This window comes from Scleropages formosus, chromosome 5 (assembly GCF_900964775.1).
Source record: "Scleropages formosus chromosome 5, fSclFor1.1, whole genome shotgun sequence".
Lineage (NCBI taxonomy): Eukaryota > Metazoa > Chordata > Actinopteri > Osteoglossiformes > Osteoglossidae > Scleropages > Scleropages formosus.
Genome location: NC_041810.1, coordinates 11,142,328 through 11,401,264, shown reverse-complemented (window position 1 = coordinate 11,401,264; position 258,937 = coordinate 11,142,328). Strand labels below are relative to the sequence as shown.

General features: G+C 46.9%; 5 protein-coding genes across 16 annotated transcripts; 3 read left to right on the top strand and 2 right to left on the bottom strand.

Annotated features, from left to right (window-relative positions):
- Positions 1–4,138: 4,138 nt before the first annotated feature.
- On the top strand, positions 4,139–11,126 carry tyrp1a (tyrosinase-related protein 1a). Its single transcript, XM_029252276.1, has 7 exons — positions 4,139–4,727; positions 6,522–6,844; positions 7,340–7,544; positions 9,030–9,197; positions 9,287–9,466; positions 10,431–10,577; positions 10,746–11,126. Exons 1-7 carry the CDS (start codon positions 4,367–4,369, stop codon positions 10,952–10,954), a joined length of 1,593 nt encoding a protein of 530 aa, XP_029108109.1. The 5' UTR covers positions 4,139–4,366; the 3' UTR covers positions 10,955–11,126.
- Positions 11,127–11,916: 790 nt separating this feature from the next.
- lurap1l (leucine rich adaptor protein 1 like) lies at positions 11,917–17,138 on the top strand. The gene is made up of 2 exons (XM_018759523.2): positions 11,917–12,898; positions 15,396–17,138. The coding sequence occupies exons 1-2, from the start codon at positions 12,692–12,694 to the stop codon at positions 15,765–15,767; spliced, it is 579 nt and encodes a 192-aa protein (XP_018615039.1). The 5' UTR covers positions 11,917–12,691; the 3' UTR covers positions 15,768–17,138.
- A 17,115-nt stretch (positions 17,139–34,253) lies between these two features.
- Positions 34,254–72,206, bottom strand: mpdz (multiple PDZ domain crumbs cell polarity complex component). 12 transcript variants are annotated; one of them, XM_018759693.2, is made up of 50 exons: positions 71,890–72,206; positions 69,552–69,637; positions 68,105–68,271; positions 66,347–66,508; positions 65,415–65,554; positions 65,043–65,256; positions 64,597–64,728; positions 64,319–64,504; positions 64,015–64,117; positions 63,792–63,880; positions 63,149–63,335; positions 62,438–62,518; positions 62,040–62,119; positions 61,350–61,496; positions 60,110–60,280; positions 59,497–59,652; positions 58,955–59,164; positions 57,609–57,713; positions 57,176–57,337; positions 55,861–56,154; positions 55,058–55,172; positions 53,216–53,414; positions 52,776–52,817; positions 50,700–50,783; positions 49,745–49,837; positions 49,408–49,585; positions 49,198–49,308; positions 46,996–47,091; positions 45,739–45,798; positions 45,569–45,640; positions 44,791–44,953; positions 44,045–44,241; positions 43,837–43,928; positions 43,447–43,504; positions 43,088–43,162; positions 42,686–42,778; positions 42,339–42,413; positions 42,115–42,253; positions 41,723–41,868; positions 41,472–41,555; positions 40,668–40,861; positions 38,589–38,736; positions 38,409–38,495; positions 38,217–38,313; positions 37,875–37,915; positions 37,648–37,770; positions 37,009–37,113; positions 36,725–36,834; positions 35,556–35,679; positions 34,254–35,428 (listed from the first exon to the last, which is right to left on the bottom strand). In XM_018759693.2, the coding sequence occupies exons 2-50, from the start codon at positions 69,565–69,567 to the stop codon at positions 35,282–35,284; spliced, it is 6,150 nt and encodes a 2,049-aa protein (XP_018615209.2). In that variant the 5' UTR covers positions 69,568–69,637; positions 71,890–72,206; the 3' UTR covers positions 34,254–35,281. The 12 variants fall into 12 exon arrangements, with proteins under 12 accessions (XP_018615209.2, XP_018615210.2, XP_018615212.2 ...); XM_018759694.2 differs by having other exon boundaries at positions 43,088–43,159; XM_018759696.2 differs by having other exon boundaries at positions 46,996–47,088.
- Positions 72,207–79,726: 7,520 nt separating this feature from the next.
- LOC108938701 (trans-2,3-enoyl-CoA reductase-like) lies at positions 79,727–100,804 on the top strand. Its single transcript, XM_029251897.1, has 12 exons — positions 79,727–79,882; positions 82,471–82,522; positions 86,624–86,668; positions 89,000–89,103; positions 89,906–90,015; positions 90,706–90,811; positions 93,899–93,971; positions 96,042–96,085; positions 98,945–99,002; positions 99,453–99,538; positions 100,132–100,177; positions 100,265–100,804. The coding sequence occupies exons 1-12, from the start codon at positions 79,727–79,729 to the stop codon at positions 100,390–100,392; spliced, it is 1,008 nt and encodes a 335-aa protein (XP_029107730.1). The 3' UTR covers positions 100,393–100,804.
- Positions 100,805–101,515: 711 nt separating this feature from the next.
- LOC108938700 (ATP-binding cassette sub-family A member 1) lies at positions 101,516–216,905 on the bottom strand. The gene is given in 47 exon segments (XM_029251896.1): positions 101,516–102,483; positions 106,041–106,284; positions 118,275–118,367; positions 118,467–118,570; positions 118,656–118,790; positions 119,421–119,562; positions 120,945–121,051; positions 123,751–123,813; positions 128,228–128,348; positions 128,446–128,575; positions 129,506–129,629; positions 133,270–133,414; positions 133,860–133,975; positions 135,667–135,844; positions 139,770–139,939; positions 141,378–141,452; positions 144,899–145,004; positions 145,567–145,661; positions 151,215–151,404; positions 152,463–152,561; positions 155,102–155,229; positions 162,932–163,071; positions 164,061–164,093; positions 164,157–164,303; positions 164,706–164,754; positions 165,621–165,835; positions 166,677–166,752; positions 168,379–168,620; positions 172,467–172,604; positions 173,409–173,548; positions 174,403–174,534; positions 176,454–176,625; positions 177,458–177,574; positions 178,313–178,517; positions 180,740–180,961; positions 184,386–184,608; positions 189,632–189,808; positions 190,841–191,046; positions 193,600–193,797; positions 196,160–196,276; positions 198,008–198,147; positions 206,196–206,406; positions 209,911–210,035; positions 212,119–212,246; positions 212,718–212,859; positions 213,118–213,211; positions 216,840–216,905. Coding segments are annotated over 47 exon segments (6,540 nt in total). The 3' UTR covers positions 101,516–102,363.
- Positions 216,906–258,937: the final 42,032 nt, after the last annotated feature.

The following is a 258,937-nucleotide window of genomic DNA, read 5'->3' as shown; positions in this document are numbered from 1 at the left end:
TGCTGGTCACGGGACCAAAGTCCTGGTGGCCCGACCCACCGTCCAAGTTCCATTACGGAAAACCAGTTTGCTCTCACTGAGAAACACACACACACACACACACACATTTACAGAACCGCTAGTCCCATACGGGGTCACGGGGAACCGGAGCCTACCCGGCAACACGGGGCGTAAGGCCGGAGGGGGAGGGGACACACCCAGGACGGGACGCCAGTCCGTCGCAAGGCACCCGAAGCGGGACTTGAACCCCAGACCCACCGGAGAGCAGGACCGTGGTTCAACCCACTGTGCCACCGCACCCCCCTGAGAAACACATCATATGCTTGTTTTTCGTTGCCAACGAATTGATCTTCACCATCCTTCATTTAGACTTCTACCAGAGAGCCTAGAAGGGACATTCTCAATTGCTTCTCCTATATTCTGCTATACTGAAACAGTAAACTGCCTACATTAACACAACTTAGAGAAATGTTACAGGGTTAGAGCAGATGGCAAACAGTGACCCGTCTGTCATCTCCATTCATTCTTTGTGACAGAGGGAGCTGCTCATTGGTCCCTAAATGATGCCGCTCACTGACCCGCATTTGGTTTCCTCCAAGCTGTCCCCCCCCGTTCGAGCACATCGCCTCCTACCAGAATGAACGGTAACGTAAACGTGCTTTTTGTAGAAGAGTTGCTTACGGCATCGCGACCGAAGTCCGGCACGTCACCGAGGGAAAGGCCCGCCTTTCCTCTGATGCTCAGTTCCACGAACACATTTGGAATAACGAAGGTGGAATTTGTGAATAAGATCTCTGCTCAGATGTAGAAGCACATGGCCAGTAGGTGGCGTTGCGTTTAGCGGCACCGCCTTGCACTTGAAGGACCCAAATTTGAGCCCCACATCCTGCTGCAGTACCCTCGATCAAGATACTTACCCTGAACTGATAGAGTAAGAATTACCCTGCTGCATAAATGGATAAAGCAGTGTAAGTAGCTTAACGCTGTAAGTCACAAGAGGGGTGTGCTGGGCTCAGGGAGAGAGCAAGAAGAGAACAATTGTGAGAGGATGTGTGGCTCTTTCAAATCGTTCCACTTATTTGGAGAAATCAGACCAAAGAGGAAGTACAGCAGCATCAAGAGAGGCACAAGTCCAACCACAGCCCAAGAGAAGAAAGCAAAGCTAGAACTAACCAGATCCTTGGACGACCTTCGGAGCAGAGACCTCACTTCTCCAAGCCCTCGGCCTCTGAGTCGGCTCTTTCACAGAGTCCTTCATTGGATGATTAGCCAGACGTGACCTTTTACACTAGGTCCTTTCGCCTTTCGGGGCTCTCCGGGACTGCGGTCCAGAGAAAAGAGGGAACAGCATGAGGACAAAATGTATATATACACACACAGACACACACACACACACACACACACACACACTGATCAACAAGCCATTTCCGAGCCGTTGCTGAGAGGATGTTTCACATGTGCTCATTTATCTGACACTTTTCTCCAAAGTGACTTACAGTGTTAAGCAACTTATCGCTTACATTCTCATTTGTACAGCTGAGTAATTTTATTTTACCGAAGCAACTTAGGGTTAGTACATTATTCAAAGGTATGACAGTTGGAGGTGGGATTTAAACCTACAACCATGAGGTGCAAAGGCAACAGCTGTACCCACTACGCTCCCAGCTGCCCCAGAGTTTTCGAGGATTTTCATCATTTATCGCACCTGTGACACTGCTGCATGCGCAAAAAGCTATCGAGTTTCTGCTGCTGACAGTCGCAGCAGCATCCCACTCAGCGGATCCTCTCCGCTCGCTGTTCTCTGTACTCGCAGACCCCCCAGGCACCTGCCTACCTGCCGCTATAAATAGCGGGTGAGGCACGTGACGCTGCTGTGGCTGAGCGCTGTGTCAGTCGGAAAGGAGAGGTGTACCTAATAATGTGGCCATTCTGCATGTCGCACGCATTACAGCGTGTGTGTGTGTGTGTGTGTGTGTGTGTGTGTGCCCAAGACCATCAATTCTTAGGCAGAGAGAGAGAGATGCGAGTATGTGCTCCTGTATAGGGGGCCCGGGGAGATGCTGAGGAGCGGGTGCCATTCAGCACCCAGTCATATGAAGAACGGGGAAGGGTGGGGGGGGGGAGTTGCGCGTTCACACAGCCCAGCGTGTGTTTCCCCAAAGGCAAGGATTAATAAAATTAAGCCAGAGTCACATCTTCTCACATGATCCATAGCTGAGTTCCTCAAGAAAAATTACAGCATTTGCACATGTGGCGCACAGGCGGCGGGTCGGGCTAATGGTTTATAGCACAGCGGTGCGGTGGAATGATGTGGAGGTGACCTGAGGCATCGTGGTCAGATGGTTTGGCGTTCTGTAGTACCGTGACTGGTGGTAGTTGGTCTGCAGCATGGTGGTTTGATGGCACCTGGGCTTCCAGCATGCTAGTATGATGGCACGATGGTCTGTACCACGGTAATGTGATAGCTTGGTGGTCTGTACCATGGTAGTACGATGGCCTGATGGTGTGGTGCTTCGCTGTGTTGTCAGCAGCCCTCGCACCTTGCCACGTGTCACCGAAACAGGCTCAGCGATCAACGCGATGTGTCCGGCTCAACCGACACGTACGAGAAGTCTCCTCAACAGCACTAGGTCACACGGCGGAGCGAATACAGCCTTGCGCCATCGTGTGCTCCGTTTCACCCCCATGAGCCTGCGTGTGTCATTGAGATCCAGCCCCCCTTCATGGGGTCCAGTCCCCTCCGTGTCACTTTTACTCCAGAGCGAAGAGCCCCAGTGATAGGGCGTGCGGACGGACCTTACGCTGGACGGGTCAGCACGTCTGGGGTAGGCGGAAGGATTATTTCTATGAGACAAAAGAACAATTGTGAAACAGCTGAAGATCTTTTTGAAATAAAAAAAAATAAAAAATACTGTCGTTGACAGCGATTAACCTGGAATTAAATATATGACTCAGAGGGTTGTGCAGAGTGAGTGTGAAAGAGGCGTTTTACACAAAGAACCTCGAGCTGCTGGTGAGATAGAAACGCTCTGTGTGTGTGTGTGTGTGTGTGTGTGTGAGAGGATAATGGCACAATCGTATAGCTCTTTTTTAACTGTGGAAGCACAGAACACTTTGTGAGACACATGTGACCGTCGCAAATACCGGGGTAATTATCTTTGCATTAACCTAAGGGATTTGTAACGGGAATAAAATTCAACAATACACAGCTAAAGTGGTAGAAATTACCACTATCACCATCATCTTACTCGCTGCAAAGAGCCCGTCCATGTCTTGAGTTCCCTAACCATATTTTCCCATAGAACCGACGCAGAAAGTTATTTACTGCGTCTCACGTTCCAGCTCTTTCCAGAAGGACGACTTGCTGGCTTTCACTTCACTCTCAGTCCTCTCTCGCTGGCCGCGTTTGACTCCACCGTCACACACAGCGTTGAACCTCAGATCTCATCTCCAGCTCGAGAACATGACGGAGATTTCAAGGGCCTGATAAAACGGAGGGTGGGTGCGCGCACGCGCACACACACACACACACACACACACACACACACACACACACACACAGACCATGGAAGTGAGAGTATTTCTGGCTGTATTCCCCCTCCACGGGTTTCAGAGTGTTTCAAGTCTCCACGTGGGGGGTCTCCTCCTCGCTCCAGGAATATGCTGTGGTCTCACTGTATGTTCCTCAATGACAATTTCGGTTATTCACGTTTATTGAGCTGAGGAGCAGTGATTCAAACCTACAATATTCAAATTAAGAGGCGACAGCCCTAACCACGACGCCACCTGCTGGACTACTACTGGCAGGGCTTTCCTCCAACACAAGTCTGGAGAGGTTTGGAAGGAGTTTGCACTACTTACATCATTTTTACTTATACAACACAGCAGAGAGAGAGAATGCGGCTCGTGATGAGGGGTCCGGTGCACTCTGGTGACCAGTGAAGAAAACCTGTGTGTGTGTGTGTGTGTGTGTGTGTGTGTGTGTGTGTGTGTGTGTGTGTCTCTGCAGGAGCGGAGGAATGCGTTGTGGTCACGAGGAGGTCTGTGACCGCGCCGTCATGTGCTGCTCCTGGCTTATTTAAGGGCCTCCTGGGGCTCGGAGCAGAACTGAAGGTCTGAGGATCTGAGGCGTGGAGAAGAGAAGGTGTGGAGAAGGAGAGGAGAGGAGAGGAGCAGCTGCGCTCAGGACACTTGACTTGACTTGTCCTCCTGAGTAAACCCGTTTGCTGCATTTTGGGGGAAAAGTGGCAAGAAGAAGAAGCAGAAGAGGAAGAAAAGGCAGCAGGAGGAGCAGAAGAAGAAGAAGAAGCAGCGGGAACTTGGGCGCCAGGACCACCCGTCGCGAGCCAGCGCTCGTTGCAGAGCCATGGGGGGCCGCGCGCTGCTCCTCCTGTGCGCGTGGCTCGCGCTCGGCAGCGCGCAGTTCCCGCGCCGGTGCGTCACCCCGGAGGGGCTCCGCAGCGGTCAGTGCTGCCCTTCCCCGAGCGGACTGCCCGGTGACGCCGCCTGCGGCTCGGCCTCCGGGCGCGGGCGGTGCGTGGCCGTGACCGCCGACGAACGCGCCCACGGACCGCAGTACCCGCACGACGGGCGCGACGACCGCGAGCGCTGGCCGCTGCGCTTCTTCAACCGCACGTGCCGCTGCAGCGGCAACTTCAGCGGCTTCGACTGCGGCAGGTGCCGCCACGGCTTCGCGGGGGTCAACTGCGAGCAGCGCGTGCCCGTGGGTGAGTCGCGGGGGGGGCGGCGGGTGGAGTACCGAGAGTGCGGGTGAAATAGTGAAATATCGAGGTGGCGGATGAGAGGCAGAAAAGGTCAGGCACACACACACACACACACACACACACACACACACACACACACACACACACACACACACACACACACACACACACACACACACACGCACCAATCAGCCAAAACATTAAAACCACCTGATGATGGTGCAGGTCCCCCTCTGCCGCCAAAACAGCTCTGACCCCTCGATGTATGAACTCCACACGACCTCTGAAGGTGCCTCTGGTATCCGGCACCAAGACTTCAGCAGCAGATCCTTTAAGTCCCGTAAGTTGCGAGGTGGGGCTTCCGTGGATCGCACTTGTTTTTCCAGCACATCCCACAGGCGCTCGATCGGATTGAGATCTGGGGAGTCGGAGGCCAAGCCGACACCTTGAACTCTTCGTCATGTTCCTCAAACCTGTATGGTCTGCAAAAATCTTTAGGTAGGAAGTATGTGTCGGAGTAACATCCACATGAGTACCAGGACCCAAGATTTCCCAGCAGAACATTTTGCCCATATTGTCCCATTGGCTCCACCAGCTCGCCTTCTTCCCATAGTGCATCCTGCTGCCATCTCTTCCCCAGCTAAATGAGGCACGCGCACCCGGCCGTCCACATGATCTAAAAGAAGACGTTATTCATCAGATCAGGCCACCTTCTTCCATGCTCCACGGTGCAGTTCTGACGCTCGCGTACCCATTGTAGGGCGCTTTCGGCGGCGGACAGCGGTCAGCGTGAGCGCTCTGACCGGTCTGCCGCTACGCAGCCCCATACACAGCAAGCTGCGATGCACCGTGTTCTGACACCTTTCTATCACGGCCAGCATTAAGGTTCTCAGCAATTTGTGCTACAGTAGCTCTTCTGTGGGATCAAACCACACAGATTAGCCTTTGTTCCCCATCAGTGAGCCTTGGGCGCCCATGACCCTGTCGCCAGTTCACCGATTGTCCTTCCGTGGACCACTTTTGGTCAGTACAAAAGCACTGCACACCGGGAACAGCCCACAAGACCTGCCGTTTTGGAGATGCCCTGACCCAGTCATCTACCCATTGCAATTTGGCCCTTGCCAGAGGCACTCAGATCCTTACGTTTGCCCTTTTTTTTTTTTTTCTCTACTCCAACACAACAAACACATCAACACACTGACTGTTCACTTGCTGCCTAATATATCCCACCCCTTGACAGATGCCATTGTACCAAGATAATCAATGTTATTCACTTTACCTGTCAGTGGTTTTAATGTTGTGGCTGATCAGTGTATATAGTGGTAATGGAATAAGGGGTCTTTATAAAAAAAATTAAAAAAAAAAAAAAAAAAAAACTGTGAAATTCGGTATAGTGGTGGAAAATGAGTAGAAAGCAGCGGAAAAACAGCAGCGCAAACAGTGAAACCGCGAAATGCAATTTTCTAATCGTGGCATGGTGGAATAACGATGAAAAAAAGATGGAGAAATAATATTTAAAGTGAAACAGCAGAATAAGGGGGATGTAATAAAACTGAAATAATGGCCAAAAAAAAAAAAAAAAAAAAACCCAACAGTGGGAGAAGTGAAATTGAGATCCAGCAGCGAAACACCGAAATGACACTGAAACAGCGACAAACTGCAACACCGAAAAAGCAAAGCAGTGAAGTAAGAACAAAAAGAATTAAACGGATCATTTGTGCTGTGAGCTCCGAGCCGCGTACCCGCCGGCGGTCGGAAATCAGCGTAAAACCCTGCACGTTTCGCACGAATCCCCAGTGAGGAGGAACGTGATGCTGCTGAGTCCCGAGGAGAAGCGGGCCTTCGTCGACGCCCTGGACCAGGCGAAGCGCACCGTGCACCCTGACCTGGTCATCGCCACGCGCCGCTACCCGGAGCTGTTTGGACCCGACGGGAACGCGACGCAGTTCGAGAACATCAGCATCTACAACTACTTTGTGTGGTCGCACTACTACTCCGTGGGCAAGACCTTCCTGGGGCCGGGGCAGCCCAGCTTCGGGGGCGTGGACTTCTCCCACGAGGGCCCTGCCTTCCTCACCTGGCACAGGTTCCACTTGCTCCAGCTCGAGAGAGACATGCAGGTAGGTGTGTGCGTGTGTGTGTGTGTGATTCTGGGAGCACTACGGACTGCTCTGTTTTAGGTCCCGCTATACTGTGCCTTCACACGTCTCCTGCGCGCCACATCAAAAAAAAAAGAGTACGAGTGTGACACGGACACGGTGTATCGTTCGCGCAGGCTGCTCAGAGCCGACGCTATGCAAATAAGAGCTGAAAGGAATACTGTGGAATAATACGGTAAAATCTCCGGCGTGCAGCGTTTGCTATAAATGTTCCCGGCTCGGCGCCGGACCACCCGAGCTGCTCTTCTGTACTCGTTTTACCCGACCCTTTCCTCCGAGGTCACTCGTAATGTTGCGTTTCTTCACGCCGATTTACCCTTGGGTACAGCAGGGTAATGATTACCGTTTCACTTCAGGGTGAGTAAACCGATCAAGGGTACAAGAGCAGGTTCTCCGAGCGCTCTAACCACTGCGCCCCCGGTGCTTCCAAGCAGCTGTCGGTGTTCCTCCACGCAGGACATGCTGCGGGACCCTTCGTTCGCCCTGCCCTACTGGAACTTCGCCATCGGGGGCAACGCCTGCGACATCTGCACCGACGACCTCATGGGCGCCAGGAGCAACTTTGAGCTCAACTCCATCAGCAGCAACTCCATCTTCTCGCAGTGGAGGGTGATCTGCGAGAGCGTCGACGACTACGACACCCTCGGCACCATCTGCAACAGTAAGGGAGCGTCTTCCTCCCGGAACGTTCGCCTTCGCCTGTCGGACGCTTCTCCCGAAATTACGTCGCGGTGTCGGGTTTGCACGCCGAGCTCCTTACGCCGTTTCGCCCATTTATGCAGCAGGGTCATTTTTAGCGTATCGATTCAGGGTGAGTACTTTGATCGAGGGCACCGAGCAGGAACGGGGATTCAAGCCAGGTCTTTTGACTGCGAGGTCGCAGCCCTAACCACTGCGCCCCCTGCTGTCCCGAAGAAGTATGGAAGTGCGGTAACCATTCGCAACGCTGCAGTCCGTCAGAAGGGAGTCGCTCCACCGTGCAGGATGAAACGTCTTCGCAGCACGGACGCCGACACGCGAGTTCCGGCCGCCTCCCATCCACATCCACACCGGAGAGCCTTTAGATTGTGACGCTAAGAGGGATTTTCAGGAAAAGATATATTTAAAAATAATAATAATAAATATATAGAGCGTGGTTAGGGGGGGCGCGGTGGTGCAGTGGGTTGGACCGGGTCCTGCTCTCCGGTGGGTCTGGGGTTCGAGTCCCGCTTGGGGTGCCTTGCGGCGGACTGGCGTCCCGTCCTGGGTGTGTCCCCTCCCCCTCCGGCCTTGCGCCCTGTGTTGCCGGGTAGGCTCCGGTTCCCCGTGACCCCGTATGGGACAAGCGGTTCTGAAAAAAAAAAATTATTATAGGGGGGCGCAGTGGCGCAGTGGGTTGGACTGGGTCCTGCTCTCCAGTGGGTCTGGGATTCAAGTCCCGCTTGGGGTGCCTTGCGATGGACTGGAGTCCCGTCCTGGGTGTGTCCCCTCCCCCTCCGCCCTTACGCCCTGAGTTGCCGGGTTAGGATCCGGTTCCCCGCGACCCCGTATGGGACAAGCGGCTCAGACGATGTGTGTATTTGTGCGTGTGAGCGTGGTTATGAAGCGTTAGTTCAACGAGGAGAGAGCTCTGTTCGCTGCGGTGCTGTCTGCTATCCACTCCCACATTTTTTTGCTGCGATTAAAAAAATAATTAATTAGAACGAGGAACGGGAGTCTCGTCCTGCCAAACGAAGGAGGGAGCGGAGGCTTAACGTGGACACATGACTGGAATTCCGCTGAGAACGATTTTACGCGCAGCTCTTTCTTTTTCATGTGCAGTTAATCCTCTTACGCGGCAACGATCGCTGGACAAGATGTAGATGGACCCCCTGTGAGCAGCTGCCGAAGGGAAGATTGAAATGTAGAAAAAGTGCGAAAGGGAGCTGTGGGCGGAAGGCGCGTCGGCGCGGTCATCAGCAGGGCGTGGGCTCTGGCGGCAACCACTCGCACAACCGCGGTCCTGTCGACCGCTCCGCAGATGTGGCTTTTTGGAGGGACGTAGTATTTCCCTTAAGGATGCTGGCAAGGCACAAAAATTGAGGTTGCCTGCAGCACCGGGGACACGCGGTCCCATCGCGTTCCTGGAAGACGGACATGTGATGGTCACGCTCTCTATCCCCCCCAGGCACAGAGAGCAGCCCCATCAGGAGGAACCCGGCGGGAAACGTTGCGCGGCCCATGGTGCAAAGGCTGCCCGAGCCGCAGGACGTGGCCGACTGCCTCGAGCTCAAGGCCTTCGACACGCCGCCCTTCTACTCCACCTCTTCCGAGAGCTTCCGCAACACCATCGAGGGTGAGTGTGCTCTCGCGCGCCGCCACCAGGGGGCGGATCGTACGCATATCCCGTGTTGCGCACTACAGCGGTGCGTTCTGATCCGGCAGGATACAGCGCCCCGCAGGGCAACTACGACCCCATCATCCGCAGCTTACACAACCTGGCCCACCTGTTCCTCAACGGGACCGGGGGACAGACCCACCTGTCCCCCAACGACCCCATCTTCGTCCTGCTGCACACCTTCACCGACGCCATCTTCGACGAGTGGCTCAAACGCAACAACCCAGGTAACCCAGAGCGCACCGCTCCCTCCCTACCCCGGTAAATTCATCAAGGGTACAGTGGACTGTACGCTACTGACACTGTACTGGCACTGTACCCTGCAGTGTCACTACACTACCGATGCTGTATTGGTACTATACTGACACTGTACTTGTACTGTACTGATTCTTTACTGTCACTGTACTGACACTATATGTTGACTACACTACCGATACTTTACTGACGCTACACTTCCACGGACTATGCTGCAGAGCAAACATATGGCAGAAAACATACACCGACTCCTCTTGTTATCAACGGTCCCTTTACAAATTTTTGAGATACCAAAAGTGTACCCAGTATATTTTAGGAAACATTTTTTATGTTTTACTGAAATTTCTGCCTGTGGTGGTGTGAAGCTGCATTTACTTGTCTAGCCACTAGGTGACAGTAAAGAGTCTCAAACAAAATAGTGTGGGACCGCCTTCATTCAACTCACTTCCACAGTGTTCACAGCTCCTGTCTGGTGTTGCTCAGTGTCAGCGGTCAGTAACAAAACGAGAAACATCGCACATGTTTACGGGATTAATCGGTCAACAGTCAGCAAGGCGCTTCGAGTAGCTGACGGACTTGCATTTTGAGTCAAGTTAATAAAGGGTTTTTCCATTTATTACAGCTTTTAGTCTGATTTTCACACAACTTAAACCACAAAAAAGTTGTCTGTACTATTCTTTTATATATGAACTAACTGTGTCTTTGTGGAGAAAGTGACTTTGGAGTTACGAACAAAAGCTACAGAGAGACTTGCGGTCACTGCTGTGTTTGTAAGGTGAGGAGTCAGTGTTCATAGCTTAGAGACTGACATGGTCACCTTAGCTGACCGACCCTGCGCTTCAGGTCTACTGTGTTTCAGCTGCGTGTCCTCAGATGCCCCCGGAAGGATGGAAGGCAGGGTCACCCAGCGCTCACAGGGCTGCTTGCTCGTTTCAGATTCCAGCGTTTATCCCGTGCAAAATGCTCCCATTGGACACAACAGGGAGTTCAACATGGTGCCTTTCTGGCCCCCGGTGACCAATGCGGAGATGTTTCTGAGCGCCCAAGAAAACCTGGGCTACGCGTACGAGGCCGAGTGGCCAGGTAGGCGACATCAGCACCGAGGGACGGTCCAGTCCGGTTCCATCAGAACCCGCTGAGCTCAGTAACCTGCCCGTTAACTGGTCCCAGCCGACGTGTTGGGGACCGGAGTACCGCTGCACCGTTGCGTTTACTTTCAGCCACCCTGTTTCTGTTGTGTGTCACCGGCAGCTCGTTCCTACACTCTGACCGAGATCATAACCGTCGCCATCGTGGCCGCCCTCATCGTCGTGGCCGTCATCTTCGCCGCCACCACGTGCGCCGTTCGCGCCCGCGCTCACGGCAAGACGGAGGGCCGCCAGCCTCTGCTGGGCGACCAGTACCAGCGCTACTCGGACGACCGCGACCGGCACCAGGACAAAAGCCAGTCGGTCGTGTGACCGCAGAATCTCCACCGAGGAAACGGTCATGTTTCGTAATCTTTCTCTTTTTTCCCCCTTTTCTTTTTTAATTCACCTGTTTTTACAGCCAAAACACTGCAGCTGAACACGGAATCGTGCGCTTCCCGAGGAGGAGAGAACAAGAGACAGGAAGACTTCACCTTTCACTCAACTACCTTTACTCTTTTTTTTTTTTTTTTTTGGAGAATTACAAATAAAACCTTGAAAAAGTACAAGTGCTGCTGTCGCTTGGCTTTCTGAATGTTTCTCCTGGGAGACAAGAGAAGGTGGAACTGCGAGGTTCTCGTGTAGGATCCGCAGTTGGGTTGCACACTGTCGGGAGAAGCGCTCGATGGCAAAGCCGAAAGACGAGGGCGGCGTCACATTGCGGCCAGCGGTGCTGTTCTTCCCCCAGTCGGCCAGCAGGGGGCGAGAGTAGCCGGCGAATCAGGTCGCGCAATTCGCACTGAAATATTATTATTCGTCAACGTTGTTCGGGACGCGACGCATTGCGGGCAGTCTCGTTAGTGACAAGCAGACATTTTAAAAAAATAAGTAGTTCACCTCAAAGAAAGACCCGAGGACTGATGTTGCTGACCTTCACGCTCTAGTTCAGGAAGCGCATCCCTGAACAGAACGATTAACCAAACATTTTCCTACTTTTCACAACTTAGTTCCACAGGAAAACGTCCATCCACTCAACTAATGATCATTGTAAAAGTTAGCTCGCTACTCCTCATAAATAAACTACTTCAGACCAATAATACGAAGTATCGGTTAATATAATACCGATTGAGAAAGCCAGCTTTTAATGTACCTTTTAATTAACCAGCTTAGTTAATGTACATTTGAATTACAGTTTTTCATGTCTTAACGTACAGTTAACATTTACGAGCATGAATGGCAAACCCAGAAAGAGAGAGACTCATTTGGAAAATAAACATGTTTAACTCATGCGCAGCCTCCACAAGACACAAAAAATAATCTGAACGTATTAAACATATTTAAACAAATGAGGGCAAGCTGCGATCCACCTTCTACGTGTATTACGGTAAAGGGGGAGCTCTTTGATCGACCTGATAAATGGTGCTTTTACATCTTAGGCCAAGAAGACCGGCCCTTGGACGTACCTGTTTATGGGTGCGTCTTGTCTGTGTACTACGGTAAAGCGGACTCCTCCCTGAATGGCTAGGCCAGTAGGCATAGTTTCTGTATGAGTTGCAAAAAGTGGTCGAGAACTACGGTACTATATACATGGCTCCAGAGTATATTTTCCGTGATTTTACCGTAAAGAGGTGTGTCCTCTGTGGGCCACTTGTCCTGCGAACTTTCGACTTTTTTACATTCATTACGGTAAAAGGGTGGGGCTTCGGTGACCCACCTATTTTATGGGTGCGTTTCTTCTTTGTATTACGATAAATGGGGGGCGGGTCCTGTCCGATCCACCTGTGTGCTGGCAGCGGCACGTTGCAGTTCGCAGTTCAGCCTTGGTGTGGGGACGATCTCCAGTGACAGGTGGCGTCCGGCGGCTCGCGCAGCGGAAACTTCCCATTTTATCAGTCTCTCTCAACGCTGCGATTAAAAAAAAAAAAAAGCAGAGCGTCAACTGACACGTGGCTGTTAGCGGCGAGACGGACCCAGAGCTGAGGCTCGCGGAGCTCCTCGTGGTGGTGGACTCCATGTGACGTGTGGACTGGTGGTGGTGGCGCCTGGACTCGGCTTCCTCTTGACTGGACCATGGAGGAGGACCGCGTCCTGCCGGACTTCAGGGACATCGAGACCAAGTTGGGGCGCAAAGTGCCCGAGATTCTGGTCCAGTGTCTGGCTGAAGGTGTCTTCCACAGGGCCTGGGAGGAGAAGAAGCCTGCGGTGACCCTCAGCTCTGCGGGGTCCTCTGACCTCAGGCGCCTCGAGAGCAAAATGCTGTTTCTCAAGCAGGAGATGGTGAGTGTGCGCTGCAGGCTTGTCGTTGGCACCTTCTGTTGAACCTTTAACAAATTTAACATGTGGCACTTCCTACCGAATCCTTGGCTCATTCGGTAGATCCTTTTTCCATTCCGTTCAACCACAACTTTCTTTCGAACCTCAGACACCTGCTGTAGAACCTTAGGCTGTAAGCTTTCTGGGCTGCTGACCCTTCCTCACACCGAAAGTCCCTACAGCCAGAGAGCTTCGTCCTGCTTCTGACAAATACAGGTGTGACCATCTGCTGACGGCCATCAACGACTGGCTTTCTTCTCCTTCTCCCGCCGGAACCACCCGAAGACGCTTGTGTCCAAGTCCAGTATGACCTGGGAAATAAAGGCATTTGTGGAGCAGTATCACCGCTGCCAAATTATTTCGACATTACTCAACCGACTCTTGAACTGCTAAGAAAAGTTCCTGTAGTGATTGATGTAATACGGTAGAGATCAAGGTTATGAAGAAATGCGGTAATGTACTATGCTTACGTCACTGGAGCGGGGTGTGTTCAAATGCAGGGAGTAACTTTCTGAGTAACGATGACTAAATGTGTGATTGTGGTACGAGATCGCCCTTAGTCATCAACTGTATTGATTTGGCTGCTGTTACCAAGCAACCGGAGGCTGGAGCGGGTGAGGCCAGGTGACATCAGTCAGTGCTCTCTGGCGGGTCTGGGGCTGGGGTGCTGCCTGGGCTGCCTTGTGGGGGATTGGTGTCCCCTCCGCGGTCTGTCCCCTCCACCTCCAGCCCTGCAGCCTGTGTTGCTGGGTTAGGCTCCGGGCCGTTGCGAGCCCCCTTGGGACAAACGGTTGTAGACATTGTGTGTGTGTGTGTTTCAGCTGAGGCACCGAGCGGGTCGCGTTTGAATGGACATTCGTTCAAGACATTGGCGGGTGAACCTTCATGATATTGTTGGCCGACGATGTTGAGCAGAAGCTGTGACTCGAGGTCACAGTCAGTTTGAATCCAGATCTAGATGAGTTGGGTTCTCTGTCACGGATGGGATCGGCTCAGCTCAGCTTTGCATGAGTTTTACGCCGCCACTTGTGTTCACGTGTTAGTTCAGTAAAGGGTGTGGAATCGGCGCACGGATACTGAATGTAAAACAGGAAATGATGTAATGGGCAACAGGCAATGTCGCTCAAACCTGTCGCTCTGCAGTCCGATGGACCTGGGTTCAAATCCCCTGTTGGTGGAATACCTTTAATCAAAATCCTTACCCCAGTCTGACAAAGTGAAAATTACTCTTGTGTAAATGGGTTAATCAGCGTAAGTAGCTTAGTGTACAAACCTCACACAAAGTCACCTTGGGCAAACAAGCAAAATACATGATGAATAATGAAGTGGAGAAAAAAAGTTGACGTGTGCATCCTATAATTAATTATAATTATCGTATAATTTTGTTGTATTGAACAGCAGTACAATGAGAGTTCAATTCAATTCTGAAAAAAAAAAATCATTGTAGATTTGAGTTAATATGACAATTAGCCTCCGCTGGCAGCAATGATGATCGATTTTGATGTTGCCGATTGCATACGAGAAAACGAGGAGCCGAAGAGGCAGCGATCATCTGAATTCGGCGCACTTACCACCCTCGCGGACCATGTTTACAGCTGGCAGTACGCCGCCGATTGTGTCCACCTTCTAAGTAGTGTCGCCGACGCGGTACGCGTTTACATGCAGAGCACACGCACGTCACGTGAACCGAGGAGTGTCTTGCTCACCTGCAGGGAAGGTCTGTTTCAGCTGTGGTTATGCTGCCCTTTCCCCTGAGCTTTAGTGCGGTACGTTTATAATATGTAGTGTCAATAAGGGATGCCGGTCTTTCCTTTCCAGTGGGGGGGAAAAAAAAGGAAGTGGCGTTCGGGATCAGCGAGTGTTTGAACAACACCTTGAACATATGTAATAAAGAGTTAAGAGTTAAGATCAACAGCACTGGCTCAATTTTGTCATCAACACAAAGTCACCTGTGTGGTTTGGAAATCTGGACACAAGGACTGATTGTTGTGGGACATATCGACAGACTGAGACCCCACTGTTGTAGGTCTCTGGTCAACATCAGCGGTCACAGGCACAACTCCGCCACCAGCTGAGCGTTCAAGCGATTTCACGTTTCACCCTGGTAGAGAGAGTCAGGTTTCGGTCATTTGCAGCCGATTGTAAACTTAAAGAAAAAAAACGGACACAGCCACTGACTTATTCAACAACGTTTACACAGATTTCGCCTCCGCTGTGCAGAGCTGTAGTTCATGTTACATTTACTCATTTATCAGCTGCTTTTTTCTAAAGCGGCTTAACGCCACGTAATTCTTGAATGCGGAGAAGGATTCAGCAGCTCTGAGGGACAGAGGGCGTTAATCTCACTACATCGTGGACAATACTGTGAACCTACGCACTTGGCAATTTTGGACCCGTACGTGCAGGAAACTTGACCGGCGTCATCATCGCATTCATGCCTACGTTGCCCCTCTCCCCACAGGCACACCTCCGCGCCATCGACGGCAGACTGATGCAGCAGCTGCTGGCCATCAACGAGGGCATAGAATCCATCCGGTGGGCGATGGAGGACAAGAGCGTGGAGGCAAGCCGCGACAGCAGCCTGGCAGGGAGCCTCTACAGCTTGTCGGAGAGTCCCGACACGTCTCCTCGGGGCAGCTGCGACAGCCTCCAGTGCGCCAGCGACGGCCTAGATGGCATCTCCTTGGGGAGCTACCTGGACACGCTGGCCGAGGACCTACCGGGCCACAGCTCTCCCTTGGACGCGGAGCTCCTCTCCGAGGACGTGCTGAAGGAGCACGGGCCTCGCAAGGAGCTTCGAGTCGACGTGGATGAGTACTACTGCTTTGCTTAATCTGCCGGTGACGACCTCGGGGTTAGAGGTCAGAGGATCTCCAAGCTCCCTGGGCTTTCCACTGGAGGAACATCAAACGCTGAAACCGGAGCGAGACTCCGCATCCCTTTCATGCCAAATAACGATCCCGTTGAAGAGGGACGTCGAGGGAGCGCACTGGTTCGAGTCAGCGGACCTTTGCGATACCTCGGCGTACGATGCGGACGTTGAACCAAGCGGACCGTTTCGGGGTTTTCGCATTTGCTTTAACAATCTCCTCTCGAGGGGTGCATTTCCGAGACCGTGCAATATCTCCGCGTGTCCCGAAGAGGCTCATTTCGGCGCGGAATCGGCGTCGCGTCCGAGAGCGCGGGTCACCGTGCCGACGCTGGCCGAACGGAGCCACGCGCACCGCTATTGCGTCGAAGACGCCGCGTCCGTGCGTCGGACCCACGGGATTCGCGCGTGCCTTAATTTCCCACAAAGGGAAACCAGCCACTTTGAATATTTTTGTCCCAGCTTCAATATTTCTTCACGTAGAGGAAAATTGTGAGCGTTGGCTGCATTTCTGTACCGCGCCCACGCTGCTCGAGCGGAAGTCAAAGCAAGAGAAGCAGCAGATGGATGAACAATAACGGGGTACAGAGCCCAGCCCCCAGCGAGCTTTCAGGGACCTGCGTTTTAAGCATTTAATCATTAAATCTGATTTTTTTTTTTTAAAAACCAGAATGTTGCTCTGTATCCTCCAGAGAACGAGAAGTCATTTTTTTTTCCTACTCTAGATAACTTTTTAATCTTCCAAATGGTACGAACCACAGTGCTGAGTCCTGCCACACCTTACAGAGGACAAGTTTCCAGCCTTCCGCACATACATCCAAATGCCTTTTTGTCGGGTCTCGGGAGGATATTAAAGAGGCCCAACATAAAGCTTCGTGAAGAAACGCAGTGGCTGAAAATGATGCTGATCAATGCTGTGCCTTTCGAAGTGTCATCTAATACTAGGCAAGTGAGCGGCGGGAGTTACCCATGACCTGGTTTGTGGTCCGCTGCACTTGGACAAGCGGAGCTGGATGGGCTTTACCTGCCGGAATCTCTGCGGGAAATGTGCTCTTTACCCCATTTATTCCACGATGAACCAAACCAGTGGGTCACCCGTGTGGAAATACTGCTGTCCATCGAGATATACTGCACATTTTAACATGTTCTATGTCCACTTATGTTTTTGTAAACCTGACAGTCTGTGTGTCAGTGCTGCCTCTCTAATGGATCTTATTTATTGTTCGTATTGTTAACTGTTCAATGTTTGGAGGCTAAAAATAGCTGTTGTGAAGAATTAATAATAATATATGTTGATTTTCTAAAATGGCGCATGTCGTTTCTGCATATTAAAAATTCAGAAAACCTGTTTGGGATGTTTTTTTTTTTTAATTCCACACTTGCACTCACATGTGTGGATTCTTTAGTAAGTTAAAGGGCTGAAAACAATCCAGGTGCACTAAATTGGGACCACTGTGGCAAAACGAAACATGTAATTATTACATCGTGTACGTGTACAAACGCACACGCTGTCTGAACCCCTTGTCCCATACGGGGCTGCGGGGAGCCGGAGCCTAACCTGGCAACACAGGGCATAAGGCCAGAGGGGGAGGGGGACACACCCAGGACGTGACGCCAGTCCATCGCAAGGCACCCCAAGCGGGACTCGAACCCTAGACCCACTGGAAAAGAAGACCCGGTCCATCCCACTGTACCCCCGCCCCCCATTGTGTACAGCACAACGTCATTCATATCATCTCATAGCATACTTTATGAACTTGAGACAAAATTTGAAGGCAGGATGGATAGATAATTGCACGAGGCTACACATTTCATATATAACAGGTGACTCTGGAATCACACTGGCAATAAATGAATACACAAGAGAAGTAAAAGCACTCAGAGTAAGAGTTCGCCACCCTGACGCTGAAGACAAGCGCATTGCTCTTTTTTTTTTTTTTTTTTTTAAAAACCGCCTTCGGAGCGTTTGCTGTTGGGAAAGTCTGCGTTTAGCCACCTTCCCAGTTCTCGCAGCCTGGATGCGTCTCAACAGAAGCGAGAACAATGGCGTTCACCGGCCAGGAAATTCGCTCATTTGGCGCTCGGCTGTAAAATTCACAGATTCTTAGAAATGACTCCCATTCGTTCTCGTTTTGAACGCACCGCCTATCAACTGGGGGAGGCACATATTTACTTTGTCCCCATTTTTCACATAGAAAGACGTCTCGTGCGCGGAGCACCGCGGCTCCCTGCAAGCAGCGCTCCTATTTATGGCTCGCAAAAGTGAATTATGTGCCGAGCTGGAAGCGCGGTGGCTGTTTCTGCAGAAAAACGGAGGGCCCAGTTCCAGGCACGCCGAGCCTTTTTTTTTTTTTTTTAAAATCGCGGCATAAATTCACCGCAACTTATGAGAGAAAGGGGAGCCGCTGGATCGCCGGTCACAACGACCGCGTGAGGAGGCCTCTGTTTACACGCTGCATTTACTTATCTGTGCTTCGCAAAATTACATAAAGCGGAGGAATTCCCATCATCTCGCGTGCATAAATATCCGCATGTGGACGCAAAGTTCCCAGAGTTTGATGTGATGCATTGCTAAACGGTCTGCTCTAAAGAAGGGGCTATTTTTATAACAAAAAACAAACAGAAAAAGCACTTGAAATCTGGATTGCAGTGTGGGATTTTTCAAGGGCATACATTAAACTGTCCCGGGGGACGGTGCAGGGTGCATTTTCTCTCCAGCTTCCATGGGGTCACACGCGGGTCACCACCAGACCGACTCCCAGGGCTTCCCCCCACCTCCCCTCCATGGGTGCAATGCACATTTCATCCCCCTCCTTTCTCATGTGACACTGGGTAAATGACAGATTAAACATCGCTCTCCAGCCCCCGTTTACTTATTCACATAATCACCACGCGTTATTATAAACGAAGCAGCTCAGAAACAACACCCCTGACGCCTCAGCATTCCTGCGAGAGAAATTCATGGGCCCCAAGCGGAGCCGCTCCTGATCTCACGCTGGAGATTTATGGGTTATAAACAAGCAGAGATACGGTACATCCGAGGCTACGCAAACCATTTCCTACGGTTCCAGGATCAGACATTCACATTTATTCAATTACCTGACACTTTTCTCCAAAGCCATTTACAGTCTCATGTCTTTACACCACGTTACTTCACACTGATATACTCATTTATATAGTGGGGGGGGGGGGGGGGGTCATTTTTACTGTATCTAGTACCATTGATCAAGGCACTTACCTCAAACTGCTGTAGGTAGTACCGGGGTAAGTACCTTGGAATGGTAATATAGCTGGAAGTGGGATGTGATTGCAGGCTCTTGGGATTGGACATAAACTGCACCATTAACACATATCCGTCACAGAACATTCCTGCAGGTTTCCCATCAGGGTAGCACCTGAAAGTGTGGGCAGTTAGTGAGCACTGGCCCCGTAGGACCCGCTCTGTCCCTGCTGAGTGATGGCAGTGCGGTGTTGAGCAGCTATCCCTCCCTCTGGCTGCAGGAGAGACGCCTGGACTGCCGTGATGGCTCACGACACGTCTGATGACGCGCTTCCAATCCAGGTCAAATTGACACTTACCCACTATATTCGGTGGCGGGCGTGATCACCGTGGGGAACGCGGCTCATATTTTCACATATTCGAACAGCGTCCCCTGTCCATCGGGCTCGCCGCCTGCGACGTACAGTAGCCCCTCTGTACTGCTTGTAGTCAGTACCTTTATTCACTGCAGATCGTTCAGCTAAAAAGTATACGTTCTACTGGAGGTGATCATTTCCGTGACCAGGGGTCTAATATCAGGGCCCCTGCACTGAATCACCAGTCCCTTAACCGCCGTGCTGCTCCTTTTCCCTCCGAACATTGTCGTACCACTGCGGTCCTGCCCAGCATCAGCCCTCGAACCCTGCCTCCTTCACCTGTCAGAGATCCTCCTGCCGTTCTTCTCATCTGACCGGTTTGATCTCATACGAGACCCCCCCCAGCCTGCCACAGTCAAAGGGGGGGATTAAAGGCTGCGGCGATCGGGCCAAAAAAAAAAAAAAAAAAAAACCTTCCTTTTCATCTTTGTTTCAACTCTTCTACACACACACAGTTTCACTGCCCGTATTAGAAACCAAATCCCTCCGTGATCTTTTCTCGACACCGCAGGGCCTCGAGCTTTCCGCACGCGACGACTCATTTACATCTCGCACTCTCCCTCTCGTTCGTTTCCACGCGATGTGCTCGGAAGTGCCTTTTTTGCGTGCCGCGGCCCTGCAAACTCGTTTACGTGCCAGTTGACTAACAGCTGATCCGTGCGCTGCGTCTGCACAAGTTTCTGAAGACGCAGCACACGCTTGGCGGCTCATTGCTGTAGGTTTAGCAGACCATTTGCACCTAACGAGTGTACACGAGACATCATGTATGTGCAACGTGTTAATTTCCATTTATTTGCTTAGGTCATTTGCACGTAACATGCAAAAATGTGGCCAAAAAAATTGTGAAAGAGGCGTGGGTTGGCCTGTCAAGTCCCAGAATTACCTTGTTTTCCAGGTAAAGTTAACAACGGACCAGTGGCTCCATTAGGGTGCCTGGTCAAAGGATCTGGTACTAACTTTTAATTACATATTTACATTATACCCATGTTTTGTTTGACTTCTACTCAATATTACTTTCCACCGTGACCTGGACAAGCAGTTACTGATAGTTGATGGATGATTGGATGGGATCAATACATAATTATTCAAGTTACAGACTAAGTAGACTAGATTTTTTCTGCATTCGCATTAAGAAGTTAATATTGAAAAATATACACCATGAACAGCTGCTAGCTACGTTACTTTGAAGAAATGAGACCTTCAAACCATCGGACTCTGGCAGTCCACATGCAGTATAAACCATGACAGGGCAGTATGGCTGAGGTCATGGTGACTTCAGCTAAATAAATAAAATCTCACTTAGCAGAGCAGCTGGCTGGATGGGCCTTCTGTTGGAAACTATGAATATTTGCAAGCCAAGGGAAATATTTTTAGAGAGCATAATAGACTCTCTCTTGTGATTTTACGGAGGAATTTGCAAAGAAAAATACTTTCATTCCCAGTCAGTCATATTTTTTACAAAGTATTTATTCATAACTATTTTAGTCTGTATTCTAGCAGGATTTTTCTCCATGGGGATGCCTGTATAGGTCCAGATTTATAGGCATCTTTTGCTGTGACGTATAAGGGATGGTTTATTATGATCATTTAAAACCACACATCACATAAAGCGATAGCTGCCCATCTTCACGGCATCGCTCATCTGATCTGGCACCACTTCGGACCACAAGGTAGTGTTTTTGCATAGTTAGCGAAACGGCAGGCCGGCAAAGAAAGGCACCAGGACTCCAAAAATGGAGATGATAGAAAAAGAATGTGAGAAATTCTGCAAAGTATGGTATATTTTTTTTTTTTTTTTTTTTTTTTTTTTTTTTTTAAATATGGAGATATAATGACCCCGTCATTGTCAGAAAACCTGTCTACTCTTTTTAACTCAAAATACAGGGTAAGAATGTGGTTCGGAAAAAAAAAGCAGCAAACAGAGCGGAGACTCGAGACCTCGGAGCCGTATTCTCCGAGTGCTCTCAGCTGCCCTCTCTCAGTCAGTCGGGTCCTTCTCACTGGGAACACGATGTGTAAATTGACCACCGGGAGCCATAGAAACTAGATGTTTGCCGAGGGTAACGGAGTGCGTGCGTTAGGGTGGCATGGTAACATCTCAACTGTGCTTATCGTTCAGTGCAATTTCAACAGGCCTCAGTTATAGCGGTTGGGGCAGAGCCGTAACTCAAAAGCCGGTCCGGATCGGAACCACTTTAATGCTGCAGAGGCAAAGGGGCAGCTGGTGTCTCCCAGCTGCTGCACGGAGAATCATGAGGTCAAACGTTACTGAATAGGAGGGATGCTGAGCAACATACGGATGAACCTCACTGCAGGGTGCGCCACCGCGTCCACGGTAATATACAGGAGCCGCCTTTAGAGTTCACTCTGCCACGCTTCGTGTGCGAGAAACGCGGCGTCTCCCGCTCACCAACCTCACACACACCCCCACAATGGGCCAGCCTTGTAGACCAAAGAACTGCGCCATGGGTCGATAGTGATACATCCCCTAAGGGGATCACCTTTATCTTCCGCCATGTCTCATGCAAATTGTGGCGTCTGATGTAACTGCACTGTGGGAAATGGACCGCATTGTGTCCATGTTCTCTGGCTCCACTGCCCCTCCCTCATGCGCAACAGGAGCTGTAGTAATGAATCCTGATAAATTATCGCCCTGTCTAGGTGAGCACCGCAGAAGTCTGTGGCCATTTAAACCTGTGAAGAAAATCAGTTTTTTTTGAACACATGAAAGGCAAAAACATTGTCTTGTACTGGGATTGATCACGTTCTCTTTATCGCCGTTTACTCCCAGAAGCAGAGCAGAGCACAAAGGCAGCTTGATAAGTCTCTTACACACTTATCCAGTGAGATACTAACCATTCACGTTAGTATCCATTAAAGACTTTAATTCTACCCTAAGAAACATTCCCTCTTGCACAAGTCCACAGAGGTGTAACTCCAGGTACGCTGCTCTTTGGAAGAGTCGATATTAGATTAACAAAAGTAGCAGTGACTTCACCGAAAGGACCAAACAGATACAAGTCATGACTGGAAGGTCAGTTGCTGAGAATGTGGGGAAGATGGCCAGTCCACAGAACTCAGGAGATGACCATGGTTTGCTGAGGCCACAACTGCTTACATGTGGGTGGCACAGTGGCTCAGCAAGTAGCACTGCTGTCTCACAGCGCATGGGTGGGGTTCGATCCCTGCTCAGTCTGTGTGGAGATGCATGTTCTCCCCGTGTCTGTGTGGGTTTCCTCCGGGTGCTCTCGTTTCCTCCTACAGTCCAAAGACATGCTGTTCAGGTTCCCCCATAGTGTGTGAGTGACACAGAGTGTGTGTTCCACTGGTGTATGGATGAGTGTCCCATTCTAAGTAGTATGTCTAGCAGTGTGAGTCACCTTGGTGAATAAGGTGTGCAAGCTAGTAACACTACATAGTTTGCTCTAAGTTGCTTTGGAGAAAAGTGTCTGCTAAGCAAATAAATGTAAATGTATAAACAGGGCTCAGGGTCCCCAAGGAGCAGCTCTTAAATCACTCCATGGGTCTATGGAGGGAGATGGTCTCTAGCAGCTGATGAGTGTGAGCAATACTTGTGATTGATGCTCAGCTGACCATGGAGCCAGCAGACATGGACCTCAGGGGTCAAGAGAGGGCAGACTTGTTGGAGTCAAGTCTAGTGATCCTATATCAATTCATGGAAGAGATTAAATGAAGATTAACTTTAATGATGAATGTGATATGAAGGGCCACATCTGGTCTTGGGAGCAACCAGGTCTGGGACTGCAGCGGGCAGAGCTGCAAAAGGGCCATACTTGCAAAACAAACTAACTCATTGATTGAAAGGAAATTAAACATCCTTTTGACTCCAACACAGCAAAAGCAAGAAAAGACTGGAAGGGGGTTTCATCTGTCAAATCACAAAGCAAAGTCTTCACTTTCAAGTCAAATCTCGTTGGAAAGCTCCAAAGTCAAGCCTCATTGCAGAGATTTTAATTTGGCTTCCCTGGCCACACCTGGTGCTGGTTGTCTCATGACAAGCTTCTTCTCAGGGAGTGGCCTTAATTTGGGATATAGGAGTTCGGCCTGTGCTTCAGCATGCTATAATAAAGAATCCGATGTTTCAAAATTAAAATAATGTCTCTGTAAATTGAAGATACGGTAAACGGTAATGGTAAGGTAATGCACTGAAAAACAATTTAAGTGCACTATGCTATTAATAAATTCATACTTTATGAGATTATATTTTTGATGTTTAAGACCAAGCAAGAATGACTGAAATTATGCTTCATGAATTCCAAAATTGCACAATCCTATGCAGCATATATACAACTTAGTGACAGTTGGCACAGGGAAAAATATCACATTTAGACAAGTGTACGATTGCATACGTAATGGTGATATAAGAAAGTAAATCACATAACGGTATAATCTCACATTCATTGCATTTGCACAGGGAAGCGCAAGTGCTCTGCATAGACACCCTACAGTAGCAGCACTGCAAAGCGAATAAAAAGTCCTGAAACCAAAAGGAACTAATACAAAATCCAGGTGTTTAGTCTGAAGGCGGCATCACAGGAAACAGGAGCCATTAATTATGCACTTTCTTGGATGGGGGAGAGACAGCATGCTATCTGTGGATGTGATTTATCTGAGCACCTGCGTCCTAAAGGCAGAACGACCTGGGCACGGATACGGCTCCAGGACACAGAATGACACAAATCAAAGCCCTCGGTAGCCGAGGCTTTGTTTCCGCACAAGGCTGAGAGTGTGTCTCAGCACAAAGTGCATCATTGTCTCATTGTTGTCCCACGAAAGAATTTCAGGAATGGACCTTTCTCCCACAGTGCCTGTCACAAACAAAGATGACTAGATGCTTGAGAAGACCACTGTCTCTCTCTGACGCCCACACCCACACTTAGCCTCATCGGGTCCATCCATACATACATATCCCACCCAAAAGGGTTTGGAACCGATGGACTTCTCCAGGCGCTCGCCATGTCTAGCGAAGAGCGCTGCTGTCATAAGGACTCATGACATGGGCTGGTAATCCAGTCTTGTGGGAACAGTCCAATGCTGGCAGACGCCACATAGCACGAATTCCACTGCAAACCTTCTTCAGACATTTGAAAGAGGCTTGTCGCCGTCGCTGATGGGCTGGAGGAAATTGCATGCTTTCACTATGTGAATAATGTCATTCTGTTTCACAGCCATTAAAATGAATTGTTTTCTCAACGGCTCTATTTATGGAAGAGGCAACTGTCGCCGCGCAGAAGTATTGCTGAACCCGGGCGACGGGAAGGCCCAAGGGGGCATTCTGCAGCGGAAGTCTTCCACGAAACATTATTCATGTCATTTCCCCAAAAAAGTACTAATAATTTGGTCTCTGTGGCCCAACAATGAGTGAGTACATTGATCTTCAACTCGTGATTTATTGCTGGGTTCTGTTTCAACCATCGTATTTTGGAAGAGAGGGGTTTTTCTACATTGCTGGAGTTTTTAAGCTCACTACTTTCTCCAGGTCCAGGAAGGCCTCCATCCTAATGAAAACTGACCCACCCGGACAGACAGACACCCTTTATGGAGGAGTTGGGGGTCGTGGGTCAGAGCCGAGTATTACACCCACACATGAATAATTGAATAATTAACCTGGTAGGAATTCAAGCGCTGGCCAACATTGCTGGTACCGGCCTGTGGAGAGCAAACTCTTGTCTACACTGTTAACGCTGGAAGTTAGTCTGCGAGCAGGCAAACATGTCTTGTTTGTTTTTAGGCTACTCATTCTATGAGGTGGAGGGAAGGGTTCAGGCAGCTGAACTGGCACAGCGTTTGGGTTCATCCAGCCACGCTGCCGTGTTTACGTAAAACGTACAAATAAGGGGATTTGGTGCCATCTTTCAGCTGCGGAGGAACTCAATAGCGAGATCCGATGTCGATAGCCTCATCTCAAGGACGCTATCTCGACAAAGACTGCGTGTGTAAACGGAGCCCTCCCCTGCAGCGAGCATTGCTGAGCTCAAGCAGGGTTCTGACCTTTCCTTCAAAGCCAACCTTCACACTCCAGGAGCTCCTTGATGTTGGCAGCAGCCGTAGCCAATTAGTGCAACGCCGCGCCGGGTACGGCCGGCAAGTCGAGCTTATCGTTGAATCCCCTACCCCGAGGGGCCTGCGGAGGGGTGGGGGCCCTACTGTGTTTGCGGAAGCTCGGCCAGACTAACGATTTCTTTGCATCACGTATTTAGTTTATCATTAATACGCCACTGTATGTAGATTAGGTCTCGTAACCGGAAAACACCACAGCTGCTACACTAAGATGTCTCGTCTCCCTAACTCCTCGTTTTGTTCAGCTCTTTTTGCAACGCAGATTGTCTGTATGGGACGTACATCCCCCCCATAAATAATTCCTGTGTCCAAGGCATTCTCATGACCATAGGAAATGTCTACCATTTCTTCTTTGCTCTGAAACTGAAATCCATCCTTTGAAAGCAGGATTTCTGGAATGTGGAACACGCATGATCCCATCACACACAGAGGAGAAAGACATTGAGAACACATTTTCAGATGCGCAGCCTTCGTCAGAGAAAGCAACTGTCATTTTCTGTTAAATCAGCGGCCGCACTTTCACACAAAAACATTTCTGTAGGTTTGTAGACTGCTGTATACCATTTAGTGTGACTTCGGTAGATGCAGAAGTTTTTTTGTTAACAGCAAAATGAAAGCTAGTGTGCATAAATGAGGCCTTATACAGCCTATCTGAATTTATATTCAATTACAGTACTGTGGCCTAGTTTAGATTATATATATTTGTATATTGTGCTGGTTCCCTGAACTTACAGAATAGTAAACGGTGCGTAATTAAAAACTGAATGTAATGAAGAACTTGCAAGGGACAAATGTGTATTTCAAGAAGTAAACAAGCAATGTTTTTGAACACAAAAACATTATTTTAAAATTCCACGAGCTCCATAAAGCATTCTGGCCTGGATACTGTCAGAAAGCAAATACCACTGCTTCATAAGCAGACTTGACAACTGCAACCACGACGGCGCATAGCAGCCGCACCAAAAGGCATTCCGCGGGATTCTACGAGTAGCAACAGAGTTCGAGCAAAGAGGCTTAAGTGAAAGACTGCATGTGTATTTCCATGCTGTTATTACACACCCAGCCCATAGTAATTAACACCTGTCACCATCCAAAGCATTTCATGCTCAGTCGAATGACAGTCAGAAAACACTTACCCGGGAAGGAAGCATAAAGGCGTTCTAGCACTTTGTTCAGCCTGCCGAGCCGAACTGCTGGCGAGTGATTAATGGCCTCTAGTTTACAAGTACTTCTACGACTCTAGGCCCTTTTTCATAAATCATACTGTTAGAATGGAAAAATTACAGAACGCCACAGCAGAATGTCCTGGGGAAAAGTTGTGCAATTGAACGGAGAAGTGTAAAACAGAATTTTACATTCTTAATAGAGCTAGTGCATTTTCATAGGACTTTCAGCAGGCTCTAACTACTGATGTTATTTGGAAGGTGGCTGTTCAAGTAAGCTAGCTTTAAGGATATTTAATTGGCACTTATGTAGAATTAACGTATCATAATGCTATCTCTGTCTGCAGGCTTCTCATCTGCATTGCAGAGAGTGGTTGTGATTTTGCTGTTAGTTTCCAGGTATCTTCACATCTGATGCCATGGCATCTTATTGGGCCCACTGACTGAAGTAATGCTACCAACATGCAGGAGCCTCAGTTATACCATATATATGCCATCATATTGCAGTCAGGTGGCCCATTTGGGTTCAGGTAGCACAGTTGGGTGTGCTGATCTCAGGTTGGTGCCAAAGCCAACAACGAGAGACTCTCCACACACCATACTGTCAGATTCCAGTCGAGTCTCAGTTTTTCTGGGAGCTGCGTATTGTATTTCATCTGCTGCCTGCTGGATTTCAGCGACATAAGTGATATGTAGAAAGTGTCTCAGCAGCAAGACTTTAATAGCTGTATCAAAATGGTGACTATCACGGTAGCAGCACAATAAATTGGTAGCTGTCACCACTGACACCTATAAGCCTTGCTGCAAAAACAGGTATTTTTGTCTTTGAATGGCACATCATTTCTTACCGTGGCAATAAGTAGACCCTCATAAAATTTACAAATGTAAGGCTATGCAGTGGATTTTGCCTCTGTTGCTTGAGGCAAACACAACTGTGTCTGACAGATTATTGCAAACACCAGTATTTGAGAAGATAACCATTATTTGGGTATTTCATGGGCTATGATAATATTACTCAGTATGTAGGAACATGAATGAGGCAATCATATTGTGTCAGTTCAAGGCAGGCTTTCTTTAAAGCAAATTTATTATTTGTTTTTCTTTAAAAAAGAAAGTCTCCTTACTTATAACTCATGGTATTTGGGGCAAAGCAAATCCTTCCATTGGATACCAGAAATCAGCAAAAGAATGTCCTTGAATTCAAAGAAAGAGCTCATGACAGATGGACTGCTCATTATAGACATCACTGAGGTTCACTCTGTTCTCATGATAAAAGTTTTCACTCAAAAGTGTGAATGGAAGGCTATTGGGGACTGAATCATGGGCAGTGGATTTTAAATTGTTGACTGAACAATTACACCAACAGATGTAAATGCTGTGGTGATACCTTTTTTTTTTTTTAAACTCCTGAACTTCTAAAGATGAACTTAAACATGCCAAAAGGTGTACACTAATGTAAAAAAAGGACTAAAAAGCATTAAACATGCTCATCAGCCAACACAAATGTTCGAATTACCAAGCCGAAGCAAAAAATGTACAAATACACAATTCAGTCTCAACATCAAATTTTTTTAAATGTTTTGAGCAAAGAAATAATTTTAACAGCTTTTTTTTCCTGTAAATATGAACATGTCATAAGATGTTTTTGTATTGCAATTATGTGGGTTTTGGGAGGGAATATGACATTTGACTGTAAACAAGTGCTCAGAAGTAACAAGAGGTCTACAGTGCTTTTCCAGAATCATGTGGCAGACCTTTAACTGCAGACTTAACACTTCACTTGCCAAAAGTAACACAACAGTGACCAGCACAGGGGCCTAACCCTAACCTGACAGAATAACCACTGGGGTCAAACAGCAATAGTAAAGTACAGTAGGGTCAAGTCTAGTCTAACACAGCATCACCTGCTTTATACCATAGCCCACATGACTGGTTGAAGGTCCCTCACCCTCAGTGAGGTTTTCCAGAAGTAAATTAGTTTAGTTGACCTGAATCAACTTTTTCTTCATTGCAGCAGAACAGTATAATAACCGATTCAGCCCTCATCATAAGTCACAGCACCTCCCTTTAACACAAAGTGATTTTAACATTGTACATAACATGAACCAACAGATTATATACCTGGCAGGAAGCATGAGGAGTCTTGTGATGTCTTGCTTTCTCATCACCAGCTCTACAGAGGCAAGGAGCTTAGGCACGTGTTGCAGCAGCTTGGCAGAGGCCCAGCTTGAGAGAGTGAAAACATCCCTCTCCACTGCCATCAACGGCAAAGGGAATAAGCCCAGCTGTGCACACTTGGCTTGATCAACCATTTAGTGCACAACGAGGAACCTATTAAAGCTTCTCAATGTGCTGTTAGTTGTAATTGTAGGTTGTGGATAATAAAACGAAGAATGCTGGGCTTGACCAATCAGTATCTAACACATTCTATCTCTTCTACGCTGATGAATCATGTTACCTTAAGCAACTAGCTCGGCATAGAGATAGCATATAAAATAAAGACGGCAAAATCGTAGTGTAAAAACCACAGGTGTCTACCTACGCAGGGGTTTCCCCTCGCAGTGTAGGGCCTGTTCTGCAGTCCTGCATTCACCTGCAATTCTGGGGAACTGGTAGTTCCAGACTAGAACCAGTCACAGAGCCCACGGTGCTCATAACAAATGTGCACAATCCTTGCCAACCTTTCGAACCCATCTCCAGGAACAAGAGCCTGTCCTCTGCGCTAATCCCGAAGTCCTGGTTAGTAGCTTCAACTCCGCTTGTTGACCTTTTCCCAGCATGCATTAGCAGCCCCGGCTTTCCAAATGGCCTCGCTGATCTTTGGATAGACGAACATGTAAATATTGTACAGTGACGTGTTTCCATTTCATTAGCTGCCCCTCGGGAACAAATAAACAGATTATGCGAATCCGTACGGCACCGTGAGCTCATTGTGGGTTTTACTGTTGGCCTTTCACACCACACTTTGTTGCTGTAACTCAAGACTGATTTGCCAGGACAGAGTAACCTTACCTGGTATGAGGTTATCCATGCCGGAGTAGTGGCATCACTGAAAAATCTCGCATAGACAAAATGACACAGCAAAATCTATAGATGGATATCGTTGTTACGTTTTAGGCTACCTATAGAGATTAAGGAGTTATAGCTACTATTTTGGAGGAAGGGTGCCAAAATTAATTTATTTCTGAGATTACATTTACAGCAGGTGCCTGTGTGGCACGCGGGGCAGACAGAACACGTATACATATGCAGAACACATGAACATTGCACTATGGAGCACAGCACAAACACCAACACTTACACCTACTAACCACGGTGGTGCCACCCTCACAAATACACCTAGTTATAGTTAACAAATGCCTAGTTGACATGACTACCCTATTAAAGCCCCTGCTTGATGGTGAGGAGAGACTTCCTCTGGAGTGAGAGACAGAGAGGGACTGGAAACCAAGGGTCTGGGAGTTTTGATTCTTATCCCACGATTCCTATTCCACTTCCGGCACAAGAGTTCAGAAATAAAGGCTGACTGAACCCAGGAACCTTGAGTAAGAGTCATCTTTGAAGATGCGAACCAGACTGTTTGTCACAACTGCTCTCTTGGGTACGTCCTCTCATTCTTTATCTTGACTCAATGGATTGTTTCCTTGTGTCTTTTTTTCTGATAGCACATACTTGTTGGGTGACTTGATAAAGATAAAAAAAAGGTCTATGGCATCTCCAAAGTTTTTTTTTTTTTTTTTTTTTGCAAGAAAGAGATTATTTTTATTATTTCAATTATTGTTAGAATTATCATAGTTGTTTTGTTGTTACTGTATATGTAAAATACGAACTGTGTATTTCTTTTAAAGTCTTTTATCTTCATCTTTAGAGTAATTTTAACACTTAAGAGTTCACAGGCTCATTTCCCTGAAAGCAGCAGCCTTCACATATTTCAAGCTTTCATTTTAAAAGTTAATAAGGCATTCTGCAAGAAGAGTTTGACAAAAATCTCTTTTGGAGTTTCTTTTACGTGTTTTTCTAAATTCCAAAAGTAAATGAATGGACAAATAAGAGGGGCGTTGAGGGTAAATCTCAGTCGTGACTCGTCAGCTACCCAGAATCCCTGACACCACGTGTGCAGCACTGCTCCTTTGTGTGAATTTAACAAGAACCATCATGCTTCAAATGACGGCTCCAACATCGCACTGATTGTGCAAACGCCTCGGACCGGTTGGCAAAGCTGTACGACGTGTCAAACGAAATACCCTGCGGAGGCCGGAGGCCTGTGGTCCCGTGACGGGGGAGGGATTCTTTGTGTCCTTCTTTCTGTTCAGATGACGGAGAGGACCGCAAACCTCAGATGTTCCCCAACAACTCCCGAAACACACGTTAGGATTGAATGCTACAACCTTATCTTTGTGAGATAAATCTTATCTGGCGGAACAGTCTCGTCGGGAAAATGCGCTCTTGAAGAAAAAAAAGCACAGCGTGTATTCGTCACTTTTCCACCATGTGTGCATACGGACTGATTGGGATTTCATAGGCCGGTCCCTGGCTGCGATTAACCCACGTGTGAGTCCACACCTGCATGTCCCAAGTCCCTGGTACGAGGGTTCACCCGCAGCATGCAGCGAACGTAACTGGCGTACCTGTTCAAACAGCCTTTTGGAGAGAAGCGTATGTACGAACCGTGTTTGGCCTGACCTCCAGCTCTGACTCGACAAACCGGTTCTCACCACGGTGACCTCACACCACGTATCTTGTAAAGTGAGCTGATCAGTGTGGAGATACCCATGCTTTACACACTGCTCACAGGCCACTAGTTAATCCTAAGAGATTATGTGCTTGTGGGTGATTGTTCTCGGTGTGCTGATCAGTGTGGCATGTGAGCCTCTGCCTCTGGCTCCGCCCACCGTGAGGTCATGGTCCCACCCACTGTGAGGTAATGTCCATTGCCCGGGCAAGTTGTACATCGACCATGCTGAGACTCCACTGCCGGGTTTCCGCCGAACCACACAGCGGCCGACACGGCCAACGGGCTATTAAACAAAGAAACTTAACCGTCTTGCCTGCGTGACGTAACCGTTTGTCACATGTGCCCTTTGCAGGGAGCCCAGCAATTTCTTCTCCTCTGTTTTTCTTTCCAGCTTGAGTTAATTACGTCTCTAATCCTATGTGGTCCAAGTGACTTTTTCAGGCCACATCAAGTCCTGAAAATTACGTATTCTACTGTCTTTCGCCTCAGTAATTTCTACTGATCTTTGTCCATCTCGGCTGAGTCTGACTTACCACCCTGTTCAAATCGTACAAATTATTCAGCCTTAAATTATATATTTTTCCTTTCCCCTGCTGAGACATGCCAGCCAACGCTGTGGGGGCATTACGAATTCTTTGCAGAGCATATTGCCGAAGCTGACAGACCAGGATTCCACACGGTGCAGGACCCCAACGGACCCCTGCTGGACACATTTGTCCTCTGCACTGACCACCTTATCACAGCTGGATTCTTCTCTCAAGATTTTTCACTAGATTTCTTACACTGATTTACCCATTTGATACCTTGATCAAGGGAGCTACAACAACAGTGGAGATTCAGATCGAAAACATCTGACTGCCACACAGTGGCTCCAACCTCTATAGTACACTGTACTACCTGCTCGAACTGTATAAATCTATATGCAGTTTAAAAGAAGTTTCCTTATCCTAAAGCTGTACAGTTTTAGTACCAAGAAAATAATACACTTCCAGCTCTACAAACCTTTAGAGTAAGTAATCATTTGAGGTGTGTGTCTCTAACTGTGAACTGCTGCCGATAAACCTGAGCGCATTTGAATAAAGACCTGAAAGGGCGCACAGCCTTTCGCCTTCTTTGAAACATTGAAATCCAGACAGAAGTTGGCAGGCGAAACGCCCGAAACACGTGCTCCGCATTGACTGTGTGTGAACAGCAGCGATCTCTTTGAAGAGGACAGGTTGGTTTCTGAGGCCTGTGGTAGATCCACTTTGAGCTCATGGACTCTACACATGGACTCTACCATGCGGGGGGGCAGGCAAGGGCGAGGAAGACCCCACGAAAGCTTAAACCCCAGCACCCCCTAGCTGGCCATCACCTCCTATTGGCCTGAAGGTCTAATTGTCCTCCTGGTAAGGGTCATCTGGTTGCCTTTTGGGTCACAGCCATGCAGCACACAAGCGGGAGCTCTGGAGTTTCTGGGTAAAGTCAAGTGCCGGTGGTCTATGTGAGTGACTTCTGTCTCCATAAGGAGACCACAGCTGTTAGCAAACAGCAGATGTTTAGACAAGGGGCCCACGGAGCAACAGGGCAGACGAGCGGTACGAGGGTTCTCCGCAAGGGATGCATCGCTGCATTCATCCTCAAGTGTTCAATGGCGTTTACTCATCTGCCCTGAGTGAAGCGATTAAAGGCTCAACCAGAACCGCTCCATCCCCCATCCAGATGGTCGTGTGATCTGTCCTTTCTCCCGCTCCTCCAATTCCAAGCAAGGCCCCATGGCCCAGAGTCTCTCCCATCCGGCTGCCGTTAGACGATAATCCGGCAGAGAGGCAGAACCCAGCGCACAAGGAAGGCCAGCTGACATGGGGTGTCTGCTACTGAACGGTTTATACGTCATGAAAGACTGTAAGTAAGTGCTAATACCCTGTGCAGTTAGAGCGACAGGTGCCTCAAATCCTTCAGCTGTTTCCGTGTGACAGGTGTCGGGAGCCGTCGCTTTAATGCAGGATTGATGTGAGCAGCTGTTCTGCAGCCCACAGCACAAAGGTGGGGGGGGTGGTCAGCACCAGGCGCCACTAACGCTGCCAGCTGCTTCTGGCCAGTTATTCTCCCCATGCAAAATGGCTATTTATGAAGAAACCTTTTCTCTGAGGAGATAAAACTGCATTTGCGGTTTGGTGCTCAGCAGTAATTGGCTTGCGGTTTGTTTTATGTGAACCTCCGTAGAAGAGGGCTTGCCTGTTCGGCGTGACTTCCCGCAGGCCATGCGTCTGGCTGACGACTGCCGTGGGCACGTCTGGCGGATCGGCTGCGGGCAGCTGGTGACTCCCTCCATCCACTGATCCCGCCACTTAAACCCATATGTCTGCGCAAGGCCAGCACAGCTGGTGCCTCACTGCACCCCCTAATTCTGCCACTTAAACCCCAGTAGCTGCACAGGGTTCATTCAGCTGCAAGGTGTGTGACTTGTGTATCTGTAAGTGTGGAGTAGTGGGCACTGCACACACTGCCCCGTGTGGACTGCTTTAGATTTATAGTTTGTTGGTTCGGATGTAGCGCACTAAATTATATGTGATAGAAGTACATATTTAGGAACACAAACTTCTCCCCGGAGGATTACTGGTGAAAGACCCATCTGCTGCTATTTCAAGGTATTCAGTCTGTATTCATTGACTAAAACACATATCTCTATGAATAGATCAAACAGTGCAAGTTCTGCTTTATGAAAGCATCAGCTAAGTGACAACGCATTTTGTTATGTTTGTTTTGTGAAATGAACAGCAAAAACTGTAGAATCTATGTATTCACTTGCTATTCATTTTGCAATTCAATTCAGACAGCGCATTGTATGATCTAAAAGAAACTACATTTTATAGGGGAATAAAGTACAAAAATGAAATACAAGTATGTTGAAGGTCACTTTCATTTATCCAGCTGGAGAAACACTTAGTTTAATCAGATAAACTGACTAATGAGTAATAAAAGAATGTCTCCCTAAGGATGCGGTAAACATGGGAAATGAACACTGGTGATTGAATACTCTGCAAAAATGAATACTCGGTGATTCACGAAGGTCTCATGCAGCCCTGTGACCCGCTGTGACCCCAACCGCTGGGGAAATGTGGAAGGTACAGGATCCCTTCTAGCCCACAGCCCTGTGCTCCTGCTCATTTCGGCTCAGTAAAAATGGGGTTCGACCCCCTGGCACCTTCCACAGGATCGCCAATATCAGCTCAGAAAGGACAGGACGCCTGGTATCGACCCCCTGCAGATTCTGAGGACCCACCCCCCGCGCTTGCCCTGAATGCCACCACAGGATTGTTTGTGACAGAGGGTGATAAACGTCTTCCTCTCGCCGTGCCATTAGCTGGCAGCTGGTCATTCATTGGTTATCCCTGACACCTCTCACTGAGGTTTGGAGCCTGTCAGAAAAGTCTGGAATACTTTTAATTCCTACATTGATTTCAATACAGTTCAGTCAGTCCTGTACAGAGCAATAGAACTAAATAATTAAGACATTATTAATAGAAGCTATAAAACTACATGGACTTAACAGCAGTTCAGCTCAGCTCAATTCAGTCTGCGTCAGTCTATACTGACCCAAGCGGAGTAAACCGGTAAACTTAAAGGTATGAAGTGTCAGACTGGAGCAGGTACAGTCCTAGCTTAGTCAATGTTAACTGCACCAGGCTGCATCAGTAGTTAGTAACTGTGTGCGGTGAGTGAGTCACACCGTCACTATATACAATTTATCATTAGCAGAACATAAAATTCACACACACACAAAAAAAATCACATTCTTTTTTCCTAGTTATTTAAAAAACAGTTCTGTGTGTGTATGTTTGTATGTGTGTGCTCGCGTGAGAGAGAGTGAACACACAGTTCTAAGAGAGCACAGTGAGAGTGATGGTTCCCTTGGTCCTCTTCAGGATGCCCACTGCTTCCTCATGGGTTACCCCTTCCAGGCTCTGACCGTTCACAGCAATGATCTGGTCTCCTCGCCTCAGTTGCCCATCCTCCGCTGCCGCCCCCTGTAGGAGAAGATGGGCAATACGACAGCAGTCACTCCACGCGTCCACTGGAGGTACAGGGAGATAAAAAGAACGACTCCTGGCGGAAAAGGTTCTTTGGGATTTTTTTCAGGTTCTCTCCCCTCACCTTGCTGAACACAGTCTTCACGTAGATGGGCAGGTCACCGTGGGGACTGCCAAAGCCCCCTACAATGCTGAAACCCAGGCCTTCGGGACCCCTTTCCAGCGTGATGGTCTTGTACTGGGGAGGTCTGCAGTGAGACAGGTGGACCAGCCGACAGTCGGGTCAGAACCTCAGAACCAGTGAGGCTCACAGTCAGCAATGTAAATCTTTTTAGTTAGTGTTTGTTTATTAATGTGTTGTTTTGGAATAAATTATCAATGTATGTATCTTAGTGAGGTGGGGCAAGTTTGGCTGGGTCCTGCTCTCTGGTGGGTCTGGGGTTCGAGTGCCTTGCGACGGCCTGGGGTCTTGCCCTGGGTGTGTCCCCTCTCTCTCCAGCCTTGTGCCCTGTGTTTCCAGGTTAGGCTCTGGCTCGCCGTGACCTCGCTTGGGATAAGCGTTTTCAGACAGTATGTGTGTGTGTGTGTGTGTGTGTGTGTGTGTTTGTAGCTTTGACATAAAAACATTTAATTCCATGGATTTAAACAGTTTTACCTATTATAAAATAATTTTCTGAACTCAAGAATAAAACACTGAAAAATTTTTGCAGTGGTTAAAACAAGCTTTATACTGGTTATCGTGTTTTGCTCATCCAGCCACCAGAGTTTCACAAACTGGTAGTGCTGTGGAGGTTGATGTAAGAAACGATCACTTTTAGTTTGCTGAAAATGACCTGCCAGTACTAATTACGGTTACTGAGAAAGTCACTGCTTTCTGTTATAGGACCTGATTATCCCTTCTTGCTGCCTGGTAGTCCCACTCACAAGAGGTCCACAGTCAGAAGCCAGCTGGTTCTCAGTTTTGTCCCAGATGTGGTGGAATAAGTTCCTTCTGTCCCTCCAAACTGCCAGGTTCCTCCCAGCATTCAAGAAGGGTCTCAACCCCAACTCTTGACAGCTCCATAAATGAGTCCAACACCATCTGCTATGGTTATCTATGTATTTGATATCTGAATGTCATTTCTTTAGGAACTATTTGAGGGATGCGAACCAGCAACATGGAGGTATCAGACACAAGCTGTGTCAAAAATCCTTTGTCTGTTGTTAATGCACAATGTTGTTCCTCACTTTGGAGAAAATGTGATAAATGTAAATGTTACTGCTGTTACAGTTTTCTAGGACGGGCCGTCGTACCCCAGCTCGTCCTGGAAGATGCTGCTCGCTGTCAGGGCTGACAGGGAAAGTCCGACGGCTGCCTGCTCTTGAGGGGGGGCTGTCACGCTAGGATCACCCCCTGATGCCACCTGCAACACGTACATAACTGACTGCAGTATACACATCAACTCAAAATCTGCCAGCAGGAGGTGTGTCCAGGAGCCTAGTCTATTTCTTTACATTTTTTACTGTGAAAGATCTTCAAATGTACAAAAAAAAAATGAATAAAGTGCTAAGTACACAGAAGGAATTTAAGGCTGTACCTGCAGTTGCACAGTACCCGTGGCGTTCTTCAGCAAAGACACGGCCTGGCTGTGACTCATGCCCTCCGTTGGGGTCCCACATATAGCCAGGATCCGATCCCCCATCTGCAGAGAAAATGGGAGGTGCACAGCAGGTCAGTGGGGATTGCTTTCCTGGCAGCATTTTGGCACTGTCGCTGCTTCTTACACACACAGTTCACCAATGGCCGACCCTCAGCTCCACATGAAGTCTGAAGCAATATGAGAAACAACAGAGCACAAGCAGAAAATATCCAGCCAAATCAAGTCGGACCCTGTCAACATGAAGAGCTCCCTACAGAACAAGCAGTCAGCTTTTACTGAAAAAAATTCATCTCTATAACTGCATTTCTGCATTGGCAGCATCATCTTCAGTGTGCAGATTCAGTCAAAGTGGCACTTGGCGACCACAACATCTAGATCCTGGGTGTCATAAAGAACCCCCGGTGAGACCTCAACACTCGATGATGTCATACAGCTGTATGTTTTACTGAAGAGATTCATGTCCAAAACCCTTCTCCAGGGTTCAAGAGCAGGGCCCCTAATGGGAATTAGAAAGCCATGTATATAACGACCATGCTTCCTGCTGCCGCTGCGTGTGTGTGCACGCATGTGTCGCACCCTGATCTGCTGTGTCTGTGCAGCCAGGCCTGTGGGGTGCATCATGGCGATGAAGATGGGCACGTCTCCAAGGGGGCTGCCAACCCCACCAGCGATGCTGATACCCAGAGAGTCCGTCGGTCCCTGGAAAAACACCACACACACACACACACACACATTGGCTCACTACAGTATCATCCCTCTTTCATCATTTCATCAACGTCAAATGATGTGACAAAGAAGCCGACCTTAGTGAACTCAACGGCGCGGATCTCGATACGGTCCAGCACTAAAGGAGAAACAGACGGAAAGCACTGTTACACAACATGACACCAGACGTGTACAGTCACATACTGCAGTGCCACCACACGGCTGTGTAGATCTTTGTTCAGGGTTAGCTACAGCTGTTATCTCTCCTTCCACCACATACCTGTTGCTGAATCTGTATTAAATGTGTCTATTTAGATATTTACTATGAAAACATAGAACACGAAACAAGACACACAAGTATTTCCACAACGACTGAGACGTGCTCAGACAATTCACTTCTCGGCCACACGGGGCAGCAGCGGTTAGTATCAGGCACTCACAGTCGTGGCTTTTCTGCTGGTTCTCCGTGTCTCCCTGAAGGCTCCCAGACCCTGAAAGGCTGTGACACGGCACCCCGTAGCTTCCCGTTTCGCTGACCTGAAAAATCACCATCAGGGATGGAAGAACATCACCTCCACAGCACAGAAACTATGTGTAGCAGCACTGAACAAAGGACCGGCCGAGGGCCCCACCTGACTACTGAGGGAGAATCTCCTCTCCGAATGAAAAGGTCCAGCTTTGAAACGGCCCACCTCCAGGCATATGGGTCCAATGCAGCGCTGCAAAGGAACAGGCACAGACAGAGCCGTTAGCATCATGCTAATGTGGCTCTCTGGGGTCCAACACAAAGGCCACTACAGGACTCGACGTACTTTCAGCAGACCGGCCACCGCCTCCTGGGTGGAGGAGCGGACATCTTCCCCGTTGACCGCCAAGATCTGGTCCCCCTGCATGAGCCGGCCGTCTGCCTCCACCACGCCGCCTTTGACGATATCGGAGACGAAGACACCTGTGTCGTTCCTGCCAGGATGAAGAGACACTCCAGTCTCTATGCTACAAATCCATGTTTATCGGGTATCTTAAACTACTCCACAGTTTCTCATAATCCTGGGAGGGGGGGGGGGAAATCGCTGTTTATAAGACACCTGTATAGACAATTCTTCTGCTTCTCCCACAGAGTTCATTTACCAGGCTACCAAACCCATCGGCACCCCCACGTGATTCTGACCTCCGACCTCCCTCAACTCCTAACACAAACAACGTAACAGACTAAACTAACTGGACATGTGTTCCAAACTCCTGACCCTTGCTGTGCATGCAGCCTTTGGGGGGCAACAAGACTGTTTGCTTAATTTATGTTCATTTCACCAAGATGATCAGCAGATGTTTTAAAACAAGCTAACAGACACTGCAGTCCTGCATGTTATTTTTTCATACTTAATGTCTATTATTATTAACCATTTATCATCATTTAAGATCTTTATGCTAATATTACAAGATGTTTATTTTTACATTGATTTACCCATTTACACCACTGCATAATTTTTACTGTACAAATTTAGAGGAAGTACAGACAAACCTCTACTTACGTAAATTTGACTAACGTAAATCCAGACTTACGGAAAAAAATTTTGTGCAAAACATCTTACATACATTATGCAATAGTTGGCATAGCCAGAAAAGGCAGGAAGCTGCATCTTCCCAGTTCGAAAAGCGAGCGTATTTTGAGCCGTTAACGCATCTCCTCACCTTAGTGTAGTGCTTTTTTGCACATTTTCTACCCTTTTTATTATTTACAATGCTTGGTGGTAAACAGGCGCTTGAAGAAAACGAGAACCGTCTCGCAAGCGTACAGCAATTGATTTGGAGATGAAATTGAAAATAATAAGGAAGTATGAAGGTGAACAAAGATTATCGTCTATAGCATGGGAACAAGGTTTAGCCGTTTCGAATCGTGAAGGATGCTGCATGTGTGAGGGAGCACATGAAAGGAACAGCAAGCACGAAAACAGCAGTAATAACGAAGAAACATCAAGGTCCAATAACAGACGTAAAAATTATAAATTACACGACAGCACCCTCTTGTGTGCCAGCATACTACTAGATATAAGGTAAGCACACACAGTACAATACAGTACAAGTACCGTATGCAGTACATACACACACATCATCTGAAACTGCTCGTCCCTTGCAGGGTCGCAGGGAGCCGGAGACTAGCCCAGCAGCACGGGGCGTAAGGCTGGAGGGGACACACCCAGGGCGGGATGCCAGTCTGTTGCAAGGCACCCCAAGCGGGACTCGAACCCCAAGCCCACCGGAGAGCAGGACCTGGTCAAACCTGCTCTGCCACCGCAACCCCCACCTTAAGCAATAGCCTTTTTTCAAATTAAATTTACGCTTTATAGAAATATAAAAATTTTAATTAACAAAGCCCATGTTTTATTACAGTATTTAATATGTCTGACATTTACTAGAGAATTATACTGTGTAATTTTTTTATACCCGTATTTGCAACAAATGCGAAGGAAATCAGAAGACTTTGCTCTGAAATGGGGGGGGGGATTCGATGGACGTAAACTTCAGCTTACGTAAAGGGCTGAACAACGGCCTATTTGCCTAAGTCGGGGGTGTCCATACCTCGAAGGAGGCGAGATTCAAAGTCTCTCTGGGGTCTCCAAACCTTATATTACATTTGCATTACTTTTAAACCTTGCGTGCTGTAGCAACATAAAGCATTATTCAGTAAAATACATTCTGTTACCCTGCTAAACTATATTCTATAGCATGAGTGGAAATGGCTCTTTGGAAAGGATTCTGATCTCAAGAAACTAGGACATGACATGGACAGAGATGGTAAAAGTTTGATACTTTTGGATGCAACGGTTTTTTTCTATGGATCATTTGCGTGTAAGAGGCTAGTGGGCATGGTCAGATGTAGATGGGGTCAGCACCTTCGTCCCACAATGCTGAGACCCAGGCCCTGGCCAGGCTGCTTCTGAAGCTCCACTTTGAAGGTGTCCCACAGCTCCTCCTCCCGGGGCGGGGTTTCCTCGCGGTACACGGTGAGCCGCACCCGCTGGGGCGTCTGCCGTAGCACATTGATGGCTTCATCGTGCGTGGCGGTCCGTAGATCCACGCCGTTCACCTGCTCCAGAAAGGTGAGGTGTGTGAGTCATTCATTGACAGGAAACAAAAACCTGTTGGATTGAGTCACCCACCATCAAGGTGTTTACACAACCTGCCATCTCCCGAAGGGTGTCAATAACAGGAACTCAACATCTGAGCTAGTGAAAGAGGCTATGATTCAGGAATAGTAACTCAAAGTACACAAGAGCTGGATGGGTGAAAATGACTGCCTTCAAAGAGAGGCTTAACACCATTAAGTAGTTAACTTCACATTAATTAAATAAAAAAAGTATTTTAAGAAGGATCAGAATTCCCTAGTTTGTCAGTGCATATGATTGTTCCATGTTGGGCAGCATTGGTAGTACTCCTGCTTCAGACTTGGTTCTTGTGAGTTGATGCTGTCAGTACTCATGCTTGTGATTGGGCCTTACATATAGTACCTGTCAATATTGCTGCATGTGATTGGTTCTCTAGTATGTTTTGTCACTCGACTAGCTGGTGATTGGTCCTTTAGAATACTGACTGTCAAAAACCATGGCTGGTGATTGTGTATGGTGCCACAGAAAAGAAAGGAGAGTGGCTCATGTGCATGCACACATTGTCTGTCTCCTGTAATAGAAGGAGCTCACCTCCAAGATCTGGTCTCCAGCCCAGAGCCGGCCGTCCTTGGAGGCTGCACCCTCTTCATACACCTCGTGGATGATGATAGCCCCCTAGAAAGGGGTGGAACATGGTTATGACAGTGGAAAGGTGGGGTCAGATGTGTATGATGGGCTTCCGGCAGGGCAGGAACAAGGGTGGGAACAGCAGGAAGTTACCACTCGGATCCTGAGGTGTGTCATGAACGTTCATGCTGTACTAGACAGGGCTCAGTGCTCACCAGCAGTGTATCGCAGCCGCCTACTATGCTCAGCCCGAGCCCTGTGCGACCTTTGGATATCTCTATGGTGGTCTCACAGCCGGGAATTATGGGACAGGTCACAGGGTCGGATGCCATGGTAGCAGGTGTTGATGACCGACTGCTGCCTGTCAGACACACATGACAGCTGCTGCAATTGAGCGATTAACACACACACACACACACACACACACACACACACACACACACAGTTTCCAAAAAAATACCTGGCTATCTATCTATTGAGTTCCTTTTTAATAATTCCTTTAGATAACATGTGGAAACCATAACGTTAACATTAAATGAGAATTAACTTGAGTTAAACAGGAAGTGGAGTCTCTGAATGCTATCATATTTCCCACCCTGACTCTTACTCCTGATTGGCTCTGGATCCAGGTGACACGTGAGCAGCATTCTCGTGTCGGAAGCCTGTGCTGCAGGGCCGAAGGACAAGAGGTCCGAGCAGATGGTTAGTTTCACCGTATTCCTGGATTTCTTCAGCAGAGCAATTACCTGGGGGGGTGGAAAAACCAGGCATCCTCAATATCTGGTCTTTCAGAGAAACCCTGAGCGGTCAAGTTTGAGAAGCTCCTCTCACCTTGTCCACAGGGTGTCCAACGACGGAGTCATCGTCCACAGCCAGGATCTTGTCTCCAACTTTAATTCTGCCATCCTGCAAAGTATGGAGGAGATCTACATGAAGGCTAAAAAAAAACAGGACATGGTTTCATCTGCAAAAACATGATGCATGTCGATCCTCCCTACAAGGACCTATGAACCCCCAACCCCATTTCTGTCTTGAGAAGATCATGGCAAAACCATTCACCATGCAAATCTGGACTATTCCAGAACATCATTTAAGCAGTCATATTTCTAGACGCACAATTCCAACAGCGACAGCAGTGAGTTCCAAACTGTTGACGTGGTTTGGGTCACTCCTCCTACCTTTGCAGCAGCACCACTCTCTGTCAGACTCTTGATCACTACCCCGTTGGCAGTGTCCTCTTCACTAATAGCAATTCCCAGTCCACCCTGGTCCTGTGGTCACAGTACCGGAAACAAAACGGATGTCTTAGTGGAGAAACAAGGTGTGCGGAAGTGGGCGCTCAAGAAGCACACCCAGCTACACTGCAGTCTTCTGCAGAGAAACAGAAAGGCTCTATATGTTCTTCATGCCCTCAGGTGCCCATTCTGTTCTGCTCATCATTGCGTCTTTAGAGGAAGCACCAACGACTACATACCAGAAGTAAAAAAGTAAAAAATAATTAAATAAATAAATAAATAAATAAATAAATAACTAAATAAATAAATAACTAGAAATCTGACACTGTGAACGTATGTACTTACCTTGGAAAGTGTAACGTGCTCGACAGATTTGGACATGTCCACATCGATGGCTGAGGGCGAAGCGCAAACATCCTGCTAATCATGAAAAACAAATTATCTTCAGAACATTGCTAAGTGTGCATACTCATTCAGATATGATCCTGGGTACTGGGACATGCTGGTTTCTATCTAGTAATAATTTACTGATCATAACCTGAAATCACAAACTATTTCTTTGCCCTGTATGAGAGAAGTTTTTAATAAATAAAAAAAATTAAAAAAAAAAAAAGGAGAACGAAGCGATATAGTGGTAAAGGGATGAGGACCGGTGAGGTCCTGCCTTGAGACAGGGTGGACCAACACAGCAACGCCAGGTATACCTCCATCTGTAGGTCCTTCATAGGTCCCACGGCCATCTGGTTCAGGGCTTCTGTGCTCCTGTTCAGAAATGAGATGGCCATCGTGACCCATCCTCAGAGAGCTTTGTGCCTCAATCACCTCTTCATGTGGCCACACGCAACGGTTAACCTATGACCTCAGCAACAGTGTGACGGCCATAGAGCTACTGCTGCACGAGTGTGATTCTGGGGACTTCGATTATGATTCTGGACCTGGAGCAGGTCAGAGGGGAGCCCAGTGAGGACAAGAATTTCTGGGTGTTTGATGTAGGCCTGCGAGCCACAACTCCTTGAATGGAGAGATCAGTTCTGAAAGGCACTATCGCCCTCTGCTGGAGGAAATGTCAATGTCTCCGTCCTCTGTGATCTTACCTGATAAAAATGATTTTGACCTTTGATGGGGCACTTTTGATGATGGAGGAGGCATTTTGGTGGCTGCGGCCATACAGAATTTGCCCATTTATCTGTTTGTAAAGAAAAAAAATTAAGCCAATATCAGTTACGGTAAATACTGTATAAAAAAATCGCAAATAGGACACGCTCAATGGAAATGCGGGCCTCTCGAGAGTACAGCTCTCACCTCCAAGAGCTCGTCCCCGACCACAATGCGACCGTCCTTGCCAGCAGCCCCACTGGGTTCGATACCCACGACAAAGACACTCATGCGTGAGCGGTCCCGGTTGCCTGCCAGACTGAGACCAAGTCCCGCAGCCCCCTTCTCCAGTTCAATCATGTGCAGCTCCCCCGGTAGGCTTCCGTAGCGCTGGACCACCTTCTCTGGGGGACACAAATACACAGTTCCATGTCTTAATAATTTCAGAACATCCAGAGTTACCTAAAAGGACCATTCTAGCAGATACTGCTCTCTCCATAGTCCTGGGTCACTAAAGTACATCAGCTAAGCACTGAAAACACCATTAATTTATATTAATCATGTGCTCATGTAGAACATGCTTGTACCACCAAATTATACACATAAGCAGAAAAATAAGACTTTCATTGTGTAACTCTGTTTAAATCAACTGAAGGCACTTTTAGAGGGCACAACTGAACAGCACCAGCAGATTCTGGATGATATCAAATGTACAGAATAAACAGGCTACTGCAATTATGTAAATGATTGTGTTCTTTAAGTGTGTCTGAAATATATTTCTGTTTACAGATGCAGTTGGGCTGAGTTAGCAGCTACCAGGTGTGTAATAAGTGGTCTGGTGTCGTTATAGTACACTTCTCATAAGGATGGCTAACCCTGAAGGTATCCCTCTATTCCAGCTATATTCCTCCGTCCTCTGTGTCCCCGTGCCCCATGCCCCTTGTGTCACGTACTCCAGCTATAGCCAAACTCATCTTCCTCTTCTTCCTCTTCCTGACCAGGGCGATCTGGGACCTCGGCCAGCGTGTCAGTGTCCGTCTCACCGATGTGAGGCAGAGTGGGTGGGGCCAGGGCAATGCTTGGGGACACCCTCTCTGAGCCTTTGTTGGCCTGAGGCTGTGAGGCAGGCACATGGATCAGTAAGACAACAGCAGTCCTTACTGGTCCAGCAAGCATCAGAGCAGCTTGGCCAAAAGTACCTGGGCACTATGCAAGAGCACAGGTGTGTAGGAGTGCTGAAGGGGGAATGACCGACGAGCATCTTACTACCTGCCAGTTGTACTGATCACTTCATTTTTACTGTGATTTGTGTTAACTGCGCTGATTTATAATTTTACAAACTTTTACAGTTCTACAGCAATTCCCCATTGTTTTTTAAATAAATACCTTTTTCATCTCACATAATACTACACAAAACTTTTAAATAACACTGCTGATGAAAAACCAGGAATTCCAAAATCAGTTTTTAAAATCAAAAACCTTTTGATTGCCAATTTTTCAAACAATTTATATTTCTAACAGAATTATTACTCTCGGTTGCTACTAAAATGATAATTTAATTTAAAAGAATCTCAGGTTTTCTGTGATATTGTGTGGCTGGTGGTGTGTTGGGATTTCAAGCACAGCTGGAGCACAGAGCACGCGTGGGGTGGGGCTTGGTTAATGTCACACGTGCACACGCCGCAAGCCGGGGAGAGTGGGGAGGCACCCGACACAGAGAGACCCACAAACCTTAAACGGAGTAGGAGTGAAAGGGTTAGTTGGGGAGAGGCCGAGGAGGAGTGTTGAGAGACCGGCGCCCCCCTACAGGAACAGAGAGAAGGAGACGCCGTTTGAGACGCGGGGGCAGCAGGACCACGAGGGGCGAGTGAACACACGTATGGCAGAGGGGGGACACCGACCTCATCGCTGCCAGGGACTCCACTGGTCGAGACCTTCCCTCCATTGTCCAGGGCTGGAGGCTGAGAGCAACACCGTGAGAAGGAGACATCAGAGGAGCAGGAAACAAAAGATGGACTAAAATCATAAAAAAGACAGACTAAATTACATTTTCATCTCATTCAACTTGTGCGTCCCTTGCTTTCAGATCTTCACTTGTATGTCACTTTATGACCTTAACGTCTGTCAAAATCAACTTGCGAATAGCTATCTGTGTGATCACATCTGCTGAGACTCATAAGTTTGCACGTTTTGGACAAAACATCTGCTGTATTTTTTGCAGCCAGTTAAGGGGGGTAGTCCAACCAAAGTGCAGTTGCACATTTTTAATTTCAGAGAGATAAAAATCGGCTCCTCATGTTACAAAGGATCAAGTTGCGCATATTCAAAGTTACAAATATATTTTCCAGTTTATTTTTGACTTTTAATGTCACAAGTTTTCCATAAGAGTGAATGACATCTGTATTTACTGTGCAAGCCAACAGATGATAGTAAAAAACCCTAAAAAAAAAAATAGGAGTGTGTGACCACCATAATACAACTCAGATCCACTGTATTTACAGCTTGCATCTGGTGCTCTTCAGTGATCAATAGCAAGATGAACACTGCACATGGACTTTAAGACAACACGTTTATCACAGTCATCTAAAATTAGTTCTACTTTTAATGTAGCTCAAAGTTAATATGAAAAGTGTAACAAAGTATTTTTATTCATAATAGAGATTTTTTTTTTTTTTTTTAAACCAAACCTCACTCATAAACGCATTTATTAATTTTGCAGACTTTTTTCCATAGGAACATACATCTCACCGATATATGGGAATACAGAGTGATACCTATATTAAAGTTTTATTCATTTTGACAGTCATTTTAAATTTCTCATTTTAATATCGCTTGAAATTAATAAAAAGTGACAGTGACTATTGAGTTACAAACAAAATTAATTATGAACAGATTGCTTACGCCAGCAGCGTTTGTAAGCTGTTGACCCAGTCAAGTTACAGCACTTTGAATAAGTTTGACTGTGTGGGAAGGGCAATTGTGAACTTTTAGATTTACCACAGTCCCCAGTGCTTTAACTCTACAAACTAGCAGGTAACGAGATGTCGAAGAGATCAGCCGCACTGTCGGAAAGTGGAGCAAAGAGCCTCAGCCTTGAGTTTTGGCTTGGGCGATGAAAGCAGGCTGGTTGGAGAAGGTGCTACTGCGGGTTTGCTAACCTGGAGGGGGGCAGACGAGGGGCAGGTGGAGGAGTTAGTGGTGCTCGTGTGGGGTCCGCAGGTGGGGTTAAACTGCAGGAAGGGCAAAGGGGCCTTCTAGAAGCAACAGAGGGATTACAATTGAAACAGACACTAAGCTTGATGACTGCACTGGACCAGGCTGTCCAGGCAAAGGGTTTTGGGAAAAAATCTCAGATTGTTAAACTGTCCCTGTCAAGAAATCTGAGATTTATGAACTTTTGCCACAAAGTGGGTGTGTCAAATGCATCGTGGAAAAGTGAAGAAAACAGGGCAGGGCAGAACAGATCTAAATTGGGATCCCCCGCTGATGAGATGTTTCTCCAGCTGCAGACCTCACTGTCCCTCTGAAAGCAGATGACGTCTCTGGACAAGCCAAGGCCAGAAGGAAGCGGAGTCTGCATTTGCACCCAACCAAGAGGGACTCCGCAATCGCCCAGAGAGGAACACAGACCCCGTTACCTGGCAAGACTGTTGGAGCAAAGACTTTAGCGCAGAAGCATCCTTCTGTATAACGGGAGAGGAGGCGGGGCTATACAGAGAGTTGGGCTGCAAACAGATGAGCCACATGCAGATGGGTTGATGGACAGAGCATGCAGATGTGTTAAAGGACAGTGAGTGCAGACTGGCTGGTGAACAGTGCAGGTGAGCTTAGTCATTAGGACTGCACACATGGAGTGTCACACAGAATAAATTGCAAAGAAAACTACAGGAAGATTACATTTTTTTTTCAACATGCATCCAAATTAACTACACACAGTAACATTCGAGTACAAAAAAAAAAAAAAAAAAAAAAAAAACCCCCAACCAATAGAGTAAACACATTCTTCCATGAAATCGCCCCATTAACTGAGCTCTCTGTTTCTTATAAGCAAAAAAGTTGCTTCTCAGACAAAAGAAGTCACCTAGAATTAATTAAAATACAAAGAGAGGGCATTTTTATGCAGGACAATGACACAAATACAGTTTTCATTGCTGTAACAAAATTATTTAGAGCTTGTATTTTAATGTTGTCATTGAGTGAACAAAAATACAACAAGCACATGACCATTGCAGGTTGCTGCAGAGCTTTTCACTATTGCAAGAAAAAGCACACTAATAATGGAGGAAAGTGGTGCCTTCTAATACGCTTATCTTTATATCTTATGTATGTATGACTATGTTGTGAAGAAAGCCGTTTTAACCCGTACCAAGAGAGCTTAAATAATGTGGTTCTCATTCTGAAGAAATGCTCTCTAACTCTTTTTTGGTTATAAACACACTGCTGCTAAAAGGCTCCTTTTCTGCAGCAAGAGCGGAGCACAGCATTTGTGTTACCTGAAATTTAAATGCTCCTTTTTACTCATTTTCAACAAAAAAGTTTTGTACTTCTGGGCAGCTGGTAGTGTAGTGTCTAGAGTTGCTGCCTTTGGACCCTGAAGTCACAGGTTCAATCTCTGGCTGTAGTACCCTTGAGCAAGGTACTTACCCTAAATTGCTCCTGTAAAATGAGCCAGCTGTATAAATGGGTAAATGACTGTTACCTTAACATTGTAAGTCGCTTTGGAGAAAAGTGTCAGCTAACTCAATAAATGTCAACTTGGGGGGGGGGAATATTACAGCAGCCATCTGGGGCAAGTTTGGAGTTTGTCAACTAAAAAAAAAAAAAAAAAAAAAAATTCTGGAAACACTTAGGAAAACACACACATGGAAGCACTGAGATGCTTTTAAATTGTGTACTATACCAGCTGTATATATTTGAAATGACAATAAAGCCTCTCTTGACTCTTGAGATCTCTCACTTTTTATGCTTTAACTTTGTTTTTAAATTGAGCTGTTCTTACACCAGCATGAAAGCAGCGCAGCAACCGCCCTAAACCGGGAACCAATTGTTCCACTGGCTGAAATAACACAGACCAAAGGCCATTGGCATTTTTATATCACCTTCCCCCCCCCCCATCTGCTGTAGGAGCAAAATTATCATGTAGAAAAAATGGCCACTGGACTGAATGACAAGCCTGTTTTATTTAAAAAAAAAGGGGTATTATTTAGATGAGCTGCAGTAGACATTTTTGGTGTACAAGGTCCCAGTATATGAGCACTGAGCGGATTCATATATTTTTTTTTTTTTTTTATAAACACAAAAAAGAAAATCGCAATTTAAAAAAAGCCTCCCCAAGAGGCGTTTCTGCACAGGGGTCTCACCCGGGGTCGTTGGACGATACTCTGCACCAGGAAGACCACAGGGTTACCCGCTCTGCGGATGGCCTCCACCGCTTGCTCATGGCTGGCGTCCCGCAAGTCTACCCCATCTACCTGGGAAGAGCAGAACGCCTCCGTTAGACACCGCACTCACCAGAGGGGGCCCTCCTGTGACGACCACTTCTTTGGTCTACGCCACTTCGCTGGGGTTACCTCGACGATCCTGTCGCCGGTCTTCAGGGTGCCGTTGCGCCCTGCGGGGCTGTCCTCTAGGATGTGTTTGATGAAGATGCCCCTCATGACCTCCCCGTTGCTGAGGCGGCTGCCCATGCCCCGGCCGCCCACGATGCTGATGCCCAAGGACTTGCCTGGCTCTCTGTGCAGTGCCACCCTGTGACGAAACAGCATTATAGGCAGTTATTGTGAGCTTTACACACACACACAGCAGCCCAGTCTCTGATCCTGGGTGCGAAGTGCAACGAGACCACAAGTTCACGTCACGGCCGAGACGCACGTGAACACGGACAGAGGACGGGTAAGGAAGCCTCACCTACGCGGCTGGTTCCAGGTGCTGTACGATGTGCTCTGCAGCTCGCTCTCCTCGCCCTCCCCGTCCTCCCTCTCAGGCAACTCGGGAACCTCTCTGCCGAATGCCACAGAACGCAGGTTGGCTTACACTTTAGCATCACGCACCAAACCACTCGGCTCCACAGCCCCCCCATGACAACGGTGTCGCTTGGATTTCCCCCCCAGGCAACTCGACCAACCACTTGCTGCTGCTCAGATAAGTTGAAAACTGTTCTTTGTATAGGACCTGAGTCCATGACAAGAGTTGCATAAATCCTTTGTGGGCAGCAGATGGAATAGTAATTAAGAGTCATCACCGTGCAATGAAATCCTACCAGGTATTTACCCTGAATTGATGAATAAAAACTACCCTGCGGTATAAATGGGTAAATCACTAAGTGGCTCAGTGTACAAACTGCAAACTAAGTCAACCTCAGAAAAGTGTCAGGTAAATGAAAAAAATAACTTAGGACAAAAGGAGTGTGGATGAATGTACTGGGGAGCTGGAGAACAGATACAAGTTTAAAATAAAGCAAATTAAAGTGTGCGAACCCATCTCATTTCTTTCCTCGCAATATTTGATATTTCACAAGATCTTCAAAGAGCACCTTCACATTACGGGAGGCACGGGACGTTTGTTTCTGGTTGGATGGGCTGGTATAATAAGTACTTTGTAACTGGGGTCATTAGAGCCTAATGCACACAGAGCCACAGGGCTGAGTGAGTCAGAACAACCTCTTTACGCGGTACGATTCATCTGCTGATGCACGTTAAAAATAATGATTGCACAACGTGATGTTCTGTGCCATTACTGCAGGAAAATGTGGTATTAAACTGATGTGTCAGTGAACATGGACGAACATTACATCTGAAGAAGGAAAGGAGTCAAAAGGAATCGGTGACGCAGCCATGATTCGGTCAGGCCAGCAAGGTCGTACCGCAGTAAGAGGTGCGTCTCCTCTGAGGTTTGGCTCAAGCTGGCGCGGTATTCCTCCAGGTACTCCGCCGGCACGTAAGCGATTCTGAAAGAGTAGGGAGCAGCCGTACACGGCAGCATCAACACGGGCCCGACCACATCAATACACACATCATCATCAGCGAATGGGCATGGAATGGACTCTCTCACTCACTCACACACACACACACACACACACACACACACACACACACACACACACACACACACACACGGTGCAGGGTTATATAGCACTGCTTCGTGAAACCATAAATTAAGCTGTCTATGTTAATGTGAATTAGTTTTTTTTTTTTAAGTGACTCGAAACTCCGTTCTGTTAAAATATTCTCTGGCTACTGAACTAAAACACTATAACAGCCGGGAAGTCTGTTTGCAACTCGTTTTGTTTGTACCTTGTACCACCAAGTCACAATCAGCAAAAGGCTGATTATACAGATGTTCCTCACTGTTTGGAAGTTAGGTTCTGTAAACATCTCAAACGCAGCTGTGATAAAAAGTACTTTGGCTGTTACTTTAATAGCGATGAGCTCTACACAGCAGAGACTTTGAAACAAAAATGAGAGCGCTAATAGATAGACGCCTTTTATTACAGCGTTCACCGTCCTGTGATTTTTATGACCTTCAATATCAGTACCTTACGTGAATTATAACTATAAAAGTTACACTGGAGAACGACATATTGCCAAAAAACGTGACGGGCAAGCGGTAGACGTCTCCGATCCAACAGAGGACGGCAGCGCCGAGAGGCCTGCGTTTCGACAAGCGTCTCATTGACATTCTGTCTCCGTCTCCTTCCTTCTCTCCCCTCGTTCCACTGAGCCCGTCTCGCAGCGCGAGTCAATATAAGCACAAAATTCTCCTTATTTCAGATATTCCGCTGCTTGCGGCCCAAGGTGAGCGGGAAATGAATTATTCATACGCATTTCCATATTGTTACAAAAACAGATGGTTCTGGAGCATTCATAAATGTCTGCGTCCAAGTCTGGAAGCATCTTAATCACATTTTACGCAACATGCACATTTTTCCTAAGGACTTATTAAACAACAAATGCCAATTAGACACGTTCCAATTTCAGAAAGTTTTAACTGTTTCTGTTGGACTGAGAAAGGCGCGGCAGGTAAAGAGTGATGACGCACCTACATGCCTTAATGAGTGCGACATATTTGATGAAGCGATAGGAAGATTAATAAGCGTGGTATCTTCTGCATACAGACACAAACAAACAGGTGAGGCTGCACTTCACCTGCAGGTCCCACAATGGCACCTTTGAGCATACAGGGACACATACAGGTGAGGCTGTTGGTGTCTTAGATGAAGGCGTGGCCAGGGAGCACCCAGCAAACTGTTAATGGAGTGGAGGCAGTTAGTGCTCTGTGGAAGGGGGGGGGCACAGTGAGAGGGTCATCCAGACAGAGTGCTCAATGAGCCAACAGCTGGTGTCCGTCTCTGGGAAATCATTAATTCGGTCACAGTTCCCCAGCAGTAGGATGCGTGACACTTCTGTATCGATCTGTATTCAGTTTGTGACTCTATACAAGTGGTTTTCCCCCACAAGAACGTTGCACTCTTTTCACGTATTATGGTAGGGAGATGGTGTAGTGTTTAAACCTTTGGACCCAAAGGATCCAGGTTTGAATCCCACCACCAGTCGCAGTACCTTCGGTGAAACCATTTATTTACCTTGAACTGATTACCTAATTAAAAATTACCCTACTGGATAAACAGGTAAGTCAGCTTAAGTAGCTTATTAGTTGCTTTGGAGGAAAAAAGTCAAATAAAGTCAAATATAAATGTGTTTAAACCCAGAAGCTCGACCGCTGGGTTCCAGCTGTCAGGGATGACAGATGTGAAGAGACTCCGGAGGAGCCTGAAATCCCAGACCACCGTGGCAACACTCAGAACTCAAATCGCAAACATTGATACAAAATCCAGAGGCATCTGGATAAAACTCCCAGGGGGCCCCCCCAACAGGCGAGGTGTGAATGGAGTGAAGTGAGAAAGCGGCTCGCCTTCCGCGTCACAGCCAACAGTACTCACAGGTAAAAGGGGCAGGAGTCGGCGTCTGCCGGGCAAGAAGATCTAGAACACGAGAAGCATTGCAGTGCGATTGGCACGTTTCCCACTGGGGAGCAGCAAACAGTAGGAGGCAAGCAAACCCAACAGCGCCCCCAGATGCTAAACAATAAGGATGACACTGTTCTATTGAAGCACTGTATCTCATGAGTTGCAGCAGTGGAGTCCCAGTGGGGTGTCCAACGGAACCTAGAAGGGTTTGATCTGACCTACATGGCAAAGGAGGATGAAAAGATAGCAGCTTCCATCTGGAGAACACCCTCTGCTCTTCTGCGGTGATGAACATATCAGCAGAATCTTTGGCCCAACTCTTCATACAGTATAAATGTATGCATTGTGTTCGACACTAGCATGGGGCCCAGCAGGATGACCTCCCACCACCTCCAACCTCTGAAGGTTGGTACCTGATGTCCGGCGCAATGAGCGAGTGTCTGCGCAGCATGGCGCGGGCCTGGGCAGTGGTCAGTCCGCTAGCAGGCTCCCCGTTGATGGCCAGGATGCAGTCTCCCACAGCAACCCGGCCGTCTCGGCTGATGGATCCACTGTGGATGATGCTGCGGACGATCATTCCCAAACCATCCTTGGCTGCGCTCACGGTCATCCCTGCAGACACACCATCCACTGTTTTCACTGTGCTGCCATCAGGTTTAACTACAGCACAGTTCGCCAGGTGTACATACGCACCGAGACACTGCAAGAATGTACCGCAGCATTTACATCTAAGTGAACGGAGGCACCAGCGTTCAACTACTGCGCACTTGTACCCTTTCCTATTGGGACCTCAGTATAATTCATCTCTTTGTTAACATTTCCCACAGCCCTGTTTTTTTAAAATGAGAACAATACGTTCCCGGGAGTCGTGTTCAGCAGATTAAATATTTGACAATCCAGTCTCTCTCTAAGGTTTGCGTGCTGAGCACATGCCTCGACCCTCCGCCTGGAACATACAAATGGGGAGATTTAAGGAAAGACTGGAAATCAGAAGATTAAAAGGACGATCAAGGGCTTTCCAAGAATATTGCTATATATTACATTTTATCATTATACTTCTAAAAATATACACTGATGAAACTTTGCATTCAAGTGAAGGTGGCAGAGAGGTTTAGAGTTGAATCAGATCGAATACCTCAAACCACGTGACCGGGTGAAGAGCGTCTCCGTCCGACACCTCCTCTTAATGACAGCCTTTTTTTTGGGAGGTGCCATGTGTCTGGTCTTTCCAGACAATTCCGCTGTGTCCTTTTATTATGATTGAGATTTATTCATGTGTCAGACTTTTCTCCACGGTAAACTACAGCATTTAGTTTCTACAGTAAGATACCCTACTGTATAAATTAGTGTAATTTTTTACTGTAGCAATGCAGGGCAAGTACCTTGATCAAAGACACTAAAACAGGACTGGGGATTTGAATCCAGACTCTTTGACTGTAAAGTGACAACTCCAACCACTAAAATTTGCTGCCCTAAAAAGTCTCCACTTCAAGTCAACCCTTTCCCACCAACAGTAATATTTTAGATTATTTTGTCATTATCCTCAAGTTTTATCCCCCCTCCACTAGTGACACTGCATTCAGTTATAGCTTTGGAGACCCTTAATAAGACACGTATTCAGAAATTAGGAACAACAAGACAAATATGAATTCCGTGGAAGAACTGTTTATAAAGAATAGAGGGAGGGTGCGCTATCCTCATTACTGTGCTACAGACTGGCATCTTTCCCTCAGATCTTCTCAGCACCCAGAGCACAGCGCCCCCCGCTGAGTTCCAGCGCAGCAGCCCGGCATACATCATCTGACGCAACTCGAGTGTAACTCCCGCGGCACAGCAGCTCCAGGAGCGTTGCCTCCATTTCTTTCTTTCTCCTCACTGCCGCATTATAGCCACAATTGAAGTGATCTCAAAAACTCTTCCAGAGCCGTCTCAACCTCTTATTAAGTTATAAATCACTGTTTTTGGTGCTGTAAAGCTAAATATGAATATTTAATTATGCTGAATTGATTGCTCTCATTATTCATGTACTACAGAAAATTTGTGTATTAAGTTTACTATATACCCTCAATTTTGTGTCATAAGAGTTACCAACTTTAGATGCCATTAAATAATGAATATGAAAACATAAATAGTATTTTGTTGGAGTAACTCTCATCCTAAGCCTGTTATTTCATATTTCATGTTTTCCAGCACTGCAGAACCCCTCACCGTGCGCATGAACAAAGAAGAAAGGGCTGTGAAACATGGGGACATACCAAGGCTGGAGTTGCCCTTGACGACAGAGATTGTCCTCTCAAAACTGCTTCCAGAAGTGACGGCTTTCCTGTCGAGCCCCTCCATAGCGCCGGTGTCCACGTACGCGTCTTCCTCCTGAAGAGCGGTGGCACCGACAGCAGCCCCATCACTCACACCACCACTGTACTCAGGTTCGGTGTAATTACACGTCTGCAAGCTCAAAACTATCATGAAGATCTGCGGCATTTGTCTGAACTCATCATGGTGGGTGGTGGTTAGCCTGGGACTGGAGGGGGTTCTCTCTCTCTCTCACACACACACACACACACACACACACACACACACACACACACACACACACACACACACAAAGGATCCCGCTCCGGCAGCTCACACTCCACAAGCTACTATTACACAAACACTTTGACCACGAAATATAAAAACAAAATCATGAGAAACGTGTGCACGTTTGGGTCAGTTGCACCAGGTTTGTTTGCAAAGTTGAAGGCTGTGGATATAAACACCAAAGTTGGCTTGACACCATATTTGTGTCTCCAGGGAGGGAGACAGCGAGGCCCTCCAAACCTTTTAGAAGAAGGGGGGGGGGGAGCAAAAAAAAAAAAAAAAAAAAAAAAAAAAAAAAACACCCAAAAGTCATTTGGAAATCATGCAGATGAGGTCTTGAATGCGCTGCATACAAACCACAGCAGCGGTTGGTTGTTAGCCATCACTCGCTACTCCTTGAAAGGGGAAGGAGTTAGTGGTCTGAGAAAGCACCGCATGCAGATGGACGGAGGCGAGGTTGTTAGTGAGAACTCTTTACCTCTCCGATTGGGGAGGAGTTAGCGCTGCTGTCCTCACCACCAGTCTCTGGAGAGGCTCCGCCACTGCGGGCTGGCCGATACTCGGCACAGCCACCCACTTCCAGGATGGCCTCTCCCACAGAGAATTCCACCTCCGAACCTGAGAACCATGTCAGCGATGGACTCGAGCTAACAGCTAGGGGCAGCGGTGACCCCGTGGACATCTGGCAGGGGGATAGGGGCTCCTCCTTGAGATCATGTCCCGACATGGGTGCGAGGGGAAGCTCAGAAACCAGGCCCTCCTGATCGCTCCGCTGGGTAGAAACAAGCCATAGTGCGCCACAGGGTCATGGTCAATTGCAATTATGATCATCCATGACTGGTAATTAGCACATCGCATTGGTCCTTCTGAGCTCCCTTTTGTGATGAAGGAGCCTCCATTTCCTGTCTAACTCATTGCCTGGAGTGCCAAGCTATTTAGGGAAACAATGCAGCCCATTGTGTTCCCACACCTGATGCTCTGTGGGAATCCCTGCAGATGATGACAGCAATCGGCCCGCTGTCCTGGAGCAATAGTGGGACCCAGGAGGAACCTGGTGCGTTGGGGACGCCAGCTGCGTGTGGGGTATGAACACGCTGCATAATAGTACACAAGCTGGATGTGTGTTTGCAACACAAGCCTCAGCCCAACTCTGCTGAACAGCCAAACAGCGCAGCCATTATGAAATTCCCATTTTTATTATGATTTTTTCCCCCCCTGTATTTAATATATCATATTATCCTAACTACTGTTTGTCCATTATTTGCTTTCTCCTATATACCCCTTTATTTTTCTAAATCTCCCACTATGTTGCTGACTTTATAAAGTCCTTGTCCAAAAATACTCAGGTAGTGTTACTAGTGATTTTTTTTCTCTCTCTCTCATAATTGTTTTGTTTTCTTCAGGGTTTATAATTTCAACGTGGTTATGGGTAATGGGTGGGTCAGTTTCTTCAAGGTGTGAATCGGTTTCCGCTACACTCACCAAAAGTACGTCTATCATTAAACACTATTAAATAAAAGGAATTAATGTTAAAAAGAAATTAAAAACAGACTACGAGAAGGCACTGACACACTGGGGGAAACCCACCCATGGAAACACCGGCGTACATAATAATCTAGTATCTTGCACACGCTATCCTCACATGCACCTGAGGCTGATGGGAAGAGGAGCTTGCAGCCCTAAAACACAAGGAATTTGCTCATTATAACTGACGTACAAGCACATGAGTGACAGGAGCATGATGCTGACCAGCCTACACAGAGAACATTTGTGCGCAACCGCGATTCCCCCACCTTGGGCGTGGAGGACTGCAGTGACATCTGGTAGTCAAGGTCGGCGCTGCAGGTGCTACCCCGTAGCGCAATCATCGACGCTTGGAACGTGTCCTCCTCTTTCCCCGAGTCCCGGCGTTCAAACCCCTTCTCGTCCAACAGGTCTGTATCATTGGAGTCGATCTGCAGGTTGAAGAGAGCCACGGTCAGTCAGAAACTGAGGAAACGGGACCTGTCGCAGGTCCAGAAACAGCTGCCAAGAACCAAAGCCCATAAATGTCAAGACGTAGCTGCAGGTTACAAAACACATGAATGGCCTGTTGATGAGGTTATTCAACAATAGCCGGAATATGAAAATGGATCTGGAAGTGACTGCATGTCACAACCTGCATGTTAATGTGCTCCGGAGAAGAAGCGATTCTGCCCGTTCCCCTGACCTCAGGGTGCAACTGACCAGTGCTAGCTCTGCACGGAACACGCTGGCCTTGGCGAGATCCTCCAGGTCAAAGTGCACAAGGGGCCAATCCCTCAGGGAAGAGAGGCCCTCCTCGAGGTCCAGCTGCAGAGACAGTTGGGTTGGGGGAGTGAGAGCGATCCAAACGGACCCCCAGGCTGCTGGGACTCACTCCTACACACCTTGACGCACTCCCGTGCTCTCATTCTATCGGGGTTACGCTCCCTGGACGACGAGAGCCTAGCAGCATAACATGCACGCTAGCAGAGTATATTTCCTTAACAATTAACACGTGGGCAAAATCCAAAATCCTTAACAATTAGCACTTTATTAGAGCCGGAATTATTCACCATTAGCATCTGAGTAGAGTTTAATTCCTTCACAATTAGCATGTTAGCAGAGCACGAATCCTTCACAATTAGCACGTTAGCAGAGCCTGACTCGGTAACAATTAGCGCGTTAGCAGAATGCAAGTCGTTAACAATCAGCAAGTTAGACTAGCCCATCTGACTAATTAGCATGTTAACCAGACTCATTAACAATTAACATCTTAGCCAGACTTGTTAGCGATTACCATTTTACTAGAGCCAGGCTCATTCACAATTAGCATGTTAATAAAGCTCGACTCATTAATTAGCATGCTAACATCACTTCTGAACAATTAGCACGTTAACTGCGCTTATTAGGAAGTTATTGTCTGATTTTGACGCAAGGCAAGCACGCCTCTGTACTATGGGATTAACCGATTTTTATTGGGCTGCACAGACTTTAATGTTTGATTTTCTGGAGAATTTTCAGACGGTGTCGCTGATGGGTTTTTTTGAAGGGTAACATGGGATTTTTCTGCATTTTTTTTCTATTTCGGAAAAATGGTAAAATCAGCATAGAAAGCATAAAAAAAAATCAACCCTCAACAGCGTGCAGCAGGGTATAAAAATTTTCATCAAATTGTTAATCCACAGAGACTTCAAGGTCAATGGAAAATCAGGTGCTCGGGCAGAAAAGCGTAAATGTGGAGCCAGGCAGGAAGCTGTGAGCGAACTATGCAGAACGTGTAACGTAACACACGGTGGAGTGGTACAGTAACACACAGCGTAGGAATGTAACAGAACACACAGTGGAACACACAGGCTATATAGGCTAATGGTGTCATAACACACAGGGCAGTAGTGTAACCGTGCTTCATCTCACTTCAAAGGGCTTAATATGATAAACGTATTAAATAAAACATTTAAATAAAGCAAAGGACTTAAGACACTGAAATTGTGTTTCACTGGTATCTATTTTGACGGTGAGATGTATGTCTCTCCAGGCCGTCTGTCCATCCCCCGTGCCCCTGTGCTTACGGGCAGCGGCTTGGCAACGCCGATGCGGACCCTCCCGACGGGAGCCCCCTTCAGCGCTTGCACCGCATCCTCCAGCGTGGCGTCCTCCAGGTTCGTGTCGTTGACAAACATGAGACGGTCCCCGGGCAGCAGTCGGCCGTCCAGGTCGGCCACCCCTTCTGGAACCAGGGAGCGGATCACTATCACAGTCTTCATTGGGTCCACGGGGTCCTGTAAGACAGGCGTGTCTCAGCCACTCGGTGGACTGCTCTGTCTGCATGCGTGTTTCTACCTCTGTGTCCATATTTCTGAGGGGGCTTTATCCACTGCTGGCTCTAGAACCAAGTGGTAAAATAGCTCCCTTAAAGGTAAAGCTGCTTAAATCAGCAGACAAGCGTGTCAGAGGCGCACTAAAGCATACTGTAACTGCATGTTCTCAAATGAGGCCTGTGCCAGGCCACCCAGACACTGGATACACATAGGAGTGTGGTCCCTGCAGATGGCGTCTGAACCTGTGAGGAACCCATGTCCAGCACTGCCAACAGCACCACACACTTGCTCACCTGGTAGTCCAAAATGCTGAACCCAAGGCCAGCTTCTCCCTTCTCAAGCTCAATGTCCTGGACCTGAGTCTCCCACATGGCCAGAGCAGATCCTGGAGCCCCCTCCTTCACGTCCTCCCGCGCTGAGTCCTCAAAGCCATCGAGATCTCCCTGAACCTCAAGGAGAGCATCACACACCTCAGCGTCAGTGTCCCGTCACATTGTATTCTCCCCGGTAAACAGCGTCTGACTGCTGCCCTTCCTCTTGTTTCATTGCTTTTCAGATGAACGCGCAAATAGTGGCGCTTCAACGCCTTCTCCCAACGTTTTCAAGGCTCCACGGAACGATCTCATGGGCAGCTGCTGTGCCGCGTTGCTGATCACTCCAGTTTGCATTGAGGAGGACTTGATGTACTTTATGCGGATTGACAATTATAAAGAGCCACATGCCATTATTGTCCTAATCCTAATCCTCATCACAGGAGATCCCAGGCCAGGCAACTCATTGGACAATGAAGCAATCAGGGTGGATGCATGAAGAAAATACTAGTATATTCGCAGTACGCATCTATCTATGCATTTTTGTTCTACAACTGGGGAAAAAATGTTCAAATTTATGAAATATGGATCCTACCTGAGAAATAGCCTCAGGGAATACTTTCTCCACACCTGACTGGCCAGCTTCACTGTCGCCCTGCAGCAGGGGGGCGGGACGACAGCACACCATGTACACACACACTGGAAGCTCCTTGAGAATGCTCACTACCTCCTTGTGTGTCTCGCCGATCAGGGGTATCCCATTAACCTGCAGGACAAACAAGGGCTCTCACTAATGCTAAATCAGTGCCTTTTCCAGGAGTCAAACTTGATCTCTTTTCTAATCATCTGTGTTTTTCTATACTGGCAAGTTTCGCTTTCCAGCACCTACAAGATCTGATCGCTCCCTGAAGATCAGCAGATCGGCACTGCTCTCCTACACCTCTGGCCACTTAGTGGTTCCATCCATAAGGGGTCCAAAACAAGCCTGTAGGTTCTCAGTTTTTGCCCCAGTGTGGTGGATTGAAATCCCTTCCAGCATTCAAGAAGGGTCTCAAACCCATGACTTTCAGAGCCACTTGTCTCCTGATCTCCTGAGAGCTCCATAAATGAGCCCAACACTGTCTGTAATGATTATCTATGTATTTCATATTTCACTGTCATTTCTGACATTTACCGTTATTTGCACTACATCTCTTAACTGCAGTCCTCTCTGCACACTGCTGTATGTTATTTGCACCACCGTTTGCGTCTGTAGTCCTGTTGTCGTTTATTTACTTCTTGCACATGGTGACTGTTTTTTGTATGTCGTTATTGTCTTGTCCTTAACTGTGTTGTATATAAGGCGGCTACTTGAGGGATGCGAACCAGCAACATGAAGGTGTCAGACAAACAAGCTGTGCATCAGTAATTCTGTGCCTGCTTTCTGCTTGTTGGTTGCTTTGCAAATGATGTAGAAGCAGTAATCACACGTGTATCTGTAATAATCTACAGTTTTGTTGTTATTATTATTTATGATTTATTAATTCGTTTGACATCTCTCCAAGTACACTTTGTGAGGTTTGTACACTCCGCTATTCGCACTGGTTTATCTACATACAGCATTGTCTAAAACTCTTTGTCTGTGGTTGATGCACTTCTGTTTACCCTGAGTTGTACCTCATTATGAAGGAAAGTGTCTGAAAATTCATACATGCAGATTAAATTTTTATTTTCCCTGGAAAGTCACCTGCAATGCATGTTGTTACAGTAACCATGTTTAGAAAATTGTACTCCAGAGATTTGAGAGCATCTTGTACTATCACAATGACAGAACGCGTCCGGAGACCTCTGCTCACCTCCAGCAGCTCGTCCCCACTGAAGAACTTGGCACTGCGGCCCACCGGACCCTCGGGCAGCACTGAGCAGATGTAGTGGTGTCCGCCGTCAGCCTCCAGGCTGATACCCAGCCCACTGCTCTCACTGAACTTCTCCACCTGCGCCACCTGACCCCATAACACACACACACACACCTTTCAGACACTTCTTTTGTTTAGAACCAAGGCAAACACGACTCGGGTCCTCCGTTTCTTTACTGCAGTAATCCGGTGACTCCAGTGATGACACCACTGCGGTGAATTATTCCAGACTGAAGAGGCAAATCAGCATGGTTCACAAAGTGTGTCATTATGCAGTATTTCACCAAAGCGTTTGCTACAAAGAAAAATACACACACACACACACACACACACACACACACACACACACACACACACTGCCCGAACCACTTGTCCCACTTGGGGATGCAGGGAGCTGGAGCCTAACCCAGCAACACAGGGCGTGAGGGGACACACCCAGGACAGGACACCAGTCCATCACAAGGCACTCCAAGCAGGACTCGAACCCTAGACCGACCAGAGAGCAGAACCCAGTCCAACTCACTGCGCCCCACCAAAAGAAGAATAAAACTCTATTAATTAGTAATAAATTGCAGTGCTACCAGCTGAATGGTACCGTGCTACTGGGGTATTTTCTTTTCCTTCACGTACCACAACTTCATTGCTGAGTCCCACAGCCGCCTGCCACTTGTTCCTCAGTTCCTCTTCTTCGGCTGCAGTCAGTTTAACCCCTAAAAAAGTTAACATTTTAAGATTTCAAAATAAATTCATTGCTGTTTAATAAAGGACTCAAAACAATGCACTGAAACAAACAAATGTTGGTATTACTAAAATGTCTTCGTGAAATAAATCATGAACAAATAAGATAATTATGGCGTGAAGTCAAAAAAGGGCTGAAATTTTGGACGAGAAACTCTTAATTACGGATCACCCTCACCAAAATTTCGAAGACTTTTTAATTTTAACAATAATTTCTGCGAACACATATTTCATCATTGGACACCTGATACTAGCTTTTCCACGCTTGTTCTGAACTTTGCACCCCTCACCTCCTCCTGCCTCTGCTGGGACTTCATCCTCGCTGGCAGCTGCTTCGACAGTTCGACAGTCTGACTCCTGCTGGTTTTCTTCTTGATTAGAAATGTGCACATTATTGAACATCGAATCCAAGCACCCATATATGATACGTCCCTAAAAACCCAGGCGCAGCAAGCGGTGTAGAGCTTCGAGCTCCTTCCTTCAAATCCAAAAGTCGCAGGTTTGAATCCTATCTGCTGCAGTAGTATCCTTGATCGAAGTACTTACCCTAAATTGCTCCAGTGAAAAAACTACCCAGCGGTATAAACGGGTAAATAATTCTAAGTACCTTAATGCTGAAAGTCGCTTTGGAGAAACGTGTCGGATAAATGAACAGGTGTGAATTTAAACCCACCACCGTGTACAGATTGTCCTGGTGGTTCATCTCCACGTTTGAGCTACAAATATATCATCATGACACACAGTGTTTCAAATTACAGGTCTTTATTGCCACCGGGCGGATCATTACTGTACATCCTAAAAATGGCTCCCGAACTGTGGAGAGGGAACTAAACATCATCCAAAATGGAGCTTAGCCCTTGCTAAGGAGCTTTCGGTGTTCCAGAGTGGCCGTAGCCTCTGGCCACGCGTAACTCTGCCTCTCTCCACTCGCAAGCTGTGTTTGATTCCACTTGTGGATGTGCGCTACCAGTGTTTAACACCTTAACAGTTGGAGGCGCTACCTGGTGCTCTGTCCACAGGGAGATCTCTAACCGTGATGGACAACCTTCCCGACTCCGGGGCATCCGGGGGTCCCTCCTCCGGCCGGAATCCCCGCCTCACGAGCTTCAGGCGGACAGTCTGGCCCGTGTGTCTAAGCACCTCCACGGCCTGCTGGTTGGTATAGCCCTGGATGTTGAGGCCATCCACCTGCAGAGCCAACCATACGCGCGCGCGCACGCACACGCACACACACACACACGAGTGGGTGTTCCAAACCAGCAAATCAGTTCAATATTCATAGACAATACTGACACTCTGTTTTCAATTAAGCACCAGATCCTATTTACGCCCCCACCCACACAATAAAATCTAATTCACTGTTCAACTTCTCTAAAGCTCAAGTGACATTCAAAAAAGTTTCATCTCACTGATACAAATGGCAACACTTGACTGGAAAGAAAAACAACCAGCGAAAGCTGCCATATTTTTAATTAGCCATTGTTGTGTTACTTCTACACCGTAAACAGTGACAGTATGTCAACTGCTGTTCAGCAATGCAAAAACAAGGGGGGGGGAAACGTGCAGTTTAAAGAAAAGCAACGCAGTAAATACATTCAGCAGCAACCGAATAATTATGTTGTTATTGGAAAGTGGCAAACTCACCGCTATTATCTGGTCGCCGACATGGATGCGACCGTCCTGCTCGACAGCGCTGTCTTTCGTTATGCTTTTCACAAAAATCCCAGACGGTTCTGCAGCAGGAAGTTAAAGGTACCACTTGAAAACAGCCAAAACGAATATGTATTAAAACGATCACGTTCTCTTACAATGAGTGTGTGAATATTAATTACTGATGATTCTGAGCATCGCAGCGTTTGGCCCATACCAAGGTTCTTGTCTCCGACGTAGCCGGCTATGGTGATGCCGAGGCCCTGCGCATTTTTAGTGAGCTCAACGTCGAAGGCATCCTGACCTTCACTCTCACATCCCTGTTGGAGGGTCACAGGAGGCTAAGTGTGGTGCGTCTGATGAGCTGAAAGGCTTTTCATAGCAGAAAGTGGCACACAGATTTGCTGAAAAAGTGTCGCTCTCCGTGCCAAAAGGTCCCCGGGGGTAACCTGGTTACGTTACCAATTGTTTTACTCCTTTACCCAAGTGTCCATCAGTGATCACGCTACTTCTCCACTCGCCTGTTGCTCGGCAACCGTTGGCAGGACCACAGAAGCGGCGGGCTCGTCCGTGTTGCCGCGGGCGATGACGAGCCGCACTCGGTTGCCACACTGCCGCAGAACATGGGCCACCTGCTCGCTGCCCATGCCGTACAACTCCGTATCACCGATCTTCAGGATCTGGTCCCCACTGTGCAGACGCCCATCCTGGGATGTGGAAACAAACACAGAGGTCAGGCAGAGGTCTTGCCCCGTGCGACACGTATTTCGTCCCCAGCACGTGTGGAAACCCGCCGTACCTGGTCCGCTATGCCGCCGGGGAGGATGGTCTTCACGATGACACCGGTGCTCCTCCCGCCCACGATGCCGAAGCCGAGACCCGTTCCATCATTCACCAGCTCTACGACTTCCACGTGCTGCTGCCTCTGCACCTGTTCAGGGTCTCCGGTCCCTTCAGTCGGCTCATCCACCGTCATGGCTCATTTGTCATGGTTCATTTGTCATTCGTCTATCATTCATCTCATCTACATTTATCGCATATATGGTTTTGTACTTTGTGGTTTCCCATTCGGCCTTTTGTGGTATTTTAAGGTACAAACCCAAATGACAGGAACTAAAATGTGGAAATGCTCATTTTATCGCTGTCAGAAATGGAGGAAGGGCTATGTGGAAGGATTTTATTAGTAAATGGTGTTGTTGAACTGGAATGTCTCTTCAGTGAAGCCACGAGGTGGTCGGTTCTCACCGCGCTGGAGTGGGCCGACAGGGTGCTGGCAGCCGAGGGCGTCCGGGACACCACAGGGCTGGAGAGCTGTGGGACAGGACCCCTGGCCACCACGAGGCGCACCCGCTCCAAGGCCTTTTGCAGGAGGGCCACCGCCTGCTGGTGCGTGACTGTGTGGTCCAGCGGACGCCCGTCGATGGCCAGGATCTGGTCTGCCTCCCGGAGCCTCCCGTCTCTGGGACGGAGAAGCGGGGTCACGGGAACCACAACTACCGTGCCTGAGTTATCGCTCTCTCTCATACACAAACGCATGTGCACGCATCCCTGAATACACAAAAATTATAATAGGCACATTATCCCGCGACACACTGATCGGGTTCTTTCATGACGTACCGATGGGCGACGCTGCCAGCCTGGATCTCCTGTACGAAGATGCCCAGCTCACCCTGGCTATCGCTGCGCAGACCTACCACGCTGAACCCCAGGCCTCCCGCGGACGGCTTGAGCAGCTCAATGTGTGTCACGTATCGGCCCTGCAGGGGTACAACCGCCACAATGACAAGTGCAACGGCTCGAGTATAGTACTCCAGTACCGCACCCCCCTTCATATTAATATATTATATGATTAATATTAATCATTTAAAAATGCTTTCCCACCTGCAAATGGTTAAGTTGCACAGGGATTTGCAAAGAATTACAAGAGGTGCTATCGCTACATTTATTGACTTATTGGATGCTTTTCTCTAAAGTGACTTATAAGGTTAAACTACTTAGAATTATTTACTCATTCATACAGCAGGATAATTTTTATTGGCCCAATTTAGGGTAAATACATTGCTCACAGCTAAAGGTGAGATTTGAACCTACACCCTCTCACTCTAAAGGGAGCACGCCTAACCACTACGCTACCAGCTGTGCCCTTCCAACTCACTCATAAAGCAATGTTTCACCTGAAGGTCCAGCACTAGGCCTGTTCCACCACCTTCCTTGAACCTGACTAAAGGGATGCGAAGCAGGTGCTAAAGTGCCATTTAATTCTTTCCAAACAATGGGTTCAAACCAGTGATGACAGAAATGAAAGCACTGTCCTTGTGGTACCACTCCTAACCAAAATCCTCCACATTTATTAGCACAAGCATTTGTCTTTTTTTGCACATATCACACAAGAGCAATCAAAAGTTTTACGGTTGTCATCCCTGTTCTTTGCTGATATTAAATGAGGTTACAGAGTCACACGAGGGTCAATGATGCCAGTTTAGATGCTAATATCCAACAAGAAGATCAAACGGGTTTGGTTCATCCCTGCTTTGCACAGTATTTCATACCTGGGCCATGGAGCGAATCTTATGCTCTAGTTCATCGGAAGAGAGTGTCCCATTGGCCAAGGGGGGGTCCAGCAGAGGCGACTGCCCACCATTTGGCTGTGCGGGTCCATGAGCATCGCTGACGTCACCGATTCCTGGCAGTGAGGGTGCAGTAGAGCCCCCCTGAAACCAACATCACACTGGTGAACACTGGGGCATTGTGACTGGCGCTCGCTGTCATGCTGAACTCTCACGTGCTCATCATTTCAAATCAGCCGAGCCGCAGCATGGTTCGAGGCATATTAAAAATTATGTTTTCGTAAAAGTTTTACAGCAGCTGAGCTCTCAATCTATGTATATTTTTCTGACAATAATATCACTTTTAATGGCCGTAAAATAAGAACGGAAAACAGAATTTTACTCGAACTGCAGAACAGCAAATTCCAGTTTTACAGTAACAAATTTTGTTCATGTTCACATGGCCTGCAGTACCTGAATGAAGGTAATTAGTAATCTAATATTACTTATTTCATTTCTTGCAGCTTAATCCTTTACCGAAAAGACTTCAAACATTTACTCATTAGCAGAAATATTAACCCTTCACTCTCTGTGTGTGTGCGGGTGTGTGTGAGTGAGTCATGCTCTCAGCACACTGTGTAATTGCATGTTTTGGTCCGACTCTTTCCCAAGCTGACACAACTATCCGCGAACGACTCGGCCATATGCGCCCGCAAGAGGCCGTTGTTCACGTGAGCTTTGTCAGTTAGCCCGGCATAAGCCGATTAAAGTTCCAGTTCAGTTCTTGCACATTGAAGAAATTGTTTCTGCCCCACTACACACGGCGCCGCCTCTCTTCCGTCATGCCGAGCATAATCCTGTTGCCATAGCGACCCCCCCCTCCCCACAGGAGGAGCTAGCCAAGCTCTTAGGCCGGGAAACAAGCGAGAACAGTTGCTCCAGGACGCATTCGGTGCGAATCGGACTCCACGGTTTCCACGGCTACGTGGCGTTCACATACCTGTTGCACGTTCAGTTCCTGCAACTTCAGCGCTCAGTTAGCCTTTATATTTGTTTTGGTTGTTTTTTCTTAGACTTGTTGAATCTCCTCCCATGCCCCATTAAGGTAACAGTCTGCGAGCGTGTGCTCAGATTTGCAATACAAACAAATAATATGCCGTGCAAGGCATTAACTGCGCATTCAAGTGTCACAACACTGACTGTCACTTGTGTAAACGCTTCACTCACTCTGCATGCAAAAGCCAGCGGGGATTCTGACAGTGATGCCTTCCAGAGACCTTTTAAAGCTGCCTCCTACGGCATTTCTCGCATACTTTTCCTCTTCTGCAGCAACATCAGTAGCTGTCTAGCACACCCGTACTGACGTAACAAGGTCACCTCAACGGTTCAATGGTCAGAAAGAAGACCAAGGGGGAGGCATGCCTCTGTTTTTTAAAATGCGTCAGGATATAATCTTCATGTAAATGCAAAGTCAGACAGAAGGCGCTTTGAAGGGCTGTGAAGACCTAAATGAGCCCGAGAATCTAAGAAATGCTGTAAACACGGCACGTTGCATTTACTTTGCATACCATTTGGATTGTAAGGGTCCCCTACATGCATTCATCTCTGAACCAGGGCAACAGAGCAGGTTGAGAGTTTGGGCTGCAAAGGTAAAGGACTAATCCTTCTCTCAACAAGCAACAGAATCCGAGTTCAGGCCGTAATGAGATCAGCACTGCATCCGGTCTGTACAGGGGCACCCTGTGTCTGTTCTGCTCTTACCTGATCTTTGAGGTGCTGGAGAGACCTCTGCAGGGTCAAGATCTGGTGGAAGAGGGGGCTCTGGAGAACAGACTTCAGAAGGCTGAGCTTCTCCTCGGCAGGCACGTCCCCTCTCTCCTTTAGCTTGGCCTGGAGCCTCTCCACAGCCTGCAGGGCATGCTGGGTGTCTGCAAAGGGTCGCATACTTAACTGAGAGCTCAGGCAGAGAGCATCACTGACGGAGAGCAGGTACACCAACAGAATGTCACACTGAGACAACCTGCTAAACCAGCACGCCACTCTGGCTTCACCAGACAATGCTCAGAGTTTCTTTCTTAAGCAGTCTTCCATCCTCTACTCGGAACTTTCTGTTTTGATTGATGCATTCAAAATAGAAAGCGGCGTGCGTTGTTTGGCTTTGAAAATATAAAATTATGAGGAATGCAACTGCCTCAGTGGTTGTTCTCTTATGCACTCTGCACAAAGAGACGTCAACCATGAATGTGAATGTGTTAAGGACAATGTAAATGATTTACGGAGTGAAACCCAAAGAGCTGCCACTGCTCACAGATGTTAAATTGAGGCGAGGGCAGCAGAAGAATGTGGCTCTATGCTACACCTGTAGACCCCAAAAAATCCAATTCAGTGTTTTGTTTGTCGGAATAACAATAATTCCGCTGCTTTCACTCCACACACACACGGAGGTCTAAAAACAGCAGAAAAAATCTTCTGACGGTTTGCCAGCTGAACCCCCTTCAAACCCCAGGGCTCACTGAGCGGGGCTGCAGTCCTTTGAGTGCTTGTTAGGAGGAATTGGCCTGGATTCTGTCAAACCGTACCCGGCCATCTCGGTGCCCACAAAGTGCGCCTAAAACTTTCAGAATGTGTCTGAGCTCTGCAATGTGCCTTTACACAGGGCATCTCAGGAGATCATGGAAAAACCGTGGACGGTCAAATAACACAGGACACTTCGCTCATATTTATATTTCTGCTGATTCTAAGCACAGAAGAACTTTTTCAGTTCAGGCAGCATTTTAAGGTGCAGGTTGAGCTTCACTACGAGCTGATGTTATGTCAACATTTCTCCAAATACCAATATTTCTATCATACTAATAGCTACAGGCAGGTACGGTGGTGGTTAGGAGCCATCACATTGCCGTAGGAAGTTTCAACCCCACCTCGTCTGTACTTTCATGGAACAAAGAACTTACCCTGAGCTGACAGTATAAATTACAATGCTGTATATAGATCAACCAGTGCAAATAGTGGAGTGTAGAAACCTCACAAAGTGTACTTGGAGAGATGTCAAATGAATGAATAAATCATAAATAATAACAATAAAACTGTAGATTATTATGGATACAAGTGTGATTACTATGTCTACATCATTTGCAAAGCAACCAACAAGCAGAAAGCACATGATTACAAATACACAGTTCAGTTATGTGTCAGTTTTAAAATAACTCACCCATTGTTTCAATCATCCTTTGTCTCTATAAAGATGCAAAAACTGCCCATTCACTTAACAGTATAATTTTTCTCTTCTCTCAAGACCTGCAGAACACAGTAATAGACATGTCTGTTTGCATAATCACATTAAGTATAAAGACAGTGTGCAGTAATGACCAGCTGGTTATTAAAAACATATTCAGAATGACAATAATCAGTCATCATCGCTGTAGTCCCATTCGCTGCTTCTCTGCACATAGATTATTTCTGCTTTGGTTTTAAAGAAGAAAAACCCTTTTCTTCCATCACTGCGAGGGAAGCACACGGAAATGACATCAGATGATCATTCATTCATTCATACATTCAGTCATTCATACATCAGCTTCATTCATGTACCCATTTTCATTAACTTCCAAAAAGAGTTGCAATGCTGGTAACCTGGGGTCAAAGCGGGGTACCCTCTGCATGGGACACCCATCTATCAGAGGGAAATTACACATACAGAGCATAATAAAGTCTTTGGACTGTAGGAGGAAGCTGGAGCCCCGGGAGGAAAAGTATGGGGACACGGGGACACTTTCGAACTCACAACCAAAGACTGATTCAAACCCATAATGTGTCCAAGCTACTTGCATCTGAGATTTTGCATCATTTTCTTTTAATATAGAATGCACAATCTTTGCAATCTGGTACATTTTTATTCTGCAAACAAAATATTATTTTGCACCAATTGTTAATAATGCATTTCTGTATTACTCAAAGAGTTTGTGCAGATATGTGCTGTTGACTGCTGTTCTGATATAAGGATTAATATGTTGAAACTGCTTTTTCGTCCACTGATATACGGCCTTAAGTCAGTTCGGTGTTTCACCTCAAGCTGCAGTACATTTACATGGGCTTTCAAAGGGCTACATGTCAAACTGGCTCAATAACAACCTTTAAAGCTTGTTTGTGAACAACACTAAATTCACAGAGAAAATCCACTCTTTATTGTTTTTCCCTTTTATAAGTTATTATGAACTCATGTTTTTTGACACACGGGGGCCCGGTGGGGCAGCAGGCTTGGCCTGTGTCTGCTGTCTGGTTGGTATGGGGTCCAAGTCCCGCTTGGGGTGCCCTGTGACGGACTGGTGCCCCGCCCTGGGTGTGTCCCCCCAAGGTGTGCCCCCCCCCCCCAGCCCTGTAGCACCGGGTTAGGCTCTGGCTTGCCACAACCCTGCTCAGGATAAGTGACTTCAGCCAGTGTGTGTGTGTGTGTTTGACACCCAGGCGCTCAGATTGTAGTTAATATCAGAAACTTTTCAATCTTTTAAGTTTTTCAGTGATTCCTGAATCTGCCTGCATAGCCGAACAGACATGCAAGTTCACCAGTTATTTACATCTGTCTTTTACTACATGCACAGTGGGATGCGTTCAGAACCCAGGGAGATTTACACAGCCCCATGGTGGGATGGGTTTGGAACCTATATGTGTAATCAGTCCCATGGTGGAACGGGTTTGGAACCCATAGAGATACACAGTGCCACGCGGTGGGATGGGTTTGGAACCTATAAGTACTATCAGTCCCACAGCGGGACAGGTTTGGAACCCAGAGATACATACTATAGTCCCCCACTGGGATGGGTTTGGAACATAAGTATAATCAGTCCCACGGCGGGACAGGTTTGGAACCCAGAGATACATAGTCCCCCACTGGGATGGGTTTGGAACATAAGTATAATCAGTCCCACGGTGGGACAGGTTTGGAACCCACAGAAATACACAGTCCCGGATGGGTTCCCGCTCATCTCCTCCGGCCGAGACCCCGGACTCGGACCCGAACCGTCAGCGATAGAGAGCGAGAGAACATTCTGTTCGTAAGTCTGTGGGCGGAACGAGCTCGAGTCCATCACTCTTTCGTTCCCACTTGTTGTTCAGTTTCATTATATTTTACACGTATTATTAATTATTTGCTTTCCGGACGAACGGAAATGTCCAACAAACAGGCGTCCCAGCGACTCCGTGTCCGACACAAAAAGACACACACACACACACACACACACGGAGAGATCATAGTCTAGAGAGCTCCCTGTGCGCGAACACACACACTGACTCACGACCCGTTCACACACACACACACACAGTCCCGGCGTGTAACGGTTCGTTGCCAATATTATAGCTATATTATAACATAGGTCCACAACGGAGCTCGGCATCGAATCGGCGGGGCGAAAACACACACACATTAAAATTAAACAGCGCGTTACACCCGTTCCCTCCACACTCTCTCACACACACACACACACACACACACACACACATACACGTAGAACACAGCGCGCACGGAAGAGAGCAAGAAAGAGAAGGAGAAAACTCACGGTGTACGTGTGTGTGTCCGAGTGTTTCCACCGCGGAGTCTCAGCCGATTACAGAGGAGAGACGGAGAGAAACACAGTAACAACAGGGTAACAACACGGCGGTAACAGTGTAACCCGACGCTGACACACACCGATACACACACATCGGGCAGCGCCGTCGTCGACGTGGTGGGAGGTCTCAAGCGCCGCGCGCAGGACAGAGAGAACAGTTACATTGTATCAAAGACGGTGACACAGTGATTACACAGCTGTACAATGATACGTTGAACACACTGCGATTACTGCGCTTGTACAGTGATTTTACAGTGCTCTACTGGTACGGCGACGCAATGTAGACCAGTTTCACAGTGCAGTGATACACTGAGTACATGCAGTAACTATACAGTTATTTTGTAGCTGATATTATATTATTAATAGAGAGTGATGCTCTGATTATATTTATACAGTGCTTGTAAGGGGTGTATATAGGTCTACTGGTCCAGTGGTACACTGGTTATACAGTAGTTATACAGTGTTTGTGCAGTGCAGACACACTGCACATAAGGACACGACGGAATCGCCGAATCTCCTTATGTCTTAGTGGTTCACAGTTCATATTTTGAAATGTGATGCCACTTCGATCAAATCATCGCTTTGTCCGCTCTCGTCACCATATTGATTTTACACCTGCGATGGTGTTCCCACTGTCCCACAGCATCTCTGCTTTTGTGTTGGGCTGTGTCCCGGTACCAGGAGAAGGCCCAGCTCCACAAGGCAGTGGGGGTCCTGCTGCCCTGAAGGTGACAACTGTCTGCAGGAGCTGACTTTAGAGTCATAAGTGCAGAAGGATGAGGTATGTCATTGCCAGAAAATCCCAGTGTAAGTGTCAATTCTGTTTCATACTTAAAGATGCTTATGAAGTGTTGAGTTTTGGAGGAAAAAAACTTCAAAATAAATTAGTGAGATGCTGGGGTCACAGTTCCTTGTCTGTCCACTGGATGGCACTGTGGCGATTCACACGCACCTCCAAGACTGATGGCCCTCTTGTCCCTCCCCCTCCTCCACCCCCCCAACCTCTTTCCCCTCCCCCCCAGCATGGCTCTGTTCTGTCCCATTGTTACTCTTACACACACACACACACACACACACAACTACAGCCACTTAAACACAGATAACATCCTTCTGTTCTCAGGAAATCCATGAGATGCAACACCAGCTTTTTGTTTATTCATGGAGTGCATCAGCATAACACTGTGTGTGTGTGAGAGAGAAAGAGAGTGTACATCAATAAAGTGTCTCAGGATAAAGAACTTGATCTAAAAAGGACACAAGGCCTTTAAATTAAGCGTCCTTTCAGTTCATTTCTAATGTGATCTCACATTACATTATTCATTTATCTGACACTTTTCTCCAAAGCGACTTACAAAATTAATCTCCTTACAATTATGTACCCATATGTACAACTTGGTAATTGTACTGGAGCAATTTAGGGTAAGTACCTTGCTTAAGGTTACTACAGCTGTAGGTGGGCTGTGAACCCGTGACCTTTTGGGTCTAGAGGCACCCGCTCTAAGTACTATGCTACCAGCTGCCCTATTCATAATATATCACAATACAGTGTAAATTTCAGATAATAATGCCAGGCTTATAAAATTAAGTATACACAGAACTCTTACACCCGATCGTTATCTCATAAATGGTCAAATTACCCATTTGATACAACAATGAAGATACAAACATTTTCCAGTTTATTTATTATTCTTAATTACACTTCTTCCACCTTCCAAATCTCATGTTACAAACTTCTCTTTGTTTCAAAGTAAATGCCACCTGTGTTTATCCTCCAAGTGAACACACTCACTGTCTGAAACCGCTTGTCCTGAGCGGGGTCGCTGCAAACCGGAGCCTAGCCCTGCAACGGAGGGCGCGAGGCCGGAGGGGGAGGGGACACACCCTGGACGGGATACCAGTCTGTCACAAGGCACCCCAAGCGGGACTCGAACCCCAGACCTGCCTCCGAGTGAACAGATGGCAGTAAAGGACACCCAAGGAGAATGTAAATGTGGGGTTGCCTTAATTCCTCTCACTTCCACAGTGTTTACAAGTCATGTCTTGTGTTCCTCAGTGTTGGTGATCAATAACTAATTCTTCACATAGGTTGAACTGGCCAACAATTGAACAGGAGTGGAAAAGCGTATTTTTATTTAGAATCATTATCATTTCATTTTAGCTTTAATTTTGCTCAAAGTTTTAAAAGTGTTAGTCTTACAGAGAATTATTTATTGTGTTATCATAGTTATATCCAAAATTTTTGCGGAGCCTAAAACATTTATTCATTTAGCAGATGTTTTTCCCCAAAGCGACTTCCAACGAACTCTGTGTAGTGTTATGAGCCCGCACACCTTATTCACCAAGGTGACTTACACTACTAGATACACTGCTTACAATGGGTCACTCATCCATACATCAGTGGAACACACTCTCTCTGTCTCTCTCACACACACACACACACACACTATGGGTGACTTCAGAGTCACCAAGTCTCACAAACTGAGAGACGTCTGCGTTATTAACCTTTTATTAACTGTGAATTAGGTGCAGAAGTGACTTTCTACTTATAATCAAACCACATTACAAAAAAGCCTCAGGAGCCACTGTGCTAATTTTTACTAGTGTTAAGGAAATGCTTCTCACTCACTCCATTTCGGTTACTGCGTATCCTAGTCTCCATCTCAGAGGATCTGGAATCCTTCCTGGAATCCCTGAGCATAATGCACCCCGGATGGGACGGTAGCGATACGCACACTCATACAACGAGTCACGCATTATGGGCAATTTAGACTGTCCAAGTCACATGAAACACACGTCTTTGGACTGCGGGAGGAAACCCAGAAAGAACACGCAAACTTCGCAGAGACTGAGAAGGAATTGAACCTATACCCCAACAGCCTCAGGCGCTGTGAAGCTGCAGCACTACCAGCCATGCCAGTGTACTGCCGTGAGGAAAAAAACACAAAGCTCACAAAGCTGAAAGACTGTCAAAGTGATAATGCAAAATATGCACTGGTGTCCAAATACTTTGAAAAATAATGATGTGAACGGTCCACTGTTTGACCGACACAGTGCGCAGGGCCCTGATATGGAGCTGAGAAAAGAGTGCCCATATTTTATTAGGCTGGGGCTCTTTCCCAAAGAGCGCTTTGCAGGAGAGAGCTGAACCGTGGCCTGCGGCAGGCGGGCCGAGGAGCCCAAGCCGGTCATTAGAAAGACAGGAGGCAGCGAAGTAAATCGGAGGGATTAAATGAGGTGCAAACGCGGAAATGCCAGAATGGCTATTGCTGATGGATTGTGTAAAATGAGAGGAAACGGTAACGGACAGCGGCCTTGCCGTTGTTCTCTCGCTGGGCGGCAGCTTGTTACTCGGCTCAGGAGCGGTGGAGACGGAGCCCGGAAGCCCGAGCTCGCCGAGCATCTCGGGGGCCGCGCAGCCGACGAGCAGCTGACGGACGGAACGCGCGAAACGTGGAACGTGACGGCGGCTGCTCAAATGCCAACTCCCTGCCGGCATCGCATGATTCAGCAGCTGGAGGAGCTTCCGCTGCAGAGCGCAATCGTACGGCTTCACGCCGCCACTCACCGGCGTCCATTAGTATACCGTAGTTAGAAAGCAGACGGTGAAACTCTTCCGTTTCGTGTAAATCCAACAAGTGTCACATGAGCAGCAGAGAGCGAGCGAAACCCCCCAGCTGCCATGTTCCACGCGTTCACATTTACTTTTATTCAGTCTGCACACACCTGGCAGAAACCGTGGTGCTGGAGGGACCCTTCAGTGGAGTCGAATGGAATGACGGAAGTCAGGAGGTCCCACGGCCCACTTTGTGTCGCATCCGACTAACAAACTTTTCGAGTAACGGGCAAAGGCTCGGTCCGGATTGTGGCTGTAAGTCGTGGACCCGCGGTCCTGACTTTCCGAAAAGCCGTTTGGTCCATAGCTGCTCATACTTGCTACTAAACAAGACATCATCGCCGGGAAATAATGCAGTTTGGCGTGAAATGGAATATTTGCCCTGTAGTAATAAATATGATGTATACTTTGCGAAATACGTGCTTTGTGATAAATATACAATGTTTTGCGAAGAAGCTGGAGCCTGAGGAACTAAGTACGCGGGTCATCGTTCCGAATATTTCATGAATGCGTCGGAATAAATCATTAATCGATTGCTGAATTATACATGGGCATTTGAGAAAATGTGCCGGAATGTTCTTCCGGTGTAGTAGGAGCAGTGCAGGAGCTGGTCCTTGTCCTGAATCTGAAATTCGAGTTTGCGAGCGCCGTGACGCGACACCGAGTTAAAATTCACAGCAATTTAAAGTAATGGCGCCTTCTGTCGTCGTGTGCTCGGGAAAGCAGCGTGCGTGGCATGAGAAGGGAAGGATTAAAGCGACACTTTGTTCCCAGCAACAGCGAGGAGGAACTACACAAACAGTCTGCAGGGTGATAAAACAGGAGCCACAAAAGAGCGGTAACAATGGGACACGGTGCGACCGGAGCCTGTCGTTAAGCACCGAGCCGCTTTGAAGCCGTGCGGCGCCAGTTAGGGACAGCAGCTCTTTGAGGAAGAAACTGACCGTGTCCCCTGCGAATACGTCGGAGGCGACGGTAATGAGGGAAAACTCCCCGCTCGGCCTGCAGCTACTGAAATCCGGGCATGGATAGCCACGAAAGCGCACCTGGAAAGGCGTCCAAGAAAACGTCCAAAAGCAGCCGAATAACGGAAATGCATTTACATTTACACTTATTCATTTAGCAGACGCTTTTGTCCAAAGCGACGTACATCTCAGCAAAAGTACAATTTATGCATTATATTGAGAGAAGGAGACATGGCTGCAAACGTGAAAGTCTCAGGCAAACCTAGTTTGTTCCCTACCACTTGGTGCACCGAGGTTCATCGATCGAGTCGGTGCATAAAACACAGGACTGACAAATCCTGATACCCTCTCACCAATTTTTTTTTTTTTTTTAAAAGTATCAAATGATACACAAACAATCATATACAATGCCGGAGTAGCAGCTGAATAAAGGTTGTATCTGGGGATGCTTATGGAATTACGATGCATGAAGTTACACCATAAATGAGCTGGAGAGATCTTGGGGGAAGTGGATCTGGAAAAGGTGGGTTTTCAGACCCTTCTTGAAAATAGACAGAGTTTCCGCAGTTCTGAGTGACAGGGGGAGGTCATTCCACCACAACGGAGCCAGACCGGAGAACCTCCGAGCTTTACCTTTCGTGAAATAGGAAGCAGGTGAGCACCTGAGTGGCATTTCACTCTAAAGGAATTAGGGGGATCCCTCATGGGGTGCAGCACAACTCCTTTGCAATGCTGCTCATTATCATAGCCCATCTAAGGCAATTGAAGAAGTGGTTAATGGTCCAAAAAGGGCGCTGATCCCAATATGTCCAGGGAGTGAGTGAAGCACCTGAAAAGACCGCCCGTCCCTGCCCGCTTTACCTTTTACTCTTCCTATCAATACGCTGCCTAACTGTGTTTCCTCTTAATTCCCCCAAGGGTGTTTATTCCAAAGAAATGCAAATGGATAATTAACCCAATTCCACCTCTTAAAGATCCAGTCATTTAAAAATATCATTTTCGATTTCCCATGTTAATTAGGTGCAGATAAAAAGATAAATGTGCTAATGTGTTTCTTCTCCCCGGTAAGAAGAGAGAAGTCGGCCGAGGCGTTAACAGAGCGGCTTTTGGCGCTACCTGTTTAAGGGGTCAATTCCAGGCGTTCACGCAAAGCCTGGAGGTTAAGGAACTCAAAAAAGAGATCAGAGGTTCTAGAGCCTGTAGAGAGACGGTGTGCAGTTTAGCACAAATACACATCATATCTCTACAGTCTTAACCATCCACCCGTTCATCTAAGTTCAATAACTGCTTGTCCCAATCGGAGTCATGGTGATCCGGAGCCTATCCCAGAAGCATTGGGTGCAAGGCTGAGGAGAGGGGCTACACCCTGAACAGGACACTCATCCGTCACATGGTAGCCACACAATTAGGGCAATTCAGAGTCACCAATCCACCCAAACTGTGTATCTTCGGACCGTGGGCGGAAACCAGAGCACCATGAGGAAAGAAACACAAACAAGGGTAGAACATGCAAACTCCACACAGACTGAGCAGGGATCGAACCCATGTTCTCTAGCAGCGCCCAGGCTCCGTGAGGCAGCAGTGCTGCTCGCTGCACCACTGTACCACCCACACTCTTATCCGGGCAGTAAAAATTCAAAGCGAAACCCGGTGGACAAAGCAGCCATGCGGCGCTTTGCTTCGCTGTTCCCGCGTGGGCTGCACAGCCGCCGACTCGCCTGCCTTCTGCTATTTATATTTCGAGCATCAGGCGGGGTCCCCCGAGTGACCGCGTGCGTCCGGGTGCCCCTGCCACCATGTCCCCGTTTGGCCTCCTCGCCGCGGCTCGGACCGTCGTCACGCTGGATTAACGCACCGCCGTCAAAAGCTGCCGCTCAGGCTGAATTGTTGAAAACGCGCTCGTTTACTATTTCCGGCTCGGGCGCATGACTCACCGGCACGGCCGAGGCGCGAACGCCGGGTGTCGCTCTGTTGTGTTTTCACAGCTGTTGCAGCTTAATGTGATTGGAGTCATCTGGCGCTGTGATTTTGGCAAAAAGCTTTGCAAGCCCACAAGCGCAGATACCCGCAAAGCGCGTTTACCTGCCAGCTGAGGCCGAGACGTCTAGAGGCGAGGGGAAAAAGCCATGTGTTAATGTTCTGGCTTCTGATGGTCATGCCGGTACCTGGTTCAAGAGAGATTTATGCAAATGAGGTCTGGAAACATCAGTACCCGGTGTTCCGAAAGTGTCTGAAATCCCCCGGCGAGACGCTGCCTTTGTCTGCCGTCAGTCTTCCCACAACTGCGCTGAGATCAGACCCAAGTGACCTGCCGCCCACAGAGGGGCCTACCTTGACAGGTGGGGCTATTTTCGGAACCTCAGCCCGGACTTGGATTTGAGAGATATTTATCATTGCGCTTCTAATATCAGAAACCTGTGATGTGGAGTCCTGACAATGAGCCACTGATTTTTGTCCTCTCTAGAGGACATGTTTTTAATTGGATCTCCCAAGTCATACATGCTGCAGTGCACATTCTTAATGCACCTCACAGAGGACAACAAGCGCTTTTAAATCATGGGACAAATTTGGGGCAGGGATTAGGCATCCTACTAGAAATAAATCCAAAGGACTTTTTTATGGATCTCAGTGGGATTAGTCAGCGTGACCTTTTTGACCCAAGCTGGTTAAGATCGGCGAAAGGTTTACGTGTATAGCAAGGTACAGGAGATGAAAAGTTATCTGAACTTCCACATCATCCGGCGGTGTTCAGAATGTGAACAGCTTGTGGGTGTGGAAGAGACCCGTCCCCAGGTGGAGCCCCACGGAATTCCTTCTCCTCACCACACAGGGGCTTGTGGGTGAAGTCGGTCAGGACCCCACCCCTCACAAGAGTGTCCCGTGAAGAGCTGCCAAGATAAGCAGGGGTGGGGGTGCAAAGGAGGCGAGAAGGCTGCGGTGCGGAGAGGGTGCGGACGCTGCGCCACGTCGGTTAAATATAGCTGCTGATCAACCGGCTCGTGGTCCTCGTCTCTGCCACCCGCGATGATACACTTAATATGGCATTCTGCTGCGAGGGTCCTGGCTTCGCGGGGCCCCGGGGGCCTATTTAAAAGACCAGTCCTAGTGAGGTGCGGAGATCCTCTGCGCACACACTCACGCAAACACAGCCACGCACACACGCAACAGCCACCCGCCCGCACAGCTGGCTGGCCAACGTGTGCCGAAGATGTCCCTGCCGCCTCGTTCCTTCTACGGCCTCTCTCGGCTCATCCTGAGCAGCGGGCCCCTAGGGGCCCACCTGGCGCGGAGCCACCGCGTCAGCTACATGGAGGTGGAGGTGCTGGACCAGCGGACAGGGAGGACCATCCGCATCCTAGACAAGGTAGGGCTTCTGGGACTGACAAACCCCCAAGCTGACCGGGGGTCTAGGTGTTTGCGCTCCGTGAAATTTTACAGACATTAACCCTGCCTTTTATGCATATTTAAAGCAGAGTATTTAGTGTTAATTTTGCTGCATAAGAGATCAGAGGCAGCAGTTTGATCTCACAGCGTACAGAGTGTCCTTCGCCGCCGCTCTCGACTGTCATTGCGAGCTCACTGGCCGAGTCTGCGGCGGCGAAGCTGAGCATCGCTGGCTGAGCATCACGCGTTGAACACTGTCTGCCAGGCCACAGCCCAGGGGGCCCTCCTGACCCCCTCTCCGCTGGGTGCAGACCCTCTGTTCCTCCTGGTCCCGGTGAGGTGTTGTTGGGTTGCTGCCCAGTAAGGAACGCCGCCCTTTCGAAGGGATCTATTCAGGTAAACAGCAGCTGCATTAGTGGACATTAACAGGCCTTTAGGAGAGTTAACAGCCACTGCGGGGGAGGGGGGGGAGAAATCTCAACTAATAGGCAGCACTTTGCACCATGCTTCTCCAAGCTCCTCTTTCCTGCGATGTCATGTTTCTGGGAATCGACGGCTCTCTCTCATCGTGGACCCTTCAACGCCTTTGCCACTCAGCGCTCGAACACCAGGCCACAGGGTTTTACAGTAAATTGCAAAGGGTTGCGTGATTTTCATCATCGTCGACTGATTTTTGTCGCTTTTCAAACTGCTGACGTTGTGCTGGTGCAGCAGGTCTCCATGGAAATGTTCCTCCTGTTTATCTTTAGCGTCTTTTGATAGTGACTGGTGAGCACTAGTCTGGTCAGCGTCCAGAGGAGGATGCAAGAAAGGGTCAAACTGGGCTGAAGTTGAACCCACTCTCTCTCACACACACACACACGGCTTGCAGACCTAATATGGCAGTGCAGAGGGCCGGGAGCTATTTCGAGCTGGGGGTTGCTGTGTTGAACATACCTGCTGATTGTGAACGCACACCCTCCTCAGTGGTCCAGAAATCAAAGCTCTGATGCTGAGATGGCATAAATGTAAACAGGTAAACAGAGTGCACTGGACGGTCCACTGGGGGCCGCATGATGGACATGCAACTTTTCTGATTACATTTCTCGCAATGATTTGTTAACTTGTCCTTGGGGAAAAGGTGGTCTGTGTCTGTGTGTGTGTGTGTGTGTGTGTGTGTGTGTGTGTGTGAATGGCATAAGGGAGCCATGAATAGACTTGCTCCCCCCAAAGATATGCCTATTATGCACTTTAGTGAAAAAAGTGGGGGGTTGTCTCCTGATATGAGTAACGACTGCCTATCACACACACACACACATTTTCAGAACCGCTTGTCCCTTACGGGGTCACGGGGAACCGGAGCCTACCCGGTAACACAGGGCGTAAGGCCGGAGGGGGAATGGGACACACCCAGGACGGGACGCCAGTCCGCCGCAAGGCACCCCAAGCGGGACTTGAACCCCAGACCCACCGGAGAGCAGGACTGCGGTCCAACCCACTGCGCCACCGCACCCCCTGACTGCCTATCAGTAATCAGTATTATTGTCGTCACGGTAACAGGAGGGAAGGGAGCCCACCATCACTCATCAGGCCACTGCACTGGACCGAGAGTCGGGTCCCTCCTGACAGGTTTCCGTGGCCAGAGGGCACACACTTGAGTCACAGGTCATAAAACTCAGCCATTACCTTTGCTTACCTGATCATCTCCATGGCAACATGCTCACGATAGAACAGAATGAGAGCTGGCCTTCGCCATCACCTATGCAACAAGAGTAAACACATTGTGTGTGTGTGTGTGTGTGTGTGTGTGTGTGTGTGTGTGTGTGTGTGTGTGTGTGTGTGTGGGGCATGGGAGCAGGCGAGGAGGCAGAGTCAATGCTGTCCTGGTAATTAATGTTGCTCTCCGAAATGGGCGGGATGGTGAAGTGAAATGATTCATCACGCTCCGTTTTCTGGCGAGTTCGGCAGGAGAGCCGGGACAGAGAAGGAGCAACCCTGGCCAGAGGAGGTCAGCATTAACGCTGTAAAGGGGGGTATTATTATTTTTGTCATTATTATTATTATTATTATTATTATTATTATTATTATTGTTATTATTATTATTATTATTGTGAACATTGTCAGTGTGAACATACTGATATTCCACCTGTCATCATTCCCTTCATGTGGGATGTGTCGAGGCGACTGGGTGGAGGGAAAAGGAGACCAGCGGAGGAGGCCGACGGGCTGATCCGCCGGTGGGGGTCAGACCTGCAGCACCTGGTGCTGAGTCGCTCTCTGGAGACAGGAGATGAGACCCGCTACACCCTGGGACCACCAGGGGCTGGGGTGACATTTATACTCAGCTCACGGTCGAGAACCTGACTGCCGTCGGGACTCGGAGAACTCCGAGTGGGTGGGCGGGGCCTAGTGACAGGGAAAGGTTCCCATGATGAAGGAGACACGGTGCGTGATGGGGCGTCGGGACTCTCACGGTCCGGGGCCACGATCTCAGCACTGCGGTGGGAGGCAGACGACCGTAAGTCACTGCAGAGCCACTGGGGGGCGCTGAACCAGACACCACCTGATGGGACTTCACTCCCTTTACAGGTGCAGCCATCATGGACTATACTCGACCTCAAGAACAGGTTCCACAAAGCATGTAAGTACCACGATTTACACAAAGGTCCTTTCAGTAGCCAGCAGGTGGCATAGTGGTTACAGGTAGGTATCGGGACCGAATCCCACTCCTGCTATAGCTAATACAGTAAAATTTACTTAAAAAACATATTAACAGGGTAAAGCGTGAGTTAAGTAAATAAATGACAATAATTTACAGTTTTGTCTGCGCTGAAACAAAGCTGCTGTGTGGAGAAAATACTGACCGCTAAGCATGAGTGGACCAGCGTGTGTGGGACACAGTACGTGTTTTACAGCTGAACTGTTTCACTGCAGTAAAGCTGCAAATTCACCATGTCTGTGGGAACAGGTGTGTTCAGGGAGTCAGCCAACCGCATCGTGTCCCTCACAGCAGGGGCTCCTTTTCTGGGTTCCCTTTCCCTCCTCGCTCACGAAAAAGTCCCGGCTTCCCTAAGCCTGGCCATCTGCACCGAGAAGAAACGTAGGCAATATTTATGACACGTGTCCCTATTATTAATGCTATTTGCCATGCGAGTGTGGAATATAGGTTGGTTTCAGTTTTCCTGTTTCTCCTTCAGTTCGCTGTCTCCCAGATGTGAGGTTTGTCTCTGATCTGCTACCTACGTGATGCAAAAAATCACCCGGAGACCCAGTCTCTGGACCCAGATTGAGACGTATGAGACGGGATGGCGAGGTGTGGGAGGTCTTGTCTCCACCAGGGGGTAGTACAACATCACCCATGGAGGCGGAACGTGTCGGTAACGTGTAAAAACCTCAGTAAAAATCTCGAGACGCCAATTACAAAAGTAACAGTCTTTACACCTACGGTGGCAAACATGACTCACCTACAGCGTTAATTTTAATTGGTCGTACGGTAAGTGGAACCACCGCCGTGACGGTTCTGTGGACCGAGCGCCGCCACGAACCGAGGCCTCCGAGGCCGTCCTCCGCGGTTGCGCATAATTACACTATTAGAGAATCTATTTATTTATTAGCGCGTGCTGCCTGCAGCGGTACGAGGCGCGAGAGCGTGTGTTCGGAAGGACGGGCTCCCTGCTGCGTTTGCGTCTGGCTTGACTGTGAGCACAGAGAGGACGGATCACAGGAACGTGGACGTCACTGCGGCTCAGCGCCAGCGTGACAGGAGTACGGACCGTGTCTGTCTGCGCCTCTGTGTGTGTGTGTGTGTGTGTGTGTGCGTGTCTCCGGCTGCTGGGGAGGAACTCCAGTGACAAAACGACTCAAGTTTCTAATCTCCAGTCACTCTTCGGCACAAAAGGCCCGAAACCCTAAGTCAACAAATGCTTGCGGTTTCCATAGAAACGTGAAGCTGGCATGAGACTGTCAGTTAATTTCCCAGCGGACCCCCAGGGAGGTCAGGACGAAGGTCTGGTCAGATGTTGGGGGACCCATTTGTCCTTCAGTGTTAAGACCCAAGTGCCCCCCCACCGGAGGGAGCTGAGAGTGCAGTCTCCTTGACAGCTCCGCCCACTGCAGGGGGTTCGTGGTTCAAGCGGTCGGGGTTGTCGCAAAGGCATAGCGTCTATAGCCTGAGAGCGTGACGGCAGCTGTATTGGCTGAGAGCGCAGAGAAGGACCCCCAGCCCACAGGAAGTGAGGTGCGCAGACAGGAAGTAGGGTTTATTGCCAGCAGGTGTGTAACAGTAGTAGTAGTATTAGTAGTAGGAGTAGTAGGAGTAGGAGTAGTAGTAGCGTGTAGCTCCACTGGGGTTGGTGTCGGATCGCAGCGCCAACCCCTTCCTCAACATGCTCAGCTGAGCGATGGTGCGACACCTGAGAGCACAGGGTGGAGCCTGGGGCCAACGGTGAGACCCCTGGTCGTTCCGGATTCCCCACCGCCGACACTAAAACCCATCAGGCAACACCTCCCACTAAGAGGGCGGGGGGCTCCCTTGACCGTGGGGGGTCCACCTTTTTAGATGCTGCTCTTTTGCCCTGTAGAAAAGCCACGAAGGCAGGGTTTGGCGGTGGGGCCAACGACTCCATGGCCTCCCTCTCCTAATAAACGACGCACACGTGAAGCCGTGTCCACATGACCACATCGTGGGATTTTATTTTATATTCCTTTCAACTAGCATTCACATCTATATGCTGCACTTCCACACTTCCTGCCCCCACCCCACCCTTCGGCTGCGCGCTGCGCAGACGGGACGGGCCGCCGCCGACTCCCGGGTCTTTCACACACACATCTGTGTGAGGAGTGAGATGGTGCGGGCGGGTGGGGGTCATTTGAAACTGTCCGCAGATCAGCTTGCGCACTCCGCTGGGGGTTCGAGAGGACGCCTTCGGGAAGGAGCCAGGATGTCAAGCTGGGTGATCCTGATGGAGCCCCCAGGTGGCGGCACGTTCAAGAGTCAGGCCAAACTGGGGGCTTATTGGTCCAAAAGCCCAAAAACTGTTTTTTTTCTTGTCCCGAGATGCGCAGGTCCTTTGTTCTGCAACTAATAAGAGTTTGGACACAGCTAATCTTTCCCCGACACCCTGCAACACTTTTGCTCAGCGGTTTATTGATGTTTACGTTGCGCCGCCTTATCTCCCGGTGACTCGGGTCCGACAGGCTCCCGCTCGGTGGATCAGTCCGCCGCAGACGGGGATTAGCGCACGTTTACTGTGGCTCAAAACAGCTGGAGGAAATGAACATTTTCAGATAAGAACAAATGAATGATCATTTTCATTTTTTGTCGCTATGAATGTATCAAAGCGGCGAGGTCTTTTGTGGGAAAATAAATATAGTGAAATGGACAAGATTAATCTGCTGTTGTTGAAAAGAGTAATCGATTGTTTTTTTAGAGACAACATCTCATTACTGTTAAAAGCAGGCCCTGAGCACATTGATTATTGTTTCGTTGTTCTTCTCACTTGTTTACGGCTCAGGCTGCTCTCCTCCTGCTTCTTGAAGTGTTAGTCTGCCACACCCTGCCCTACTGCTCGAACCCCGCTGCTGGCTCGGGCTTTAGGGGCGGGGCAATGCAAGAGCTGGAGGTGGGGCCATATTACCGAATGGGATTGACTTGCGCGTTACTAACCTATATGGGTATCCCTCGATTTCCGCAATGTATTCGTTCCCGAAAACGGTGGAGACATCGAAATGTTGGACACTGAAAGCTTATTTCCCGTTATTTCAAATGGCAAAAAATAACGATACTTTCCCAGCCCATCCAAAAATTCCAAATATCACTGTCACGCTGTAAAACACCTATACGACTCTCGACCAACGATTTCAGCACAATATAAAACACACCTACTGCTTACGCACTTACTGCTCAAGGGGCGTTCACACTTTTCTTTTTCACGGAACAGTTTTGCACAGGATGAGCAGTAAACCAAGCAGGGATCCGCTGAAGCGCGTTGTGCTTATTGTGATCAACTTTCTAAAACTGCGCACTGTTGCCAAAATGTGCATACGTACCCGAAAAGTAGAAAGTAAACGTTTCCTGCCAATTCTTCTGCTCTCTCATTCAACTAAATAACACACCCAGTATGGCCAGCAGACACTCGTGTGGAATTTTATACACTTTCCATAATGCCCCACTCACTTAAACATACCAACAGACGGAGAGATGAGATCTGGATGTAGACGCACCAGCTACAGTACATTAGTGGACTTCCACTTCACTAACGCAACAAGCAACTTTAATTTTTTACAGTTTTCAAAAGCCAAGAGCCATTATACAAAAATTTCTGATAGAGTTTATAAATTGAGGGATGCCTGCATTTATCTGATTACTTGTTCCAAGCTTGCAAAATGTTACATATAATCATTTTTACAGTGATTTACCCATGTATACATCCTGGCAATTTATACTGTACAAATTCAGAGCAAGTTTAATAAGCGCTCAGAGCAATTACCTCAGTCAGTAGGGAGCATTCAAACTCGGGGCCTTCAGATGGTATGAGAACACCTTTAACCACCGCACCACCTGGTGCCCCACAGCTCAATGGACTCCGGCCAATGAGCCTTTTGGATTGTAGCCGTTCATGTTGCGAACCTTGCTCGAGGCAGAAACAGTGCGGTCACTTGTCACTGCCTTTGCACTCAGACCTGGACATTTGCACCGATAAACCTCACACCCGTGTCTCCTGTGTCTCTATGCCACACACAGGTCCTGGCTGGTACCCATCTCGTACAGGCCTTCGGACAGAGCCCAGTGAGTAACGGCACTTGGGGTGGGGAAGGGGGCTGGGCAGCAAACCTGTGCATCTCCCTGAGCAGCATCATCCCAGTAACAGACAAGCAGAGGTGGTCATCGGTTCAGTACGTTAACCGTATGTTCAGTAGAGTACAGTACCTTCAGTACATCTCTGCACAATCACTGTCTCCCTGTTTCTTCCACACATTCATATTCAGATCAGGTTCAAGAACATTGGCTCCTCGTCTTACAGATGGTCAAGTTATAGATTAAGACTTTTTCATCTTATTTTTATTTTTAATTGCATTTTCTTCACTTACAGATTTTCTGAAACTCCAGTCTGCACTGGAGTGGATGCAGTCTACAGTATGTCTACCTTTTGAGCAGCTACATGGCAGTAAAAAGCACCCAAACAGAATAGCAATGTGGGACCTCCTTAATTCAATTCACTTCCACAGTGTCTGGTGTTCTTGAGCGGAACGCTGCACGAATACGGGATGAATCAGTCAACAATGTGCATTGAACAGGAGACAATTCAGTTTTACTTTCAGGCACTGTAAATGTTGTGAAGTAGCTAATGAAGATATTGGAAAGGAAACTCGGACAGCATAATTTTACTACGTTGAGGCAATAGCTGAGATTTTTACAGAAATTAAGATGTAATTGAAAACAAGGTGGGGGGTGTTGTGGTGCAGTGGATTTGACCAGGTCCTGCTCTCTGGTGGGCCTGGGGTTCGAGTCCCGCTTGGGGTGCCTTGTGATGGACTGGTGTCCCGTCCTGGGTGTGTCCCCCCCCTCCAGCCTTACGTCCTGTGTTGCCGGGTTAGCCTCCAGCTCCCCGCGACCCCACATGGGACAAGTGGTTTCAGACAATGTGTGTGTGTGTGTGAAAACAAGGTATATCTGTATTACTAAGCTTTTATTGATCGTGACTTATGAGTTATAAAAAAATGAGTTACGAACAGACTTTCTGTCCCAGTTGCGTTTGTAAGCTACAAAGGTCCCTCACTTTGGCTTCTTCCAGTGGAGCAGGTAAAGATGAGCACTCAGGTCAGACAGTAATCGAACACATTCTGACAAAGTCACAAAGCTCACATGTAACAAGTATCCATGGCTTCCCTACTGCAGCCCGAAATTGTCCACAGCCCCTGGATTTCACACACCGCTGCACTGTATGTTGGCATCTCTGGCCATGTTGTGCCTTTTAATGCAAATAGGATGCTGGGAGACAGGAGCACTCCTAATGTAAATGCACACCGGGAGCACAGGACAGGAGCTAAATAAATGAGTTGCTGAGAAACGAGCAACACACGGTAAGGTCCGTAGCTGGCCGGCCGATGCAAATGTGTCATGAGTGACGCGGCTGACATTTATTGGGCTCTCGGTAACGGGAAACAACACCTCTGCAGTCGCTGAAATAAAGGCTCCCGTTTGTGCTGAGTCAGCGTGCTGCGGAGTGTGTGTTCAAAGTAGGGCGGCTCATTTAAAGTGTTCTTTCATAACTCGGCACCCTGAGACATTAAATGTTAAATGTGTTTAATATTTGTTTAATATCGAGCTGATAGCCGTGCGCCTTCGTATGCAGCGCAGGACATCAGCACGTACTGTCTTTTTCGCTTTCGACTCTGGAGCACAACTGCTGGAGACCTCCTGGTGACATTTCATGGGAAGTCAGGGTCCCGGGAGAGCATAAAACCTCTCGGGGACCACAGCACTTTGTTGTCAGCGGGGTCAGCTCCATCAAATCAAAGTCGACTCTCTGCGACCTTGGATGTTTTTCATGGTAAAGGAGGGTGCAGAAATCATTTACCATTTCTTCCGCACACGTCTCTGGACTGTTGGGGGGGAAACCAACGGAGCAAAGGAAGAGCACATAATAACCATATAAATCGAGCCAGATTCAAACCTACGCCCAAAGCCCAGGAGTGTAGGGCACCAGTGCTACCTGCTGCTCCACCGTGTACAGACACAGATCTCCTGCAGCCCAGAAGAGCACTTAGCAGATGAGCACATTAAACCCGCATTAGGGGTATTTACACTGTGAACGTGCAGCACAGATGTAAGTGTTTTGAAACAGTGTAAGAGATAAAAAAGGATTATTAACCACAAGCAGCGAGACGATAATACTTTCTGAGGCTTGGAGGACTCTGCTGTTCTGAAGGTGTTAGAAACCGTGTTTGTGTGTCTCACCTTCACATTCACTCTGTTTGTGTAGCAGTGCGGCCACAATGACACATTAAACACACAACACGGATGCTCTCCACGCACCTCGACACACCGGGGTCTCATTCGAGAAGATTTCCCTCGACGATAGACGCCATTCTGACTGTCGTCATCGTGCCGTTGCAGATGGGCCACTCCTGAGGGACTCCTGCGAGCTGTGGACGTTGGGCTCCTCTTCGCTGCTGACGCTCTACACCACAGACCTGGGTCGCCAGGTGGGCTGGAGCACGGTGAGAGCCCCAGTGTCTGGTTGCACCAAACCATCACCCGTGCAACAACTTGGCACAATCACCATCACCACACAACTACCACGTACAACGCACACTCTCAGTAGACTTGTCCAGCACACACACCACTTTATCCCCCCCAAACCACATCTTTAACCATGTTTATTTTAGCATTTTATGTAAATGCTGAGCAAGTGACGGTTTGGCTTGACCGTGGATGGTTTCATATCATCTTCTCCAAAGTGACTTAGAACTCAGAATTAACAAAAGTGCATCAACAGCAGACAGAGAGAAACAGATACAGAAATGTATCAAAGCAAAGTCAGCTTTCCCAATACCACAGTTTTTTTCTGACGCACATTGCGTGAATTAGTGCAAAGAGAATTAATAGGAAATACAAAGGTGAGTGTGATGTATGATTTAATCTAAGTTTATGTAGCTGCTGTGTAGAAAGTCAGGGCAGAAATGACTCTGAAAGAGAAGGGGTTTAGGATCCCCTTGAATACTTGGAGGGATTCAGCAGCTCTGAGGGACAGAACGAGCTCATTCTACCATACTGGGGCCAAAACTGAGAATTGTCGGACTCCTGAATTCAGACACCACACGACTGGGACCACCAATTGGCCAGGAGTGGAGGAGAACAGAGCTCTTGCTGGGCTGTAGGGAGTGATCATGTCCTATAGGTACCGGAATGCAAATCTTTTCACTGTTCTATGGGCTGTAACCAGAGTGTTAGACTAGATGATGAACAGAAACAGGTAGACAGTGCTTACCTAACTGATGATGTCCCTCTTCTTCTGTGCAGGTGTTCCTTAGCCAGTACATGGGACCTCTCGTCATCTACCTGATGTTCTACCTGCGCTTGTCCGCTGTATACGATGACAGTGTTAAACAGCGCAGACCCCTTGTAGTTCAGTGAGTACAGTGAGCTGCGCTGCAGCTGCCATCTGTTAAGACACTCGCATAAATACTCAAAAAACTAAAGTGAACCAAAACAGCCATACACAGAAATAAACGTTTCATTATCATAAATCTGTGAGCGGAAGGATGTATCTCAGTTTCACTTTCCAAAGCAATGTGGACAGCTGAGGTTTTTCCTTCTAATTCTCTTAATTTGGGATGTCAAATTCAATCACCACCTCTTCTCTTAATTGCTTAATTAGCTCCATTACATTGAACTTTTACAATAAGGTTCCGCTAAAGATTGCAGTAGTTTCGGCCTCCGTGCAGCGAGCACCCGTTTCATTGGATTATTTCTGAAAAGATACACACATCTAAATAATACACATAATTAACTACTAACTGGGCCAATTAAGGTGGGGGAATGGGCTGGCATGGAAAGCAGCATCCAAAGAGCTCTCGGAGAATTGGGTTTGACACCGTGCCGTACGCATTGCCCTATGGGCTCTTAGTAATTCAGTCTTCGTCGCTGCGGCTACGGGGCTTATTTAGCCGCCTGCATTGATCCAATAAATGGTGCACTTTGGCTGATCTGCTGTGACTGCCGTTGAGGATGGACTAACAGCCGGGATGGCCTTGCAGAACACAAAGTACCTCTCCGATGGCTATTCGTGAGACCTTGCATCTCCCTCTTTGCTTGTGCAGCTTGGCCTGCTTCTGCCACTCCTTGCACTATGTCAAGCACCTGCTGGAGACGCTGTTTGTCCACAGACTGTCTGAGGGATACACCCCTGTCCAGAACCTGCTCAAGGTATCCTCAAGATATCTCATCAATGTACCAAAAACAGCAGTGGAGGACAGGTATGTCCACAGCTCAGTCTCTGAAGTAACCAGTAGACCCTGAGGTGTGCCATCCAGACCCAGGTAGAACCTCGGTGGAGGTGTTTTCACTCGCTGACGGAGAACATTTTGACGTAGTTTATCTTGACGCAACTAACACTGTGCACGTGCACTGCACCAGAGCAAAGTGTGAGTCCGATTGCTGGAAACCAGTCCCCCCCCCCCCCCCCATGAGGCATTTGGTGAACAAGTGTGATGAGGGAATGAGGCATTGCATCTTCCCAGCTCTTCTGCAGCAGTTCCCACATAAGTAGGTTGCTTGTGCATTGCTTTGCTTTCACTCTGCTGTCCAGTTAATTCTATACGGGTGTTGGCCAGGTGGTCCGAATAGACTCATGTGTTTCTCTGGTGCTGAACATCATACAATCTACCAAATGTCAGGCAGAGAATGCGGCTTCTTTGAGCATCATGGAGCGCAGAGAAAAAAGGGCTTCCCTGGGGGGGGTGCATGAAAGCCCTTTCCTGCATGTCAGCAAATATCCCCAGTGTGAATCAGTTTCCAGCCTGTGGCTGAATGCCAGTACTCCCCGAGGGATGGATGAAGGCTCAGCACGCAGGGTTCAGTTCCATCTCAGTGTAGTGCACACTGGAGCTTTAAGAAATGGATCTCTGTATGGGGTAATCTGAGACGTCTCCTTGCTTGGAGTTCCTTGGACTGAGTTCATGTGGTCAGGTTGCCAATACAACAAAAAATGGACTGCGAGTTAAAGCTTTAGGAAGGAGATCTCTGTGGGGTCGAGCGGGGCGACTTTCTGGTTGGAGTCCCCAGGATGGAGTCTGTAGGGTGAACATCCATGTATTTGGGGTGGACTGCAGATTGAAATTTTAACATGGAGATCTTTGTGGAGGACACAGAGAACAGGCCCCGACCAGATGTGCGTTTCCATCATTTCTAATTCAACAGCATCTTGAAGGCATGACCCGTGGTTCACAGCTCCAGCGGGGTCTTGCAGTCTTGGTCTGGTGCTCAGCAGCTCTTTCTGGCAGCTTCTTCTTTATAACAGTGCCGTCTTTCCGACAGCGGGCACTTTTCCCCAAAGTTCGCCAAGTTTTCCTTTGTGAGTCATCAGCTGTCATGACTGCAGCGTGATGAAAAAAAGGGTTTTCGGTTTGAGCGAGGACTCATTAATCACGACAAAGGGCTGCAGGTCGCCCCCTGCCTTCTCTCTTCGAGTAGCGGATCTCCTTTCTCCTCTCTGCAGCCTGCTGTGCGGGGGGGGACTCGAGGCAAGCGGACACTCTGGGGGAACTTTCTCACAAGCCCGCATCCTAGAGGGAAGCGCTGATAACGACGCACCCGTCAGTGTGTCCTCCCCCTCGGCCGTTTCCAGCGAACCGCCCCTGGTGGCTCGATAAATGTCAAAGGGCCACATTTGCATTTTAAAGCCATGCGGGAAGCAATAAATTCGTCCATGGTGAAAGCCCCAAAATGATAATTAATATTGCTTCATGCAGTTTTATATATTTTGGCCAAACGGCGTGTCATTAAAGCCAAGGACAATAAAGCCTTAAAGTTCACGTTGTGTACGTACACACAAAGCCTTTTTATTGCAAGGACCACCAAATATTTGGAAACGACCTTTATTATGCAAGCTATGCTATTGTAATGCCATATTTCTATTTATTTGCCGAATTATAATATCAAAATATTTTTCTAAGAACGCAAGTGTTTTTCTCCATTTATTTTTTTATGCGAGCAGCGCTGACACACAACACTTAGAATGTGAGCGGCCGATTTCTGTCACTGTACATGTGGGGAGAGATCTGCAAAGAAGTTAAATTTTAAAGTTGTGCTCTAACGAATACTGCAGTTATGGACCATTTTCATTAAAATGCCACTTTTGGAGTAAGAGTGGAGCGTTTCTCATGGAGCTACATGACGAGGGCTCATAACGCATTTCTTTAATGTTCTCATAAAGCTGCTCTCAGAGCGCAATGCTGTCATTCGTGCATCTTCAAAAAAACATTGAAGAAATCGTGAAATTATTCTTGATCTTTTAAAATGTCAGTGACCGCCAAGAAACAAACACAGCCCTGACTGCAGTGGCTCCTTACTTCGCAAACAAAATTAACAACTGCACAGTCGCTTTTACCACTAAGCCGCAATCAGCAAAAGGATTAATAATAGAGACGTCCCCTGATTCATTCGTTTGCTGTCACCGATCACTGATGCTCAGGAACACCAGACCTGCAGGCTCCGAGAATAAACACAGGTTACATTTGCTCCGCGATGGGCAAAAATTTTAGGAAAAAGAGTAGTGAGGAAGATGACGTTAAAAATAAATACATTAGCTGGAAAATATTTGCATTTCTGTAAATTCATAACTCCAACTTCATAGCACAAGGAATCAGTGTAACAAGAATAGTCAAGACCACCCTGATGACCTCTCAGCCCTGAACGTGAGAGCAGCGGAGCTCGTTTCCCCAGCGCTGTGGAACCGAAGCCGGGGTTTTACACCACGTGGCCGACCGCGGGCGGCTCAACGGAGAGCCGCCCTCATCCGGCGAAAACCAACCGGAGAACGTGCTTCAAGCCGATATTTTTCGCTTCCGGCCCCTGGCGGCGATTTTCATCTCTTCGTCCGCCGGTCGCCTTTTCTCTGCTTGTGGCCCCTTCTTTTGACCCGTGGCTGGAAGGTCACTTCCCATCTGATTGGAGGTGAAAGCGGAGGAAGAGTCCCGCGTTGAGAAGGAAGGCGGTCATGTGGGAAATTTGCGCGGCTCCGAGCAACAGGCTCGTCTCTTTCGGAGCGCCGGGGGGCCGGACGGGGCCGCTCTTAGTCCCTTATGGCTGCACTAGAAACATCCTCCTGTGAGTAATTCTGTGCTCAATCAAGCTTACAGATTAGCATGCCGCCGCCACCGCCGCCGCTGCCACAAGTGTGAGATGCATTAATGAACCTCCTGTCATGTTTTTTCCTCCCTCTCTGCAAGCTGCGGGAAAGGCGGCAAGGTAAACAGGCACAGGAATGACCAAATAAACGTGTCTCTCCTGCAGGGCTGCGCCTTCTACTGGGGTTTCACTTTTTGGCTGGGCTACTACATCAACCACCCGCTCTACACGCCCCCCTGTAAGTCCCCCCCAGCCCCCGGTGACCGAGCGCCACCCTCATCCGTTTCACGTAAACTTGCCTGCATCCTGAGGCCGCGCTGCTTACGCATACTGCGTGGTCCTGTCGCTCAGGGAGGCGGGAGGGGGAAACGTGGGGATGTGGGTGGGAAGTTGGGAGGAACGCATGCGGTTCTCGGGGGCAGGCTTAGCGTCCTCCGTTTTCTCCGGATGTCCTTACAAGTTCCTGGCAGGTTCCCTCAGTAGTCACACTTAGGGTTAGTAGGTGCGGTTAGGATCCCCGAAGCCCAACTCCTTGGATGACCGAGATATTGGGTTAGGAGTGTTTGCTCAGGGGGGTGCGGTGGCGCGGTGGGTTGGACCACAGTCCTGCTCTCCAGTGGGTCTGGGGTTCAAGTCCCGCTTGGGGTGCTTTGTGACGGACTGGCGTCCCGTCCTGGGTGTGTCCCCTCCCCCTCCGGCCTTACGCCCTGTGTTACCGGGTTGGCTCCGGTTCCCCGCGACCCCGTATGGGACATGCGGTTCTGAAAATGTGTGTGTGTGTGTGTGTTTGCTCAGCTTTTCCTACTAGTTTGGGAAACGGACCTCCAACATAACCAACAGCACCAAATTAATGTCTGCTCCCTCATTTTTTTTTTCCCCCTATTTCCACATGGTTCATATATAATAATGTGCGCATGTTTTAAGTTGGGTTTACAGGTTTTTTTAAATACAGTGCTTTTGCTTTGAACTCGAAAAAATGTCAGGAAGCGACGTTTCTACACGCTGTAAACAAGGTTCTGAGAAACACGGGCGATGTCATCATGTCCCAGATATTCTGTGATTTCACACTTCAAACAAGTCTCAAATTAACCAAGCAACTTGTTTGAAATACATGAATAAATTAAGTTACCAGCCATTTCTAATTCATAGGAAGTTTGAATTTTCCACCAAAAAAGAAAAAAAAAAAAAACAGAACTAACATAAGTGATCTCTGTATTGAAGTGTTTGGCGAAAAAATATCTAAAAAGAAGATTGACTGCTGGGGCGAGAATTCTGAAGGCATCAGTTAATTAATTGTATAATAGTTTTAATCTCAACGAAAGCCCAAAATCCTCCGTTTTGTAACTTGCACGGTACCCCATGCTAGTTACACACAACTTGATTCTTTTCATTTTCTTCACCCACGTGAGTATCACACCTTTTTCGTGTGTGTTTCTCCTGAGTTTCAGCAGCCACTGCTCCGGCTTAGATGTAATTAAGGGAAATAATTAATGTATATATGTCTACACTAACTCTTCATCTTAGAAACAAAACCGAGGCCGGAATTCTGTTTGTAGCTGAAAAATCAATATTATCTCTAAGTTAGAATCAGTACAAGGTTAATGATATAGACATCCCTCCATTTATTTACAGGCTAGGTTCTGTAAAAATCATGGAAATAGCTAAGATATTTATAGAAAAAAGGTAAGTGAAGACAGTGCAATTAAAAGTAAATTGTTTACCTGAAAAATTACCTTTAGAAAATTTCTAACTCGACTTTATAACTGTGTTGTAATGCGCTTGTGTTGACGGCTGCACAAAAGGTCACCTTAAAGGATGGTTTTCATGCACTAGCTTTAGGAGGTATAGACCCCCCCCACACACACACACACACACACACACACACACACACACACACACACACAAACCCCTTGTCCCAAACAGGTCACAGCGAACTGGAGCCTAACCCGGTAACACAGGGCCGGAGGGGAGAGGGGACACACCCAGGACGGGATGCCAGTCCGTCGCAAGGCACCTCAAGAGGGACTCAAACCCCAGGCCCACTGGAGAGCAGGCACAGGGCAAACCTGTTGCGCCACCACACCCCCCAGGCATAAACCACATGTTCCTTAATCATCAAGAATTTAGTTGTGGTTAAAGAAAGGAAAACAGGACAATTTGTCATGTAGGGGAAGGGGATCGGTGTGACCACAGGATTATGATCACCAAGGTCCACTGACCAAGCTCTTCATCAGATCAGCCCCCCTGTCCTTAGCTCATCCATCCAAAATAATTAATCATATATCTTTTTGATCCTCTTTCCTTTTAGATTTTGCAAACAAGCAAGTTATTCCATCGTTTTTCTGGTTCCTGGTAAGTTGACCGGTTTACTTACAATCGTTAATTATTGCTGTTGGAGGCCTTGCAGTCACTATAAATTACTCTGGACAGTCACTTCTTCCAATGTATGAAGATGTATCTGTAACAAATGCAGATTTTTGAGGATGACCACTCATCCCTGTCCATAAGAGAAAAATGAGCACTTTCCGTGGTCATTCAATGTCCTATGAATAATGAAACGCAGCTGCTCCGGATGTTGTGCACTGGATAAAAATGATAAATAATGCAGTCCCATTGTTTAGGAAAGTCCATCCATTTATGAATGAACGAACCTCCGCTACTGTTTTTAGTCATGAATTTGTATGAAGCTGCCTGCAGCCTTAGAGCTTCTAATTAGTCTCTTCTGTGCTTGTCAACCTCCAGATAATATAAAAAAATCTCTGAGAAGGTCTATGCAATACTAATATCTGGCACTTCTATTACTGTACACACATGCACGTGCACGCAGTTTCCCTCCTGCTTTCACTCATTATTGCTTTCATCGGAACAGCAGGTAAGAACTGAGGCAGAAAATCAAAAAGCCACTTTTCGCACTTTCCCCAGACTGTCAAAGGCAGGGTACACTGCAGACATTTACTGTACCAAAGTGAGGTCATTATAGCCTATCATCTCTCCTTGGACGACATTAGGAGGAGATAAATATTGAATATCAACATGAATTCTGCATTTTGAAGAGGATTTCGTTACTGTGTTCGACTTGGACAATAATGCTCAGATCACGTCACTTCTTGTCCTTTTGTTACTATCCCAAAAAACAAGTCACACTCATCCCTGTTGTGGTGTTAAAGCTAGTTTATGCAATATTAACAATACCGAAGCTAACTGCAATCGCAAAAATAAAATCAGCGCTCAAGGTAATAATATTGATCATTTTGATAATAATGATATGGCTAATGGTAATACCATTCGTAATACCTCTAATGCTAATACCGCTAATGATGAAACCGCTAAAGGCAATACCACAAATGCTAGTGCTATGAATGGTAATACGGCTAATGGTAATACCATTAATGACAATACTGCTAATGGTATTACCATTAATGAAAATACTGCTAATGGTAATACCATTAATGGTAATACCCCTGGTTGTAAGACAGATAATGATAATACTGCTAATGGCAGTGCTACGAATGGTAATGCGGCGAGTGGTAACACTGTTGAAGGTAATACGGCTGATGATAATGCTGCAGACGCGAATATGCAGAGGACGTTTTGTTGCCAGGGTATGAAGGATAAAGAAGACACCCATCGTAACACCGAACATTAGTCACATCAGGTGCAGGGATATGAGGCCCAGAGGCTGCAGAGGCTCATAGGAGCCCAAGACCTCTGCCAGCTTCCTCATCTGTTGGGGGCTCTTCATTATCCCGCTGTCTGCCGCATCCCACGCGATCCTTTTGTTTAAAACGTGGCCCCTGGCAGCCGTGACATCACCAGGCCCATGACTAACGGCATTCTCGTGTATTCCGCCTTGTCTGGGCGCAGTCAGAGGAGCGGCGAATGTTTTATACATGGGCCGCACGGCATCCCGGGCGGCAGACGATCTGACACTCATGGCCCTCTGTGCAGCCTCTCCCATCTAAAAATGTCTGAGGATGGCTTGGCAAGGAGCAGAGCGCTCCGCCACTTAATAATACTGCCTTTCTAACGCTACCACAATCATTCATCTTTCACCTCTCTCGGCAAAAGTATGATAATCATTTCCCAAATGTTCTGAAAAGACAATTATCTTTTGGCGTGAGTCAAGAAAGTACACTAAAGGGAAAGTCATGAATTTGGAAGATCCAATTTAAGACTGACTGGCAAGGTGACTTAAGCATGCTAAATTATTAAAATGTACATAATCACTCAACGGGCCTGCAAATCACGTCATTAAGCGCGAGCCAAGGAAGACACCCACGTTTCCCGATAAAGCAAACGCAGTGTGGTTACTCCATCAAGCCCAGACTGTGCTGCTGCGCGGCATGGGGAAAAGGCCCCTCCGCCCCCCGTGGGGGGGTTCTAAACGAATGTGGATCAAAGGAGCAGCTTCAGCAAAGCGGGCCGCGCCGTATGGGGTGACCCACGCAGACGGGGCCCCGCCGACACGTTTCCCGGTAATGACGCGCAGACGTTCGGCACACAGAGTCGCAGCGGAAGCCCAATGCAGCCAAACTGATCTTAGTTGCTTTCCTTTCCTCCGGGGGCTCAGAGAAGCCGCCATGGGGCCCGACATGAAAAAGGAGCACGAACACGCAAATGAGGACTACAAATTTTATCCTAATTTTATTTTACCCTAATCCGTTTGGGTACATGTCTGGTTCTTCCCAAACCCTATATCTCCCGCTGACCCACAATATAAAGCCAGAGGACCTTCCCAGAGCAGAGAAGCAGCAGTGGTCTCTTTAACTATGACCACGCTAGGATCCCACAAGGTCTCCTCTTGGTGTTTGCAGAACACACATCTCCCAGCTACCCTGACACAGACAGATCTTTGTTGGTACTGGGGAGTTTCCAAATAAGACGGCCAGCCACACACTAATCCTGGGTTAATGAGATATCACTGGAATCACATTTTGTAATTTTGCATCTACCGCGGCCATCTGGAGGGGCTTTTATTTGTCGGTCGTGCTGCATCTGCCGCTTGAGTTTACCTGCTCCATTTTTCTCCCTGTCTTCCTGTTTTTAACTATTTGAGCATTTTTCATTTAATTGACCCTATATAAATGTATAGGGAGACTGAGAGAAGTGAATGTAAGATAAATACCAGAAATATCTGAGTATGTTTATGAATTTCTGGATTTTGCTCTTTAATATCTATAGAAGATCGTAAAATATATTTGTATCCAACAGTTCTGTGAAGCTGGCAATTTCTTCATCAACTTTGCTTTAGCCCAACATAACCAGACAGGTAAGTTGATGAAGTTACAAATACTTCTAACCAGAATATGTAGCTCAAATAACATAACAAGACAGCATATTAATGCATCAGTATTTGTGCTACATCCATCAACTAATTATTCAGCATTTTTGGTGTTGACTGTCAAATGTTTCACATTCAAATGGAATCCATGTCCACTTAAGAGTCTGTCTGAAAATATTGCGAGGTTTTGCTGGGAAGAATTCTTTGCTTAAAATCAGGGCCGTAAGCAGGTTTGATTGCACGTTGTCAGTTCCTAGATTCACTTAATGAAATTTCAACTTACATTTTTATTTTAAAGTTGCGTGTTTTGGGAAATTTTTTCTTGAGCACGAACATTTAACATTTAATATATATGATAAAAAAGGTTAAAAGGGCTCATTTGAAATGCTGTTTGCCATTTTCCCTCAGCCAATGTACTGTCCTCTCTGTCTTGCCCAGGAAAGTCCTTGCTGTACCCAAAGGCCACCTACAACCCCTTCACCTGGCTGTTCCTGCTCGTCCACTATCCACAGTATACATACGAGGTATGTAATGTGGCCAAAGAACTGCATGAATAGAACTCCACTTGTGTCAACATTTTTTCCGGAAGACCATTGTGATGCTCCACCGATTCGTCGCGCAGGATGATGCTTCGAGTCAGGTTTATTGAGCTCAACAGCCAGCTTCATTTACTGGAAGGTGGTGAGGAAAAAAGGCAAAATAAAGGGCAAACAAGCACCAGAGACTCGACCTTCAGAACTGTGGTCTCTGGTTGTTTTCTATTCCTTTCTAGTCAGCATCTTCTCGGTGTCAAGTGAGGTTTAAATAGGACAATTGTGAGCCGTGGCAACTAGATGTTAGTTAAATGTAACTCGGTTTTATATTAGGGAGCAGGTTTTGGCTTCCTCCTCCCTGTTACCTGTCATAGTCCTTCATCCGACTCCAGACAACACTGCAAACCCTGCTCCTTCAGAAGTCCAAGTGTCACTTGTGATGTTCTCAGTCTCTGCTGTTGGAATGATGTTGTCTTCGCATGCTGCAATTGTTGTGCGGCCACTCTTTGAGACAGACACTAGAGCTTGTGTTCGGTAAGCACTTTGAGCTGGTAGCACCACCAAACTCCACTTCCCTCCTTCAGATCGGAGCGTGGATAAGTCTGGCCGTGATGACCCAGACTATACCAGGTGAGTCTCGTGCGGAACTTTGGCGGGAACTTCAATCCTCCTGAGGCGGTGGGCCATTGTCCAGTAAGTGACACATCTGTTCTGCAGTTGCAGTGTTTGCAGCATTGGTATCCATCCAGATGTTGCTGTGGGCCAGGAGGAGACACCGGAAGCACTACAGGCAGGCAGGCCACAGCAGCTCACTGAGGACTGCTGTGATTCCTTTCCTGCTGTAGGCAAGCACGAAGGATATGCAGAGCAATTGAAAATGACCTTCACATGCGCTGGATGCCCACGTTGGTCCGGCTGTGAGTCAAAAGAGGCCACGGATGAGTGATCATGGCTGAGAGGTGCAGGGCGATGGGGACCCAGGGCAGAGACTCCTCTGATATATCCACTTTTCCACCATTACCTCAGCAGGAACAAAAACACTACAATCCTCTATAAATCATGTTTCGGTAAGATTTTTCAGCGGTAGGGCGTTTTTAAAAGCTTCAGATTTCTGCTTTACCTGTATATATAAAAGGTTGCATAACAGAATTATTAGTGACGACACCACAACATACAACTGATTGTATTATGTATCGTCAGCGCAATAACTTTTTCAAGTCTTCCAGTTGAAAATATTAGTTCAGCTTGTACTTAATAAAACATTCTCATCTCCAAACTCTCTAGCAGACTCTGTATTATGTTTCATGGCTTTTTGTTTATCATATGCATTCCTAAGAGCTCAATGAATGCATAACTTTTTGAGAAAGTATTTGCCCACTTTGAGGGGGTGCGGTGGCGCAGTGGGTTGGACCGCAGTCTACTCTCCGGTGGGTCTGGGGTTCAAGTCCCGCTTGGGGTGCCTTGTGACGGACTGGCGTCCCGTCCTGGGTGTGTCCCCTCCCCCTCCAGCCTTACGCCCTGTGTTGCCGGGTAGGCTCCGGTTCCCCGTGACCCCGTACGGGACAAGCGGTTCTGAAAATGTGTGTGTGTGTGTGTATTTGCCCACTTTCTACTGAGGTGTATTCAGTGGCTGTGAAAAGTGCCAGTGTAACCATACCAAGGGAGCTGGAGTTATAAACTCCGGCTCCAGCAGATGTTGACACGGAGGCCTTGCAGATGTGCCCAGCAGCAGGAGGATTACAGCGCTGTTAAAGTTTAGAAAGGGATTAGAACATGTAGCTGGGCTGTGGGTGTGGGGGAGAGCAGTAAGCACGACGCCGCAGCTACTCTGCCTTCAAGTCCCTCGAAGTGCCAATTTCAAACAGAGCAGATATATCAGAGATCACACACACAGTCCTGCTTTTCGGAATTAAACTCAAACTAGTAAGACACCAAGTGCAAATGTTTAATCATCTTGTTGAAGCGTGAAGCAATATTCAGTTCAAATATAATACACAATTATTTGCTGTAAAGAAGTTTACATTGTAAAGACACAGGAGGGCATACAAACTATATTAAAACTGAAAAATAAAATCATACATTTTACGCTGCATACACTGCATGGAGTTCTTGTCAACAGTTGGCAGTTACATTTGACTAGTAAAGTGCTCTGTGATTTCTCATAGGTTTAAATGAAAAGTCCTTGAGTTGAGCTGATGTGTGCGCAGAAAAGTGAATTGCGTTTGTTTCTTTAACATGGCTAAACAGACTGTAAAACTAAACAAAAAGATCAGATGCATTTATAACTTGTGTCCAGGTACACGTATTAATTCAAAAGCCTTTCTCTACAGTACATCCTTTTAATCCTTCGATTAAAGTTAAGGCAAAAACTTCAGAACAAAATGCAATTCAGTTGTAAATGTTAAGCCACCACACATATTTCTGAGGTTTTGTCATGCCTTTCATTTAAAGCTACTATGTGTATTTCAGTGCACAAAGTTAAACTTTTTTCCCTGAGCGACAGATGCTACCAGTGAATGGGTAAAAATCCTTCTGAATGTTGCAGAATTTTGAAGAGTGAATTGCTCCCAGCCTCTGCAAGAGGCCTCTTTGTTGACGCTAAACAATGAAGGCAGAAGCTTTAAGGAGGCATTATTCTCAAGTGGAGCGAGCGTTTGGTTCCATTTACTTGTGAAAGCGCAATAGGGCAGGCTCAGTGCTGAGAAGAACAGGCCAGGTGCTTCAACAGCTTCATTGGCGTGAGAGTGAGGAAGCAACAGTACACTCTACTGAGCTGTGAGGATGAGTGCGATAGCTGAAGATGGGAACTCTGGAACCTACGCATGCACCGCTGGAACGGTCTTCATCGGCACTTCGTCTGCAGTCACGTCCTCCTGGTTGGTGTACACATAGGTGTCCTCTTCTTCATGCTGGTGTTGGGCAAAGTTGACAAAGACCTACAGGTACAAGAAGGAACAGGCTTTTTATTTACCAGGGATCTTCATCTTTCCATGAATGTTAAACATCATCACTTCATTATTTAGCACATTGGAAATGCAAATGGAACGTTGGTCAGTTCAGACCTCTCATGTAGAAACAGCAACGCTCTTCACCTGTTCACATAGCGATGCAAATCCAACGAAATTCTATTCATGAATGCAAATATGAATGGAAAAGGCAAAAGATCATATGTATGAACTGAAAAGGCAATGGCCCCATGGTGTGTTAGTAAAGAAATGCTGTGACGATATTTTAACTGTCGTCGTACCTACCTGAAGTCATCCTGGGTGATTATAAGGAACCCAGTGGATAATAAGGAAGGGTAATAAGTAAACAATGTTCAGGAAGATAAAGCTGAGCAGCGAGTTACCTGCTAATGAAAAGAGTTGAATAAGGAGCCTTTGAGTGTGGTTGTGAGCTGTGCATATTGTACAGATATTAAGGGTTCAACCACTTTCTCACGAGATCAACAAGTAGATATCACCAACGTGAACTGAGTTATAATGTATTGTAAATGTTTATGAAATATATATACTGTATATATTATTAACAATGTGATAAGGGATTGTTGATATTTGGATAGAGTTTTGCAGCTTGTTTGATGTATATTGGTTCTTATGGTAGAAAGAAAAATGAACTGTTCTTAAGAATCACACGTCTGCATCTAAGTGTGTCTTCCTGCTAATGTAATGCAAACATTGTTTTTGTATGAGATGTACGTCACTTTGGAGAAAAGCATCTGCTAAATGAATAAATGTAAATGTAATGTAAATGTAACGTGAATGGATCTCTTTTTGCTGATGAGTAGGCAGGGTACAAATGGTTAAGACTGTTCATTTCATTCCTAGTACTTCTATGCAGGCAGGTCTGGGGTTCGAGTCCCGCTTGGGGTGCCGTTCTGGGTGTGTCCCCTCCTCCTCCAGCCTTGAGCCCTGTGTTGCCGGGTTAGGCTCCGGTTCGCCGCGATCCTGCTCGGGACAAGCGGTTGTAGACATTGTGTGTGTGTGTGTGTGTGTGTCTGCGTGTACTTGTATGCACCAAGTAGAATGAAAAATACAGACAAATATTCAAAGGCAACAATTCCATTTTAGTACTTAAACATATTGGGGAAAAAAAACTGGAAATATAATTATATATTTCTGTAATTATATTTCCTGTTTTTAAATAATAAAATATAATTTTTCACTTCCTCCCACACACCTATCACTGTGTTTGAAAGCCCACTGAATAAAAAAATACTCCTCTTACAGAAGACTAAACATAAAGAATCATCTCCTCTATTCTGGCTTCAGGTGTGTTATTTAATATGAGAAGAGAGGAAACACTCTATCCATTTACACACCTTTCCTGTGTAAGGAAGTGTTTCCACTGTGCTAATTTGCAACAGAAAGAGAGCCAGCTCAGATATGCAGATGGTACCGTAGGTGCGAGAGGCCTTCGGAAAGAAAGCCCGAGGTTCTCAGATCCATTTTTCATAAGCCGATTGAGGATCTGTGCGAAGCACTCAGAACAGCGGCATGCTGGGCTCACACTGCCACATGCCGGGCTGACGGCGGCTTGCAGCTCCGAATGAAAGTTCGCCGCTTTCACTCAAGACAACAGCACTGAGGCGTAGTCAGAAATACCAGATATCTGCCGCATCTTTGAAAACATGGGGTGCTCCTACAGTCTGTCGAATAACGTCTGTAGATCGGTTCTTTAATTAGGCCTCGGTTGAAGAACCTTTCAAGACACCATAACAAAGCAGGGAAACTGGATCCTTCAGTTGCAGCTCTGATTTTTTTGAATGATGCAAATAGTTATGATTTCTTTCTTGTTTTGCTTACTTTAAAGGGGTACAGCTCGAGGAAAGGTAAACAAACACGACTCTCTGCTTTTGTTTTATCCATCCATCCGTTACCACCAACTGCCTATCACATCCAGGGTACAATTCTGTGGGAGTGATTTGCGAAACAGAGTCATTGAATCCTTTATACTTCAGACACACTAATGATGTATTTCCGTTTGACAGGATATCCAAGTCTCAGAGGACATGCAAATTTACCAATGTAAAAAGGGTAACTCGTCACCAGGGGGCAGCAGGTGAACGTGAAATAAATTTGATCCAAGGGCTGAGCCCTGTGGGACCCCTAGTTAAATTATCAGCGGTTGGAAGCATGAAAAGCAGATTGTCGGTAGGATTCCGTGGATTAAGTCATTTGAGGCAGGTCAGTTTGAAACCGAGTACCGATAAAGTGTGTCAGGGACAAAGCTCCGAACTGGAAATGGAACCACAGAGTCAGTACTAATGAATGACATGGAGGTCCATTGGGATAAACACTCTTTTAGTTTCTATACGAACATGAACTGATTACATGCAAGCAGCTCCTGGGGCACTGATGGTAACCCACGAGCTTGCGAGGAGTTTAAGGAAGAGACAAAGGTGAGCTGAAAAGAAAAAATTCCCATAGGGCTGCAGCCCCAAGATGAACACTATCCCACTCAAGTCTGACAAGAGGGATCAGCGCAAGGTTCAGTGCAAATTCGGGTCGATGTCTAAAATGAGGAACATGAACCATATTTAATAAACAATACACTAGATGTTTAATGTCTGAAAGTGAAAGACTAACAGAAATGGGTGGGTGACCTGGCGGTAGCGTACACTGTGGAACTGGCAGAAAATTAAACAAGGACTCTGACCTGATTCTGTGCGCTTGTTCTGTCCAGGGCAGACAGAAAAAAGGAGGGAGGTATCGACTGAGAAAGGCTGCGAACAGGCAGGGAACGAGAACCAAAGGGCCTCCGTGACACTGGCAGAGTGAACAATGGACCGGGTTTGGTTGCATGTGATTGATCTCGAAGACTTCTCTCCGACGGCCTGTTTCTGACATTTTTCACTTTTGCGTAGATGCAGGGGAAAAGACGGAAATTTAATTTAAGCCTGAACTCCTGACTGTCTTCACTACCCCCAGAATGTAGTCTCATGTCTTTCTCCTCTGTATGTCACGATTCTATTAAGCATAGCTGGAAAAATCTACTGCTTCCAGTGAAATGCATTGGAATTTCAGCTTGCTTACTTCAATAAATTCTTTGCGTGCCCTTTGTCTTGATAAGTTCTGCATGACCTTCAGAGCACAAACCTTTCATTAAGCTGCTGTGTGGTGGAACTTGTCTGAACTGCTGCTCCCTCCATTCCCACCTCTGCTGTACCCCCATCTCAACTGCCCTTGGACTTGACTTCATTCCTCTCTCTACATACTGCTTTTGTGACCTTCCTGACCTCTCCGAAGGTGCGCTAGAGCAATCGAAAGCTTGCGGCACCACTTTCCTCCTGTGTCCCCGAGAACAAGTTGTTCTTAGGAGATCAAGCTGGAGGAGCTGAAAAAGTTCATGGTTCAGCTCAGCAGCTGTTTATGAAGAACAGGGTGCTGTGGGGACATTGCATGGGAGGGAGAGCGTTGGTGGTGAGTTTTGTTTGTGCGCTTTGTTGTGTATGAGGGTGGCTTGTGAATTGCGTGCGCAAATTAGCAAGTACCTGGTCCAGAGTGGTCTGGGACACGGAGTAGTCCTCTATTTCCAGCTGCTCCCGGTGACTGGTGAACTGCCGAAAGATACTGGCTAGGGCGCCTTCTCCGTGTGGCAGCTGGAACTGCAGGGTGTTGTGGTGTTTCTCCTTCAGAACACTTCCTGGGAACGTGTTCCACACAAAGTCTTCGACGGGGCCTAGGGCCGGGGGGTTTCCGCCCACCCGAACCATGACCGTGTACCCATCCCCGAACCTGCGGAGGGAAAAAGCATGGATAGACTCTGGAAAGCCTGAAAAGAAACGACACCCAAACATCTTGTTTGGATTTCACCATCGCGTCACCGCGCCAACACCAAAATGTAGGACTTTACTTTTTTACACTACGTGTGGTTCGTGGGATTTCACACGGAGGGAGACACTTGTACACTGCATCGCATTTATTCATTTAGCAGACGTTTTCTCCAAAGCAATACGCAGCTCGGAGCAAAAAAAGGTACATTTCACAGGCAGTCAAAGAGCTTCAGATGCAGACGCGACTGTCGAAGCACAGTCAATACCACCTCTTTTGCAGGCGCACATTACACAAATAGCTGTGTTCAGATCAGATAAGAAATACAAGGGTGACAGCAACAGGTTGGGTGATGTACGTTTATGCAGCAGTCAGGAGATCAGGAGAGACCAGACATCGCTGTATTTACAATCTGGACTGAAATCCTCTAGAATAAGGACTTAGTATAGCTCCTTCATAATTCAGCTGCTGCTTAGACACTGAGCATTTTGTTCCTGAGCTGCAGAAAAAGTAAAAAGTACAATGACTGTGACTGTTTTCCCGGTACTACATATCTGACAGGAAGGTACAGGGGACAGATGGGTCAAATAATTGCAATAATGACAAGACTCCAATTTTAAACACAGAAATGCAGAGAAAGTCGAAAAGCATAATTATCGTGGCCACTCTCTGATTGCGATCATGGCTCCTTGGCTGAGAAGAGCCTGATTTTTCATCTCCCGTTGATTGGCTGCTTGATTTGCGCCAGAAAGAGAAGCGCTGCCATCCACCAACGCAGATGCATGGCTTCCTCATGAGGAGTTCACACACACATTTAGCAGTGTCAACAGCTGCACTGACGCGTTCCTGTATTAGCGCTCGCAGAGGCGTCCGTCGCGATCCAGTGTGGCAGATGGTGCCGAAAGCGTCGAGTGAAGCATTGCATCACGGCTATTTTAAAATGCGCTCATTAGGCACAATTCAGAGCCCAATCAGAAACGAGACGTGGGGCTCATTCGGAGGCTGCAGAAGTGCGTTGTTCAGCATAAAAACGGAAATCCAATAATCACAGAGAAGGTCTGAAGAGGGTTCCGGGAGTAAATATGTTAGCAGACAGAGACTGCGGTGCGGATCAAGTGGCCAACCCCTTGTTCAAATGGGTTTGAATCAAGCTCCCTATCTTGAGTGCGGCACAAAGAGGTGGTCTACCATTCCACACCTGCCGTTACTAAAAACCACCTCCCCAAACCTTGGTCTGGGAAATGAGAAGGTGCCTTTGATTCCTCTCCTGACTCCTGTCCCAACAAACTCTTCTCCATACAGGCTCTTTGGTTGGGTACGCAAAGATTCCAGCTTGTCAGCCACCTCCTGTCAGGGCTGCAGGTCATCAGGACAAGAAATGTCCACATGAAAACACAAGATCTGGAGGAGAAGAACTGAGAAAGGCAGAACATTCAAGGAACCAAGAAAACCCATGTGCCTTTGAGCTCTTTTCCTCCCATCTTTGGTTTTGCAGGAGGCTCCACTTTAAAAAGCCAAATGAAGAATTCATGATGTTCCTGCATCAGGTGAAGAACAGAGTACAGCACATTTGTCCTGAGTGCTCCTTCCTATCCATTTTCTCATCAATTAATCTGACAGTGCGGAGGCTTGCGAAGCGGCCGAGTGCAGTCGACTCATATCGGAGGGGAGTAAAGTTACTGCAGCTACAAAATACACCTGGGACGTGCAAGTAGGACATACACTTCATTAAAGTTCTCCGAGCACGCTTTGTCCTGCAGATCTGCGTTGCCATAAAGCACTCCTCCACACTGCATTACCTTAATGCATTAAGGAATTTACTGCTTTCATAGGACCCTTAAATGATGAGCCACAGCAGCCCTGTTCTCAAAGCGACGTCTTTACCAAAACCCAGCGAAATCCTGCTCACATGTGCTTTTCACAGCTGTTCGAGCATTTGGTTTTACCGTCCCCACTTCATTTTGGTTTATTCAACACAAGGGACCACACCTGTGCAGCTTGGCCTCATGAAAACATTTTACTCAAGCTTATTTTGCCAAGTTACATAAATAAGTGGTTTGATTCATTCTGAATGTTTCCTTTTATAACAGTGCCTTGAAAGCCCCTAGGAGAGGTTATCTAAGCAGCATCTATTCCGCTCCTCCGTTCCTGCATCTCCTGTGACACAGTTTGGTGGATTAAATCTCAGGTAACGTAGGTGATCAAGACACAGAGTGACAGGTAATTGCTGTTCTGTAGGGGGTAGCACAAACTGCTGGTGGGTGGAGGGAAACAGAAGTACAGGAGTAAGTGAATGAAGGCACAAAGACAGAATGTGTACACTAGTTTGCACTTGTGGTGCATTCAGAGGATGCTGTCCGTCCCCACATGGACTGACAGCGAGGTCCTGAAAAGTTACCCACTTTAACGCAACGTGCACTGACTCCTGACGCACATCGGCAATGCACCACCTGCTTTGCTCACACTCGTAGCTGCAGACGGTTAACAACTTTCCGTGCCACACCAGAGCAATTTGCATAATTGAGGATCTAAATTAAATCCTTGTTTCTCTGTAAATATGGACACACCAAATTTAAATAATCCATGTCGCTGAATCGCGGTGTCCCTTCTACTCTCCTGGCCGCAGCTGCTTGTCTTTGTGTGTTGGCATCACAGAGCATCTCACTGATTTATTTATTGGGGGAAAGAGGAGAAAAACAGAGAAGGCAACTCTGTTTAATTGCATTTACATTCATTAACAGGTCCACAGCTCATAAAACATTAATAGAGAATGAGGTGAGAGGAAGAAAAAAAAATCAAATGCTTAATTAGAAACTGTTCTTCAACCTTGTGAAGAATGGGGTCTTTAGAAATCCTTCACAGCATTCATGCTGCCCTTTCGTGTTTCTACTAGTGTGGAGAGTTACTGCTAAACGATGTTACACAGTCACTAATTCTGACTTTTTTTTTAGACAATGCTTTCTGCTTCACAGTATTGAAATCACAAACACTGATCACACCAGAAGTATGAAAAGGAATCAGACAGAAACAAAAGGGAGCACGGGTGCTATAACAGGCTCAGAAACATTGGGCAGGATTTCCTTCACCCAAACCAAAGGTGTCAGTGGCAAAATTCTCATCAAATTAGGTTTTAAGACGGACATGGAAACGACTTTCAACAAACCCATCATACAACAGACATACAAAAAAAAAAAAAAAACGGCAAAGGCATCAGGTGATCAGCCTGTGTGTCTCCATCCAGCATTGCATGTCATAGATTGGGAACAAAAAGAGTTAATGCCTATGCATCTATTATTCATGGAACCAGCCTTTCTGAGAAGGGAACCTAATGGGGACCAGGAATACATCTATGGAAAGAGCACCTCCAGGGGACAGGTTAACACCCTGCATCTGTGTGACTTTGATTTAAAACTCAGGAGATGACATGGTTTCAGTGCTTGGGGAGTAAAATCCAGCAGATATCTTTGTCTTCTGTCCTATCATAACCCATTCCAGGGGAGATTCCTCAGACCCGTAGCACGTGGGACAGCCCACAACCATTCAAAGAACAGAATGTCTCATGGGGTATTAGTGATCCCTTATTGCTTTTATAATGTCAACCCTTGAAAATGGATGATGAGCATTTCAGACTTTGATTATACAGCTTGATGAATGCCAAATGAATATTCTGAGGTACTAAATAAACAGGACTTAACATCACGCAAGATCTATGGTTAAAAAACAAACCCAGTTCATGAGGTACCGCTTGGAGTCTGTCCAAACTAATTGGATGAAGACATCCTACATGCCACGCCCACACCTCCGAGCCGACACGGAACACCTGGGATGCAGCACAGACTGGGGCATGAAAGGCTGCGTCAGACCAGCAGCTGATGCGGAACCTTGTTCAGCCTTCTCGTTTGCGACCTCCTAGCCAATTCCTGTTCCCGAACGCCTTCCCCGATCCCGTCCCTTGTTCCCACGATCCTGTGCCTCTTTATGATCATCGACCTTTTGCCTGTGTACCGACCTCGCCTTTTGGATTCTCCCCGTTACGACGTTCGCACCTCGAAGACCAATCGCCTGTTCTCTGACCTCCTCTCTTGGATTTCCCCGAATACACCACGTATACCGCTCTGCACTTGGGTTCGCCGCTTCCTTTCGGAACCGGACATGACACTACATCTTATTGGATGCAAATATAGGAACATGGAAGAATCCATATGTTTGGCAAGTAAATATGAATAGCCTCATAGCAGAATACTAAGTTAAGCATATTGATCACTCAAAGACCTTATGGAAAAGGGAGAACAAGTTACAGGAGTAGGCATGATGCCGTTAAACTTTTGAGTCACATCCTTGACCTGTAAGGCTTCAAGTAATGTGTTGCTTCCTCCCATAATTCTGTCTTTTCTAACATTTCAGCACTTTGACTGATGTTATGGGAGGTCCATTCTTTGTGATCACTAAGAAAAGATGCTGGAGTCTCCAGAAAGACTCATGAAATCTCTTTTTGGTTCTCAAAGCCATTTCTGATAGTCCCATAGCCTCCATTAGCACATGGAGGACTCACGCAGGACTTTGTGCACTCGCCTTGTTGCAATTTAATGTTACACGGCCATGCGCTGCACTGGTCATACCGCTGCAGGGTAGGCAGTATGAGAACTTTTCCATCAGCTCTGTGCAGGACTCAAGTTGAACATAAGGCTGCATTATTCATGGCCACACGACTTCCTGTGATTTCATTTGTCACCAGCTCCCCGTCCGGCTGTTATTTCGCCCTGTTGAACTGTTTGTCAGACTGCTGTACATGGGACAGTGTGGGCAAAGAGCCTTTTTTTTGATTAGGAGAGTGGAGCAGGTTGCATGTTCTCAACCTCCCGCAGTATCACTCTCCCGTTGACATCAACAATGAAAACTCTACGTGATTTCCACAATCAAAACAGAACCACCACTGAGGTTTTTTTTTTTTTTACATTTATATTTACTTCTTTAAAAAGTTTCAAAAAGTTTTTCATTCCTTAATGGGAAGGCACTGGAATTCCTTTGCAAAATAACAGGATTTCACATTAGAATAGCCAATGCATACATGTACATACATGTACATAGAGACTATGTGTTTGATTTCCACTTAGTCTGTATGGTTGTGTGTTGTCTGCATGAGTCTCCTCTGGGTGCTTTGGTTTCCTCCTACAGCCCAAAGACAATGCAGTTCAGGTGTGCTAGAGATGCTCATAGAGTGTGAATGTATGAGTAACTGTGTGTGGCTACCCTGTGATAGACTGGCGTCCTGTCCAGGGCATACTCACCTCAGCCTTGCACCCAGTGACTCTGGGATATACTCTGGATCACTGTGAGCCTGACCAGGACAAGCAGTTATTGGAATTGGATGGATGGATGGATACATGTACTGTCACGTCTACGCCCGCACCTCAGTCGACAGCACCTGACATCAATTAAGCACCTGACTAACCACTCACCTTTAAAAGACCCTCCTCAGCTCCCGTACGCTCGCGGAATCTCATTTGAGACAACCGTCCTCTTGCGATATGTCCTACTCTTTCTCATCCCTTGTTTCCAGTATCTGTTCTCCGGTTTTCGACCCTTCACTTTGTCTCCTGACCCTGTCCTTGGATCCTTGCTCTCACTCTGACTGCCGATCGAGTGACTCTTCACCTGTCCCCGACAACAAGAATTTGCCTGACCCCTTGATTTCAGACCAATGATCCTGCATTTGGGTCCAGCCGTCCCGGCGTCCTCAGTTCCACGTGACATGTACATAGCCTCCATCACTTACAAATACAACTGAGGTTGTATTTCCTGTTTGTAAACCCAGAGTCACTTTTACCACTAAGTAAGTCAATAAAAGGTTAATAATACAGGTGAACCCTTATTTATTCATTGGTTAGGTTTTGTGAAGATCTCAGATATACCTATTTTATATAGATGCGCAGACATCAGTGTATATAATAAATAAAAAAAAAAAAAAAAACTTTGCAAGATTTTATTTCTATCACCAACACGCAGGGACACAATACAGGAGCTGTAAACACTATGGTAGTGAACTGAATTTCATGCCAGACTAATTCTGTTTGTGTGCTCTTTACTTTTACCTATCAGCTCAGATGGTAAATGCAGTCACATTTCCTTCGCAGCAAACAGAAACTTGAAAAAAAAGTTGTGAAGAAAATGCACATAAAATAATAATTAAAAAAAAACTGTTTGCACCTTTGAAAATTCATAATCCAACCATAACATGAAGAGCTAGTGTTGTGGTCATTGTTGCCTGTTTATGTCCTTCGGTACCTTCCCAGGACCTTGATTTCATAAAATGAAAGAGCAGGTTAGCCAAACACAGTTCATGACCAAATTGGACTTGTGTAAAAGTTACTGGTAGGTTCACCTAGACGGGAAGTTGACTACAAGCTTTCTACGCTTTTTCTCATCTTATTAAAATGTACAGATAAACCATTTGGGTTGCACGGTGCTCAAGTGGCATTCAGAGATTAATGAACTATGTCTCATAGGGTTGGGAGGACTTCAGTAAAGCTTACTTGGACAATGTGATAATTTTCAGCACAACTTAGAAGACTCATGACCCTTGACTGTCTCCTTTGTCAATACCTAATTATTAGTTTCGTGTGAAATATTTAAATTGTGTATTTTCTTCTCCAGTTATTCAGCACTGTAGGTTTCCTGAAGCTTGGATCTTTAAGTAGCACCAAATACCTGGGTGTAGATGGGAATTTGTGTGTCCATCCATGCCTGTTGTTTGGCTGCCCTTGAGAAAAAGGATTAGACCACCCGGCGTGTTTAATGAACGTGGCAGTGAAGCCCAGCCAGTTATAAGTGGGGTGTGTATGTCTAAGATAAGCCATTTGGTGCTCTTTGCGGTGCAGCCTTTTGTTTGAGACATCTCACACCAGCATGGGGGGAGCGGCGTTAAAAAGGCTTATTTATAACAAAGCACTTCATTCAGGAGTATAAGCCAGTGAACAGCCAAAGGTTGTTAGTCGGTTTTCTGTCTGACAAGTGATTTAAATAGAGGCCTCCTTCACAGAGCGTTCAATTAATTGTTTCCGTAAAAATGATAAATGACTCCAGAAGCCACTGGAATTGCACCACAGAATTACCTACAGCCCAAACTTGGACAAACCTTGAGAAGAAATTCAGGTGGAAACACTAACTGCTTAACGCTATGGACATGAGAGGTATCATGAATGGGGGGGCTGTAATTGTTTAAAACAACGTGATGTTCTTCAGGAACTCACAGTGTCCTACACTTAGTTTCCAAAAAAAAAAAAAAAAAAAAAAAAAAGCAAGTGCAGGTATACTGTTTTACCTGAAAGCCAGAAGCAGCCAGTCTCAAAAAAGCTAGACACTAAACTGTCTAAATTAAAGATGCTGATTGGCAATCCATCAAGCATATTAACGAAGTTGTTGGTTACAAATTTTTAGAAGATAACTTCTAATTCAAATGGTAATTCCACAGCTTTTACACCACTGTCACGAGCCTCTTTGTAACTGTCTGCCAATAATCAAACGAAGCTCTTATTAATTAATCAGCGCTCTCTCTGCGTTCAAAATGAAAAGCACAGAGGAGGAGAAGAAACAAGGAAGAAACATGTGGATCTCTCGTTGCCATGGCAAACAGCTGGCTGGCACATGCAGACCAGCCAATGAGCAGCCTGTTGAAAATCAACAAACCGTGAAATGAAAAATGGTCTTAAAATATGGCCAATAAAATCTGCATCTTCTCCACCAGCAGAGCAGATCCACACTTTTTCTGTATCAGGAACTAATGCAAGTGACTTTGAAGTCTGCCATTCTGATATTTGTAAGTTAACACCGCTGGCAAAGCACAGCAAACAGCATATGTAACACTTCAGGTGAGAAACGTGAAGCCACCCCATTCTGTGACAACACGATCATCAAAAATAAAGTATGGAAAATTCCATCAAACTCCAGGGTCCTCTCTCTGCTGCTCACAGTTCCCTTCCAGCATCCCATTACCTCATATAATGGGCCACACAGATGTTCCAGAAAGGATTCCAGTGGCTGGTAAGGTGTGGTCCCTATCCTAGATCTTCATGCAACATTGCTATAATAGTCTTATACACAACTATCATGAACATGAATGGAAAACATGTATATTTTGTTGAAAATATATAACGATTTAGCATAAGGAAAATTTAAATAAAAGTGTGAATTGACCCGCTCCATGTTTTACAGCTTTTTTTTTTTTTTAAAGAAATTTAATGTGCTGATTTATGTCTACGGGGTGAAATTTCCCGCTGAGATGTTCTCCTTCTGGAAAATGACTCATCTTTATCCCAAACAAACAAAAAGTTCTTTCAAACAGCGTGAGACTCCTGATTTCTAGATTGTGCCTAAGTGTGTTACAGCTTGACAGTGAAACAAGATATCTCCTTCTTAGGAAAAAATGCAATAAAGGAGCTGATATTCAAATTTTGCATGCTTCATAAATCTGTTCATTCCTGCTCTGAACAGATTCCTTTCATAGTTTTTTCTGTTTGTTGTACCAGATTAAATTCCAATGTTATGCACTGTGAATGTACTGCAGGTCTTTCTCATCTGGTGCTAAAAATAGTTTTACTGCAATACAGTTGTATTAAAATGGCAAACAAATCAAACACTTATTTTGCTGTATAAACGTACTGAAAACAGACATGTGAGTAAGTTGGTATTCCGTCTGAAAAACAAAGTTTTCTTCTCAGACAACCAACAGATATATACTCTCACTTGGCACGTCTGGATTAAATTGTTCTGTTTACCTGCTGTCATAGCAACAAGCATACGGTTCGATCCTAAGATATGTCTTGTCTAATCAGAGGTTCATTGGGCTGATTTGATCATTGATCTTGGCAAGAACTCTAAAAATATCAAAAGTGATATTTATATATAAATAAATTTGCAAAGTTTCTGAAATCCTGTTTTCCCTTTGTCATTATTCATTATTGGGGTACTGAGTGTAGACTGATGAGGGAAAAATTCATGCAAATGATTTTAGCAATAAGGCTGCAACATAGAAAATGTAAATTAAATGAAGGGGTCTGAGTAGTTTCTGAATGCACTGCATGCATGCGTGTATACACACACACACACACACACACACACACACACACACACACACACACATCTCAATAGACACATCCAAATCCACAGCCTGTAAAATTATTAAGAGTGCAGATTTAAGTATGGCGAATATTTCAGATTGGGCAGTAGGAGCAAAAATGCAGACAGCGATACGCAACCCCACAATCTGGGCCTTGCGGTCACTCTGTGTCCTTATCATACGTCAGAGCAACCTCTGTCCAAGCGTCACGTCACCTATTCCCAAGCATCACTTCACCGGAGGCAGCAGTCCTCAATAAGTCATCCTTCGAAGACTCACACTGAACACACTGATGCTGTAATAGCATGATTCAGCGGGAGCTCTTCTCCTTCAGCATCCATTTACATAGCTAAAATACAACTTAGAGAGAAATGTACTGTGTCAACATGAGCCAAAACTCAATGAATTATTGAAATAGACATTGAATGGAATTACTGTTTGTTTCATGGCAGCAGCACAGCACTCAATATGACTCAATATATTTCATTTTATTCTAGTGTGGAAATTTGTGGGAACGTCAATGTCTTGTTAATGTCCATCCATTGATGGTCCATTAGACGTATCATTATTTATACAGCACATTTTTCTCATAAACGACATTCAGTGTGAGGCTGCTACACTAACATACTTCTACGGTCGGGTAATTTTTACTGTATCAGTTAAGAGTAAGTACCTTGATCAAGGGCACTGCGGTAGAATGTGGTTTGAACTGAGGTCCTATAATTACAAAGTGGCCCCCCTTACCACTAAACCCCTGCTGTTCCCGATTTAAACCCCAAGAAGGCACATCGCACACCACATACGGCACACCGCAGTGTTCTTCACCTTGCCATTTAAACTCCTTCTTTCTCCCATCCAGTACAGGTGTCAGACAGGAAAGGTAAACGTTTAAATATGTGTTCAAACTCATTAATGTTTCACTTCACCTGTGAACCAGGAGCTGCACTAAGAAGCACCTCCCAAACCATAAATAAGTAACTGCTTCACAATTACTTTTGGGGAGAAGAGAGCGATCCATCAAAATTAATAACACTGCCTGAGTCACCTTGATCGCCGAAGTGGCCCCATTACTGGGAAACATTCACCCAGAATTTCATCTCACATTATGAGTATTATGATTGTGATTATAGGGAGCGTGTAGGGCTTCGGCTAAAGAGCAGGACTTGTGACCAGGAGGTTACGGGTTCACCTCCCAAGAGCGGCTATGTTTTTATAGTCTTGAACGAGTCGCCATAATTTAACAGGGTTTGGTTCTGTGGAAAACGGCTCACTATGAACGTCTCGGACGAGGACAGCACTGCAAACCAGCTGCGGGTAGTGGAACACAATCGCTAGTAGTACTATTACCATAATTACCTTCATGCTGTAGGAGAAGAGCGTGAGTTTACTCTCGGTGTGCTCTCTGCTCACGGTGACCAATACCACCGTCCACCTTCAAGAATGTATAAGTGCTTCGCATCCACCCATTGAATACAGTGCAAGGTCTTCTCAGCATCTACCCTACACCCGTCCTTCACCTCCTCTACACTTGGCCTTTATCAGCCTCACATTGACCTGTGACTCCCCCCAAACCTTATAAATCCCCTATAAGACAAGGCAGCAGGTGGTGCAGTGGTGACAGCCGTCACTTGATAACCTGAAAAACCCACACTGGAATTCTTGCTTTTGCTTTTGTAACCTTGGTCAGGTTTCTTACCCTGAACTAATACAGCAAACATTTTCTTGGTATAGAAATACAAGTTGCCCTGGAGAAAATTGTCCAATTATTGTTTTATTATTATTTATAGGACATTTTAGGTGGCTACAGATGCATAAGTGTTTGAAACACTGAAACCGCTGTGTAATCTTCCAGGGTCTGATGACCGAAGTATCAGTTTATTGTGGGACATAAGTGAACTTTTCCTGGTTTCAAGCATCCTCACATTACTGCATATGTCTTTTAATGTATAATTTAGCTGGGCTTCAGTGACTGTGTGTGATGATCAATGAGAACAGAATTTCCATCCGTAAAACCGCTCAATATGAGGTTCATTTCAAAGTCGTGCACATCTCACTGCAGCCTCAGTGAGTCTCAATGACTTTCCCAGATACCTCACATTTTAAGGTTGACTTGGAAACAGCTGGCCCTGCACACAAAACTGTATAACGTTTCATTTTCCAGCTGGTGCTGTTAAAGTATTCAGTCCAAAACTACACTTGCTGGCCATTTTATTAGGTACACATAGCTGGTACTGGGTGGGACCATCTTTTGCCACTGGAACAACCCGAATTTAACAGTGAGGTGCAGTCCATAGCAGCTTCACAGTTTCTGCTCATTTTCTGGAAACGAATTCCTTCTTTCAGCATCACGTTCAACCTCATCCCACTTTTCAGTCGTTCATTTTTGGTGACCGCACATCCAATGTATCAATGAACAATGTACCAGTGATGAGTTGTGCATTCAGAGATGTCTTCTGTACACCATTGCTACGCTGAGCTGTTCTTGCTTGCACTTGAGAACCTCCTTCAGCAAGTCTCAGTTTTCCCTTCTAGCCTTTCATGGAAACACTGGCTGAATGTTTCAATAGTGCTGCGATGATTTTTGTAAAGGCACACTAGATACTGCAGTTCACAAAAATCCCGGGAGTGTGTCTGTATCTGAGATGCTGAAATCACCATGTCAATTGCAATCATCAGTGTTCAAAGTCACTTGGGTCCCACATGTTGTCCATTTGCTCGAAAGTTCATTTAAACAGTAACTGGACCTCATGACCCTGTCAACATGTTTTTATGCAGAGTCCCTGCCATGTGACTCGCTAACTGTGGGGGTCCGGGAGTCCAAGACGAGTGGAAACCTCACCTGTTTTTCAGGTGCTGGATGCTGCCGAGGCACTTGAACCGCCCGTTGACCATGATAGCCATACGTGTGCAGAGAGCTTCGCACTCCTCCATGCTGCGGGACACAGGAAGTAGGGGATAGGGATGTAACTTCTGTGGAAACGTGTGTATCTGCACGTGGACGCAGAACGCTGCTATGGCCATGAGAGCCGACCTGTGAGATGTCAGTACGACAGAGCGCCCTTCCTTGATCACACTCAGAATGCAGTTCCACAGGAATCGGCGTGCTTTGGGGTCCATCCCTGTGGTGGGTTCATCCTGTAAAAATACCAGGGGGTGAGCAGTGTGTGAGCTGGGTGAGCTGGGTAGACACCGTGGCTCACAATAGGGCAGGACCACCTACCAGGAAGACTACTGGTGGGCAGCCGATGAGTGCCATAGCGGTGGAGAGCTTGCGCTTATTGCCCCCGCTGTAGGTTCCGGCAGACTTGTTGGAGTACTTCGCGAGGCCTAGCTTACGGATGCCCCACTCTGCCACCTGCAGAAGAGGCAACGTAATCAACATGACGCATTATAATCAAAGCACCAGGGTTCGAATCCCCAGTTCTGCTGTAACACTCTGGATCAAGGTACTTACCCTGAATTGAGACAGTAAAAAAATTACCCTGCTGTATAAATAAGCACGAGTAGCTCGCTGTACAAACCTTATAGTATAACTCACCTAGGAAAAAGGGGTCAGTTGTTTCATGGTTAATAAGAATTTTTCATGAACTTTTCGAAATTTTTTGACCTTTTCTACTGTTTTGCCCCCAGTGACCCCAGCAGCTTTCTATCTGGGGATCAGGTGGTATTCATCCACCCAAGACCTCGGGCAGCGCCTGGATGTTTCATTATCCCCGGTACCTTTACCCTTTGTGTGACTGAGTTTCGGGAGCCACTGTAGATTTACATAGGGTGTGCGTGGCCATGTCATGTTAAACTATGCTCTACCCAGACTTACGGAACCTTCCCCCTTCATTGAGGAGTCAGAAGTAATTATATTTTATTACAGCCTGGTGTTATAGTGTCTGCAGGCCTCACGTGCCAGCGGATGTGGAGCCCAGTGCACTGGATGTGCGGAGAGTAACCCACGGCTCCCCCCGCGCAGCCGTGAGACATGCTCGCTCACCATCTTGACGTCCTTCTCGGGCACCCCGCGGAGACGGGCGTACAGCTCCAGGTGCTCGCGGCCCGTCAGCAGCTCGTCGATGGCATCAAACTGCGGGCAGTAGCCCATGTTCTGGTGGACATCGGCCATCTGCGTGCGGATGCTGTCAACAGAATGGGCTGTTGGTTTACAACTGTTTATCCCACAGACAGGAACTGCAAACACAACAACAGCAGCACCAACGGCAGCCAAGTGGATCTCTGAGAGCAGCGTGCTGTTTCTAATGACCCCCCTGGACACCGGAATTTGTACATCAGACTTTCCTGTCCACCTGTATTATTTGTGAGAGTACATCCAGGACTGCCACTTGAGAAGGGGGCATCTCGAGTCTGTTGCTATGACAACATCCCAAGTTAAGAATGAAAATGCAGTATTTCAGAGGCAGCCGGGCTTCTGGTCAATCTGCCAACACAGCACATGAGCCGTAATTACAGCCACACGGAATGAGAGAAACAGTCCGTCACGACAGAGGGTGCTGAACAAAACAGCGCTGCTGGGATGGGAGCTTTCAATTAAGCCGCACAAAAGTGACAAAAGTGTATTGATCACGTAAGAACGGAAAACTAAATAATAAGGACCATAAAAATAATGGAAAACAGATGTAAGGATACATGCTGTGAACTATTTATTACCAAAAAAACATCACTGGCCCACCGTGTCTCTCTTCTCATGCAGGAACCATATAGGAACGGGCAGCGTTTTAACTACCGTATCTCACCTAGGAGACCAAGAGCACAGGGGCGTTAAAGGTCCTGCTGCAGAGTGGTGTCTCCCAGGATGTCATTAACATAAGTTATGGCATTTATAGGGAATTTGGACCAAATCACTGCTAATCAAAGAAAAGCAGAAGACATGGAAACACTGCAGATATGGCTGTAAACATTAATGTAGTAAAACAAATAAACAACAGCTACATTAAATAAATTATGTTTATTAATAATAACAATGATGATAATTATAGTAATAATAATAATAATAATAATAGATACATATATTAGTTTTTTTTTTTTTTTTCTATTCTGCCTCAAATTTATGGCCTGTTCTTCACATACTCAGTAAGCCCATAAAGGTGTGTTTTTAACTTTATCCTTCATGTCCTTCCAGTAGGGTAGTTTGTTCCATGTGCTTCAGAATCAGTCATCATTTGCTGTGCTGCGGAGACTTTCTGATACTCGATAAGCTCATCTGTAGATTAGAGCCGACGAGCATCTTCTTGAAGCATGAGGTGCGACAGCAGAAGCGTGTTACTGCATTACAGCGTGTGTCGGATATTCACTCGGTAATACCAAAGGACGACTGAATTGAATTAGTCTGAGTAAATAACAGCGTTGCCATGGAAACAGAGTCTTAAGAATATTGTAAAGAGAAAACTATTTGTCTGTGCTTGGAAATGAACAATGATAATGGAAGAAAGTGGCAGGATACAAACATCTCCGCTTTGATGTTCTTTGTGTGTGAGAGAGGGAGCTGTGTTTGTCCCCTCACCTGTATCCGTTCAGGAAGGCTTCTCCACCGGTCATTGGGATGTCACCTGTCAGCATCTTGAACGTGGTGGTTTTTCCTGCTCCATTGACGCCCAACAGGCCAAAACACTGTAAACAGCAGTTGGAAAGGTATGTGCATGTCCATCTAAGTGAATGGGTGTCTGTGATTGCCCTGAGAAGGACTGGTGTCCCAGTCCATGGTGTACCCTGCTCAGGGGGACAATGGACCACTGCGACCCTGCACCGGAGAAGCGGTTATTGATAATGGACGGATAAATACTAGCGGAATGCGGAGCGCAGTAAGTCCCGACCTTGAACAGAATCGGTCCTTTATCACTTAAAAAGCTGAAAACACAAGTAGAGAAAACTATGCCGTGATGTTCTGTACATGGAGTGTGTCCCACTGGGTCTCCTAGAAGGCCTGGTGACACATATAACAGTAGTAGAAATTCCCCAGGTGTGGCTTGCCACACACACACACACACACACACACACACAGAAGTGAGTGCAAATCCCTGAGGAATATCGACACTGATATAAGCAGCACACAAAGTTTCAATCCAACTTCTTTCTGTTAATGAAAGAAAAAAAAAAAAAAAACCCTTGAAAAAAGAAAGAAAAAGGAAAAGAAAACTAAAAAAGAGGAGGGAGGAGGACGTGTGGCTCCACAGAGATTTCCGGCGAGGATCAAACTGAACGTTCGTTTGCCGCTCTGACGGAACTGAAGGCGCAGCACAGCAGGCAGCACACCCTGTCAGCCACTTCACACACAAGTGTCACTAAGTGTCCTTTGTTGCCACTCAGCATCGCTTAGTGTAGTCCGTCGCACACGTTATGCGCACCTTTTACAACCGTAGCGACTCTAAAGGGAGGATGTCGTGAACACGGATGTGCTGTGGGGGGACACAAGGGAGAACACGCAGCCACCGATGGGACCGGTCGCTCTGACAAATCCTCACACATGCACGGTGTGTGTCCTGCAAGGCACTGCGACTGAACACACACTTTCCACACATCAGTAACTATAAAGGACTACATGGCGCAGGATAATGGATTTCTGAACAAAGCGCTAAAATGCACACAGTGTTCAGCCGCACAATGAACTGCTTTACAAAGTTTATTCCGGTCTCTAATGAATATTCAGAGGTGAAAAACTATTATTTCCTGAAGGTAATTATCCAAAGTGTGACAGCGTGTTGTAACACAAAGTTCACTTCCCTTTCACGATAACATATTTGACATGTGCTTGGCAGAATATGACAAAAGAGGGTAACGGCTCCAGATTAAAACGATCGTTATTTATTCATTATCTGACACTTTTCTCCGAGGTGACTTCCACTGTGAGGTTTGTACACGAAGCCACTTACCCTGATTTACCCATTTAAACAGCAGGGTCGCTTTTACTGTATCATTTCTGGGCTCGTTTCTAGATAAGGGGAACAAGAGCAGGAAGACGATTTGAATCCAGGTCCTTTGATTGCAGGACAATGGTCCTAACCACTACGCCACCTGCCGCCTCCAACAGATAAAAAATAATGTTAATAAAAAGCCTTGACATTATCAGTGCAGGCTGCGTAATTTGGACAGCCTGTAAAGTGTTATCAGGAGACAAGTTCTCGCCGTCTTCTTTATACGGTCCTACAGGGAACACGGTACAATCAAGCTATTGTGTCTGGAGCAAAAATCACATCCAGCACTTTCATGTGCAATAAAAAAAAATGTTCAACGACACATACCTAATGAATATTTTATTCATTTTCATTCATTGATCGGCGCCTGCTTGTTTATGTATTGAGGTTTAGAGTGTGCCGGTACGCTCGCAACCCAGCGAATATAAAGAAGGAGATAAGCAGTCTGCTAAATAATGCATGAAACACACAAGAGCGTCAGCTTTGGCTCACATTATTCCACTGACATTTCTATTAAGGTGGGGTAAACAGGAAGGGGACGGTACAAAGCAGGGCCCCGAGAGCCAAAATGGCCCTGGGAGTCGTGTATAAATCAAACCACTGCACTGACAAAATCATCAAGATCCCCCTACAGTTTCAACTCCCAGGTTAGCCATTTCTTCCATTTGTGTTTTACTAGATAGTATACTGTGTGTCAAGAGCACGTGTTCTGATATACAGTATATATGTGAAAATGAGATGTTTTATGTATATGTTAAGAATAATGATTCTTTTGACGTATTTTTAATAGTGCACGAGTACCAAAATTTGAAATATGTGTGGGTAAAGCTCTATAGAAAACTTAGATATAGCTATAATTAATTCTTTCTAAGAATCTTTTAATATTTTCATGAACTTATTTGCGTGCCACGTGAAAATTTAAACGAATGAAAAATGACTGAAAAGAAAAATGTGTCGTCTGCACAAGTTCCTATTCAGTTCAAAGGGGTGATCAATTCATCCCATAACCATGTGCATCATCTTGCCACTGACCGTCAGGAACACAGCGCACAACTTGTAAACACTGTACAAGTGAGCTGAATTAAGTTGGTGCCACACTCCCATTCTGTTAGGCTGCAGTTTACTGCCATCTATTGGCTCGGAGGGTTAAATACAGGCCACGTCAACGCCGCTGAACACGGAAATTCTAGAAAATAGCGCAGCAAAGTGAAAATACAATTATAAATAAGCCGGGAAATGTTCATATGTTCAAACATTCACAACTCAGCTGTTTTCAACATGAGGACCCGGTGTATGAGCTGAGTAGGTGTTTCTGCTGACACATGTCCACAGCAGATGTGTTCCGAAGGGATGCTCATGTACATATCCGGTCCTACGAGTTGTGGACGGCTGACTGACCTCTGCGGCAGGGACTCCCACGCAGATCCGGTCCACAGCAGGCCTCTTCTTTCTCCGATACGCCTGTGGAAGTAAGAGGTCATGACCTCGGACGCAGGAAGGCAATTACATCAAATGTTTAATCTCAACTGCAACGCGGAGCTCTTATCGGTGGTGCTTCTGTAGACGTGGCCTTTAGGAGGCACCGCCGCTGTGGGGAGTTGATTCCACATCAAAGGATTTGTTTCCCTCTTTACGCTACTCAGTGTCCCGCCGCCCCAGTCCACACAGCCACGACGCAACCGGAACATTAAATAAAAGCTGTTCTTCAACTAAGTGCAGTGTTTCCGCTACAATAGAAACTTAAGAGTGATTATCAATGTGAAATAAATGCATTTAGCAAGCACTTTTCAGTCCTATGCCTACTGTACTCACAGAGCACCAAAATGGTATATGGGCTCTCAGCTGGATATAGTGTCAGGGAGCAGCTTCTTCACAGCCAGCAAGACCCAGCAAGACCTGGGCACTTTTCTTCCACGAGGAAGCACTCACGTCTACGGTGGTTCGACACCTTCACACCCTGGTATCGGAAGCTCCAGTTCTCTCGGGAGCTGAAGGTGACGGCGCTCAAGAGTCATGAATTTGTGGACCCTCCAGAAAATCACAAGACTGTTTGTTTAGCTCATGGCGTCAGGAGCAAGGAGGACGATGAGTCACTGAGGGAAGGGTAGTTTGTAAGAGGTGGAGACCTCAGTGAAGGTGCAATCTGGGAGTGTGTGTTTTGAGAGCACATTACACCACACTGCTGTCACCGATGTCTTCTGCGCTCCTTTCCACAGTGCACCCTGGATGTGTCAGCCTGGAGACACCAGGTGCTCTGAGTCACCTGAGCCCAACAGCACAGCAGGGGCGCCCTGGCCTGAAGAGCCTGCAGGTAATGATGTCAGAAACTCTCAAACCCAGTCAAACTGAGGCCATCCCAGCAGTGGCAGTATGCAGGGATCTGAGTGTGTGCCGCTGCTCATCACTTTTGCATGTGACAAACTGTTGTCCTCTTGTGACCCAGACAGAAAAAGCACCTTGGAGGCACATCCTCCTGACATATCGGCAATTTCCTCACCGCTGGTTGCCAAACAGACCAGCAAACAGGTGAGCCTCCCTCGTGTTTGCACAAAGAGGCAAAGAAGAGCCTTACACACACAACTGACACATAGGCACACATATGTTCCACGGAGTGCGTCGACCCTGCGTGTGTGCGTTTGGCGCACAGGCTTGTTGAGTGCCTCGCTGGAAAAAAGGAGAAAACCAGGGGGGACTCTTCATTCCGGGAACGTTTCGGCCTCCCGCTGTTTAATATATGATGGGTTTCATCAACAGCCTCGCAGAACAAACTCGCAGACAGGACCGCACCTGAATTTCAAACTGCTTTCCCCATCTGGGAAGGCCTTCCGAGGAATTGCAGTCGGGATTTGCATTAAAATGCACCAGGGGTGTAGAATCCCATTTATACGGCCTCTTCCTCAGCAAATATCAACAGCAGAAGGTGTGAAGGAGCAAACTACTAGTACTATCTACTAACACGTGTATATTAAAAAATAAAATGAAAGAAAAAAAAAAAACTGAGCTCAGAACATGCCATTCTGGTGCCATCCCGCCAAACCAAGAACACGCCTTTGAGAACTCATCTGGATTCCATCAACAAAGGAGAGTCAGAAAAACATTAAAAATTAACATTAACATTAGAAGTATCACGGCTCAGAAAGTAGTGTGAGCCGATCCAAAAGTAGATTTCACTTTCAACATGAAAAAGGACAATTATTCTATATCAAACCAGCTATCTTGATTTAAAATTAGCCATGCAATTTCTATAACATATTTCAACTATTTGAAAATATCTGTTCTTTCGGAGAAGTATAATTGAGGTTACTTGCCAGCAGCAAGCAACCAATTTTTTCCCCCCAAATTAGATTCTTTTCATTACAATAAATGATTAACATCACATTTCCTGCCTGTTTTCATGATAGCAGAGTGAAGTAAAACAGATATCAGGTTTCATTTCTCATGATGGACGGGGTTGCTGATTAACTCGAGGAGGGGAGGGCACAGAGGGACCGGACCGGACCAGATCGTTAGAACAGACGGATAGAATGGGATGGGCTTTTCGCCTCATTCCTCCCGCTGCAGTTTCTCGGGCTGTCGCAAATAAACAGGTGTCATCGCCGCTAAATGAGGGATTCATAACGTGTCTTCTTTACTTTATGCTTTATGAAGACATTCACTTCCATATCATTTAAGCAATTATTTTTTTATCATTTGACTCCTCTGTCCAAGGTGACTTACAATGTCAAAATGGCGCATTAAATCACGCTGATTTACCCTATTCCAAAACCAGGTCTACATTTGCGAGTCAGTGGTCCTAACCCATGGGGGGTGTGGTGGCGCAGTGGGTTGGACCGGGTCCTGCTCTCCAGTGGGTCTGGGGTTCGAGTCCCGCTTGGGGTGCCTTGCGACGGACTGGTGTCCCGTCCTGGGTGTGTCCCCTCCCCCTCCAGCCTTATGCCCTGAGTTGCCGGGTTAGGCTCCAGTTCCCCATGACCCAGTATGGGACAAGCGGTTCAGAAAGTGTGTGTGTGTGGTCCGAACCCCTACACCACAACATGATTTTTCGTAACATTAATCGTTATTATTACTATTTCTTGCAAATTGTTCTCTGCAAAATAGTTAAACCCCGGCAGGTTTCCAATCCTATTAGGTGCCCAAACTAAGGAAACCGCCCAGTTAGAAAGCGTGGTCATAACCAGCATTAGAACTCAAGTTGATTTTTTCTCTGCTCAATAGTAAGGACACAATCTGACATATTTAGGTGAGATATGCTCCAAACTCCATTCTTATTTTACTCATTTAGAGTTAATTTAGGCCCCTTTTTTTATGCTGATTCAGTTTATGAGCAGTTCTCAGGAATCACATTTTATGTCTCAGGATTTACAGTTTACGCGTCATGCTCATAAATTATTGCAAAGGGGGAAATAATTTATTGTCAAGTGTGAGAATTTCATGGCAAGTACTCTTTTCAGTGACGGGACTCATTTGGGATGTTTGTCATGCATGCAAGACACAGTCTCTGTGGGAAGGGAGGCAGTAGCTTTTCTTACAACCACAAGATTTAAAAAAAAAAATGAAATAAAAAAATCTACTACTTTTTTTTTTTTTTATAGAAATTGTTAACTACTATCGATAGCACCTCCTCCTGACAAGTTTTGAATTTGTTCTGAAGTTCTTTTAAGGCTTTTCAAGGTTCACCTTTGGAGATTTCCCGGAGTGCACTCTGTGGGACACAATGTTCTTTTTCCATGTACAGGGAAGCAGTGAAGAAACCAGCCATTGAGGCAGAAGCAGGAATTGCAGTGCTGAAAACTGTGCTGTTTATAATTGACTTTTCCCTCCATGAGATCCTGTTCTTTCCCTGTTAATTACCGTGGGAGGAGGGTGGTGGGGAGTCAGTGCAGATGTGCTGCACAAGGGGAGTGCTGCCTCCCACTGGCAGGAACAGCTGCTCGTGACTTGACCGAGAACCTTAGGGGTCTTGACAGTAGCACCCAGTGGTCTGTGCACCCACAGAGAGCACCTCTACCCAGTCATGACACAGGAAAAAAACCCTAGAGAACACTGTATCAATGGCAGAAACTTCTAGAAAACATCTTTAGCCGGTCAAAGCACTGGAAACAGGCCTATGAAACACCTATAGCCAATCACAGTGCTAGAAGCACGCCTATGAAACACTTATAGCCAATCACATTGCTAGAAACACATATAAATCACTAATAGCCAATCACAGTCCTAGAAACAGGTCTATAAATCACCCATAGCCAATGACAGTACTAGAAACAGGCCTATAAATCACCTATAGCCAATCACAGGGCTAGACACACGCCTGTGAAACACCTATAGCCAATCACAGTTCTAGAAACACATAGAAATCACCAATAGCCAATCACAGTCCTAAAAACAGACCTATAAATCACCTATTGCCAATCATAGTCCTAAAACAGGCCTTTAAAACACCTATTGCCAATCACAGTCCTAGAAGCACTCCTATGATACACCTATAGCCAATCACAGTGCTAGAAACACATGTAAATCACCAATAGCCAATCACAGTCCTAGAAATAGGCCTATAAAACACCTATAGCCAATCACAGGGCTAGACGCACTCCTACGAAACACTTATAGCCAATCACAGTGCAAGAAACACCTCACAGAACAGCTATAGCCAATCAGGATGTGGGAGAAACCCCTGTACAAGACTTGTTATTGCAGGATGAGAAAACTGCTCTGTATAAGGCTGACGTTTCTGCATCTTTGAAGAAACTGGACATCCTGATTTTGCTGTTCAGAATGTATATTTTGTCAGTGTGGGTTAACTGGGTGAGAGAAGGTGAAAACACCACGGCTACCGCACACCTCGCTGCGCGCGGCGACAAAGAGAGATCACAGGCACCTTTGTGAGATCACAGATTCTCAGCAGGTCGCTGTGGGCTCCACCCTGATGCACGCGATTGCGCTCAGCAGCCACATCTGCATCCTCCGGACCCATCGCTTGCTGGTTTGCCGCCACCTGTCTGGGGGACAACAGCCAGATAAACCAACGGGAGATAAAGGCAAAGACTTGAATTTCACAATAATTCCTTGGGTTAAGACTTTCACAGAGTGCCTTGCCTGGGTTTGAAGAAGAACTTGTACTGGATGAGCAGAGTCACGGCAAACATCACAGTTCCCTCAAGGGCCATAGCACAGAGGTTCTTGCCCACCATGGTCCAGCTGAGTGGATCCTGGAAACGGTCTTCTCCTGGAGACAGTGCGGAGAGAGCAGGTTGTCTGCGGTGGGGTTGGGGGCCGAGGGGGTAGGGTGTCCTTACTGAGCCGCTGATCTGTGCTGGAACTTCCTCCAAGGGCATGGCTCGCTTTCAGCTCTTACGCAAGAGATGCCTAAGGTTCATTAGGTCCCACGAAGTCCCATTCCTGAGTCTCATTAAGCATAATCCACATTACATATTTGTCCGATCATCAGAAAAAACTGGCACGCTGTGAACGTGCTACGGAAAGTGACACGCTGAATTTTTAACTAGCCCTTCAGATGGAATTTACATTATATGATATGTCCTCCTTATTCCTTTGTTTTTTGTGACATGAGACCAAAACACTGATTTTACATTAAAAAGCATACGTCTCGGGAGAGAACTCTAACAGCACAGAAATAGCCCTTTTCTACCCTTACTCTTCACTTTCATATTTTTCTCGCAGCCTCGATTGTCTCCTTGCTTGCGGGGGAGATAAGCTGCAGTCGTTCTCCTTCTCATTCTGCACTAAATAGACCCTTTCTAGAGGAGCCTTTTAAGCCGTGATTGCCTTCCTCTTGCTCTCCTCTCGCGTGGCGCGCTGCAAATGACTCCTCAAATGGCAATTTCCAGCGACTGCAGTGGAAACACATGTGCCGCTCGCCTTTCTCCGATAGCCAGTAATGTCAAGTGTGCCAATAGCAGGGTGCAAATGACTCAGCGACCGGATCCAAGGCGACCCCATAATCACACCACGGTGCCCGACCTTAGAATATAACATTTTGGTGACTTTGCCACTTACATATTTTATCCATTCTCCTTTTGGCCTTGCAAATGCCACTGAAGCTGACAAGCTGAAGATCAGCGGCACAAAGCAATTGGATCCTCCGGTAACGAAATCCTCGGTGAGCTCAGAAAGCCTCGATTTCCCGGACACTCACCGAAGTTGAGGTACAGAGTGGCCATGGCCTGGTTCCTGGCCATATCGATGAGTCCCCTCCCCAGGCAGAAGTGTGGGAAGATCAGCAGCACCTGCTTCACGATGTCGTTGATATGGGACACGTTCTGTCGAAGAGAAACGGCAGCGTTCCGGCGCGCGTACACACACGTGACCGCAAGAGCGAAAGTGAGCTCCTTCAACACGACAAATACGATCATTTCCAAGCACCCGTCACCGATAACCTCTTGCCCAATGCTTGCTCAAGGTGGTCCGGATATATTTCTGACGAGATCAAGGCTGCCGAAATGCTTTCGTTGCAGGTATTCTGGAGGTGTCACTTACTGACGCGTTAACACACGATGGCGCTTCCCACAGGAAACTGGTTTCATTAATGAAGGGAGTGGAAAAGAATAACGGTGCTGGACTTTGAGATGCAACTCAAAACTTATTCCATAATCCATGAGAAACAACAACGAAAAGTATAATGATAGGTGATTATTAATGCCTGATAAAAGCACAAGGCATGATTAGTAATGTCTGGAGTTGAGTGGCACCGGCGCAGGGGGGAGGCAGACAGCCGTTAATCTGACTGCTCTTTAAATTGTAATGTGATCAAGTTCAGTTTAAGAAAATTATAACCCACTACAATCCATGGGAACATTTACCCACAAACAGAACAACATCATGACAACAGCAGCAGCAGCAACATTAGCAGGACCTCCGTAACGCTGGTGCTGCGCTCAAGAAGCTCATGAATTAAGAACACACTCCTGTCTAAGAGCTTGTCTTTTTAAAAAGTCTTTTTAACAAACCCGATGACATAGTAAAATGCATTACTACGTGTACAAATTTCTCAGAACCATAACGAAATATGGCCTACCTTCTCATTATTTCCATTGCATTAAAAGTACATTAAAAAGAATGGCCCAACATAAAACATCTTCTATCTTTCCAAGTTTTCTCTACTAAACAAATGATACTCATCAAATTAAATAAATCTCTACTTCTAAGTGCGTATTCATGCTGCTCTTCTTGTATCAAGCAGATAATGAGTATAATAGAAAAATGATGGACTTACCATTTTCTAATGTTGTGGATTTTCAATACAACCACGTTTAAACTATATCCATAATGCAATGCAATGTCTACAACCGCTTGTCCCAAGGGGGGTCGCAGCGAGCCGGAGCCTAACCCGGCAGCGCAGGGCAACGGACCGAGGGGGGAGAGGACACACCCTGGACGGGACTCCAGTCTGCCAGAAGGCACCCTAGGCAGGGCTCAAACCTCTGACCCACCACACAACGGGAACAGGCCAAACCCACTGCGCCACTGTGCCACCACACCCCTCCCACATTCATAATTTAGTCGTTAATTCCTTTTAAAAAATGCCTACATTCAAAAACAAGACTAAACAATTTAATTAATTGGACAAATTGCTTGCACAATTTGAGTAAATCAGTGGCACCAACTGCAGAGACTCAGATTAAGATCCGGGGTGGGGGGGTTGGGGGTGGGTCAGGTGACAGTGAGTAATTCAAGTTTGAGGTCATCTTACAAATGAAATTATTAGTTTGAAAAAGTGATTGCTTTTGCTTTTGGTGTCTTTTCTTCTGTTAACTTCAGTTCTGTGTTGGAAAACAAAAACTTGGACCTTGTTGTGGACCTTGGGTTGAGGTTTCCATGGCAACCTCAGTACAGAGGACTGTCTGTCACTCTGTGCAGTGGGAGGAGGTCCAGGTATGACACAGACCTCTTTTAACTACACGATACGTTGGCTGACTTCCACTTCTCCTCCTCCAACTGGTCCCAACGGGACGCCTTCAAGGAGCAGCTATGGGCCAGATAAAGGTGAGCAGGAGTTCTTTTGCAGTTTCCACTCCAAATACAAAAATCCCTGTCAAATTAATTTGAAGCAAATCTCTCCAAAATCGTCCATATCGCATCTCTTCAAGACCCCAAAGCGTCATATTAACCTGGATGATAAGGATTTTGGAAATTACCAAGAAGAAGCTATAACAACAGAGTGTGGAAGAAGGATCAGAGCACATGAACCTGTTTGCAGGAACCTGAGACACCGTCTAGAACTGAACTGCACTGCATATGTGGGGCTGAAAATCTGCAATGGGTGCAGTAAAGAGGTGACTAACTGTCCCAGTGGTGCTCACCCATTTTCACTGTTTACTGTACTTTATTAATTTGCACACTGTCCATTTTTGTAGTCTTCCATATGCTTAGGTGTGATAATTGTTTAGTCCGGTGTTATTCCAGAAACTTCTATCAATTGTTTGTTGTACAAATGCTGCTCATACAATTTTCTTCAGGATCGGATCAGTCCATCCATCCATCCATCCATCCATCCAAGCTACATAAAGGTCCATTTGTGTCACTGGTGTAATTTTAGTATGGAGCACAGGGTGTCTGGGTAGCACTGGGAGATCATAGGGCTGCCCCACCTCCTGCACAAAACCCAGAGCGGCATCTCGCTTGCATTATTCACAGCACACAGTGGAAACACTGCTCATGCGTGAGGTGTCCAGGTGAACGCAAGTTTGACACCATGTCCCCCTGTGAACTGAGCTTGGTCTGATGGCCTCAGCATGAGGGCAGAGAGACGCCCTGGGATTGTGTGGCTCCGGAGGACATTGAGACACCGTTGCAACGCTCGCACCGCTTCCACTCCCCTTTCCCCTCACTCAACTGCCCATCAGCTCCAGTATGGATATGATTTATTTATGTGGAGCGGCAGTAACGAACCAGGCTGGGCGCGCAACTCCATGCTGCACCGGTAAAAACCGGTGAAATTCGGACACTTGTCTCTGACTTGGGAGGATGGCTAATAACTGCCCGCTGCCAGGAAACAAACAACCACAAACTAGAAGAACGTGTTAGGACTCTACAGACACAGAGTAACAGTGGTGGGGGGGCAGCAGAGATGCCGACTGGCTGGCGGTACTATATGGAGAAGGTTATGGTCACTAGCTATAGTAAGCTGGTTTAGCTTCTATATGGACTGACAGCCACAGGACAGACCCCCAACACAGTGAGGGGCATCATGGGAAAAGGGACTGAACACATGCATGACACTAGAGACTCAGTCAGAGAGAGGATATCGCACAGACACACAAATAAAAATACTGCGGATTCTTGTGGAACATGGCAGCACCTCTTCTGGGTGTGATTTTTCCACCGGTGAAAAAGATAAACGTTGCCGGCGATTATTATAATACCGTGTGATGGGAAACTGCTAAACGTTTTAACGAACGAGAGCCGACCAAGTGCCGTCACTCTCCCAATGTCAGCGAAAGTAATGACATTCAGCAGCAGAAGAATCTCCTGCCATCAGAGTAAAAGAGCTCTTCTCAAGGTGAAAAAAAAATCACTAAAATGAAGAAGAGGAGGCCAACTTAGGGCGCGGTAGGTGTCGGCATGGTTGGCGAAAAGGAGAGTGTGTTGAGTTGGAGGAACGGCGGGGGGCAGGATGTCTCTGATTCTCAGAGGGAAGCGCTAACAAGACAGCGGGAAGGAGTGAAAAACACGTCAGAGACACACCTTGTATGAGGTGCAGTGAAGCAGAGCACCAACCAGACACAAACTTCAGGAGCTGTTTGGCTTCTCGCACTCAGGTGAGGCAGTGAAACATACCATGTCGTTCAGCCGTTCCCGTGTCGACCCCGTGAGCTGCACAAGGGCTACGGAAGCAGAAGAAGCCTAGAAGAAGAGGAGTGATGTGTCTACTGCATGAGCAAGGTACCCGGTCGTTCCCACCTTGTCGTCGAAGAGCTCCATGACGAAGGTGGCCACGCTGCCGTTGATGCCGATGAAGAGGTTGATGGAGGTTAGGACCACGTAGGCAGTGCTCGGGACACTGAACACAAATGATGCCGGGTACATCATCGGGGTGATGGACCAGCTGCAGAAGAGACAGCAAAGACAGAAATCACAGCTCGGTACAGCTGGGTCAACAATAGCTACTCATGCTAATGTAGTACATGATGGAGATTTTACTTTTAGTGTCAAATGGCACTGTACAACTGTTGGATAAACAAAACAAGAAACAAAGTGGTTGAATCAGCCCACACACACAGTATACAAACAGAAAATGTTTAAATACACAGTCAGCTACCTACTGGAAGAGGCCAAGGAGAAAGTTTGAACCAAAACTTGCCTGTCCTGAGCCATCAGAAAGGAGGGAACTCTACTGGCTCATTTCTCCAGAAAAAAACACAAAACATTTCTTTTGGAAAAATGAACGAGTTGAGAAATATTATGGCACCTGGGGAAATATTTGGGACCTTCCATAAAAAGCAGATATTTGGGAGTTAATATGGTATTGGGGACATGCTTTCACTACTGACCCGTAGAGGATGAGCAGGAGGACCAGGGCGGGCAGGTTGGCAGGGGAGACGTAGGCTTTTTGTTGGAACGCAAGGAAGATGAGGATCACAATCAGACATGGGACGATGTAGTTACACTGAAGAACACAGAAAGGGAGACATCCGGTCACGGAGCAGGATGATGCGGGCCCCCCTGGGGGGTCTCCTCGGTCCTACACACAGGGACCCCCCAGCGCAGAGGCCTCACTCACAGACGACACAAAAACCACCATAGTTCGCGGTGAGGGCAGAAGGACGGTCAGGACAGTCATTTCTTACCCAGTGGTATCCAGGGACCTGTTAATGGATCCTTAATTAGATATCGCTGCTCATTCTTCCTGAATGTTGCACTCAGCCCCAGTGAATTTATCCACATTGCTTTGTGAGGCCGCCTTGAGTTGCCTCCAAAAGGAGAAGGAAAGCGTAATTTTCTGAAAATAATTCAAGATAATTTACTCCTCATTGCTGCTCTGTGCTTCGTGCTTGATTTATGACTCCCTGTTAATACATTTCATTAGTTTTATACCTGTGGCCACAGTTTTCAGACGTGCAAAATATTTTACGGGCAAATCTACAGCAGCAGGAAAGACTGTTGGACGTGCTACTAACCTGTACGGCTGAGAAACGGCCTTTCAAGTTCAGGCCCACATTTTGCCTCCAAGTTTACATTTTAATAATAAGACACACACTAAGACGGCGGGAGAATGTAGAATGTCGCGGTATCAGATCCAGTTTGTTTTCTTGGAGCTCTGTAGGCGATCGCTCCTCCGGTGCTTTGATAATCCTGTGTTTGTGTCTCAAGCTCTTTCTCTGCTGCTGATGTCCTTTCCTTGCCTCTGGGTTGCGTGTTCTATCCTCTGATGAACACATGAACATAAGGGTGAATTATGCGTACGGCATCTCGTCTGTTGCAGAACCGGCCAGCGAGGCCGTGAGAAGGACAGACCTTCGCACACGCCGAGTGCGAAAGAGCAGCAGGTCCGTTCACGCAAGCCTACGGCAGCACAGCCACAAGTTCGAGGACGCAGTAAAATATTACATTAATAGGACAGATAGGTAAACTGCAACAGCCCCGGGCTGCGGCAATTTGGCTATAATGACATTTTTCGCTGATTTGTCCGCATTTATCCAGCGTTACTGCGAGTGAGACAGAGCCGCAGCGGCGCCGCTCTGTTATTTACACGTCCTCTAAAAGTCTCTTTCCCGCAATTACGCTGCAGAAAAGGCCGCGGGAGAAGAGCGCTTTTCAGCGGCGCCGAGTCAGGCGGAGGAGCGGGAGCTCAGAACGCTGTTTGTTGAATGAGACCTTGTGTCCTCACAGGCCGCGGCGGCAGACGTATCAATTTCCCTTTACAGCTGGATTATGCGAGCGGAGCCAGAGCTGCTGTTTCAGCAGCATTACCACACATGCCGGTTAATGGGAAGGACAATGAAGAGTGTAGGACGAGAACGCTGATGAGCGCTTGGACGTGCTCAAACACGTCCCTGTAAACACAGTAACCTTACTGCTTGTCCCGTGTTTACTACTATTTTCTCCAAGCAGCATAACTGTTTGGTTACGGTTACCATACCACTTTGATGTCGTTCTATTTGTTAAATGTGTTGAATTAACATCGACCACTTCGAATTGCCCCTGTGCGCAGATGTACTTGGCCATTAAACCTTATCTGACAGCCGGCCTGGTCTGCCTGCACAGCTACAGACATACACACGTATATATTTTATTTGTGCAGAAAAGCAGCTGTCCTGGCTCAGGGATGGGGGATGGGGAGAGGGTTGATGCTCTCACCATGTCCCAGGCAAAGTTGGCGAGCCAGTAGACGGTCGGGTTGACTCCGCTCACGAACTGCAGGTGCTTGGCCTTGCTCACGCGCTCCTGGATGAGGAAGAGCACGAAGCTAGCAGGGATGAAGGACATGGCGAAGATCACGCAGATGGACACCACCACGTCAGTGGAGGTAGTGGCCCTGCAGGACAAGGAAAACACCACCATCAGATAGCACGTGGCCACTCGTATTGTTTTCTTTTGCAAGCCTGTAGATTTATTTCCTCCCTGATTTTGCTTCCCCAAACTTGTTTTTAGTTACATAACTGCTTGTGTGTCCATCCATGCCCATCACTTGTTTCATGTCTCCTTGTACTTTTCTTCACTTTTGCCAGACCCTGTATTAAGCACCGTGAACGACCATATTGGGAAGGGTGGCATATAAAATTAAATTGAAATGAACTGAATTGAAAAGAATAATGGAACAGCCTGGAAGAGCTGTCACTCAGACCGCGAGAAAAGAAAGAGGGGAAAAAAGCGGCCGCAGTGGAGAGCATAATAACCGGCTGAAAAGCGCCAGCATCCGCTGCGCTTGTAGAACACAATCTCGGCACGTCGGCCTCCGCACTAAAAGCGGGCAGCAGCTCCGTGCCATTTCCGCTTTAATATTCTGTCAGGTAAGAGCAGCTCCGGGTCCGCTTTGATAAAAATCACTTTCTGTGGAGCTCCGCAGTTTGATACTGCCGGGTTCACGGAGGCCTCAAGCTCATAAACAATAAATACAGGGAGGTGTTCACCTGCTGCATACCTGTGGAGATCCGGGATGGCAGGGAGAGAGAGCACTCTTCATGTACTTCACCTCATTAGTGTCTTTTTTTATTATCACCGTTGTTCATCATCATTTAACTGACACTTTTCTCCAGAATCACTTACAGGGTTGAGCCACTTTGGCAGTGATTTGCCCATTTGTACAGCATGGTAATTTTTACCGTTTCAGTTGAGGGTAAGTACCTTGATTAAGCGTGCTACAGCAGAGGCAGGGATTCAAAGCCATGTCTTACTATTTTAGGGAGACTGTTCCAACCACTACGCCCCCTGCTCTTTTGTTTCCTGTTGGTATACGACAGCACTGCAGCAGTCAGATGCCCATACAACTTAAAGTGTTACTAACACAGTGCTGTTTTCGCACTGTTGCCCCGGGCGACGCACACTCACAACAGTCTGTGCAGACTGTGGGGGAAAACAACTGGAAAATGGATGTGCTCCCGAAATCTCAAGTTCCACCCTCCCCGGTCGCCACATTTAAAGGAGCCAGATAAAACATCGATAATCAGTCCTCCACAATGTGTTTAAGAGTCTCAGACCCTGAAAACAAACCCAGTTTGCTGAAGATCTCACACCCTCCCGGGTGACGCTGGACCACACGGTCCTGGCAGAGAGTTCTTCATTGGATCCGCTGGGGGCGCATCTTTCCGCTCCCCTTCCCAGCGGCTCCCCCCCAGAGCTCCCTCTCGATGGCCCGCCGGGTCATTAACATATTAAATAAGATATGGACACAGCTTGGCACAGCAGGAGCTGTGCGTCTCATGCAATTAGACCGTATCAATATTAAATCAGCTGCAGGGCCCCGGGGCTGCGGCTCCAGACAGTCCACTGCTGAAGAGTCATCAGGAACATCGTTGATTCGATACAATCAAATATGTGATCAATAAAAGGGAACCCTGGAGGTGGGGGGGCTGGCAGAGTTCCAGAGAGAGCCAAGCAACACGGCAACAGCACACACCTTCATTGCCCACCTCTGAGCATCACACCAGGCAACCGGACCAAAGCAGTCCTGTCCAAAGCGGGCGACCATAAGCAAACTGCGGCACCTTCACTGGGAGCTCAAAGACAGGAAGCGCATGAGACCCCCAGTGGTCGGGTGTGATGGACAGCAGGTTTTCTTTCTGCTTCTTTAGAGCCACTTGGTGCTGGGAATCAGAGATGCCAGAAGAGGGGCTGTATTCATCAAGACAGTGTGTGTGTGTGTGTGTGTGTGTGTGTGTTTGTGCGTGAGAAGGAAGCGGTACCCTCAGAAACACATTCCGTGGTGTCAGGCTGAGAGAGAGAGCCGACAGGAGCACATGGGGGGACCAATGGGGACAGAGAGAGACAGGGCAGGAGGGAGAGGGGAGGCGGAGACGGGTCCAGTGTTGGTCGCTGCATTAATGATCACAGCGCCCTCTGGCTGCCTCTCTTTGCTCCGCCTCACAAGGGACGTCGGATCATGACGGGTTGAGCCGGATCGGGCCCGGAGGCACCTTTCAGCATCTGCTGCCAGTCATTCTCATCACACAGGGACATCCCAGCCAGAGTGTGTGACACAGCATCTCAGGGTTACTGTCACTTGTTGCAGTGTCACTACAGCAAACAGTTTCACCTGTTCATACAAGTCCTGACTCACAAACCTGGTACAAACACACCTGGTACACAACATTTATCAGTCAGTTTGTCTACAGACAGCTGGAAGCATAGTGATTAGAGCAGGTGCTTTTGGATCCAGGGGTTGCAGGTTCCGGCTGTACACCTCCAGCTATAGAACCCTCGAGCAAGTTATTACCTTAAATTGCTCCAGTAAAATTACCCAGCTGTATAAATGGGAAAATAATTGTAAGTACCTTAACACTCCAAGTTGCTTTAGAGAAAAGCGTCAGCTAAAGGAATAAATGTAAATATAATGTAACTCCAGACTCACTCTTAGCACTAAATCATAAATCATCAGTAAATAATACAGACATCCATCAATTTATTTACTCTTCTGCAAAAGTGTCAGATAACACAACACAACAAAATTTTTCTAAGTTCTTAGTTACGTCCATTTAATGTTGCTTATGATTGATTAAAGTTTACTGATTACAAATACGCCACTAGTTCTTCTAGAGTGTCACTTTTAACTTGCTACTTTACAGCCATTGGAAGATTCTAGAAGGCAGCAGAACATTCTAGAACGTGTCAAAATAGTCCAAAAAGCATCATATCCTAAAAGGTACTGGAATATTCAGTGCTTTGAACCAGGTACCAAATTTGCTAATGTCTAGAATAAAAGAACTAACGTTAAAAGTATGTTTAAAGTGACAAAACTGAACGGAAAAGGCAAAAAAACTGACATAATAACATTTCTGTTACACACACACACTTTCTGAACCGCTTGTCCCATACGGCGTCGCGGGGAACCGGAGCCTACCCGGCAACACAGGGCATAAGGCCGGAAGGGGAGGGGACACACCCAGGACGGGACGCCAGTCCGCCACAAGGCACCCCAAGCGGGACTCGAACCCCAGACCCACTAGAGAGCAGGACCCGGTCCAACCCACTGCGCCACCGCACCCCCTATTTCTGTTACATTGTGTAATTATTATAATAAAGATACTCCATTAGACAAATACTAACTAACATATTAACTGACATAACTCTACATTAACATTAAAATAGCTCTAAAATGACCAAAATAAAAAACATAAGCTCCTATTCAACAGCGACTGTTGACCGATTTGTCCCATAAATGAGACATTGTGCTCTACGCTGACGTCTTCTAGCTCGGAGGGTAAACTCGGCTCACGTTTGCTGCGCCACGGAGAGCAATTCCAGGAATCAGGTGAGTGAAGAAAATTTTGGTAAAAATGAACAAACCGGAAAATGTATCTTCAAAAATTTGCAACCTAAATGTTTTTAGCACAAGGAGCCACAGTACGGTGGAGCGACAGACAAGGTAAAGCACAACTACTGCAGGGTTTGGAACTAACAACCTTCTCTCTGCAAACTAGTGTCTTTAAGCGCTGCACCGCCAGCTTCCCCCTTTCTAATGCAGCACAGAGACATCAAGTGCACAGTTCGGGCTGCAGGAAATTAGGAAGTAATGATGAAGCAGGGTAAAGTTCCACAGTGCTGACCGTCAGCTTTGGAGCGAAGCTTGGAAACCGGGGGAGATGTCAACGATGAGCCTGAAAAGGCTGGAACCTCATGTCACGGCCCCCCAGGGGGTGAGCGAGGGTGTCCCCAAGCTATGAACACAGAAGGACACACACTGCCTTTCCATCTTCATCTCACTTCTGTCTGATGGAGGGTCGCCCCCACACACACACACTCACATAGCGACGTAGGAAAGCTGCTCCTTGGTCAGGTTCAGTGGATGGTTGGAAGCGGAGATGCCGTAGGTTGTGGGGTCGAGTCCGGGAGGGAGGTTGGCACGCAGGATGGCGTTATTGGCCACGTTGATGAATGAGACGATAGCATGCCACCCTTGATTGTAGAACCACACCTGGATCACACGGGCAGACCTTATAGAAAGTACCGGGAGGAGTGATGGGGAGAACAACCTTTTTCCACACCTGTTTCACACAAAAATTCTACCTTAAATCATTATAAAGGATATTAAATGCACAACTGGTTTCAGAGGCTTGAAAAACTTCTTGCCCATTTTATTCAAGTGTCCAGAAAAGGAAAATATACTCACAAGTGCTTCAGCTACATCTAGTTTGTGCATTTATTTTTAATGTCTCCTTTTTCGCTTATTCTTTTTCTCTAATTTCTGTCTGCAGTGAAGCGAATGCGACCTGTGTTTATCTGCCGGGCTGAAAGGTGGAAGTAAACAAGAACGTGTGGGGCGCTGCCTTAATTCAGCTCGATTCCACAATGTTTACAGCTCCTGTTACAGCTGGTGCTCCTCAGCGCTGGTCACAGGTATGGAAATGAGGGACGTTGTATGTGTTTATGGGATGAATTGGTCAACAGTCTTCACCAAACAGGATTTGGCAGGCCCCGGCCAAACCCACCGTGCCACTGTGTGCTCCCCATATATCTCGTGTGTGTGTATATATATATATACACATACATACAGTACTGTGCAAAAGTTTTAGGCATTCGGGGAAAAAAGCTGTAAAGTGAAAATGCTTCCAAAAATCATGCCCTTAATTAATAAACTTCCTACAAAGCTTAGTAGCCATCCGTCGTCAACAACCGCTTGGCATGGCGGGTTTGGCCGGGTCCCACTCTCTGGAGGGTCTGGTGTTCGAGTCTTTCATGGGGTGCCTTGCAATGGACTGGCATCCCATCCTGGGCATGTCCCCTACCCCTCCAGCCTTGTGCCCAGTGTTGCTGGGTTAGGCTCCTTAGCTCGCTGCAACCCCGCTTGGGAAAAGTGGTTTCAGACAGTGTGGTGTGTATGTGTACTTTCTTTCTTTAACGACATAGAAAACCCTTACTGTAATACTGTAACTTTTTGCGAAAGGAATGCTTGGAAATCTAAAATATGCTCTTTCCCATTGACACTGATCCAGAAGACATTAAATAACCATCTAAAAGAAATATTTCTGTGAAACATCTAAGTGCCTAAGACTTTTGCACAGTAATGTATACATACATATATATATAATATGTATATATAAATCTGAGATTTGGACAAAATATATCACTTTGACTGTGACTTAATACTGAAATCACCTTTGGAGTTACAAACAAAATGAGTTACAAACACACTTTTGGTCCAAACTGTATTTAGAACTTGAGGATCCAGCACTCGTTCGCTTTCAAATTAATGCTATAGACACCCCTGAGAAAGAGTATGAAGAAGAGACACGGGGCAGAGCAGACAGAGGGAGAGACGTGTGCCAGCAGCGCACAGGGAGGTTGTGAGTGAACCTCAAGTCGGGCGAGTAGGAATGTTAATGACATCTCACGCGCAGGACGCTTCGCTGTACCTTGACATTGTCCTTTCTTCCGAGGCGCTTTGCAACGGTCTCTGCACCCTGGAGCATCTGTTCCATTTCACTTCCCTAAAGGGAGGAAAAATAATGTTTTATTTCATGGTACCTGTGAAAAATAGTTCATGTTTGAAATGCAAAGCGCAGGACAGTGGGACACTCATCGTCTCTGGGTACACAGGGGACAGTGTCCTCCTTGGTAGCTCGGTCACTCAGAAACACCTCTCATTTATCCTGAGACACGATTTCTGCAATACGTATAAAGAAATGTGGCTGTTAGCCCCCAATGTTTGTCTCGGGGGTCTCTCTCTCTCTCTCTCTCTCTCTCTCTCACTCACTCACTCACTCACTCACTCACTCACTCACTCACTCACTCACTCACACACACACTCACTCACTCACTCACACACACACACACACACACACACACACACACACACACAGGCCTCATTTAAATGAAAAATTTAACTAGGCCCTGGTTTGAGGGTGTGGCCACAAGGGTTTAAGTCAATTGGCTGTAGGACTTGATCCATCAGCCAATCAGATCCAGTTTCAATGAGGTAGGCGGGCCTTGGTGAGGAAACGCCCTTCCCCCTAGGTGGCATGGAGCAGGGTGGTGCCAGTCATCGACTTTCACTGTTTACACGACTTGTGAGAACAACTTACTGCTCCACTGCTCACGTTTGCACTGTGGCCAGAGGATAAAGGAAGTCATTTAAGAGACGTTTTGATTTAATTTAAGATAAAATAAAATGACCGGAATGGGGGGAGGGCGGCACGTCAGTGTCTCCTGTACGATGTGAGAACGGGACGGAGGAGCACGGTAAAGTGCCGCTGCAATATTCCACTGCACACGAGAAAGTGTGAGGGGGGCCACTGTGTGAATGTCTACTGACCTTCAGCCCGTCTGCCGTCCAGTTCGGGAAGCAGCAAATGCCACCGATATGCATTTATCACATCCCACTTGGTTATGAGGGAGGAAGTCCAGGTGCCCTCAGGCCTGCTTTGCAGAACTGACACCAGTGTGAGGTTAAGAAGGTCCAGAATCAGCTCCCGTGGCCTTCGGCATCATTCTGCTCTCGTGATTCGTTTGCAGCGAAGGGCTGAATGGGTCTCGGAACACGACCGCCGATGTCTGACACGCGCTCAGCCGACACCCTCTCTTTCTTACCATACAGTCACCGTCGAGGTGGACGTGCCACGGACGTTTGGAGAAGCGGTTCCAAAGCCCACGTCCTCCCGAGGGACGCGGTGAGAGGCACTCTGCCCGGCGGTCGATACACATTGAGTCCAACATCCTTTTCCCTCTCCTTTCTTCCCTGCTTTCTACGTATCCAATATGTCAGCCCGAGTGGCCGTGAACAACTGCAACTGTCTGCGCTCACTTTCCGGACCCTTATAACAAGTAGTGAGAAGAACAGAGCACCTCAGTCCTCTGGGGGAAGGGCCATCATCTCTCTGGCCGGCGCCTTGCGTCTGTAACAGGAGCGTATCAGTGTATGGCGGGCTGTACCATGATTTACTCATTTAGCTAATCAGGATTATAATCCATATCCACAGTGAATGGACCGGAAACCCTTCTGCTGACACTCAGCTATAAACTAACAGACTGATCTTAAGACTTTGCCCTTTTAACGGTATTTCCAAAAGTAACAGTACTTACGAAAGTATCACCAACCGCAACTCTTTATGTTTAGTCCTGCTGCTACTTTCACATTGATCCTCATACAATTTATTGATGGTCATGTACATCCCAGCAGTTGCACTGTTATTATGTTATTTACTGTATTTCCTTCAGAATTTATACTGTTACCTTAATGTTTTGTTGAGTACTGTCAGTTGTTCTGTTGTGTGACATTTACATTTATTTATTTAGCAGACGCTTTTCTCCAAAGCGACTTCCAATGAACTCTATGTAGTGTTATGAGCCCACACACCTTATTCACCGCGGTGACTTACACTGCTAGATACATTACTTACACTGGGCCACTCATCCATACATCAGTGGAACACACTCTCTCTCTGTCACTCACACACTTTGGGAGAACCTGAACAGCATGTCTCTGGACTGTGGGAGGAAACCAGAGCACCCGGAAGAAACCCACACAGACACGGGAAGATCATGCAGCTCCACACAGACTGAGCAGGGATCGAACCCACGTTCTCTCGCACCATCCAGGTGCTGTGCCACCCCTTGTCAGTGAAAAAGCACCAGCACGTCAAATTTCCTATACGTGAAAGTATACAGTAACTTTTACTGTATCAGTTCCAGGGATGTGTCTCATCAAAGGTACAGCAACAGGAGCAGGATTTGACCCCAGGGCCTTTACATGGAATGCAACTGCTGTAACCACTGTGCCAACGGCTGCCTCAGGTGAACCATTATAAAGCATTTTGACAACAAAAATATTTTATGAGACAACTGTACCGCGCAGCTCTCGCAGAAATGATCATGTCGAGTTAATATTGGAATAAGCGAAGCAGACCACACTCGTGGCGTGTTTGACCAAGTCTCGAGTCCTGCCGGAGACGCTCTGTGCTCGCGTGCGAGGCCCAATGTGCGTCCCGTTTGTTTTACAAGGCAAAGTGCGGTTCGGAGGCTGATGAAACATGATCGAATAGCAAGGGGAGGAGGAGCTGCCAGGTCGGTGCACTTTTCGGGGTCAAACGGGAGGAAGACATTCTTGCCGTAACGAGGCAGATAGGGAGCTGGACTCGGGAACGCCAACCCCCCTCCCCCTTCCCCCCTCCTCGGTCATTAGAGGAATATCCTGAGTGAGCTGGCGTGCCGTGGAGCCCGGAGGTCGAGTTCTGCTCTTGGCCCTCCATCCAAAAAAGGCTCATCTCTTATATTTTACAAAATCCAGGAGCAGTTTCGAAATAGCACAGAACAGCTTTTTTCCTTCAAGCCACATCCCTTATCAGCGTCTGAAATTCAAATCATAATTCATATTCGCATATAGCTCCTACACTAACAGAACGCAACTGGGTCTTTGGTAGCCCGATGCATACCCTACAGTAATCGCTCTCCTGCATTATTAATAGGATCTACTTGTCCAAGTCAGGGTCATGGTGGTCCAGAGCCTATCCTGGAAGCACAGGGCCAATCAGGGTAAACCCTGGATGCATAATGAAAAAACTGGGTGAAATAGTTATGAACTCAACATTTGGGTGTTGAAAGCCCATTATTTTATTGAAATGATTCTCAAGTTAATGAGACTCACTTATAAACCTCTGTAAAAGTCAGCAAATATAATTAAACCTTGAATTTCAACACTATTAATCCTAATCAAAACAAGAGGAAATTTTCACAAACAGCCCATTGTTATGCGGTCAAAAAATTGTACCGACAGTATCGAAATTGAGAAGTACGACAATTAGCACCTGTCACGGCAACGCAAGCGAACCATGATATTCTTTAAAAGACAAATGTATCTGTAAGCTGCCCAGCAGAGGCCTTGAAGGACTCGTTCTCTTTTGCGGAGGCCCTCATTGCGCCCCCGGTTGCAGAGCCGTACCTGGGAGGCGTTAAGGAGAGTCCCGAGCTTTTTGAAAAGGGCGGCGATTTCCGTCTCGTTCATCCGGACCTGTGAGTTGACCCCTCCGACAGAGATCCCGCCGTACCTTCGACGAGAAAGACGGAAGAAAAAGTCTTGAGCTGGACGCCGCGGGTCCCGGACGACGGCCCGCCCGTGAGCACGGTGCTTAACCTCGATCGCTTCGGAGACGCCCAGCTGCTCAGCTTCCGCTTGAGCCATTTGTACAAGATGATTGTTACACAGGAAGACATATATGTACATATTAGTAAGCTCAAAAATCAATTTTACGGTCTGTTGGAATCTAAGGCTTCCACAGGTTCTGCTGAATTACCTGTGTGTCGACTGACAGGAAATGTATAATTTTACTTTCTTCTCCCTCCAACCTGACATACACAATCTCTTATTATTATGATTATTCATTTATCTTTCGCTTTTCTCCAAGGTGACTTACGGTGTGAGGTTTCCACGCTGAGCCGCTTACACTGATTTACCCATTTGTATAGCGGGGTCATTTTTACTGCTTCAGTTCAGGGTTAGTACACAGCAGCAGGAGGAGGATTCAAAACCAGGTCCTCGGAATGTGAAGCAAGGGCTGTCGCCACGGTTCCGTCTGCTGACTCATCTTTACGAGCATAAACCTCACGTACCTTATTTTGCCCGATTTCTCGTACGTCTTCAAGAGGAAGTCGGTCATGTTTCTCCCAGTCAGGTTCTGGAGGGTGTCTGTGGTGTTCTGCAGTCTCTGCGGGCAGAAATGAAACACATTCTGAAAAAATTAAAAAATTCAAAAGTACTGTCATTGACTCACAGCTTTGCTGAGATAAAGGGAATGATGCTCTGACATCAGGGCTGCGCACCAGACGCTGAACACTCCCAGCTCCTGCTCGCATGCTGCTCCAAATACGAGGTGCCGCTGTGAAGAGATTAGGGCTGTGCGCGATACCGGTGTGAGCCTCACACACCCTATTTATGTTTATGTTTATTCATTTAGCAGATGCTTTTCTCCAAAGCGACTTCCAATGAATTCTCCATAGTGCTATGAGCCCACACACCTTATTCACCGTGGTGACTTACACTGCTAGATACACTACTTACACTGGGTCACTCATCCATACATCAGTGGAACACACTTTCTCTCTGTCACTCACATACTATGGGTGAACATGAACAGCATGTCTTTGGATGTGGGAGGAAACCAGAGCATCTGGAGGAAACCCACGCAGACAAGGAGAGAACATGCAAACCCCACACAGACTGAGCGGGGATCAAACCCACGTTCTCTCGCACCACCCAGGCGCTATGAGATGTGCCATTATGCCGCCTGTTAATGGTAGCTAGGCTCTCAGAACCTCGACGGCCGGTACGCAACCTCAACGCGCTGTACTTGAAAAGAGCTAAACGTGTCAATATGTGTAACACAGGCACACACAAGGGCCGGGGCGTAAGTGCCACTGAGAAGGGCCTCATTTAGGAGATCATCTTAGTGCAGCATCAGCCAACACGCTTATTAGGGCCGGCCGGTGCGAAGCGGCTCCTTCCGCTGTGCACTTCAGTGATGCTGTACATTTACAAGCCACACCCCAACCTGGCATAGTCCAAGGCCTCAGCACACGAACACATACGGACCGTAATTCTTCATTCCCACAAAGCCTGACGAGATCTCTTTACCAGGGTACCGAGGCACTTTGACCACAGCCACCATCCCGCCTCTCGGCCGCCTTCAGGACCGTCACCGTGACAATAAGCAAACACGGCAAGCGGGGGCCACTGTTTGCAGAGTGCCCCGCGCTGATTAATGCTGTTTGAACGTCTTCTGTTTGCCATGCCATAATCAAATGGATATATGCAAATCAGCTCCCTGGTAATTAATTCCTTTTCTTTCAGGGTACAGAATCCATAAGTTTGTTTGTCATTTGACAAATGTCAAGGATACATATTCAACATGTGATTTGTTTACCAAGTCCCAGTGCACCGTGGGATTCCCATGTCTCACTGTCTCCAAACCCGACCCAGACGCCACTGGACTGGGTAAAACCTGACTGAACCAGAGTGCTGGACTCCCCGCAGCTGCAATCCCTCTACTGTTTGTCAAACTTAAAGGCCGCTGATATGATCAGCGTTGCTTTGCTTTGGGGTGCGGTATGTGTTTAATCCCTTTGGCTGTGTACCATGGTGTAAATGCATAGTATAAGAACCACACAGCATATGATTGTTGCAGTGGGTTTGCGTGCGTTTGTGTCACAGTGGTTCGGTGAGATCGGTGATTCAGAACCCCACGTGTGGGCAAAGACCCCGAACTGTGCTTTCCCAAACTGCCGTGCCACCAAAATGATCCCCGCTAACCACCTCAAAATTCAAGGTTCGATGCAGTCTGCTTACTGCCCCCAGGGTCACCCTCAGGACTCATTTCAGGGCAGCGTCAGAGGGGTTGCAGAGCCATGTGATCACAACTTCTGACTGGCCTCGTTGCAAAGTTTCTGTTGCTTAGTCAACGCATGCATTGCTATGGCAACAGTCTCATTTAGTCTCTTTGGGGGACAACAGTTCTACTTCCCTAATTCTGTCTTGCTTTGTGATGCATCAGTTCACAATTACATATCATCATTGCTAAATACACATGTAACACACTGAATATTATTCGATATCTCAGAACAATGCATTTTATTGTTTGATCTTTAACTATTGAAGCAGATGAATTTGTAGAGTAATTCACATGGAAATACAAGGCAATACAGGCAAGAAAAATGTGCAAACCAAACCCTTTGATGCATTTGTTGTGCATGTGTTTATAGGGAAGACTGCTGGACCCGTAAGAACAAGTCTGTGTAAAAAGTGTGTGGCGGCGTCTTCGGAGCGTGCCTCCATGGGTCGTTTTATCACAGTGCGCACACACTTTCAGGTGTGTTTACTGCGATAATGCGGCTGTGGCGATGTGCGCGCACCAAGAGCACGCTGCGCTAGCAGGCCGCGGACTCCCCGAATGACGGCGCCTCTCAAAGGGACCCCGAAGAGGTCTTCACAAAGGCCCTCATTTCAAAGTTTCGCTTTTTTGCCCCAAGTTATTATCCCTCTGCAGCTCTGCAGATGCACCATGAAGACAGGTTCGCACTCTTTTCGGTCTTGAAAATCCACCGCAGTCTCTTTTCAGATGTGTCCAAAGCGGATAGAACCCAAAAAATACCCAATTAAGTTGGTTATTATTGGCTTCGCCTTTCCTACACCGGTGGGCCTGAGCCTTTTCAGTTTCTCGACGCCTTCGTCTCGGTGCTCTGCGCACAAAGTGTTCTGGGCAAACGTTCGACTGTTTCACAGCCAAGTGTCCTCGGTGACCATGGAAGTGGACTCGACCGACCCCCCGCTGAGGTTCTACACTCATTAGGAGCAAAACGAAGTTCAGCGCCGCTGCTCTACATATTCCCATCACACCAGGCCCATTAAAACCCACAAACTATTCAAATGTGCAACCCTGTGAAGCTCTGCGCTCCGCGAGCTCCGTCTGCCAGTCACTCACTCACTTTAGGCTGAAAAAAAGTTGTAAAAATGAAGAAATAAATAAATAAATAAATAAAAACCTTTAATGCTTCATGCATGAGGTCCAGTTTGGGGGGAAAAAAAATATGTGCAATAGAACCATCTACCAAGGGCAATAAAACCCGAGCTTTTCATGCAGCCTGCGCAAGAGAAAGCAATCAATCGTTCCGGGGAAAGGAAGGCATATCTGAGCTTTTGTATAACGAATGAATACCTTTTCAGCCATGAAGGTTAAATATCAAGAGATAATTAAATTGGTCAATATTAAGGTTCTGATAATAAGGGTAGCGATGCATGTGGTTTCCGTGGAAACAGCGTTTTCATTCATCTTCGACATCTCAGAGTTCTCGTCTGCAGTCTCTCCTCTGCTTTGCTCCCCCCCTCAGCTCGTCGAAGGGCACAGCGCAGGAAATCGGGATAGGAGATAAAAGAAAGCATGCTGGAGCCAGGGTGCAAAGTCATGGTTTATTCAACACAGGCCTTCGCAGGTCAGGGAGGAACCCGAGGCCCGACGCTACAGCTGCATCCATCCAGCTCCGAGAGACGCCAGGGCTCAGCGCTTGATGGATGGCGGCGCAGGGCATAATCCCGGGCCTCCATGTGCCGAGATCCATCTTCTCCACATCGTCACATACAGCTCTGCTCCATAGAGACACCGAGGTAACGGTCCCTTTAAGTGGGGTGTGGTGGCTATAGTCCACTGACCACTTTGAGCCCCTCCAAATAGGCCACGGACAGGTCCAACAGGTTGCTCATGGGAGGAAGTGTCATCCACGTTTCAGAGGATCTTTGGCCTGAAGTGCCACTGTCCTTCTAGCGAAGACAGAGTAGATATACTGCGAGCGTGCATTTATTGTGGTAGCAGAAAACTGGAGTTTTTCTCCTTCAAGCTGCTCAAGCTTCAGTAGCAAAGTCCCAATTAATAATGTTCCAAAGGAATATTCTCCAGCTTCGGAGGGAAAACTAGCTGTCGAGGTGATGAGAGTGATGAAGTTCTGCAGCCAGAGTGAAGAAAAGGACGGCACTCAGAAAAATAAAATTATTTCCTCTTCCATCTTCACAAGGCCAAATTATCCTAAATTTGACAGGCTGCTTCCCAGTAAATGGTGAAATAACTGTGCCAGAATGGGTTTTTTTTTAACTTTTTTTTTCTTTTGCAGCAGGTAGGTTCTGAGCGCCATCATCGCAATATAGGTGTTCACAGCATCATCTTCAACCATCCTCTGTGCTGTTAGATGCACCATCTCTCCGTCCATCTGTCCGGCACTGTGGTGGTTAGAGTCATTGCCTTGCGATGCGAAGATCTTCGGTTTAAATCCCCACTTCTCGCTGTAGTACCCTTGATCGAGGTATTTACCCAGAATTAATATAGTAAAACTTGCCCAGCTGTATGAATGAATAAATAATTGTAGCTTAACACAGAAATCTAGCATTGTAAGTTGCATTGGAGAAAAGCTAAGTTAATGACTAATAACAGCAACTGATAATTGCTAGTCGAATGCAGGGTCGAGGTGGTCCGGAGCCTATCCTGGAAGCATAGGGTTTGAAATAGGATAGACCTGCTTGTCCAATGCAGGGTTACAATGGTCCAGAGCCTATCCTGGAGGCTTTGGGCGTGAAACAGGGTACACCCAGGACAGAAAACCAGGGTAATCTCTTTTATTAAATACCATGTATTCAGCACACACTTGAGAACAACAATGCTTCACAATCCTGAAGCAACGGAGAAAAGCACCCGATCGAGCATCGCTGAATGAAGATGCACATGAGCCAACGGCTTGAAGACGGTGTCAGGGCTGCCACTCACCGTCCGCACAAGTCAACCGCACAACATCTCGACAACCGAGACAGGAGGGAAAATTTTGCGCTTTTTTCAGGCGTCTGTCTAATTGGAGCTGAACAAGTCTGGCTTTGGGGACAAAACAAAAGAGGTGTTTCTCTCAGCCCGCTGCCTGTCGGTTCTGGAAGCCTAAAGCTGCATGTCAGCGCCCGTCTGCAACCAATACACACTTCAGCACCTCCAGGATCCATAATGAGCCCCAAAGTCAGGACCCATTTCCTGCAATTCGCTTAACTGTCTGACAGTTCACTTCTGCGTTTTCATTCTGTGTATCAATTTCGTTTGGCACAACAGGGCACCAGTATAACCTTGACATCAATTCTGCAAGATAAAAAGCATTTATCTTTTTTGGTGGTTCTACATCATCAATGACTTTGATTTCATTAATGTGTGTTTAGCTCCTCAACCTCCAAATGCATCTCCCAATTTGTTTCCGGTGCTGTTTTCCTGTAGCTCACATTCACACTGACACACACACACACTTGGTGTAAACGCCCAGTTGTGGCAGGAGCTTCGTGGACAGCGCTCTCATCACTCATCGCTCAACACTCATCCTGGAGAGAGCAGACATCTGCTTCTGTCTCCTTCCTGTCTGAGGCAGAGTTGCCAGGGTTCCTCGTGGTTCCCACTTACGCAAAGATCTACTGGGGGTCAACTCTGAGCATCCAGCATCGCATGACAGTTTTTCACATTCTTGCATTTGTTCAGATGCTGCATTGCTCAACACAATCGGCTATGTAGAAATAAGGCCAAAAACACTTTAGAGACTAATGAAGGACTAAATGCGCAGGACAATTTGCAGGAGGAACCTGCTGTTGTACCATGGAGAACAGCACACCTTCAACTCTTCGTGGAGGAGAACAACTGTTTTTTTCTCTGGCATCACAGTCTCCAGCTAAAGGGCAACCTCGGGGGGGGAGGTACCTGAGGCGGAGGGAGGCCCCCAGCCCCCAGGGGGCAGTCAGGAAGAATGGTGGTTCTGCTTGGGGTGCTGCACTGACAGGATGGAGAAGGACAGGCCATCGTCCAGTTGCCGTTGGCAAAGATGTCCGACACGGAGGGAGGAACCGATGGGGTGAACCAGTCCGAGCCGTTGGAGGCACAGGGCAGCTTCCTACGGACAGATACGAGCAATACCCAGATAATAAAACATAACACAAGATCAGGTGAAAGGAATACGCACCTTTATTACAACATCTGCAGATTATTAATTATTATTAACAGCTGTTACTTATGTGAACCCTTCTTTCATCACGGAGCGTTACACTGAGATTTGTACACTAAGCTGCTTACACTGATTTACCTATTTATAGAGCTAGGTAACTGCATAAATTCAGCAAGTACCTTGATAAAGGGTGCTGAAGCGGGAGGTGGGATTCAAACCTAGAAATGTCTAGACATTCTGACCACCGTGCCACCTGCTGCCCCGGTTCGCTGTTATGTGACGGTACAAGATACCTGATCGGTTCACACCCTCAAAATTCTCTACAAAAGTTGTAAATGTTCAAATAAAATGTATATCAATAAGAGTACAGCATAAATTCTGTAAGTTTATAACTATGTGAATAAACTGAGAATATGTCCATCCTGAGGTCCGATGTTCAGTCTGACACATTATGTATTTGTATGTGCACATCTGTACGCTGCACACCACGTAGTTAGTGGTCAATATGTCAACAAATTTGGACAATTTTTAAATTACAACACGATTTTAACTGTTGCCACTCGGTCAGCAGTATAAATAGACTTCGCTCTGCTCATATAAAAAGGCTGATGAAGCGTGCCGTTCCAGACGGAGCCTAAGATGAGCAGGAGCTCACTGATATACGATATCTGTTATGGTCGGAGTCCCAGGACGCAGCACTTCCATTTCTCAAACCTGAAACATGAAGAATTTTCACGAGAATACATAAAAACACAGAGGCATCGATTTTCCATTCTCGCTAAAAGTGTCCTTTCAGGGAGCAAAACAGGTTATTTTGACAGTTCATTAAATATCATATTGGGGTTGGAGTTAAACGCAGCGGTGTCAAGCGGTCAGCCGTGGTCACTCTCGGCTCAATATACGGCTGCCCTTGCATCGATCTGTCGGCTCGGTTGCGGGCTTGTGCACGGGCAGACTCGGATCCCACAGGGGTCTTCGTGGGATTCTGGGAGGCCAGGTGGACTCACGGCAGGGGGTTCTGGGCCATGCAGCGCGTGCCGAACCCAGGCCGATTCACCAGGGAGTCCACCACCCTTGCGGCTTCCACGTGGCCAGGGGCGTCGTCACTGCGAACACACAAAACCACATTAGAAACAGGTCCTGCTTGTTTAGGTGAACTAATCTCCCCCGTAATCTGGGGTCTGGCTCCAAGCCCCATTCCCGCAGGCAGGCCGCCAGACAACTCACCACACTGTCCAAATACTGAGCTCTGTGGGATCGGAGCCCCAACATCCCAAACTGAAGCCAAATATCCCAGGGAACGGATTACACCGGTAAACACTGACCGAGGAAAATGTGAGCTGATGACAGCTCAGCCAGCGCAGTTTACACTTGCACTGGTCTGGAAAACACTTCCCCCCCAACAAAGTGTGTTTATCAAATGGGCATGGGGTTGAAACTCAATAAATCTTCAGTTTTTAGAACTAACAGGTCTCCATGTTAATGCTCCAGGCCAACATCTCACGCCAGCGTGGGGCACATCACCGTGGGACGCTCTGTGACACATCAGGTCAAAACCAGCTGTTAGATTGCAGGTTTACGTGACGAGTCTCAGGTCCACACTCATCCCCACTTGTCGGAAGGATGACTCCACAGCACTGAACCTTTCGTCCTTTTCACATTTCCAGGTTTGTTGCCACCTGGCGCTTGTCTTCGGAGCAACGCGTCGGAAAGACCGTGAGCTCTGCGAGGGCTCTATGTTTAATGGAAAGTGCCCATCGATCCGATGCCTGGTCATCTAAGAGCCCATTCTGCGAAGGTCAGAGCCCAGCCCCCACCACCCGTGAAACCAGTATATGCTTCATCACTGATCACACTGCCTGCTTTTACTACAAATTACACTTGTATAAATTCATATATTTCACATCACACAGAATCTCAACTGTGGTTCTGAGTGCAGAAATTTCCAGGGATGGAATCTTTTTGTGAACCACTCTACAGTATTGCTTAATTTTTGCATTATTACTAAAATACTACAAGTATTAAATATGATATATTACATACAGGCTGTGCCGACATCTGACAGCTTGCAGAACAGATGTGTCAAAAATGCACAGATGAAGGAACAAACAAAAGGTTGTGATGACAAAGTTTTCATAATACCATTCATAGTATATTATACTTCTAACGTAGTCAATGAGACAGAGAAAAATCATGTTAAAAATATCTGGTTGTAGGTTCCATCAAGCTTTTCCATAAAACAGAACATAAACTCAGAAAAGCTTGCATTTTTTGAGAATTAGGTCCAATAAGTTATTTGTGCATCGTAAGAACAGAGCATGTTTGTCTGAACCTGGGACCAAACGCATCTAATTGCCACATATTTGCCTCGGTCTGGCTGGAAAAATCAAATCCATTTTCAGCGTATTGATCTGAGAGAGAAAAGCTAGGCAGCATCCAGCATATTTCCTGGAGGAAAAATAGAGAATCAGAAAATATCATCTGCTAAAATCATATGTGGGGGTGAAAGGAAAAAAAATAGACACGGTGTTGCTCGGACTCATTTGGACCGAGTGGACACGGGACAGTCTTCAGCTGGCTCACTCATCGCTTGGGCACCTAAATGTGGCTCTGACAGCAGCTGTAAGCAGAGTGACATTCGGCAAGAATCTTGGTCATGAGGACGAAGACTCTACGGCAACATCCTGGAAAAGGAGCGACGCTCCAGGACTCGACGTGGGGGGGTGGAGTACGATGAAGATCCGTCAAACAGACAAATGTGATGATGATGCTGATGGCTGGCAGCATCAATATTAAGAACAGTGAAAGTATAATGGCCCAGAAGAGGAGGAAGGAAGAGGACAATGTGGAACACGGGACAAAAGAGACTACTGTAAATACAGTGCTGGGTAAAAGTACTGTTTAGAAATAATGCAGCATTTTCTCAGTAAATTTCATCCTATCTTCTTGTCAGTTCTAGTCAAATATGATTCTTCTGGAGCCTGATGCCATTTCCTTGGTGTAAAAGGCAAGATGTGCAGTCACAGGTGTGAAAAAGTAACTGTCCCTTCACAGCCAATGACTGGTTGCGTCACCTTTAGCTGCAACGACTGCAACTAAAATCAGTGATGTGAGAAGGACTGCTGGCCCACTGCTCCATGTAGATCTGCTTCAGCTCAGCAACATTTGCATTCCAGGTCACTCCCCTGAAGTGATGGATGGTTCTGAATTCCAGAGGGACGCGTCTAACTTTATCACGTCCAGTCCCTTCTCTACCGAGTGACAGAAAGAATATACCCTTGATGGATCATGGTGGAAAATAAGTCACCCAGAGGCCCAACAACCACGTTGTCCACAAGACATCAGGTGTCATCACCCTGGGGATTCAGGAGCGTTACACTGGATTGCATGGATACCCCAGTCTTTGAGAGCTCCTTTGTGGAGAAACGGCTTGATTCTTCACTCGTTGACTCAACGAGGTGAGGAATTTTGGCTTGGTGGGTTGTTGTCAGGAGTACAGAGACTATAGCATTAATAGGAAACGATTAACAGCAAGTTGCAAATGAAAGCCAATGTGTTTAAAAAAAAAAAAAGAAAAAAAAAAAAAACGGTAATGAAAGCATCAAAGTGAGCATCTGCCCACAGCTGAAAGCATAAGACTCCATACCTGAAGAAGGTGTTCTGTGGGACACCGTACATCCAGGGCTGCAGTTCAAGGCTGGGATACTCCAGGAATGGAGGGACGATGAGCGAGAAGATGAGAGACAAACAGACGAAGACAGCGGGAAGGACCACCTGGCAGAACACAGAAGGAACAAACATTTGGAGGTTACCATTTTTCCTCCATAATACCATAGACAACACAGTCTTCATGCATGATCAATGAGAGAGACACACACATGGATGTCTCTGTAAGGAGGTCATTTCTTTACTGTGTTGGGCAGTTTAAAAAGGTAATTTTGACGTCAGTGGATGTTTGTGGTCTCATAAACACATCTTTGTATCGCCTGCTGCGTCACCAATGAAGAGACACAATGAACTTCTCAAGGCTTCAGACTTCATAGAGCAGGGGAAAAGAGTTTCTGAAAGCTTAGAACACAAAAGAGCGGTGAAACAGCAACACGTACTGTGCATTGTTTTCGGGAGGTAAGTGTTCGGTGTACTAAGAAAGAGGGGAAGGTTCGTGACAAATGTTGAATTTGGCCGAGTGTTTGAAATGTTCACCGTTCACGTCTCAACACTTCCCAATTATCTTCTGTTAAAATGCGCGTGCATTTTTTACACGCTGTATATCGTCAGCAGCATTTCCTACTTGGTTTCCAAGGAGATGGAAGTGGAAATGTTTGCCCAGCGTGCAGAAACAGTAATGGATTGTAGTACAGACCACTCTAAGAGTCAGAGCCCCATGATTATAAGTGTGTGGCTTTAACCTGGGTACGGCTGAGTTTGACTCCGCAATACTGAGAACAGATGCAGCTGTGAACCAGAATCCAGGTAAACAACCACACCTGTTACCATGATAATTATGATCCAACAATAAGATGTCCACCTGCCTCCGATGGCTATGAACCCAACGCTGACAGCTAAGAAGTAAGGCCATTACTTCAACGGGTTAGCACATAGCGTTATTGGCACCAAGGTTATGGGTCTGAACCCTATGAGACCATACAATGTGCATTCATGAAGGTCCTTACTCAAATTCCCACTGGCTGTGGATTTAAATGCATACTCCTGTATTGGTACTTAGGTTCTTAACCTAAACTGATACAATAAAAATAACCCTGCTGTATCAGTGGATAAATCACACACATACCCATTCTCTGAAGCCGCTTGCCCCAAGCAGAGTCACGGCAGACCGGAGCCTAACCCGGCAACACAAGGCGCAAGGCTGGGGGGGAGGGGACACACCTACGTAGGATGGGACGCCAGTCGTCGCAAGGCACCGCAAGCAGAACTCGAACCCCAGACCCACCAGAGAGCAGAGACAGGCCAACCCCGCTGCGCCACCGCGCCACCACGCCCCCATGGGTAAATCAGTGCACAGTTAATCTCAAACATTTTAAGTCACTTTGAAAGAAGGCACTGTATAAATAAATGAATAATAAATCAGATATATTACTCAAAACCACTGGAATTTGCCAAGTGTGCATCCTCAGGTTTCTGTTCTGCTGTTCACAAATTTGCTGGACTGTTTCAGAAACAAGGGCCCTTCAGATGTGCGTCACATGTCAGATAGACATATTTCAGGTGAAGGAACGGGTCGGTCACATTGCGACTGCGGGCCTCGGGTCTACAGTAAAGGGAAATAATGGAAGAAAGTGTCAGTCACACGTCAGACGAGCGCAAACCAATTTGAGCGTCTTTGACTGAACTCGTTTAAAACAATAATTGCGCCGTGCGACATTTGCATAATTAATTTTGTCAACCCCCCCCCCCCCCCCCCACTGTCCATCCTGCTGGAAATGCTGTCTCTGTGTTGACACTTCCCTATGTTTTATTCCTGCTCTGACAGAAAAGGTTGAGGCAGGAAGCAGCAATTCGCTTAATGTTTCATCAGCGGAGCTCCGGCGAGGGAGAGCGGCTCCTCCGCATGATTAATCGGGGCCTGTCTCCTCTGTTATTGTAACGGCTGGGAAGATGGCAGAAAATGTTGATTTGCAAACCCGTCCTAGACCTAAGACATTCTCAAATTCAATATTTAGCACAGTAGCGCATGAATTAATTTATGAAAGAACCATGAGGGGATTCAAACTTGTTAAAGAGGCCCTAGTTAGAACAACAGGCCATTGTGAATGTGAGAAACAGCTGGGTAATTTAAGAAATATCCATCTGTCTGTCAGAAAAAAAGGAATCTGCATAATTCCTTTTTCAGGAATCTGAATAAAAGGCAGTGCTTTAACAAACGGAAATATGCATTCAGGGCGATACATATGATTAGTGCACTTTCTGTCCTTTGTCAAAATGTAAATTGTTGCTCAATAGATTAATTTCAAACGAGCACATAATTATATTCATGACAACAAATGCACTTGAACAATCAGCGGAAATTTTCCTACATTTTTAATGCTATTGTTTACCCCATATCAAAACGGTGCTTTGTGGGCTTTTGGAAAATTTATGTTGTATCACTTTGTTTAATTTGATCATGAGGAGGAGGAGACATAAAAAATCGTCGAGGTGAAGTTGGGTAAAGTACATGGTTTTTCTGAGAAATTGTTTGCAGCGACAGGGCAATTTATGGTATGTGGATGCTGACAGAAGAGAACAGGGCACTAAAAAAAAAAAAAGCTGGTTTACTTTTACTGACACTCTTCTCCGTGGAGGTCTGTACAGTTACACTGATTTACCTATTTATATATCAGGTTAATTTTTTTACTTTATCAAATCAGGTATGTGCTTTGATCAAGCAGGAGCAGGAGGTGGGATTTAAACCCAGGAACTCGTATTGCACGGCAATTGACACAACTACCACCGGCTGGCTCCAGACAGTGGGCCCCGATACCCCCAGCGGCATTTCAGTTTCCAACAGTGACCTTGTTGTTCGGCACCCGTGGTGCTGTTCCCCTGTGCTGCCTCTGCGGTGCGCCATTTGCTTGAGGCCAATACTGCGTGATGCAGTGTTGTTGAGATCCATTAGTCTCCATGAACTCCGCTGGCTTTGAACTGAGTGCTGTTATCCAGCAAGGACTCCTTCTGGTGCGCAGCAGCCATCTCCTTCACGCACCTGACCACCTGTGATGTGGGATAGCACCATCACTCCATCTCTAAAAGGGGTGTGTCATTATGAGGAGATCCCTTCCCAGTGGGAATAACTCACAAAGGGCAACGGGAAGTGTATTCCGTGGGCGGCTGTGCTTCCTCACCGGTCTCTCTAACATCATCAGCTGATTTCCATGTCCTTGTCTGAGCATGACATCCACACTTCCGTATGCACCTGTAGGTGGGTTCTGCCTGTGCCTCGAAGTCCTTCAAGTGCTGGAATCAAAGATCAACTCCATCTTGCTTGTGGCATAATTTGATTGCTTTGCTCAAATATCTGCCCTATATGAAACACAGCGCTGTGGACTGGGGTTTGCTCACAGTTCAAACGATTTTAAGTTCAATGTCCATCTTTCAAGTGTTGGCTACAGCAGCACCCTCTCCTTATTCTTCCCGCAGCTCTCGTGATGCGAATGCTCATCACGCATCATGTCTGGCCACAAGAGTATTGCACTGATCACCGGACTGAACTTGTGCAGGTGTGTCGAATGTGGACCTACACTGTGACTCAGCTGAACCTTTACGTAGTTGTTTGAAAACACACTTGCATTTCTCCGTGATCTCTAACATCTGAACTTTCTGACTCCACATAAGCTTTGAACTCAATGCCTTTTTTTCCCCCCCAATGTTGCTCTGTAAGATTAATATGTTTACTGTGGGTCAATAATGGTCAGGAAGCATGGTTCTGTCTTCAGTTCAATCGTATAATACTGCATCCCCACAGGAAGAAGACTGTGGACAAAATTTCAGCCTCATTCATGTCTTCAGAAACCTTCCCCGAAGTCATTGACTGCTTGCACATGACTACATGTCCACTCATGCAATATAATATACAGTACGATGAGACAGCTCGTAGCGTTGTGTTTAGTTCTGTTACCTTTGGACCTAAAGGTCGCAGGTTCAGCTCTCACCTCTGGCTGTAATACCCCTGAGCATGATATTTACCCTAAAAAATTACTCAGCTGTACAAATGAGTAAATATTTGTCGGAAGATTAACACTGTAAGTCGCTTTGACAAAAAGTGTCAACTAAACGTAAATAATAATGTGTCCATTTTCCGGGTGGCGATGTTCATGGTGTTGGCCTCTCTCTTCTCTCAGGTGCATTTTAGTGTTCAAGTTACTTAAGATCTGCTTCAAATAATCAATAAGCCTTCCAACAGGTGGATGATAAGCCAGCGAGAACGTCATCATCATCACAGTCTGGTGTGGCTCCCTGTGTTACCAGAGCCAAAGGTACTCAATATTCCACTTTATACTAGTTCCTGAACCTTGGAACAAGTCTCCATCTTTCCAATGAAAACGGTGCTGTTCCGGTTTAAAAAAAAGACACCGAGGGCCAAAATGTCCCAATTTTGAGAAACGATAACATCCTGAGCCTCGTCACTGTTGGTGGCCTTGACATCATTGTGACAGATCATGAGAGAAATTTCCACTGCGGTATGGATTCCTGGTTTCACGTCATTCCTGATGATCTCTACAGTTGGCCTTTTTCGCCCTACAGAGTGGGCAGAGTGAGATCTTCACACATAAGCTTCCTATGAGTGCTCTTCATCTATAACTTCATAATGAGTTCATTGAGACTGTCAGTGCTGTAAGTTGCAATTAAAAACAGTAATTTCTTCACAAAAGTGTGCACTGATTCGCCTTCTCCAAAAAAATTTGAATAGTTGGGTCGAACAGGTGTTTCTCATATGGAGAGTTTTTATAGTATAACATATTTCATTAGGCAGTTGGACACTATTTCAAATCACTATTTCGCCTTCTGCAGCATATTCCAAAGTGCTGAAAATATCCTTCACATTCTATTCTATCCTATCCTACCTCCACATTGTCTTTCATTTGGGAGGCAGAGAGAAAAAGTACTGAACTAACTTAGCAGAACCACACTTCACATCAGACACGGAGGAGATAGGAGGTAGGTGCCACACCCACGCTGTCGGAGCAACGAGGCACACCTGGGGCTCGGCACGGACAGACGGATAAAAAGCTGCAGAAGAGCAAGCTCTAACACGGAACCTTGTTCAGCCTTGTGACTTGCTACCGTACTCCTCAGCCTTAGTGTCTTCCTTGTCCTCTCTTCCTGTTCCCTTGTCCAACTCCTTTGTACTCCTCGACTCCTAGCGTTCATCGACCTCTTGCCTGTTTATTGACCACGTCTTTTGGATTACCCTCTAAACTACCAATGCACCTTGGAGACCTTCACCTGTTTTGTGACTACGACTCTTGGATTTCCCACACTGAAGCCCCTTTGCTCTGCACTTGGGTCCGTCGACTTCCTTCGGGAACGGAACACGGCAGTAGGGTTGGCCCTGGTGCCACTGCTGGCTAATTTACCAGGGTCAGTGTTTCCAAGTGTTTGGCACTACGATATTTCCTGGATTCATCCATCTTCTCAAGCGGAAGAGTCCTGCAGCGCTCATTGGGAAAAGTGCTACCAATCTCACACAGAGAAGCGACTCAGGGACATGAGCGTTTCCCTTTACTTCCCCAAACTGCTGCTCAGCATCGCCACGGGTTCATGGTGGACTTCAGAGGTGATCCACTAGTCTACTATGAAAACGCACTTCTGTAGCAAGAACCTGCTGAACACAGCGGTGTGAAACCCAATGCCGAATTTGTAGGTAGTGTATACGTGGCAGTTTCCTCTGAGCCTTGCTCAGGCTAAGCAAATAAATAATGTAGGGCAATAAGGTAATGGAAGAAGAGGCCAGTCCAGCAGTGCAGCCCTTGGTTCGAAATAAGCGAGATCAAGGCCAAAAAGAAGCGGTCATGTTCATTATTTACGAGTTTCCTTTGTCTCCTTGAGCCCTGCTGCCACGTATGCCCTGATCCATTGCCCACTTGTTGGGTTGGCAGAAGCCGCAGAGCCCCATTTTTCCACAAATCCTGCTTCACCCATGACCACCTTTGGGAGCAGGACAGCGGAGCTCTACTAGGATCTGATACCATACATGGAGACCACCCAGGTCTGTGTGGATTCGGGCAGTTAAACTGATATGTGTACTGTCATTCATTCATTCATTCATTCATTCATTCATTCAGTGCGGTGCCATTTATTACTTGGCATTTATGCACTTCATATATTTACACTGCTACTTTAAATGCTGTGCTTCCACTGCAACTTATTTTCAAATATTCTCTTTTATTTCAATAATAAAGTGCAATTCCAAGAGTATCATTTTCATTTGAAACCATTATTTATATCAGACTCCACTCCAAGAAATGTTAGAGTGTGATGTTCGCACACTGAGCTATTTGAACTAATTTACCCATTTATAGAGCAGGGTAATTTTTACCGTACCTTGTAAGTCCCTTGATCAAGAATACTATAGCAGGAGCAAGGATTTCAACCCAAGTCCTCAATTTTACATGGTGACACCACCTGCTGGCCCGTATATATTTCAAAGACAAAATGAAGTGTTGAAGTCGGATGTTGTTTATGGGATTATTTGATGTGTTGAGTCCAGTAAAGTAGCAGTCTGGACATCCTCCCCAGTGTTGCTCTGTAAGATTAATATGTTTACTGTGAGTCAATAAAGCTTCAGCTCTTGCATCAGTCAAAATCAAGACGTATCCTCTTTAGAAATATTTCTGAAAGCCACGACACTTGAGTTATCCGGCACTGAATAATTAGTGCAATCAGCACGCATTAGTATTGATCGCGCACGGCGAGTTGGGAACGTGCGTCGCCATCCAGCGATTGCTGTGTCCAGCACTCGCCCCGCTGACTCGATCGGTACCTCGACAAATCGGTAAACCTGGGGGAGTAAAGTAAACATGCCTCCCACTTAGCGTGGATGAATTACACCCCATTACATGAGTGGCGCACAATTAAAGTAATGACTTTTCAGATGTAGAAACGGGACAGAAGGTGCTCATACAACCAATAGAATTAATTCATATGCGTTCATGCCAGCATTTATCATGATTACAGAGGCTGCAGCCCATTTAGGCGGTGAAACTTTTGCGGCGAATAAAATGGCCGAGACAGCGAGCCCCGTAGCAAGTTTGTGCACCAGCCTCTATCTCCTTAGCAACAGGGGTGGGGGTCGGGGGGGGGGGGCTCATGCTGCAAAATCCCTCAGATGAGCTCAAACATTGGGGGGGGGGGAGCAGAGGAGCCGCCGTTGCACCACGGACGAGTAGGGAAGCGCAAGGTGGCCTGTGTCCAGGGCGAGCGGCTGGAGCATCAGCCGTTGTAAGAACAAAGCTTTACGTGCGCATGTGACGCCCACAGTGCGAAGCGCTTAACAGCGAGGTGGTGCCGAAAGTGTTCTCTCGCAAATCTCCCCTGAAGGGGTGCTGGGAGCAAGTGGTGTGTGTTCTGAGTAATCGGATTTCTACACACAGCCTTTGATATCGTGTGCAAACAAGTCTATTTAATTCACTATCAGCTTCGACATTTATTTCCTCTGTGCGCGCGCATGTGTGTTTGAGACCGCTGCTCATGCCAGCGTGCGTGATGACTACGCACATGGGATGACTGCATGTGTGATGACTAGGTGTCATGAATTACCATATGTGGCTGAGGAGACTGCATTTATGCGATAACTTCGTTTATGCGGTGAATGTACATGCGATGACTGAATGTTTGTGTGACGACCGCATGTGTGATGACTATGAACCGTTTCGGTGCGTAAACGCAGTGCTCATGACAAGCATTAATGTGTGTGAGACTACAGGTGTGATGATTACATGGTAACTCTCGAGGTGATGATTATGTTACGATTCAGTACCTGGGCGATGAGGCCCTTGCGACTCCTCCTGGCGTAGTGGAACCTCTTGATGATCAGGGCCATGAACTGCCTCCTGATGAGTCTCCAGCCCCCGATGACATAGGAGCCCTTCCCACTGGCCCCGCCTGCCTTCTCCACGTCTGCAGCAACACAAGATTAAAAACATTCCATACAAACATTTACTTTCAATAATTTATCAGGAAGAAGCTGGGTATTTATTAATACATTAAAAGAAAAGATCTTCTGAAAGTCAGACTAAATCTCAAATAACCAAAAACGCTTTAAGGCTCCAGAAGTCGTTGAGAGGACGATGTGTCAAGCAACGAGAGGAACGTGGTTCATTTTCAGAGCCGCGCACATTCATTCGAAAGCCAGCAAGCAGAAAAAAAAGCAGCAGCATGTAACGTTCCATCAAAGATCTCCAACGTTCCCTCAACGCTCCCCAACATTCTCTCTTCTTAACATTTCCCTTAAGCCATGTCTTTTATGAGCCTCTGAAGTGAGTCTCACATGATAATCCATATCTGCACTTGAATGAACATTAACATTCTACCTAATATATTATGGTTATCCAACCATCATGATGATGTTCTTTTAAATGTGGCTGAAAGAGCATCACCAAGTCAAATTCCTCCCATGTACAACCGCACCTGACCAATAAAAGTCTTGTGTACCACGTCTCTGTTAGAATCTCTGATGTTTTCCTGTGTACTGGCGAGAAAAATGGTGTTATACTGTGGTAGCGATGTGACGACACACGGCTCATCTCGACAACCAGCCTTCGGTGCAGGTTTCATGAGCGTGTTGCCACCGGTGTAATTTGGCATAATTTGAAATGATTAAGGTGATCCCGCCTCCCTCGGGTGGGAGCCTGCACCTCCATCAACGAGCAGCATATTGGTCCTACAGCTGGACCAAATGGGCCTCCTTCATCAGAATGACAAACACCTTGTCGCCACGGAGACCCCTTACAGTCCTCCCAGCACGACTCATTACCATGGAGCATCATAAAGCAACCAGCAGGAGGAGCGGCGGTGTGACAGATAGCGGTATTTCTGCGGACAGCAGAAAAGGTCTCACACACACACACACACACGCACGCACACACACACAAGCCCGGCGTACGCACCTTCGACTTTGTTTGCGAACTTCCCTCTCACCTCTGCGCCAGGGACATGCAAAGACAACGAAAGCAACGAAATGTTGTTCAGTTCCATGAAAGCACACATCACGCAGACATGTTTCGGCGAAGGTGAGGTGGTACCGCTGTGGGACGCAGACGAGTCCCTGTGCTCTCGCACGCTGCCTATGCTGTGACGTTTGTCTTCTCTTGAACTTCTCTTCCAGTCTCTGACAAAGGAATCCTGTTTGTCTTGAATTAAGACAAAAATTAGCCCCGTTATTATAAGGATAAATTATCACCATGAAAACGGAAAAGGTTTCACCCGAGAGTAATATGGAAAACATTACTGCACATTAAATATATGAAAATATAAACACTTTCCCTTGTTTACACTCTATAAAACAGGAATTATACATGGAAATGCAGCATGTTTAACCATAAACTGTGTTTGCTCAATAAGAAAAATTTTAAAATATCCATTTTACTCCACTGATAATCCACTCAGAGTGTTTTAATATTTAGCACACGTGGACTGACAGAAGGTGCTTAATTGAGCAGCATTTTGTATGGAAATATGAAATACGCTGTTTTTGTGTCGTGAATAAAAGTGCAATAAGGACAAGAGGATCTCAGTGTTTCTACCCTGGTTACCTGCTTTTTCCACATCCACTCCTGTGTCTTCGGCCACTTTTAGGAATATCTGTTAAAATATGCATCATTAATGAGTTTCACTTGCAATATACATTTTTATATAGTACTAAAATGCATTTTTACGAAGGCATATTTTTACATTATTGTTCAGGTTGAAGTCATTGCAAGATGAACAGCTGTGGATATGAGGGACTTACATGAATAAGTGATAAAAGGCTCAAGAGTCACATAAGACAACATTTGTTTCATTACTAAATGGTTGTTTCACTTAATCTCACAAAATATTCATATAGATTAAACTCTGTTGGTGATGTGATTGTGCCACAATCTATGATCCAAAAAGGAGAAAAATGAAGAGGGAATGAAAAACAATCACTGATGTACTAATATCCTGAATAAATAAAATAAATAAAAGAAACCATGGTGCCAAAGGAAGTCTGATTAATTCAAACAGGCATCATTAATGCCATTTGTGATTTACATTTGAGTCGGCTTTGATTCAGCTCCAATTCCATGATTAATTAAAAGTGAAATTGTGACTCCAAAGAACATTTAGCACAGATTGGATGATATTTCTATCTCAGAACTAAAGTAATGGAACAGAATAAATTAAAAACACTTTACAGGCCTATAATGGGAAAGTCAGCTTATTGATCCATCACATCACCGTTCGGCAAAATGATTTACTGGCCTTCCGGTGCAAATAAAATGAAATGATAAAAATTTTATTTGCAACTAAGAGAAAATTAAAAACTAAGAAAACAACTGTATCCATTCAGCTCTTTCCTTCCTTGGGAATATCTGGAGTGTTTTTCAAGAACGACGCAGCAAAACAATCTTATGGTTCCGTCTCGGTGTCATCAGACCGATTAGATGGGGTCGGCTCATGGGCTGCGCCACACCCTCCCTTCTGACCTCCTCCAGCGTGGTGTCCGAGACGCCGTAGCTTGCCACGCCCAGGTTGCCCATCTCCAAGTCCAGCTCCTTGAGCAGCAGGGCGAAGGAGCCATCGTGAGCTGCAGCGTACGGCAGGATGTAGGTCACCTCCTGGCCGATGCACTCCAGGAAGACGGACCCGGGTACGTGCCTTTGGAGTAGCCGGGTGATGGCGTTCACTCCCGAGACGCACCCTGGAGGGCGGAGGGTTCCATGGATGACGGTGAGATGGTAGTGGTGATGGCTTCACTGACCAATGGCAACGCGTCGCAAGTTTTTTCCCAACTATTAAAAGCAGCTCAAGTGTTGTTACGGGGCCTGCTTGGCATTTCTGGGCTCTTCTACTTTCTGATTTATGAAAATCAAACCACTGTGACTGATGCAAACCATACTGCTGTGACTGATATTCCCCATCACACTCAAACTTCGACATGCTGTCACAGGAAGACCAAATGTCCACGCTGGGAGCGTTTCAAAACTGTCATCTGGACAGGAAGTAAACAACACCAGAAGTGGCGCTTCGGCACATGGCGCTTGGCTCTTTCCACACGGCGACGCGAACACAACACAATATGTTCATTACGTGCTTCGGCAGGACACAATGCATACGTTTGTCTGCTAATCGAAAGGCGATGTGCTTGCGAGAGGCCCGCCTGCGGTGAACTCTGCTCTGCACTGCTGTCTGGCTGCCCTCTGCAAGTGCCTTTCGATGGAGACATAACAATTACAGTGATTGATGGTAATAACCAGGCAGTGGACTGTCTAGCCAGCCCGTGCTCACCGTGTCCCCCGAGATCGGTAAATAGATTTACCCTCATCTATTCTCAGGCAACATTTCAGTTCTAATCTTTCTGGGCAGCGCTCAGGAAAACATATCCCAGGCTATTGATTTTAGCCTATCATAGATAATTACAGATGTTAAACCAGGCATGGACACTAATGTGTTCTGATGAAATTAGGCGATGTGGGTATTCATACCGCTGCCAGGTTTCAGGCAGGAAGAGAAGGAGCCTACCGAGAAGGGGTCGGTCGTACCTGAGAGATCGGCGCTGCCGGTGCTCTGGTTGCGGACGCCCTCGTCCGCGTCTTCTTCATCCACGCCGTCGTTCCGCTGCAGCGGGAGGCCGCGGGGTAATATCAGGATGGGTCTCGAAAAGCGATTACGTGCAACTTGTCGCAATTTGCCCTTGTATTAGATTTCAGCTAAACGTAATTATCCACCCTCCCTCACGAGCCGGTGGTCGAATGGCGAGACAGAGATGAATGGGGGTAATTGTGAAAACTGATTTATCCAAACAAGGCAGACAGGTTGATTAAACTGACCACAAAAAAACAAAATGAAATGGTGCATTCATCAGTAACAAGCAATGTTTTTATTGTAAAAGAACATCTGATCTTTCAGCCGCTGTTTGAGTCTGATGGCTAATCGCAACAAGATGCCTGTTAGTCAGGACTTTTCTGCTGCTTCCAACCACAGCAAAAGACTCCTCCCTGTTGACAGAGTAATCCGTTTTTTAAAGTTTATTTCACACAATTTAGTCAAAAAATCGAGGGCGGGAGGGCTCATGAACTTTTTGAGTGCATTGTACCATTATTTATTTCCATTGATTTAACACAATGCGACATGAAAAATGGCCCAGTAACTATAAAATTCCTTAACAGGAACATTGTTTCTATAGGTTAGGGGTGCACCAGGGGCCAACTCTGAGTCCAGTGTTTTTTGTTTCACTAAAACTATTTCTCAGTTCAAGAAAGTATTTGCTTCATAATTATCGTTCAAATGGATTTTTTTTTTTTTAATTGCAGACTATTAATAATACATTTGAGTTATTTCAGAACTACTGCATATGGCCTACTGATGGATGTTTGTTGCATCAGCCTTCTAAACAGTTCAGTAACTCCTGTCGATTCCTGTTTCTTTTTATCCCCTGCAGTGAAAAGGATGCAAGAAATGCAGAAAATACCTCGCTTTATATTTATTGATTAAAGAATGAAGATTGCTGGATTAATTCTTCTGAGAAGAACTAAATGGGCTCCATCACTTTGTGCTGTAGATGTGAGCCAGCATCCAGTTTTTTTTTTTGATTTTTTTTTTACCAGCAGATGCAGACCTGAAAATCTACTTCGCTCCGAAAGTAGGTGCCCTGCTGTGCTGACTGCATGCGTAACTCAATGAAGGATTATTTCAGCTAATTACTTCCACTGTCAGCCATTTGCTTGTATTGACTACAATTAGGGGCAAAGACGCCCTGCGAGGCACCAGATCAAATGTGTCCCTAATAGCAAGCGACATCCGCAAGAAATCCGCCAGACAATTCCTACCATTGGGAAGGACTCAGACTTAACTGGTGAATATCTCACGCCACAGCGGTGACTAGGGAAGTCACAGCTGCAAGAAACAGAATGTGTGTTTGACACCAATATGCCTTGATGATGAGTAAACAAAGCTTAATAAATGTGCGTTCCTACTGCTTACTAGAGTCACTTGAGCCCAAAGCCAAACCAACAGCCAAACTCCAAAAACACATGTGACGAAAATTAGCATTGAACTTCATCGTCTACTTATTTAGACTTGTGTTTAGTTACATTGTCTTCTTTGACAAATGGTTTAAACCAAAGTGATTTAAACAGCTTGCAGTGTCACGGCAAATTTAACTGAAGACTTTGAGTTGACCATCTTGGAAATAATACAAAAGCACCTTTCCTGATCGGTTTATTCATGTGAGGAGTTCCTTACCCACACATTTCCCTCAGGAACACTGTTCTCCACCGTCTGGCTCTGTGGGAGGGTCCTGTGCTGAGTCAAATTCCTCTCCACTCTGGCACAGACCAGAGTGAGGTAATACCCGCTTCCAAAGCACTTCTTGAGGAAAAGAGAGGAGCCGCAGCAGCAGAGTTTGCCGTGGGAGATGATGGCGATGCGATCTCCAAGGATATCCGCCTCATCCATATGATGGGTGGAGAGGATGATGGTGCGGCCTGGAGAAAGCAGTAGAGTCTGGGCTCAGATCCCATTCCCTTTCCCAAAGAGCATTTCATGGTACCACATAAACAGGTCTAAGCCAGGGCTTGATGGACCACAGAGAAACATTCAGACCTGTGCCTGGGAGATGTACGGGAGAAGTATGGCTCCTTTCCAGCAAGTGATCATCTAACCTTTTCCAGGTTTGCCCAGGTTTCTCCGCTTTTTGACTGAATGCTAGTTTGTTAAGGTTTTCTGCTGAACTGTGAAGATCGTTCTTTTTTGGCATTCCTCCTGACTATCAATGACCATTTATCCCAGTGCAGCAGTATGTGGCTCGGAGTTTATCCTGGAGCCGTAAGGTATGAGGTAGGGTACACCCTGGATGGGACACCAATTTGTGTGAGTTTTCTGATGGGTCAGGACACCATAAGCTCAAGAACAGAGGAAAGGAGCATCAGTACAGTCATACTGTGGTGTTGTCCACTATAACAGGTTCTTCTGGGTTGACTGTCTGGGTATATTTCACACCAGCTTCAAGTATCTGAAGAAAAGTAATGGCAGTGAGAACAGCGCCTGGCAATAATCCAACAGCACCGTGACTCAAAAGCATGGCAAAGCACCAGCACCCCAGACCACAAGCCGTTATGTTTCTACAAGAACATCCTCGACTGCTGTGGGATTACACACCGTGGGATTTGCTTGTTCACTTGGTACTTATTGAAGAAACGTTCCAATTCATTGCAGATTTGTGCTCAATTCCTGCTTGGCTCCTGACCATCTGAGGATGCTGTCGTCGCCTGGTGGATTAACGTGTTCTCCACACGAGCACAATGGAAGCGGTCGTCAAGGCGACAGTAATTATTTTATCCATCTGTCCCACTGAAGACTGCGCTCGGACAGCATTTTCACCGGCTGTGTCCATGAGAGCAGGGAAGCTCTTGCTGCAACTCCCATTGCGGCGCTTTACTGGCTGGGGGAAGGAGAACTCTGTGCCTCAGCATCTTGGACAGAGGGGATCTATCACAGGCCGGGATAGACAAAAATCTCTGGATAGGAACTTCCAGTCTACCCTTAGGTTACATGATTCTCTGCATGAGGACACATTAACGTGTTAATATTATAAATGTTAGAAATGAGTCAGAGCTCCCGACCAATGTGTTTCAGTCTTTGAACTCAAAGGAGTTCAAACTGCCTGGTGACCTGGTAACTGTGAGTAATCAAAGAATCGAACCACATGCACTATGGCTTTAGCGGAGACGAGCCGCTCCTGGAACCCACGGAAGGAGTCCTGCAGGGTCCGAAGAGAAAATGCTTTCCTCTTTCCTCTCCCATTAATTGAATTTTGTCTTCCCCTGAATGGCAGGTCCAGGACCTACAAGGATCTGTCATGAAACATACTTGTGTTTCTCTTTTTCGCAATAATAAAGTGTAAGCAGGAGCTATAATGTTTAATCTGTTGCAAATTCAAGTCTAAATGATTCATAGCTGCCATTAGAGAGCAGACTGACCCTCCTTACTGCAGTCTCCATGGGGTAAAATGCATCCACATCAAAGTGGAACTCTGGGAGTGCCTCCCTTATTCAGCAATTACCGCATTTCATACATTTTAGGAGGAGATTAAATGACATTTTTATGTAACTTTTTACCGAGTTATACTTTTTTTAACTAGGTTATAAAATTCTACTTTTCAGGATCTGCTAGCATGTGAGCCATGGCCAGCAGCTCACACTTTCATCCAGCCCCATCCTTTCAGAAAACCATCGAGTCATAAGAAACTTGCGCGCAGGAATCCAAAACAGCTCGGTCGACAGGTACCAAATTAGAGAACAAGAAAAGAAAGCGCTGAACAGTCAAACGCATAGAAACACCGCTGATGATGATATTAAAGAGATCCCGATGATGCGACCGACGGGACGTATACTGTAGACGTTATTATTTCCAGTGTTAATACTGCATTTTTGTGCACTTCACTCATGTGCTGATGAACAAAATCAACTGTTTCCTCTGTGCACACCTTTCCCCTTTAAGAAGAGTCTTATTTTCAAAGTTCCTATCTGCAGAGGAACTTCAGAGACACCTGCACCGCTCACGGCATCTTCATGCATAATGAAACAAAGTGGAGTGCAGGAGGAGCGGTCGCTTAAACGCTGCACGCTCCGACGATCAGGAGTCGTGTCGTCAGTGTGAAGATTAATCACAGGCGCTTCCCGCGTTCCCGCCAAAAAGGTCAGGTCACCGGGGATCGGCATTAATTTCCTTCATCCTATTAGTTCCTCTGGAAGAGTTAACGTCGCCCCCTATCGGCTGGCGTGGCAAACGCAGCTCTCACATGCAGTTGCTGTCAGGGTAAATATTACAGGAAAGGGGTACAAGTGTCTCTGCTGAGTTCAGAACTGTAGAGAAATACGCGGTGAGTCCTCTACTCATGACTCTGTTGATATTTACAGCAAAGCACTGCAGGTAGGAGGAAAGAAGCCGCTCGGAGAACGTCTTCCTTCAGACTGAAGGAAATTATTCTTCTTTTCCAGGGAAACAATGACCTGAACCGAGGACAGGTCGTCCAGTTCGTGCGCGCAATCCCGACCGAGCAGCTCATTTTCTGCAAGCAGTTATGATAAACGAGGACACGATACAATAAAATACAGATGTCCCAATTTACATAATGCCATACGCATTATCATATTATTATGTGCTGCATTTTTGCGCGTTTGATGTGTGAGCACGGTTCGCGGATTCTGCTGACGTCGCAGCGTTTTGTTTCAGAGCCCGTGGGGCCGTTTGGGCCCTCAGCCACTGAGCTAATAAGTCGTACCATTAGGTGGATCGTTTTCCGTCGGCTAAAAATATTTGTTTTGGAAGTGCTGCCCCTGTTGTGTGGGTGGGGAACAATAACACCCCAGGCGAAGCGGAAGGCTCATGGCTGGGGGAGAGTTAAAGGCGTGTGCTCAACATTAACCACAGCGACACCTTCGGGGAGGCGCTATAACAACGAGCCTCAAATGACAGAAACAAATGAAAATGCGAACAGCGAGGCGACCGAAGGCTTGCGTTCCCAGCAACCAACTCGTGTGGCAAATGTCTTTTCAGATGAAGCCACCGCAGAGGCATTATTATTAGCGGCAGCGTCACTTTGCTGCGAGCCGTCCTCCAACAAAGGCCTCCCGGAGGCTTTCTTTTCATGTTACACTGCGAGAGACTCGAGAATGGTAATAAGACAGCTTTCTAGAGTGCGAACATCCATTGAAAAAGAACCCGGCCAGTGCGAAAACGCTCTAATTGCTGAATAATTAATGGAGAGCGTGAATCCCCCTCGTCTGGGCACAACACTGGCTTGCTTTGAAAAGACACCTAATGCCTGGTGTTTCTCTCCAGTGCAAAAAAGAAAACTCAATAAAACAAAGAAAAATCACTGCATTTAAAGAAATGGTTCAGCTGTTACCTGAAGGTTGCTAGTTTGAATCCGACTCCCACCACTGCTGTTGTACACTATACCACAACTGCTAAAATGGATTTATGTATATGATTTATTTTCCCCAAGACGACAGTGTGAGACTTGTACACTCAGCTTCGTACACTGATTTACGCATTTTTACAGCAGGTTGATGATACTAGAGCAATTCAGGCTAAGAAACATAGGGTAGTACAGCTGAGATTCGAACGCTGGTCATTTGATTGCAAGGCGATAGCTGTAACTATTCCACCCCCTGGTGTCCCATGGGTCAAATCCTACAAGCTGCTTTGATCAAGTGATTTAATTGAAGAATAAATAATAAATGAGTAAATTATAAGATATTCTTGTCAGTCAGTATAAACGTGTATAAGCAGGGTGATGGCCACTGTAGGATGTCCACATGTCTTACCTTGTTTGTACTTCAGTAAGAGCTCCCAAATTCCGCGGCGGGCGTACGGGTCCACTCCTGCCGTCGGCTCGTCCAGGATGATGATGTTGGACCCGCCCACAAAAGCAATGGCTACCGAGAGCTTCCTCTGCATGCCCCCTGCAAAGAGCGGCAACCACCTCGTCAGGTCTCGAGTCACACGCAAGCACAAACACACACACGCGTGCACACACATGCGCGCACACACACGGGCAGCAGTTCAGGTTCAAAATTCACAACTGGTTTAAAATGCAGATCTCAATCGTCTGGAAATATCATAATTAAGAGAAAAAAATTAAGTTTGGCAGGACTTTGCACCGCAGCTGTGGAACTGGACATTCGACAAAGGTTGCAGGTTCAGCTCCTTGCTGTTGCATCAGCAACAGGTTATACAACCAGCAAAACTGTTAACAAAGAGATAGATATTGTAGCATAACACAAATATCAAACAATAAAGTTATTTCTAGCGATTACAGCCACCTTGTTTGTTCGCTCAGTGACATTATCACCGGGGTACAGGACACAAATTTTAGCTGCATGTCACTTGGCGGAAGCAGGGTGTGTGTGTGTATGTATGTGTGTGTGTGTGTGTGTGTGTGTGTGTGTGTGTGTGTGTGAGAGAGAGACAGACACGCCATGTCGTCCACACCAGGCACTGTTCGGCAATTTGTACTGCTAATGCAGCGTAAATGTCAGAGCGCTTGAACCACAGCGCAGGATCTCTTTAAAATTCATATTTCACACATTACGTTCAAACGCGTGGCGTCAGAGTGGCTGAAGCAGCAGCCACTCTCTCCTTACGGCAGATTACACGTGTGGCGGGAGGCGCCGTCTGAGTCAAGGTTACCCGTACACTGTGACAGCGAAACAACGCAGGAGCTGGCTGGGATGAAAGGATAAAGGGGCGACATGCGTGCCACTCACCCGACAGGTTCTTGGCGAGATCTTTCCTCTTGTGAGGCAACCCGACGTCTTTAATCATCTGCTCCATCTCGGCCTTGACGTCGCCCGAACCGCGGCCTTTGAGCCGCGCGTAGAAGTAGATGTGCTCTTCTACAGTCAGGCTGGTGAAAGGGCACAAAGCTCATCACGGTGCTGAAGATGCTGTAAGGGAGCAACTTGTCGGATCCCATGAAAACCCTACACCGCCTCCTCATCTGAGGAAGAGCGTCGGTGCTGGATGCCTGCTCGTAACTTGTTTTGTTCATAACTCAAAAAACACTTTTCGCGCCACATCACAATCAGCGAAAGGTTAAGACACCTTGATTTTTTTTTTTTTTTTTTTGCTGGTTAGGACAGCTATGATAAATAATATTCAGCAAGAGTTTTTTAAAATATTATTTATTAACTTCAAGCTACATTAAAAATAACTTCAAAGGACTAAGAATAAAAAACAATCTTGTTTTCAATGCCAATTATGCACGCCTTTATCGCATAAACACGTGCAACATTTCTCATTCTGTTATTGATCACCGGCACTCAGGAATGCCAGAAACAAGCCATAAAAATGGTGTGAGTGAGTTGAATTGAGGTGGTCACACACTAATGTTCTGTTTAAGTACTTTTTCGCTCATCTAGCAGCTCAGTGGATAAACATTGGTCATGTTTATTCTGGCACAGACAGAATTTTTTTTTAAAAAATGGACCAGTGCAGAAAATGTGATTAAAAATTGGTAAATAAGCTGGAAATGTTTATATATATTTTTTAAATTCACGACTTCAATATAATTGATATAATTCAAGGGGCCACTGTAGCAAAGGGCTTTTAAACAGTTCTGACTGTGAGCGCCATTGCTATTTATAATGCCAAACCCATAGTCTGTTATTGAGACTTTGCCAGATGCTTATTAATTTTCATTAGGGCTCAGTTTAATCAGTGATATTGCTAAAGCTTTGCTGAGAACAGAATAGTACCTACTCATTGTACAAGACATTGTGCTGGGGACACATTCCCAGCTGTTTCCTGATGGCATCCATGTCGCTGCGGATATCTTTTCCGTTTATGAAAGCCGTTCCTGATGTCGGCGGAAAAAGCCCAGTGAGAATGGACCTAAAATTGATAAACACAAGAGGGAAGATCATTAATTATGAATGAAAAAGGAAGAGCCATGTCATGTTCTGCATTTATATCTGTGTCTCAACACCCTTCCCATCCTGGGTGGTGAGGAACAAAGCGAGAAGCGGCGAGATGAGGAAATGAGGTGGGATGGAGCAGAGTGCTGCCGCCTGGCTGCTGCCATCTCCTGCGCTCAGCGCTCTGCAGCCCATCAGGCTTTCCAGAAACCCGCTCAGCTGTGGCAACCCGCGTCCCTCAGCGATCGACACGGCCGGGCCTCATCCTCGGCCTCCTCTCAGCACCCCCTCATTCATCCTGCTTCGGCATCCTTCCAAAAACAAAGTCCTGCACAGGAATCGGGCGAACCTGCTCTGTGACTATAAATGCGGAGCTCCAGGGCGCGGAGGTGAGGCCGTCTTTGTCATCCGCCTTTGTGTGAAGATACAGCTTCTTCAACTTTGAGATAAATGATTCTGCTTGAGTAGCCACAGTTATCCACAGCCATGGTAAACCACTGTAAAGTGCACAGAGTAGAGCCCAGCAATGCTCAATGCTCAACGGAGAAAGGCTCAAAGCAACGACACTCAACAGAATGACGCTCACTGGAACGACGTCCGGTGGAATAATCCCAAACGCAATAACGTTCAACGAAATAACGCTCGACAAAATAACGCTCAACACAGCAACACTCAGAGGGATGACGTTCAACACAGCAACGCTCATCAAAACAATGTTCGATATAATAACGCTCATCGAAATAAAGCTCAGTGGAAAAAAACTTCAATAGAACTGCGCCAAACAGCAATCGTCGGAATAACGTTCGGCAAAATAACGCTCATACTTCTCAATGGAATAACGCTCTGTGAACTCGCACTCATCAGACTCAACAAGCAACTTTCAGCCCCCTTCGCTGTGTCCCTTGCCCAGGGTAAGAGTGACCGAGCCGTCGGTCGCTCCGTGACTCTGCGACACCATCATGATGTCTCTCACATCCACACCTTGCAGATCTTCTGCTTTGTTGCCGAACCACTTCTGGATCCACTACAGCGTATCGATTTGTGGGACGTGTCTCTTCCATTCAGCTCAGCAGTTTCGTTTTCAGCGCCAGACAAGCCGTGATGTAAGTGTTTTGTGCTGACTGCCAAGCAGGTGTGTGGTAATTTACCTGCATCTCTCCCTGACATATTGTGCTGCATTCAAAATAGGTGACAAAGAACAAATACCAACAGGACTATCTGAGATAATTAGAGGGCCTGTAATCACCTCATCAGGCAAACTCCTGTTATCACTTTGCTTTTCGGGTTCCTGGCACAGTGGAAATTGGTTCTAAGCGATTGCCTTAACATCTAGAGATGTTTCAAATTGGATAACTGTGTGTGTGTGTGTGTGTGTGTGTGGGGGGGGGGGGGGTGTTTCTGTGGAAGACATTTTGCATCGGAATAGCTCTGTCAACACCATATATTCACAGTTTGGCAACCAATAAGTAACGGTGATGCTGTTGATTTCCGCTCAATTACTCACGAATAAGTGATTCCAATATCAGTTCAGAATAAGTACCACTTTGTGTTATATTTCCCACGTTTCAGTTATTTTTGACAATAAAAAGAAAAAGCTAATGGGATTGTAAAAACTTAATGGGAAAATAAGACAGACTATAGGCCTACATTGTAAATACAATATAAATATAATTGTGACACACTGAGGTATGTTGGGTTCGAGATTCCTGATTTACTAGAACCTCAGAAGCTAAGCAGGGTTAGGCCACACCTGTTGCTGATTTTTCTACAAGCCGTGCCCAAGCGTGGATGTCACTCTGGGTGGGACATGGGCGCCGCCAGACTCCAGCCCATCGCAGTAATACATTATCCTACGATCACATGGAAATTCCTTTATCCTCCACGTGTCGGACTTACATTGTTGTTGTTTTCCCGGCTCCATTATGTCCAAGGAAGGAGGTTATCTGGTCCTGGTAAAAGTCCACACTGAGGCCATCGACGGCCACCTTCTTCCCAGTCTTGTATACTTTCACGAGGTTCCTGATGGAGACACCCACACTTGCTCCTGGGGGAGCCTTTTCTAGGTACGCTGTCAAAGAGAAGAGCATCTTCACAAAAAGATTCTGATGGTCCTGCATTTGTGCTTTGATGAAATATCTGTCGGTATCTTGGCACTTCTGCCGATACAAGAACAATTGTAAAAGTGGGCAACCGCTAAATCCACCTTGCCAGTGTTGGAAACCATTGTCCTTGTGCTTGTTCTCGAAGTAAAGATCAAGCTTAAACACAGGTTAGGACCCTTTATACAAAGATAAATGGCATAAACCACATCCCACTCAATAAACTCCCTCTTCATATCCTCTACTGCATTCACTTCCGACTTCAATCAGGTTTTAGATCGCCAGGGCATTTTTCAGTATGAATGCAGGCTGATATTTCTGCAGAAATAAAGTAAGCGCACCCTTTACAAATCTTTCCAACGATTAATTTTCAACTTTCAGATCTCAGATACACTTACGATCATACTCAATCATTTTTTTCCCGCGTTCTTTTTTGCATAGCATATGTGACTTCTTTTCATTATCTCATCCTTTCATTATCTCGGCCCTGTCAGGCTGCCGTTTGCTGCCAGCTATCCGCTTCAGAAGTTTATTTTGTCAAAGGCTCATTCATAATACAGTATCTACATTTCACCTGGCACATCCATTCCGTATGGCTAACTATGTATCCGGCATAAAAACATGCCAGGTAGCCCTTGTCTGTAGTCGTTCTTCTGCTGGACTGAGCCAAACCGAGCTCCAAAGGATGGCATATTAATTAGCCGAAGTAATTAAGGTCATATTTAATGAGCAACAGAAATGCGCGTGTAAATTATGCGGATCTACAGTGCTCCCAAGGAGAGGAGGACGGGCTATGCGTACCGCTGTTCTCCCAGGGCTCCCTCAGCATCCCAAAGTCATCGCTGACCGCAGCAGGCGTCCCGCACCAGTAGGAGGTAGTGAAAGGGAAATACCATGGTTTGGGGATTCCGTATCTGCCTACAGGGAAGCACAAAGCCAGTGAGGTACGCTTGCTTTGAAAGACCAAAAGTAGAGGGACCGCTTGGAACGGCAGAGCTGCACGTCCCCACAAAAAGCATAGAACTAGAGTAAACCGGTTACTCGTGTCATTAAATGTCGAGTAAACACTTTTTAAAGGCAAGCCTTTTTTTCAGTTCACATATTTTATTGTATTTTCTCTGCTGATCCATTTTCTGACATTTCAGTCTGCAGCGGAGCAAACGGGAACTGTTTTTACCCACCAAATCGACGGGTGATAATAATGTGCACAAAACAAAAGACAAGAGCAGGGCCAAATTAATTCAGCTCTCATCCACAGTGTTTACAGCTCCTTTCTGGTCTTGGTCAGTGATAAGTAACAAGATGACAAATAACCGTCACTGAACAGTACTTTGCAGAGACAAGACAGTTTTATTTTCTGGCACTTTAAGCTGGTTTTAATTTTATTGTAGGTCTGCGTTAAAAAAATTTTAAACATCTTTTTTTTATTACAGCCTATTTTTATTACAGCAATATGTGAGATTTTAAAAGAACTCAGCCTGCAAAAAACTGTGGTTTTAGTGGTCAAAGTGATTTTGGACTTGCGAACACATTAAATTATAAGAAGACATCTGGTCCCAGTTGTGTTTATAAGCTGAGGAGCCCAGCGTATAAAAGAATAATAAACTGAAATGGACTACAATGGACATGCAGATGGGGAACAAGGACATCCCTTACCTGGGAACACGTTCTCAATGTACCATGTGAGCACCCAGTAGATGAAGGAGTCGACGAGCATCATGATGATGGAGACAATGAAACTGTAGCGCTCGTCGTCCTCGGGACTCCTGAAAATGTTGTTCCACTGGATGCCCACGCCCTGCTCTTCGTACTTGGAGAAGTTCTCGCACCCAAAGCCGAACGCCACGCTGGAAAGGAGGCTCTGGGCGAGCAGCAGACGGAGATAAGGGGGGCATCGTCACACCTGAGCAAATGTCTCACTGAGAACTGACCAGAACTGTGAAAGTCATCGAAAGTCGAGCAGCGTCTCTGTTCACCCGATGCTGATCGGGCGCCTTTCCCACGGGCGTTTCGCTTGCGCGAATGCGGCCAAATTTGCCATTCAAGCTGAATTTAGGAGTCAGCAAGAAAAGCCTTACGATCCGCGCGCCCTTTGACCCCCGGCTGACAGAGCGCTGGAGCCGCAAGCCGCCGGCCCCCACTCTGCATCCTGATCACAGCGTCTCTGGAGACAAGAGCTCCGAACATCAATCATCGGAGTCCAGCGATGGTCCGGGATCGACCCGGCTGGCGCATTTCAAACGCACTCATTTCTATACAGTCCATAACAAATAAATTCAACACAAGAAACGAAAACCAGAAGGAAATGGGAACTCGGGATGTGTTTGTCTCCTTGAACTGTAACCTGCTGACAAATGGCACCAATATTGCATCCCACTGATGCAGGATCAAAAGTGCCTTATTTAGAGAAAAGGGAGAAAAAAAAAAAGCACAGATACAGGAGACGAAGAGAAGAATGTGCTTTAGAACAACCTGCATTCATCAGCCCTGAGCGCTCGGCTAATAAACAAAGATGATAAAGTGGTTGTCAGACGGTCAGAGGAGGCCGGTCAAGCAAATGAGACGAGGGAACATCTTTGAGACCCGTCCACCTCACCGCTGGACACAAAGCCAGCGTCCACTCCCTCTGTCTCATACTGTCGGAAACTTTTGCGAGAGGGGTTCAGCTGAAGGTTGCTGAGGACGGGGCTTCAGGAAATCAAACCAACAAACTTCAGCTTACAAGTTCGTGTCCTGGACCATTGCACTGCCCAGTGAACTCAACTTTTATCACAGTGGGCCAACAAGTAATATTTCTCAAAGGACTGTGATTGACCTGTCCAAGGTGTACCCTGCCTCACAACCCATACATCTGAGATAGGGTCTGTACCTCCATGACCCTGCATTGGACTAGCAGCCATTGACAACTGATGGACTGATATTTTTCATCAAATAAAATTACCATTACAGGTGGTCCTCATCTTACGACACATTTGACTGATGACAATCGTCCCATTGACCTTATCATTATATCTAAGCCTGTCAACCTTATTACATTGCTCTGGCGTCCCGGCAACAAGCACTTACTGTATAACTACGGTGACACCAGCACCACAGTTCTTATGGACTCGGTCAGCGTGTCTGTGAGCCGCCGCTTTTTAGTTGCAGAAACGTCGCTTTATTTACAGAACGTTCAGTTTGTGATTCCATTCAAGTTAATTTATTCTACAGTGGACAGCAAGTGAAAAGTTTAGTATTCTGGAGGTGGGGGGAAAGAAAAGCGAAAGAAAGCATATTTCAAGCAGAAAGTAGGAGTCAATGAGTGAAATGGGAGTGAAAATAATTGCTCAGTATGAAAACATAATACTCTATATTGTTATTCTGTACTTAGTATGATTTCTATTTGAACAATGTGTGAAATTGGTGAAAAATATAAAGCAATCATAGCAGTCATGCATGTTAATTGTTTATATAATAATTTGGTTTGTAAAATACTGTATCGGGGGATTGCAACTTAAGATGAGGTTTTCAGAACAAAACCCCATGGTAAGGTGTCAAGGACCTTAAAATAGTAAGGGGTCAAGGACCACTCAGGTCAACAAAAAGTGCCATTTATGGCCTCTTTGGATCATTTCTATTCTAAGCACAATAGCTGCATGCACATGGAAAAATTCATAAAGCCATCATCCATTTTAAGAAAGCAGTGCGAATCACTGCAACACACCAAAACTGCACAGGTTTGAGAGCCACGCTTTCGTATTAGCAGCAGGCAGCGCTAATTTCTCTGAAGCTGCCTATCTGGCTGTGGAATGTTTTGCCAGGGGCCCAATTTCAGTATCTCCATAGCGATGAACAAGAAACGTGACACGGATGTGAAAGACGCCACGTGGTCACGGCGTTTTTCTTTGGCTATGAAGACAAACTGTCTGTTCAGGCTTTTTGCTCGATGATTACCGTAGTGCAAATTATCCCTCGCTCTCAAGGAGTTCGGTGTATGGACAGTGAAATTCGCACGGCACCCCTTGTTGGCGCAGCCAAGTGTGAGAGATCCAAGGAGCGTTGCCCCTTAGCGGTCGAGCGCAGCGGCAGTCTGCGGACACCTACCGCGAGCACTTTGACGCGGAAGCTGAGGACGTCGCGCCAGGCATAGCACAGGATGTGTGGCAGGTAGAGCACAAAGTAGATGAGGCCGCCGCACGCTGCGGCCAGGTTGGCCCTGGAGAAGAAGACGCTGATGAAGAAGCACTCCATGATGGTGGAAACGCAGAAGGTCAGCAGGAAGACGAAGATGACCGAAGGGTCGCTGTACTGCAGGACCTTCCCGTACTGCCACGGGGGGAGTCACACGTTAGTCCGGCCGCTATGGCGACATGCATCATCACACACTGTGAGCTCACAACTGCAACAGGCGATGGAGGTGAAGAAGAGGAGGAAGAGCAGGGGGAACGCGAAGCATCACCTTGCAAGGCAGTCTTTGCCCGATTGACCACGTTGATTAGCAATCTGCTGCATGGCTTCAGCGGAAGAATGAGGACACACTGCTGTTGCCTGTCTCCTTGCTGCGGTGACGTATGACCCTGAGCTCAGCCCAGCGGTGTAGCCGGGTGACACAAGGTCAAACATGGCTGTGCTGGCTGTGATTTCAGTTCATTGAGAGCAAGTGGACCACCACGCTCATAGGTCCAATTGCAGGTGTGTTCGGCACCACCTGGGGTCTTATTGAATGCATATGGACATGGTGGACAGCTGGAGAGCACCGGTGTGAAGCAGTGTGTCCCCCCGTCTGTAGCCACACCCACTAAGGCAAATCAGAGCAAATCACTGAGAATCACCTTGAGGATGAGGGTCAGGAGGAGGGTGCTGACAGTCAGAGGCAGCGCGCTGCTGATGAACCAGCTCAGCCAGTAGGTGCTGTGCTTCAGTCCCATCATCCTCACTGTCTCCTTAAGACGCGCCTCTTTCTCCTGCACCACTCCCTTTACCATCATGGCCACCGAGTAGATCCAGGCCAGGGTCATGTACAGAGGCAGCGAGCGCGACAGCGACCGGAGGAACCTGAGGGCCAGTGGTGGTGGGGGAGCGGGGGGGTAGGAGAGCATGTGACTGCAGATCACTGAGGGTAGCTGTCACTGCATCAGGGCCACGGTCCTGTTGGATTTACTAAACGGGTCTCTTTAACACACAATAAGACTGGTGTCATGACGATAACAGGATAAATAACACACAGTTACACACCCTGCATTAACTGTCTGAGTTACACAATTTTAAAGTAAGATTTCTATTTACTTTTCATATTGTTCTTTTCCCACCAGCTTTCTAAAATTTCTCTTTGGCGGAGGGAATAGAATCTGTATTTACCCTCCAGTCCAAAAGATGGTATTAAAGAGCACGCAAACAGAACAGGAGTGGGAGGGGGGCATCTTAATTCAACTCAATTCCACAGTGTTTACAGTTCTTTTCTGGCATGTCGGTTATCCATAACAAGACAAGGGACACTGCAGTCAACAGCATTAAATAGGAATTTATGGAGACAATTTTTAAAAATCATTAATATTAAATCTTAAGTCTTTATGTTAATCCAGCTCTATGTAAAAGACTTACAAACTTTTTAATTTTTGCAGAACCTAACCAGAGAATAAATGAAGAACATCTGTATAATTAGGATTTTACTGATTGCAACTTTGTGGTTGTTTGTGATGCAAGTTGTAATAATTGTAACCTTAACTTGTAAGTTGCCTTGGAAAAAAGCATCAGCTAAATGAATAAATGTAAATGTTGATGTAAAAGGGTCTTTGGCATTATGAGCAAAATTAGCTAGACACATTTCCCCTGGTGTTTGTAAACAGTCCAGTTGCAGTTTTGTTCACTTGCCACACTAATCACGTTCAAACCGCAGTTGTTTTGTATTTAAGAATTTTCTATTCACTTTCTTACTTCCAGGAACAAAAAAACCAAGTTTACTTGTTAAACTTCAGAGCAGATTCTTTAGTACTGAGCTATCAATACAATGATGCCCTGTATCAAAATTGCCTTGTAATTAAAAATTAAACAATGTATATGTGTATTAATCGTAACTAGTAAAGTTACTTTCAGGTGTGCTTCCATTTCATTCGAATATGCTTTTAAAAATAAATCAAATTAATTAAACTACTTTGTTTCATGTTTAAAAGGAGATTTGCTGATGTTTTATAAATCATTGAATTATTGTATTCATTAAATGCACTACAGAACTTTAATGTCCATTTTGTATCACAAGCAATGTTGCAGTTAACTATAAAAATATTTTTATGATCTCAAAAAGGGGCTTTTCCTTGCAACCTTCATTTAGTAATGCAATTTAAGCTATTTCGCCTTCATTTTTTGTTTGTTGTATAAGAATTTTGAAGTTTAAACAAATTATTAAGTCATTCCGCATTTTGGCGTTACTTGTCCATTACCTTTAATTTATACAGAGCTTCCTTCTGTTCGTTTCTGTTAATGAAACAAATTGCTCCGACTTTATTTAACAACTTAATAAATTGTTAAAATTATCCAATGAGTGAGCATAGAAGGTGAGAAAAGGTGAGGGTAAATTAACTGAACAAATCCACCCCCCCAAGGAAGTCCCACAGCCCAACATTTACTGGGGGTACGATCTCTCAGAGACAACGGGTCTTTAGGTTCTTCTTTATCCCCAGGGTTCCTCGGTATTAAAAATTTGCTTAGTAATAAAACTGCTCCTATTAAAAAAAAAATCATAAAAACATACAGCTGCTTCGGCTGTACTTTTTCAATTTTTTATACCTTTGTTTATTGTGTGAAGTCTTGGCAAAAGTACATCAGTCTATTGTCTAATGAACCTAATGAATCTGCATGGTGCAAGGTACTATCATGCAGATTATTATTTTTATTCTCTGAAGCAGGGAACGACACTGTACAGTGGTAACGATGAATGCGGTCAACCAGCTGTCAAGTGGAACCCTTTATAAGCAGCATGACAAGTGGTCGACCGGATCAGAAATCCTCGTGGACGAGCGCAGCCCAGGTCTGAATGATAAGAGATAAATAGTGGCGTTATTAAAAGGCACACATAAAAATCTGTGTGCTTGTGTGTGTGTTCTGTTGACTGACAGATGCAGGAATGCCTAGTCCAAATCGCAATCAGTGAGATGCAGCCCATCTTCTTTAAAAGAAATGTGGGTCAATACCTGATTAGAAGGGAGAAGGAATGGGTCAGTTATTAGTCCCTATACGCGGACGTGTGAAATGCCGGCACAAACCCTTTGGCACCAGAACCAGGCGACAGCAGGGAAGCAGCAGCGGCGCGGATCGAGTCACTGGATCATTTCTGGCACCGCATCACCTCCAGGATTTAACCAGCCCGGATAATTAGAGACAGCGGAATCAGGATTTAATCAGGTATCAGGATTCGCATCACCACGGAGGTCCAGCCGCGGTCGTCACGCCACAAAGTGTTCGTGCACCGTAAAGTGTCTCCATTGGTGCTATACGTGATAACATCACATTTTTTGCATGGAACAAGTCACGTACACACTGCGATGTTATAAATTATATATATATAGCCATGCGTAGCTCGCAAGGGATCTAACATGCTTTATAACATCACAGCGAGCACGCGTCACCAAGTCTTTGCTTGTTATGCGGTCGAGCGCCTTGACGGCGGTCAGCTTCCTCCCAAGACCCCAAGGCCGTAGCACTTTGTAATGTGGCGACCGCCAATTGCCAACCACCGGACAGAGTCCCCACTAACCTTCACCATGACGCTAATGAGCGCGCACGGCACGGCGAGCAGCACCACGTTCTCGATGAACTGGGAGCACCAGAGGGTGCCGCTGCGCACACCCACCGCCCGCAGCACCTCTTTGAGCTGCAGCTCCTTCTCCAGCACGAGGCCCTTGATGATGGCGGACACCGAGTACATGAAGGCCAGCACGAGGAACATAGGCAGGATGCCCCCGATGCTGGGGGTGAAGCTGGGGGTGACGAGAGAGGTCAGGGCACGCTCAGCACGTGACCGCAACATGGAGATGTTTGCAATGAGGGTGTGAAGAACCAAGGAAAGAGAAACCTTCGGAGTTTCCGCGAAACAAACCGCAAGTGCGCAGCGTGTCGTTCTCCCGGAAAGACCTAATAAATTCAACACAAACGTTAACGAGCGGGCCGAGCGCACACATTTAAAGAATAATTTAAGCTTCCTCTTCTTATTAAGCCATTCTTCATCATTTGTGGTCCCCACCATATGGTCGCATGCATCACAGTTTACGGTTTTACCCAATTTTACAATTAAAAACAGCTGCACTCTTCAGGTTCGGGTCCAACTGGGGCCCTTTAAAGAGACTCAAACCTGGTACCTTCCAGTCGCAAAACGGGCCGTAAAAGCGGCGCACAGCCGGCTGTCCCTCACGGTCCTGTTCGCCACCTTTTTGTTCTCCCGAGTGTCCTCTGCGGAGCCCAACGTTTTCAGCGGCGACACATTTTCTGTTAAAGGAGCAGTTTCCCACTTCCCTCCCGTGCCCCAGACGGCGCCCCCTGCAGGAATCTGCACACACTCAACGGCTCACGGCTTCTGGGATCGCTGCATTGTCACCTGAACAAGTGGCCCGTGTCCCTATTATTTTAGAGAGGAAGGACTGCGGTGGGTGTGACTGGGGTCCGAATTTCGGCGGGCTGATCGCACCCATTTCCCAGGCTGTTCCGCATGGGCTTGGAGCCGATGCCATAGCAATGAGTCCTCCTTCCACACCTGAAAGGCCGTGTATAACGTGGGGGAGCGTAGGTGTAGGTGTAGGTGTGCGCATTTTACGAAAGCCAGCGAGTGGCGTTGATCACGGCCAAAATAATGTATCATGTTATGCTGCTGATGGAGGAAAATGATACTAATAAACACGCTTCATAAAGCCACTGAAATGTCACGGCGGCTCTTGTCTGAGCTCCTGCTCGGTTAACGGGTCCCTCCTCCCCAATAGACGAGTGAAGACAAATAAAACGGATCCGCACAACATTCCAGCACAAATAAATTGGACGTATCAATTGTGCTAAAAGACTATAAACTTCAGCCAGAAATGATCATAAAATAAAAGCAATTTTTGCACGTTCGGGCATCGGGGAAGGGAGCAGAGACTCTCGGAGAGAGCGTGAACTGAACAAAGTGGCTTCCCTTTTCCCGGGAGTCTCTTAGCATGGTGACGTTGTCGAGAACTGCATCTGAGCACAGGGATGCAGGGACACGGGAGCGAGTCGAGCCGAGCCCACGAACCAGAGTGATCCGCTCTTCGCCCACGAGCACCGCTGACTTCCACCGCCAGAGCCGAACGAGGGAAGTCCCAACGTGGGACGTGAACTCTGGAGACCGAAGGGCTCTGCCACTCTCCTCCAGTTGACCGTGCGCTGACCGCAGCTATCTGAGGAGCCATGACCTCAAACGACCTGTTTAACCCAAGTAAAGCCACAGCGGGGGGCGGGGGCAGTTATGCACTTGCAGCGATGCAGTAAGAGATACGCAGTGAGTTGCGTTGCAAGGACACACAAACATTGTTTTACTTGTTGTTTGTTACAAGTTGGAGCGATGCTGCGATTACCAATTCAAATTGCACTAAAAGGCAGCAACGGTTCAAAGTTCGCGGTCTTGTTAACATGACCTTCTGTGCACAATAATTGGGGACCTGTGCTCCCAAGCACTGTAAACACACAATAATGAAGCGATCCATGTGCCCCAGCGTGTCTCAGCGGCGGCACCGTGCCCTTTGGCATGCGCCAGCCTCACAATTACCATACTGCCATAGCCGTGCTGTAAACGGAGTAAAATTAGAGCTGCCACGAGGCGCAAAAGTTACGAAAACTTTGGAGAAGATGGAGGACGCGGTTTACTGTATGTTTTTCACAATGTTTGCAACGTGCAGAAATATGAGCGTTATGGGCTGCATAAATATTTACTTATTTAGCAGACACTTTTCTCCAAAGCGACTTCCACTGAACTGTATGTAGTGTTACGAGCCCACACACCTTTATTTACCAAGGTGACTTACACTGCTAGATACACTACTTAGACTGGGTCACTCTTCCATACATCAGTGAAACACACACTATGGGGGAACCTAAACAGCATGTCTTTGGACCATGGGAGGAAACCAGAGCACCCCTAGGAAACCCACACAGACACAGGGAGAACATGCAAACTCCACACAGACTGAGCGGGGATCAAACCCACGTCCTCTCGCACTACCCAGGCACTGTGAGACAGCAGCACTACTCGCTATGCCACCCTGCCACCCATTAACACGATTTATTCATCTTTAGCCAGCTTGTACACCTTCCCAAGCCAACTTAGGGTGTCACATTATCAGCTTCACCTACATTTGCCTGTTCATCCAGCAGGGCAATTTTTGCTGCATCAATTCAGTGTAAGGACCTTGATCAAGGGTACCACAGCAGGAGGTGGCATTTGAACCCAGGACCTTCAGGCTACAGTTCAAAGTCACACAGTAGCTACCACATGTAGATTCATTGGTGGTCACTATACACGTATTAACTCTAGTTACTAAAACATCTCCCTTGGTGGTCTGAGGACTATTAAAGGCCCTTTAGATGCCCATCGCCACCTGTAAGTTGGGGACCTGCCCCTCCACAAACAGCAGGATGTGTGCTCTCGACTCTTGGAGCATCATCCTTTCCATGGACCAGTCCTTTCAGGTAGTCGAAAGGACACCTTGACAAGCTTAAAAAAATAATCTTATGTACCAAAGCATCTGTGCTGTGTTTCGAAAACACGTTAAATATGTGTTTACTTTGGTTTAATTAACTAATCCCATGCTGTAATTTGAGGAAAAGAGCTGGATTTCGCGAAGACGGCACGACATAATTCGCCTAATTTAATCAATTGAAGTGCAAATTTTGTAATTAAATCCAATATACTAATGTAAATATTTTGCTACGTTTCATAAACGCACCAAGAAGCAAAATTCACGCATCGCACATATAAACAGTTAATTTCATTATGACAAATTAAAAATGAATGCATAGGTATGTATTCCATCCAACTTTAAACAATGTATTAGTATTAATTTATTTTTTCCTTTACCCTTGTGAAGTGCACGTTTAAATTGTTAATGGACAAGTCTTTAACAACATATAAAATTTCTCGGCTCCTAAATTACATTTTAAATTCAGATTAGGCCTCCGCAGCCATGACGAATGGCTCTGGCTGTTTACAAAGTGGCGGGCCGCCCCCCCCGATCGCCTTCGCCACAAACACAGAGCAGGACCTGATCGAAACAATCGGCAGCAAGGCGCTGTGCGTCACGCCTGCGCGAGCGCGGCCCATCTCCCCGCACGCTCAATTATTTACAAGTGAAATAATAGTTTTGGAGAATTAATAATTTATGGCGACGTCGGGAACCCAGAGCGAGGCCTAGCGACCGGGGTGTTCTGGATTTCAGCTCCCGCCCATCCCATGTGATGAGACCATGTTCGGTTGGGCAGGGAATCACAGCCACGACACCCGCCTGTCCAACCACCCATCTCCCCTAGAGGAGGCGCCGCTTTTAGTGGAACGCTGACGTCAGGTTCAATCGCAGCGTGAACAGGGCGACCCGCTCACCCGAAGCCTTTTCAAACTTTATTTTCAAATTACAAGTCAGATGCATGGGAGCGCAGGAGGACACCGCACGGTCGTTGCGCTGAGTACAGTACAGCCACACGCCTCTCTCATCCCTTCACCTTTACCGATCTGACTCAAGTGACTTAACACTGCTAGGTCAGTGGCCGAAGCTGTTACACCGATGTACCCGTTCTTACAGCTGAGTTCTGTAGGGAACCGCAGCAGGAGCAGGGGTTCGAACCCGGGCTCTTCAACTGCACGGTGACGCCTCTAACCGCAGCGCTACCTGTTGTCCCGCTGAATTGCGGAACACGTTACAGAGTGACGAAGCACCGCATTTTGAGCCCTGCGACTCCGGGCCACCTATCACACCCATGACCCCACCCAACCCCGGTTGATCGGTTGCTCTCGGTCAAAGGGAAAACAGGATGGACTATAAAGGTCCGACAAAGTCCGCTCCCCAACCCCCTACGCAACGTGAGCAGTGAATCAAAGAGAAGACGCAGGTGAATTAAAAAGACGGACACGTATTTAATCCTGTCCTACGGCATATATCGCTGACAGCCTTATTTGAGCTTCATGTACCTGCTATAATTATTTGTCACTTCATGCTCATGTCGCATCAGGGTGCTCAAAGTTTAATTACCTGGAAATTTGGAAATTGATAGTACGCGCAGAGCGAGGCGGTCTTGTTTCTGCCTCGGTGTCAGAAAGCGCCGAGATGTAAAAGCGCTGCAGAGATGCTCCCAAATCCAGGTGGAAAAGAGCAGCTTCCACTCACTCTCCCTGTCAACATGAAATTATTTTTAATCCTAATTTTAACGGCTACCCGAGTCATATCTCTCTTTGTGCACTGGATATGTTCGTGTTTACTTACTATTAATAACTGTCAAGTTCCCAAAAAGTTGGCAATATGTTAAGAAACTAATTTCCCTCATGAACAGCATCCAAGGAGTCATTACAAATACGTTCCTAATTAGTTTGACGCTTCCGCATTGCATAAAACTTGAGAATATGAACTGGTGACTGTTCTGGCATCCAGGCGCCGGCGATACGTTCGCTCTCAGTCGACTTCGCTTCACTTTAATCCAGTTTTGTTTCTTTCACTGTCGCATTCTTCCGTTCTTTAAAGCTTTTCCGCTTTGTTTTCATAATTACGCTGCTTCAGAATTAAATAATGGGGCTTAAAGACCGAACGCAGTGAAACCGTTTTAATGAGTCGGGACCTTTTATGTTCTTCCTGAGTGGCTGCTCTGCCAGCCGCCGTGAACAAGCCGAAATTAAAAATCGCACAAAGAACAACGCGAAGGAAATGTTCCCAAAAGTTTCCGCCGGGACACTTGTGGGCGCCTGGTGACTGATAAGGCCGTGGCTCAGCCCCCCGCCCTAAACCCACTCACGCATCATTCACGTAGCACGGATACGGCATCTGCTGGACAAAGATGCCGAGGGGCTGCTCCTTGGACGTGTGCGCGCGGATGATGCCGCCATCCAGCATGTCCTGCAGGTAGACGAAGCCCCCGAGCACGTATCGCAGTTCATTGAAGGGGTGGTCTCGGGCTCCAGGGGACCACAGCCTGCGCAGGGAGAAACGAACCATCACCGTGGTAATCCTCAGAGCTGCATGACAAACATCGCGCTCCCGGCTCCGTTGGCTCACTGGCGACACGTTCACGTTTGGCGGGTGATGCCTGTGAAATGGATGAATAATCCACCCTCGGATCAAACTGAAAATTGAAAATTTGATCCACTTTCTTCAAAGAAGGGGGGCACGGTGGCGCAGCAGGTTTGGTCTGTGCCTGTTCTCTGGCGGGGCTGGGGATCGAGTCCCACTTGGGGTGCCTTGCGATGCACTGGCATCCCGTTCTGGATGGGTCCCCTCCCACTCCATCCTTGCGCCCTGTGTTGCCGAGTTAGACTCTGGTTCGCCGCGACCCCGCTTGGGACAAGCAGTTTCAGCCTCTCTGTCTGTGTGTGTGTGTGTGTGTGTGTGTGTGTGTGTATGTGTGTGTTCTTCAAAGGACACATTTGGAGTCACCATAATGTTAAACGCAACACAAGATAAAATACAAGTACCACTCAAAAGTTTGAGCACACTTCTTGGAAACAAGTTTTTTTTTCCATTGACAATTCACACATCCAAGTCATTAGTTTGAGTTGTGCTTCAGCTCCTTTCTTGGTCAGATAGTTCTCACAAAAAAAGTCTTGCAAAAAAGTCTCGCTCACTGTATTGCTGAGGAACGATGGACTGCCAAACTAGCCACTGTCTCGATCGTATGGCATGCCTCTGAGGTATGCTGCTACAGCAATAGTGGTCGAGATTGGAATGGACTTGGATCACTAATACTGTAAACAGCAAAGCAGCCCCACACCATGATGCTGGCACCTCCATGTTGGACAGCAGGAACCACACAGGCACCACTCTCCCTCTCTGCGTTTTACAAATAATCACTGGTTGGACACAAATTCAGAAACTGATTCATCAGTCCTCAAAGACTCCGGCAAGTCTGATTTCCAGCAGATGTACTTAGACTTTTGGTTGGTACTGTATATGCGGAGTTCTTGTCATAACAGCAGCTGGAAATCCAGTCCTACAGATTTAAACTTACCTGTCCTTAATTTTATTGGACCTCTCAACTTCCTCAATGTCCATTCTTATTTTGTATTTTATGAAAGGAGGAGGGAGGCTTGCTTGAGGGTCAATGTCCAGGAAAACAATTCCTGCCCAAAACCTGTTCTCCTCGATGAGTTTCCTGGATCTCTCCACCAGGTGGCCTTCGCTGGGCACAGGTTCAAACTTGTCCAGGTCAAGGCACTGTAATACATGAGAGAGACCTTTCAAAGATGTGGTTGGAGAGACTGTACTTCACAGAGGTACGCTGTTCATCAGGCGTATGAGAGAACTTCAGTTTAAAGTACTGGATGCTTTTGTGATGCCTTTCTTTTGTCATGGTTTTCAGCCCTGTCCCGCACGCTGATCTGCCCTGCAGTGCCGTACCTGGAATAACCGCATCCGACAAGCCAACTTCTCTGCAGCTAAAACCAAATCAATAGCCCAGTTCCTTTCATTATCATCTATAGCTGCGTGTCACCTGGCAGAACGGCGTGACTCTAAATGATTATAAATCTCCTGTAAGTCTGTAAATCTGACCTCGGAGCAATTAGTATCATACAAGGGAGCTGCATCCAGTCAAATTCTCATCTGCCGTGCACAGGGACTCCGAGGTTCTCTCACGATCAATTATTCCAGCAGCCACTGTTTACTAATTGTTTATTTTCAGAATCCAAACAGGAAGAACAAAACACCTAAAACCCCTTTTCACACTTAAGAGAAAAGACCTGCTCGGCCACTTGTCCCGAATCGAGAAAAGTTTATCTTCCCCATTTGCGAGAGCTCCTAATTGTGGAAAACCAGAGAAAAAAATGTAGTCATTCTCATGTTACAAACAGTAGAGGATTTTTTTTTTTTTTTTAAACATGCATCTTACATTCTATTTTTAGTTTTGTTTTCTTCACTTCACTTTTCATCTATAGCCTAAAATTTCCAGGTATTGTGGAGAAAATGTAGCCTCTGTTTACCCTCTAAGGAAAAAAGATGCCAGTAAAAGCACTGAAACTGAATAGGAGACTGGGATAGATACTCTTAATTTCATTCATTTCCACAGTGTTTACAGCTCCTGTCTGGGGTTCCTGAGTGCCCCTGATCAATAAAATGAAGAACATGCTATGTCTGTGGGATGTATCCATCAACAATCAGCAATAAATGAGAGTTTGTGGAGAGTAGTTATTTTTGTCATTCATTTTGAAATTAGCTTGTTTCATTTAATTAAACTACATTTACTTTTAACGTAGCTGAAAGCAAGTAAAAAACAAAGTATTTTTTATATTTGTTATAGATCTAGCAGAGATTTTTACAGTTTAATCCATAAACAAATAAAGGAATGTCTGAATGTGATCTAATGGTGAAAAGGAATTTGGAGTTACAAACAAAAAAATTGCGAACAGTCCTCTTGTCCCAGATGTGTTTGTAAGTCGAGGGGTCCGCATTCAAAGTTTAATCTGATCTGCATTGAAGGAAATGCACAATTGCTTCAGCGAATGTCCTTATCTCACTCACACGGAGGCCAAAGCACACAGTGAGTTGTCGCAGCTCTCAGTCCACCCATGTCGAGTGTACAGTTTGTTCGACACTCGGATAGGCTGTCTGCAGCGGGGGCAGGGGGGTCATTTGTCTCCAGCCACGTATGACTTATTAATCCCATCTCAACAGGGCCACAGCCCGGGAAGCAAGGGCATCCAGAAAAGCAGGAGGATGGAGAATCGTGGAGATTAAGGCTGGCGAGGAGAAGAAAAGGCACGGAGCCGCCCCCCGTGTTTAGGACCCCTGCACTGTCTGCTGGGTCTGACAGCCACCCCCGAGGCAAAGAGCCACCACTGCTCCGACCAGCAGCTCTTCATTAACTGCTGGACCTCATCCAACACTGCCCATCACAGCCAGCGGAGCATCGCTCATCATGTGCTGGTGGAGCCCATCGCCGGGAGCTCATTACACACTGCCTTCTGTGTCGGGGTCACAGCGCCCAACGGTACCATGCGGTCGGCACGTCTCTCAACCACGGAACAATAAACCAAGGAAGAAGTGTAGTGCGAGTGAACATGTCATACTTACATTCAGGTCAGCTGCGACAAACTGTAAATAATGAATAGCAGCAAACCCTGGAATCCATGAGACACTTCATAGTTATTAGTTCATTAATTATTCTTTCATTTAGCTGGTGCTCTTCTACAAAGCCACTTACACTGATTTACCAGCATATACAGCACAGTCATTTTTTCTGGACCAATTAAAGGGACCACAACAATTGGTGGGGTTTGAACGCAGGTCCTTCAACTGCAAGGGGGTGAGCAGTTCTAACCACTACACCACCTGCTGCTCCACAAGAGCTCCCACAGCTAAGAGGCAGTTCAGCTGAGGATGAGTGCAGTGATCAGGATTTCATACCCCCTGAAGCACAGACATCACAGCACTCCTCTATTAGATGGCAGTAAAGGCCCCCCGTGGATCTGAGCTTCGACCCATCGACTTGGCTCCGCTGACTGAGGTCACAGAGAAGAAGATGTGGGCACTAATGAGTACGTTGGGCAGGACACCGGGGGGCAGAACCCTGGGTCCGGGGCACTGGTGGGCTGCAAGCAAACTGTCAAGGGCACTGAGAGATCTGAGGGGGGCGCCACATCCATAATGGGCTCCCATCATGCACTGCAAAGGCCACGCCGGACAGCACCGGTGAAACACTGAGCCACCGGGTCAAAGACCTTGGATTGGAGAAGTGCACTGAGATGTAAAGAGGGGCGCGGGGTGACGCACCGTCACAAACTGTGCCAGCATCCGCAGCACTTGATCGGTGTCGTTGAGGGCGTCCCGCCAGTCGTAGTTCGGCATGCCGGGGGGGCGCTCCTCAGGAGGGCCATTGTACAGGAAGTGGGCCAGTGTCTCCGCCGTCCACTTTGTTCCGCTCAGCTGCTGGTTCAGGGCGGCGGCAAACACGGGGTTTCCCAGCAGCGCCTGCAGTGGAACGCAGAGAGGTGTGTGAGTGTGTGCGCGCACGCATCCATTTAAACATTGTCCCCTTCAAGCCGTGACTCACCAGCCCCAGGAAAATCCCCATCCCTTTCCTTCACCCTCCACCTATGAGCAGCTTCAAGCTAGATGGCGCTGCTGTACTTCAGCTCGCATTGATTAGCAGCCCCCCCAACACCCACACACCCACCCATCCACACACACACACACCCACCCACCCCCCCCCCCACACACACACACACACACACACACACACACACACACACATACGCACACCCACACAAACGGATGCACTTGGACACGCATGTATACACACACACAATCCCAGAGCGACTCATCCCATTACTCAAGTCCCCCCTCCAAGCTTCTTCTCCTCTTTCTACCGTCCTACTATGTCTGCTAGTAGGCCGAAGAGAGAGAGGACCCATAAACAGGAGACACACCCAGCGTGGTTAACGTAACGATACCAGAGTCTGAATGCACATTGTCCTTCCGTGGACTGTTTGAAACGGAAAGGACGGCCATCCCAAAGAGGACACGATGCTTCGCCTGGAGGTGTGTGTGCAGTCTTGTGTGTGTGCTTCCAGCTGTGCCTGATCTGTTACAGTTGTGTTGGTTACAATTACTGGTTTTTGTGAGTTCTCTAAAATGAAAGGGCAAACTTCAGCATTAGTGTCAGTGTTACCGCTGACAGGTCCTGCTGTTTTGCATATTAGTTGTGTTTATTCTAAGGGCTGCTGGCATCTCACCTCCGGCTGTCATACCCTTGAGCAAGGTACTTACCCTAAATTGCTCCAGTAAAATGACTCAGCTTTATAAATAGGTAAATAATTGTAAGTCGCTTTGGAGAAAAGAGTTAGCTAAATGAATAAATGCAAATGTGAGCAGCGTCACAGTGCTTTCTGCTGACCCTCGAGCGGATGTATCCCCTGCAGGGACACAGAGCAGGCTGAGGCAATCGGGAAGGCAGAAGGTGCATCTCCAAGTCAAATCACAGCTCTTGTCTCATTGTGCAGTAACTGGCAGCACAGCGATCGTTTGCGGTCTCGGCCTGAACTCCAGCTGGTTCTCCCCACCCGGTTCTGCCCCATCTCTCGCCTCTGGGGTCCGTACTGGTCTATCTGAAACCCATCACATCATCGTGTCTGTCCTACGCCAGTCCGCTGGCCACATAGCTCAGTTCCCTCTCCAACAGCAGCGCCGCAGAGAGGTTTTGGCTAAATACCTGGCTGAACAAGAGACCTTCCGGGAGACGGAAACCAGCAACCTACTGGTATCAAACCCAGCCCCTTCAGCACAGCACCACTGCTGACCGACTTTGAGAGGGAAGATTATTTTCACCGTAGCTGATAAAATGCAGAGCCATGTGGCATGGTCAGTATTCACGAATTTTCCGGTCAGTGCACGCGATTGGTTGAGGGGTCCTGCCTGGCAGCCAGAGAACCAACCAGGAGAGCGAGTGGGCGGGGCAGACACACCCCCTCCATTCTAGGTTAATCCTCCCACGAGCGCTGGGGTGAGAGCGATCCCGTACTTAGCAGTAATTACTTTCTCATATCCCCCGGCTAGCACCCCCGCCGCCACATGGGAGGCCGCCTCAGTCAAGAACACGTGTCCTGGTATCTGAATCACGCCGATGAGCCCGTGTGCGGCACATGCAGAAAAATGGAGCTTTTCGAAGGTGCTGTATCGTCTACAGAGCACATCCCCATCCTCAGAGCCTCGTGATAAATTGCACATGTGAACAGCGGGTCTTGGCTCAACTTGCCCAAAGAGTACATATAAAACGATAATTATAGTTGTTTAGAATAATTGTAATTATAGTTTGTAATAGCCGGTGGAGATAATTAGACTGAACGGTCCGACATCAGACACCTACATGGACCCTTTTTATCGCAAAGAGATTAATCTTCGTAACCCAGCTGCATTTAGAATCACAGCAGTGAAGAAACCGATGGGCTTGTGGGGGGGGGGGGCATTAAAATTGCAGGGGTCTGTGCTGACGGGGCTGCAGGGTGCGATGTGGCCTAGGAGGGAACGTGTTTAAGGGCAGAGACCTGAAAGTCATCAGTTCAAGCTCCTGAGAGGGTCCTGTTATTGTTTTTATCTAGCTACAGGTTCAAAAAAAACAGCTGCAGTACAAAGTACATACAGAAAAGGCAAAGTTCCAGAGTTACAGAAAGGAAAATCTACTGTACATAATAATAATAATAATAATAATAATAATAATAATAATTTGACTGGACACATACACCATCCTGGTAAATGCCATTTCAACACTCAACTCAGGTTACTGCTGCAACACATCAGCATGTCCGCAGAACCCAGAGCGCGTCCCTCTTTTTACCCGTAAGGAGTCCATGTGGTGGCTGTCCTGCAGGAAATCCCACAGCTTTGGACTCTGTCTTTCCCACATGTCCAGCAGCTCGTTGAACAAACCCAACGCCTGGAACGTGGCGTTCGCCTGGGAAAGAGAAGTACAAGTTTGATTTGCAGAAAACACACTTGAATTTCACTCACATGCCGCTGCGTGTTACTCCTTAAAAATGCTGTAGTCTAAATGGTGGTGTTATCATATTTATTCATATATCTGACACTTTGCTCCGACGTTGCTAAGAGTGTGAGGCTTGTACACTGAGCTACTTACACTGATTCACCCATTTATAGAGCTGGGTAATTTTTACTGTTCAGGGTAAGTAGCTGGATCAAGGAAACTAGAGCAAGAAGCGGGATTCAAACCCAGGTACTACAACTTGTACTGTTTCCCCACTCTGGACAAATGGACATAATCATAGACAGGTCTGCGCTAGTAATAAATCACTGCAGTTATGAATATATTCCTAGAAATACACTTTCTATAGGTCATCGATCGGTCGCCCTTTTCCTGTAGGCGTTTGGATCGGTTCAGGTGTCGATGACCTTTGTTTGAACACGAGTCCATTGATAATGACCAGTGGGACAAAGAAGGAAGTTCCTGCACTCTGCTCTGCACATGCACACTTTCCATAATTATTATATTGAGTGAAACGCAATCAGGAGAGAGATAAAGAGCTCAATTCCATGTCAACTTCAAAAAGTAAATCTCATAAGAAAAATATATTAGAGAGCTGTGCGAGCAAACACAAGTGCTTTGATGTTCTCCTCTCGCCGTTCGACGCCCTTATCTACACTCCTCACATGTGCGCTGCCGAACCAGGAGACGACGCCGTTTGCCGAGTTCTTGCCGGAAGGATACAATCCCGCCCGGCCCACAGCATCCGGCAGGAACAGCAATGCTTCTCGCACCTTGGAGGGTGTAGGAGGCCACCGAGAAGATGGTCCGACGAGAACATCCTGGAGCTTAGCTGTTTGCCGGGGACGGCGTCCCTCTGCCGTCCTTGGCCCTTTACTGTATGCCGTTGCTGCCCTTTTCTCTGGCCAGACAGTTTGGAGCGTCTTCATTTCCCCTCCCCACTTATTATCATAGTGGCCTACATATTTTAAATAAATTTATGAAAAATACATGATTGAATATTTGCACGAGCGAAGTTCAGAAGCTTCCCAAAGTGCGGTGTACCCGATGCGCCGCGTCCCGCGCGGGTTTTTCACGGCGGAGAGCGACGGCGTTCCGTCATCTCTTGTTCACACGACAAAGACGCAATTGACTTGTGATGCGTCTCAGCATGGGGATCAATACTCATGAGTCCGTTCTGGCATTTTGCAGCGTTTATGAAGGTGTGACATGGAGTTCAATGTCTTCTTGACAATCACGCTCCAAGACGTCAGCGAAACATTCACCTTGAGCACAGCATCCCCCCCCATGACTCATCCTTCACGACATCCACACAACCCAGCTACCTATCTATCGGTGTATCTATTTATTAATCATTCTAAATACATACCTGCCTACCCATCTAGCGACCTAGCAACCTACCTACCTACCCACCTATATATCTATATCTCTGGGTTTCAGCAGGAATAGAACAAAAGGTAATTTACTAGGTCCTCACATATGGCCCAGCTCCTGCTCTCCAGGGTGTCATTGAAATTGCACTTCTCACTTGTGCCAGTAATGTGGATCTGTGTGTCGTACGGATGTGTGGGCTGAGCCAAGTGAGGGTGTGTTATAGCGTTTCAATAAGTATGAATGCTTGCGACTGTACGAACTCAAGTACGTGTGTTTAAGCACACGCGTGGGTGTGTGTGTGTTCCTTACCTCCTTTATGATTATCCGTGTTGCTGGAGTGTCTGGTGTGTAGACCACCTTCCCCTGCAGCAGGGGGCGAAATGTCTTCCACACATAGCGGAGTGCGGGAACATTCTGCAGGGAAGCATTAAGGACCTGGCAGAAGGCAGCTGTGTGTGTGTGTGGGGGGGGGGGGGGGGCGGGAGGTGTGAAAATAAAAAAGATAAAAATTAAAAAAAAAAAAAAAACAATAAATTAAATAAATGAAACATCTGAGCCTCATAAAGGAGATTAATTATACATTGTTAGTCAAAAACAATAATAAAAATCAGCTACTAAATGTTAAAGGCTTAAAACACACTTTAAATATAATAGTATTAAAATAACGCACTCAGATCTGGGCTCCTGTGAGCTCCAAAGAGAAGGAATTATTTAAAGCATAAAAGGGGGAGGGGGGCAAACTTTTAGTGCTGAGTGTAGAGCAGACTTTATTATCTTAGCAGATTTTGGAGGAAACTTAAAAAAACTTATTTGTGAAGAACCCGTACTGGACAAGAGACAATAAGCAAAGTGTCGGTCAGTGAGAAATAATATTGCCTCCAATAACAGTGGGAAGCCAATATCCTCACATGGTCCTCTGTTCTACCACTGCAGCACTAAAGCTTTAAGAACAAAGAACAGAAATGTTCAGTAGAAACTATACTTTGATAAGAATAACCAAAGGACGGAAGAACTTTAAATGCCCTATATCACACAGGCCATATGTCACGACTCCGAGCAGCGAAATTAGAATAAATGGTAATGCAATAAAAAATTAAATAACAGTCATTGTAAAAACTGGTAAGTGAGTCATATAACAGCTCAGAGAAGATAATACCCTGGACATTCAGGGCGAGAATATTCAGATTAATCTCTCCACTGAAAGAATATTACTAAGAGGATAATGTGTAAAACAAAGAGCTGCGATAATTAACTATTAATGTGACAACAAATCAGCTCATTTCTGCCGTAACACAGTTAGTTGGGTTTCTGTAGTGCTCGAGTTCCACCCACCACACTCCTCTGTTACCCAACAGGAAGGTTCTTAACCTCAGCTGTCCAACAGTTGCATTTATTTATTTCGCTTCTTAATGAGCTACTTGTTCATAGACAAACACATTTTTCAGATTTTTCCTTTTCCCCCCGACGTGCCCTTATATGAGGACTGTACCATTCCGCGGGAACTGCAGGCACCGTCTCACTATGCATGCGCCGTTATCTAAATAAACGTGCTTTAATGGGCCTAATCTGTTCCGTGAAAGTTTTAATAGCATTTTCTTCCCTTATCTGGTTTATAAAATTTCCGTCTGCGGCGCAGGGATCGCGCACCGTGTTTACACTCCCACTTGATAGATGGCGCTAAAGAGCACCCAAGCTTATCTGGAGCGTGGGACCACATTCATTCGACTCCCTTCCACGGTGTTTACAGCTTATGTCTGGTGTTCCTGAGAGTCAGTGTTAATGAGAAGATAAAGAACGCAGCACCTGCTTAGACGATGAATCGGTGAGCAATCTGCAGTGAGTAGGAGTGCGTGGGGGAGAAGGCGTTATTTTATTCATGTCAGTTTTCATTTTATTGTTACTTAATCCTAATTGAAATACCTTCTCCTTAAAGAGTACTTTTATCTACTATTGCTACGATCTATTCGAACCTAAACAGTAAAGAAATGGAGGGACTGCTGTCGCCTTTTTATTGACTGTGACTCAGCAGTAAAAGTGACTTTGGGGTTATGTACAAAATGAGTTACAAACACAATTCCCGTACCAGTGTACTTGTAAAGAGGGTGCGGTGGTGCAGTGGGTTTGGGCTGCGCCTGCTCTCCGGTGGGTCTGGGGTTCGAGTCACGCTTTGGGTGCTTTGTGATGGACTGGCGTCCTGTCCTAGGTGTGTCCCCTCTCCCTCCAACCTTATGCCCTGTGTTGCTAGGTTAGGCTCCGGCTTGTCACGACTCCATATGGGACAAGTGGCTTCAGCCAATGTGTGTGTATTTGTAAAGTGAGTCTGAGTGTTGCGCTAAGGAACTGACCACACAAGAGTTACGCACCACCATAGTGTGTCTGCTCGATGATGAGAAACATGAGGCTGAAATGAAGTTTCGCTCAGAACCTGACCTGCCCAAGGCACGTTGGACTTAGTGCAATCCACAAAATTATTTATCAACCCAGACAAGACTGAGGACGGGTCACTGAGGCATTTGGGAACGACTCATAAAACTCTCATGTACAGTGTGCAAGCCCAACATTCAGAGAACAGAGCCTTACAAAATGCCTTACGCAGTTTCCAAAGGAAGGACATGGCTGCAGTTCGGGAACGAGAAAACACACATTCGCTGCTGAGATTTTTTTTAGAATAAAAAGCTGCAGATGATTTTTCTTAAAGACAGATAATACAATTTTTTTTTGTTGGCTGACACCGTTTCTGGATTATTTCTGCACAGGCTAAGAAAATCACATTTGAGATGTTGTGTCTAAGGGTAGCAGTGCGCCGTATCTGCTCTGTCTTTCTCCTATTTTCACAACAATATTAGAAGTTCCTCGATCCATAACTGCATTATTGATCACCTGCTGCTCTTCCAGACTGTACACGCAGGTCTCCCCCATGTGAACTAATGAATGACACCTTCAAACCAGATGAGTGCAGTGCAGACATGTCCAGGACCTGGGTGGGAGAGATCCCCCAAGTGTGGTCCACACAGTCCACCTCTGGATCTTGGCAATAGACTCAGGATGAGGGACGCTAGGAACGGACAAACGATGCATCTCTCTATCAGCATCAGCATCGCCTCCTCACTTTAATCATGGGCGCTTTGTTCTGTCTGAGCCCCCCGTTAAAAAACAGATCCACTGCGGTCACATGGTGTCTCATTGGAGTAAGACAGACCATTACAATACGTGTCCCCCACTTCACCAACACACACATGCTGCACGGGTGGAAACATCCACTGAACAAATGCCACAGTATTACACCTGCCCTACAACAGCTGCTCCATCAAGGTGTACAGGTGGGTTCCCTTCACTCAGGAGTGAACTTTGAATTACAACGGACTGACTGTCCACTGCAGTACTTTTTCATTCATTTATGCATTTATTTATCGCTTACTTCTCTGCTGAAATTCACGTTGTAAGCGTCAGCACCTCACACAGGTGAATGTTTTAGCGAATGGGCCCCCAGGGGCCTCAGGTTCCTGACACAAGCGCAACTCTTCAGGCCCGGACCACCCATTGGTGCTTCGGGGTGGGACAACACTCGGTCCAGCTGGACAGCGGTCACAAATCACACGTGGCAGAAAAACGATGCTCAGGGCGAAAAGGCTTCACTCTAATGAAATAACCTGGCAGATAGTTTGCAATTAATATGTTTTCATGGTAATTAGAAGGCAATTATTTGGTTGCCCGACCTACAAAAAGCCATTTGTTTCTCGACTTATTTTTGTCATTAAATACACAGAGGGAGCACATAAATATAGATTTTGGAAGCATGAAGGTAACAAGCATCCTTCACCCAGCGAAACAGGTTGAGAGAAAACAAAACACACCGTGTGTGTTCATTAGCGGCGCTTCGCTGTGAGATGGGGCCCCGTGTCCCCAGCAGACAGACGGCGGTAAACAACAGATGGCAGCGGACCAGCGCAAGTGAGACACCTCACACATAAACAGTGATACATCTTTGTCACAAGAATAAAGTCTGCTTTTTTTCTTCTTCAAGCCAGTGCTCTGTTCCATTATTCTTAAATGAAGACACAAATCTAATAAATATACTGAATTTAATTTCTGAATTCTTTGAAATGCCGTCACATGTTTCAAATACAATATAGATGCTGTGAGCGGTTTTTAAAGCTGCATTTACACATCCCGGAGGAGCCACGCAATCTTTAATGTCTCTGCGGTTTTATGTTTGTCTTGCGGATTTATACAAACAGGCTTTTGAAAATATACTGTACATACACGCTAAATGGAGAGGTCCACGGAGCCACAGGAAAACTGACAAAATAATGTGACAGAAGTGATGAAATGTGGTTTCTCTTCCATGCTCAAGTTAAAATAGTTGTGGCAATATTTTGTACCAGTAGATGTCTATTGGTGTCCTTTTTTCATGTGACGAATTCTTAGCATCATTTGAAAATAATGGACTTACTCCAGCAATGTTCCACAAATTGGGGGGAAAAAAAAAAACTGTTATGGTTATGTAATCAATGTGTAGCTTAAAACCCAATTTGGAATCCAAAATAACCCTGTGATTTTTCGCTTCGCACTTGATGTCAAATTTCCTCATCATTTTCTTTACATATTTTAGGATCCAGTATTAAAAATTTCCTCATCATTTTCTTTACATATTTTAGGATCCAGTATTAAAAATTCAGTCCTATCCTGATGTAAGAAAGTTGTTAGTCATCCGGTTTAAAATGTTAAAGAGCATACAAGTATTTTGAGATCACTGGGGAAAACTGACATCATATTGATGGAGTGAAAAGAAGTGACCCCAGGACAGAGCCCTGCGGGACTCCAGAAGCAAAAAGAGGTTCCTCAGGCACTCAGTCACCTGTCTGCCTTTCCAAACACGGGTACAAATGTTGCTGAAGTGCACCAAAAAGACCAGCACAATTTGAAGGACACAGAATTAAAAGATTAACCATTTTTGTACTTAGAATTTGGGGCAAAAATAAACTTCAGTTTCCTCAAGATAAGTTTTGGACAAGTAATTTAGCCATTTGCAAACTAGTTTTTCCAGAGGTTTATTGGGTTAATATAGGTTAGAATTATGTATACACTACAGGTGGTCCCCGACTTACGATGGGGTTGCATTTCGCAAAACCCGTCTTAAGTCAAAAACATCCTAAGTGAAAAATGTATTTAATACACCTAACCTACCAAACATCATAGCTCAGCATACGTTCGATGGCCATTATGGGCTTGCCGCCTTCATGCTGGGCAATTATCTTGATTTACTCCTCAAGAGTAATTGCCCTCCTCTTCTTCTCACCAGTAGCAGCAGACACAGGAGAGCGTTTCTGTGACATTATGGATGCACGAAACACAACGTAGATACAGGGGGCTATCTGTATAGCGACTACGTGACAGACTGGGAGATGCAGATCGCTGCCGCTGCCCAGCATCACGAGAGAGTATGGCACCGCATATCACTTGCCCGGGGAAAAAAAAAAAAAATCAAAATTCAAAATTCGAAGTATGGTTTCTACTGAATGTCTATTGGCAGCTCACCATCGTAAAGTCGAAAAATCGTAAGCTGACCCATCGTAAGTCGAGGAGCATCTGTATAGTTATATATATAGTTCTTAAAAAAATATATCAGAAAACTAACAAATATTAACGCTCTATAAAAAGGTCACAGGAAACATACAAAGGACCTACAAAATACACTTGTCATATCAGTTCCACTGGACAGGTTATGTACGGAATAAATTAATTAGAAAACATTTAAAATTTTTCATTGGCTCAGAAGAGAATGTGCATTGACTATTATGACAAATGTGACTGACTGTTAAACCCTGCTGTGAAATAACACAGGGGCAAGTTGGGCCTCTCATGTCTCATTTCAGAGGAAAATAAATGAAGGCCACATATGGACTCACACGTGTGGACTCGTTGACACACGCGCTCCTCTTTGACAAAGTTCCGAAGCGCCTCATGTTGCGTGGGACCTAACAACCCCACACACGTGGCTCTTTGGAAAAAGGAGAAAACTCAGCCAAGTCCGCCTTGCTTCTGCGATGCCGCTGCACTAATAAGGGTTTCGAACCCTGCCTCACATGTTGACCTGGCAGATGGAAGACATGGCAACCGAACAGGGTGTTGTGTGGGGTTCTAGGCCCCAGGAAATAATCAATCATTATTTATACAATGCCTCTCCATGTGACTAAGAATGTGAGGAGAGTACACTGGGCTACACTGATTTATGTATTTACAGAACAGGGGCATTTTTACTGTATTAGTTCAGGGCAAGTACCTGGATCAAGGAAATTACAGTAGCAGGGGGATTCAAACATGGGCTCTTCGAATGGATGGAAGCAAATCTGACAAGTGCACCCCCTGGGGGGTTACATTGAACACACACACACACACATTTTCAGAACCGCTTGTCCCATACGGGGTCACGGGGAACCGGAGCCTACCCGGCAACACAGGGCGTAAGGCCGGAGGGGACACACCCAGGACAGGACGCCAGTTCGTCGCAAGGCACCCCAAGCAGGACTCGAACCCCAGACCCACTGGAGAGCAGGACCTGGTCCAACCCACTGCGCCACCGCACCCCATCGAAAGTAAAATATGAGTAAAGACAGTGTACAAGGGGGGCGTGCCCCTACCCAGGACAGATATTGCACGCATGCAAACACAAAAACGCTTTGCTGTAGTAGAGCTTGGGAACGCTACAGACGTGAATGTGGCAGCGGAAGGCATGAACGGTTATTTAAAATGGATGGCGCATTGTTTCGCTAATTTGTAGTGCAAATGCCGTGTGAATGCGCTTTGGGCTATAACCTTAATCTGGGAGAGGCGGCTTATTAAAACCGTTTACAGATTTTCACAGAACAGGCAATTAACTTTGCAGGATTCCGTGGCTTTTAATTAGTCTGTCCCTTAAGAGATTGCACTCGAGACGTGTAGCCCCGAGGTGGCCCACGAGGCGGGCAACGCTGGCAATGAAAAGGGGGAGTGGGGTGTAAATCAGAGCGCTCATCCTTCTCCACCGAGCATCAGACAGCTGTTCACTCGTTCCGTCCATCTCCCGTCCTCTTGCTCCGTCTCACTCCCGTCTCCCGTCCCCGGACCGCACCTGCTCGCACACAGCTCATCGCTCCAGAGCCATCGGTACCGCTTTCTTCAAGCATTTTTCAGTGTGTGTGTGTCTAGCTGCGACGCCCAGGTGTCCAAAGGTGCGCAATGACACATGCGCTTTCGGTGTCCCCATGTGTGGACATTGGGATGAGAGAGATGGCCCTTGCTTTGTGTGTTGCCGCCAAACCCAAGGACTACAATATATCACCTGCTGCACTGCGCAAGGGTTTGTTCATGTTTAGACTCTTAGAAATTAACTCCAGAGGGGTTTGGAGCCACAATGCGCAGCACTGTCTATTACCGCGGTACACGTGTTGATACTCCCATTACCGATCTCTGAGCGCCTTACATAAGGGCTCTTAAACTGGTGTGAAAATTTGTTGCTGTTAGCAGTTTAAAAAAAAAAAAGAAAATCAATTACTGATAGAGTATCAGCTTTTGGGATTATACAAAAAAAACCAAACACACACACACACACACACACACATTTTCAGAACCGCTTGTCCTACATGGGGTCGCGGGGAACCGGAGCCTACCCGGCAACACAGGGCGTAAGGCCAGAGGGGGAGGGGACACACCCAGGACGGGACGCCAGTCCGTCGCAAGGCACCCCAAGCGGGACTCGAACCCCAGACCCACTGGAGAGGAGGACTGTGGTCCAACCCACTGCGCCACGGCACCCCCAAAAACCAAACATACTCTCTGTAATGTAAACATGCTTTCCTGTGTTTCGCTGGGACAGCTAGTAGTGTAGTGCTTACAGCTGCTGTCTTCGGATCCAAAGGTTGCAGGTTTGAATCCCACCTCCAACACGGAGGGTATTTTCGATCAAGAGTTACTGCTGAGTACTGATACATCTACTTACTGGCTTAAAAATGGTAAATAATTGGAAGAAGCTTAATATACATGTCACTTTGGAGAAAAGCAGCCCCAAAATGAATAAATACAAATGTAACAAAAATATTAAACTGTCTTATGACTTTATGAGGGATGCAGTGGAGCATCAGGTTTGGCCAAGTCCTGCTCTCTGACTGGTCTGGGGTTCGAGTCCTGCTTGGGGTACCTTGCAATGAACTGGTGTCCCATCCTGGGTGTGTCCCCTCCCCCTCCAGCCCTGCAATGCTGGGTTAGGCTCTCGCTCACTGTGACCCCACTTGGGACGAGTGGTTTCAGCCTGTGTGTGTGTGTATTTCCTGACTTATTTTCACCATTGAAAAATGCAGCTAGTTCCCCAGTCTCCCCACTGAGGGCTTTTGAGCTGTAGCTGTCGAAGCAGCACACAAAGGAACGCCGAGTATTCAGCACACTTTTACAGAAGGAACGGAGGACCCTCCCCATTTACGCCTTATGGGGGTCAAACCACCCCGTCCGAAGAAACACGTACTTGAATTTCCGTTTCCGTCTCCAAGGTGCATCGGGCTCATGCTGCTCTTTGTTCCGTTGGCGTGAAGGGCAGAAGCAGGTCGAGACGTTCCCGAGGAGTTAGTTTCTGCATTTGTCCCGCAGAGCAGCAGGCTCAGGCTGCCGAGAGCATCGCTCCTCAGGTCCGGCGCAGCAGCCGCGTCCCCCAGCGGAGAGCGCAGGAGCCGGGAGAGCTGTGTGACGAGAGACGCTCGGCTGAATGCAAGCAAACCTTCCGTGCTCATCTACACACGCGCTGAAAACTCACACCTCGGCTTCAGTTTATCTGCAGTGACCGGCCGGTTTTCAGAAGGACAAGAGAACCAACCTCATTCGCTAAGGGCAGAGCATCTTGAGCGGTTCTGTCCACAAGGCCGGGATCGAGAGCAGATGGAGGCTGCGTGAAGAACTGTCCGTTAGTACCAGGAAACACTTCACTCACAACAATAACAAAAAAACCACTCAAACATGCAATTTATGTAAATATACGTAGGCAGTGTGTATCTCTGCATATTCTGCTGCGCACAAAGGTAGTAAATCAGATGAGTCCTCCATTCATTCAGAGCAGCTTGATCAGATGGTCTCGGCTGCATTGCATCGCATTAAATAAGAATCTATCATAATGTATGTGTGTGTGTGTGTGTGTGTGTCTGTGTGTGTGTGTGCGTGCACACACCTCAAGACATTCTCAGTGCTTTATTCCAAACCACTGCTTATACGAAATTATGAGATGGCATCATAAGCACGATGGCAGCCTCATGGAGGAGCACTCACACTCTCTCTCTCTCACACACACACACACACACAGACACACACATTTTTCCTGCCTAAGACTTTGCCTGTGGCACAGCAATGGAGCCTATGGCTGTACCTGGAGGAACAAGTATTTACCACATTTCTGCTGCACACCGTAGATCAAGGGCCTCAATTAGGCCCATTTGTCCTTTGGGATCTAAATTATTCCTCAACACCAAAGGCTTCTGCCCACTGAATTTGTATTAGATTCCGTTTCCGGTGTTTTTCTCAAGAGCCCTCTTCCCCAGTTAAAGGGAACAGACAGTGTGTCATCATGGGCCACGTTGGGGTCAAATAGCAAAACACTTCTTATTTGAAAATGCATTCCTTCATCCACTAGGTATTAATATGCACTTGTCTGTTGTAGGGTCATGGAGATCAAGAGTCTATCCTGGAAGTGTAGCGAGTGAGTCAGGGGACATTTTGGACAGGACATCAATCCACCACAGAGCAATCATATGCTCTCTCACTCTCTCTCACACACACACACACACATACACACACACACAAAGGACAATTAAGAGTAACAAGTTCAACTGGAACACATGTCTTTGAACTGTTGGAGGAAACCAGAGCACCTGGAGGAAAACCACACGAATATGGGGAGAGCATGCAAACTCGACACAGATTCAGTCAATTTCAAACCCACGTCTGAATCCAGAGCCCTGGACCTGTGCGGCACCAGCGCTACTTGCTGTGCCACCACAGAACCGTTACCGTCCTTAAAGCAAAGCATTTTTGTACTTTACTGACACTGGGGTCAGTTCCCTCTTGGGGTCCGAACCCGTGGCCGTCGGAGCCGAGCTGAGGTCTGGTTGTGGGCAGCTGTGGGTCAGATGGTGTCGATTCTGCAGACACCTCTCAAAGCCACTTATACTCTCAGCAGAACATCGCCGCCGTCAAGCAGCACCGCAAGTCTTCCCGAGGCTACGGCGTATAAGTGCGCGCAGCGTCACCCCCACGCTGACCTCCCCTGATCTTTCTGTCTCGTGAATATTCATTTCTGTACCTCGGAAAAATATATGACAGAGCCGGGCCCATTTTAAATTCAAAACATTATTAATTTTTTATCATTTGCCAACAAAGAGCATCTTTTCCTCACTGTTCTTGAGTTTGTGTTGCTGTTGTTTTCAGCTCAGACCTGGAGGAACAGGTAAATATTTCGCCGCCACATCCACCCCCCTCCACCCCCCACGGCTCAATGCATGCTCCTCACCTGGGCTGTTACATTAATCCTCTCCTTTTCATTATGAACAGAAGTGTTTGTTTACTCCAGCACAGCATTTATATTACTGAGAATGATACAGCACCTGTACCGTATTTCTGATCGGCTTCAATGTAAATAAACAAACAAGGCTTTGCCACTGTTATTTTTAACAGTTCTGTTCGCGTAGAACTGATTTGCTTCTGAATAAGCAATATCAGCCCTGATGAGACCTGCATGACACCAAACACACACTCCTCTCCAGACACACAGATTATAGCAGGAGCTACATTTACCTGATGCTCTCATGCAAAGCAAGTTACAACGGTAACGTTACAACTATTTACACATTCATCAGCTGGGTAATTTTACTGGAGCAATTAGGATAAGTACATTGCTCAAGGGTACTACAGTCAGATGGGGGATCAAACCTCCAACCTTGGGATCCAAAGGGAGCAGCACTAACCACTACTCTACCAGCCATCCCCGTGAGTTACCAGGCTTCCCGTGTTCAGGTTTCGCTGAACCGCGACCGCAACCTCCCTCAGCTGCGGTGGCAGCTTATGTTCCGGAACGTATCCCTGTCGGACAGCAAGTCAAACTCAAAGTACTGCTCAAGGGCCTTAGTGTTGCATGGGACGGTCTTCAGGTTCCCGGCTGCGCCGAGGGCCGTCACCCGGGGGCAGAACACAGGTGTATCTGTGAACTTGGGTGGCGGTCGAGCACATCCTTTGATCGGTTCAGAAAATGGTTTGTTGGCCAGTAAACGACGAGTGAACTTCCAGCGCTTTCTGCGAGTTCCCCTTCTGCGGTATCCAAGCCAACATCAACACCATGTTCGCGAAAACGTGACACGTTCTCAGCTGAAGGTGCGAAACACCAGGGGACTCAGATCACCTGGACGGAGATGTTTAGCCTGGTCCGGGATTCCAACTCTCCGCGCTGAGGACTGATGGGAAACACCCAAGAAGGACTGACGTTCACGCGGAAGACCGACACGGTTTGGTGTTTCCAACATTTTCTCCAACCCTTTCGTGACCCGTGAACCAAACATTCAGGCACCTATCTTTGCCAGTTACTCAGCTTCCCATCTAATATCATTCTCCATCACCTGGCCTTGTTGTGGAGGAGCTCGTATCCCACAGCGAATCACTGAACCACCTGCAAAGCCTCAGCAGCTTAATTTCGGGCACCGTCTCTGTTCCGGTGCCAAGAAGAGGCAGAACTTTGCAGCAGGTTCTCTGCAAACCACCGACCACTGTGATCACATGCATGGGATGAGAACACACACTTTAGTGGCGACACCGCTCCTCCACATCAGCTTTAGCAGCGTCCCACCTGTCCGCAGCCCACCTGTGCACAGGGGAAAATGCGGTGCTACATAACTGTGGGCTAAATCCATCATTTATAGGATGCCTACTGAAGATCCCGTCACTTCCTGTAGCTGCGCAGCGTGAGAAACGATGAAACGCCACACAATGATGACACAGAATATAAAATTCCATTTTCCCCATATGACAACAAACTCCCAAGTGCGGGGTGACTTCACACACACCTTCTGTGCGTGTTGCACTGGAGACCCTGTTGTGGGTCTGTAGCGTTCCATCTCCTGCCTCTCGGTTTCATGGCAGGTGGGGACAGCCCCCCCATCCCCCATCTCCCATCCACCCACCTAACCTTCCATTCGGTTGAGACCTACCTGGCTGAAACGGACCCCTGTGGACATTCTCTCTGCAGCAGCATCTGGAACCGAGAGATTTCTCGTCAGGTAGGTGGCGAACGACTCGTTGTCCTTCGAAAGGCTCCTCGGAGGAACGGATTGACCTGAGCAACAGGTAAAGGGACAAGTGGGGTCAGCTGGTCGGGATCAGTCTGCCCCTGTGGGCTGCAGTACAACACCAGTACAAGAGTGGTTCGAATCCTAAATCAAACAAAATAAACTGCACGATCCCACATAATCTTGTTCGCATAAGTATTTCTGATTTATTTTGCAGTTTGTTTCATTCTTTTTTAGCAACTGAACCTCTTTTCATCAGCTGCGGTACATTAAGGGGGGAAAAAAAAAAACACAGACAAGCTCGGTCGACCCAGTTCATCCATCTCAAGATTTCATTTATACAGTAACTCCTCCTCAGTCCATTTATAACCCTTGTCATGTTTATCTGGTGTAGTTTTAGAAACACATCAATACCTAAATCTAACTATCTCTAGTTCACACAGTAAAAACAAAGAGATTGGGGTGACTAGAGTACCCCCAACACTCGATCTCCACACTGAAGCTCTTCTTACTGGCTCCTTCTCCATCGCCATCAAAATGCTCTTTTCACTTCATTTAAGAAATAAAAGGTCATGATTATTTCCTAGCACTTCTAGAGCATCTTCTCCTAGATTCAGATCCTCCGCCTCCCTTCGTCGCCGCAAACACAGCCGCTATGTTCGTAAAGGTTTGGTCGTGCTGAAGCGGGCGAGGGGAAACCGTGTCTCTTTCCCTCCGTTTGCCAGTCCAAACTTCTCCAGAGGTGGAGACACCATAGGGAGACTCGGTGGACTGCGGTGCAGAGCCGTTGGTTAATTTAGTCCTGGGTGGATGCGGGAGTCTGAAGGGAGTGAGGCTGCACGGCAAGGACCCGGTGACCGGGTTCGATTCCCCCTTTCGACTCCCGAAGCGGAAGGTTGTGAAATTGTGATGCAACTCCAACCCTTCGCCACTTTCCTGGCCCAGGTAAAACTTATCATTAGCTCGGCGAAAGAATATGGTTCAGTTTCAAATTGTTCGCTATATTTACCTTCGGACCTTAAAGGCTGCCGCAAAGATCTAAGGCCTTTGAGACTAAATTGAAACTCGCTGGGCCCTTATTAAACAGGAGAAGTCGAGCGGCAATTTCGCGAGTGACCGTTTTGGTCCTGTCGGAGCACATCTCACATTAACTTGCCGTATTCCTCGTGTAATTATTATAATCAACAACTGGTGCATCAGCTGTGGAAGGCGACGGCAGCTCCCCGTCACACGGAGCGGGTCTGCCGTGGCTTTAGGGACCTCCGTGCGGAAAGGCAGGAGCGCGTGTCCCCGCCTCCTCTAATCATGGGTAATCAGCAGCGCCGCCGTGCGCTTTGACGTCCCTTTGTGTCCCTGCACATAATGACCTGCAGGGAAACGGCGGCACACACTATATTCCTCATTAATTATTCCTCCGTCCACATATCTGATGGATTCAATCTGCGGTATTACAAGCGCGTGACCTTAAAATGCTAATTAACATTAGGTGTTGTTTCGTCCCCACCGCCCACAGACCTTTGGCCATTTGTAAATTAGCTCCCTAATGAAAATATGAATATCATCAGCTAAACAAACTATATAGATAAACAACATGCCAGTCCTTAATGCAAATCATGTCGTAAATAATCCGGTGTTCTCAGCAGTTTATGGGAAATGGCAGCAGGCAGCTTGCCTTGGTTGTTATATTTTAAAATAAATGAATGGATGAACAAATAAGTTCAAAAATTAAAGTTCCCATATCAAATATTGAAGAATTTTTTATGAATAATGGACGTTACTCAGCCCGATCTGATTTTAGTTTTTTTTTATTTGTGAGAACATGTCTGACTTCAGGGGGTGCGGTGGCGCAGCGGGTGGGACCACAGTCCTGCTCTCCAGTAGGTCTGGGGTTCGAGTCCCGCTTGGGGTGCCCTGCGACGGACTGGCATCCCGTCCTGGGTGTGTCCCTTTCCCCCTCCGGCCTTATGCCCTGTGTTACCGGGTTAGGCTCCGGTTCCCCGTGACCCCGTATGGGAGAAGCGGTTCTGAAAATGTGTGTGTGTGTGTGTCTGGCTTCATCGCAGAGTGGTGAACGTATGTATGCGAGTGTGTGTGTGTGTGTGTGTGTGTGTGTATGCAAAACACCTTTACCGTGAATAGGGCTGGGACTGCGCGCGAACCGCAGCCACTGCTGCATGTCCTCTGAGAGCTGCTGGTATTTGTTAAGGACGGACGCATCCATTATGAATGAGGGGAGCTCCTGCAGCACCCCGCTGATCCTGGGTACGAGGAGGAAGATCGATCACACACACAAAGAACAGATTTAGCAGATGGGAGGAAAGAGCATCAGCAACACACATCTGATCCCACATTTCCAGCTGCTTTATGCTTTAAGACGCAGGAAAAGTTAGCAATCAAAATTTTGCTTTCCAGCTTATTTTGTCTCTTTTCTTCATGTGAACTTCTAAAAAAGACCCCCCCCCCCCCCCCCCCACACACACACACACACACACACACACACACACACACACACACAAAACCCGTATAACTTGAAATTTCATCACATTAACAGATTTAATGCACAATTAAGTCTGAATATACTTTGAACAAGCAAGAAATGAAACAATTAGAGTCAAGGGCATTTCCATGGCCTCAACGGAGTAACAGTGAGTAAATTATCATCAATTAGACGTAAAGACAACAAATTATGCGCTACACAGGAAGGCGCGACCCCTTGACGCCGCACTTACAGCGATGAATTGAAGTTGTTGACCTGGCCGGGTGTTTCTCCCGGAGTGGGATGGTTCACACAGGGGTTCTCCATGTTGCACATCATGCCCTGTAGCCATGGCAACACGCCCGCCGACGGCATGGCTTTGTTAGGGTAATGGCCTGAGGAAACAGCGGCGTGTTCATCTGGCAACCATGTGATGCAGCTCGCATGTTTTGCCATAACATCACTTATATAATGTATATTGATTAATAAAAATTAAATGCAAATTCTCGGGCTCAGCGAGGGACACCTCTGCATGCATGTCGACACAGCTGAGCACGGCTTTGCCGATCAGAACTCGGTGATGCTGGGGTTGCGCTGTCTGTGATTCCCAGGACGTGTACGAAACAAGGTGTTTTACTTTCTCTTTCACTCACATTGTCCCTGGTAGATGGGCGGGTTGGTCGAGCGCACCCACACCAGGATGAAGAAGAGGAAGAGGGGCCAGATGAGCTCGATGAGTAGACGCACCTGCGGGATGACGGAGGACGCTGTGAGCGGGTTGCCACGGTAACAGGCGAAGCCTCCTGAGCTTGTTTGCTGCCCATTAACTAAAGAAGAACTCTGTTTGGAAACAAAGGTGTGCCGCACGGAAAGGAAGCCCCGGTGAGGCTTTCCCGCATTTCTCATTGATCTCATTGATGTTAAAATTGGTCCAAGACCATCTTTGACAGTACAACGCTTAGGCCTACCATCACTCACATACAGCACTGTCGCTAAAGTTTTATTATTCCTTCGCTCTTACAGAACAAATGTACGCCAGCGGTAACACTCCGTCGTCTCTCCAGTGTCGTCGTACGCAGTTGTTAAATTGGCCGCACCTGAGCGCAATTAGGCTAATGAGCGCGCGCTTGGGGAGGGGCGTGGCCTCGGAGGCCACCTGTCGCACTGTTTACGAGCCAATACCCGAGGCCGGGCCACCGCCGCCATGCGGGAAACGCCGTTAGCGCGTCTCTCCTGTGACAGCCTGGCGGAGCACAGATGGAGGGGTTCCGTGTGAATGATAATTTCATATTCGTCACAGTCCTCTCGCAGGACAAGGCGTACCTGTGAAGGAGCCTCTCAGACGGTAAAATATGCAAATGTTTGACAAGCAGATGTTCCGCCGCACTCAGAGCTCTCCATTAGACAAGGGGAAGAACCCAAGTGCAAAGTCAGCTTCCGTGTGGAGAACACCATCTACACTTCAGCATGTCTCTCCGTGATTGCAGTCTGGAGAGTGAAGTGTTCTCTTTAAATTACCGTGGTGCACGTCGTCAGAATTAAGGAAAACCCCTCCCCCGAGACAGCAGGTGGCAGTAAAGAGCACCCAAACAGAATAGGAGTGTGTGACCACCTTAGTTCAACTCAGTTCCACAGTGTTTACAGCTCCTATCTGCTGTTGCTGAGTGTCAGTGATCGATAACAAGATGAGGAATATTGCATATGTTTACGGGATGAATCTGCCAACAATGAGCACTGAACAGTGATTTGTGGAGATGACAAATTTTAAGTTATTTTCAATTCAATGCAGCACAAAGTTAATTAAAAATATGAAGTCACATATTGTAAATCTTGTAAGACTTTTGTTTACACTTACTCATCTAGTTGACACTTCTCCAAAGTGACTTCAATGTTAAGCTATTTTACAAGTATTTACCTATTTATACAGGTGAATAATTTTACTGGCGCAATTTAGGGTAAGGGGGGTGCGGTGGCACAGTGGGTTGGACCGGGTCCTGCTCTCTGGTGGGTCTGGGGCTTCGAGTCCTGCTTGGGGTGCCTTGCGATGGACTGGTATCCCGTCCTGGGTGTGTCCCCTCCCCCTCCAGCCTTACGCCCTGTGTTGCCGGGTTAGGCTCCGGCTCCCCGTGACCCCATATGGGACAAGCAGTTCAGACGATGTGTGAATTTAGGGTACGTACCTTGCTAAAGGGTACTGGAGGTGAGAATCGAATTCGGACCTTTGGGTCCCAACCGCTACACTACTAGCCGTCCCATATTTTGAATAACTTTTTCTTATTCATGTATGAAGAGTGCATGCTAATGAGTTAATATACGAATATACAGTAGCTGCACAAAGCATGAACGTAATTAAAAAGCAATTAAACTCATCCCAAAGATGACTGCATGAAATGCTTTCATTTATCGGCTTCAGAAGCGCCCCAAGTTCCCTTAAATCTCTGTGGAAGGAATCTAAGCAATGGTGGGATCCTCAGAGCCCTACGGTTCCGGACTTAAAGGTCACATTACGGTGGCAGACAATCTCCCCACGTATGGAATGATGCAAAGTGCTTTTCGACTTTTTTTCCGTTTCATGTTGATCACGATGTCCAGCTCTACTGTCACCGGTAAACATATCTAACAGATGAGGGAGTGAATTTATATTCCAGTAGGACACCTTATCTAGAGCTGCAAGTTTTTTCTTCCTGTTGAACGCACATTCGGAGTTATAATTCTTCTTAATTTGCCCTGGTAAGTCCTTCCTTAAAGCTGCGATAAAATTGGATCTTCAGCCTCTGTGAAAATCTATGTAGATCTCCAAGAAGGGGCCAGGGGGCACGGGGTGCTCTGAGACACACTGCAGAGGATATTTTTACGTTCTTCTGTGGACTGTGTTGCAGATCGGCAGGTCGCAGGGCGCCAACGAGAACAGATAATGAAGGCGATGTTTGCTGCGATTGACGTCCTCCATCCACTTCATTAGTTCTCTTTTGTTCCAGAGGGGGAATTTTCCCCAGGGGGCCAGATGCAGGGCCCCACGTTCAGCTCCCACCCCTGTCGATAAAGTGTTTAATAAGGTGGCTTCCTTTCTGTGCTGCAATTACTCCACAGTTTAATAGAGCCACCTGGAAAAGGGCCTGGGGCAGCATGGGGGACCCCCACTGAGGCAGGAGGGTAACAGGTTTAGTAGTGACCAGAACAATTCACTGGTGTCTTACTGACAACACTCTACTTTCAAACGCAGGGGGCCCTAGTCCTCCTCTTGGGGCCACCTGTAATCTAAGGTCTCAGGTTCGAATCCTGCTGTAGGACCCTTGATCAGAGTACAGTAATACCCTGCCCTACCTCGTTAATTGGTTGCAAAGGGCATGACTTAAGTCGAAAAACGACGGAAAACGAAATAACCCCGAAAAAACCGATTTAGACCCCGTCTAAACCCCTAATAAGCATTCCCCTTAAGTGTATATATTTCAATTAATGCTAAAGTAAAGAAAAAGCAAAACAAAAAAAAGCTCAACGTTATTGGCCCCGAACGGCAGGTAAATAAGACATTTTTTTTTTTTTTATTTTTAAGCTTTTAATTGATTTTATAGATTACAATATATTATTTTATAAATTTTAACATTTATTTTTATTTGATTTTACGCTTTTTTGTTTTTAAGTGATTTTTAAGTTTTTAACAATTTTTAATATTTTCGGCTGACCGACGTAAAGTCGCGTCAACCGACTGAAGACGAATTGTATTTTCTCATGTATATTTAACAAAAACCGATGTAAAGTCGAAATCGACGCAACACGAAACAACGCGTAGGGCGAGGTATTACTGTACCGGGCCTGCAGTTACCTGCGCTGACCTCACTGTTGGGTAATTGTTACCAGATCAGATAAGGGTACCTTGATCAGGGATACGACAGCAGGAGGCAGGATTCGAACCTGGGACCTTTGAGTCTAAGGCGGCAGCTCTAACCACTACGCCCCCTGTTGCCAACCTGGGCACCACAGTTTGTAGCTTCACGAATCCTTCAGGGTAACAACTGCTGGAACTGACCAGTTAGGTTAGCAAGGAGAGGTCAGCAAGGGGTCAACCAGCTGCACTGGTTGATGACGCAGTAAGGGGGAGAAACAGGAGGTGATAGGCCCTGACAGTGTCCCCTGCGGGGGAGAGAAGGCAGGGGAAGCGCTCCGGTCGAAGGTTAGCAGATCCTTCATTCTTCTCCTCCTCCACATACAGTGTCTGCAATGCCAATGCAGACATCACTCACATCTCAACCTTTGACTCCAGCTTCCAGTTTGTGGATGCTCGGAGGCGAGGATGCTCCGCTGCAGGGATGGGAGGGCGAAGAGATTGAGGGACAGACAGACAGCAAGAGGTGGGGCGGAGAGAGAGAGAAACTACCTTTTGTCTTCGTCTGAGGAGAAAGTTCTTCCACAGCAGGAGACCCAACTGCGCCAGGAGACCCATTACAGCTTATCTCGGTCCCCTGCCAACACGTCGCTATGGCAACTGCTTCTTAATCAATCCTGGAGGGAATAAAAGCAAGAGTTTTAATAACTCACAAAAGACACAGTGTGGGGGTAAAACGTTAATCGGCGGTGCGGTAAGGTCCTTCCAGCAGCGCCGGGCAGGGATGCCAACACGGCAGAAGCTCCCAATCACCCAGCCAGGGGAGAAGCGAGCTGACGGTCGACGGGAGGCCGAGCAGCCTGATGCAACTCGGCTCGCACTTTTACAGAGCGTCCCGCTGCCACGTCGTTCAGGCAAACAAGGCTGCATCCAATTACCTGAGTCTTCTGAGACGGGATGTATTAGGACGCAAGCCCAGTCGAGATTATGCATAACAAAGTACCAACCGGAAGATTATTTATTCTGGGTGTCACCATAATTACGCTTCCTACTGGGGGCACCCCTGAGCTGCTCGGTGTAGCCAACAGCCCCTCCTAATGAACCCAGGACATCACGGTGGTTGAAGTACTGACCTGAACCCACGAAGGGCAGTTTGGAGGACCTGACCTTTAAAAATGAGTCCTTCGTTACTTGTAAAACTGCTTCACACATCATGTCAGATGCACGATCATAGCGGAGTTGTGTGTTGGTCATATTTACAATGATGAGTGTTCATGGATGGGACAGGTCTGTGTGCATTCACAGTTGTAGATGTGCTGATGGCTAAAGGTGTCATGCAACTGACTGAAAGCAGGAATGTAGGTGCCCCACCCCTAACACCCAGTTCAATCCCAGAATTCTATTGGGGGTGAAGGCGCACAGAAATATGAGTCCCTGAATCCTACATACACCAAGCAGCCAACTTCTGCATCATCCTGGTGAAGGAATTTCTGAAGAATCTGTTCACTGCGACTCCTATCTTTCATTTCACACTGAGAACATCCGAGCGCACGGCCATCATTTTCTCCGCATTTATTCATATATCTAATTATCTGAGTGGCGGAGCTACTGTGTGAGCACGGCGAACAAGTGTTTAGTTATGGGTCACACATATATTCACAGCTTTGTTCATTAGAACTCATAAAATCTGATATTAATCCATACTGTATTATGAATGTACCTGATGACCGCTTTGCAGAGAAAAGTGTTCATATGACACCAACAGTGAACAATATCAAGATCCTGAGCGCTCACGCACACATTGTCAGAAACCGCTTGTCCCAGCAAACTGGAGCCTAACCCGGTAACACAGGGTGCAAGGCTGGAGAGGGAGGGGACACACCTAGGAGGGGACACCAGTCTGCCCGCAAGGCACCCCAAATAGAACTCGAACCCTGGACCAACCAGAGAGCAGGCAGAGGCCAAACCCGCTGCGCCACCGCACCCCCTCATCCCAATTACTGAATGTGCTTATATGTGAATCGGTTAAGTAAGATTAAAGTGGAGTCCGTGGAGATGATATTTTTCATTTTCCATGTATTTTAAATTAGTTTTAATTTTAAAGGTGCTCAGAGTTAATAAAAGTATTAAGTTATGTGATTTATTTATTGTAGCTGTATTCAGGACTTTTACAGACCATGGCCAGCAAGGAAATCAAGACACATCTGTACTTTCACCATGCGCTGACTTAGCGGTAAAAGTGAGTTTGGACTTAGAAACAAAACGAATTACAAACAAAACAGGCTTCTGTCAGTTAAAGTAACGTAAATGTTGTTGAAAAAAATTATAGGTATATATTATTAGGAATGTGATCAGGAATGGTTGATATTCTGATAAAGTTTTATGCAGCTCGAGTGATGAACATTGGTTCTTATGGTGGAAAGAATCTAACTAGCTGTGCTTAAGAATCACGCTTCTGCAACTATGTCTCTTTCTCCTAATGTAATGCACACACTGTATTTTCTATGAGATGTACGTCGCTTTGGGGAAAAGCATCTGCTAAAGGAATAAATGTACATGTAAAGAGCTTAAGTTACAGAGTCGATGAACATGGACTTTGAACAGCTTCATGGAAAACACTGGAAAATGTATTACTAAGACTATTAATCCGAGGAGTTTGGGAAACACTAACACACAATACGTGTCCTTGGGTGGTGGGAAACAGGGCTGCAGGTGCGAAATGGTGCAGTACAGCCTGTGCTGAGCACATGCTACCTCTCAGGGACAGGGCACCTGGGAATCAGTGGGCCTTTGAAGAGGGTTCGAGGTGGGGCTGGCACAGCGCTCTGCTTTAATTGGTACTTCTGGGAAAGGTTAAACTGGGGGTCACATTGCCGTAATTGCTGCCTCACACCCGGAGCTGCTTCCTGGTCGACTCATCGAGGAAGAGAGGTAATGCCGCTGATGATGATGGTGATGCTATGTTGGCAGGTCTCGCCTTAATGAGGCTGCGGAACTCGTCTGCAGCCCCCAGTCACATTTCGGCCTGAACCCAAAGCCTATGTCTGTTAAACAGTCAGAGGACACTACTGAGAGCATTTCTGGGCTCCGACCTAAAGGCCACAGGCATCTCCACGACCCATTTGCATTACCCAAGAATCCCCATTAACAATTAATAGTGCAGCGCAGACTTCACGTCGGCGCCGTGACTTTTTAATGCGGCCGAGGGATTGAAAGTCGGTCCGATTCACTCCCGCCTTATTTCGTGACATTATCAAAACAGTAAACAAACAGAGCTATAATCCATGTAAAGCTGTGCTTTGCCCCGGTGTCGTCACCAGCCCTACAACCAGTTAGTACAGTTAAAAAGGCTAATCAAGAACAGGAGAGAGCCGCCTTGTAGCGCTCATATACTGGAGCCCTTTTGTCCAAACAGCAGAGGAAGCTACTGGCTCTCCGTGTACAGGCATCGTGTCCCTAGAGTACGGTGTGTAAGAGCACAGCCTGCAGGAGGCACGTTGGTTAGAGCCACCACCTTCTACTCACAGGCTGCAGGTTAAGTTCAAAACCCCCTTCCTCCTGTACTACCCTTTATCAAGGTCCTTACCCTGAGCGCACACACACACTCTGAAATTGCTTGTCCCAAATGGAGTGACAGCAAACCGGAGCCTAACCTGGCAACACGGGGCATAAGGCTGGAGGGGACACACCCAGGACGGGAGACCAGTCTGCCGCAGGGCACCCCAAGTGGGACTTGAACCCCAGACCCACCAAAGAGCAGGACCCAGCCAAACCCTTTGCACCACCTCACTCCCTTCTACCCTGAATAGATACAATAAGAATGATCCTGCTGTATAAACGGGTAAATCAGCATAAAGCTGATTATCTAACATTGTAAGTCCCGTCAGAATAAGGTGGTTGATGAATAAATCTCTGGACATCTCGTAGTGTATGCTTATCTCTGCCGCCTTTGGAACCAAAGGTCGCACATTTGAATCTCAGCTCTGGCTGTAGTACCCTTGAGCAAGGTACTTACCCTAAATTTCTCCAGTAAAATTACCCAGCTGTATAAATAGGTAAATAGTTGTAAGCACCTTAACATTGTAAGTTGCTTTGGAGAAAAGCATCAGCTAAACGAATAGATGTAAATCTAATTATAAACTGCAACACTGGGTCAGAGGTTCAAAAGAGGTTCTCGGTTTCAGGATGACTTCCTCCTCTATAACTGTTACCTCGTCTCCAGGTGTGATTGCTCTACAACCTTAAACTATTAGTATTCATATGTTCTGTCATTTTATTGCATTTCCTTCCTCCATAATTCTCCTGTGCTATTGTGTAGAATTTGGGTTATTGCTGATGGGTGTGTGTGTGTGTGTGTGTGTGCCAGGATCTGTGGGAGAGTCGATGGCGTGGTGTGTCTCGCTCTCTCCAAATGACCCACACTGTGAGGGTGTGTAAATAAACCCAACAGGACCTTAATGAGAAGAGCGTTTAGCGCTGTCGTGTCCAGGTGGAGCAGCTCCGTCTGCGTGGAGGGCCACGGAGGTCGCAGCATCACTAACACACGTGCTCTTTTTAAGCGTGTTAATGAATCAAGCTCCGGGATGCCGAGTCGACAGGGGTCCTGGCAGAGCATGTGTGGTGCCATCTATCCAGCTGCGGGCCCCTTTTAAGGCTGCAAGAGAACATTTGTGCAGACTGGAGGTCCTGGAGGAGATAAGCAGACCCCCAGGGCAGCACAGCAGTCATTGCGCTCATGAATGCTGCTGATTTGCTCAAAAACATTTTATGAACTTTTCAATAAAGTTAGAACATTTATCCATCCTTCCACCATCAATAAAAGCTTGTCCAGCGCAGGGTCGTGGTGGTCCAGAGCCTATCTGAGGCTGGGCCACAGTAGAGTTAGTGTACGGGTTGCATCTTTCCCACGTTCCACGTTCAAAGTCACTGACCGCTCGGAGCAGAGCGGTACAAGCGTAGGACGGAGTTCTTCGACCGAAGGTTCGACAGCAGACGTTAGCGATGTGCCGTGAAGCGCCGCGGTGGAGTGGAGGAGGAGAATCAACCAAACCAAGGCTCTGCCTCCGTGACCGAGATGCCCTCAATCGCTGGCCGCGCAGCCAACACCGGAGCCGTGAGGGACCATGCTGGATCCGCACCAGGATTCTCTTCCCATCCAAACCCTAATTTACCACACTGGCGATGCCCAAGCCGTCGCAGAGACATGAACAACAACGCGGGGGGTTTCATCTCAAAGCACTTCCATTTTTATGATTCATAATGCATACAGAAAAGGACAGGGAGGTAATCTCTGCCTACTCTGCCAGCTCTCGAATTCCCAACCAAGTACGGTCGCATCCAAAATCGGCGCCGTTTCCACAGAGCATCTGCAATCGGTCGGGTCGCCTGCAGCTGGGCCGGAGAACATGGACAGAACAGCGTCAGCCCTCGTAATCACTGAAACCGCACTGCCCCGTTCCTCTCTCCAATCACGGCAACCATAAACCATAAAGCAGCATCTGCTGCATTTCGGCGGCAACACCAGAGCAGGACCGCAACCACTCGGAAGGCGCGCTTCTTCTTTAAAGCTCACACGAGTGCATCTGATCCCCTCGACCCCCTCGGCCCAGCGCGGAGTCCCGGGACGACCGCGCCGAAGACCGCTGAGCGGGCAGCGCAACTGCGTTTCATCACCTTCAATATTTCATCAGGCTCTACGCAGAACACAGCAGCAAAAATATCTCATGACACAAATCAAATATGAAATATGCAGAGAGTCATTCCCTATTTATAAATCACTCCCGTTTCACTCAACGGCACCCATCTCCATGTGTCGCTTCGAACCCATTTCTTTTCTCACATGAGGACACTGTTCATCTTTCCTCTGCATGTGATAAAGAGCAACAGGCTGATACAAAATGTACTCATTCACTTTGAGGGGCTTTAAGGCCAATTTATATCAATTAGAACGACTGCAGTTCCACCACCGACTTTAAAACCCACGAAAGCATCTGTTTACAACGCAAATAACTAATTTGTTCTTTAGCGCATGATATCGAAACCATACAGAGCCGTCACTTTCCACGTCCGCGTGCAGCTGAACAGGTGAAATTAAGCATCTTTGAGGAACGAGTTCATTTATTAATACTGTATTATTATCATTCATTCATTAAGAAAAGTGTGAGGTTTATGTACATTATTTACACTGATCTACCCATTTGTACGGCTGAGTGATCTTTACTGTGAAGGTACACACACACACACACACACACACACACACACACACACACACACACGCAGGTGTGCCACGTGAGCGACACATTGGGGTCAATGAAACTAGAGTCACGAGACTCCTCCCCTTCCTGCCATCGTGGGTCGAGACCTCAGCTGATTCAGGGCAGCCCGCGTGCTCCTTATCTCCGGTGCCGCTCAAATAAATCATTTCATACACCTGCACAGGGCGCAGCACCGGGGGGGGCGCTGGAGTCCATTCCCATTCGCTTGTTTTAAGTCCATTTCCGATAAACACGGGCACAAACTTAACCCCCCCCGTTCTCCAGCCGTACGAGGGATCAGACCGGCTGTCTTTACAAATCAGCTGTAATATGGACCCGATTTCTCCAGAACCAAACCCATGACGTAAAAGGGTTGTCAAAACCACAGGTGTCACCCAGCACTGGGGACATGATCTTGCAGGATTTTATATGAAAATGTTTAAAGGTGATGCAAACTGCTGTACCGTACAGTGAAACGTGGATCATGCCCTATGTTACAGTAAACGGTCACAGTTTGACATGAGTGACGTTAGCATTTACAGTGGCGTTACCGTGCTGCTTACCATATTCAGCTGTTTATGAGATCTAGTCACGCGCCCCTGTACGTGAAAACACTCCACCTGCGTTGGGTTGGCGTCTCACTGACCTCTGTCCCACTGAAACACACCGAGAGCGTCACTGCTGAACTCCGGGACACGTCGGACTGTGCCAGACCGGTGGGACGAACCCCGTCCGACACAGGAACAGGAGCCGAGAGAAAGGGGAGGATTCACTGCTTTGTCAGTGCTCAGCTGTCCCCGTGTTCTCACCTGTCCTACCGTATAGTCACCTGTCCTCATGTTATAACCTGTTCTACTGTAGAGTCGCGTGTCCCTGTGTTCTCAATTGTCACACTGTATAGTCACCAGTCCCCATGTTCTCACCTTTTCTACTCTACAGTCACCTGTCCCCATGTTCTCACCTGTCCTACTGTGTAGTCACCCGTCCCCATGTTCTCACCTGTCCTACCGTGTAGTCACCTGTCCCCATGTTCGTACCTGTCCTACTGTATAGTCACCCATCCCCATGTTCTTACCTGTCCTACCATGTAATCACCTGTCCCCATGTTCTCACCTTTTCTACTGTATAGTCACCTGTCCCCATGTTCTTACCTGTCCTACTGTTTAGTTACCCGTCCCCATGTTCTCACCTGTCCTACTGTATAGTCGCGTGTCCCTGTGTTCTCACTTGTCATACTGTGTAGTCACTTGTCCCCATGTTCTCACCTGTCCTACTGTATATTCACCCATCCCCATGTTCTCACTTGTCACACTGTATATTCACCCGTCCCCATGTTCTTACCTGTCCTACCGTGTAGTCACTTGTCCCCATGTTCTCACCTGTCCTACTGTATATTCACCCATCCCCATGTTCTCACTTGTCACACTGTATATTCACCTGTCCCCATGTTCTTACCTGTCCTACTGTATAGTCACCCATCACCATGTTCTTACCTGTCCTACCATGTAGTCACCTGTCCCCATGTTCTTACCTGTTCTACTGTATATTCACCTGTCCCCATGTGCCATCCAGTGCCTTTTGCACTCACCTGTCCTCCTGTCCTGCTTCACCTCTTCCTCATGGTGCCTGTGACAGAGACTCGTCTCGACAGCTCCTGCTTCACCTGCCTCCTCTCTCTCCCCTCACCTAGTGCTGTAAAACATGCAAATGAAGTGCAGGGCACTGTCATGGAGACGGAAGCGATGGCATTAAACCAGGTTGAGCACGCAGGAGGTATGAATTACACAACGCGCCCGAAGGCTGGGCTGCGCGCACCTGTCCCGAGGGCCGCAAGCGCCTCCATGGAGACACCGTATTTTCTTATAGTTCCACAGCACCTTCAGCAGCGAAACACGCGCTGACCTTCATTATAAATTATTGAAATTATATCGCGTAACGAGACATTTATTGGTCCTGATGAGCCCAGTTAAAATAAAAACATTCAGCATGTGCCTGAGAACAGGGCTGATGCATCACCATTGTGGAAATGACCCGGACTCCCAGCATCCCCTTTGGCCTCGTCCGTGGGGTTGGGGGGGTTGTTTAAACCGGAAACAAAGTACATTGAAACAATTTCAGATTTCAGGGAAGTATTGCGGCCTGCAATAAAACAGATGAGAGGTTTTATCTGACCGAGCTGTGTGTCGTACTCTCAGGGTGTCGCGTTTAGACCTCTGCGAGTCGCTGGGATCACAAGTACACCTGCACCCCCTCGCCACCGATCATGAGGTTCACGGTGGTCCGGAGCCTATCCCAGAAGAACAGGGTGCCAGTGAGGGTATGCGGAGGAGATGAGTCCCAATCACAGCTTCACTATCGTTTCTCTGTGACAAAGGTGGCAGTAAAGTGAAAAATGGCAGTAAAAGGTGATGCTGTACACAGTGGTGGTAATGTTTAACGGCAGAGAAAAAAAAAAAACATTTACTCAACTGAAAATGTGAACAAAAACAGCAAAAGTCCAGCTGTAATTTTTCCACAGCGGGAGGCCTCTCACTGCCAGCGGGGTTTGTTATGCAGTTATTAATAATCGTTGTATATTATTCTCTTTCTGAGAAATGCAAGCATCCCTTGTGGCCACTGTTCCTCAAGAAGGCAGGATAAACACATACCCAAGTAACAGTGTCAGTGACCACACACAGGTGACCACACACTGGTGACCACTCACTAGTGACCTGCTGCCCTGAGTTGCGAGAACACAGAGAGCTCCCCTGAACATGGTGGAGATGGTAAAAGACAATGGAAGGGATGAAGTCGGTGGAAATAGTCGACGGGGTGAAAGCTGTGCCCCTTCTCCCTCCCGACCCTGCTGCTCGGCTCCCGTCTGGTTGTTTCCGAGGTTCGACCGAGACACGGAGAGGCTCGTTTGCTCCGCGCTGCTGACAGGTGATGGACGGGCGGCGGCTGCACGGCTCAGGGCTCGGGAGGGTCTTTCACACATCTTTACATCTTCTTCTGCTCGTGGAGAAATAGGAGAAAGAGCAGGAAAACAAGCAAATCCCCTGCAGTTCACCGCGCTTCTCTCTCGGCCAACTGCGTGCGATGCAGCCCCATGTTCGGAGCATCGCTTCCTGCTCTCGAGGCCCTTCATCCGAGCTTGGAAAGAACCGCAACCGCAGCCGTACCTGCGATCTTCCCATTGCAGTTAATTCGGTTCAGTCCAGTTCGGTCAAGTGCGGTTGTTCCTCTGTATGTATTGCCCATGTTGTCATCGTCACTTCTCACCGCTATGCACAAGATTAATAAGGAACACGGAAGAATCAAAGACAGAAAAGTACCGCACTCTCTGAGTTCAGAACTCAGCAGCGCCATGGTGACTGCTCACAGTGCCAGCTGAAAAGTGAAGTCATGTACGCACGCAGTCTGAAGCCGCTCATCCCAAGCGGGGTCGCGGCAAGCCGGAGCCTAACCCGGCAGCATAGGGCACAGGGCTGGAGGGGGAGGGGGGACACCCAGGATGGGACGCCAGTCCATCACAAGGCACCCCGGGCAGGACTCGAACCCCAGACCCACCAGAAAGCAGGACCCGGCCAAACCCTCTGCGCCAGCACACCTCCTTAAGTAAAGTCATATAAAACAGAAAATACTGCTTCCTTTCAAAACATTTTAAAATACAATTAGGTCCAAAATCGCACTGATTTTATGCAATAAGACACTGCCAATGACATTATTTTTGCAATAAGTCCTCACTAAAAAGCTGCTACGAAAATAAATGTGGGAAAAGTGTGCAGGTAAAAATGTTGAGTTGGAAGATCTAAGATGATGAAATAGTTCTGTTGAGTTTTCTCGTGAATGCAGGAACACACACCACGTGTGGCTATTTATTATGTACAATGTCTCCTGCCTCAGCTCTGTGGGGAGCATTAGATAAACCTTCTCCTCTCCCTCCACCCAGCGAACGGCTCTCTGAGGCCCGGACCCAAAACGGCTCACCGCTCAGACGTTGAGTCCGAGCATCAGAAACACACCTGCGTTCCGAAAGCTAGATTCTTGTGGAAACACCACGTCACGTAACGGTGTTTTAGAGGCACCGAGAGCTTAACACACATACAAATAGAATATATTCCATTCTTCCACGTTGGCTGGTTGAACACACGTACGGAGTCCTTCCAGAAAGTTCTTTGTTCCATTTGTGCCCTCAGTGTCCAAGGGCTGCGTCCACTGTCGCTGTGACTGAGTCCGTCCTTCTCGTCGCTGCTCGTCCTCTTCTTCCGTTTCCAACCTTTTCCATCGTAACCGTCTTTTTGAGAGAATTCCGTCTTCTCGTGACGTGTCCAAAGTATGAAAACCTCAGCGCCATCACCGCTGTGTCCAGTTCTGATTTGATTTGATCCAACATCCATCTGCGTGTTTTGCTGACTGCCCATGCTGTCCTTAACATTATTGGTTTAGTTGTAACTTTTGACGGATGAAGGATGCTGTGGGAAAAACGTATTAAAAGCACGTCGGTAAATACCTTTGGCCGTGTCTCCTTATACAAAGAGTGGAATTGTTTAACATTACTCACAATTCCATGATTCATAACAAGATTTGCAATTTGTTTCAACTGTAGTGACAGCAGTAATAAACTGTTCTGACAACGCATTGTCACAAAATGGCATTTCGAGCAAATATTTTCATTTACCTCCATCGCAAGGCAAATTAAATTGAAAGCAGGGGGCATAATGGTTAGAGATACTCCCTTGTAACTGATGGATGTGGGTTCAATTCCCATCTCCTGCAGTAGTACCCTTGATGATGGTGTTTCTCATGAAGTGACACATTCAAAATACGCATTACAAGATGTTACACCCCATGAGTATATTAGAAAGGCTGAACACAAGGACCCATTCCAACCAACGTCACCACGAAGCCACTGAAAAAGACCAAGCAGCTTAACTTCCTTCCCCGACCAACACAGCCACAGGGTACCAACATGGGCATTTTATTGAGGTTGTCAAGTGAACACCTGCCATCATCGGCGTTTAGTTGAGTTAGGCCCACGGCACGCCCGCAAGGCTCAACGGTGCAGTGTGGCGTCCCAGACCCTCCCTCCCCCCACACACGTGTGAGCTGCCCTTCACCCTCAACAAATACAGCCACTCCACAAACTCAACTACTCCAATGAAACCGCACCACCATAAAAACCTTCAAATGCTCCACCTTCACAAACTCAAACCATCCCAGATTACTAAAATGACCGTGTTGTATGAATGGATAAATCAGTATGGTTTAGTCCACAAACCTCACACCGTGAGTTACCTTGGAGAAAAGTGTCACATAAATAGTAGTTAATAACAATACAATATTAGCAGAATCATATCATGTGCATCATTTTGGCATTGAAATATAGCTCATCTGAATGCATACAGTCTACATCAACACTCCTGCCTTTGCTTCTTTCTAACAGATTCTCCAGATTCTGGTGACCGAACCTCAATCCCGACTCTGCTTCGCACATTTCTCTGTAGTCATCGCATACAGTGAGTAGTAAATATGTAACTATGTACTGTATGTGAATAAAGAGGAATTTGACTGTAAGTGCCCATAAATGGGGTCAGAGGTCCACATGACGCTGTGTTCCGGTAGCTGGCCTGTGAAAGAGGGGACAGCGACAGGCGACGTGTGTCCGTGTAGGGTGGAGGAGGACTCGTCCTGGTGGCACGGGGCCTCGCTCCACGTGAGCACTAAATATTCATACGAGAGGGAAGCATCTCCTGGGGGTGACCCCCCGAGCTCTGCTAGTGGGAAGGCAGCAGAGGAATGCTGTGTAAACAAAACAAGCTTTCTCTTCGAACCGCTAACCCGCTTGGTCTGCGCACATTAAATGACCACATCAGATAATGGGATCTTCCGCTCTTCTGTTTGCTGCGGGTGCGACACAAATCACACCATTTGTTTACATGTTCACCTTCCTCTGCTTTTTCCTCTCTCTCTCCGATATGCCTGCTTCAGGTCAATATCCAATTATGTTTCCAATACTGATCAAGAGGTGAGATCGATAAGACCCCAAGCAGGTGGAGAAGGAAATGGATCTGATTTCTTTTCAAGGCGAAGTCATTTTATACTGGGCATCCTAAATATAGAGCGGAAAAGAGGGAGCACAATCATACATATCCATACGTTTGCCTAATTATGTGCTCATTAGGTTCTGTTCTCAGTCCGTGCTGCACTCGACCTTAAGACATTTCAGCAGACGGAGTCAGATGGTGAAACCTCTCCGGGAGGGTAACGCGTGCGCAGCAGCCGGAGGAGAGGCAGCCGATCACCCTTACAGACACCGAGGGTGCTGACCGCTCGAGTCCAGCCCATCATACGGTCAAAGGGCAACCATCCACTTCCACCACACTTCATCACTGCAGTTTTAGGCTTTTTTTATGTGACAGTTTTCTCCAAGGTGACCGATAGAGCGACGTTTGTACATTGAGCCCTAATGCGTAAATGGTTAAATCAGTGTAATTTTTACTGTATCAATTCACGGTAAGTACCTTGGTCATGGGTACCTGAAGCAGGATTGGGAATCTCCTAGGGGCAGCATGGTGCCACAAGCACCTGGGTGGTGCGAGAGAACGTGGGTCCGATCCCCGCTCAGCCTGTGTGGCATTTGTATGTTCTCCCCGTGTCTGTGTGGGTTTCCTCCGGGTGCTCTGGTTTCCTCCCACAGTCCAAAGACATGCTGTTCAGGTTCCCCCATAGTGTGTGAGTGACACAGAGAGAGTGTGTTTCACTGATGTACGGATGAGTGACCCCTTGTAAGTGGTGTATCTAGCAGTGAATAAGGTGTGTGGGCTGGTAACACTACATAGTATCCATTGTAAGTCGCTTTGGAGAAAAGCGTCTGCAAAGCGAATAAATGTAAATGTAAACCCAGGATCTCGGAGTTGCAGGGTCACCATTCAAAGCACCGTGCATGTAAAGAGGAACCCCCAGTCATGTACCATATCATCTTTCCTTGGTTTCATTGTGCTATTTTATAGGTTTGGCAACAGGAAACATGTCCCTGAACGTTCAAGGGGAGTCGGTGGTGGATGAGCCCTGTCAAAACTGTTGGCCTATTTCTACACTTCTCCGCAAACAAGGATCCATAGCCACCGAGGCGCAGAACGCTTGCATAGCGAGGGGTCGGAGGGCACGCCGATCGCAACGCAAACTGTGGAGCAATTTAATAAACTTGACAATTTGAGGAATTGCCGGCCAGGGGCCCTGGATACGGCTCCCCGGGCCCCGGAGAGCGAGCGTGGATGTGCGTGAGGCTACGCACCGCCTCACTCAGTGCTGTGGAGCATCGCAGCCCCCCGAGCAGCTGAGCTGCGAAAACCTGAGGGTGTAACGCACATGGAGGTGTAAACAGAGCAACATTGAATGCGGGATTGCAGTTTACGCTGGCCCTGCAGACACTGCAAAGCGTAGAGCGTGTGGGGAAATTCTGCACATCCTACTAGCTTTTATTAATTCTCCATTATATAAAGCAGCGAAAATGAAAGAAACAACAAAAACGCCTTTACGTAAAATAACACTCCGATCACGTCTTTCCCACCAAAATTACATTTCGATTAAACTCCAATTAAATGCTATTTTCAAACAAGCGAAAATAGGAAAAACGGAAAGAAAGAAATAAAAAGGGTCAATTATATTACCAGGAATTATACAATTTAATTTTAGTGACATTGGCCTGTACTGGGGGGGTGCGGTGGCGCAGCGGGTTGGACCGGGTCCTGCTCTCCAGTGGGTCTGGGGTTCGAGTCCCTCTTGGGGTGCCTTGCAACGGACTCGCGTCATTACGCCCTGAGTTGCCTGGTTAGGCTCCGGTTCACCGCAACCCCGGTCGGGACAAGCGGTTTCGGACAGCGTGTGTGTGTGTGTGTGTGTGTGTGTGTGTGTGTGTGTGTGTGTGTGGCCTGTACTGCAGACTGAGGCCCTGAGCTGGGTGGCGCTCTATTAACCGCGGTAAGCGGCTGTGTACTGGCGCGACGCTGAGCCCCGTCACACACGTCAGACGACCACCTTCACGGAGTGAAAGGCGTCAGACACGAAATCGTGTCAGCTGTTTGTTTTTCGAAAATAACCGACATCCATCTTCTTTTACATCGCCGATGAGGTGTCGTCAGCTTCCCGCCGCCGTTTCCCTTTTCGCCCGTTGTTTTGTTCCGCTGTGACCTTAGAGCAAGGCCACTCCGTCCATCTCTTCCCGAAGGTTTATCAACAGCGTGGAGTAATCACCGCAGTAATCGCCAGCATCTGTCAGTTGCCCGGCGAGCCGTTGTCATCGCGTCCTTGCTGCTCCGGCCCGGGATCGAGCGACGGAGCGGCTCCCTCGCCGCCCGCGTGGGTTATTAATAATGAGCGTCCGCGGGCGAGTGGGCCGAGTCGCGAGGGAGCCAGACAAACGGAATCGCGTCGGCAAACACGAAATCGCGAGCCAAACACAAAGCAGAAGCAAGCCATTTAACGCTCTCCCTGCGGCTGTGTCCAGCACCGACAGCGGAGCTCTTGGGACCGAGCCGTTACGACGCGCGGCACTGTATTGTACCGCGTTTCTGGCCGCAGTCCCAGAAATCGCGCTCAGAGGGAGGAGCGACCGCACGGTCGATGGACAGGGAGCCTGGCGGCCGACAGTCGGCCGGCCAGCCATTTGCATCTAAATAAAAACGGTTTTAGAAGGTGTCGGTCGTGCCGTCCTCACGTCCTTTAGGAGGAGACTTGGACATGGTGTCACCGCGTTGGGGAGGCAGAGCCCTGTGGCAGCACAATAAACCAGACAATGGCTTAACGTGCGACGTGGGTTGTGACTGGACACAAGCATATAGAGAGAATAGATGTGTCCTATAATGGACACCCTGGACACCTTGGACTCTTTCGTGTCTCTGTGAAACAAGTGTATTTATACAGCATGTTCGTATTTCCCTTGTCCTGCCAAGTACATTAATCTCAGCCGCTCTGCATTCTGCGTGTATCAGATGGGGCAGAACTATGAATATTATATCAGGGCTGATTCCTTCATACCTTTTACATGCCAATAATATGGCAATAATATGGCCCGACGTGCCTCTTTTCTTTTGTGTGTAAAGGTAAATTGCGTGCGAATGCGCTTGTTATAGTCGCTGGGAGGAAATGACTTTCCTCTGACTAATAGAAAACAAGTGTTTTACGATATAGTGAAGGCTTCAAGTTGAATTAGTCATTTAATGTAATAAGTGGGCAGGAGTGCGCTGTTTACGGGGCGGATCGAGCTGCACGGCGCGGGGAGCGAAGCGGTTGACACCGCTGGAGTGGCGGCACACAGAGCGTGCGGCAGGTTAATGCTGGGTAGTGATGGGTTGGTGTTGGGTCAGCTCCGGGTCGGCCAGGGGATCGGTTCTGAGCGCCAGTCGACGGACTGTCAGTATGCGGCACATGCAATGCAAGCACACTATATATATATATATATATATTTACACACACTCACTCACTCACTCACACACACAACACATGCGCAACACAGTTCCTCACGCACTGCCACTTTACCCAGAGCAGGAGGTTCTGTTGCAGCAGGATTCTCCTAATGACTGGCAGGATTCATCTAAGACAAATCACAAAACTATTTATTGTGCAATTAAATGCTTGGTTAAGCCATCTGTCCACAATTTAAATTCATTTTTGCTCAGCCAGAAACATGATGAAAGACAACACTTGAAAACTCTGTGGCCATAATTGGTGCTCTTTTTTTTTTTTATTTTATTCTGAATGGTACTGCGCTGTAAATAGCACAAAATAATTGTAAAGATTTTCATGTATTGAAGACTTAAAGAAAACTGCAGCGTGCAAGACGTGAAGACGATCTGGGCCCGAATCGCGTCGTTTTGTTTCGTGCGCATCGATCCTGGTTCTTCGTCTTCAGATTTCATTTACACGTTTTTCTTCAACAAAATAAGCTCTGTAAGAGGCTTCTTCTTTTAAAGGGCTAAAGGAGTGAAAAACGGTGTAACCGGTACCCGTGATCCATACTCGTCCCACTCAGTGCGATCGCAGTGTGTCCTTGTGCGCTCGACCTTTTTCATACTGTATCACATTCGTTTTTCTATCCATGGGCTCTGGGAGGCAATTAAATCCATATTCTTCATGCTCACTGTAACATTGTTACCGTCGCATCACGTCCTCTTCGACGTTTATGTTGAAATCAGTCTGTCGATGGCTTTTGGGTCCTTACGGAACCCGTGTGTTTGATCATGGACAAAGTTTGTTTGTTCAGTCACTTCTTCCGTGCGTTTTAATTGTCATAAATACATTGTGCGACACACAGACTGAGGCCCTGAGCAAAACTGAGCAGCGGGTCACCGCTCACTCCTTAAATACCCAAAATTAAGGTTTCTTCTTTTCACGCTTATTGAATGAAAGTCTGGGTAATTTCATATAACTATTCTTACATTTACATTCATTCATTTAGCAGACGGTTTTATCCAAAGCGATGTAAATCTCAGAGAAAATACAGCGTTAATGAAGTAAAGGTAAATGAAGAGGTGAAGGCTGTGCTCAAAGTGTTGGGTCTGCTTCTGGATGAGTGGCTTGTCCTCTTTCTTCTGCATCTGGACAGGTGACAAATGCTGGCCCTCAGTCAGCTGTGCGCACACACACACACACACACACACACACACTGTCTGAAACTGCTTGTCTCATAGGGGGCCGTGGCGAGCCGGAGCATAACCCGGCAACACAGGGCACAAGGCCGGCGGGGGGAGGGGACACACCCAGGATGGGACGCCGGTCTGTCGCAAGGCACCCCAAGTGGGACTCGAACCCCAGACCCACCAGAGACCACCACCTGGTCAAACCCGCTGCACCACTACGCCCTCCCTTGAATTTCACAACTGCTACACAATAAAATGTGCTGCTAAAGGAGCCCATCACTCAGTTCATTGTACCATACCACCTGTGCTACAAAATAACCCATCTGCACCACCACCACTGACACTACAATCCTATAGTAACTGGAAACCAGTGAGGCCACTTTAGGTCCCCCAATAATGCCTCCTAACGTGGATCCACTAAAAGTCATAAGGAAACGTCATTGTAATGTAGCAGTAATTACCTCCCCAACACAGAACGCATTAGATATGACATTACTGTTATGGCACCCCGGTTTTAAACCCTTTTTCATGTCATAACTAACATCTCCTCCTGGTTATACTCCCTGTGACAGGATGCGGATGTACAATGTATTATATCTAATGTGTTGTCAACTGTTGCGCTCCTTGGTCACACAGAGCGCCACCGGAGACGCAAGATCGTCCCGTTTCCTATGCTCATCGCCATCATCTCGTTTCCTGCCGAACCACGGCGCAGGCCCGTGGAAGGACTCCGGAGCGATTAAGAAAATATCACAAAGACTGTTTAGTTATCAGCTATAATTTAGAATCGCATCGGAAAAACGACATCGCATCTTAGCCACGTAATTGAATCGTGCTGTGAAATTGCAGTTGTTACATTTTTAATGTAGCCATTGTCACATTTAGAAAGAAAATTAGAAAAAAAAAACAGATAGAATCCAAGTACATTAGTATAACATCATTAGATGTTTATCGCTCAGTCTAATTGAAGAAAAAAAGATTAATTGGGCAATTAGTAAATGTCTTTATATATTTAAAACCATGGATCAGCTGCACTAAATTGTACTTTGTGTCATCGGTGGCTGTAACTGATACATTACTTGACATAAATGGGACATCTGGCGGTGCCCTTTGTTAAAAATTTCGAGATTTTTTTCATGCTCGCTGTATCCTTTCGGCTTGAAGTGTGCGGTACAAACATTGCTTTAATTGTTATGATTCACTGACTCCATCCCAAGACAAATTAAAATGTTTTCTTTTCATAAAGGCCACAGGAGAGCTCCCAGAGTAAGATTAAATGCGAATATTTTCTTCTTTTTTCTGTCGCAAGTGAAGGCAGTGATAACTACAATAGGTTTTTGAAGTATTAAAGAGTTAAAAATACTCCAGATGGGATTTGTGTCAATATTTCATCAAAAGTAAGTGCACTTCAATACTCAAATACTAACAATGGCTTTAATGAACGAACTGCTTATTGAAATTTGTTTGAAAAAGTTTCACTGCCCCTCTACGCCGAGACGCTTTCGCTCGAGCTCCGCCGAAACAACAGCGGCTTTTATTTGCATGCATTTCCCTGCGTTTTTCGTCGCTGTTAATGGAGCCAAATCAGTCTGATGGTTACAAATGATGTGGCGGAATTATTCCATGAAGATTGATTTCACTCATTTAGCCATTCCACCTTCAACGCTCAGGCTCACAGAAATGCATCTCGATGAGGTTTACCGGGCTGCGTCTCGAATAGCAAGTCCTTAAGTGCAACCTTTAGGCCTATCGGTGGCACCAAAGTTTGCCCACATAAGCGTGAAGAATCGCAAAGGTGATCCATCGGTTGAGACGTGCCGACAAAAGTTTACGAAAAAGGAAACGATATTCTTTGTATTTCGCTAAACAACCAAGGGATTTGTTGAAATATTTCCTTTATTAATTATATTGCTCTCTCTGAGATGCCCTGCTCGTTCACTTTCCAAAGGTCCTTCATTAAAAACACAATTATTTTTCACTGCAACCAACTCATTAAATAACATTTTCAGTTTCAATTTCATACATTGTTGTAAAAAAAAAATAATTCAACATCAGAGTCATTAATGAAGCAATTTCGTGAACGGTACTCTACAAACACAAGCTGTGGCAATATAACGGAGATATAATAATGTTTTAATTAATCAATTGCCGATTCCTGTAATAAGGAAAAGACAGAACCCATTTCAATTAGCTCCCTAATTAGCAGGTGCAATTGACTGCGGTAATTTGCAGGCACGTCTACGTGAAGGACAGGTGAGACGTGATGGGTGGCCCTCGCGATGCTCTCGCTCGCCATGCTGGCCTGCATTCGAATGGCGCTCTACTCTTTACTGACGGCCGCGGCCCGGATAAGGGCCGAGACCCCGGCACCTTCCGCGACGTTGTCTCTTCAGGCACAAAGAGCTATTTGCATTCGGTTTCCTCTCACAATCAGCTCGTGCAATAAACCCACTTTATCGTTACCCGACTCCGACACCTTTCCCAAGGTACTGGCAAAATAAGAGTAACGTGCAGCATGGTGGCACAGTGAGTAGCACCGCTGTCTCACAGCACCTGGGGGGGTGCGAGAGAACGTAGGTTCGATTCCTGATCAGTCTGTGTGGAGTTTGTACGTTCTCTCCATGTCTGTGTGGGTTTCCTCCGGGTGCTCTGGTTTCCTCCCATAGTCCAAAGACATGCTGTTCAGGTTCCCCATAGTGTGAGTGACTGAGAGAGAGTGTGTTCCACTGATGTACAGATGAGTGACCCAGTGTAAGTAGTGTATCTAGCAGTGTAAGTCACCACGGTAAATAAGGTGTGTGGGCTCATAACACTACATAGAGTTCATTGGAAGATGTTTTGGAGAAAAGTGTCTGCTAAATAAATAAATGTAAATGTCAGTGAAACAAACATAAGAAATACAGTTGTCACTGGTGTACTTTGTGATGCTGGCAAGGGGGTCAGCTCGTGTGTCTGTTTAACGCAAGGGTTCGAGCGTATGCAAAAGGTGCTCCATATTAGTGTTACACATTTGCATTGGTTTTGGTCATTTTTCCATATGCCATCGATGCCATACAGCAGCTCATGTTATTTCCATTATTTCTGCTAAGCTCTTTCAGCACCTCATTGATGTGGAACACACAAGCTGTGTATTTATCCCCACACTTGGGGTGTTTTTAACATCATGATAGGTTGTCTTTTCTCCCACCTGCAACCCTCTCTTGCATTTCCACTCCGCACAGGCTCCCACATCTCATGTCCTCTTTTTTTCCTTCGTTCTGCCGCTAAGCGACCCCTTCGCTCACCTGATCCTTCAAGCGGAACGACAGGCTGACAGGAGCAGCACAGGTCTCACGATGCTCCATGTCTCACACTTCATTGTCCGGCTGTGGCCCGGGCACACGGTCACCGCGCCACTCAGCGCTTCTCGTTTTGTTTCCCTTCCCCTCGGAGCAAACAGGTAAATGCTGACTGTCTATGAAATCCTAACTGACAGATATTGCATTATGAATGATGAAGATCCGCAGAGGTTCTGAAGATCTTCAGACTCTTTCCCTTATTAAATTATTCAAGCCTCACGAACCGTTTTTCTCCAAATCAAACAGCAGATTTTCAAACCGTCACTGGATTTTGCATTGAACACATAATGTCCGGTATGTTTGTGAAAATGTGATGGAAAGCAGGGCCTTGTGAGACGTGACATTTTAGGCGCTGCCAGAAGTTGACCTCAGACTGTCTGTTCCTTGGAGACACATACCGGATGGTTTGTCTGTAGAAGCTGTGTGGCTCGCAGAGGGGAACAGCAGCTCTTGGACGAACGTCACGCCCATATTGACCCTAACCCTAAGCCTTCCTGACACCAACAAGAGGCTGTTGCTGAAGCACCACATCCAGCAGGATACCTTGCTGCAGAAACGACCCTCAGTGTCCTCTCCGTGTCCACGCACCTGTTGCCCAGGTGTTAGCAGCTCCTCCAATCAGAGTGCAGCCCTCCAGTGCGGCGCCCTGTGATTGGCCGCACTCGAGCGCTGTTATTTATTTTTAGTTAATGTAAGGCATTTAATATTTCGGAGACAAAACCGTGGAGTAGCCTCTTTGGTATAACCCACACGCTTCAACTGAGCTCTCGGAACATGAGCTTAGTGTAGAAATGTCAGAGATTTTTGCCTCATATTTACTAGTTTTTGCGACTGTGCAGGAAAACAAGAAACCCATTTTATAGCAACGCAGAATTTACACAAGCAAATGCCAGGGTGTTGGTTCAGGTATTGAATAATGCACTTCCGAGGCGTTTGCAGAATTTCTTTAGCGGGGTGGCCACCTCGTCAAGTTGGTTTATGGGTGCTGGCTCACGTTTCGTTCAAAATGATAGGAGCGTTGCGCTCGGGGACAAAATATTGAGCCGTTCTATGCTTAGTGTACAAATGTTACCAGTCCACTTATGCAAATCAATATATTAATAACTACATACCATACATGGAGGTGGAATATAAGCAGGTTGTACGTATAGACAAAGAACCGCAGAACACTGCTGTAGGGTGCATCTGAGATGTACTCAATGCATTCATTTGATTTTTCTTCCCATAAACTCAAAAATTAGAGCTCTAATCCCTGCTTTCAAAGAGCATATCATATGTAAAGGTTTTCAGTTGTGCTTTTTAACCACCTAAAGTGGACCAGCCCCGAGTGTCCAGAGTAAAAAGTTGAAATTGTAATTTAAAATTATGATTTTAATGGAGAAGGTTTTTATAAAAGCTGTAACATAGCACATCATAACACTCGTCCCTGATTTATAGCTACGTGCAGAAAAAAATATATATATATATCTGATTTAATTTTTTTAAAATCACTGCAGCTGATGTATCTGTCCAAGGCCACTAACAGTGCCTAGGATGGCCTGCGGTACCTGCACAAATCCCGTCTAGCGCTCAGGACTGATGGGGAACGGCAGCAGAGAACCATCCTGGTGGGCCTCCTAAGCACCACTAAGGCTCTTTTCCCGACACATTTTACCAAACAGTTGTTCCGAACCCCTCCTGAATTTCCTGGCAAAGTCCTTGAATCTGCTTAATTGTGTGTGGGACGCCTTTTCTGCAATCTCTCTTCAGATGCCGAGAACGCGAACGGCTTTGAAACGAACCCTCAATCCTCGCTGCTGCCGCGGCAGATGCTGCGGGCGCCATACAAATGACAGGCTGTTAGGCGGCACAAGGCACGCGGGATCTCGCCATTTAAAGAAGCGATACGGCGCGAGATGAGCTCTTATTGTGTGCGGCTGCGTGGCAGTACCCACGGGCACCGGCACTGGCACCTCACCAGCAAAGACAAGCTCATTCCAACGCGCGGCGAATGGATTTGATGTTAAATGAGCTGCAGTTGTGTATTATACAAACTTTGGGCTTAAAATAAATATCTGTGTAGCATTTTAAAGCGGAAAATGAACCAAACAACAAAAAAAAGCATGGTACTGGAGGTTTAGTGTATGGCGTGTTGCGCTGCGGTCGGCAGCTGGGATTTGCCCCACGAGGACGGGTGAGAGGGACAGACAGACATCAGTAATGCGTGAAACGCAGCAGCTCTGTGTCGGACACGGGTCTGATGGGCGAGCAAACATTCGATGCGTGTTAGGGCTCTTCGAGGGACGGGATGAGGCCGACAGCACCGCGGTAAAACTCCATTCATAATGCGGACGTGCCGCAGAGACTCTTTATAGCCGGTCTGTGTGTGTGTGATGATACCATGGCGATGCACGGCGGTAAATGTTATTTCACATCAGAAGGTGAACTTTTCCGCGTCGTTTCTACACCTGGAGATCACAGGCGTCGCCGTACGACTGAATTCAATGCCGACATGGACTTTCCAGAAAGATCAGAACTAAAATGGTGTTAGAACAATTCTACTGAGTAAAAGTGTTGTAATATTTACAACAATACCGTAAAAAAAAACTGGCATGCCCCCTACTAGAAAAGATGGCCGGTGATGGATGTCCAGTTATTTGCAGTCAGTCATTCATAATCAAATTCACTAAAAGCATGATAAGACAAGGAGCTCTACTGATTACATCATTTACTGTAAACGGTTAATGATGTCGGTATAACAGTGGCTAGAGCTGCGTCGAATCCCCATCTCCTTCGCGGTACCCTCTGCAGAGGTACTTACCCTGAACTGATACGGTAAAAGTTACCCTGCTGTATAAACGCATAGATCAGCGTTCAGTAGCTCGGTGTACAAACCTCAGAGTGTAAGTCACCTTGGAGAAAAGTGTCGGATAAATAAGGTTAATAATAGTAGTGAATCCATGGGAGAAACGAAGAAAAAAAAAAACAGGCTTATTGTGGTTGTCCAAGGACTCCTGATGGATCACTTGAGTTTTAAGGGCACATCCCGTGAGCTGAGCTCTGTCTCTCTCCCCCTGACTCTCTCTCCCTCTCACACACACACACACGCACGCACAACTCGGGCGATTCCGATCTGCTTTTGAAGCTTCATCAGTTAGACGCCGCCGATGTCAATCTGGGCTGAAGCGACAGGAGCGCTGACAGCTCCGCAAGCCGCCGTTTCCTATCAGGGCCGCGGCCACAGAAACACATTATTCTGAGAGGTAAAATAAACTCAGATAAGAGCCCGAGTTTCTGAAACTTTTACAAGGGCTTTTTCCCCTTCTTCTTCTGCTTGCTGAGTTTTGAAAGCAGCCGAGTGGTTCGACAGAGGAGGGAAATGAAATGTCGAGAAAGTGGAGCTACTTATCTGCGCATTTGTGTGAAGTTAAGAGTACTAGACCGTGAGGACGAGGTTACGTCATTCTTCCAGCTGAACCTCGCAAGACTCGCACGTTTGTGCACGAGCCGCGGAGCAAATAAGTGTTTTGAGACACTTGAAGGAAAATGGAGTCTAATATGTGCCTTAATTTATTTATAATAACCTATCGAGCTGGTTCCGGAGTAGACCGTGCTTCTCCTTATCGAGCCGTGACACCTTGACAACCGCACACGTGCCTGCTGAACTCCGACGGTCTGAAGCCGTCAGACAGACGCCGACGCGATGCTGTAGAAGTCCGGCCTCATTGCAATCAGTTTCCAAGCAGCGAGCAAGAAAAATGAACATTTCGTGAGATGAGCTTCAAGACCAATCGCAGCTTCGTGCCTCTTGTTTTACAGTCACCATTCGCTGCACGTACTGCCGAAACGGAACATATGGATTACAGTATAAATTAACATAGACTTATGTATTAATACACCTTACAAACCACAGTGGCCCAAAGAGGGACGTGTACGGTATTTCAATTACACACGCCTTTTACATTTCCATTCGTATACAACTGCTCGTACCGCTGATGAAAGACCACCACAGCGCCCCGCTTATGGCACATAGAGTGTATGTGTGTATATATAAACTTTAAATGTTGCATATATTCAGGGTTGGGGAGTGATGGAATAAATGTAATGTGAATACAAAACACACAAACATATTCCGAACCGCTTGTCCCATACGGGGTCGCGGGGAACCGGAGCCTACCCGGCAACTCAGGGCATAAGGCCGGGGGGGGGGGACACACCCAGGACGGGACGCCAGTCCATCGCAAGGCACCCCAAGCGGGACTCGAACCCCAGACCCACCGGAGGGCAGGACCGGGTCCAACCCACTGCGCCAACACACACCCCCTCTTGAATAAAAAGCATTTTTTTAAAAATATGATGTTGACTTCAAATGTAGGTAAACAGAGTATAGTGCAGTATATTGCCCGTGCTTCTACAAGTGCTGTTCAACCATATCAATGTTCGCACATTGTTGAGATGTTTGACTCATCCACATGGGTCACACCCACACGGTTACGGGATATTTCAAACAGAAATATCGAGCCATATCCCCCTGATTGTACACCACAGCCGCCCCTGTTTGAGTTTGGTTGAGAAAATAACCAACCAGGTTGACAGAGGATCAGGGAAGAAGACAGCAGGGAGCGAAGGATCTGAGAGCCAGGGACAGGTGAAGGATTTTAGAAAGCGGTCCAGCTTCAGAGTGGAATAAGAGTGACCGGAAACTAATAGACATGACCAAAGATGAGGACCAGGGGAAGAAGAAAAGGTAGGGAAAGCTGAAGACAATCTGAGAAGGTCTGGACGAATATGAGCCAACGAGGTCCCCCATCAACACCGAGTAATGGTACAACTCACTGTTATGTACTGTCCTGGAAATCTTCACTTTACTAATGAGGAAAGACTCAAAACTCATGAGTACAACTCTCTGCTCACATACTGCCTTGGAAGTCAGGTATGCCCACCACTCAGTGAACTTCCAGGTCCAGAGGTCACAGGGGATGTCCGGGCTGCAGATCCTGGCATTGCCCTCTGTTGGCTGGCAGCATTCATGACAGTGCCGGTGTTTCTCCGCATCGCCTCTCAGAGTAATCAATACGGTGGAATTTTCATCAGTATCATATTTGTTTCTTATTCATAAACTAATCCTACACTTTGTGCACGTTGTTTTTTTTTTTGCCTTTATTATGGCGTTTATGGGTAAATATAACTAAGGTCATGTCACACCAAAAAGAACCTTCTCGTACGAAGACTCTTCTCCCTCTGTGATAATAGTTTTGATTTAGGTCTTCAGTTTGATTTATGTTCATTTTCACAGTCCAACAGAGAAGTGACAACTCATCCATCAAACGGCAGCCTTTTGTAGCTCAGGATCAGCCGTCCACGCAGAGAATTACAACAGTTTACGCCGGTGAAAATTAAACAAAGCCTCCTTTTTAATTGCTTCTAAAATCCAATTACGCACATCTCTGGGAGGAGGGAGGCCCAACACGTGCTGACTTCCATCAGGTGAAATTTCACCCCGAAAACTCTTCAGACCCCTCAAAAAGCACATTTCGACGCCGTCTACCTCACTGTGTACCGGGTTGCAGCTGATTGCTTTTCCCTTTAATTTATCGGCAGGGCGTCTCCTGCCACGCGCCCGCCGCTCTCTCGCCGGCTCCATCGCCTTTAATGAAAAAGTGAAGAGCTGCTCTTTGAGGACCGCCGCTGGCTCGTAGAGCCTCAAGAGCTGTTTTCTTTCTCCGTGACAGGTGAGCATTTGATCAGCCCTCTCCTGCAATACAAGTCCATCATCTCTTTACAGGTGAAAGATTTCACATGAAATGACAATGTTTTCCTCGTGGGGGGGAAAAAAGGGAAAAAACAGAGCAACTGAGATGACTTCAAAGGTGAATATAAAACATCTGAAAGCACTTTGGCTGCTAGACCCGCCCGTCAATCACGGAGCACTTGTGCAGTTTACGCTTTTAAGAACGTCTTCATCCCGACGCGGCCGGCCAGCAGGGTGGCGGCCGATCGGGTCCTTCGAGGGACGTGTCCTGGGGAAGGCTCCTTGATGGCGTTCGGGGACAAGCCAGCATATTCATTTTTAGCCATTTCTGCTAGGATGTCTGAGAGTCAGGAAATGCCATTTTTGTCAGGAGACGAAGGTCGATGAAATGTCAGCTTAGAATCGAGTGCAAGAGGAACAACTTTTGTACCAGAAGGCAAATAGCAGAAACACAGGGAAGGAGGTAGGCGAGGAGGACGGGGAAGTGTTCCCAAACGCTACTGAGAAATGGTGATGCATGGAATGAGGCCGAGGCCAGAAGCTGATCAGCGCAGCGCGAGGGGGCGCGTAGCAACGCCGTGCGGTCGGCCAAATATCATTTCACAGGACCATATCCCGTGAACGACTCTGCTGGGGTTAATGATGCCACCGTGCCATCTCGATGAAGGCCTCTTTTATGGCACAAATTAATTACCTGTGACCAATACAAGAGCGCTCCGATGTACCGATATCTCTGCTCTGTCGCCTGGAAACAAAAACATTTTCCAAGCCAATTACACTGACAGTAAATCGCTCATCAAAGCGCTTCCCCTATTGCGGGTTTCACCTGCAAAATGTGCACGTTCAGGCCCCACGGAAATATTAATAATCACTGCTCTTGGCTCATCATGGTCAGAACTGTGTCGAGAGTCTTTGCAAATGTCGGTAACATCTCCAGCACTTGTTTACAAAAGCAGAGTGTTTTGTTAGGACAAGTAAGTACACTGCAGTAGGAAGGATGTGGCCTGGTGTGGCTATCGGTGGGGGGGTGGCCACAGGGACAGGACCGAGGAGCAGCGTAGCAGGTTTTCCGCACTAATCTCAGAAAAAAATGAAGCAGCAAAAATGGGGCTGAGGCTCATTTAAGAGAGAACAGAGGAACAAGCAGCGAAGAAGTGAAGAAGCAGTCGGTCCTGACAGCGAACCCTGGTGTAATCCTGGGAACCCAGCTGCTGTCAGTCGAGGTCCTCCCCACCGCTTGCTCCCCCCGTGGGAGCGCCGCCCACCTGCTCAAAAGGATTTGTAGATTTTCACACGTGAACGTGTGTCCTCGTAATTGTGCCGGAACGAGGAGAGACTCTGCAAACAGTAACACTGAGCATCACGGTGTGTGACGGCTACAGGCAGGCGGAAATAGAGTGTTACCGTAGTCATCGTCCACATCGCAAACATCCTGTGATTATTTTACCAGCTGAAGCCCTTGTACACTCTTTCGCTGGATTCAGTAAAGACCATCACTGGAATTATTTTGAAACAATACACCATGATGTTATTGTCAGTTCCTGTTGTTCTTGGCCGGGTCCCGCTCTCCGGTGGGTCTAGGGTTCGAGTCCCGCTTGGGGTGCCTTGCGGCGGACTGGCATCCCGTCCTGGGTGTGTCCCCTCCCCCTCCGGCCTTGCGCCCTGTTTTGCCAGAGGCAACCAGTTTCAGACAGTGTGTGTGTGTGTGTGTGTGTGTGTGTGTGTATGTTGTCCTTGGTTCTGCTGTACTACTACTACCATGACTAGTGCCAATCACCATTATTATTGTTCTCATTCAAGGGGTCAAGACCACAGTGGGCAACCAACTGGGGAAGGAGAGGTGTTAATGTAGGAAGTGCAGGATTGGGCGAATCGGTTTGCTTTATATTTCACCGCCAGCGCTGCCCCAGATGCCCTACAGCACAACAGCGAACTGAGGACTAAGTGAACCGGATGAAGAACGGAAATCCGGCACCTTCTGCAAACAGATAACGTTTACCGATCCCAGGTCTCACAACATGCCCTTTGCAAAATTTAATTCAGTTTTACTTTCATTGCAAAGCCCCCACCCTCTCTGCTGAAGAACCAGATCATTCTCTGTCTTATGTCTGAATTATAAGAATAAAGTCTTCCTCAACATTTTACTGATGTCTGAATATTTTCAAATATGTGTTCATAACAAAGTCTTTCATTTAAGAGCTCTTTCCAAAAACTAGAACCAGAACCAGAATATGTGTTAAGGCTAGTCTTGGTTTCATTTAATAGGCCATAGAATACCAAAAGATCATTTCCATGACAATATTAATCATATTAATCACACACTTTGAGCAGGGATTCTGCACTAAAACACAGGAAGCTTGTAGCAAATTAAAATAACGATAAATTTTATTCTGACTCAGTATGTTGAGATTACCAGGTCTACAAAGTGCCCCAAAGCTGCTGTCAAATTAGACCTGCAGTCGCATTTGGACCTCAGTCACACATGTGCTTGTTAGCATACAAAAATATAGAAAATAAAAGTACTATTAGACCTAAACACCTTGCAGTTTCTATGGTCTTTACATCTGTTATCACACAGAACTTAATTTTGTGTCGGTGGAAAACGAGTCGATCTGCTCGACCTTCTAGCCGCACAGATGAAAAATGCAAAACCTAATTAAATTTCAGTTTATTCCTTAAATCGGTCCGTTTCTCAGCAAAATGATCAACTTTCTTTCAGTACAACTTCACCTCAACTGGCATATAATTATAGTTTTGTGTCAACATTTCCTAGACTCCCTGATGCATTTTTACACCAGCACATCACTTACATTCGCGCAACAGAGTATTTATCTCCGGAAGCAATAATAACTGTTCAGCTTGGAAATAAAACAAATTATCGAGCAGTATTTATTGTGTTTCTTTCATTGTCCTGGTAGGATGGCACAGAAAAGGTAGATCTGAGCTGAACTGGTTACCAGCAGCCATGACTCCTGCGGCGCGGAATTCATTTCAGTGCCGCTGTTTCACCCTGTTTTAATAATCGCCTCGCCGCGGTAATCTAGCACAGCTGATTTCATCCATGCTTCATGTGATTCTGCTGGGCGGCCTGCTGCTCTGCTCTCTTGTCTGTGTGTAATATATCTATATTTGTCCAGTGATTTGACAACACATGACTCTGTCCTGTCTCGCCTCCACATTTCCATTCCAGCACAGAGCCCGGTCGCTGTCAAACATCCTGTAAAGGCCACACGATCCCAATGTTCAGGGTTACGTCGCTACTTTTACTGCAGCCCTTTCTTGTAAAACGCTCACTGTTGCTATGTTATCAGTGCAATAATTAAAAATCATGAACACGTTTGCGTCTGAAGGCAACAGGCGAGAGAGGCTGCAGGTCCACGTGGCACCAGTTTGACGGGTATATTATTAAAGAGGAAAGATGCTGTCTTACTGTCAGATGCTTACTATTAATATTAAGGAATATTGACAGTATGTCCAAATTAATACTGACAATCTTTTTTCTTGTGTCCTAATATAATTAACACACACACACACACATTTTCGGAACCGCTTGTCCCATTAATTAATTTAAAAATTTAAAGCGATCCGGAGTGTTTTTTTTTACATTACTCACAGTTTGGCATTTGTGAATTTCCCTGCGGAGGTTAATAAGATTCTGTTTGTGCTATTCAATCCTGGAAAGGTTTTACCATAATTCCATGTTTGAGGAGTGAGAAGGTCTGAAGACATTGCGAATTTCAGCAAAGGCACAACTACATTTTCAGGATGGAGGAACACCATGGCGGTAGTCTGTACTCTGAGTGTACCACAGGGCACCCAACACTCCTCTCACACACTGAAACCACTTGTCCCAAGCGGGATCGCGGGGAGCCGGAGCCTAAGGCTGGAGGGGGAGGAGACACACGCAGGATGGAACGCCAGCCCATCACAAGGCACCCCAAGTGGGACTTGAACCGAAGCCCCATCAGAGAGCAGGACTCAGTCAAACCCGCTGCGCCACTGCATTCCCCCCCCACACCCACCACCATGTGCTATATTGGTCTCACTGTCAACAGCATTTGTTTGCTCGTGTTTTCTTTCAGTTTAGCCGCTCTCCTCACTGTGTCCTCCCAATCTTTCTTAACGATGCTACCTCCTTTTACAGCTTGTTTCAAGCTTTTCCGCACAAACGGCCACAAAAAACTTGGGCACCACCCAAATAACAATAATCATAATAATTAAGGGACAGCGAAAGGTGGGTGTGGTCTGTGACAGCTGATTGGGTCCAGACCCCCAGCAGCGATCCTTGTGAATGCAGATTCAAATTAAAATTGCCACTTAGTAAAGACACTGTGGGCAGGACTGGTGGTCAGTGACATGGGGCTGGTGGTCAGCGAGAGGCAGCCGAGGAACAAGGAGAAATCTGAGGACAACATGACTGTCCGTCCGTCCGTCCATCCGGACACGGCCCCCCTCACCACACGCAGTCGCCACTCTGTTGTTTCTCAGCTGTTACTTGAACACAGAGCGTTTTTTTCTTCATTATCGTTTTCTGCATTTTAAATGTTCACTGAATTTAAAAATACATAATTCTGGAAATAAGTTGTACAGTATCTCCTACGATATGCAATTTACTGAGTAGCGGCAGCATCATTATCTTAAGTGGAAAAACATTACGACCAGCTGTAGGAGAAAAGCGATTCATGCGTGATGGTGCTCATTTAATAAATAGTAAATTCTCACTCAAGGTAATGCTCATTATAATGTGCATTTCACTGAGTCGCAATAAAACACATTTCCCATGGAAATTTTATGCTACAATTTGTTCTGTTACCTTATTATAAGGATGGAAACCCATAATTGGAGAGAGATTACAAAATATATCCATCATGTACGTGTGAAACGAATTATGAGAATTAATCTTATGAATTTCTGCATTAGTGATGCAATAACGTAATAAATCCACACAGACCCTTGCACTATGGTATTTATTAACCCATCGGGTGTATGATTTGAACAGCAGAGCAATAAAAAGTTTGAACAGCAGCTGTAAATTTGCTGCAGATGTACAGCTTCAATATTGGATCAATTCTGAAGAACAGTGAAAGATAAAAGAGAGAGCAGGACTGGACGAGTACGAGATCTGACATCAAATATCAGTTCTAATTTAAGAGCCTCGCGGTTCCGAAGGCATCCTCACCATTTTAACCATGGTACCTATAGAGTACAGTTTGAAATTGAGGTTATTGCTTTGTTCATAAATACAGCGCTATATTCCTGGATGAAATATACATGTGAGAGAAGTAAGTGGTGGAAGAGATCTGGCACTTCAAAAAAGAAGTTCTTCTAGAATGAAAAGGCTCAGACCTTCTCTAAGTGATTTGAAATAATTGGCATAACGACAAAGCCGGTACTGCTGGCAATCTGCCCCCCCCCCCCCCCCCCCCCGTTTATCCCACAGCTGCAGTGAGGTCACCAACAGCCCAGTCCCAGCTCAGGAGAAAGAGCAACCAGCCAACTCCAGAGAGGGGAGGAGCTCCCAGAAGGCCTTGCAGATCAACACGATGGATCCGTAAGCGATCAGTAAGCTGGACCCCTGGCCAGCAGGTGGCATAGTGGTTGGAGCTTGGGCCTTACAACTGAAGGACCATCCTGAACTGACACAATAAAAATTACTCTGCTGTACAGATGGGTAAATGGGTGTAAGAAACCTCACACTGGATGTCAGTTTGGCGAAAAGGGTTCAGCTGAGTTAAACAGCGGTTAGTAATGTTTGTTCTTCACTGACATCAAGAAGTTTGAAGTTGGGAAGGTCCATGGTAAAAATGTCGCATATGGGGGAAGGTAACTTTAGTATGTGAGTTATATCAGTCGCGTGTGTGTGTGTGTGTGTGTGTGTGTGTGTGTGTGTGTGTGTGTTTCATAGGGGCTGTAAGAGCTGAGAATGGTGAGGCAAGGGGAGACGGAGTTGTTCTTCAGCAGGACCCTGTAAGGTGATCCCAGAAGATCCGAGTCGTGAGCCTTAACGTTCAAAATGCATCCAACATTTCTTTGCACAAGTGCTAAAAACAAAAAGGAAATGACGGTTCTTTGGTTTTAAGCTTGAAAAATAAATAATTGCTGTTATTTATGTATATATTGTGTTGGGGGAGCAGTGTGGACACAGATTTTTTTCTCTCTTTAGTGTGTCTGTAGTACGGGGGCATGGTGGCGCAGCGGGTTTGGCCGGGTCCTGCTCTCTGGCGGGGCTGGGGCTTGAGTCCCGCTTGGGGTGCCTTGGGATGGACCGGCGTCCCGTCCGGGGTGTGTCCCCTCCCCCTCCAGCCTTGCATCCCGTGTTGCCGGGTTAGGCTCCGGTTCGTTGCGACACCGCTTGGGACAAGCCATTTCAGTCAATCTATATATGTGTGTGTGTGTGTGTGTGTGTGTGTGTGTGTGTGTGCGTGTGTGTGTGTGTGTGCCTATAGTATACAGGAAAGTATTGTCCATTACTGATATCACACACAAATTGTATCTCCTGTGGCTTTCACACTTCGGCTGGCGCTACCTGTGTGTCAAATCAACTTTTTAGAAAAGCGTAAGGAATGAACCCATTTTATTAGTGTATCGTTGTATAATAAGTAACGACAGACCCACATTCATACTGTTCCTAGATGCTATGCTGTTGGACTGAACACTGACACCTGTTCAGATGCAAGATCTCAAAGCTCTCGAGAGACAAATACGCTAAAACTGTTCGGACTAATTTTTTCGTCTAAGGTCAAACTGGAGTTTTCAAACTTTGGACACAACATGGGAAGAATGAGGATCGTGGGATTATACAGAAAAGACGGTGATGATGGGAAGAGCTGTGGGAAACAGAAGAAAAGGACGAGCAGCATCCGGACGGATGGACCGAACCACGTTTTTCGTGCTCCCTGATGAAACTGGACCGTGTGGTCAGCTGCTCCTGTGAAGTGATGCTGAGTGAGACACAAGGATCTTCAGGTGTATTAGGTGTGTTCTGCATACTGTATGCTTCATTAACCTGTGCGCATGGCTGCTATTATTATTATTATTATTATTCTTGTTGGTGTTGTTAAGAACAACAAGAATAATAATAATAACAATAATTAGAAGAAGAAGAAATACATTAAAGGCTCCCTTGGTCTGGGATGCTCGTCATGCGGAACTGTCATTTGGACAAGGGGAAACGACACTGAACAACAGCGACTGCGCGGAGACATGCTCACCACTCGCCTCCTTCGCTGCTCTCTTGCATAGTTCTGTCCTCCAGCGATGGAGAGATGAGCAGCACAATCTGAACCCTCAGCAGTCGGTCCAGCTGCACGGAAGAGTACACACCGTCCCGAGACACAAAGGCGGCGCTTGTTACCCAACGCGTGTCGTGACCCTGGGCGCAAGGCCCCGCTGCGCCACCTGAATTCATGGCCAGTCTCTTTGACTGCAGCTCTTTGTGGCGCCGCTGTGCCGCCCTCTTCCACATCCCACGCTAAGGAGCTCCGCGTCCTTGTTGGACATCTTGGGCACAAAAAACAGGGCCCATTCTCCTGCAGCGCTGCTCTCTGCGGGGACACAGCTGTCTTTAACACGTCCCATCCCAACATCATGTGACATTTACGGCTCCAGCCCCCACCCTCCACTCCCCCTGCAGCTACTCCCACTTACATTTCACCCACAGCTGCCTGCCTTGTGTGTCGGAGGAAATTGAAAGATCAGGAGAGACGCTCAGATCAGATAGTGGGCAAATATTAAGGGCAGCGCAAAACAATCGGCGCCCTCCCCTAGACGGTGACCCCAGCAGCCTCCCATGGATCGGCGACCCCCCCGAGGTCTGCCGCTATTTAATTAACCTGCCTGTGACACAGGCCAGATTGGAGATCAGAATGTGAGTCGTCGTCTTTCTCAAAGCCGGACCCTTAACTCATCTGGGATCTTTCCTGTGTGGCTGCAAGAAGGTTACACTTTAAAAACGGGCAGCACAGCGAAACAATGAGTATCGCAGTTGTCGCAACGAGTTTCACAGCGCCTGGATGGTGCGAGAGGACAGGGGTTCGATCTCCGCTCAGTCTGTGTGGAGTTTGCATGTTCTCCCCATGTCTGTGTGGGTTTCCTCTGGGTGCTCTGGTTTCCTCCCACACTCCGAAGACATGCTGTTCAGGTTCCCCCATAGTGTGTGAGTGACACGGAGAGAGTGTGCGTGTTCCACTGATGTATGGATGAGTGACCCAGTGTAAGTAGTGTATCTAGCAGTGTAAGTCACCACCGTGACTAAGGTGTGTGGGCTCATAACACTACATAGAGTTTACTGGAAGTTGCTTTGCAGAAAAGCTTCTGCTAAATAAATGTAAAAAGAACCAATATTAACACCAACACATTGTTTATTTTATTTTTTCTGAATGGCAGTAGGCATTAATAGATTGGTTACCTGCAGTATCCTCCAAGGCAAGGTTACTTACCCACACCTGATAAAAAATAATACTGGGAGGAGGCCAAGGACACATCTCTAATTAAATTATCAATGGCTCCTTTCAGCGCGGCGAGAGGCCCAAATCCACAGTGATCATCCATCGCATCGAAGGACGGAAGCAAATCAGGCCAATTAAAAAAGTGAAACCCGGAATCCTCACGTTCATTGAAACAGCACTGGTGCGGCGGGGGGCTGTGAGCGGCCACCTCGCACCCGGTGCCTGGCAATCAGAACTCCGTGGTGCTGACCGTCTCCCTTGGCAACCGCAAATGGCAACAACAGGCGATGCAGGGCTGTGTTCCTGTACTCAGTGTGAACTTGACCTTGATGACCTTGGAGTGTTTCCCTTTTCACCTCATGAGAGCATCAAATAGTGAGAAGGACTAAAGAATGTAATAAATAATTATTTATCTGACCCCTTTCTATTGTTCAGTGGGAGCTAATTACACTGATTTACCTATTTATGCAGCAGGGTAATGTATCAGTTTGGGGTAAGTACCTTAATCCAAGAGACTGCAGCTTGAGGTGCATTTGAACCCAGAACCTTCACTTACCAAGGCAACATTCTAATCACTACACCACCTACTGGCACCTGGATAGTCCAGCGGTTTCCTCTTGTTGTCTCCACAGCACTTACAGCGACTGATCACAGATTACTAACATTTTTCAGAATGAACAACGAGGAAGCGAGTCACTGTTATGCAATGCCTCCCAAAACTGATGACATCACTTCCTGTGCGTCAGTGCTGCAGCTGAAACGTGGCACGATGAGTTTCCTTCCTACAGCCTGGAGGCACGCCACCCCCCCCCGCCCACCTTCCGCCTCGTGCCGACTGCTTCACCGGGACGTTTGACCCTGAATGGACAGACTCAGAGTGCAGGTAAAGACGGCGCTACGGGAGATGCGGGACACGCTGTAGAGACGACCCCCCCTCCCCCCGCCCCACCATCCCCACGTGACATTATCTTCAAATTCAATCTGCTATATGCTGATTCTATCATAATAAAGAAAATTGGCTAAATCCCTTGGGAAATTCATAATAGAAAATAATTCTGCCCTTGAAGCTCTCTTGGCTCCCTTTTGATTAGATGATGTTATCTTTGTTTAGAGTCTCCCGGTCAGAGGCCTGCTCATATATTTAATTAAAAAGGCATTGCCCGGCTAACAAAGGCTACTTATCTTCCTCAGCATTATTTTGATTTAAAGATTGTCGGCTGTGACTGGCACCCGACACGGTGATGTGTTTCGGAGCAGAAAGCAGGACGCCGGAGGAGCGGCGCTGCGTGTCGAGGCCCAGGTTTGAGGCCACGCCCCAGGAGACAGGAAACCAGTGTAGTGATGCTGTAACGAAAGCAAATGAAAGGTATTGGAGCACATTTGGTCCCTGAGCCCGGCTCTTCTGGACGACCGACAGGAGGTCAGAAGGTGGATAGGGTTGGGATGGCACAGATACCATCTGTCTGACCCTGACCCGGTCACCCAGCCCGTAACCAAGCCAACTCTAACCATGAAACCACACGCATCCACTTTGTTACCATAGAAACGGGTTCTCTTTCTCAGAGACCACCAGCAGTCGGAGAGCCGTTAACGACACGGACTTTGACCTAATGTTTGCTCGTTCAAGTCCCTCTTCTCTTTACTGCTCCAACACCCTTTAACCAGGTACTTAAACTGAAGATCCCAGTAAAAATTAAGCTGTGCAAATGCGTTCAGTAAAGCAGATCGCCAGATGGATCACTGAAGTGAGGAATGATGTAATTGCAGCCGTACCGTAGTACAGCACAGTTCCTCACTGTCATCAAAGTGATGTTCAGAGTAAAGTGTAGGACTGGATTGCTGTGCACATCGCTCTGTGTGACCAGGTTATCATAAACAATACCGTTTTCCCATCCTCTCTCCTACCAGGTACATAAACACCAGCTGGACAACAGGCAAACACCTGTAATCACCTGTCAGCTACCATCCCGCATTCAAGCCCATAAGGTAATCGCAGTAAACACTGAAATTGTCTGCGGTAAATGGACTCTGACAGTGGCCTGGAAATATTAACTCACTAATAAGATTATCTGTGTCAGTTTACTTAAGCAGGACGGTTTAGCGGTTCAGCTGACAGTAGAATACAGAAGGAAACATCATGATTGATGTGAGACAGGAAACGAAATATAAACATTAAGGTGATTCCCTCCCCCCATTTCAGCGTTGAGGGAGTAATGAGACACAAAAAAGGGGAACCACCAGCGTGGATCACCTTCACACTGCTCTGCTGTGTTGGGATGAATTCCAGCGATTAACCATCATTTATCCGACACTTTTCTCCTAGGTGCCTTCAGGTGTGAGGTTTCTACACTAATCTACTGATTTATCTATTTTCACAGCAGGGTAATTTTTACTGTATCAGTTCAGGGTAACTGTTGTGAAAGAAATGCTCCCCTTCCCGCACAGCCGTAGGAGACCCTGGAAAAAATATACTCTTCTCACGACAACACCGGGCGACGGGAGAGCCCCGGAAACTGGGTGCCTCTCTGATCAGTCTTAATTGCCTGCTTTAATTTGCCAGACTCATACATAATTCATCGCAGGGCGTTACAGAGAAGGGGTGTCTATATTTTCCTGCCTTTTTGCTTAGGAGCTTTCCACTTTGTTCACAAAATCCCTCCCTCCCAAACTGGCCCATCCAACCTCCATCATCCAGCTTATTCTAAACTGACCTCGCTCCAGGCAAGGCAGGACCACCGTCCTTTTATGACATGTTCTTGGTGTCCGCAGCCTGCTTCTCCCACAATGGTCTTACATTCCACAGCACAGAACACAGCCTTTAAACCCAGAACAAAATATTACCAGTTACCATGCTTAAGAATTTCTATAAGTATGACAATTTCTATGCCTGCTGAATTTTAACACCACACTATCTTGATCAAGGGTACTACAGCGGTGCCAGATGTTACTCTGCAAAACATCTCCTCGCTGCTGATGCCCACGATGCAGCAAACGGTTAGTTTCACGTTTTCAGACTTGCGGACCATTATCTCGGAAACTTCATCATTGCGGGAACATGAAATTATGATCATATTGCGGAATTTCACACGCAAATTCAATATTTCATCCAACAAGTAGATTACCGAAACATTGCTGTAGGATTTTCATGGTGCAGAGGAATGAGAGTCCTGCAACATCAGGGAACGCGGGGAACAGGTACCACACTTTATTAATACTGATAAGCCTTTAGGAACTTTAAATACTTTTCTTTAATGGTAAAATATTTTACAGGAGCCGGTTCTGCAGATGTGGGCTCAAGAAGGGATGGTGATCACTTTACATAAACTTCTTCCAGCAAAATCAGTCTATTGTCATCACTAAGTCACCGAAGGACTCCCAAGATCTAATAATAATCAATCATTCTCATATTAGCAACACATTAAAATTAGCTGCATTTGTTGCACATAAAACAGAAGTTCACTAACTACTCTGAGCTGTTAATTATGGTATGAGTGCTGTTAAAACAATAACAAGGTAATAATATAAAGCAGCAATGGCAGCACAACACTATCATTATGAATATGATCAGTTTCTGAAGGATCTTTTCTTAGATTTTCTGGTTTTCTCTGCTTTTCTGCACTTGTTCATATAACGTAAAATATAGAATTGTCCCATATAATGCTTACGTATGTTATAGAAGTTGCCTGCAACACATTTTTATACTGATGACGCTTGTGTTATTTGTGTTTTCATTCATACTGGGACGGGGTCCAAGAGGCAATGTGTAAGGTGAACAGAAGATGAACAGAATTCCATGCTGAATCAATGTTTTCTCTTCTGAAACGGGAAGATGAGCCAAGTCTCGTACTCGCAGAGCTGCCGTCTGACTGGAACTCAGAGCCTCCCCGCTTCCCTCCCAGCCGAGCCACCAGCATCGATCTGCCTTCATTGCATATTCCATAGGCCCTTCCTCCCATTGATTATACTGGACAACGTATGAAGCCGATGGTTCGGAAGCCGACCTCGCTGGCACTGAAAAACACGCTCGCTCTCTCTCACACACACACACACACAGAGTAATTCACATTTGGTTTACGACCACATCCCACCCATCTGAACCAAGCTGTGTGTGTGCAGAGTGACATAGTGCTGACCCTGTGACCCCTGCCCAGAAGAAGAGCTGCTCTGAAGAAATACGACTAGTAAACCAAATAAAAGCAGAAAATCCCTCCCTATACTTTAGCTCTCACACACACACACACACACACACACCATTGACTGAAACCGCTTGTCCTGAGCAGGGTCGCAGGGTGCCAGAGCCTAACCCAACAACACAGGGCGCAAGGCTTGGGGGGAGACACACCCAGGAAGGGACACCAGTCTGTCACAAGGCACTTCAAACGGGACTCGAACCCCAAGACCACCAGAGAGCAGGCACAGGCCAAACCTGCTGCAGCACCACGCCCCCCCCCCCCCCCCCCTTACAAGGAGATAATGGCATGTAATTAAGTGCCACGTCGTGCTCTGGATGTACGGCCCCCCAGGAGGATCTCAGCCTGCCGACCTGTGAAGGAACCCGTTGAGGAAAATTTGGTCCCCTTCTGGTATTGGGCACCTCAGTGAGACACTGCAGCTTTTTGTCCCCCTGTTACACTGGAACCTTTAGCTCCTGGGGCATCAGTGGGCTCTTATGGGGGCGTCTTACCCGTGCTGAGCAAGTGCACAAGATGTCAGTAGCTTCTCCAAGGAAGTGTCTGGGCTCGGACGTAGTTTCCGCAGTCAGCGCTGGCTCCTCTGGCCCTCCTCCTTGTCCATCCTACCCGGAGAGACAGGCTCCGGTCCACCACAGCCTTAGAGACATTTCTGTGATGGAACTGTGAAATTTCAACCGACCAAATTTGTGAAAAACACCCAAGGGCTGGAAGAGCTTTGAAAGGGGTGTGATATTTTTCCGAGAGCCGTATCTTTTCCGTTGTCCTGCTCGAGGAACTTCATGGCTGACATCCGCTATTAATCCACACGCCATGCGGATTATCATCATCTCTCGAGTGTCCGAGCAAAGTGAAGAGCACCTCCGTGTCGCAGGTGTCAGAGTTCAGGTGGCGGTCATTTGCGTCACAAGTGCTTCGCAAGGCCATCTGCACCGGCTCCTTATTCATGGGGAAAACACCTGTAGAGGACAGGTGGCCAGAGGGTCTGGAAGCACACAGAAACACTATAGGAGTTCAAACACCTGCGGAGACACGCTCTCCTCCTTCCACTCTCCATCTCTTAGAGGGATTAAAAGAGTCTGCATGGTGCTTCATAATTACAAGTAAATCACATTCATACGAGCCCATCGAGAGCTGAGACTCAGCAGTCCACGGGGGACCCTGGGCACTGCAGAGCTTAAAGAGTGAAGCATCAGAGCGACTCACGTGTGCACTCCCGAGGGGCCCTTTCCAAAGCACATTGCAAGAACATAAATAATATTAATAAGAAGTCATTGATTTCAACTATGGCTTCTCTGTTGTAGCAAAGTGGGCCACAGGTGGTGTAGCGGTTGGGGCCACTTTGCAATTGGGGGAATCGGGGAACCATTGAGGGCCAAGTCAGACCTCCTGCTGCACTATCCATCATCAAGGTTCTTATCCTGATTAATACAGTAAAAATTACCCTGCTGTATAAATGGATAAATCAGCGTACCTCTTCATACAAATGCATTTCCCTTGGAACCCAGTGTCAGATACTGGGGCCCAGCCATTCATTTGTCCACTTTGGAGGGCATCTATTTTAAAGTCCGTTCTCCTGAACCGCACGCATTACAGCGCAGAGTCGTAATGCACCGTACAGAGGCGACACTGTGGTTTCAGATGACACCGCTCGTGTGTGGGTGGAGCTTGGATAACTTCCTAGAAATCCTTGAAATACATCCATAAACCCTTTTTACTGTGTCTCAGGAGGACAAATAAATATAATATTCTCTGGCAAGGCGGCTCTACGGTTTCATTTCTGGATGTATTGTGAAAGGGTACAACTTCATCTCTTTGAACCTGCGCTCTTACAGCGAAGCCACGAGCCGTCGAAGGAACTAATTAAGGACTGTCAATACTTGTTATGTGAGCCGCTTTAATTAAGAGAGAAACGAATCCACCTTCACATGTCGTTATTTCAGAGGCCGCGAGCATCTGCTGCAGATAAAATTTCATCCTTAAAATGTTCATCTTTACTGTGTTTCATTCCTGTTTTGTTTTCTTCTTATTAATAAAAAAGATGCTCAGGGATCATTACGTGAAATAATGTGTTATTGATGAAATGTTGTCGGGAGTTAGGGTTAAGACAGAATCGCAGATGAGGTAATCGTGGTGCGGGAAGGTGCTCTTTCTAACTCCGCTTATCCGGGCGTGGGAGAAGTGAGACATCACCGCGAGGAGGCCGGCGAAGGCAACGTCCTCCCCTGTCAGGACCAAGGATATCACCTGTCACCTGTCACCTGGCCCGTCAGGAGCAAATTGTCTGTGAGCTTTTCTGAACGGGGATTTAAAAGCAGCAAATGCACTTCATCTCCACTAGAAAATTACATCTTTCCAAATATGTTAGCAAGTGATATCAGCATCCATAGAGAGCTCACTTTTATTTATTTTTTAACCTTCATACAGTCTGGTAAAATGTTAGATTTTTTCACGCATGTAATGGGAAAATAGAGTTGAAATAGAGACAAAACATCGCCCAGGGAGTGACCTAGAGGGACGAGCTGCTCATCATTAATTATTGTTGTGTGAAGTACTACATGCGTTAGACCATTTGCATGGAGACAAAAGGGTGTTCCGGGGGAAAAAAACACAAATTACATTTAGAGGACTGCAATAGGTATGGGGGGGTGGTGGCGTGGCAGGTTTGACCGGGACCTCGCTGTTTGGCAGGTATGGGGTTCGACCCCTGCTCGGGGTGCGTGGCGGTTCCATGTTTCTCCCCGCCTGTGCCTCCCCCGATCTACGGAAGACGGCACTGGCAACCCCCTCTGTTCCTCCCATGCCATGAAAACAACGCGGGTGGTCACTATGGGTCAGGTTTTACTCAATAGCATCAACAAAAACAAATAGGTATGGGGAGCAAATCTCAACGGACATCACTCAGCATGTGCTGGCGTGAAATCGGGGCAGACTTTGCTCGCGGTGCGTCGGCGTCCATGGAACAAGTTCATCGCCGTCACGTTGTTATGATTAATATGTATATTCTTGCGATCAGCCACGTTCATTAAGAACAGATAAAACACACAGGTTGGCGGTGGGAATGTCACCTGGAGCAGCTCTTCTCTCATCGTACATATTGTGGGAGACGGGTGAAAAGTGACAGCGAAACACCACGGTAACCGCAGCAAACTCAACCCGCATATCACTGCAAAGTTTCCGAGACGGACAGCATCATAAATACGAATACTGGATTCAGACGGTATATTACAGTACATCCCGATATGTCAGCATGATTCCTTTTCGCCGTGCTCCTATACCATCGATACCATGGTAACAGCACACATCCAACATGTTTTCTGCCTGACTGCTGTCAGGAAGGGCATTACAATAACAGCTCTGCCACAGCCACTGCCTGATCGCCACCCGGTACGAATCGCAGCAGCAATCATTATTATTAATATTGGCTGCTTTTCAATAAGTCCTTTGGTGAGCGACACAGCTGAGGGCCCATCGTACCACAGCACCGCCAGTGGAACAGGTTCTCCCCTTGGCCTGTGGGAATGCGATAACCAATCGCCTTTTCTTTTGTTCTTACATGCCATTTAATATTTACTGAAGGAAAGAAAGCTTACCCGATGTTGAGTGGTTTTTGTAGTGTGCATGGCAAATTATTATAGTTGCCTTTACAGGAGAGAGCTCCACCTCAACCCAAGACCACTGCTTTGACCTCTGGAGACCTGTTGTCGGTAGGGTGACAGGTGAACGTTAAACCAAAGGCTGTGATGGATTGCCGCTGGATCTCCAGGCGGCTCATGGAATGAAAAGACACGATGTGACTTGTAACTTTCGCTCCTGTTATTGATGACCAGGGAGGGTACATTAAGAAAGAAGATGGGATGCGGTAATTGAGGTACATTTTGAACGTATCAAGACAGCTTATGATCATCGTCCTATATTTTTTGGTGCTGTACCCTTCCTTACATAGCAAGGCCAGCATTAACAGCATAAAGCCACTTGGCACCTATTAACTTTTGAAGGTGTTTCTTACACTGCTCCCCCTTTAAATTGCATAAATTTCATTATTACTGAACAGTAAGGGCTCTTTCAGCA

Excerpts from the sequence above, each read along its gene's own strand:
- tyrp1a (XM_029252276.1), top strand. The coding sequence starts at position 4,367 with ATGGGGGGCCGCGCGCTGCTCCTCCTGTGCGCGTGGCTCGCGCTCGGC. Across the intron at positions 4,728-6,521 it reads CGAGCAGCGCGTGCCCGTGG|TGAGGAGGAACGTGATGCTG; the intron begins GTGAGTCGCGGG and ends ACGAATCCCCAG. Across the intron at positions 9,467-10,430 it reads GCTCAAACGCAACAACCCAG|ATTCCAGCGTTTATCCCGTG; the intron begins GTAACCCAGAGC and ends TGCTCGTTTCAG.
- lurap1l (XM_018759523.2), top strand. The coding sequence starts at position 12,692 with ATGGAGGAGGACCGCGTCCTGCCGGACTTCAGGGACATCGAGACCAAG. Across the intron at positions 12,899-15,395 it reads TGTTTCTCAAGCAGGAGATG|GCACACCTCCGCGCCATCGA; the intron begins GTGAGTGTGCGC and ends CTCTCCCCACAG.
- mpdz (XM_018759693.2), bottom strand. Across the intron at positions 57,338-57,608 it reads TCCGTGCAGAGCTAGCACTG|ATCGACTCCAATGATACAGA; the intron begins GTCAGTTGCACC and ends TTCAACCTGCAG. Across the intron at positions 43,505-43,836 it reads GTCAAAATCATTTTTATCAG|GAGCACAGAAGCCCTGAACC; the intron begins GTAAGATCACAG and ends ATTTCTGAACAG.
- LOC108938701 (XM_029251897.1), top strand. The coding sequence starts at position 79,727 with ATGTCCCTGCCGCCTCGTTCCTTCTACGGCCTCTCTCGGCTCATCCTG. Across the intron at positions 90,812-93,898 it reads CTGTCCAGAACCTGCTCAAG|GGCTGCGCCTTCTACTGGGG; the intron begins GTATCCTCAAGA and ends TCTCTCCTGCAG. Across the intron at positions 100,178-100,264 it reads GATGACCCAGACTATACCAG|TTGCAGTGTTTGCAGCATTG; the intron begins GTGAGTCTCGTG and ends TCTGTTCTGCAG.